General features: G+C 39.4%; 13 protein-coding genes and 2 long non-coding RNA genes across 21 annotated transcripts; 8 read left to right on the plus strand and 7 right to left on the minus strand.

Annotated features, from left to right (window-relative positions):
- Positions 1–16,339: 16,339 nt before the first annotated feature.
- On the plus strand, positions 16,340–84,607 carry pitpnc1a (phosphatidylinositol transfer protein cytoplasmic 1a). The gene is made up of 9 exons (XM_055005390.1): positions 16,340–16,900; positions 62,120–62,268; positions 69,917–70,005; positions 71,523–71,530; positions 75,467–75,538; positions 78,194–78,289; positions 80,811–80,966; positions 81,493–81,556; positions 83,397–84,607. Exons 1-9 carry the CDS (start codon positions 16,853–16,855, stop codon positions 83,705–83,707), a joined length of 993 nt encoding a protein of 330 aa, XP_054861365.1. The 5' UTR covers positions 16,340–16,852; the 3' UTR covers positions 83,708–84,607.
- Positions 34,649–35,868, minus strand: LOC111577382 (uncharacterized). Its single transcript, XR_002746922.3, has 3 exons — positions 35,818–35,868; positions 35,683–35,746; positions 34,649–35,137 (listed from the first exon to the last, which is right to left on the minus strand). It is a non-coding gene; the product is annotated as an uncharacterized LOC111577382 (long non-coding RNA).
- Positions 43,422–45,235, plus strand: LOC129347626 (uncharacterized). The gene is made up of 3 exons (XR_008599813.1): positions 43,422–43,631; positions 43,704–43,846; positions 43,935–45,235. It is a non-coding gene; the product is annotated as an uncharacterized LOC129347626 (long non-coding RNA).
- Positions 84,608–84,836: 229 nt separating the features above from the next.
- Positions 84,837–92,838, minus strand: slc25a19 (solute carrier family 25 member 19). The gene is made up of 7 exons (XM_023281742.3): positions 92,680–92,838; positions 91,817–91,977; positions 91,278–91,433; positions 90,291–90,461; positions 88,811–88,991; positions 88,583–88,713; positions 84,837–86,934 (listed from the first exon to the last, which is right to left on the minus strand). Exons 2-7 carry the CDS (start codon positions 91,946–91,948, stop codon positions 86,719–86,721), a joined length of 987 nt encoding a protein of 328 aa, XP_023137510.1. The 5' UTR covers positions 91,949–91,977; positions 92,680–92,838; the 3' UTR covers positions 84,837–86,718.
- Positions 92,839–93,006: 168 nt separating this feature from the next.
- Positions 93,007–100,971, plus strand: LOC111576163 (MIF4G domain-containing protein B). Its single transcript, XM_023281721.3, has 6 exons — positions 93,007–93,163; positions 93,860–93,972; positions 95,145–95,254; positions 95,504–95,659; positions 98,063–98,155; positions 99,251–100,971. The coding sequence occupies exons 2-6, from the start codon at positions 93,879–93,881 to the stop codon at positions 99,476–99,478; spliced, it is 681 nt and encodes a 226-aa protein (XP_023137489.1). The 5' UTR covers positions 93,007–93,163; positions 93,860–93,878; the 3' UTR covers positions 99,479–100,971.
- mrps7 (mitochondrial ribosomal protein S7) lies at positions 98,540–105,764 on the minus strand. Its single transcript, XM_035953537.2, has 5 exons — positions 105,629–105,764; positions 102,995–103,186; positions 102,832–102,895; positions 102,583–102,750; positions 98,540–101,451 (listed from the first exon to the last, which is right to left on the minus strand). Exons 1-5 carry the CDS (start codon positions 105,670–105,672, stop codon positions 101,230–101,232), a joined length of 690 nt encoding a protein of 229 aa, XP_035809430.1. The 5' UTR covers positions 105,673–105,764; the 3' UTR covers positions 98,540–101,229.
- A 137-nt stretch (positions 105,765–105,901) lies between these two features.
- LOC111576161 (ADP-ribosylation factor-binding protein GGA3) lies at positions 105,902–119,422 on the plus strand. The gene is made up of 17 exons (XM_023281719.3): positions 105,902–105,953; positions 108,239–108,323; positions 108,410–108,485; positions 108,562–108,660; positions 108,742–108,865; positions 108,947–109,050; positions 109,209–109,289; positions 109,399–109,536; positions 111,144–111,225; positions 111,312–111,437; positions 112,468–112,716; positions 113,692–113,774; positions 114,175–114,338; positions 114,483–114,769; positions 114,843–115,012; positions 116,373–116,483; positions 117,252–119,422. The coding sequence occupies exons 1-17, from the start codon at positions 105,914–105,916 to the stop codon at positions 117,360–117,362; spliced, it is 2,130 nt and encodes a 709-aa protein (XP_023137487.2). The 5' UTR covers positions 105,902–105,913; the 3' UTR covers positions 117,363–119,422.
- Positions 119,423–119,467: 45 nt separating this feature from the next.
- Positions 119,468–130,347, minus strand: nup85 (nucleoporin 85). Its single transcript, XM_023281728.3, has 19 exons — positions 130,179–130,347; positions 128,264–128,354; positions 128,008–128,164; positions 127,848–127,918; positions 127,713–127,756; positions 126,807–126,876; positions 126,590–126,711; positions 126,205–126,339; positions 125,482–125,604; positions 125,103–125,234; positions 123,764–123,870; positions 123,583–123,666; positions 123,428–123,493; positions 123,114–123,265; positions 122,909–123,026; positions 121,605–121,705; positions 120,982–121,133; positions 119,963–120,064; positions 119,468–119,663 (listed from the first exon to the last, which is right to left on the minus strand). Exons 1-19 carry the CDS (start codon positions 130,209–130,211, stop codon positions 119,565–119,567), a joined length of 1,959 nt encoding a protein of 652 aa, XP_023137496.1. The 5' UTR covers positions 130,212–130,347; the 3' UTR covers positions 119,468–119,564.
- Positions 130,348–130,983: 636 nt separating this feature from the next.
- On the plus strand, positions 130,984–137,935 carry LOC111576170 (small ubiquitin like modifier 2). The gene is made up of 4 exons (XM_023281729.3): positions 130,984–131,141; positions 131,878–132,009; positions 134,750–134,821; positions 137,278–137,935. The coding sequence occupies exons 1-4, from the start codon at positions 131,121–131,123 to the stop codon at positions 137,338–137,340; spliced, it is 288 nt and encodes a 95-aa protein (XP_023137497.1). The 5' UTR covers positions 130,984–131,120; the 3' UTR covers positions 137,341–137,935.
- Positions 137,936–139,353: 1,418 nt separating this feature from the next.
- On the plus strand, positions 139,354–154,153 carry LOC111576174 (jupiter microtubule associated homolog 1). Of its 2 annotated transcripts, none has more exons than XM_023281735.3 (5): positions 139,354–139,565; positions 141,738–141,880; positions 148,419–148,567; positions 149,701–149,728; positions 153,592–154,153. In XM_023281735.3, exons 1-5 carry the CDS (start codon positions 139,510–139,512, stop codon positions 153,726–153,728), a joined length of 513 nt encoding a protein of 170 aa, XP_023137503.1. In that variant the 5' UTR covers positions 139,354–139,509; the 3' UTR covers positions 153,729–154,153. The 2 variants fall into 2 exon arrangements, with proteins under 2 accessions (XP_023137503.1, XP_023137502.1); XM_023281734.3 differs by having other exon boundaries at positions 139,356–139,565; positions 148,416–148,567.
- A 6,631-nt stretch (positions 154,154–160,784) lies between these two features.
- On the plus strand, positions 160,785–165,385 carry si:ch211-188c18.1 (immunoglobulin V-set domain-containing protein). Of its 2 annotated transcripts, XM_023281743.3 has the most exons (5): positions 160,785–160,940; positions 161,956–162,288; positions 163,208–163,350; positions 164,244–164,291; positions 164,586–165,385. In XM_023281743.3, exons 1-5 carry the CDS (start codon positions 160,874–160,876, stop codon positions 164,670–164,672), a joined length of 678 nt encoding a protein of 225 aa, XP_023137511.1. In that variant the 5' UTR covers positions 160,785–160,873; the 3' UTR covers positions 164,673–165,385. The 2 variants fall into 2 exon arrangements, with proteins under 2 accessions (XP_023137511.1, XP_023137512.1); XM_023281744.3 differs by lacking the exon at positions 164,244–164,291.
- A 10,136-nt stretch (positions 165,386–175,521) lies between these two features.
- LOC129347500 (uncharacterized) lies at positions 175,522–177,477 on the minus strand. Its single transcript, XM_055004967.1, has 5 exons — positions 177,384–177,477; positions 176,864–177,049; positions 176,460–176,645; positions 176,029–176,214; positions 175,522–175,810 (listed from the first exon to the last, which is right to left on the minus strand). Exons 1-5 carry the CDS (start codon positions 177,475–177,477, stop codon positions 175,578–175,580), a joined length of 885 nt encoding a protein of 294 aa, XP_054860942.1. The 3' UTR covers positions 175,522–175,577.
- A 3,309-nt stretch (positions 177,478–180,786) lies between these two features.
- Positions 180,787–284,327, plus strand: LOC111576155 (septin-9-like). 5 transcript variants are annotated; one of them, XM_023281701.3, is made up of 12 exons: positions 180,787–181,039; positions 194,976–195,038; positions 226,537–227,298; positions 268,699–268,905; positions 273,050–273,178; positions 273,518–273,599; positions 273,824–273,961; positions 277,499–277,616; positions 278,159–278,254; positions 278,334–278,430; positions 281,225–281,276; positions 283,100–284,327. In XM_023281701.3, the coding sequence occupies exons 1-12, from the start codon at positions 181,018–181,020 to the stop codon at positions 283,239–283,241; spliced, it is 1,908 nt and encodes a 635-aa protein (XP_023137469.1). In that variant the 5' UTR covers positions 180,787–181,017; the 3' UTR covers positions 283,242–284,327. The 5 variants fall into 5 exon arrangements, with proteins under 5 accessions (XP_023137469.1, XP_023137472.1, XP_023137470.1 ...); XM_023281704.3 differs by lacking the exons at positions 180,787–181,039; positions 194,976–195,038 and adding an exon at positions 202,789–202,946; XM_023281702.3 differs by lacking the exons at positions 180,787–181,039; positions 194,976–195,038 and adding an exon at positions 213,511–213,787.
- LOC111576157 (uncharacterized) lies at positions 235,473–240,951 on the minus strand. Its single transcript, XM_023281707.3, has 2 exons — positions 240,624–240,951; positions 235,473–238,472 (listed from the first exon to the last, which is right to left on the minus strand). Exon 2 carries the CDS (start codon positions 238,469–238,471, stop codon positions 237,017–237,019), a length of 1,455 nt encoding a protein of 484 aa, XP_023137475.1. The 5' UTR covers position 238,472; positions 240,624–240,951; the 3' UTR covers positions 235,473–237,016.
- LOC111576158 (uncharacterized) lies at positions 243,049–245,811 on the minus strand. The gene is made up of 2 exons (XM_023281709.3): positions 245,653–245,811; positions 243,049–244,645 (listed from the first exon to the last, which is right to left on the minus strand). Exon 2 carries the CDS (start codon positions 244,642–244,644, stop codon positions 243,844–243,846), a length of 801 nt encoding a protein of 266 aa, XP_023137477.1. The 5' UTR covers position 244,645; positions 245,653–245,811; the 3' UTR covers positions 243,049–243,843.
- Positions 284,328–288,358: the final 4,031 nt, after the last annotated feature.

A 288,358-nucleotide genomic window follows, 5' to 3' on the forward strand; every position in this document is an offset into this window, starting at 1 on the left:
TTTTGTCATTTTGCATCTCAGTTTTGTAATATTTTGTCTTGCTTTTGTTGTTTTTTTGTAATTTTTTTATCTGACTTTTGTCGTTTTAATCATAAAGTAAAATAATATATGATTGAATTCCAGATAGCTGTGACTCAGTGTTTTATGTCTTTGTCGATAAATTGTGATCTGGAAGTTGTAATGTGTAAATGATAAACTGAGGCATAATGCTGTTGAAATTGAATTTGTTTTTCTTAAAAAAATTCAGGTTGTTCATGATGTTTTGTAAAAAGATAATTCCTTAAATGAGAACATTTTCAGGATGGACTTTTTTGCACTAAAACAAAGGAAATATTGGGAGTTATGGTTCTTTATAGGTTATGATGTTGTGATTTTACCGGTCACTTGATATTAAACTGGACTGAATGTGGAACCTGAACTAAGATAAGTTTGACACCCCTGATCTAGACTAAAACTTTAACATTGTGCAAGCGACATTCATTTCTGAATTTCATCTCCTCACCACCTTTTGCACACCTGCAGCCCAACATCATCACACTCCCACCTATGTGCTTCACTGTCAGCTTTATATATCCACTCTGATCATCCTAGCTAGGCTTCCACCAAACACCCTGGACTCAATCTGAGCTAAACGACTTTATCTCGGTCTCATCTGACCAAAGCATCCATTCCCAAAATGAATCATACATTTTAGCGAAGAGCATCACCCTGCTAGTCCTCCTATAGTGCTTCTTGCTGCCACTTCTTCTCCAGGTTAACCACTCATACACACCTGATAGTCTTCCATTATTCCATGGTCCAGTACATATTAGAGATGCAGCTACACCAGCTTTAACTTTCTGTGTTTTGACAGCTTTCTGTCACAGTATTAAGGTTCTTTAAGCAACTTGTACTACAGTTGGTCTTCTGTGGACCGGACTTCACTCCACATACATAATAATGAGCCTTGCTGTGCTGGTAAGAACTAACTATTAACAAGACCTTTTGGAGATGTTCTGTCCCATAACGTATCATAATGTGGCTCCAGTCAAAGATTCTCAGGTCTTTGTCTCTTGATTCTCAGCTGTCCAGGTCTTGGTGCTCCTGGGAGCTTCAGTAGAAAGCAACTGGACTTCTCTTTTAGCTTTTTGAAGATGTTTCACCCTGGAGGCTTCTGTAGCTTAACTGACTGATGTGAAGATTTAGATGTTGATTCAGATGGAGATTCTCAGACCCATTTTCCTGCTTTAAAACCTGCCCGTTCACTGACTCCCTGATGTATTCCACCTCTCACCTGGGACCATTTTAACCAGATAATAAGTGCTATTTATTTCCCCTGTCAGTGGTTTTAATGTTGCGGCTGCTCTGTATGTGTGTCTACTGGTGACAGGCTGATTTCCATTCAATCACTGGTGTTCCTCGAGGGACCGAGGCACCTACATTATTAATCGGCTGTATTTCAGGCTGATGCAGGCGACTGAGCCTGGCGATCAAAGACAACAAAGCATTTACAATGAGGAGGTGACTTGGGTGCCCCCTGCCACCTCCACACCATGCAGGCAAATGTAATTTCAGAGGCAAACCGGAGAGCAGAGGGAAGATCAGCGGCGCGTAACCCAACATTTCCTCATCTGTTATTTGCGAGACTTAAGAACATGTTATTCTCTCGGGGGTTTCAGTCTGAATCAATTACACGGTGAAAATTAACTCAAGATAAGGCGACTAAGACTCAGGTAAAATGCAAATAATCTGAGGTATTTATAGTCACAAGGAAAGACAGAAGAGGGGAAGGATGAATTTAAAGTGAATTAATATCAACAAGGATAAAAAGGTTCTCATCAAACCTGCATTTAAAACTTTAAGCATCACAGAATTCTGTTAACAGGAGGCAGCAGCTAGAGGCAAGATGTTAACATCAGAGAAGAAACTCATCAATCCACTGTGTGTCTTTGTTCCCACTCCACAGGTGAGAAAGAAGAGGAGGTGTGTGTGTGAGTCTTTCTTTCATCACGGTCTAGACAGCACCTCAGAGCCATCGGATGAACTCATTAGCCTCCATCTGAAAGATCATTAACTCAACTTTCCTATCTCTTTCTTCCTCACACCGCCACCTCCCACAACTCCCTTCTTCCTCCTCTTTTCTCTCATTTTCTTTTCCGATGCTCACTGCTGCTGTTTGTTTCTGTCGCTGTCATTAGCTTTGGCCACGCTTCCGTATGGTTACAATAATAGTTTACAAAGTTAGATCTGGGGAGAATCAGCAGACAGTGGCACAAGATTGAATCTGAAACATACGCAGAAAAAAATCCATCCATTATCTATCCACCGCTTAATCCTCATCAGGGTCCCGGGGAGCTGGAGTCAATCCCAGCTGACTGAGGGTGAAGGTTCACCTGGACAGGTAACAGTCTATCACAGGGCTACACATAGAGACACATTTAGAATCATTAATTAACCTCGGCATGTTTTTGGACTGTGGGAGGAAGCCGGAGAACAAAGAGAAAACCCACACATGCACAGGGAGAACATGGAAACTCCATGAAGAAAGATCCCAGGAAGGCTGGGATGCTAACCGGAGATCTTCTAGCTGCAAGGTGACAATGCTAACCACTGAGCCACCGTGCAGCCTTATTTTGCCTAAAATGTTTGATTTAATTTCATTGATTGGCCTGTTACTCACAGATCAAGTCAATCTTAGTTTAAGCACAAATCAGAGACAATACAAAGAGATAGTATGATGAAATCTGTTGTACAGAAACAATTGAAAGCAACACCAGCCAATGTCGATGTTCTTTCATAAATTAAATTTTTCTTGGTTTTCAATTCAGTTTTTCCTTTGATTTGAACTTTGTTAATTGTAATTACCTCAAGGACATTCTAGTTATGTTGTTTCATAATGATTTACTTGCTGAGCATACCTCTTTGTAAAAAAAAGCTAAATAACTAAACAATTAAGAGTTTAACATACTTAATCTTTATGTGTCAACAGGTATAAACTGGCCTGTTAATCTGGCCTGTTACAGTGGGAAGGCGGGGACGCAAGCCGTTGATCTTCTAGCTGCGAGGCAACAGTGCTAACCACCAAGTCACTGTGCAGCTCTGCAAGAATACAAAATCTATGCTATAACTTTGCAAATGAAATATGCTCTTGCACACCTGCAGATGAGGGTTTTGTCACAAGCTGACACAGCAAATTTAAACCTGGGTAAATGCATTGCGAAAAACATAGCTACTACTAAGGTACAGTACTGTGTCGAATTCATTCTGCAGCATGAAAATGACCTTAAAAATATCACAAAGAACTATTTTTACCCACAAGAAGAACAAAGAGTCCTGGAACAAATGCTGTGGACCCAACAGATCCTGGATTCAGCATCATGGATGTCAGTCAAAAAGTCTAAATCCACAGTAAAACTGCAGAACTACATTCAAGATGCTCAGAACAACCTACCTGCCAAATATCATGTAAATATGTAAATAACACACACATGCATAACATCACAAGACACACATACGACCGCACTCTTACACAATATAGACTGAACTTTAGCATCACAATCAGTGTTACTAAGAATGTTCCTTTAATGCTCTATAATGCACATACTGTATGTGCATGTGACAAATAAAGACTCTTGAAATCTTGAAATATCTTGCAGAACTGGAAGCAAAAACAGCATTTTTCTTTACTGTAAACTGAGGAATAACTAGAATTACAGCCTTGCAGTTTTATGTCTCTGCCAACCAGTCAATGTATAATTTACATTCACATCTGCCCACACCTGACTTTGACTTTTGGCTGTAAAGTGTCACCGCTTCATCATTTTATCCCAACTGATATTACTTATTTATTTATTTAAACGTAAAGCCGTTCAGACAGCTTCAAGCCTAATTGTTCGGCAGGTAAGAAAAACATCAACATACTAACAAATGACAGAGAAATGAGACACAAGAATAAACAAAAAGCTACACACCAACAGCACCTGCATGCATATAAATGCATGTTTGTTAGATAAGTAAACTCCAGGATGGAATATCAAAGTCAGTTTGTGCAGAATTCAGGACTTTTAAGTTAAAACTTGTGACAAACCTGCAGCTCCTCACTCAGTCAGACAGATGTTCCCTGACATAAAGAAGCTGCTAAATGGTTTGGTTCATTCTCATGAGGAGGAGATTCTGGACGATCTGTTGCAATATTCAGAGCAGTAACAAGAAGGCACAAAAGTGAAAATAATCTAAAACTCATGAAACTCAGTAAACTCTATTTCTCCAGTAGCCAGCAGGGAAAGAACTGCCCAGGCTTCTTGTCTGAAGTTTTTTCAGGTTGCTTCCATGAATAAATAAATTGTTGTTTCACCATTTCGCAGCATGTTCTTCTCAGTTTCTACCCACAATAATGCAGTAATCTAACCCTAACCTTCCTCACAGCCCACACAGTTTGAAACCAACCTCCAGGAAAAGCCGCCAGTGTCTCAGAGACGCAGATGTTTGGATCCGTGGAGAAGAAGAAACCATCTTACCTGGCATCCGTTCGTGCGTAAAAGTTCTGCGTAATAGTCGCTGCTTTGGCTCAATAAGGAGACATGGATGGAATATTTCCTTGTCAGAGTTTCCAGAAGGTGCAGAGTCAACTGATCCAGGGTACCGGTGCAAACTATTTAAACACTTCCATGTTATTTGGCTACTCTCAGAGATGCTGCAACTTTCCATTTCCTGTTTTGGTTTTGGTGGTTTAAAAGATCTGGAGCGGATTTTTTTGAGTTGTGATTGGAGCAGACTGGATTGAACTGAATTTCGAGGGAAACATTCACTTTGTTTGCTGGTTTGTTTTCGTAAATATACTTTCTAAATGCTGAACTGAGCTGTGGTTTGTTTGGTTGAGCTTCACTGTTTTAGTTTCTGCTGTTTGCTGAATTTATTTACTGTCTGGTCACTTAGTTTGGTATGATTTAGTTTTCTTATTTGTCTGACTTGCGTCCCGCATTATTAATCAAACCTGCAACAATATGAGAAAGGATTATTTCATGCATGAACATCCCGGCTGCATCTGGAAAAAGAAAGTTTCTAAAATTTGCACAGCTCCACCGACCTTTAACACAAAATACCAATCAGTTCAGAGAGTGTTTGTGCCAAATTTGAAGAGATTTGCCTTCCTCGTGTTACCAGTTTTGGATGGATTCCAGCCCACAGCGACCTTAACCTTTGACCACCAAATTCTAATGAGTTCCTTTTTGAGTCAGAGGGAGCATTTGTGCCAAATTTGGAGAGATTCCTTGCAGGCGTTGGAGAGGTATCGTGTTCATGAGAATGGGATGGATGGAAAAACTCAAAATGCCTCCAGCCTTTTTCTGTGCAGGAGTCTGAGAAACTTATGAGCTGTGCTGTACATAATTCAGTTTGAGCTCTTGTCTCAATTTGGCGTTGTGTGATAAGAAACAGGGCCGAGACAGAAAACAGGTGAACCAATTAATTACATTAATTACACCAAATCTGTCAATATTTATCAATGTAGCATTAATGTGCAATATTCTGTCATCATTAGTGTTTTCGACCCCAAATCAGTCAGTGACCATAGTCTGGTGTCCATACATGGTAACATTATTAAACAGGTCACCTCTATTAACCCTCCTGTTGTCTTCATTTACAGGCACCTAAAAATATTGTTTCCTTGTCTGAAAAAAATCCAAAAATCCAGCAAAAAAAATCCCCCAAATTTCTGAAAATTTGCAAAACCTTCAGGAAGAAAATTCCAATAATTCCTTAAAAATTTCCCTTAAAAGTTTTATTAAAAAAAAAAAAAAAATCCCCCGAATTTGGCAAGAAAATTCTTGTAACTATTTTCAACAAATGAGTAAAAATCTTCCAAAAAATCCTAAAAATATCTAAAGTGATCACATATATATCAGTAAAACTTCTAATATTTTCTTTAAGAACATTCACATAAAAATCAACGAAAATCCAGCGAATTTCGGTGGATTTTGGTTGTATCACTGCAGTACGCAATTCTAACCAGTCTGTCACAGTGATTATCTGTGTGCCACTGACTCTATAAGTGGGTGAACCCGGCCACCTTTTATAAAGATTATACACAACTTGAAGCCTTCATACAAACTAAACGGGTGAGTTACATCTGAATTCACCCTCAATAGAGCTGACATGAGCTGGGAAATTAGCTATAGAGACCAGAACTGAGTTTCGTTGCAGGCTGTAAACATGTTTATTTCTGCTGTCAATTTGGGCCTTTTAATTTGGAGGTATGAGGAGCATTTGGAGCCTCAAGTGGCAATATAAGGAACTGCAGATTGTGGAACTTCTGGCTTCATTTTTCATCCCTGGAGGTTGCTCCTTGGTGTGCACTGTGAAAAAAAATAAAAAATCTGGGAAACAAAGCAAGTGGTTCAGGCCAATTCACCAGACAATATTCTAGTGTATTGTGCACGTTCATGATTGTGAGGTGGAGGGAAGATGTGGAAAAAAGGAGACAGAAAACAGGTGAATTTAGCCGCTAGTCACACCACATCCGTCACTATTTATAGATGAATCTGGTAGCATTAATGTGCAAGATTCTGTCATCAGTGTTCTGTCTTTTCTTCAAGTGTCTGTGGCTGAATTTTGCCATTTCCATTCTGTTTCTTTTTCAAATCTCAACATCACAAGAGAATGAAATCTCCATCAGCGGAGAGGCAGAACTGGCAGAGACGCAAATGGACACAGACAGAGATGGATTAACTTCCCAAGCAACAACCAAACAATGCAGAGAATCTTTATACTGGCAACTTTTTAAAATCCCCCCCTCCTCTCTCCGCACTGATTGGCTGATGTATAGCAACCAGTGTCTCCATAGTGACATGGGAAGCAGCAGTTTGGCTGTGAAGAAGGGTGGGGGGGATGATCAACGGGCCCAAAATGCACCGTGGCCGCTGTGATGAAGGGAGAACGTTTGGTCTGGCGTACAGTTTATGCACATATGTACACACTGTCTCCCCGGCAGACATCACACCCTAATAGCTGTGATATTGAGCGGTTGTCGTTTAATCTTCCAGGAGAAAATGCAAGCTGAGCCCCGAAATGAAAAAGATGCCACATCTCTCGCAGCAATATCTCCCCACCAGCAATAAGTTCAGATTTCATTATACATTATGCAAGAGCCAATCTCTTACTCTAAATGAAATGTGCATGACACCTAGATGGCTGCCTGACCCGCTCTAAGCCTGAAATTACCTGGATAAAAAGCCACATTATGGGACTGGTGCATTTATTTATGGTAATGTTCACACTGAATCACCAGCACTCCTATGTTTGGGTTTTTGACCAGCGCTGCGGAAGGCTTGCATCTCAGTGTATCCATGGAAACAGCCTTGACATTGAAGCATCAACCGCCACTCTGAAAGGTTGCATTCGTTAGCAAAGTGTTGGTAAATTTTCCTGTAAATTATCCTCATCTGAAGGTGATGGAGGACGACGCCACTCGACGCTGCGTTCTCCTGGGCCTCGATGTTTCTTATGTTGTTTGTGGTTCTTCTTTCCGATTGTGAGGAAGAAGCTCTGCTGCCTCCTCCCACACTAATCTTGTATTTTTGCAAATCAACACAGTCATCTTTAAAGAAAAATTTCAACTTTTGAACATCAGTTTTACTTTGTGAGAACAGAGCTCATCCTGCTGCTTTCACCTTAAAAGCTGCTTGACTTTAAATGGCAAAATACACAAAAGTTTTAGAACACCTCAGTTTTTCCAGTTTTTTTTTATTGGAAATGATGCATGTTAATGTCTAATTTTACTCTGAAATGAAAGCAGAGAACAAATCAACAAATGAAGTTTTTAAAAAAAGTCAATTTAGAAACCAAAATGTATTCTAAATTTTTTGACTTGACCTTTGGCAGATATAGCAGCTGAACATTCATTCTTTCCACAATGCAAATCAAATATTCTTCAGAAAGTTCTTCCAGCTCTGCAGCAGAAGTTCCCATAAATGTGTGGTTCTTGTAGGTTCTTTGCTTTCACTCTTCTGTCCAGTTCATCCAAACCAGCTCCATGGGGTTTAAGTCTGGAGACTGTGCTGCCACTCCATGTTCTCAACCATCTGGTTCTTTGTTCCTCAGGTAGTTCTGCAGAGCTTGGACTGATGTTCTGGCTCATTATCTGCTGTAGGATGAACCTCTGACCAACTAGAACATACCAGAGGGTTCTGCATGGAGCTGCAGAATGCTGTGGTAGCTGTTTAATTTCAGGGTTCCTCTCACTCTGTACAAGAACCAACCCTGGATCCATCAGAACATCCCCAGACCATCATACTTCCTCCTCCATGTTTGACAGCTGAGATCACACACTAAAAGATGCACTAACGGCACTAAAAGATGCACAAACGACAATAAAAGATGCACAAACGGCACTAAAAGATGCACAAACGACACTAAAAGATCCAAAAATTACACTATAGGATAGTTTTGTCATTTTAGCCACATTTGGCTTGTTTTATACAGATTTTCAGTCATTTTGGACAAGTTTTGTGTCATTTTGACCACATTTTAAGTTGCTTTGGACGATTTTTAGTAATTTGGGACAGGTTTTTGTGTTATTCTGGCCACATTTTGATTGATTTGGGCAGATTTTCAATCATTTTGGACAAGTTTTGTCAGTTCAGCAACATTTTAGGTTGTTTTCTTCACATTTTGGGTTATTTTGACAGCAATTTATTTTGTTTTTCATGGAATTTAAGTCGTTTTGGTCAACCTTTGAGTTGTTTTAAGTCATTTTGACAAAGATTTTAAGCTGTTTTAGACAGATTTGCACAACAGATTCTCAGTATTTTGGGCAAGTTCACCTTTGGTACCTTTGTACCATTTCAGGCTATTCATTGGACTAGAACTACTTGAATTTCAATAAAAAGAAATGGAAAAATTGAGGCATTCTAAAACCGCTGACCAGTAGTGTATGCATTTGCAAAAACCAGTCAACCCCTGTGGATCTTGCAGGACTCCGGGAAGTGATGAACAGGTGCTGCTGCAGAATGCGATGTTTTGACAGCTCCTCAGAGTCTGTCTGTAGATACATTTCTGCCACTGTCGCCCCTAGTGTCATCTCTCAGCTCTCAATAGGTGTGCATTCGATGGCACGCCTGAAAAGTGTGCAGAACTTTGTGTTAGTTTGTGTATTTGTCTACACACAGCGTGGGAAATGTTGCTCTGTATATGTGTGTCCATTCACATCATATGCTGATGACTGCCAGTCATCTCTACGTGTGAATCCCTGTGGTGAAAACACCACACAGCTGAGAATGGCACCCGCCACGATTTCCAAATTTTCTGACTTAATTACCTCCCGTCCTTCATCACCCACCGCCTACTTCTCACTAATGAACCGGCCACTATTCGCTGCAGAGGCTCAGATCAGGTGTATGTTGTGCTTTAATGCTTGATTCACACATATTTATTCAATCTGGAGCTTCAGGCTAAAACAATCATATTTTATTCTCTTATAGATTTCAAAACACAATCAAAGTAGATGAGGATGCTTGTATCACTGCAGTCAGAGGTGCAGTATGTAATTCTAATCAGTTTTTCACAGTGATTATCTGTGTGCACTGACTCTGTATGAGGATGGGTGAACCCTGTCACCTTTTTTACAGAACATGCATGACTTTAAGCCTTCATAAAAGCTAAATGGGTGAGTGAAATCTTAATTTACCCCTAATAGAGTTGATATGAGTTGGGAAATTAGTTTTACAGACCAAAACTGTGTTTCCTTGCAGGCTGCAAACATGTTTATTTCTGCTGTAAATTTCGACATTTTAACTTGGAGGTACACTCCTGAACAAAAGTCCAGGTGAAAAATTGCAAGAATTTGCATTTTGCACTAGTGGATCTTAAGAAGGTTCTCAGTTGAGCTTCAAAATGCAAAAAGAAGAAATGGAAGTGAGAGAACAAAACATCTGAGCAGGCAATTTATTGAAAACTGCATTTAGATCTAAACATGCTTTCATCACCTGATCAAAAGTTTAAGACCACAACCTTTAAAAGCCAAAAATTTGGATTCCATGTCATTTCCTGCCAGGTATTCCCAGTCATGACTTCCTGATGGTAAAGACAAAAAAGCTTCCTGTCGTTGAACATGGAAGGATTGTTGAGCTGCATAAGCAAGGCCTCTGGCAGCGCTCCATCGCTGCTGAGGTTGGACGCAGTAAGACACTCATTTTAAATTTTTTAAAAGATCCTGAGGGTTATGAAGCAAAAAAGTCAAGTGGTAGATCCAAAAAATTTCACTGGCTGTCCGTCAGGACACGGGACGATCCTCGACCCAAATCAAGGCTCTTACTGGCGCTGACTGCAGCCCAATAATCATCAGACGACATCTGCGAGGGAAGGGCTTAAAAAAACGTCTATTTTTATGTTGTTGTATGTAAGCTGCTGAACGCTTGAATTTCCCTCGGGATTAATAAAGTATATATCTATCTATTTATTCATCTTCAAAGGCCACATCTCCTTCAACGCCACAAAATTGCCCATTTTGACTTTGCAAGGGAGCACCAAACATGGGACACCGAAAGGTGGAAGAAAGTTTTGGAGCCTCAAGTGGCCATTTGAGGAACTGCAGTTTTTGGCACATCAGCTTCATTTTTCTTCCCTGGAGGTTGCTGCTTAGTGTGCACTGTCTGTCAGTCTGTCTTTTTGTCAAAGATTCTAGATGGTCTCCATTGATCCACATCAGCCAGAGCAAGTCAGCATGAATAATCTACACTATCGTTTAAAAGTTTGGGGTCACTCAGACAATTCCATGTTTTCCATAAAATCTCACACTTTTATTCATGTGCTAACATAACTGCACAAGGGTTTTCTAATCATCAATGAGCCTTTCAACACCATTAGTTAACACAACATAGCATTAGAACACAGGAGTGATGGTTGCTGGAAATGTTCCTCTGTACCTCTATGGAGATATTCCATTAAAAATCAGCTGTTTCCAGCTACAATAGTCATTTACCACATTAACAATGTCTACACTGGATTTATCATTCATTTAATGTTATCTTCATTGTAAAAAAAAACTGCTTTTCTTTCTAAAATAAGGACATTTCTAAGTGACCCCAAACTTTTGACCGGTAGTGTACATGAATTAAAGTTGCTCTAGTTAAAGTTGATCTAAAATGAGCTAAAGTTGACCTACAATATCTGTATTGTTTTCTGCAGTAAATTTGAAATTCTGTGTAACAACAATCCCACCATGAACATTTCCAGGGGTCTGGCACAGAATAGAATCTTAAAAAACAGGATTATATGTCAACATTGTGATTCTTTAAGTTGCTGAATCTCAAACCTCTAAAAACTAAAATCTAATCACACATCTGAATCACACCTGGGAAAAGCTGCAGAAGAGCAGAGTTCAAACCGTGTAAATAAAGATAATGTCAGTTAATGGGCCTCACTTATCTCTATTAAAGGCCTTCTGACCCTCTCAAGTGAGTCAGACAAGAATCAGAACTGCTGAATGCAAACATATTTGCAGATTTTTTTGTGTGTGGATGATTCCATTAGTGTGTGAGCAAAGATGGCTTGTAGATAAAACCACCGAGCCGGAGTTAAAGTGTGAATTTTGCCTTTTATAGTCACACAACATGCTCTCACCTTACTACTGACATAATACCTGCACACACACACATGCACACACATGCACACACACTTCACAGCTCTGTTAAAGTGCCAGACAGCTAACAGTTGTCAGATGATGCGCTCTGTTGAAGCTATAACATGAAATCTCTTCATCATTCCTATATACCCCCCACACATACACATATACACGCACACACACACGAGGGACACATGCACACACAGAAGCACAAATAATAAAAAAAATAAAGTCACACAAACAAGCAATGTTTTGGGCTGAGATGCCACAGGACAACAGCACAACTACGTATCTATCATCTCTAACTGGATTTAAAGGGAAAATAATGTGATGTTCTGCTAAGCTGTTTGTAGCGTCAAACTGATGACACCTGCTACAATTAGGCCAACACACACACACACGCACGCACGCACGCACGCACGCACGCACGCACGCACACACGCACACACGCGCACACACGCGCGCACACACACACACACACACACACACACACACACACACACACACACCAAAGCGTGTTTATTCCAGCCCATATCAGAGCAGAGAGGAGAAACTGTTGCTAAGAGACCTGGCTTCCTCGCCTCTTGCCGCTCAGCATCATTAGCCGGCCTTTACTGTCACTTTGTGAGCAGCCAGCCCAGTAGTCTGCCGTTACCGTGGAGAGAGGAGCCACTTTCTCAGCTTGTTCAGACACCAGAATTAATCAGGAGGCTAACTGAAGGAAAACGCTGATGATGGTGGACAGACAGCTTAATGATTGCTTTACATCCAGGTGAAAAGGCTGGGAAGGTGGACGTCTTTTAGAGGACAAATGAAGCCGTATAAAGTCAAAAATAGAGCTGTTGTTGTATTATTATGTTAAATTGTGATGTTTTTCATCCTCCTGGTGATTTTTCATCTTTTTTTCTCGTTATTTGACCCATTACACCATGCAAATAGTTTGAATCACATATTTAAATACACTAAAAGTTTGGGGTCACTCAGACAATTCCATGTTTTCCATGAAAACTCCCACTTTTATCCATGTGCTAACATAACTGCACAAGGGTTTTCTAATCATCAATGAGCCTTTCAACACCATTAGCTAACACAATGTAGCATTAGAACACAGGAGTGATGGTTGCTGGAAATGTTCCTCTGTACCTCTATGGAGATATTCCATTAAAAATCAGCTGTTTCCAGCTACAATAGTCATTTACCACATTGACAATGTCTACACTGGATTTATCATTCATTTAATATTATCTTCATTTAAAAAAAAAAAACTGCCTTACTTGTTCTTCTACGAGACCCCAAACTTTTGACCGGTAGTGTACATGAATTAAATTTGCCCTGTATTAGCGAGCATTGCTGTAAATGAGTTAAAGTTGTTCTGTATTTTTTTTAAGTTACTCTATATAGTTGAAGCTGCTCTAGAATTGCTTCTCTGACTTTTCACCTAGAAAAAGGTGTTCCTGCTGACTTTTTCCTCCATTTGTGTTTTTCCTAATAGAGTGAGCTGCAGTATGAATCCTTATATGTTTAATAGGACTGTAAATCTGTCAGAAATATATTTCAGATACACATGCGAGTTCATTGCACCCTCTTGAGTCCAGACGTGAGAACTTCTGCTTCGTTTCTTTCCAACACACAGCTAAAGGTTTATTTCACCAAATTCTACATAAACTTCTATAAATACAGACCCCCCAAAAAAGTTTTTTGGACAAGCATTTACAAAAACCCTACTGTTAACAGTCAAACAGAAAGGTTCATCTACTAAATACTGACTTGCAGGAGGTGAATATTTATGCAATGACTTAATTTGCATTTTATATATTAAATTAACTGACATTTTTTGTAGAAATCTGTTTTCATTTTGACATTAAAGAGTCTTTTTTTGTCAGCTTTTGTTGTAAATAACTAAATTAAATGTTGATAAGCAATGAAAGGGAAAAACTTTCAAGTGAGGTGAAAGGCATGTATTTTCTGATGACCTTGCGCAAGAGAAAAATGTCTTTAACACAGACATGGAAAGAACTTTCTAGACTTTAAATTATTCAGATATTGTAAAAATGATCATCTTTGTATAAACTCAGTGTTCAGTTTACTATAGCTGCTCAAGCCAATATTTTACTGATTAAAAGAAGCAAAAAATGAATAAAAAATAAATCATTTTATTCCCAGAAACTGCAGGGGAGAGAGTCATTTTCAAGAAAGAATTCATGAAATTAAAATGGGAGAAAAACGTTTCTTACAGAATATCATTTCACACTATTTAATGAGATTGTCCTTTATTTATGCATGAATCCTCTTCAGATTCACCTCATAGATTTAATGTTCTTTTAAATACTTGGCTTCATCTTATACTAGTATTTATTAAGTTTATCCAGAGCTCACAGTAATACCAAAAAAGGAGATCTAAATTTTGTTTTAACTGTTTTATTAGAGATTCAGTTTGGTCATCAGGCGGGTGGAACACGAGAAAAAAATGTCATTTTAGGGGGAACTCCAGATTTTTTTGGTGTTTTAAAAAATATTTTCAAACATTCTTTTTTATATATTTAATCTCAGGACAAGAACATTTACACAACAACTGCATGTTTTAGAATTTTGTACATGGATTATTTGAAATTTGATGGGTGGGACGTAAAATGTCCTCCAGTTCTGGAATGACCCATTTGTAGTATTTCATGATTTACCAAATTCTCAAACAAAGCTTGTTTTGTGAGAAAATTAAAGAAGAAGTATCAAAATTAAACCCATAATTCATATCATCACTACAGTTTAACTTCATTTAAATGAAGATCTCTGGTGACATCTGCAGTGAGGTGATGGTACTGCATGTATATGTGCCTAAACATGACTAAATACATCGTTTGGATTCTTTCAGATTTTCCCCAGAAACTAAGACAGATGGACCAGAGCAGATTTAACAAACTTAAATTAAACTTGAATTTAAGAGTTTTCAGGACAAGAACTGGTGGTCAGTTAACTGAACCTTCTTCTTCTTCCCCAGTTTTCAGCTGGAATGAAAAATTTCTGTAACTACGAGGCTTTAAAAACAAACATAAACACACACACACACAAAAAAAAAACAACAATAACCACATTTTTCAGTAATACAACATGAAACCCTTCAAATCAAACTAACTTCTACATTCGGCTGAAAAAGACAGAAAACTAGATTCCCCTCTTGAGTCAACCCTGAGTGAAGTGTGTAGGAAACAAACACACACACAAAATAGATAATCAGTGGCAACAAACGCAAGATTTTAATCCATGTAGGGAGAAATATTGTGATTTTTGCCTTCAGGGAAGCAGAGTGCAAATAACAAGCATCTGGATGTTTCCTCAGTTTAAAAATGTCAAAACCTGTAGAGTTCATGGACCAGAGTTCATTTAAAACAACTCATTAAAATGTAAAATGGCAGAATTCAGTCATTATATGCAGCTTGTATTCGTGACTTTTTAACATTTGCTGCTGCCTCATTAGAAAGTGCCACTAATAGCACGCAGAAGGTTATAAAATTAATTAAAGAATGCAATCAGAAAAGTGTTTACATCGTCACTGTGCCTTAGTATTGCTTCTCCAAATGTCTGGGCCTCTAATTAAGGGATGAAGCCCATGTTTCTAAGATATATTCCCTCATTTTGATGATTGGGGTGTAGAGTCTAAAGCTAATGGGTGTCAAATTCATCTTAGTTCAGGGGCTACATCCAGCCAAAAACACAACATAACAACCTATAAATAACCACAGATCCATATATTTCCTTTGTTTTAGTGCAAAAAAAAGTATGTTCTCAAAATGTTCACATTTAAGGAATTATCTTTTTACAAAACATCATGAACAACCTGAAATTTCTGAAGAAAAATAAATTCTATTTCAACAACATTATCCCTCAGTTTATCCTTTACACATTACAACTTCCACATCACAGTTTATCTATAAAGGAACAAAACATTTAGTCACAGGTGTCTGGCACTGAATGATACAGTATTTTACTTTTAAAAAGACAAAAAAAAACCCCAACAAAAACAAGACAAAGTATTACAAAAATGAGACACAAAATGACCAAAACCAAGACAAACGACACAAAACAAAACCTCAGCACCAAATTTCAGCACCACGGTCAGCTCCAGTTCAGAACCGAGGTCAGCTCCACATGTGGGGTCAGAATCAGAATGGAGACGGTCCGGGTCCGGAACCAGGGTCCTGAGAGGAGCCGGAAGTGGAGGAAACACAGACAGAACTACAGAACTGCGTGTGTTTTCATAGAGCTCCCGTGTTTCATTTAAACTACATTTATTTAAACCGAGGAACTGAATATCAGAATCCTGCAGATGCGTAATTATGAAACGTCATTTTATTATCTTACTTCTGCGAAGGTTAACAGGTGTTACACTGTCTCAAGTGAAGGATTTCTGATTTGAAATACAGTTGGATCTTTCTGTTTTTGTGATATGAAACGTTTGAGATGAAGCTCGCTGCCTAAAATCTGTGTTGAAACAGAAATACGCGCAGGTTTTCCGGTTTTGCATTTAAAAATAAGATTATATTTACCATTTGAGGCAAAAGCCAGAAATTGTTTGCACAATGAAGCTGCTTTAAGAAAGTCTGACTGATTATTTTGGCTATTATACAGCTTTATCGATATCTATATCATGGCACAGCGGACTAGAGGTTGCTTTGGTTTTTAAATCGATGCTTTTACAGTGAAGGTCTGACCCGGAACTTCTGTGTTGACTCACTATCGTGACTTTCCACAGTTGCTGCGCACCGCATCCCTGGACGGAGCTGTCAGGAGAAAAGTCCGAGGATCCGGAGACACGCTGACTGATCTGAGGAGCTGGAAGCGGTCAGAGGAGCAGCGTCGGTGCGTAAAGACGCAGAACCGACGGCAGACCGGAGCAGCTCCACAAAGCTGCAGCTTCTGTTGGAAGCGACTTGTTTGGGAGTTTGTTGTGATTTTTTTTTTTTTTTTGACACTTTTGACTCGGCTTAGAGGTTACAACTGATCCTGCTGCAGGAGTTGTGGTAACCTGGTGACTACAGCTGGTTTCACGCCGTTTAAGAACCTCTCCTGCTTGGAGCTGCTGTGTGCGGAGACTCACGTAGGCGCAGCGGAGCGGTGGCAGGAGGTGATGCAGGAGTGAGCGAGGATTTCAGGATTTAGTGGATCTCAGTGAGCGAATATAATCACCAGGGTCGCCCTCAGGACCGACCTTCGACACCGTCCATCCTCCTCCGTGTTGCCATCACCGTTACGCACGGAGATATGTTGATGAAGGAGTACCGCATCTGCATGCCTCTGACCGTGGAGGAGGTGAGTGAAGTTTGCTTTATTTTTCTCTGCTTCTGGCTGGTTTTTTCCATCATAGGTCGGCGGTTAATAGAGCTTCAGATCAGCACGTTGTCTTTGGATCTGTGCAGTTCAGAGCTGGTTGTTGCAAACTTGGCACCGATGCGCTCGTGTTGGGTTTTTTCTGCACCGAAGCCGCTGCAGCCGCCGGGTGGAGCTGCTGGTCGCTGCTCAGCAGATCGAGAACAGCAGAGGGAGTCGAGTGATTGTTGCAGGCAGTGAAGGACAAGTCACGCATCTGTTTCACTCCGAGCGTATGGAGTGTGATTGAGAGCTTGTGAGTGGCGCTGAGAGTGAAGTGTGCGGATTTAAAGTGCTTTTTTCAGTCTGTTTGATTTCCAACACTGCACACTTTCATGACCACATATTGTAAAGACACACATAAGTGTTGGTTATGCAACTGCTGCATGTTTTCTGCTGTGTTTTAGTGTTGATTTGAGGCACAGTTGTGATCATACACCTACATTTCACATCTGTACACTTCCATAAGAGGTGTGTTGTGTTTTCTGCTGCTCTTCAGGTGAGTTAATCCAGTGTTAACTACCAGACACATGCTCCAGCTGCGCGTTGTTTTAAAGGTTTGCATGTGGATTCTCTGGATAGCTGTGTCACTACGGTGGTTTAATCTGCAGAGTTGGCACCGTTTAGCTGCAGCTCAGCCCATTGTTGTGTTCTCAGGTTGAGCGACGATGAAATGAAAGTCTTCTGTGTGTGATTTTAATCAGGGAGCTGGTGTTGGCAGTCTCCCCTGAGGTCTATTGATTCCTGAAGTATTAAGTACCAGAATGCTGCTTTTTCACATCTCAGCTGATTGGATGTTCTGCTTGATAAAAGACTCTCTGTGGCCAAATGAATGTTATTACATGCACTGTTGTAAAGACACTTGTATTCTATTAGTTTTGCACACACAAACATCAAGAAATAACAAGACAATAATTCCATCTAAAATGCATTTTTTCTTTATAGCACAAACATAGTAAAAGGAAATACATTTCAAGGAGCAGGAATTCGAAGTATCTCCCACTGGAGTCATCTGGAGTGATATAAATTGCATAATCTGCTGCTCATGTGAAAATTAGATGCGTGAGAAAACACATCTTCATCTCCCGGAGTCAGTTTTCAGTTTCTGCTGTGGACCCAGGATGAGTAAACAGTTCATTTAGGGTGAGTTTGTGTGCAGTTCTGACACATCAGGAGATCAGAATCTGTCTCCTCAGAAATCTTTACAGCGTGAAAACAGGAGCACTCTACTTCAATAAATACGACAAAAACATGAGCACACAAAAGATACTGAAGAATTTTACCGTTAACAGGGTTTTTCTGCAGTTTCTCAAGTTTAAATGATGGTTAAGTTGAAGCACTGCTGAGAAAACAAGTCATGATACTCGGTTTCTTTTGCACTGATGTTTCTCTTATTGTACATGTTTGTGTGATTTTTTTTCCATCTGAACTCGTAGGCTTCATGTCTGAATGAGCACCCTATTAACTTTCCTATAAATTTGTGTCACTTCTAGCACAGCACTAGCCTGAACTCCATGCTGTTGCATTAACAGATGGACACTCAGTCCACTGATGTACTTCAAATTGTCTGCAGCAGATTGGAGACATTTTTTTCTCCACAATTCAGCACCAATATTGGAACAAAAACATCACACAGAGCACATAAAAGTCTCACAATCATCAAAACACTCTCCTCGTTCTCATATAATACCAACTGAAACGTCCACAAAAATAAAATGTTACTGCAGTGGAGACAGTTTAACATGTCAGAATAATAAATGCAATCTGGGTTTTGATTAAAAAGATTATAAAAGTTTGTTGCTGTTTGCAGGAGTTTTTCCTCTGAGTTTATTACAAACTTGCAATATGAGAATCCATACGAGTGTCTCCAAAGTGAGAGGCTTGAATGCATTTGCAGTAGAATTAGTTAATCACAATGATAAATTAAAGCTGCAAGCAGCGTTGGTCGAGTCCTCGCATCCTTTCTGGTCAGCGAATCCAAGCATGTCCACCTTTTTGGTAACACCTTTTTGATGACGACCTATCAAAGCTGTCCACCAGGTGGCGCTATCACTGTGAACGCATATCGACCTAGGTATGTTATCAGGACAGGACTCTGATCACATGTAAAGTCTGAGGCAGATTGGAGCATGTATAGGCCAGTTACACAGCACTTCCTGTTTCATGGCGAATTGTTGAAATTCCGCCAGCTGCCATTTCCACGCACTCGGACTTTTACAGAGCGTTTTGATAAGTTTTGATCACCAATGCCTGGAGTACATCATGGTCAAATTTCAGCTCTGTCGTGGTTACCCTGTTTGAGTTTCTAGCTTTTGAAAATGTACAAAAATTGGTTCAAAATCGTCCAAAATATGTCACATAATTCAAAATGGCCGACTTCCTGTTGTGTTTTAGGTTTAGTTGTCAATTACATTTTTGTGCGTCGTGACGAGTTACTTATGCCCACCAACTTTCATAGTTCTAGGTGACACGTCCTGGACGTAGAGCCTGTTTGCTAGTTTGGCTCACATCTATGCAAGTTCCTTAAAATATCCAATTTTTCACCAGTTCTGATGTAAATGTGGAAATTTTCACACATTTTCAAGTATTTTTAGGCCTTCAAAACTGCAATTCAAAAAACTGGAGGAAAAATAAGAAGAAACTCATGGGTTTCGAGAGATCTGCAACTTTGGTTCTGCTGCAGGTTTCTTTCTGTTGAAAGGAGTTTTTTTCTTCAAGAAACTCTTTCTCTTTATTCAGCTCAGTTTTCTTTATATCGCATCGATTCACAACAGACACTTCACGTAATAAGGTGAAGACCTCACAATAATATATTACAGAGAAACCCGACACATGCCAAGATTCCCTTTGAGCTTTAAGCTCTTTATAATGTAACATTATGAGGCTGACGTTCCTTTGTGAAGTGTCCTGCATGCAGTCAGCTATGAACTGATGCTTTTTAAATAAAACTGCAGATCAAACTGTTCTTTTATTTACATCAGACAGGAGAGTTCATCAGTTTATCAGCTGCAGTTAAAACATTTCTTCCACAGATGTACCATCACTACTGTCGCACAAGGACAGGATCTTCAGGAAATCATAAATTAATGAGGCAGTTACAGTTTGATAAGCTTGCTGCTAATTCATATTCAGCATTTTGTTTATTAGTGCATGATGAATTTACTGTCCAATCCCACGTTTATGACAAATACAGCACATTTATGGTCATTCTCTGTCTCTGTGGTGTCTGAGTGAAGTTATGAGGATGTTAACATAAAAGTAAACTATCTGAATGATAGAATGCTGCCACTTTAACCGATTAATGACATATCCTTTGTCTGAAAAGGGCTTTTTGTTGCCTCCTCAGTGCATCATGTTGTTAGAGTCACATGAAATATGGAAATTATATGTTAAACAGGTTTATGGACCATCTAATGTAGCACAGATTTAAACTTTTCATCCACTTGTCTAGTTGGTCAGACATCTGGGTTCTGTAAAGCATCTTGAGACAATCTGACCTGTAATTGCTGCTATATAAATAAAACTGAATTGAATTAGCTTTAGAATTAGGAAGTATTTGATCGAGACATTAAACCATAGCAGAAGAAGATGTATCGTATTAAAAACCAGTAAAACACAACAGATATGTTTGTTTCTTAGAATAATTTAAGGAACAATGCAGTCTCCTTATCAGTCTCCTGTTTTTATATGCTGCCGTTTTTTGTCTTTTCTGGAGCAAATGCCTGAAATTTGCTTTATACACAAGATAAAACGATAAAACCAAGTCGACATTTTATCTATTTATTTATTTTCTGTGTGTCAACGTGCCTTCCAGCAGAGAAGATGATGACTTGTCTCATTTTTGGTCATTTTCAATATTTTCTGTTTTTTGTCTAATTTTTGTCATTTTCAGTCTTTTTGTTGTTTTTTGTCTCATTTTTTGTCATTTTCAATCTATTTGTTGTTTTTCGTCAAATTCTTTCATTATTTTCAATGTCTTTGTTGCTTTTTTATTTAATTTTTGTCGTCTCAATCTCTCTGGTGTTTTTTTGTTTAATTTTTGTCATTTTTGACCTTTTTGTAGTTTTTTTGTCCAATTTTTTTGTCATTTTCAATCTCCTTTTGTTGTTTTTTGTCAAAATTTTCTAATTTTATGGATCCATGCTTTCATGCTGTTTACCCCAAATTCTGAATTATGACAGTCAGTAAATATTGGCTCTGTAGTGTTATTTATGGTGTGATTAATTTACCTATTAGGGGTTAAAAACCTACAAAAATGCTATAAAAGTCGACTAAACCTGATTGTAATACATATTAAGGCTGAGACCCTGAAGTGTTTTTAATTATGGAGAATAATCTGACTTCTGTAATAATGCTGCTGGGACCCGACGGTATTATTAAGGTATTAATATAATTCTAAAATTTGGAACTTAACCCGACTAATTTGAATGTTATTATGGCCTACCGCATTATTAAATATGGAGATTAACGTGACTAAATTAGAGCTAAAGTTTTGAATTACAAATATACACATGGAAATCCAACAACTCAGAGATTCGTGTCTATCATAATTTATTTAAGAGATTCTCTTGCAATTTGTTGTTTTTCTTACTACACCAGCAACAACCAACTGTCCTCCTTTTTTTGTTCAGTTTTTGGCACTTTAATTTACTTTTTTTAGGCTTAAATTGAAAATGCATGTAAAACAGGCAAATAAAAACCCACTTACGGTTTGGCAGAGGAAATTGATTTTGAAATTTGATTTTGAACGTCACTTCTGTCATTTCAACTTCAAATGGTGTTGAGATTTTTCCAGTAAAGTGTTTATTTGGCTAACATGCATGTTCCTGCAACTACATCATCTATCCGAGGTAAAAATAAAATCTGCCGTTGATCAGGAAACATTTCCATCTCTTTGACTGGATGCTGAGAAACCAGAAGATGAATCTGTCTCTGTGTAAATGTTGGATAAACACAAACTGTTTCCACCAAATGCTGCCATGATTTGTCATCATTGTCTTGGAAAACATGTCACAGAATCGGCTTCAGGCTTGTTTTTAACCCTCGTGTCGTCCTGCGGGTCAAAATAGACCTGTTTTAAAGTTTGAAAATGTGGGGAAACTTCTGATGTCCACATTTTCAACATTTTTGGGAAATCTTTGAACATTTTTTGGTGGAAAAAAAGAAATGTTAAAAATCTTTCTTAAGCGAATTTCGCTGGATTTTGGTTGATTTGTTTGTGAATGTTCTTAAGAAAATATTAGAAGTTTTACTGATATACATGGAATCATTTTAGATATTTTTAGGATTTTTTACAAGATTTTTATTCATTTTTATTATAATTATTTTACAAAATTTTTTTGCCAAATTTGGGGTATTTTTTTTTTTAAATAATACTTTTAAGGGAAACTTAAGAATTATTGGAATTTTCTTCCTGAAGGTTTTGCAAATTTTCAGAAATTTAGGGGATATTTTTGCAGATTTTTTTGGATTTTTTTCAGACAAGGAAACAATATTTTTTGGTGCCCGTAAATGAACACAACAGGAGGGTTAAGTATAAAATTGACCAGCTAAGAGTTTAAGAGGGGAAAAAATGCTATCTTTTCTTGCAGTTTTTGTATTCTTGCCGATAATCCTGAACATCCCTGCTCGTCTTTGCACCGTGAAGGATTCACACCTGAGTTAATAAGGTGACATCAGCCACTCTGGAGTCTCCATATGTTTGTCAGCGAGCTTCCTCACATTCTGGCCCAGACCCAGGATCTTGTTTTCGTCCTGACTAACCACAAGCTCGTTACGTTGCCGTGGCTCCCCACCCAGGAGCTCGTCGCTCGGCCAGAAAGTGACCCGACTCAAATGCAGCAGATGGAGATAAACTGTCCGACGAGCTGCCAAAAGATGCTGCAGGGCCACAGAAAACAGGAGAGAAGGATTGGAGTCGATCAAACTCATCGATGATTCTGTATCAGAGTGAACAGATTTTATTTTGCTCGACTTTTATGTTCAACATGTTAGTTTGTGAGCTTTAGAGGTCTAATGTCATCTAATTTACCCATTTTGAATCAAATTTTAGAGTGCCTTAAAGCACAAAACATCATGATTGAAATGATGTAAACTAATTTAAAGCAGCAGCTGTAACAACAGCAACAATACTTTGATGTGTAACAGAGTACGTGTACAGTAAAAATGGTAATTTATCACCTTTTTTGTCATCTATCAGTGCACAGATTTATTTTTCAATGCATCTTGTTCCAATATGTCCAAAAGTTTGTGGACTGTGACCTAAATTCCGTATTACTATATAAATATAAGTATGTATCGGATTCATTATGGCATCAACCTGCCTCTTCTGCAATCAATGAACTACTACCTGGTTAAATAAAGTGAAGGTTTTCTACCCTCGTCTGCTCTATGAGCTCCTGAGTCATGATGTTTTTAGTGTGAATCATCCAGAAAACATCATCTGTGCTCTGCTGAACGATAAGAAAGGTCTGTTTGCTTTCATTGTTTACGAAGACAGGATGGAGACTCCACCTTTAGTCAGTGTTGGTGTTTATGTGTTGAACATATCTTCAGTAAAAATGCTCCTTCTTATGCTGAATCTCTGAGATGTAGACGAAGTGTTGTTGTTCACCACTTTGACTCCAGACATGTTGTTTTTTTTAATGTGTTATTTGCTCAGTTAGATTACTTTTTTACCTGAATTGCTCTGTGTGTAAGAATGCACGAAAACCTTTGTCCTGCTGCCTGTTTGCTGAATCCTCTCTGACTTTTCTAGTCACAAATTGAAGTATTCTTCTGAACTGTGCCTGAGGTTTGTGTGCTGTTTCCATCCATCTTCCCAAAAACTGTCGATTCTCTTCGGCTTTAACATCACCGGTCGTTGCTGTGCTCCGTCAGCTCTCCACCTGCAGCCTGTCTGGTTGTTTTTCTGTGCGGCGTCACATGAAATGCTGCCCTTCGCCTGACTTCTCCGGTTATCCAGCTGCCAGCCGCTAACTCGCTGAAGGAGCCCCCGCTGTGAGGATAATTGAAACCCTGGTGGTATTTTTGAGGTTGCGCTCGTACACTTTGTCTGAGATGATGGCTACTCTATTAAAGCTAATTTTCTGTGCTTCTCCAGCTGAGAACATTTCTTCCAGACTGTGGCTGGTCTCTCTCTTTTCTCCTTAATACCTTATTTTGGCAACGCTGCAACACTGGCATCGCAGTGCATTCAATCATGGTTGGCAGGGCTGATCTTTCAGGGAACAATGGATGTTATTGCTACAGACTCCTGAATATTATTGCATTTTAATGGGTTTTTGCATGTTTTCTGATCCTCTGAGCTGGATTAGTGAACCACAAGTGAACACAGAGATGCTGGAATACACTTGATATCTGCACATGCTGTTTGTATTTTTGGTATCTGTGTCTTTACCTCTTTGTCTTCACATCTCTACTATTCAGATTCTGAGGTCTTTCCATTTACACAACCAAAGCTATCAATGGGTTGCACTTTCACAAAGATGGCAAAGAAACTGGAACCTTAAGATGTTAGCTGATAAGAAACATTAAGATTGCAACTTTTTTTGAGGAATTGTTCTGTCTTACAATGTTTGCAGAGCTAGAAGTGATCGATTCAAATCTTGTGTCCAAAAATGGGACTTTAAGAGTTCAGTCAATGCACCTGTGCTAACATGACAGTTAGCCACAGTTGCTAACATGATATTTTACCAGTTGCAAGACAGCTAACAGCATAGCTCTCTGCTACTCTCTGGGAATTCAGTAAGTGCAGAAGTTTGTCAATTTTTTATTAGCAAAAGGTTGACTTGAACCAGAAAGAGTAAAGGATCCTTGCACATGTTTAAAAGAGATGATCAAAAAGTTCCAAGACCTGTGGGACACATGTTTTTGTGACCACTGGTAGGTCTGCATTAGCAAACTGTCCATACATTAAAAAACTGGAGCAAAAAACATCACATTCTGTCAATCAGCAGCCAAGATGAGCTATTTTCATGTGGAGAATCATCACTGGCGTAAGATGTGAAAATTGCCTGAAAATGACTCCAAATTGTTCCCAAATAACTTGAAACATCCTAAATTACTCAAAAATTGTCAAAATGACTCAATAAATATCCAAATTGACTCGAAATGTCCAAAATTTTTCAAAATGTGTCCAAAATTTCTCAAAATTTGTCTAAAATGATGTAAAAGTTTTCCAAAATAACTTGAAACATGTCTTACATTACTCAAAAAATGTTCAAAATTACTGTAAAATTTCCAGAATAACCTGAAACATGTCCTAAATTACTCAAAAACTGCCCAAAATTGATTTGAAATATGTCCTACACGACTTAAAAATTGCCAAAATGACTCAAAAAATGCCCAGTATGACTAAATAGACATCCAAAATGACATGAATATTGTCCGAAAATGACTCAAAATTGTTCCCAAACAACTTGAACCATGTCATAAATGAATCAATAAATATCCCCATTGACACAAAATGTCCAAAGTTTTTCAAAGTTTCTCCAAAACTTCTCAAAATTTCTCTAAAATTATGTAAAGAATTGTCCAAAATAATTTGAAAAATGTCCTAAATTACTCAAAAGTTGCCGAAAATGATTTCAAACATGCCTGTAATGACTTAAAAATAGTCAAAATGGCTCAAAAAATGTTCAATATTACTTAAAAGGCATCCAAAATGATTTGAAACTTCTACAAAATGACGCAAAATGATTCCCAAATAACTTGAAACATGTCCTAAATGATTCAAAAATTGTCAAAATGACTCAAATTGTCCAAAAAGACACAATAATGGCTCTGGGGCCGTAACAGGGGTGGGTCTGCAGCTACTAAAACTGGAAAAAGCTCAGTGTTTTCTCCAACATTTGAGGGTTTGTGCAACGGGAATTAGTCTGAGAGGGTCAAACTACCAAGACAGAGTTCAGTTTCATCATCCTGAAGTGTCTGAGTGTAGCAGAGTTAATGATTCCACTTCCCATCACTTGTCATTTTTTTGTGAATGTTCTTAAGAAACATTTTTAACATTTTTTTTCCACCAAAAAATGTTCAAAGATTTCCCCAAAATGTTGAAAATGTGGACATCAGAAGTTTCACTTTGAAATTTTTTATTTCCCCACATTTTCAAACTTTAAAACGAGTCAGTTTTGACCCGCAGGACAACACGAGGGTTAAGTTGTTAGTTTGGGGTTTTGTGTAATTTGCAAAATTCATAAGTTTTTTCTTTTCCCATTTGCAACTTGTAAATCTGCATCAGTGCTCAGAGCTACTGAAATTATGGTGAAAACTAAAAAAATAATGAATGTTGATGGATAGTGAATAATGTTAGGTTATTGTTTCTTATTTCATGGGCTGTCTGGGATATTTGTAGTAATCATAAGGGGTGGGGAGGGGATGCTGGTTACCATAGCAACGGCAGAAGCTTTCTAGCTTTGAGGCATTCAGGTCAGCCCTACAAATAATCTACTAATTTGTTCAGCTCTATTTCCAATCACTGCCAGCTGGGCAAACATGCTGCTGGATTTTTTTTGTTTGTTTTTGATGTTGAAAAAAATCATTAAGCCACTTTGCTGTAGGCCTGGGGAGGATGGAGATAGAAATTCACTATTTGCAACAGCAACAGAGTCTGTATAGTATGAAATTTAAAGCTTCCCTAACCCTTCATGAAACTGTCCTGAATTTAATTAATTCTTGCAGTTATCCAGATAGCAGACATGTTTGACACAACCAGAGAAAGAAGGGCAGGTAAAACCATTCAAGCCTCAGTTTCTCGTGTGCAGAAGGCAGCAAAGTTTTCCCGGCGTGACAAGGTTACAAACAGTAAAGACGAGCGGGGAGCTTTGCCCAGCAGCTACGCAGCAACATTACTGATGTGGTGAGCACACAGGGTCAACAGTTTTCTAATTATAGCCGAGAGCCGGGGGCTAAATGAAGAGCAGGAACAGTTGGTCAGGTGACTGGAGGCTAACGGACAGGTGAGGAAGTAAAACGAGTCCTGAGGGGCGTCACGTGTTCGTGTGTCACCGCAGCACAAAGAAGGAATTTAAACACGTGATTTACTGCAATTTGGCCTGAAATAACCTTTAATGCTGACATTCATTTTATTACTCTGTCAAGGAACATGATGGAGTTATATGACAATCAGCGTTAGTTTGTCTGTCTGTCTGTTAGCAACATTACTCAAAAATGGACTAATGGATTTGGATGAAATTTTCAGGGAAGGTCAGAAATATCACAAGGACTAAGTGATTAGATTGTGGCAGTGATGCTGCTTATAGTCTGGATCCACGGATTTGTTAAAGATTTCTGTATCATTGCGAGATGGCTGCACAGTGTCACTGTAACTATGACAAGAAAAGAACTCAGAGAGCGCACTACTCTGCCAAGACTGCTCAGTCACGTCATTTACGACGGACTTAATAAAAAAATACCTTGCACTGAACACAGGTGTGTGTTCTGCATGTGTACATTATATACAGATACTGAATCACATGACCTAAATATGTAGCAGGTGGCAGGAATTGATGGGACTCAGAAACACCCCCACAATTTAATCAGTTGTTCCTTGGATCATTTCAGATGGATAAGTCCTGATAAGTCCTCAGTGATGGATTTGTAGTAGGATCACAATCATGTGATCATCAGCAAGCAGCTGACTTAGTGTTCACTTGTTGTCATGGTTACAGTGACGCCGTGCTGCTATCTGGCAATGATACAGAAATCTTTAACAAATCTCCACATTTGTCAACAAAATGTCTTCAAACTATTAATATTTTTACAATCATGTGATCAGCTGCCTGCTGACGATCACATGATTGTGATCCTACTACAAATCCATCACTGTGTGGACTTACCGGGACTTATCCGTCGGAATGATACAAGGAACAACTTATTAAATTGTGGGGATGTTTCTGAGTCCCATCAAGTCCCGCCGCCTGCTACATATTTAGGTCACGTGATTCAGTATCTGTACATAATGTACACATGCAGAACACATGCCTGAGCTCAGTGTAAGGTCATTTTTTATTAAAGATTTCATCTGTCGGAAATGATACAACGACTGAGCAGCCTTGGCGGAAAACTGCGTTCTCTGAGTGTTTTTAATGTTAATAAATGGGACGAGCCAGAGATGGAAGGTGAAATTGAAGACAGTCGAGCACAAGAGAAAACAAACCCAAACAAAGATGCTTCAAAAATGGGTTCAGAAAGACTCCTGAGCAGAATGCAACCAGAAAAGCAAGAGTGGCGTAAAAGTGAAGAGAAAAAGTCACTTTATGGTCATCGAGAGCTAAAGGAGGACTGTTTGTGAAATACCATTACGTTGCATTTCATTTAGATGTTTTTAATATCGCTGTCTTTCTTTTCTGCTACGAAACTGTATTGAGAATTAGACTTCCACAAGCTCCGTCGGTAACACAACACGTTCGATTTCTCCCATCCGAGCTGTCACTTGTGTTCAGCCTCATCGCTAAGCAACCACAGCGCCGGGCGTTCACAGGTGAAAATAAACCTCCTGGAGGATGGTAGGGTTGCACGGCAAGTCAGAAAACTAAATGAAGGAGTTTAAATGAGGGCACATGGATTGGTTTAGGATAGACGAGGTGAAAAAAAGACGGTAATAATTGCATAAATCGATACTGTCGTTGTGTGATTGTTGGTGGAAACATGGCAGACTGCAAAGATGGGAGAAATGATTTGTTTTCCTGAAGCAACATTTGCAAACAAAGTCTCAGAAAACCATGAGAGAACTGCACAAAAACAAAGCAGGAGGAAGTTACTGCTGCACAAAAACAGACTTTCTCATCCCGTATCTGTACATAGACGTTATTCTGAAGCTCAACATCTGGAACACTTGTGCCTTCTTTTTTTTTCTTGCTGCTGCTTGGAGCTTTATTTCTTTAAAACTCCACGCGATCCTGAGCCTCTGACGGAGCTCCTGTGGGGTTGGAGGAGGTGATGAAACATTTTTAAGTGGCCCTTTGCACACACAACAGACACGCTGTGACAGAACTTCCTCTCAGAACCGAGAAGCATGGATTTAATTCCAAGAAAAAGCTGCCGCACTGATATATTATTTATTCTGCAGTATCTAGACAGGAGCACCTGCAGAATGCTGCTGAACAGAAGCGAAGTGAGGAAGTTTGAATCCACATCGTCTCTGCTCAGTTCACTAGATCAGCTCAGGACTTTCCTGACATGAATGTTTCTGGACAAAACATGAATATTTAACATTAGTTTATATATTCTAAACCATTTGGCAAAGGATATCTGACATATGAGACCTGGTCAGTACATTTTGAGAGCCAAACTATTCTCTAATCTCTCTAATCATCTGTAATGACTTCTTTTCTTGCATAGTTTGATTATAGCCGGAATTTTTAATTAAAAATGCATTTTGCTCACATTAAAACAGCTAGCAGCAATAGATCGTCAGTTTTATTTCAATTTATTGCTGTGCAGGAACTGAATTTTAGCCTGCCAAGTTACCAATGTTTATATGTCACATGTCATTGTTTTTAAAACTTTGGCATTGTTGTGGCACAGTTTGTTTTGTTTTTTTTAAAAAGGAAAAAAGCTTTCCAGTAGAAAAAATAAGAGTGGCATCATGAATTACCCAAGTAGGTTTAAATAAATCAGTCAAATCAAATCAAAGCCTTTTCTGTCATTGCATGGTAACTGGTACATTACAAAAACAATTTAAGAATAAAACAAAAGCAAGAATATGTCAACATATATATAATAAATAATAGTGTGTGCATGAATTAGAACTCTACTAGACTATAATAACCTAAGACCTCACAGTATTAGTAATTATGGAGGTGAATCCAACTAATTTAAAACTCAGCTCTGCAAAAAATATACAAGAAAACACCACAAATCTGAGGATTCCCTGGATTCTCTGAAAGCATATGCTTATATTTTTAGATTTATTTGTATTGTTCTACATTTCTAAGGTTAATTTCATTCATATTTTCTTATTGGCACTTGCAACTGTGGAGAGGAATGAGGATTTCCAGTAGAACCAGGTTCAGGGAGGGTGGATATCTGCCTCGACCAGTCGGGATGAGGGTAAAAAAAACAAACTATTACCAAAATATGGTCTGAGACCCCCACATCCAGCATTTCCAGGTTCAAACCAGATCTTTTGACATTGAAGGAATCAAAGAGGCACAGAAACGTGCACAGATGTGAATGTTGAAGCTACCAAGGCGTCAGATTTTATGTTGAAGATGAACACGTGAGCAGCAGACATCACTTCCACCGGTTTACCGCTAATTAGAACAGGAAACTCTTAATCGCCTTTCTGCTCCCTTCCTGTTCCCCTAAACCTCACTTACTGTCAACATCCTGTCTAAACAAGGACAAACAACGGCTGCTGAGAATAGCAACTGTGCTGACACTGTGCGACGTGTTGGAGGAGTTATGGGACAGGTGTCGGGCCACAGGAGAGCAGCTGGGTCTGCAAACTATAATGTGATCAGGACGCACCTTGCAACCGACGGGACGGACTGGTAATCAGGCTCTTTGCATGATAATGTGGAGGGATGCAGATCAGTCATTGGCAGGATTTCTAAATGCAATCACCTCACATATAAAGGTTGATAAAATTACAGAGTTAAAAATGGAAAAACAAAATTCATCCAGAAAACAGAAAACAAATGATGTGATCGCAGAAGATCTTTGCAGGGACTTTTTTCCCAATTTGGAAACCACAATACTGCCACAAATCATCTTTTAGCCAACACATATGATGCAATATTTAATATTTATATACAAATACACAGCTATCCTATGACAAAATCAATCATTCATTAAAGAACAGAGCTTGTTTAGTTTAGTACGGCTTCTGGAACTGGAGGAAAATTAATGAAACAGCACAAATTTCTTTTGAGAGACACTTTATGTAAATCAAGGAAAACAGCAAATACAAGCAAATAAAGGAAAAGATTACAAAATAAAAATAGGAAGTATTTAATTTATATGATTCAGTAAGTTTCAATCCCGTAAGTTCACAAACATAATCATACTGTTCAAAAAGTTCAAAATGCAAAGTCTGGTTATGATTTTCTAAATCTCAAGGAAAAACTTAATGAAGAGGAAAAAAAACCTGTTGGCACTGCATGTTCCTACCACCACAGCAGGAATGCAACCACACTCAAGGCCTGCACCCAACAAGGATTTGCAGGGTTTACTAGCTCGCCATCTCCAATCCAACAAAAAAACCTGTTGGGGTAAACAGGTAAAGAAAAATTGATACAGGATTTTAATTTGGAAATCTGGCATTCCCACTTCCACTGTTCTACTGCCTCACCATCCATTCAGCAGTTTGTAAACAGAAGCCGTCCTGAGCAGCACATCCTGAAAGGGTCTGTCAGGTTCCAGTCTTTTCCGGGTTGAAAATACAATTGTTTGCTGAGGGTTTCAGCTTGGCTGTATGAACTTCCAGGGCTTGGCATGACTAGTCAGTCAGACTGCATGCATGCATTAATGCAGCTGCACAGGTGTAGGGCGGGGCCAAGGTGTGCTACCATTGGCTTACTCACTTGGTGGAACAGAACAGAGCAGGCTTTCTGCTTGATGATCAACAAAACTATTGCAGAGTCCCATTTTCCCTGGGTTGCACTTCATTCTTGCTGTTGCTCCGTCCATTTTTGTTTTCTTTTCTCTATGTTGCCGTTTCCTGATTGTGTCTCTGCTTTAAAGAAAGCTCTTGCAGAAATCCGAACGGTGCCTTTGTAGGAACACTTTGGACTCGGATCTGCATTTGCACATTACTCACGCCTCGTCCTGTGAATTCACACAGACGCTAATCACTGCAGCACCCTTATTATGTCGGGGGCGGGGGAACAAAGTGTGTGTGGCGCTAATCAGAGTGTTTCCTCTCGCAAATCAAAGCAAGCAATTTGACTGATTCAGTCAATGAGCTGCATAATCATCATCTGATCCTTCAAAGGGCCTTCGGAGGGTAACTAGGACTGAACCCAATTGGCTCCTCACAGTGCAATTAAAAGGTGTAACTTATAGCTGCATGTGTCATTAACCTTCTCACAGGAGCCTGTATAGAAACTGGATCATACCAGACCTACAGCTGATTCACAGCAAAATGACCCTGGACTTGGTAAAGCCTGTGTGTGCAATGACTTATTTCCTGCCTAAGAACACACCTTTACCTTCAAATTTAGCCATTTATGCTGCAGTAAGTTGCTTTTCGTCCTCATAATGTGACTTTGTACACTGAGCAAAACGATTAAAACCTGGACCACACACACATATACGCACAAATATATGTCTGAATTCATCTACATTATGAGGGCGTGTATGCGTCGAATGATGTACAGACCAGAGTAACAGGTACAACTGTCCCTGGTTGCTATAGGAACATCAGCACCTCACAGCTGATTAGAAATCTCTTTGATGGTGAAGTGGTTTTCTGTGCAGCAACACACATATCTGCCAGTTGACCTACACTCACTGAAAAAGAACAGAGTTCGCTACAGGGTGGTAATACCATTAACTGCCGTCTCATAGCGAAGTATCTTAATTCAAATATTTATGCACGTTCAAGTTTTTTTTTTTTTTTTTTTGAAGGATCTGGTGAACAGCTGTTGAAAATGGGGCAGCAACTGTGTAGCTGGAAAGTTCAGCCGCGGCAACGGAGCCTCATCCAACACAGCAGATGGTCCGAGTGTGTGTTCATGTGTCTGCCGTGACTCTTTTAGTCCTGATGTGTGTTTGGGCGATACTGGCTTTCCTGTACTTTAGCAGCAGCATTGACGTTAGAGGGTAACATGCAAAACAAGATAAACATTTCTTTATCATTGCGAGATAGCGTCACGGCATCACTGTAACCATGACAACAAGTGAGCACTACATCAGCTGCCTGCTAACGATCACATTTATCATGATTGTGATCCTACTACAAATCGACTGCTGCAGACTTATCGGGACTTATTGGTCAGAAATGATACAAGGAACAATCAATTAAATTGTGGGGGTGTTTCTGAGTCTCATCAATTCCCGCCGCTCGCTACACATTTAGGTCATGTGATTCGGTATCTGTACATAACGTACACATGCAGAACACACGCCTTTGCTCAGCACAAGGTCATTTTTATTCAACATTTCATCTGAAATTATACAATGACTTGAGCAGCCTTGGCGGAGTACTGCGCTCTCTGAGTGCTTTTCTTGTCGTGGTTACAGTGACGCTGTGACGCTATCTCACAATGATAAAGAAATGTTTACCAAATCCATGGATCCAGACTATAAGCCGCATCACTGCCAAAATCTAATCACTTGGTCCGTGTGTCATTTCTGACCTTCCCTGAAAATTTCATCTAGATCCCGCAGTCTGTTTTTTAGTAATGTTACGAACAGAGAGGCAGGCAGACAGACAGACAGACAAACCAATGCTGATTGTCACATAACTCCGCTGCGAAGTAAAAATGGGCAAAATTAGCCGAACAAGAGGTCATGTTGGTGCTTCAGGTACTGCCTCAAATATCACTGAGAGAATCCAGTTTGATCAACATAACGCTACATTCAGAGGACGTTTTGCAAGTAAAAACAGTGGCAAATATTCTGCATTTTATCGCTCAGAAACAGCACAAATGCAGCAGCATGTTAGCGTAGCTTAGCATAAAAACCAGCTAATCGCGGCTAACAGTCCAAAGGGAAGTCAATCCTCGGGGACCCCACTGAGGTTTGAACAACTCTCTTGGTCATTTCTTCATTTTTGACATTTTTTATTAATGTTGGACAAGTTTCACGCCATCCTGGATGAATTTCTGTTATTTTGGACAAATTTGACTCATTTTGGACACACTTTTATTAACTCTGGGCAGGTTGTGAGACATTTTTGACACATGTTCAGTGATTGTGGACAATTTTATGTCATTTTGTACAAATTCTAGGTCACTTTCAACAATTTTTGACTGATTTTGGTCAAACTCTGGTGAGTCAGTTATTGTCTTTCTATGTCACAGAATAATCTCCCAGGAATGTGTGTCTTGCCAGATGTCGTGTTTCATCGGAGCAGAAGCGCTCTGCTTTAGTGTCCCCTGCTGTGCTGATGTGTTCCAATAAATGTTGCATGTTTTTTTTTCTTCCCTAAACTGAACACAGACCAGTTGTTTTCCTCTCGACTCAGACCTCGATAGTATCATTTACAACTGTTCCAGATACTAGAATGAGATAAAGCATCCTGTTACATCAAATCCAGCGACTCGAGCAAACCTGCATCAGGTGCTGTTCTTGGATATCTGCTGAGTTTTTGTACTGAAGCAGCAGTGAATGAGAACAGACTTCTACTGAGGAACTACGACAGAACAAAAAAAGCTTCTGTTTATCAGTAAAGTAGTAAATGTCGCCTATTCAAAGGTGTTTCCTGCCACAAAGATGCAGAAAATCGGGTGCTTGTGAATAACAAACGAAGCAAACCTTCCCAAGGGAACAGCTGTGACTCTGGGAGATTATATGCACAAAATAACCCTGAGAATTAATTGGAACAAATCCATTTTTATAAACCACATGAATTAATTCTGGCATCCTTCACCTTGTGTGACCCTCATGTAGCCTATATGCCGCTACTATTAGCGCTGTATTAGTACTAGTTTGCAGTTAAAGTATTGGTTGAATTGGGCTAGAGATCAGACAGATCTAAGTTCGGCTCTAGGAGTGGAGGAAAGGAGACTGAACACAATGATGTAAGTTTTAGGTGGTACCAATTATATTATATTTTGACATAGACAAACAACATTTAACATTTAAAGTGAATGGCCATTCATGAGAAGTACAGAATTAAGTCACAATTATTTCACAAGAAAACATTATTCGATGGATCCATTAACACGCGAGAAACGATCCATTAGACGCGCGAAAGAGTTCTGAAGTTCAGCCAAGATAGAACACACGCAACAGTTCAGTGGCCCAAATCGTCCAGAGTCCAGAGGGAAAGGGCAGTGTCCAGGGAAAGGGAGTGTTGAACGAGTGGTGAATGGGTTTGGACCAAGAATGAGTTGTTGCGAGGGGCAAAAAGTAAAAGAGAGGGGCGGCTGCCTTAAAGGAGCCTCCTACCAGCCCAACCAGGTGGAGGAGGTGCAGGAGGTCCAGTTCAGTTCACTTCAGTTCGAGCTCCAGGGTTCTTCAGGCGGTGTGGGCCTAGAATTCTTTGGGTCTAGCTCGCCATCACCTGGCCTATATAAAGGACAGGACTAATTAAGTTTCCAGTGCGCACAAAATAAATCAAAATACATTCAAAAAGACCAGTGCCAAATATTAATTATAAATAGCAGTGTCAATTCTTATATTGTACAATATATAAATAATCAAAGTTCAATTCAAAATATAAATCCCAATTGAATAAATAATATAATATTTGTCATATTAAAATATTCATTACAATCAAAGTGTCAAAAATACTAAGCATCCAAACCTAAAGTGCATAATTAGTCACACTGACTAAGTGGACTGGGTTTAAAGTGCATGGAGATGCATAGGACCAATAAACAAATCAAGACTTTGGCCTAAAAATGGCACTATATGCATTTAAAAGTCATAAATAGGTAACACACATTTCAATAAGTAAACCACAGTGATTTCGTTTCATTTAGTTAAGTATATTCTGAGAACCGGGCATGAAAGATGAATGCTAACCAGCCCCATTCAAATTAATATGGTGGCGTGGCTAGTTGAACCCTATAGGAAATGAATGAGAAGAAGGCTAATGCTAACGCACTCACCAATTCCTTCTTTAATCAACACCCGCGACTCCACACGACGCCTGGCGGCTCCGTTAGTTGGCTCCTATAGTTTGAGACGTGTTGCTTTAGTTTTAAAAGTTAATGTTACGAAATTAAGCGAAAATAGCACCGTACCTTGCAGCAAATGTTCCCAACACGTCCCCCTCTCGAAGCTCGCGGCTTGCGAGTGACTTCCGGATATAAAACAACCCGATTGGCTGCGCACCGTCACGTGACAGGACGCACAGCGTGACGTATGACGCCATTACGCATTTGACAGGACAGTTTTGGAGACGGGAATGGAGGATATACTTATTTATTTATATTTCTAACTAGGGTTTTATCACCCGGGTTACACTCACTTTGGATTTCTATAAATACTTTCTGTCAAAATATGGTTTTAATGTGGGTATTTTTCTGCCTGGCTTGTCTAAATTAGTGTGAATCCTCTTCCTTCTCAGTCCTGCATCTGTTGCTTCTGTCAGCAGGCGCCTAAAGTTGGCTTTTTATGATTGTCCGAGCATGAAGGGGTTCACAAGTCAGACCAAAGAAACGCATTTTTGAGGAACTAAAAACACTCAAAAACGTGTGAAATTTGCATACACGTCCATGTCAGGACTGGTGGAAAATTTGACATTTTAGGGAAATAGCACACACATCGGCCAAAATGGCTCAATAGTGCCCCCTGGAAAATTTCAAACATTTATTACGACCTAGAAGTATGAAATTTAGTAGGCATAAGTAACTCGTCAAGACACACAAAACTGTAATTGACACTCATCCCCAAAACACAACAGGAAGTCGGCCATTTTGAATTATGTGTCATATTTTGGACGATTTTGGGTCATTTTTGGACATTTTCAAAAGCTATAAACTCAAACAAGATAACCCAGAGAGAGCAGAGATTTGGCCAGGATGTACACTGGCATGGTTGATCAAAAGTTATCAGAATGCTTCACAAACGTCTGACACCATGGAAATGGCGACTGGTGGAATTTTGATGTTTCGCCATGAAACAGGAAGTGCTGTCTAAATAGCCTGTAAATGCTCCAATCTGCCTGAAACTTTACATATGTGATCAGAATCCCGCCTTCTTCAGATTTATAGGCAAATACACTCAGTCACAGCATCACCTGGTGGACATGCTTGGATTTGCTGACCAGCAAGGATGCGAGGACCGACCAACGCTGCTTGCAGCTTTAATATTTCTTCTCTTACCTACAAATGTGCAGTAATGCAACTTTTCCAGGAGCTACCTTCAGCACCGTCATCCCTGATTCTGCTTTTTCATCACAGCATTCGTGTCTCGTTGTAATTGAACAAGAACAAAAAGAAAAACAGTGTGACCTTGTGTCTGAATGTTTGTGTGCCTGGAAGGTGAAGCTCCAACAGGCGTTCATTCACACACAGAAGTCACGGACACTGCTCTCGTAAAACATAACCGGCTGAGTGCCTATGAGGATCATGTGAGTGAGAGGAGGCTGTAAAATCTTTCTGCAGCTGTCCTGAGTTCTGCATCTGTGTTGTTGCAGCTGACTGTGTTTAGTTTAATCCTTTGACTCGTGTAAACGCACGCAAAAAAAAAATGGAATATCAAATCTTTGCATGTCACTTACAAACACAACTTTCAAATCTCAGTGGATTTTAATTTTTTTGTGCTGTTTTGTCGACACATGGCAACAGAAAAGTGCTGATCTTTACTCTCTCCATTCACAAGACCATTTGCTGCTTTCTGTTCCATATGCCCTGACTGAATTGGGTAAAAATGCTTTTGTTTACTCTGCACCTTTTGCATGGAATATGTTGCAAAAAAAACTGGAAATTAACTGAGTTCATCTCATTGAGTGCTTTTAAATCCAAAGTTCTTGGGGCCACATGTGCTTGGTTTTCATAACTTGCTTGTAAATAAATTTGTTTTTTTGCTCGTGTTTTATTTCTGTTTTAACTGTAATTTTGTAACTGTGTTTTGTATTTGTGGCTGCCTGCCTTGGCCAGGACGCCCTTGAAAAAGAGGTTTTTAATCTCAGTGGGATTTCTCCTGGTTAAATAACAGTTAATAAAATAAAATAAAAATAAAAAAACCTACAATATTAACATCATAGTGATTGTGCCTGACTTGTCCCGTGTTTGCAGGGTCGCCGGTTCAGTTCCAACATGCACATTTGGCCATGTTGGATCATTATTCTTGGATAGAAGCCACTGTGTCAACTGTCAGCAACATTACTCAAAAACGGACAAACAAATTTGGATGAAATTTCCAGGGAAGGTCAGAAATGACTCAAGGACCAAGTGATTAGATTTTGGCAGTGATGCAGCTTATAGTCTGGATCCACGGATTTGTTAAAGATTTCTGTATTATTGCAAGACAGCAGTAAAGCATCACCATAACCATGACAACAAATGAACACTACGTCAGCTGACTGCTGATGATCACATGATTGTGATCCTACTACAAATCCACCGCTGGAAATGATCCAAGGAACAGTTGATTAAATTGTGGGGGTGTTTCTGAGTCCCATCAATTCCCGCCACTCGCTACATATTTAGGTCACGTGATTCTGTATTCGTACATAACGTGCACATGCAGAACACATGTCTGTTCTCAGCACAAGGTCATTTTGTTTGTGGGTACATCTATATTAAATGGACACCTTCTATGTTTCCATGATTTCTGATCATCAACAAATGCTGCATTTCTTTAAAAAAAAAAAAAAGCTGCATTTCTGACAATGCCACATGGAGGAATGAACAGCCTTGGAGGAGTACTGAGGGCTTTTCTTGTTTTAATCTTTGTCAGCCGATAAAAGAAAACCTTACATCTTGATGCAGTCCGACACCACAGTAACTGCAAAATAAAAAAACATTAATTTGCATCATCTTTGGTGCTGCTCGATGATTTTCCAGAGGAAACTGCTCTGATTGAATAATCAACCACACAAACAAACTGTGAAGCTATGAGGATGTAAAGAGATCTCAGTGAATAAGGAAGAAACAGAAAGGGAACTTTACGCTTCATGTGTTTTATGTTTTTCTTGGCGCGTGGTTTATTTTCTCATTTAAAGTGGTTCAACAAGTCGAACTGGATCGTGTCTGTCCTTAAATTTCCCCTTTGGGAAGTTTGCCATTCATCTGTCTTCCTTGTTGTTGTATTTGTTTTATCCACAACACATTGGCATGATTTAGTAGGAATGAGGAAGACTTAATCTAACACTGTCAGCTTTGAGAGCCTCATATTCCTTTACTGCCGACTACAGTGAAGCTGGACTGAATATGTTCTTCAAAATTATACTTCTTTTCTCTGGAGCTGTTTGCATCTGTGCAGAAAGTACGTTTGGCTTTTTCTTCTTCTAAGCTGGCATGTGAAAATTCATTTACATGTGTTTTCCTGAATTTGCTGGAGATATATTTAATAGTATATATTTTTTACTTGTTTTTATTTTCCCAGGAAGTCATGAATTTTGTCACGTCTTTGGATGCTTTGATTCAAGTGACACTCAACTCTGTCTGACACTGGATGATGATGAAGTCTACTATGCAGACTTTAAAAAGGGGGTTCTTATTTGGGATGGCAGAATACCTACAAGTTTTCAGGTTCCCTGGGCCTACAAATACGCACTAAAGTACTGAACTGAGTGCAAAAATGACATGCAAATATGGAAACGAAACGAGTCAATTACAAAGAAGAAAGGTATATGATATTTAACCTGTTACTGATCACTGTTTACCTTTTGATACTGTTAATATTTAGCACATTTTTATTGTATGAGTCATCCCAGAATTGGAGACATTTTACGTCCCACCCATCAAATTTCAAATAATCCATGTACAAAATACTAAAACATGCAGTTGTTGTGTAAATGTTCTTGTCCTGAGACCAAATCTGAAAAAAATAGGAGAAAAGAATGTTTGAAAATGTTTTTAAAATACCAAATAAGTCTGGAGTTCCCCCTAAAATGACATTTTTCTCTTGTCCCACCCCCCTGATGACCAAACTGAAGCTCTAATAAAACAGTTAAAATGAAATTTAAATCTCCTTTTTTTTTGGCATTATTTCTTTCATTCATGTTCTTGTAATTGTGGGAACATTTTTTTTATTCAATTCAATTAATTAATTCAATATTATTTATATAGCACCAATAACAGTGAAATTGTCTTAAGACGGTTTACAGAACCCATATGCCTGAACCCCAACATAATATTGGAACGTCTGTCCCACAACACGTTAGCAGAACCTTTTGATGATGTTTTTGTCTTTTGTGTCCTGTTTTTTTCATTTTATGTTTTGTTTTTGTCTCTTTGTGTCTTGTTTTTGTTGTTTTGTGTCTTGTTTCTGTCATTTTGTGTCTTGTTTTTGCCCTTTTATGTCTTGTTTTTGTCATTTACGTCATCAGTTTTCCTAAAGAATGTGTAGATGTATTTAATACATAATAACCTATAAATAACCACAACTCCAAATTTTTCTCTTTGTTTTAGTGCAAATAGTACATTCTGAAAATGTTTGCATTCAATGAACTATCTTTCCTACGTTCTTCCCAAACATTATGACCAATCTAATATGTCTTAAGGAAAATAAGTGTAACTTCAAAAGTATTATGTCTCAGTTTATAATGACAGAGTTCCACCAAACCAAACTTTTTTTGTGTTTGAGCTGCTGACTGACATTATATTGCACAATGTTCCACGTCTTTAAATATTTCAATGGTAACTGTTCATTTACTTCTCATGTCTTCCTCAATAAACGTCCTCCTCTGCATGAATGAGTTCAGTGTTGAGCCCAAACAGTGCCACTATTTATAATGAAATGACTATTGTGTGCAAAAGTTGGTAGAAAAGACGGTGGTAAATCGTTTCTGTCAGACCTCTCATGTCTGCAGTAAGGAATGTGATGATGCTGAACTTTTTACTTCTCAGGTAATCTGACAGTTTCATCCACCGTCCGGCTGAATTCGTAGCCATCCGTTCTGGTGTGCAGCGCCTACGACTTTTACTCCAAACAGATCAGAGTGTCGTGGTTATGGAACGGGCAGGAAGTGACGTCAGGTGTTAGTTTTACTGAGGCGATGCCTAGCGGGGATTGGTTCTACCAGGTTCATTCCTTCCTGGAGTTCACGCCGACTCGAGGAGAACGAATCGCCTGCAGGGTCGAACATCTCAGCCTCTCTGAAGCGATGCTGGTAGTCTGGGGTGAGTTAGTGGCAAATTCAGCGTAGAATAAGAGAATATAAGGTGTTTAACTGAAGCATTTTTCCTTCTCAGTTTCATAGACACCTCACATCCTGTGTCAGAGCGAGCTAAAATGGTAATAGGAACATTTCTGCTCATCTTTGGTTTCGTCTTAATGAGCACCAGATTCATCTACTACAAGAAAAAGTTAAGAGAAAACTTCACTCTCTGCCAAGGTGACGTCAGACAAAAGTTGTTGCATTATTTTGCACTTTAAATGTTTTTTCCGGTGAGGAATAATTGTTTTTTGCACATTTTTAACAGGAAGGGTTGCAGTTCCAGTGGAAGATGCAACAGAAGCAACTTAGCAGTCAGGATGAACCACAGTATAAACACACTGGTTGCAGTTTTGTGTGTCTCAAAGGGTTTTTCTTTTCAGTTTGTGCAGTAAATCCACCTTGTATTTCAGCAGCAAAGACTTTCTATTCAGTGTGTGTGAAGGTTTGGATGGTGGGTGGTGAAGTTGTTGCTTGCAGCTGCCATCGGTTTTAGCAGATAGTTTCTTACTCTGACCACTCTGCTGTTTGAATGTTTGTGTTTTTGAGGCAAAAAAAACAGTGGATGGATTTATTCTGCTTCTGCTCTGTGCTGTGTGTTGGTAGATGACATTAGATTGTCTGTTAGGAGACAATCATACAGATATTTAATGTTAAACCAGAACTTAAATGGTACACAACCATTTAGAAGTATGAGGTCACTTACCAATGTCCTTATTTCTGAAAGAAAAGTTGTTTTCTTAAAGACGATGACATTAAATTAATCAACTCATTGCAGGGCAACTTTAGCTAACAGACAGTGAAGCTGGACTGAATATGTTCTTCAAAATTATACTTCTTTTCTCTGGAGCTGTTTGCATCTGTGCAGAAAGTACGTTTGGCTTTTTCTTCTTCTAAGCTGGCATGTGAAAATTCATTTACATGTGTTTTCCTGAATTTGCTGGAGATATATTTAATAGTATATATTTTTTACTTGTTTTTATTTTCCCAGGAAGTCATGAATTTTGTCACGTCTTTGGATGCTTTGATTCAAGTGACACTCAACTCTGTCTGACACTGGATGATGATGAAGTCTACTATGCAGACTTTAAAAAGGGGGTTCTTATTTGGGATGGCAGAATACCTACAAGTTTTCAGGTTCCCTGGGCCTACAAATACGCACTAAAGTACTGAACTGAGTGCAAAAATGACATGCAAATATGGAAACGAAACGAGTCAATTACAAAGAAGAAAGGTATATGATATTTAACCTGTTACTGATCACTGTTTACCTTTTGATACTGTTAATATTTAGCACATTTTTATTGTATGAGTCATCCCAGAATTGGAGACATTTTACGTCCCACCCATCAAATTTCAAATAATCCATGTACAAAATACTAAAACATGCAGTTGTTGTGTAAATGTTCTTGTCCTGAGACCAAATCTGAAAAAAATAGGAGAAAAGAATGTTTGAAAATGTTTTTAAAATACCAAATAAGTCTGGAGTTCCCCCTAAAATGACATTTTTCTCTTGTCCCACCCCCCTGATGACCAAACTGAAGCTCTAATAAAACAGTTAAAATGAAATTTAAATCTCCTTTTTTTTTGGCATTATTTCTTTCATTCATGTTCTTGTAATTGTGGGAACATTTTTTTTATTCAATTCAATTAATTAATTCAATATTATTTATATAGCACCAATAACAGTGAAATTGTCTTAAGACGGTTTACAGAACCCATATGCCTGAACCCCAACATAATATTGGAACGTCTGTCCCACAACACGTTAGCAGAACCTTTTGATGATGTTTTTGTCTTTTGTGTCCTGTTTTTTTCATTTTATGTTTTGTTTTTGTCTCTTTGTGTCTTGTTTTTGTTGTTTTGTGTCTTGTTTCTGTCATTTTGTGTCTTGTTTTTGCCCTTTTATGTCTTGTTTTTGTCATTTACGTCATCAGTTTTCCTAAAGAATGTGTAGATGTATTTAATACATAATAACCTATAAATAACCACAACTCCAAATTTTTCTCTTTGTTTTAGTGCAAATAGTACATTCTGAAAATGTTTGCATTCAATGAACTATCTTTCCTACGTTCTTCCCAAACATTATGACCAATCTAATATGTCTTAAGGAAAATAAGTGTAACTTCAAAAGTATTATGTCTCAGTTTATAATGACAGAGTTCCACCAAACCAAACTTTTTTTGTGTTTGAGCTGCTGACTGACATTATATTGCACAATGTTCCACGTCTTTAAATATTTCAATGGTAACTGTTCATTTACTTCTCATGTCTTCCTCAATAAACGTCCTCCTCTGCATGAATGAGTTCAGTGTTGAGCCCAAACAGTGCCACTATTTATAATGAAATGACTATTGTGTGCAAAAGTTGGTAGAAAAGACGGTGGTAAATCGTTTCTGTCAGACCTCTCATGTCTGCAGTAAGGAATGTGATGATGCTGAACTTTTTACTTCTCAGGTAATCTGACAGTTTCATCCACCGTCCGGCTGAATTCGTAGCCATCCGTTCTGGTGTGCAGCGCCTACGACTTTTACTCCAAACAGATCAGAGTGTCGTGGTTATGGAACGGGCAGGAAGTGACGTCAGGTGTTAGTTTTACTGAGGCGATGCCTAGCGGGGATTGGTTCTACCAGGTTCATTCCTTCCTGGAGTTCACGCCGACTCGAGGAGAACGAATCGCCTGCAGGGTCGAACATCTCAGCCTCTCTGAAGCGATGCTGGTAGTCTGGGGTGAGTTAGTGGCAAATTCAGCGTAGAATAAGAGAATATAAGGTGTTTAACTGAAGCATTTTTCCTTCTCAGTTTCATAGACACCTCACATCCTGTGTCAGAGCGAGCTAAAATGGTAATAGGAACATTTCTGCTCATCTTTGGTTTCGTCTTAATGAGCACCAGATTCATCTACTACAAGAAAAAGTTAAGAGAAAACTTCACTCTCTGCCAAGGTGACGTCAGACAAAAGTTGTTGCATTATTTTGCACTTTAAATGTTTTTTCCGGTGAGGAATAATTGTTTTTTGCACATTTTTAACAGGAAGGGTTGCAGTTCCAGTGGAAGATGCAACAGAAGCAACTTAGCAGTCAGGATGAACCACAGTATAAACACACTGGTTGCAGTTTTGTGTGTCTCAAAGGGTTTTTCTTTTCAGTTTGTGCAGTAAATCCACCTTGTATTTCAGCAGCAAAGACTTTCTATTCAGTGTGTGTGAAGGTTTGGATGGTGGGTGGTGAAGTTGTTGCTTGCAGCTGCCATCGGTTTTAGCAGATAGTTTCTTACTCTGACCACTCTGCTGTTTGAATGTTTGTGTTTTTGAGGCAAAAAAAACAGTGGATGGATTTATTCTGCTTCTGCTCTGTGCTGTGTGTTGGTAGATGACATTAGATTGTCTGTTAGGAGACAATCATACAGATATTTAATGTTAAACCAGAACTTAAATGGTACACAACCATTTAGAAGTATGAGGTCACTTACCAATGTCCTTATTTCTGAAAGAAAAGTTGTTTTCTTAAAGACGATGACATTAAATTAATCAACTCATTGCAGGGCAACTTTAGCTAACAGAGAGCAACTTTAATGAATACAGAGCACCTTTAACTCATTTACAGCAACTTTAATATAGAGCAACTTTAACTAATGTAGAGCAACTTTAACTCATTTAGAGTAACTTTAACTCATTTAGAGCAACTTTAACTAATGTAGAGCAACTTTAACTCATTTAGAGTAACTTTAACTCATTTAGAGCAACTTTAACTAATATAGGGCAACTTTAATTCATATACACTACCGTTCAAAAATTTGGAGTCAGAAATGTCCTTATTTTTGAAAGAAAAGCAGGTTATTTTCAATGAAGATAACATTAAATGAATGATAAATCCAGTGTAGACATTGTTAATGTGGTAAATGACTATTGTAGCTGGAAACAGATGATTTTTAATGGAATATCTCCATAGGGGTACAGAGGAACATTTCCAGCAACCATCACTCCTGTGTTCTAATGCTACATTGTGTTAGCTAATGGTGTTGAAAGGCTCATTGATGATTAGAAAACCCTTGTGCAGTTATGTTAGTACATGGATAAAAGTGGGAGTTTTCATGGAAAACATGGAAGTGTCTGGGTGATCCTAAACTTTTGAACGGTTGTGTACATCTAAATACATTTCACCTCTTAGTAATGTTGACTTGAGTTGTCTTCTGAAAGCAGCACTGATGAAGAACAAACCATTTTTTTCTTCTGGATTCTGAAGTGATAGAAAGGAAACCTTCATGAAGTGTTGTCACGGCCCGGCTGTCTAGGGTTGTAACAAAAGAAAATAAATCCAACGTTGAGTTACGGAGTGAATGGCTGTTTATTTTAGTAAAGGTAGGTTCACAAAAAAAGAGAAATACAACGAAATAAAGTGTAAGTTCAATGCAAACAGGTGCTACTGAAAAGAAAAGGACAAAACATAACCTAAAGCGAACTTTACCCACAAGTTAACCGAGTGAAACGAAATAACAGATAATTAATTAAAAGTAACCCCTAACCAAGAAAATACAGGGCAGTAGCACTCCTATCCAACGAGTTCTGTATACATCAGAATATAACACAGGTCCATCCATACGCTCAAAAGCTCAACAATCAACGCTCAACAACCTCTATGTGGACAGCTCAGCTCCTGAACTGCCACTGAATGCCGCATGACCGAGCCTTTTGAGATCCCCCTGGCACCTGGATTGGTGGAGGTCATCTTTCCAGGACCAATCCATCTTCAGCTCCTTGGCGGCAGGCGGGTCAAAACCACGGAGGCGGGGCGGACGAACATGGACGACAGGCTAGCAGCTGTAGATAATAGAAATGACAACCGAGGAGGAGGAACGCAACGGCCCAGGCTGCAACAAGCATTGAGATTGATTTCATTTTTCCATATTTCAATAATTTAACTGTACACATGTAATACAGATTCATGTGAACGTTTCAACTGTATGAACCTCGTAAAATAACCTGAAATATCCTGAAATGGCTCTGCAGCTCCCTCTCTGAACTAAATGACTAAAATCCACATCCCTGAAGTTCTGCTCATTGCTGCTGCTGTGTTTCTGTTTCAGCTGCTGAGTTTCCCCACAGGTTCAGTAACTGCATGTGCTGCTCTTGTGGGAAATTACAGAATTGTACTGTGGTTGTTAATTCAAAGTTGCTGTGTGCAGAGCTTTAAAATGTCGTTTAATAAAGGGCACCAGCAGACGGTTGGAATACGGGGAAGTATTTAGAGTAGTATTTACTATTATAGTATTTAGTGCAAAAACACTTTTCTCCAAGTGAAAATCCTGCATTCAAAATCCTGATTTTTGAAATTTATAAGTACTATCATCAAAAGTATCCATTTTGCAGAATGCATCATGTTAATGCCACAGCTGGACTTAATTTGAATTGCTTTGTTATTTATATAATAATGCAGCATCATTTATTAGCTGATTAATGCATGGAATTTCATATAAGCCATCTGAATCTGCAAAATAATTATTTACTAAATATATTTAGTTGAGTACAATATGTGCCTCTGAAATGTAAAGTTGAAGAGCGTAAAACATGGAAATACTTGAGTAAATGTTCTTAATTACATTCCACAACATATCTTGAGTGTTTTTTGTGTAAAAATAGTTAAATGCAACAATATAGTGAGAATTTTGAGTCTTTTTTATGACATTTATGGTCATTTATTGGGGAAATCTCGGGGCTCGACTAAAACGACAGCATCTCCTCTGATCATTCAGGTTCTTCCACATCTCCCAGCTCCTGCTTCACTTTCTCAGCTCATCTCTCGCCCTGTTTTCCCAGAGAACAGAAAAATCTCAGATATATAAATACATGAGCTCCACAACCTTTCTTTGTTTCCCCTCCTGTCACACCAGCAGGGCTGCACAGTGAATACGATGAAGGAGATGAAGACGCTGATATTGCATGTGACACCAAACACCAAGATAACACTCCTGGTCATTCCCTTCCTCTGGTTTTCGTCTCCGTTGTTCTGCTTTTTGTGCTTCCCAGTATCACTCTGTCTCGGCAGGGCTGTGAGAAGTACACTGTGCTCTCTCTATGCATAATAAATGAGGTGGTTTTCCCCGAGCAATCTGAAATTCAAGTTGTACCAAAACACTCCAGACTGGTCCAGAAGGGACAAAAGGCTTATGTAACGGGGAGGGAGGCTTGTTTATCAAAGACCGAATGAATTCTGTATGAAAATCACCTGCTTCCTGCTCAGGACTCGGATGGAGATTCACTGTAAATGTTGTGTTTCGCTGGTGGAGGAAAGAATTCGATCATCAACATGCAGCTCTGGGCTTCTTTATTCTCCACCGGATGGAGGGTTGATCTCAGCCTGCTCCTGCTTTTCAAGCTTTGAAAGGAGTCGTGTTAAGCATAAAGTCTAGATGGCAGTTTGTTCATACGATCGGTTTACGTTTGACTGTCTGTCCATCACAAGTAGCAGTAATTATTTTACCCAAATTGAAAGTTTTTAACATGTCTTGGATGTTTTTTTTACTTTTATATCGTTGGCTTTTGCAGAGAGTTGAAACCAAAACTTACATTTAAAAGTTTAGTTTTCTGCCTCAGAAGTTCCGCTACCAGAATTAGCCACTTCACAAGTCCAGACATCGGTGGTGCAAAATGATTTTTGGGAGTCGTTGGACTATAAAAGGATGCACAAAGTGGATCCTTTAGCCAGGAGAAGAAGGATGCATTTGAAGGAGACTTGGAAATGAGATCAGATTTGGCTGCATGTCGACCCTGAACTAGGATGAATTTGACACTGCTGGTTTAAGATTTCGTACAACTGACACCAGTTACAAATGCTTTAAATATATGTGCATGACCTATGGTGTATGCAGAATTTTACTGGAAACTATGTTAGAGAAGTGATGAAACATTTCACACTGAATTGCCACAACATTAAAACCACCAGCAGGAGAAGAAGAGAAGTGGACGACATCGATCTTCTTGTTACAATTTGTCATGCCATTCGGTATCTCTACATAACGTTCACATGCATAACACACGCCTGTGCTCAGAACAAGGTCATTTTGTTTGTCAAAGATTTCATCCATTGGAAACGATACGACTGAGCTGCCTTGGCCTGCGCTCTCTGAATGATTTTCTTGTTTTTATTTGTTTTGCTTTTATTCAAGCTGACTCACAACTTGTTTCAGTCACCTGAACATCACGGCTACAAAGTGTGTGTTTGTGAAGACTCAGTGGATCTATTCCAGCGTCAACATTTGACGAAGAACCAAGAATAGTATGGCAGCGTTCATTCATTCGACTCGTGGCTCCGTTTCCTCCATCGCTGTCTTTTTTCTTTCTCTCTTACTAGTTCAGAGCGAGTAGCCTCGGAGGCTTCTGGGATTTGGGACTCGTTTTCTCACATCTCACGAAAATCAATCCCCAGTTGCAGGCTCTAGTTGAACACTCACTGCACTTTAGGATCTCAGTAAATAAATGAGACAACATCACAGAGTAGCAGCGGTTAAACAGACGCCTGAAAAGGCTCTACATTTGATCTGCTTTGCTGTGCAACTATGCAGAGACTTTACATGGCATTCCTATGTATGCTGCATCTCCCTGAACTCAACAGAATGCTCTCCAGGTTGCCACAAAATAGACACTTGTCCTTGTCCTTGATCGATGCACAGCTTGTTCTAATGACTTTGCTGACCTTTGTATACTGCTGCTATGTTTTCTTTATCTCCAGGAGGTATTGCACTAGTGTCCTCTCATATTCTTTCTGATGAGACCTGAAGGGTGTCAGCATATAGAATTTTTTTCAGTTTACTTTTTACAATGTCAGGTAGGTTTTCTATTTCTCTGTTTGCGACCTCGACTCAATTTTCTTTCTTCTGTTCTTATGATAGCTTGTCACTTTCTGCAGCTGCCTTTAAGATCCATACCATTCAATCAATATATACACTATATTGCCAAAAGTATTCGCTCACCTGCCTTGACTGGCATATGAATGTAAGTGACATCCCATTCCTAATCCATAGGGTTCAATATGATGTCGGTCCACCCTTTGCAGCTAGAACAGCTTCAACTCTTCTGGGAAGGCTGTCCACAAGGTTTAGGAGTGTGTTTATGGGAATTTTTGACCATTCTTCCAGAAGTGCATTTGTTAGGTCACACACTGAGGAACTAAGGGTTCAAGCCCAGCTCCTGAAAAACAAGCCCACACCATAATCCCCCCTCCACCAAACTTTACACTTGGCACAATGCAGTCCAACAAGTATCGTTCTCCTGACAACCACCAAACCCAGACTGGTCCATCAGATTGCCAGATGGAGAAGCGTGATTGGTCACTCCAGAGAAGGCGTCTCCACTGCTCTAGAGTCCAGTGGTGGCTGCTTTACACCACTGCATCCCATGCTTTGCATTGCACTTGGTGATGTATGGCTTGGATGCAGCTGCTGGGCCATGGAAACCCATTCCATGAAGCTCTCTGCTGAAGCACTGTTCTGGAGCTAATCTGAAGGCCACATGAAGTTTGAAGGTCTGTAGTGATTGACTCTGCAGAAAGTTGGCCACCTCTTGGCACTATGCGCCTCAGCATCCACTGACCCCGCTCCATCAGTTTACGTGGCCTACCACTTGGTGGCAGAGTTGCTGTCGTTCCTACACACTTCCACTTTCTTATAATACAGCTGACAGTTGACTGTGGAATATTTAGGAGCCAGAAAATGTCACGACTGGATTTGTTGCACAGGTGGCATCCTATCACAGTTCCATGCTGGAATTCACTGAGCTCCTGAGAGCGACCCATTCTTTCACAAATGTTTGTAAAAGCAGTCTGCAGCCCAGGTGCTTGATTTTATACACCTGTGGCCATGGAAGTGATTGGAACACCTGATTCTGATTATTTGGATGAGTGAGCGGATACTTTGGCAATATAGTGTATTTGAGCTAAAAATTAAGTATGTCATGTAGTGGTGGGACATGATTAAAAAATGAATCTAATAAATTAGAGGCTTTGTCATTAATTGCTCTCATTTTTGTCAAATATCAATATTTGACACAATAATCAAAGTTTTTCCAGTTCAAATAAATTTGGTTGACGACTGAATCGATGAACAGACATATATGTGAACTTAAACAACAAAAATGTTCGTTTCATTTAGATTCATCTGCATTTTTCATCTGTCTACTACATTCAAAGATTACTGCAAAGTGCAATTATAGAAATTATATTCAACATTTTCAGACTTTTTGTAAACTCAAACACTTTCAGTGTCTTGAAAAGTTGCCTATTATGGGATGGCTACACCGTAAGCCAGTACCAGGCTTGTCGTAGCTAACGGCAGCAACATGTTTTGCAATGTTTTGTGTTAAATGGGTTGGCACCTTCTTGTTTGAGCTTTGAACTGTCCATTCTCCAGTTTTATCGCTGAGGTCGGCCAATCAGATGGTCCCTACAGTTCCCAGATCCAGATTCAGAAACAGAGGTGACTGAGCCTTTTCTGTGGCTGCACCCAGTCTGTGGAACCACTGACCTGTTTCAGTTAGAACCGTTCAGTCTCTTAATACCTTCAGGTGCTGACTGAAGACACATATGTACTGGCTTTTATTTGTAGCTGAATGCTGACACCTGATATATGGCATTGTTCATCTTGCTCTGTATATTTCCTTACAGATTATATCTTATTTTCTATTTTTGAACTGTAAAGCACTATGGTCAACCTTGATTGTTTTTTAAATGTGCTATATAAAAAAAAAAGTTGACTTGACTTGAGCTGCACTTGAACCAAAAACTATCACTATCATTTTACAGGTTTATGAGCATAAACCATCAAAATTACTGGACAAAAAAGTGATGCTTAGGTGAAATATAACCTGAGTGGAAAATCTGCTCATAAATTCAGCGTTATATTATGAAATAGACATTTAATAGAAGTTTCTTTATGCTTGAGAGCAAATTTCTAGATGATTTCCCACAAATGAATTTGTAAATATTGACACATGTTGTGAAGGTAAATCCCCAGACATGGCACAAACTGCATAGAAACATAAAAACATACACTTCAACCCAATAATCTTTCATGGTCTCACTGCAGACATCTGCCTTGCTGCATTGAGTCTTTAAAGGTCTCATGACTATAATTTCTGCAGCCCAGTCGAGGTGAAATGTTGTCAGCTCTGGCGTATTGTCAAAAGTATTATTATAGGGTTTGAAATAAGGAGTTGTGCAGTGCAGCTTTCTGTGCGACTTTCCTTCAGTGTAGCAGAGCTGACATAATGATCCTGTCAAACCTGGAGAGGAGAGGAAAGAGTCAGTGGAGTAAATGGAGAGAAGGTTGAAAGTGATACGCATGAAGGGAAGCAGAAGGCAGCTGTTCTCAGTCTAGTTCTTTTACATAATGTCTCATGAGCGTCTTTCTTCTGCAGCACTTTTGCTCTTATTCCTGCTCAGCCTTTGATGCCAGCGTTTTCCCTTCGCTGTGTTCCTTCATGCATGCAAACAAACACACGACTGCAGCCGGCCGCCTGATGCGCTGCCAGGCGGGGAGCAGAGATGATGCATAGCGGAGTGATCCATAGTGAGTGATCCTGGCGTTATGTAATCTGTGGTTCAGTGACCTCAGACACTGCAGGGATGCAGGATGAAGAGTCGGGTGGAGAGGAAAGAGAGCGAGGAAACGGGAGGCAGAGCTCTTTCCCACCTGCAGCGATCGGTATTAATAAGTTACATCCCACCACACGGCTCTGACATGGTTTATGTAACATACTTCTGCTCCTGACGAGAGGCTTTAAGAAGGACTCTCTTCAGGTATGGTGTTAGATCCACACCGGTCTGCTCATAATAGATGTTGACACCCATAGTGCTTGTTTTGAGCACCACAGATTCAATTCTGGACACCTGCTGTGTTACACAAAACAATCATCCAGGCATATTTCTAATATTGTTGCTGTACAACAAGAATTATTAGGATCCGAACACCAAAGGGGCACAGGACCCTCTTGAAACCCATGGGTTTCTTCTTTTTTGCGATTTTGAAGGCCTAAAAATACTTGAAAACTCATGAAACATTGCACACACATCAGGACCGGCCAAAATTTGATATTTTATGGAAGTGACATAGGTGTGAGCCAAAATGACTCCATAGCGCCACCTGAAAAATTTCAAACAGGCTCTATGTCCAGGACGTCACCTAGAGCTGTGAAATTTGGTAGGCATAACTAACTCGTCACGACGCACATAAATGTAGTAGACAACGATACCTAAAACACAACAGGAAGTCAGCCATTTTGAATTATTTTGGACGATTTTGGACCATTTTTTGACATTTTCAAAAGCTATAAACTCAAACAGGGTAACCCTGACAGAGTTCAAATTTGTCCACCTCAATTTGACCACACCAGGCATGAGTGATCAAAAGTTATCACAATGCTCCACAAAAGTTTGAGGGCGTGGAAATGGTGGCTGGCGGAATTTCAACAATTCGCCATGATACAGGAAGTGCTGTCTAACTAGGCTGTACATGCTCCAATCTGCCTCAAACTTTACATGTGTGATCGCAGTCCGATCCTAATAAGATACCTGGGCTGATATACATTCACAGTGATAGCACCACCTGGTGGACAGTTTTGATCAGTCGCCATCAAGAAGGCCATAGGATGAAATACACTCCCAGTCACAGCACCACCTGGTGGACATGCTTGGATTTGCTGACCAGCAAGGATGCAAGGACCCAACCAACGCTGCTTGCAGCTTTAATTTACATTTTACCTTCGTTTTTACTCTGGCAAAGCAAAAACCATTATGAACTGCATAAATTATAGTAAACGCCAGTGTTGGGCGACCTCCTGATATGAAAACTTGCATCTTTTTCCACAAATGTAGTGCACATTCATATGTAAATACATGTGAATCCCATGAATTGATAATGTCTGATACTCTATTCCAGGAACTGTCCACTCAAAGCAATCGATCAGTCAATCAAGTTCCATGCCATTCAGCGTAGGTGGTCATTTCTCTCCATCTTGTCCGATCTCTTGCTTTCTGAATTGTGACTATTGATCGGTCCATGTGTAGCCATGATGTTAGTCTATCATCTTCATTCTATGTCTGCCTCGTGCTCTCTTCCCATTAATTTTTCCATTTGTTACAATATATTCCAGTGTGTCTTTCCTTATGATGTGTCCAAAAAATGTTGATTACGTTTCCTATTTTTGTTCAATAGCATATAATTTGTGTTTAGTAATTTTAAAACATCTTCATTGTTTATTCTGTCTGTATCAGATATATGTAGCATGTAAAACCACATCTCTGCTGCAGTGGTTTTGTTTGACATTTTATTATTTATGTGCCCAGATTTACATCCGTACATCAGAACTGGCAGAATCTAACAGCTGAGAGTCCTCATACAGATGCTAATTGCTATTTTCTTATTTGTCAGTATATTTTTCATCTTCATAAATGCTGTTCTGCCATTGCTGCTCTACATTTGATATCTGTTTCACACCTTCCATCTGATGTCACTGAAAGCAGCCTCGACTTAAATATGCATCACTTTGAGCCTTCATACAACATAAATGAGTGACTTATATAGAAATTTACCCACCTTACAATTGTCATGAGCTGGTAAACTATCTAAAGAGACTAAAAGTGTCTTTGTATCGGGCTATAAATAAGTTTATTTCTGCTGTAAAGTTTTGCATTTTAACATAGGGGTCTATGGGGATTGACTCGCTTTTGGATGTAGCATCAAGTGGACATTGGAGGAACTGTAGTTTTTAGCACTTCTGCAATAAATTGTCCTTCCTGATTCACATCAGTTGGCTTTTTGCTGTAAAATCTCAGTTCTCTGAAAGACTAGCTAGAGAAAACAGGCAAACGCATGTCGAGGTGGTCTTTTAATGTGGTTGTTGGTGAGGGGTCTGAGCTGCCGAAAAAGAACCTTGACTTCCCCATAGTCTCTAATAGAATTACAGAAAATATGTCTGTGCAGAAAGGATTTTTTGTGCTGCTGTAACTCTGTCAGCACTCATTAAACTGAAACTCTGCCCCTCAGCTACAATCCAAGAACAAACACGTTTAAGGAGTCAATTTTATTCCTAAATTAATTAAAAGAAAACACAGCCAAAAATGAAACAAGCCTGGCAAACTCTGGCAGACTGGATGAAATATGCAAAACAAATTGGCTCGCAACTGAAGCGAATTACCAAACCCTGGGAAAGGTTTTATACAGGTTAGATGGGCACATTTTAAGGGCAGCTGCTGCAAAATGACACCCACCAAAGTGTCTAAAAATACCTCTAACTTCAGGTTGTCTTAAGGTAGCAAAGAAGAAAGTGCAGCCAACTCTGAGCCTCCTGGGTCGGCTCAAACCTCCTGAAGAAAAGCCTCAGACGCCGAGTTATCTTGCTGTCACTCTGAGTTTCTCTCGACTGCTGGACGGACTAAATACTCTAGTGAGGCCATTAATTTAGGAGAGGAAATTTCCCACTTGTGCGATGGAGAATTCATTAGCTGCTTTTAGTACGTCGCCTCCCCGAGCCAGCTGCCGCCCTCAGCATCCTCCTACAAGTGTTTTTATCAAACCCTTAACACTCACCTTCACATTCTGCTGAATCAGTCGGTCGTATGAGCTTACTGTAAGCAGCGAGCCAACGTTTCTGCTGAAGCTGCAGAGTGTGTGTGTTCCTGTACCCTCGTGAAAATGGAAAAAGTTACAGCTTTAGAGCCTGAGAGAAGTTCTAAAATACAGTTAGTTTGGGAGAAAATGTAGTGGTGACAGTTTGAGATTAAAGTTAAGAAACTTGGGTCTCGTTTTTTGTGTTATGCTAACTTCTAGTTAAATTTTGTTTGACAAACTACAGTGAGTAACGGGAATTAACTTTTCGCCTACAGCTAGAGATATTTTTAATTTGCAATCTTAACTGCCTGAAATTGTCCAGAGATGTTAAGGTAGAGGAAAAGATTTGAAATCCTGAACTCAAAGTGAAGAAAAATTAAGTTATCTCAACTTGAATTTAGTTTTAATCCAACTAAGAGAAATTTGAGTTTAATTTACACACCATGTTAACACGATGTAACATTATTATGTCAATCCAACCCACCAAAATAATGTTTACAACCTAAATAGTTCATCTAAATCAGTAAATGAGATTTTTTTTTTCACCTTGTATACATGCATTTTAACTAAGTTATGGGAATCTCACTTCCATGAACTGTCCTGTGTTGGTACTCACTTGTCGTTCAAAGCAGTCATGCATTAATTATGCATAACTTTGAGCCTTCATACAATATAAATAGGTGGGTTAAATAAAAGATCACCTCCCATACAATTATCATGAGCTGAAAAATGACCTATAAAGACTACATTTGTTTGTTGTTTCAGGCTATAAACATGTTTGTTTTTGCTGTAAAGTTGTGCATTTTAACACGAGGGTCTATGGGGATTGACTCACTTTTCAGAGCAGTAAGACGTCCTTCCTGATCTTCTTTAGTCGGCTCTTTGCTGTAATATCTCTCAGTTCTCTGAAAGACTTGCAAGAGAAAACATGAAAGCTGCCAATAAAGTCAGTCACGTCAATGCAAACTTTGGCTTTGAGCTGTTTCTCTTTGTAAAGTAACATCTAAAGGTGTTTAATGGATCATATTGAACTTTAAAGACACACTGAGCCCACAGATACATACTGAACTGTTGGAGATCTGAAGGACACATAAGAATTTGCAGCAATCCTCATGTTTGCAGGTTTTCCTTACATAGTGTCCCTGCTTTGAATTGAGGTGAAAACTGAGCTCAGACAGGAAGTTGATTTAAGAATATTTTCTTTATATTTGTCATTTTTTAGCTTCTTGCTGAGCCGTAACACACAATCTCTGCAATAAAAACTGTATGAAATATTTAAAATTTCCTTTCTGCTCTCATACTTTTTGAGAAGGATTTCTGTGTAATTATGCAGCTGAATAATATTTTCGGTTATGACATTGTCTACATGTGTAGTCAGCATTATTTCCACAGATTTACTCTCTAAAAAGATAACGCACAAACATTTCTACTCCCCCTCTTTTTCCACTTGCTCTGCTGCTGTCTCTTTTGCTTTAACTTCCCTCTATTCGCTGAACTGGACATGTGCAGGATTGTCACGCTGATGTCCGCTACAATCTCCTCACTCCGTGCTTTGGTCCTGGTTCCATGTCTTACAGCAGATGTCCTCTGTGGGACTCCCACAAGCCTGAAGCAGCAAAATGTCATTTACAGCAGCAGTGTAGGAGCACGTGCAGCCCTGCAACTGGCCTCCTGATGATATTTTTAATAGACTTCTGTGATTTGATGTACGATATGTAGCAGCTCCCTGTTTGCAGCGATGCCAGAAACCAACGGGGTTTCTGTAAAGTTAGGAAGGAAATGGAAGTTCAGCCTGAAGGCAAAATGTAGTTTGTGTTTCTGTGCTTCATCTGCTGCAAGATTTGGAGATAGTTTTGGGGTTTTTTGCCACCAAAAGTTATAGATATGTGAGCTGTTCATGTGAACATTAATGTATAATATGTCAACTTCATTTAGATTCAGGAAATTTGTGTGCATCTGCTGTGACGTGTTTTTATCTGTATGTGACCCCTGATGTTTAATAATTCATCCACCATACGGCAGATAAGAGAACACAATGGGTGACAAATAATGATGTTTTGTCAGGAATAACTCTTTCCTTTGCACACTGTAACTGCAGTAAAAGATCACGCAACGATTACAGACGTATTGATGTACTTTGTGTGAGCAGTATTTGGTCTGTCATTTACACGTGCACAAACACACACCGAGTGCACAATGACATCAAAACGCAGAAGCTATTTATCCGAGCGGCAGCAGCGCAGTCGTTTATCCACGAACGGCGAGCACTCTGAGCAGTAATTACTCTGTCTGTGGTTGAATTTTAATTACATCTCAGCAGCCAACCCGGCATTGTCTAGTGTGTGCGAGTGTGTCAGGATTCTTATCTTATGCTCGCAGTAACACACTCCCCGGCTGCAGCACAATGACCACAGCTCCCCGCCACCTGCTGCTGTGTGAGAACAGAGAGCCAGAAGGAGTCCAACCTGGCTTGATGCTTTAAAACGCTGCTTTAGGTTGCACATCTGAAGCCACGGTGACTCAGTGGTGTGTGTTGGAGCGTGTTTCTTGAATGCATTGTCAGGTTTTTGTTGTTGTTGTGCATTCAGCGTTAACTCCCAGAGATCAGGATTCATTTATTCCTCTGTGTGGGCGACTCTGTCATAATGTCTTTTCATTTATCGTCTCTTTGTTGAAGCAAAAAGTTTGACATTTTGGTCCTAATCCACAACTGCAACCAAACACCAGAAGCAAGAAGGAACAACTGACCGTCCAAATGTAATAAAATCCACGACCAGCATCTCGAAAGCTCAGGAATCAACAATTACATCCTATATGTTTTCAAGAACCGCAGTGTAAAAAACCAAACAAGCATATTTCTCTTAAATTTTACACATTGTTTGTTTTTACTTTAATTTTGCAGCCCTCCTCCTCTTTCTCCATCTCAAGCCTATTCTATCTTTCTTTATATAGCTGTTTCTGCATAATTATGTAAAATTCTTCAGTACATCTGGTTACAAATATTTTTAAAAAAAAGAAAATACTAAATACGATTCAGAAACTCCGTCAACTGTCTGAAAACCAAACAGACATAACCTATCTGTCAGTTGATGTCTGTCATATGAACCATGAAATCACTACAGTGTCGGTGAAATATGATTCAACGTTTAAAGTCTGAAAATGAAGGCTTTAAACATAACAAGACTTTTTCACTTTTGTGACATTTTTGAAAATTTTCATATTAAAAATCAAGGTCAGTGAAGTTACCATGAATGGTTCCTTGCCTGTTAGTGGTAAAAAAAAAAATCCAAGAAATATACACCACCGTTCAAAAGTTTGGGGTCATCCAGACAATTTCCTGTTTTCCATGAAAACTCCCACTTTTATCCATGTGCTAACATAACTGCACAAGGGTTTTCTAATCATCAATGAGCCTTTCAACACCATTAGCTAACACAATGTAGCATTAGAACACAGGAGTGATGGTTGCTGGAAAGTTGCCTCTGTCTGTCTGTCTGTCTGTCTGTCTGTCTGTCTGTCTGTCTGTCTGTCTGTCTGTCTGTCTGTCTGTCTGTCTGTCTGTTGGCAACATTACTCAAAAACGGACTAACAGATTTCGATGAAATTTTCAGGGAAGGTCAGAAGTGACAGAAGGACTAAGTGTTTAGATTTTGGCAGTGATGCAGCTTATAGTCTGGATCCACGGATTTGTTAAAGATTTCTGTATCATTGCGAGATAGCGGCACGGCGCCACTGTAATCATGACAACAAGTGAACACTGCATCAGCTGCCTGCTGATGATCACATGATTGTGATCCTACTACAAATCCACCGCTGAGAACTTATCAGGACTTATCCATCAGAAATAATCCAAGGAACAACTGATTAAATTGTGGGGGTGTTTCTGAGTTCCATCAATTCCCATCACCCGCTACATATTTATCCGTACATAACGTACACATGCATAACACACACCTGTGCTCAGCACAGGGTAATTTTATTTGTTAGTACATTTATGTTAAATGGACACATTCTATGGTGACGTGATTTCTGATCATCAATAAGTAATAAACAAATGCTGCATTTCTGACAATGCCATACGGGGGAATGAGCAGCCTTGGAGGAGGACTGCACCCTCTGAGTGCTTTTCTTGGTTGTTGTTTGTGGCAAGCTGAGAGCTCGGAGCAACATTTGAATGTAAGTGAGATTCAGAGTTCAGGAAGTAAAAGGTGTGAAGGTGCAGTGAGGATAAAGAGAAATAAAGGGAAGACAGCAGATAAATCAAACAGTGGAGGAGAAAATGCACCTGAGCTTACGAGACGTCGTATTTTTCCTAATAAGAGATTATTCATGAACACTCTCCGCTGAGCGAGAGCCACTTCTGCTCTTCTGGTCATTAGATTTCCAAAGACAACAATGAAGGCAGCCTCTCATTGATCAGCTGCAGCTTTCAGGCAGGTAGGAAGAGACGCACAATGACCGGTCTGTTTACACAATATTCCTGAACCTTGAATTAGCCGAGAGGGCCAGAAAAGATGGTGCTTAATGTTAATATGCTGCTGCTGCTGCTGGCCATCAGAGTCATCAGAGGTCCTCTCGAGTGGCCACTCTGCCTTGATGCTTTTCATCCAGCGCACAGATTCATGTTTCCTCAGCCACTTTTCTTTTTTGCTTGGAAGCTGCAGCTCAAAGAGGAATCTTTTGATCCGTGCAGCAGCTGCCTTCGTCTTTCTTTCACCGTCAGGATGTCAGAGCTGTTAATTACACAAGCTGCATGAATAATGTCATGACAAAATTTTGCAAACACGGTGACAAAAATGGGTTGTTGTTTTGGGGAAATGGCTGTCATTGGTAGATCTCCTCTATAAGGATGCTGTTCATAAAATATGTGTTTTTGTATTTGTTGCACATCTCCTATTAAATGTCATTGCAATTTTACACTAATTACGATGTTTATACAGTTCAGTCAAACCACAACACAGTCTAATGCCAAAATATGTCGTATTTACGTTGGTTGGTATTAGTTTCACAATAAAATTTGCATTAAAATTGTGAATTTCCTGCATTTTTTTGGCCCATTTTTTTACTGTTGACTGGCTTCCATTCTCAAGTTTCACATTTCTGCAAGACTTTAAACCCAAAAAAGTCTGAATAGATGTGGGACCATTTTTTTCTGTATTCATTTCTATATTTGTTGTGTTGTCAGTCACTCTTAGCTTTCATTTACTCTGCAGAGCAACTTGGTTAGGTTTAGGAAGAGACTGTAATTTGCGTGGAAATATATAAATTATCTATTTATTTTCATATTTATTGCAAATCTCCTATTGAATATCATTGCAGTTTACGCATATAATATTGTTTATACGATTAGATTAAACTGCAACATCATCACATACAAAAACATGTCATATTTATGTTGGTTTTTATTAGTTTCATTATAAAATTCACATTAAAATTGTGAAATTCCTACATTTTTTGGCCCATTTTTCATGACTGACTGGCATCCATTCTCAAGTTTCATGTTTATGCAAGACCTTAACCAAAAAAAAACGTTGCATTTCTGTTTTCAGGACTTTCACTGTATATTTTTATTGCATTTTTCAATTTAGTGCATTTTTTATACATAGTATATTTTTCATTTTGTTGTGCATTTTGTATTTTGTATAATTTTTTCTGTTCTATTTATATTATATTGATATTTTTCAACTGTTTTACTACTGTAGTTCAGTATCAATAAAGTATTTCTGTTCTATTCTGCTCTATTTTTGAAGCTGGAACCAGAGGCAGTTTGGATCAATCCATCATTTCCTTGATTGAACTTGATGAATCAGTTGTGATGAAGCTCTAAATGTGAGCAGACTGTTGTGTTTGTGTGCAGCTAGATGCCGGTTCTTTCTCTATTTTGACTCTGACTGTGTCATTGCAGCAGATAAACTGTGCCAGACTCCAGCAGCTGTGCAGCCAGAACCGTCCTCATTCCAGCTGGGAATTCTCTGTCACGGCTCGCTGCTTTCCTCTCGTGGCCGGCAGATGGAAAAATTTGGCATTGTGATATAGAAAGTCAGAGCTTGTTGGCTGGTCTGTTTTGTTTTTTTTTTCCACGGCGCTATCACGTTTCCCTTCAGTCCATTCCTTGCTTGCTTTTTGTGGCTGGATGTGGAGTCACAAGTCAACATCCCAGGCGGTCCTGGTCCACTTTTTCCATTAGCTTAGCGTAGCTATACTTGGTAGGAGCTCTGTGTGTGTGTTGAGTCCTTCGTGACCCCTCGGCATTCCTGCAGAGCTCCATAACCCGCCATCGGGGCTGTATCGGGTTCCCCGGCCCGGAAATAGGCCCGGAGCAGTCGGAAATCTCCGTCCTGGAGCATTCCCGCTCCGGCGCTTGTCGTTTTATAAATGTTTGGAAAATAGTTGCCGTGTGACACCAGAGTTGAGCCGTCAGAGCGACCAAAAGTGACACCATGATCGGGCCAAGTGGGTCAGTGAGCGCTGAGTGAAGGATTGTGGGTGCTGACTGATGTGTCACCGTGGGCCGTGGGAGTGGGTTCCTGTTACTATTGTTGTCATGACCTGATGGGAAGCTGTTGTCGCTACGCAGCAGACAGATTCTAATCCTGCAGCTTTCCATAAAGGTGGCGGCTGTCCTCAGGTGTCAGGACGCCGCTGTGGCACTAATCCTGGTATTTTCCCTCCTGCCTTTATTTTTATGGAAGCTATAAAATGATACTGTTGAGTCAGTGGCTGGACTGGAACCAAGAAGATATAATTTCTATCCAAAGTCGCCTCTTCAGCATTTTACAGCAGATGCATGATTACCCATGTGGAAAAGAAAGAGAAAAACTTTGGCTCCAATACTAAGTTTATGTTTTATACACGGATATTTTATTTTATTGGTCACTTTCTTACTTTTGCCACACAGCATAACTATAACAATTAAGTATGCATCAAGTAAACGTGTGTGTGGTTTATTAGGGACGTGCATTGTGTTTTCCATGTGTGTTCCATATAGCAGCTGCAGTTTGTAATGATATATCTTGCGCTTTTTTTCTTTTTACGTGTAGCACCCGAGCCACAACTACTCAGCTCCTCCTGCAAAACTTCAACATGTCTCATTTTTAAAGATGTATCCTCATTATATATGTACACATGTATCTATTTCAAAAGAAAACTATGGTCAGTCTAAGTCTATGCTTTAATAGATGTTTCATTTAGATTTTTTTGAATTTTAAGGGACAATGTATTTCTAAAAACCTGATTTTGAGAAAATCTTAGCAAAACTTTAACATCTGATGTTATGAAACATGTCATAAATAACTTATTTTTTGGTATTGTGTGTTTCTATTAAAATTTTATGTTTATTTTTGTATTTGTGTGACATCTGACATTTGTTTCGTACAATTTTAGCAAGATTTTGGTTTCACTAATGGTTTTCCAAATCATATAGGTTTGATATTTTGCACTAAGGATATTATTTTAGTACTTATAAATCCACAAATTCTATGAGTTTCTGGTTTGATTATCATGTATATTACTTACAAGTATCTATATCTTTTCCATTTGGATGCCCACCTTAGTCGTCTTACTTTTTATAAAGGAAAGGTTGATCTAATGTGGATCTTCTCTGTTTTTCTGTCTTTCAGTACCGGATTGGGCAGCTGTACATGATCAGTAAACACAGTAATGAACAGAGTGAACGTGGGGAAGGTGTGGAGGTGGTTCAGAATGAGCCTTACGACGATCCGGAGCACGGATCGGGACAGTTCACCGAGAAACGGATCTACCTCAACAAGTAAGTTTAACGAACTTTAGAACGGCTCCGAAAAGTATCTGGACAGTTTCTGTATCAGCAGACATGAGGATCATCGGATTTGATAGAGTGGAAGCACAATTCTGAAATAAATCAATGAGGATAAAGTATGAAAACAACAACAAAATGTGTTTTTTTAACAAACTGAATGTCAAACTAAGCAGAACTCATCCAATTTTAATGTAACAAACCGTCCCTCTGGTTATTCTGTTTGCTGCTGATTCACCTTAAGCCACTTTCTCCAACGATTATAGATCACCTTGGAAGTTTACATGGAAAAGACAAGTGAGAGGAGCTCAGAGAAAAGGTGCAGCATCGTTTGTTTGCACAGAGAAAGATTCACGGTTAGTTCTTTCATCCTTCACGTTTGTGAAAAAGGTTCAAGAAACTAAACACAGATTTCTTTTTGAGGAGCGTTTAGTTGTAGGTTCAATTTAATTTAAAAAAAAGACTTCATGCGTTAAAATCTGTCTTTTGATCAACAACAGAAGCACCTTTGATGGTTGATCTCCTCTGAGAGATTTTATAACCTTCTGCTGTTTCATCCCTCTCTGATAACACTGGTATACACATTTTTGGAAATCGTCTGCTTCCAAGATAAAACTGGTTAAATCTTACATACTTCGGTAAACAAATGATAAAACTGATGATTGGCTAATGTTTCCAAGATATTTAATGACAAAGTTTTATTATGTATATACGTGTGCAAGAATACTTCTATCTGAAGTGCTGCCAAGGATGAAACTAAAGAAATCTCATGACTCATTGTAACTAAATGTATTAGGAAAATGCAACCATCACTTAAAACATCACATTACTCTTGAAGAGGTTCCACTGTTGCAGTCTGGAGCCCAGCAGGTCTGCTTTACTCTTCCAGTTCCCAGTCCCTGTCCAGATCATTGAGTTCAGTCTGTGATATGAGATGTGGTTCAGGAGAAGGTCTGGTGGCATGAAGCCTGGTCAGCTGATGATCTGTATCCTGGTCCTCATCGTGTTCATCATCTGAGTCTAGAAGGTTTCTGGAGGATCAGGACCTGATAGTTCTTCTCCCTGAGCTACAGGGAGCAGAGCTGATGGAATATTTGGGTACTGCTCAGTCCATTTTTTCTTTCTTGATATTCCTTTTGCAGCTGGGGAACCAAACAAAAACAGCATTTCACTACTGGGATCTATTGGTTCTCACCAAATCACTGGAACTGCAAAAGGCCTGGATTTTGTTTTTTTTTGTGGAGCCACTGACGAAGACTAGTTGCACGTGTTACAACAATAATGTGGAGCCTAACTCTGGTCCTGATCCACTATTTTACATCCAAAAAACAGATGATATGCCTTTTTCACAACAGCAGTTATACTTACCTCACCAAAAATATCTGCGTTGTATATCTCTGGTTCCTCAGGTAAAAAAATATGAGAACATTTGATAAAAGCATCACACTGGGCTGATAGCTCTACTGGTCGAGTGGGCGACGCATAATCAGGGGCTGGATTCCCTGATGCAGTGGCCTGGTTTGATTCCAGTTCACAGCCCTGTAGGTCTGCTGTAGGTCTTCTCCCATTCTTCTCCCTACTTTCCTGTCTGCCACTCAACTAAACCTGTCAAAAAATGGCCGTATAAATAACTTTTAAAAAAAGAAAAATGATCGCAGACTGATAAAAGCTGCTACATATGACTTAGACCAATGATCGTCGTGGCTAATGAAATGAAAGTGTACAACATGTCAAAGAGGACATTTTCTATCCAAACACTAGCAGAGATGAATTTTTTCTACATTGCAGAAATGTTTTGAGTCAGAACTTGTAGCTCAGAGACCAACATATCCTTTAATTAATAATCGCTCTCTCATTACTTCATATTGAATTTCAATATTTGACTTTTTACTGTATCTTAATAGCTTGAGCCAATCATCACTTTTGACTCATTTTTTCCTTTTTAGCAACTAAAAGTAGGTAAAGTTGAACTCCTTTTATTCTGGAAGCATTTTGCTTGTAGATCAGTGGAATCCTCCTGAATTAGCCATTTATCAATCAGTAGAGATCTGACCATGTGAAAAGACAAAATGACGTCTTTTCACTGCTTAGCCGTCACCATAAACACACGATTAATGATCAACATGTGGAAGCTTTTCTTGCTGAAATAAACAGCTCAGTAGAAATAGTCCAACAAGAGATAATCACAGAATATCAGTGTCTGCTGTTGTGTTTCTGGAATGAATCATTTGGTGTTTTCCCTCTTTTCAGCTCTTTTCAGCTCAGAGCTTTGTTAAACTCAATAAGCGTGAAATTGAGTATTTAATTCTCAGTTTTGTGGATTACAGTTGAATTAGCTGCTCTCTTCGCTCTCATTTCTCTTCTGAATGTGACCTAATATCACCTCCTGCACTACAGCAGCATCACAGCAAAAAAAGGGGAAATAGCAGAAAAGACTCAGACTTATTACTGATGCGGCTCAGCAGCTCTTTAATTTCTCTTCAAGTGATAATAAAAGAAGAGATTTAGTGCCGGGGGAGAATTTAAATGCTTTTAGATAAATGGATTTATATTTTCTGCTATATACTGACTAATACTTGGGGCTGTTGTGATCTGGAAATATGATTTAATTCTTTTTCTGTCCATTTTATGCCTCATTAGTGGCAGATTACTGGTGTCCACTGCCACATCTGTCAAATTGTCTCTCCAAGTTTTTTAGATTTCATTTTTTATTGGACAAATGCAGTTGTTTGAATATTAGAAGTTAATAACATAGAGATAAACAGAACAATGGGTTGCAAAAGATGTCATTCATTCATTCATTCATTTATCTATATATTAATTCATTCCTTCATTCATATATTTATTTATTTATTCATCCATGTATTCATTGATTTATTTATTCATTCATTCACTCATTCATTTATCTATATATTCATTCATTCATTCATTCATTGGTTTATTAATGCATTAATTTCTTCATTTATTTATACATTCAGTCATTCATTCATTTATTTCTTTGTTCGTTCGTTCATATATTTTATTCATTCATTCATTCTTGTATTCTTTCTTTATTCATTCATTCATTTATCTATATATTTATTTACTTACTTCTCCATTGATTTATTTATTCATTAATTGGATCATTCATTCATTCATTCATTCATTCATTCATTCATTCATTCATTCATTCATTCATTCATTCATTCATTCATCTAGTCATTTATTTATTCATTTATTGGTTTATTAATGCATTTATTTATGTATATATACATTCATTCTTTCACTCATTTCTTTGTTCATTCATTCATTTATCTATATATTCATTCATTCATTCATTCATTCATTTATACATTCATTCATTCATTCATTCATTTCTTCCTTCGTTCATTCATATATTAATTTATTCATTCATTCTTGTATTCTTTTTTTATTTATTAATTTTTTCATTCATTATTTATAATTCATTATTATTATTGTTCATTATTAAGTATTAATTCTTTTTCTGTCCATTTTACGCCTAGATTACTGATGTCCTCCATGTTTTTTAGATTTCATTTTTATTTGCCAAATGCAGTCAGTTGAATATTAGGAGTTAAGAAGCACAGAATAAACAGAAGAACAGGTTGCAAAGGGTGTAACATGATGTGTAAATAGTGATTAGAAGAGCATCTCTGTTAGTTTCATCCAGCTGCTTTTATGCAGGTGAATGGAAATGATTTTGACAGTTATGGAAAATATTCACAGTCAGATCAGAGAGGCCTAATTCTACCGGATAGAAACATTATCTAGAGACTTCATCTGCTGTAGTGTTTTAACCAGTGGCTCCTTCTGCAGCTGTGGTTCCGTCACACGCTGCTGGTTTATTGGTCAACAGCATCGATAAATTCAACCCAGGAGCAGGAATCCATCACTGGCGCCACTTTCTGTCAAACTGATTCCATTCATTGATTCTCTGCAGCTCCTTTCTGCTGCTTTAATTAAACGTCTTCCTCAAACATTCGCTGACTGGAAGAACTGAACCGAGGTGGAACATCGACGACAGTTTATTCCTGCAGAGTTTAACGTCAGTGAAGTCGTTTCCATGGCGATCGCACACAAACAGCCGTGTCTCCGTGTTTTTATTGGCTAATTTGCAACAGCAGGTATATTTTGAAGGACGTGTCGATCCAACCAGGAAGCATCGTTTCACTGCTGCTAATGAATGGACTCAAACAAATCACTAAAATGTAGACGACAAACATTTTTACTTTTTATTTCAGTGCAGCGACTGCAGCATAATAAATAAATGTTTTTTGGTCCTATTTACACGCTAGCAGCACTATTCATTCATTCATTCATTCATTCATTCATTCATTCATCAATTTATTCATTTTTTCATTCATTCATGCATTTATTGATTTATTATTTATGCATTAACTGACTAAATATGACTTGCATGGCTTAATCTTTGAGACAAGCATATGCTACTGGCTTTACTTATTTATTTATTAAATAATTTATTCATTCATTCATTCATTTATTTATTTTTTATTCATTCATTCATACATTTGTTTATTCATTCATTCATTCATTCATACATTTATTTTTTATTTTTATTCATTTATTTATTCATTCATTTATTTTATTTTTTTTATTTGTTTATGCATTCTTTTATTCATTCTTTTTATTTATTCATTCATTTAGTTTTTATATATTTTATTATTAATTAATTAATTCATTTATTTATTCATACATTCATGTAAATTTACTGTGTTTGAATTTAAAAAGTTTGATTTCTTCTCTAATATCAGACACTGAATATGTTTATATCAGTGTATCTAATATTAATAAGCACCGGTGAATGTTTTTTATCATTAAAAACAAACTATTTCTGCAGCTAATTAAAGTAAAATTATGCAGTATTGATTATTTTTAATATAGTATTATTTGATTATATTTTCAGGTGATTTCATAGTTTTCGCACATGTAAATATCCTTTAATAAACATTTAAGAGCCAAAAATTACACATTTTTTTGTAAAGTTAAAGTGAGAAATAGTGTTTTTCAGGAATATCAGTTTAGTTTTGTTGTGTTTTGCTTTGCAGTAAGTTTTTCCTGCATAAAAACAGCAGCTTTGTCTCTGTTTCTGTTCTCCCTGGATGGTAGTTTGACAGTATTTCCTCCAGAGTTTCATTTCCACGTCTTGTTTTTGGTGAGATAACTGAGCTCCGTCAGTAAAACTAGGAGACCAAACCGAAGCAGAATAACAAGAGAGTGATGAGGTGGAGCTCTGTGGTCAGAAGTGACAAGTAAGTGGACCTCTGGGAAATCTGAGGTGTCAGCGAGCGACAAGAGGAATTCATAGTGCTGAGAGAGTGTGTAGAAGTGTGTGTAGAAGTGTGTGTGTGGGTGTGTGTAGAAGTGTGTGCTTGGCTGGTGTCAGAGTGTGTGTGGGCAGAGAAAGATGAGGTCAGTGCAAGTGATGGATAATTTGAGCGGTCGCTGTCGCACGCCGAGCCTCCCTCCGCCCACAAACCACCTGTTATCATGTTAGAGCTGCAGTGTGCACGAATGTGTGTGTGTGTGTGTGTGTGTGTGTGTGTGTGTGTGTGTGTGTGTGTGTGTGTGTGTGTGTGTGTGTGTGTGTGTGTGTGTGTGTGGCCTGTAAATAAGGCAGTGTGAGAACTTGTCACCAGTCTGCTGTGTCTGGACCGGACCTGAAGGAGCCTCCAAACCAGTTTAATTTCCACATTCAACGTCTGGACCAGGGGTGTCAAACATGCGGCTTGCAGGCCAAAACCGGCCCTCCAGAGGGTCCAATCCAGCCCACTTCGCAAAGTGTAAAAAAATACAGAGAAGACATTAACTGTAAATTCGTAAAACTATAAATTTAAAGTAGTTTAAAATACTAGATTGTTCAGTTCCAGATACTTTCTGATCTGTTTAGTTTGAGTAAAGGTGTACATTACAATATCTAGCTTAGGAAATGGCATTTAAGCTAACAACTAGCCTTCATAGGCTAACAACTGTCACTCCGAGGCTAGTTACTAGCCATCCGTGGCCAAAAAGTAGCATTAATGGACTGACAACTGTCATTCCTAGACTAGCAACTAGCATTCCAAGGACAACAACTGTATATATATATATATATATATATATATATATATATATATATATATATATATATATATATATATATATATATATATATATATATATATATATATATATATATATATATATATACATATATAGATAGAGAGAGAGAGACAGAGATAGTATCATAATTGTATATATTTGTATTGTATCTTACATGTATAACAGAAATTGTGTACTATATCAATATTTAGGAAACTGGAAATTATCAATCAGTAATTTATGGGAAAAGGCTAGGATTAGATCAGTGTTTGTTTGCTTCTTCTCACTCCTTTTCCAATGTGTAGACTGAGTCCAGAATTGTGGAAATTTACTTTTGCTCTATGATTTTGTTTTGTACGTGTATGTATATAAACATATATATAATATTAATTTCTTGTTTACTCGTCTTTACATATTTGAAATAAATATATCAATCAATCAATCAGATACCTGTGACTAAATGTTGTGTTCCTTTGTAGACACTCCTGTGATCTGGAAGTTGTAATGGAAATGATAAACTGAGGGAAATTTTGATGAAATTGAACTTATTTTTCTTCTGATATTTCAGGTTGTCCATGTTTTTTCTGTCTCTGTATCTGTTCTTTTGTTTTCTGCCACTTGCACAGTTTATGTACATTTTTTGTGAAGATTTCTATTTACGTCTTTTACCCACTATTTACTTATTTTTTGTTCTTATTTTCGTAATATTTTTATCTCGTATGTTTTAAAGGGGAGAAAGTCATCTGGAATTTCATGGTACACTGAGTATAATGACAGTAAAGCTTTCTGATCTTAAAAAGTTTGTTAAATGTGAACATATTCAGAATGTACATTTTTGCACTAAAACAAAGGAAACATTTGGAGTTGTAGTTATTTATAGGTCATTATGCTGTGATTTTACTGGACCTATATGTGGCCCCTGAACTAAAATGAGTTTGACACATCAGAATAAGAGAAGAGAGTGACGACGCAGGGGTTAAAACCAGAATTATCCAGAAATCAACTTAATGACGGTCCTGTGTCCAATTACGGTGCTATTTTCTGCACCTGATTGGCTGATTTTCCAGCGGCAGCAGCAGCAGCAGCGACCCGTTTCTGATGGGGCTGAGTAATGACTGAACCTGCTGTTCTCTGAGCTTATAATCAGGACTTACTGTACCTTTGTTGGAAGTTGTTAAAAGTTTGGCTTGGCGGTTCTCCTCCATTCCCTCCTGGTTAACCGAGGTGTTTGCTCTGATCTACCATTTTCCCAGCTTGCATTTTGATTGGACGTCCCAGCGAGGTTAGAATCCATTTGTGCCTGTAATAGCCAGGCCTCTGTATTTTCCTCCCTGCCCTTCTCTTTATCTATGGCTGTGAAACTCCCCTGCAGGGTGCGAGGGTGTAATCAGGGGAATCAGCTTCCCCAGGAGGCCGTCATGGCTGCTTCGTACGGCCTCCATCACGGCTCCACGCAGCTGGATGCTTCTCGAACCCTGTCCTCTTGCTTCCTTTTAAACTCTTGAGTTTACCAACCGATCCGCTCTTCTTTCTCTCTGTTCAGCAAACTGCCCAGCTGGGCCAGAGCTGTGGTCCCTAAAATCTTCTATGTGACGGAGAAGGCTTGGAACTACTACCCGTACACCATCACAGGTAATAATCTGATTTTAGACCCCACCTCATGCTTACCTGCAACCGTTATTATTCATAGTGTATTATATCGTACAACTGGTTGAAAATAATAGAAACTGCCTCTCGTAGTAACGATTACTGCCTCTGAAATAACATCCCCGATGTCAATAACTTCCATTTTGTGCAGCCCAATACAAACACAGTCCTGCTCACCTGCTGGCAGCCAATATATGGGATCATTGGGAGGGCAAAAGGATATAGAGGCAATATTCTGTCCAACAGAAACAGAACTCTGATAAGGAGTGAAGTGTGAAGCTAAAAAACATCCTCACTGTGAGCTTTTTCATTGCATTTGGTGTGAGAATGTCATCGAAGTTGTTTAGACTTTCATCATTTGCAGCATCTTAATGCACAAAATGAACCCTGCACATAGAAATAGCAGTTTCTCATTTACATTTTTTCAATCTCTGTCAAAAGTGCTTGTATTCAGACAGCATTTCACTGCATGTTATTGCAGCAGACTCAGTATATTTATGGTTCTAGCGATGCTGCAATGCAAAATCCACAGAAAATGTAAGTTAAATCATTTTAAATCAAATGTGTTCTGCAGAAACAATCTGAGCTAACAATAATGATGACACCAGTTAAATTGTTCTCCATGAACTGGACTCATATCATATCATCTCAAACCATAAAATTTGCACAGCAATTCTTGCACTGCTGCATCTTTGCACTTTTAAACTTATTTTTTCAAGTCACTTTATATTGTGCTTTTTACAGTGTGCCAGTACTGTACTTACTCATTTTTTGTTTCTCATGCCTGTTCATATTGTTAACATTATTACTAATTTATTATGTTATTATTTTATTACTATTACTATGTTTATTGCTAAATAAGCTGCTGTAATGATGTGAATTTCTCCTGGTGTGGGGAGAAATAAAGGATTATCTTATCTTGTTTTAGACTTTAATCATTTGCAGCATTTTAATGCACAAACTGAGGACGGCATGAACCCTGCACATAGAAATAACAGTTTCTTATTTGCATTTTTTCAAACTCTGTCAAAAGCGCTTGTTATCAGCAGCATTTAAAGGCATATATTTGTGTTTCTAGGAATGCAGAATCCACAGAAAAGTCGATACAAAGAGATTCCTGTAGAGTCTGTCATTTAACCAACTCAACGAGTAGTTTTAAATGTCACGTAAAATGCCGATGAATAAATCAGCAGCCTGTAAATATCAGATTTCCTCATGTTTATCGTATAGATGCAGCTCCTTTATGTTCAGGGTCACTCAGATTTTAAAAAATGGGACTCTGTCTCAGCAATAATGTGCTTCTCTCATGAACTTTTACTGCAACCAAAGTGCTACTGCTGAGGCTTAATGGTCCTTTTTTCCATTTTGAATGAAATTATCTTTTTTATCCTCGTTTTCTCGTCTTATCTGTCTCACACTGTTTCTGTTTCTTTTCTCCTCTGCCCTCCATGCCTGCCCTCTCTGTCCATTACACTGATGGCCTCGGCTGATGATATGATCAGAGTACACGGTGAGTAGCTCCAATGTGTCTGCACTCATGCACACCCAAAAAAAAACACACTTTTATCCTGCAGCTGACATGCAAATCTTCTGAAGATGAGAAAAGCTGCTGTCATACTCACATGCTGTTATTAAATAATGCAAAATATTTAAATGAAATGCATGAAGTGCAAATAGGGTCAGTAGGGCATGAAGCGTCTGTGAGCAGCACTGATCCCAAACGCAAGAAAAGAGCTGATTTCACATGAATAAAATGCAGATTAAAAGGCCTGAGCTCACATAAAGTAGGCTGAATTTAAATGCAGAAAAACACAAAACCACATATACTACTGTATTTATTACTGTAGACACGATATTTGATGCTTATTAATGCTACAAATCATCAGAGCTGGACTCATTGGAGTCCATGAAGCCCATTTAATTACATCTTAGTGCTTGTTTTTTTTAATTACTAGCAGGATTTCCTCAAACATACTCTTTTAACTCGCCCTGCTTTGTTGGTTCGGGTTCTGTAAGTTGGCATTTTTGGGTCGATTATCCAACTTTGTAATGTTTCTGATCAGTTTAAGCTGTTTTACCTGTTTTTTTTTCCTATTTTTCCTTCATAAATTTATACTTTTTGCATTTATTATATGATATTTTTGGGGGATTTCATGACTTTTGCAGGGTTTGGGTAGTTGATCAGGACAAAATATGACATCTGAAGAATCATTTAAGGGATTTGGGAACTTTTTTTTACTACTTTTTGGCATTTTGCACACCAAAAAATAATCAGTACATCTGGAAAACTAATAATTACATCAATATATTATACATATAATGGTTAGTTGCAGCTCTACATGCAAAAACATTAATTAAAAAAAAATATATATATATATATATATAAAAATAAGTAATAATAATAATAATAATAAATAATATCTACAATATCTAATTTGCAGTATCGTTCATTTTGAATGAATATCAGCAGGACTGATCCCATTCATAAACAACAAGAAAAGGTCTGATTTCACATGAATAAATAAATAAAATGCAGATTAAAAGGCCGAAGGTCACATAAAGTAGGCCGACTTTAAGTGCAGAAAACACAAAACTACATGTATTATACATGTTGTGGTATAAACAACATATATACCACAACATATACTTGTTTTTAATAACTTTCTTGTGAATTTTACTTTTTTATTTAATTCTGTGTAATGTTGTAACCGTGTTTTGTATTTGCTGCTGCCTATCTTGGCCAGGACTCCTTTGAAAAAGAGGTTGTAAATCTCAGCGGGGTTTCTCCTGCTTAAAACAAGCAGCCAGATAAAATAATTGCAGCTAGAAGATCCCCAGCCTTCCTGGGATCTTTCTGCATGGAGTTTCCATGTTCTCCTGCTGGGTTCTCCTGGTTCTCCAGCTTCCTCCCACAGTCCAACAACATGCTGAGGTTAACTGGTGATTCTAAATTGTCCTTGGTGTCAATGTGAGTGTGATTGTTTGTCTCTATGTGTAGCCCTGTGATAGACTGTTACCTGTCCAGGTGAACCTGTGATAGACTGTTACCTGTCCAGGTGAACCTGTGATAGACTGTTACCTGTCCAGGTGAACCTGTGATAGACTGTTACCTGTCCAGGTGAACCTGTGATAGACTGTTACCTGTCCAGGTGAACCTGTGATAGACTGTTACCTGTCCAGGTGAACCTGTGATAGACTGTTACCTGTCCAGGTGAACCTTCACCCTCAGTCAGCTGGGATAGACTCCAACCCCCCATGACCCTAAAAAGCAGAGTATAGATAATGGATGGATGGATACCTTGTGTTTTGTTTTGTCAAAAAATGAGAACAAAAGTCCAATTCTTGCAGAGAGATTTCCAGTAGGATTTACATGCAAATAGAGGAGAACAGTGAATGTCACCTCGACTGTGATTTTAGCAGACACTAGTAATCATCATCATCATCATCATCAAGTCAGGCTGTGCAGGTAACTCAGGCGTCCTTGTTCCTGCTCACCTCCTCCAGCTAGTTCTGAAAAATCCTCCCTGAGGGTAGCAGTGATCTGTGATCCCCCAGTGGGCCGTGGATCCGTCCTGGGGTCACCTCCCAGTAGGGTCGCATGAAATGCCTCCACAGAGAGACACGGATCTCCATCAGAATCTTGATGAACTGATTAATGTTTAATGCAGCTGAGCGCCTCGCTGTGTTTCTCTAAGGATGAACTGCAAATGAACCTCCTTTTGTGTCTGAATTCTCTTATTTGAGCTGCAAACGGACGTGTTGGTTCAGGGGCCACATTCATCCAAATTTCATCTCCAATGACCAGTAAAATCACAGCATTAAAACCTATAAATAAACACAACTCCAGATGTTTCCTTTGATTTAGTGCAAAAAAAGTACATTCTGAAAATGTTCACATTTAAGGGATTATGTTTTTACAAAACATTATGAACATCCTGAGATTTTTTAAGAAAAATAAATTCAATTTCAACAACATTCAGCCTCAGTTTATCATTTCCACATTACAACTTCAATAATCACATTTTTGTTGGTTTGTTTCTCATTTTTGTCGTTTTGCATTTCCTTTTTGTCTGGCTAGGGTTGTTCTTTTGTCATTTTGTGTTTTGCTTTATTTGTTGTTTTGTGTATTGTTTTTGTCATTTTGTTTCTCGCTTTTGTCATTTTTTGTCTCCTTTGTGTCATTTATGTAATTTTTGGTCTTGTTTGCGTTGTTTGTCCATTTTTTTGTCGCTTTGTAAATTTTCTATCAAATTTTTTGTCTCTTTTTTGTTTTGTTTCATGACTTTTGTCATTTGTCTCATGTTTTTGTCATTTTGTTTTTCGTTTTTGTCATTTTGCGTGTCCGTTTTGTCTCACGTGTTTTTTGTCTTATTTTTGTCATTTTGTGTTTTGCTTTATTCGTTGTATTATGTATCGTTTGTGTCATTTGTGTAATTTTTTTGTCTCGTTTTTTGTTTCGTCCATTTTTAGTTGCTTTGTAACTTTTCAGTCTAATTTTTTGTCTCTTTTTTTGTTTTGTTTCATGTCGTTTGTCTCATTTTTTTTGTCATTTTGTGCATTGTTTTTGTACTATTTTGTCTTGTTTTTGTAAGTTTTTTTTGCCTTTTTTGTCTGACTTTTGTCGTTTTGATCATAAAGTAAAATACTACATCATTCAGTTCCAGGTAGTTGTGACTAAATGTTTTTTTCCTTTGTAGATAAACTGTGATCTGGAAGTTGTAATGTGGAAATGATAAACTGAGGCATAATGTTGCTGAAATAGAATTTATTTTTCTTAAGAAATTTCAGGTTGTTCATAATGTTTTGTAAAAACATAATTCCTTAAATGTGAACATTTTCAGAATGTACTTTTTTGCACTAAATCAAAGGAAACATTTGGAGTTGTGGTTATTTACAGGTTATTATGCTGTGATTTTACTGGTCTGGATCACTGGAGATCATATTGGGCTGAATGTGGACCTGAACTAAGATGACACCCCTACTTTACCCTCCTTTCTATATTTCTAACTTGACTTCTCCTCACTGAATTATGCACAGTAAATTTCAATAAGAAGAGGCTGCACTCTCCCTCTTTCTCACACTCTAATGTATTCACCGTCAGCTCCCGGCATCGAGCCCTACAGCTGCACAAATCGATGCGTCCTGTTGTCTCGGTCCTGCCGTGCCACACACAAACACACGAGAGCTTATGTAAGCAGCATTTCCACATTCTGGTTGTGTAATGATTGGAAACGTTAAGCTTTAATCTGATCAAACTGCTGCGTTTAAGAGCTGATCAGTTGCAGGCGATAAAACGTGAGCGATGCAGCTGCAGAGAATCATCGTTTCTGCTCATCTGGTTTCATTAAACTCACACACAGAAACATCTTGTGGTTTGATGCAAATTAGCAAAGTGGCCGCTGTGCATATTGATTTCTCACTTATTAGCCTTTTGTCTCCCCTCCAGTGCTCCTTCCTGCCCAAGTTTTCCATCCACATAGAGACCAAATACGAGGACAACAAAGGCAGCAACAATAATGTGAGTAGAGCTCAGACTGTTGTGTGTTTGTATATCTGAAAAGAAAGATTCTAGGTTTATTTTTGTCGCTTTTGTCCTTTTTTTCTGCTCATATTTTCTCAAATCTTCTTGCTCAGGAGCTCTAAAATCCAAAAAACTAATGAATTGTCTTCGTCGGGCAGTTATTGCTTCATTAAGGGAAGGATATGTGGAGGATTAAGTGTTCATTCTGCGATGTTTCACTCCTGTGGAGAGTTGAATCTTTACTCACAGCATGATTGAGTAGATTAACTTTTTTATTTTTGCACGAATTAATCTGCATTCAGTGATATCTCACACACAGTCACTGGAAGAATACCTAACTTTTAATCACACACTGCACAAATCTTAAAATACAATCTAATGTCCTTCCAGTAAAGAGCACAAATTCTACTTTTTGGGCTTTTCTTTCTACTTTTGTGTGATATTTCTGCATCTATAAAATCTGCAAACTACCTGAATCACCTTTTATTAATATGTGTATGCATTTGTGTAACGCGTACCTAGTGACATGTGGGAAGAAGTGCTGCAAAAAATGTAAAGAAAAGGAAAATAATGTGTTATTTTAAAACATTAAAGCACATAAATCTACTCTAATATACCCCAACTATAGACCTATAAATGTGCATTCAGTAGGTTCTTTAAAATATTGCGGAAAAGTTGCAGAACATCAATATGAAAACATTAAAAAGCATGAAGGTTTTGCACTTTTATTGCCAAAGCATGAATGTACAATATGAAATACATGCTAGTAAATCTGATAATAACAATAATTATAATACTAACAGTAACAGAAACACAGACTGCAGTAAGTTGACAAAGAAAAAGAGCTAAATCAGAGTGTTTCAGAACAAGTGAGATGAGATGCTGCAGAAATGTGCAGAATAAGAAAATAATGTGTTTTTTGAACATTAAAGCATTTAAATCTACTCTAACATACCCCAAAATGAAACCATAAACCTGTAAATGTGCATTATACGGGCTCTTTTGTTGCAGAACATCAATATGAAAAATACCAAAAGTCTTCGACATGAGAGTATCATTTATTCAGTTTATATCATTAAATAGCATGAGGATTTTACACTTTTATTGTCAAAGCATGGAGGCACAACAACATAAATCTGATAATAATTAGAATAAGACCAACAATAAACACAGATTGAAGTCAGCTGCTGTCTCCTGCAGCAAACTGACAAAGAAAAAGACAGGATGAGAAGAGATGCTGCAGAAATGTGCAGAATAAGGAAATAATACGATTTTTCAACTTTAAAGCTTGTAAATCCACTCAAATAAACCTAGAAATGTGTATTTTATGGGCTCTTTGGGAATGATCTGCAGCTTAAGCAAAAAATAAACCTGACAAATACAAAAACCACCTTCCAGAGAAGCGTTTATTCCGTGTAGATTATTAAAAAGCATGAAGGTTTTACACTTTTACTGCCAAAGCATGAAGGTACAACAGAAAAATACATTATAGTAAGTGTAATAATGATGATATTTACAGTAACCACAGACTTCCACTGCCTCCTGCAGCATCGTGACAAAGTGCTCCTGGTTCCGAGTCTTTTTCATCCCAGTTAAAAGCACTTTGCTCGCTGTCCTTCAGAGCCACTTAACACTTTGTTTGGCAGTAGGGTCAAATCCGAGAGTTACGCAACATCGCCTCGATCCTAAGAGTCACTATAAACAAAAGGCTGCAGCGCCACCTAGTGGTGGGTCGTAGGAATCACAGACATCTAACGCTGGCCTCACAGATGGTCAGAACTTCTCATCTCAGGCTGATTGTAACACATGAGGGTGTTAAGTTTAGTAGAAGTTAACACCATGCTGCCTGCACCATTCTTTCCTCATCCTTCAGTTCTTTTCACTCTTTCTGCTCCTTTTCTCTACACCTCTATGAAAGTTTAAGGATGCAGGAGTGACTCACATCCGTCCTCACAATTAGTTTTCTGCACTGAGAGCGAAGTCAGAAGGATTGAAGGTTCTTGTTGTGTCACCTGTGTGAAGGAAAAATTACTCTTTTTCCCCTCACTAAGGTATTTCCTTTCAGGGGTTAGCTGAAGATATTCCAGAATATCATGCAGGTTTCATATCAACATCAACTACAGTCACCTTAAGTCACCCAGTAGATCCTGTTGGTCACCTCTAATAAACCCTACTCCTATTTAGTTCTCCCAGACTAGAGCTGTGAGCACATTCAGGCCTTACCTGCCTCTAATATGACCCTGAGAGAGAGAACTGCTGTAGGAAGAAGCTATGCCAGGACTCCCTACCCTGGTCAAGATTAAATATTGTCTAGTCTGAGCAGATAAGTTGTCCCCATGTTAGGATGTAATCTAAATATAGCATTCAATGCTTGCATGTACTGCTACTCTGTCAGTGTCACTTCTCCCCAATTCAGGAAACTTTTTCTCAATCTAAGTCATCTGAGTCTCCAGAGCATCTGATCTGATCTCATTGATAAGCTTCCTGTGCGGCGCTTCTTTTCACCTCCTCTCTTCTAAAATGGGTCCATATTTCCAGTTTATGTGAAGCTGCTGCTTCGAGCGTCAGGGGAAAATCGCCCACGTCGTTTGTCAGCTCCTAAATTGCATTTATTGATTCAGTCGTCCTCTCACCCTCAACTGTCCTCCTCAGATCTTTGGCAGCGAACCCAGAGACGAGGAGACGGAGGTGTGCTTCGTGGACATCGCTTACGATGAGATCCCTGAGCGCCACTACAAGGAGTCAGAGGTGAGAGAAGCTGCTGATCTGAGGACGCAGAGTGAACGAATGCAGCAGGAGGATGTGGAATAGATGGCTCATTCTAGGACTGGAGGACACTTTATGTCCCACCCATTAGATTTCAAATAATCCATGTAGAAAATACTAAAACATGCAGTTGTTGTGTAAATGTTCTTGTCCTGAGACCAAATCTAAAAAAACTAGGAGAAAAGAATGTTTGAAAATATTTTTAAAATACTAAATAAGTCTGGAGTTCCCCCGAAAATGCCATTTTTCTCTTGTCCCACCCCCCTGATGACCAAACTGAATCTCTAATAAAACAGTTCAAATGAAATTTAAATCTTCTTTTTTTAGTATTATTTTTTTCATTGATGTCTCTTGTAATTGTGGGATTTTTTTTAAATCAACATAATATTTTAAATAATAATTATCACGCATGGAACGTATGTCCCACAACATACACCCAACCCTCTTGATAATGTTTCTGTTGTTTTGTGTCTTGTTTTTGTCTTTTGTGTCATATTTTTGTCATCAACATCATCAAACAGTGTTCCTATAGAATGTGTAGATCAAAGCTATGTCCTCTCTTCTATTTTTCATCTTTTCACCCCATTGTCAGCCTTGATTGAATGTCTCACTCTACCTCATATTATCAGGATCAGACTAATTCTTTGGACTGTTTTCCATCAGTCAGTTTGTCCTCTTGGTCAGCAGTAACAGCAGCTAAATATCTAGCTTCTACTGCTGAGAAAAAGATCACATTAGCATGGATTAGCAACCCTGTTACTGTGATTAGAGTAGGGTTAGCAAACAACACAGAAAACATGGAATAAAAATGCTGCCATTGATGTGGAAGCTGAGCCGATCAATACCTATTATTGATGGATATGGAGCAGAAAACTGTAAAAGAGAAGGTTGATTTTTCAAATATTTTGAAGCTCCAATTCTGGAATGACCCAAAGACTGAACAGGACGGAGTGTGAAGATGAACACCAGAGCAAGGAGGGAGGAAACAGAGCAGCAGCTGGCTCCTCTGAGTGATGGAAGGAGAGGAATGGTCCTGTTTATGTGTGGGGGAGGTGATGGACATTAGCTCCGGTGATTTGACATTTGTATGCGTGTGTGTTTGCCCGTCCATCAGGGCGTGATGGACATAAAAAGCTGAGCTATTAATAACCAGGAGGGGTCATGACAGCGCTGCAGTGGTGTTTTATTAGTGGCTCACACACATCCGCACACATTCTCACCTCCCACCGGGCTTCATGGGCTTCTGCTTTTATACACTCACAGCTAAGAATAGCTCAGAGATGCTGTCGTCACACGAACAGTGTCAATATTGTTGGATTTTTTTGGAAGCAGATTTCCTAAATGTTTGCACTGAGTCTTTTAAGATAAGATAAGATAAGATAAGATAAGATAAGATAAGATAAGATAAGATAAGATAAGATAAGATAAAACAAGAAAGCAACTTTAACTCCTCGAGAGCAACTTTAACTAATATAGAGCAACTTTAATTCATTTTTGAGCAACTTAAAATAATTTAGAACAACTAGAAAAGCTGTGTGTTTCAACAAAGACAACATTAAATGAATGATAAATCCAGTGTAGACATAGTTAATGTGGTAAATGACTATTCTAGCTGGAAACAGCTGATTTTTAATGGAATATCTCCATAGGGGTACAGAGGAACATTTCCAGCAACCATCACTCCTGTGTTCTAATTTTTGTTTGTTGCAGCTGAGTTAATCATGGCTTCTTAGTTATGTTGAAGAGTGAATTTTTCAATCAAACGTGGAATAAAGTGATGATGATGATGATGATGATGATGAAACGTTTCACACATGATTTAGCTCAATGACTGCCAGAATGTAAAAAATCTGCAGATTCTTTTTTTACTGCTTGTGACTCCGATAAATGGCGTAATTTTGGTGATTTTTAAAAAATAAATAACATCAGTTATTTTATAAATATAGTATATATAAAAGACAACCTCCCTTTCAAAACAATGGATTTTGGGGTTCAGAGGGTTAAACAAAGCTCTCAGGGCACCAATATTTTTATTCCAGAGGAATTTAAACAGCAAATCTGAAAAGAACTGTCAGCAAAGTAAAGTTAAATATCTTTCTGAGATGATATTTGTTAAGTAAAAATGTGTTTTTTTATGCCAGTAAACTTGACGACAAACAGACGAATGCAGCTTCTAACTCTTCCACCTCCACTAGAAGTGTTTTTCCAACAGGAAATGTTAAAGTGGTGCATGACCCTGAGGACAAATGAGCACCGCAGCATAATTAGTTCATAGGCGGCTGTGATTAATGCACGTAAACTCTGTGATTAGGGAGCAACACTGGGCTGCTCTCTGCAGGAGCCTCGTAATGGAAGCAGATGATCCTGGAGGGAGGATTTAATGTGTGTGAGGGAGATAAATACAGGAAACAGTTGAAAAGCAGTAAAAAGTCCTATGAGATGTGCAATGATGTACGTTTTTTCTGGTAATTTTTTCTAAGTTCAGTGTCTCCTGGCCTTGTAGGACCCCCGATATTTCAAATCAAAGAAGACCAACCGAGGGATTCTGCAGGAAGGCTGGATCGACACCCAGGACCCCATCATGTGCTCCTACAAACTGGTCACAGTCAAATTTGAAGTCTGGGGCCTGCAAACACGAGTGGAACAGTTTGTACACAAGGTCAGGATGGAATCAGTCGATGCCCTCAGAGATACAGCTAAACTTTCTGACCCGTACAGATAACTGTCAGCACCGCCGGCCAAACATTTTCTGCTCTGGAAACATGCGGCGTGAACCGAATCAGTCGTTCCATCACCACCTTCTGCAATATCCGCCCTGTTCGTATCTCACAGTCTCACCCCAAACTTCATATCTCTTGTTTCCCCAAATCCATCTCGACTATCCCTCTGCAGCAGCATCGGTCCTGGAGGTGGACTGTCCCCGTCCTGTCCTTGCCTGAGGCGAACACACACCAAACACTCACACAAACACACACCAAACACAAACACACACCAAACACTCACACGAACACACCAAACAAACACACACTGTAAGGGTCATTACTCGCATGCTAGCTGGACTGAGACATATTAATCACATTCCTCTGGGGGTGACACAAATTTAAAAGTGTTTTTAAACTCTCTGTAGCCTTCAAAGTTAACTCGTTCTTTCTAACTCTGCACTTCTTCTTCCATCTTCTGCTCAGGTGATTCGAGACGTCCTGCTGCTTGGACACCGGCAGGCTTTTGCTTGGGTGGATGAGTGGATTGGTGAGTTTATCAGAGGTTTCAATGCTTAGAAACTACGGATTATGTCAAGACTGCAGTCGAATAATAAGGCTACTGTGAGGAAACTGAAGTCGAGGAGGAGCTTTTGCTTGCATAAAATCACAGACAACATGGAAAACTGCCTCATGTGCAAAAGTGAAGCCAAAATGTGTAGAAACAGGTGCTGCTATCTTCTCCTCGTGATGTAATTTACAACCAGCCTGTAGTGACTGATGTTTGGAGATGAGGATGCCTTTAAAGGGCTTAGCATTGATGTTTTTATGCTCTAAAGGATCTTTTTCAGCTCTGAAAATTCAAAGTTGTCATCTAGACTAACTATCTGGTTAGATAGTGTGTTTCTGAGGGGCAGATGCAATAACCTCAGTGTTCTCTGAATGTAAATGACAAAGATTAGAGATCATCCAGGCCTTTATGTCCTTCAGATGTGTTTGCAGTTTGACTGATTTCATTTGGCTTCATAGATAAATAGAAATGGGTGTCATCTGCATAGCAATGAACATTTGTGCAGCGTTTCCTAATAACATTACCTAAGACGAGCATTTAACGTGAACAAACTGGAATCTGTCTGATGAATATGTTTCAACCAGTTTAATGGGGCTCCTTTAATCACAATAACATGTCTCTGTATTAAACTGTTGTATATATAAAGACGTATAAAGATGACAGTCTCTCTGTACGCAGATCATATTGTTTATAACTAAATGTTGTTTTTGGTGTAGCAGCTGCTCTGATGCATCTTTAAAATGAACAAGGCTGTCCAACTTCAGCCTTCAAGTTTCCATTTTTGTGGAAAACTTGACTGTTTTCAGCCGTATGTCCTCTTCTGATGATTCATTTCACTCCTCCTGAGCCATTACTGTTTAATGTGCTCTCCAGCCGCCGTGCTGCCTTCAGCCCATCATAAATGTTTTTAATAATGGCTCAGAAGCACACATTCACCCTCATGTCAGGTGTAGGTTTTTAACCACCTTCCTCTGATCTCACGCTGTTTGATGTTCTGCAGCTCTCTGTTTGAAGAACGCTGTGAGGGTTTCTATATATGTCTAAATAGAACTGGAGGGAAAATAAACGTCACTGAAATGTTGTTTCCGAATAATTTCAGACAAGTATTTCCAAACTTATTATCTTATAAACCGAAAGAAGACACTGGAGACTTCCCTGAGTGTTTCTGTGATCAGATCAAATATTACTGGATGTTCAGAAAGTGTCTCTAAAACAAGTTCAGATGCCTTTGATCTTCTAGAAACCAAGATTCCCAACATTTCTGTCTGACGTACACTAGCGTTCAAAAGTTTAGAGTCACTTAGAAATGTCCTTATTTTTGAGAGAAAAGCAGTTTTTTTCAGTAAAGATAACATTAAATGAATGATAAATCCAGTGTAGACATTGTTAATGTGGTAAATGACTATTGTAGCTGGAAACAGCTGATTTTTAATGGAATATCTCCATAGGGATACAGAGGAACATTTCCAGCAACCATCACTCCTGTGTTCTAATGCTACATTGTGTTAGCTAATGCTGTTGAAAGGCTCACTGATGATTAGAAAACCCTTGTGCAGTTATGTTAGCACATGAATAAAAGTGAGTTTTCATGGAAAACATTAAATGGTCTGGGTGACCCCAAACTTCTGAACGGTAGTGTACCTCCTGTGTGTCGCCTCTTTAATGACATAGCTCCTCAAGCTGCCTCCTCCATCCTCCTTTTGCATTTTAGGAATTGATTCATCCTTCATTATGATTATGCACAAAGATCGATTTCCGAGTCACAGGTCAACCAGGCTGAGTTGCACAAATGAGGTGAACCTTGTTTCTGTCTCAACAGATATGACCATGGAGGAGGTCCGAGAGTATGAACGAGCCACTCAGGAAGCCACCAACCTGAAGATCGGCACCTTCCCTCCGACCATCTCCATCTCAGAGACCCCCCTGCCCTCCAGCACCCGCAGTGGGCCCAACAGCGCCCCATCCACACCCCTCTCCACCGAGGCCCCGGAGTTCCTCTCGGTCCCCAAGGAGCGACCCAGGAAGAAGTCTGCTCCGGAGACCCTGACGCTGCCGGATCCGGGCCGCAGGGATTCCCTCTTCAAGCTACCCAGCTTCTTCTCCTGGAACTCCAGTCCGCAGCCAGAATGAGGGAGCCGCCGCGCCGCCGTGGAAAACTCCCTCGACCCGTGGATCAGTGGAGGATGCCTGCCCAGCACATCCCACAATGCCCCCTCAGCCAGCCGAAGTGAAGGAGACTGTCCTGGTGGTCCCAGCCCCTCCGCAGACTGCTGCAGCAAAACGCTCTTCAACAGGCAGCCAGACGTCCACAGACAACAGTCCTGTGAGGTGTGAAGGTTTAGTGTGTCCCAGCCAGAGTCCAGCTCCTCATCCTCCTCGTCTCCTTCAGATCAACCCATCAGTGTGGAGTCCCATTAGTCTGACTGAGTGTAGCGAACATTCCTGAAAATATCCCACAGAGCATCGCCTTGTTTTCATCCAAGCTCAGGGTGCCAGATTCACTCACTAAAATGTGTTCATGTACAGAATTACACTTATTTTCTCTCAGCTTGAAACATCTGGCTTTGTTAACTGGAGCTTGCGCTTTGATGTAATTATTTCCGTGGTCGGGACTCTGACAGCTTCTTGCTGGGCACCGTAACAGTCAAGTATTATGGTTTTCACAGTCAGGTGTCAGGTGATTGTGCTTTATTGTACATACATGCTTTATGGACGTTATTTAACCAGTAAAATTAAAAAGAATATCATATCCGGCGCTGAACGGGACTCTTTATCTTCTCTGTGTTTGTTTATTCGAGTTCTGTCGCCACCGTGTCTCCATGTAAGTGCATGATTTTGAGGCAGCTTTGGAATATTTGTGAGCTGGTTTTCTTTGTTATCTCAGCCTCACACTTGATGTTGTGTTTTAGTTTTTACAGACTGGTCATGTGGTGTTGTTTTACTGCTGTATTCGTATCAGTTTTCAGTCATACTATCGATGGGTTTTGTATTCAGTAAATGAAGTTAAATTAAATGCTGGTGCATCCGTAACTGTGTGTGAAGTCTTTGTTAATGTCATTTAATAAAGTCACAGCTTTGAGGCGGGAAGAAAAAAACACATTTATAAAATTTAATCCCTGCAAAATGCCCGGAATTATTCAAACCATATAATCACATGTGCGTTGAATGACAAAATCAGATGTATTTTATTCTATTTTACTTCTTGTTTATAACAGTTCCAAAGAAATAAATGCAAAGATCAGGCTGCATTACATCTGTATCTGACTTCTCTGACTTCCGTTTATTAATTTTCTTTCATTTAGAAACAATATGAACTTTTATTTTGCACTTTTGCACCCTGGTGGTAAAATGCGCACTTTTGAGAGCAAAGTTTAATTTGCAAAAGACTTCACATTTCCAAAAAAAATGTACAACACTAAGTAGCAAACACACAATTTACAGATTTTTTTTCGACAGCATTTACTTTTACAACTGAGCTGAATCCCTGAGGAGTCAGACTCTACAGTTCTAGGTCTGTATAGGCATGTAAAGTCTTCATGAAAATTTACCAAATTTTTCACAAATCTACAGAAATGTCATTTTTTTTGCAGGTGTGAAACTAAAATAAATGACTGGAGTCTTGTGATTCATGTCCACACCTGAAGTTGACGGTAAAGTTCACATTCACATCCACACTCTCTTCTCTGGTCGATGCATCACACAGAACTTAGTGTTTATAAAAACTTTTATTTCAAAACTAATGACCTGAAAGTTGCAGAGTTTGACTCACATGTTGGCACAACCACAATCACTTCAACAAGCCTAGCTTAGCGTATCTATCCTCAGACTGCTGCTCTGTCCATCATGATAAACGGAGCCGTGAAAAAGTATTTGTCCCCTTCTCAAATTCCTATTTTTTTGCATATTTTCCTACTTTAATGTTTAAGTCCAACAAAAAAAAGTGAGTATCAGACAAAGATAATCCAAGTAAACACAAAATGCAGTTTTTAAATTACGATAATATTTTTCAAGGGGAAAAAAACTATTCAAAGCTACCTGTTCCTGTGTGAAAAAGTAATTGCCCCCTAAACCTAAGAACTGGTTGGACCGCCCTCAGCAGCAACAACTCAAATCAAGCATTTCTAGAACTGCCAATGAGTCTTTCACATCTCTTTGCAGAACTGTTTTCATTCAGCAACACTGGAGGGTTTTCCAGCATCAACGGCCTTTTTAAGGTCCTGCCAGCATTTCAATGATTCAGACTCGGCCACTCCAGAACCTTCATTTAGTTTTTCTTAAGCCATTCAAAAGTCCACTTGCTGGTGTGTTTTGGATCGTTGTCCTGCAGCATTTTGTCGCAGCTTCATGAGATCTTTGGGCCGTCTTCATTCAGTCAGACAGGTTCTATTTAAGTGATTTAAGGTAATCAGGTTTGGGTGTGGTCGGTGATATTGAACCAAAAAATGTGACTAGCCACAGTTAATTCATGACTTAACAAGGAGGGCACTTACTTTTTCACACAGGGTCAGGTAGGTTTGGATAGCTGTTTTCTATTAAAACATTAAATCATCATTTAAAAACTGCATTTTGTGCTTACTTTGGTTATCTTTGTCTAATATTAAATATGTTTGATGGGCTTAAACATTTAAGTGGGGGAAATATTTTAAAAAATAAGGATTCAAGAAGCGGGCAGATACTTTTTCATGGCACCGTACATTAAAATAAATATGAATTATTCTTTCTCTTTTTTATCTGTGCACAATATTAATGCACAATACCACCACACAACACCAAAGCTAATGTTTTCTGAGTTCTTTTCTACCAATTTATTCCTGAAATGTCAAGGAAATGTAATGTCAAAGGCTCCACTGACTAAAGCCAGTGTTTGAAATGTGCAAAGTTGACTGTGAACATAAAACATTATTCAGACATTTCCTTTAAAAGCAAATGTCCGCAAACCCTTAAAAACACAGATTAAATACATTTAAATCTATTCTATGTTGGAAAACACAAGACGTACAGACAGAATAAACAGAAAGTAAATGAGGATATGTGTTTTTGTGCGTATTTGTAAACACAGAAACCGCCACTGTCGACCCACAGGAGAAATTTGTTCAGTGCAAGTAAATAACCAGGCGCAAGTGTTACTGTCTTTCTCTTCATTATCTGTCCTCCAGGTCTTTGGCGAGGCCGTTTGTTCTCCGTCGCTCCTTGACGTCATGCATGACATTGAGAAAAAATTCATACCAAAAAAAGGTGAAGCCCGTTGACAGAGCTGCTTTCAGAAGGCTCGGCGAGAGGCCTTTGAAGAATCCTCGGACGCCTTCCTCTTTGGCTATCCGAAGCATGCAGTCCATCAGGCCGCTGTAACTGCGCACCTGAAAAACAGCAGATAAACGTAGCATCAGATCCACATCATGTTCTCCAGTAGGGCTGCAGCTATCGATTATTTTACTGATCGAGTGTCCTATCGATTATTCTGGAGATTCATCGAGTAATCAGATTCCTAGCATGGTGATAGAGCATCAAAGGAGGAAGTGAGTACAGTGTGCAACAGAAATAACCGTCCTGGTGGAACACGGGTGGACAGAGTGGTGTACTTTATATATATAGTATAGTACAGGGATGTAGTACATATATAGTATAATACAGGAGTATAGTACGTATTTACTATAGTACAGAGGTACAATACATATATATAGTATAGTACAGGGGTGTTGTACTAAAACTAAAGCCATGGGAACCCCACATGTATTTAGTTGTTTGTTGTTTTTGTGTTTGGTCTGTTGAAGCTGCTGCTACTGCAGCTGATAGAACACAAATAAGAAAATGATCAGTTTATTAGTATTCATTAACTTTAGTTTCACTTTGATTTGGTTCAAGTTAAAGTGATTTCCTTCATTCTGAAACAGTGTCAGACCTACATGCACTTCAATACAATATCATGTTTGAACATATGAAGTTTGTTAGTTTTATTGTGCATCTGTTTGTTATTAATAATCAGCTGCATTGATCGGTAAAATAAATACATTAACGCGCGTTCAACAGTTTTCTACCAGCATTCCTGCCTTACATCATTTCCAGGCGCAGCTTTTTACCGTCATAAATTCTTATATTCATCATTGTTCTCCATTAAAACAACCTGTTTGCACAAAAATGACAAAAAATGATGCCAAATTTAACACAAAAATGACAAAACTATGCTTAAATAACATAATAACACAAAAAGATGCTTAAATAACTAAAAAAAGACACAGGACACAAAAGGATGGTAAAGCACACACAAAAATGACAAAAAGACACAAAAAGATGCTTAAATAGTTAAAAAGGACATGAAGATGACAAAAAATGTGGCCAAATTCAATGACAAAATGTTGCTTAAATGACATAAAAAGAAACAAAAATGACACAGAAATATGCTTAAAATAACTAAAAAATTACACAAAAAGACAAAAGAATAATAAAATAACACAAAAAATGACAATGATGCTTAAATAACTGAAAAGTGACACAAAAAACCAAAATGTTGCTAAATGACAAAAACGACACAAAAATGATGGGTTCATTTAGTGCAGAAAACGAGTCAAATGATGGTTAAACGCTCCTGTATGTGGATGAGTTTGAAGCAGAAAGTCTGAGTTATCAAAGAAAGTTGAAAACCACCTTCATACCTGTTAACTCTGACTGAGGGTTTAGTTTTTGTCGACTCACACAAAGAAAGTCTGACTGTTTAACTGTCTTCAGCCTCTGATCTGATAAACGCCATAAACACTAGAAAAGCTACTCCAGGTAAAATAGAAGCATCCCATCAAGTTTAAAATCCTCTGATAATTTATTGATTATAGGTCTGTGTAGGATGAAGTCTGGGTCTGGACTAGTTAGTGATCTGGGGTCTAGGATGTAGTGGATTAAATGAAGCCTCCATTCAGAGGATTTTGCCTCGAGGAATTTTAGTAATGGAATAACTTGGGGAAACGTTTCAGGCCTATTCTCCAGTAATATGAAACATGCAGTAGAAGAACTTACCTGGCCGAAGTGAGCTCTGGCCGCCTCAAAGCCTCCCACCTGCAGCCTCTTTTTAAACAGGTCGAAGGGGTACGTCAGAGTTTTACTGATCATTCCGGCTCCACTGCCACAGATCAGGCTTCTCAGGTTCCCTTAAAGAAAGACGCAAAAAAAATAAATTAAAAAAACTGTCAGGAATATGAACTGAATACTTTACATTTCTGTTATGTGCATCTGATCTCCACGGACCTCCTGAGTTTCCAGCTTTGGGTGGAGGAGGCAGCAGCTTTTTAAAGACGTTGTAGAAGAAGAACTGCAGTCCGGCGTACGGAAACACAGCCATCAGCGTTGGCGAGAGGCCGCGGTAAAACACCAGCATTCCCTCTGAGCGCCACATGGTGGAAACAGCATGACGCAAGTTCCTGTACACCTTTAAAAAAGATGGGTGAAGGATAAAGTACAAAAGTTTAATACCAGGGAAAAAAGCTAATTATATCCTTTTTTCAGTACTTCAGAATAGCAAGAATATTTTTAGTAGTATAATTAGTTAGATTAACGTGGCCAGCACCCAAATACGCAGCTGAGATTGATAGATGGATTAATTAATTATAAATAATCAATAATTCTGCTTGCTTACTTGCTGTATTTTTGCTAAAAGCTACACCTGCCCACTATGAGCTCACTACAGGTCTGACATACCTGACTAAAACTCCACAAATACAGCACAATCCACTATTCCAACAATCTAACAGCATCTTTACAGGTGAATATTGTCAACTAATAACTCCCCATCACATAAAAAACATTTTTACAACTATATTATTTTAAAACAAACTCTTCATACATCTATTTAATGAGGCAGGTGCCTAGGAGAGAAACAAGCGTATCCAAAAATTTCAGTCAGACCCCTGGCATGCTATCTAACCTGCAAAAATACATTTATTAGCATAAGATAACATGAGTAACAGTAACTTCAAAAGTTAGTCCAACCTTGTCCAAAATGACAAAAAAATGGTCACTATTGACTCAAAAGTTGTCTGCAATGACAGAAAACGTCAACAATGATTTAAAACTTGTGCAATTTTTTTTTAAAAAGGTCAAAACCTTGTTTAATTTTTTTTAAATGGTCAAAAAATGACAAATGTTGAAAATGAGTCAAAACTTGACAAAAAATGGTAAACGGTGACAAAAAACTCAACAAAATTTGTCTAACATTGTCACTTCCACTGGCTTTTCCTCACATGCTAATGCAATAAAATAAGTATAAAACACTGCCTCCAGCTCGTTAAAGAAAAGATGCTTTTAGTAGCTGGAAGGTCTTTTTCCAGACCTGCAGAAACTCTAAAGTACACATCAGAACAAATCCATTGTTATGGTTTATCTAATTGATCATTAAAAAAAGAAGCACATTTGATCCCTCGGGCTTCTAAAGATAAAGAAATCATGTTGTTTGGTTGTTTTAGCAACTTTATTTGAGTTAATTAAACATTCAAATTAGGCTGAGTCCAGTAGAAGAAACACAAAGTACACAACTCTTTGTTTAATCACTTTCATTACGCACACAAAAAGGCTCTTTTATGCGCCTTTTTCATGTTTGGGAAAGGGAGCCAAAGCTGCGTAAGGTTGCTCCACCTCATTAAATCAATCAAAAAGCCATTGACTAGAAGTGAACACGAGGATATCTGTCAAAAGCTGACAGCTACAGTACATTAGTGATGGTGTGTCTTACCTTGGGTTCTCCTTGAGCTGCAAAACGTGTCCTCAGTGTGTCCAGAGGCTGGCAGAACATCGTAGCAGAGCAGGCAGCCAAACCGCCGCAGACGAAGTGAACTCCTGACGTCTGACTGTCGTACGCCGTCGACTTATGGACCATCTCAGTCAGAAACTCAAAACTGGCAAACTGTAAATCACACGTACAAAATCAGGTACATTTTGAATGAATGAATGAATGAATGAATGAATGAAAATGACAGTTTTATTGTGATCGTGCTAAAGCATATTTGTTTGTGTCAACATGCAGTTTACAGGCTCTAATGTAGTGGAATATTTTTTGGGTACGATATACTTCAAGTATAAGATGATAGAATTATGGCAAATCCTTCTAAACTGAAGAACAGAGTTTAAACATGTAGAAAACACATAATGATGAATATTCTAGTAATGAAATTTGTTTTGATGGTAGGGTGTGAGAGTGGAGAACAGATCATAAAGTAAAACGTGTATTTTTGGTGTAAAGACAGGTCACATGCTTTGTAGAAAATGATATATGGAGAACTCAAAACACAATGATGTAAACTTTAGACAGTATAACTTTTAAAAGAGGTGTATCAGAAACATAACAACACATAATGGTATAATATGCATGAAATCTGTCTCAGAATAATAGGATAATAATCATGATCTGACTAATAGATTTAGAAAAGTAAAACTGTGTCACATCTGTCTCCGTAAAATATGCCTAGAGACGTGGATAAATGACCAACTCTCACAGCATAAAAAATTACGCACAGCTCAATATCTCTGCTTTTTCTTGAAGGTGCTAAATACGTCTAAGAACCGCTCCTGGATTTTCTGTCAACAGTGACTCCTGCTGCCCTTGAATGCTGACTTCTCCTGGTGATTTTTTGAAGATCTTTAAAGAAACCTTTCAGACATTTGAACATGGTCAAGTCTTAGACTCTGGCCCATGATTTTGACTTAGTTTCCACTTTACTACCTGGACAGCCCCGTAGCAGATGGAGAGGAGCTGTGCTGGGATGTGGCCCTTCCAGAAAGCAGACAGTCCCTCCTCTGAACGAATGCAGCGAGATGCCTGAAATAATCCCCAATATTTCCCCTCCGGCCTTTGTGAAGACAGATGCTCAATCTGCAGCTGTAAAGAAACACTCACCCGCATTATTATGTTGATTCTGTGGGAATTAATCTAAATATATAGACAAACCTGGTTTACATTTCTGAATATGAAGCATATCTAAATATCTGATCGCAGCTGATAAAGCACCATATTTAAGAAATACTGATCTGCATTACTGTGTTGATTCTGTGGGAATTAAACTAAATAAATCCACATGGTGGGTATACATTTCTGAAGACAATGCATATTTACGCTTGGAACATGCAAGTACTACAAAATTACATCATTATAAATGTCTAGTTACAGCTGATAATGCACTGTAAGTCAGACTGCTTCCTCACTGGGCTCCCTTCTGTCACTGCCTGAATGATATGTTACACAGTAAAGTAGACTGCTGTTACCTGAAACCTGATTTTTAGGATGTCAAAGGGACTGACGAGGGCTCTGGTAACCATCCCAGCAGCCGATCCAGCGACGGCTGCCTCCTCCGAGGAGACAGCGGCACCCTGAGAACCAGGGTCATAGCCCACCATGTCTCCACAGCGTCAGATCCCCGTTAACGCTACAGACAGAAACTAGGATTCAGTTGTGTTTCAGATTCATTTAGGTTGAAGCAAAAATGATTTGAAAATATGTTGTTAAAACCTAAATTACAGAGACACATTGAAACAAATGAAGTCCTCATGCAAAACTGTTTTATATTTTATAGGATGATCATATGGTTTGAACATAGGATCTTATTTTGCAAAGTAACTAGCTGTCAGTGGAGCAGCAGAAAAATACAGTACTGATCAAAAGCACAGGTGTTTCAAGTGTACTCAGGTTAACTTAGGTCAATGAATGTATTTGGATTCAGCAACTCTTGAACATCATATGTTGTGATGGAGATTTTGAAATTTTGCTGTTAGCATTAAATTATGAAAATGTGATACCAATATGAAATATTCAAATCTATTGAACTGACTTTGGGCAGCATCTTACATACATGTTATCATTTTTTTAAGTTCAGCATTGTACTAATATTTACAGCTTTATTCATATGTTTTCTGTTTGTGCAGAAGCATGTGACAGATCTTCCTTGATGGACAGCATTTCATACAACATAATACAAGCACAAAGTGTCATCAAGATCAATCTTCTGACAAACTCAACATGTGGAGGACATGCAGTAGGACCTTGGGACAAGCTAAGCTAAGCTAACAACAGAGCAGCTGTTCGCTTTGTGCCCGGGTTGTGGCGGTAATAAAGCTCAGACAGACTTTACCTTATAGTAGAAATCCTTCAAAAATAGAATTACAGCTCCTGAACTGAAACCCAGCGATTAAAATCCAACAGGAACAGGACAAGAACAGGTTTGTACTTTTCGCCACAAGTTACTAATATCACTTCCGGGTTAGTGCCCCGCCTTTCCAAAGCAGAAATATCGCGACAAGATGATTCCATGCCTCGTTTCAGCACCGCAAATAACGTAAACACCATAGTCTATGGTAAACACCCGCTTCGAGCTAACATCTCTGTTGTAGATAATGCAGTTTAAGGTGTAGATAATCATTACAATCATAATAACAGGAATTTTAGCTAGAGTTAAAACACAGTTATTTGGGTCATGGTTTCGTTGTTTTGTGGCGAAGTGAAGCGAGGCGGTGGTTTATCTTGTCGTTCATACGTCATCTTTGTGAGGCAGTGTCGCGCTTACCTCTGCTGAAGTGGAATGAGCAGCGTAGATGCGAAGAGTTGGTGTTAAATAGGTACATTTGTCACATTATTTCTCTGAATATGAGTAATTTACTTCATGCTCATTTTCTACCGACTTCATATAGTTAATGTTTGCTCGTTTGCTTCTTTTGGCGGGCGTTTGAAACGTAAATGTAGGTTGATTATTAAACCTAGCTAGCGTAACGTTACATTCATACAAGCTAACAAAGTATATGTTAGTTAGCTAAACATAGTTACTGTTGTTTGGACAATAAGGCAGCAAAATGTGTCACAGCTTCATTTTCTGTTGTTAAACCAATTATAAAGCACATTTCCGTTACCTTATAGCTGAGGCTAGATATAAATGTTCGTGTTTTTAGACTACACGTTACTTGTAACGGATGTTTGGCTAACATTATTCAGTATCCCATCTGTGTAAATCTGACTTTGTCCTCATGTTGTGTTTGAATCTTTTGAGTAACGGATGACCTTTCAGTCGACCTGATTTTGCCCGTGTAATCCTCACTATCCCTCAGTGAATGAGCTCTGTGGAGCAGCCAGTTTGATGACTGTACAGGATTTTGTGGTTATTGTTGTCACACGAACTGTCCTGAGCTCTCTGTGATGCATTTGGGTGCCAAGGCCTGAAGGCACAACCTTAATCTGCTTTTATTTTGTATGACAGCACCTGTTACATTCAGCCAAGCAGCAGCAGCAATCTTTAAACCATGATTTTCTGATCCTCACAGCGTCTCAGGTGTAACTTCCATGCTACCATTTATGATGGAAAACTCCTCCGATGACTACAGGATTCAGTCATTCGACCAGGACACACAGATGTTACTGAAAACAGCTCTGAAAGGTCAGCATTTTACTCTGTTTTAATCCACTACAGACCATTTAATATCTCCCTGCATTGCATTGCATTTGGAAATTTCCACTTACACTACCGTTCAAAAGTTTCCCAGAAGTTTTCCATGTGGTTTTTCATGTGATTTCCACATTGAACTGTTGGCTTATTGCCATGTTGTAATATTATCTCATTTTACAGACATTTATTTCCAGGAAAATCTTCAAGTTTACCATGTTAACTTCATGAAGCAGTGAAATTTATTCCTTTTCTTGTGGATATTAATTGGATACATGTGCATCATGAGTTACGTTGCTGTCAAATCTGTGAATATTCACATTTGGTTTTATTTAATTAAATGAGGAAATGCAGTACTATAAGCTTTTATTAATTCCACGGTGGGGAAATTTGCATTACAGCAGCAAATTAATACTTCTGCAATGCTCTGTTCTTTTCTATTGTAAATACGCTGCTCATTTTTTTGCACTTTTTTGGTAAAAATTTCTATTTACACTACCATTTAAAAGTTTGGGGTCACCCAGACAATTTCATGTTTTCCATGAAAACTCAACTCAGACTTTTATTCATGTGCAAACATACTGCACAAGGGTTTTCTAATCATCATTTAGCCTTTACTATTATTATAATTAGCTCACACTCACTTATTGACAATTAGCAAACTGTCCAAATATCCAAATACACCGAAGTGCAATTCATTTGTGTAAATATTCTTAAATTTGTGTTGTTAGTATCCTTGTGTTCTTCAGTTTTTCTTTTTTATATTGTGTATATATCTTATGTGTTTAATTTATAAATGTGTTCTCTTGATTTTTCTTACTGTCATTTTGCTGCTGTGATGCTGTTAGTCCCCATGTGGGACTAATAAAGGATATTGTATTCTATTTCAACACCATTAGCTAACACAATGTAGCATTAGAACACAGGAGTGATGGTTGCTGGAAATGTTCCTCTGTACCCCTATGGAGATATTCCATTAAAAATCAGTTGTTTCCAGCTACAGTAGTCATTTACCACATTAACAATGTCTACACTGGATTTATCATTCATTTCATGTTATCTTCATAGAAAAAAATGCTTTTCTTTCTAAAATAAGGACATTTCTAAGTGATCCTAAACTTTTGAACAATAGTGTAGTCTCCATAAAGACTTATTTTCTCTTTCAGATCCCAGTTCAGTGAACCTGGAGAAGGTGTCCGATATCATCGTGGATCAGTCTTTGAAGGACCAGGTGTTCAGCAAAGAAGCTGGACGTATTTGCTACACAATTGTCCAGGTCAGTATCAGACTTTCTGTTTAGGGAAGTGCGCTGACTAATACACTGAGTCATTTAGGATGAGGGATTTAAGAAACCTGACACTGGAGGATGACTTAAACATCTGATTGAGTCTGTAATTGTTAATCCTCTTGCCTTATTAATGCCTAACCGGTCGTTTGCATTCTAGCAACAGGAGACTCGTAAATCAGCTTACCTACACCTCCGTGTTTCCTGACCCTTTGTTCTTTTTGTGGTCACCTCGTTCAGGCCGAGGCCAAGCAGAGCAACGGAAACGTGTTCAGGAGGAATCTGTTGAACCGACTCCAGCAGGAGTTTAAGGACCGTGAGGAGACGAGGGGACGCTCGCTGCAGGAGTGGGTGTGCTACGTCACGTTCATCTGCAACATCTTCGACTACCTCAAAGTACGAGACAGTTTTTATTTACTGTGTCTTCTCATGAGGATATTTCAATCTTGCATAAGGATAGAATCTTTTACATCTTTTTTGTCACCTTCATTCCATTTTTGTTCTGTGTAGCTACAGTTAAACATCCCAAAACTTCTCAGACACACCAGCACTGTAGAAATGCGTCTATTGTTGCTGTTTAAATGCATTATTTTGAACATCTAACCTAACTAGTTCAGGGCCGCATTCAGCCCAATTTGATCTCAAGTGATCCAAACCAGTAAAATCATAGCATAATAACCTATAAATAACCACAACTCTAAATATTTCCTTTGTTTTAGTACAAGAAAGTACATTTAGAAAATGTACATATGTAGGAAATTATTCTTTTATGAAACATCATGAACAAACTGAAATTTCTTAAGAAAAATAAGTTTCAACATCATTATGCCTCAGATTATCATTTACACATTAAAACTTCCAGATTACAGTTTATCTACAAAGACACAAAGCATTTAGTCACAGGTTGGAATTGAATGATATAGAATTTTACTTTATGATCAAAATGACGAAAGACAAAAAAAAGACAAAAAAACAACAAAAACAAGACAAAATATTACAAAAATGAGACACAAAACAGCAAAAAATGAGACAAAAAAGTCACAAAGTGACAAAAATGGACAAACAAGATTTTTTTTACAAATTTACAATTTGCAGTTAATGTCTTCTCTGTTATTTTTACTATTTAGAAAATAGTCCTGTGGGCTGGATTGGACTCTCTAGAGGGCCAGTTTTGGCCCGCGGGCCGCATGTTTGACACCCCTGGCCTAAGCAGCTGATAGTAGCATAGACAATGAACCTGGGAGGTGGTGACCTGGTACACTTTCACATCAACAATAGCCCCACTTGGATTTCACAGCGCAGCTCGTTTTTGGTTACAGTCGTTCTTCACTAGTTTGAAAAGGAAACTTGAGTCACAGAGTTATCTTGATCAAAGTTGTTTTTAACCAGTGATGTCCTGATCAAGTTTTTTGTCCTTGATCCATCTGAGTCTTTTAATATTCAATCTGACACCATATTCCTAGAAAATACACACTTCCAGTATTATAGATAAGCTGTAGTTCCTGCTTATTGTTTAATACCGTAGCTACATTTGAGAGAAGCTGGGATAGAATAGCACTGTGTTCCAGTATCTCTGTGACAAATGTACATCTGCTATCATGTGTCCACTATTAAAACAGTAATATCAACACAGAACGTGCTTATTTTTTGTATCAGTCGCTTAATTACGGTGGTCCCTCGCCATATCACGGTTAATTTTTCGCAGTCTCACTATCGCAGATTTTTAAATTGCATTTGGTATCGCAGATTTTTTGCTAAATTGCAGGATTTTGCAGTATGCAGGTATGTTTCTATGTTTATTATTGTGTCGAGCTACGTTGAAGAATGAACCGGAGAAATAATATCTGCCTTTTATGCACGATGCAACTGACGCTTGACCTGATGCTTTTATTGACTCACAGAGAAGGTCGACATAGAAAATGTGGCAGGAAGTGATCGAACTACACTTCACACTCACAGTCTTGACAACGTAACACTTAACCAAAGTAACGAGGCTGACTAAACCACAAAAACACAATGAAACACAAGCACTAACAACACTGTAACACTAACATAAAACACAATAATAATATAATATAATAATAATAATAATAATAATGACATTTAAACCCCATTTAAACATTTAAACCCCCAACACCCCGAACTCCCATGGTGCATTGCAGCACAACAGTTCAGTCATAGCGACCAACTCTGCGATCGCTACATTATTTTTATTACTTTTGCGGTAAAATAAGCATTTTCTAGCCTAAAAAATTTAAAACAATATAAAAAAAATATTCAAAATAATAATTAATACACATTAAAAGAATATTTAATGGAAATAAAACTCGTTGCGTACAGTGCTGGGCTCTGATTGGCTCAGCGACCGTAGCATCAGTCTCCTGTGTCTCCCCTGTGTGGCAGCGTTCAGCATCTGGTCTTGTCCATTTCACAGACGTCTGATCACTGTGCATAGTGTTGCTCTGTGGTGTTGTTCGGTGTGTGGGGAGGGTTTATAAAGCCTTAAAGTATTTGTAAATAATAAAATAAATATGGTCGCTACTTGGTGGATTTTCGTCTGTCGCGACGGGGTCTGTAACGTAACCCCCGCCACAGATGAGGGACCACTATGTTGGTATTTAAAATATGCTTCTGTAGCATCCTGCCACAAACTGTGCTCTGCCTTTACAGCACCTGTGTGACAGCAGCTATGAACAAAGAAAAGTCCTTTGATTGTTTCCTATGTGATCTTTGAGATTTGATGAGAACATCCCAGGTTTTCCCTCTGGTAACAGTCATCCTCTGCTCCGTGTGTCTCAGGTGAACAACATGCCGATGGTGGCTCTGGTCCATCCTGTGTACGACTGTCTGATGAGGCTGGCCCAGCCAGACGCTCTAATGAACGAGGAGGAGGTGAGGAAGACCATCTGCTTGTTTTAGTTCTCATGTTCATGTGTTTGGGTAAAGTCATGACTGTTTCTCTGTTCTTCACGAGTGCTGTGTTCTTTATCAGTGTTGTTCTTGTATTATCACTGACATCGGTCTGTTGTTCATGTGAAGACATTTGTTCTATTTGACTAGTGGTACGGATATTTGCTGACTTTTAGACTGGATTCAAAGGGAGTGAGAATTTGAGAATTTTCAAAAACTAGCTCCCTTCATCAGTGTCTGAGGTCCTTACTGTACCAGGTATGATCAGAATGTTCTGATCCAGTGTTCATCACAGCTGCTCCTTGACACATATCCAGAGAGTTTTAAGTGTTACAGCAGAATCATAAACACCAAGGACACTGAATATCAAGAATCAAGCATCTTTATTGTCATGTTTTCACAGCGAAATTTTGATACCAGCAATGGATAAAAAATTGAAAAATTCACACTATATACAAAAAAAAAAAAAAACACTCAGAGGATGTAAATATGTAAACAGGATCGGTGCAAAATGAGCAGTGAGACAGGTTTTACAGTGTAAGACTCAGTTCTTTATTGCACATAGTGTGTCTGTTTGTGTGTGCAGGGGAAATGGATTGGAGAGCTCTGGGATAAAAACAGTTTATCAGTGTGGAAGTTAGAGTTTTTATGTTCCTGTAATATTGTCTTCACCTTTGTCTTCATCTTTCGTCCTAACCTGTTAGAGGGTTCTGTAAAGCATCTTGAGACAATTTGACCTATAATTGGCGCTATATAAATAAAATTGAATTGAATTAAAAAGGTTGAGTATCTATTTTTCAGTACAAGGCAGCAAAGCGTACCTGAATATGTGTTGCATTAAAAGCAAAAGAAGTCAAACTATTTGGTTTGTAATGTTGTAAATCCTAAGATGTGTGAGGAAATCCACTCAGCTGCTCACACGAAGACCTTCGATGCAATCAGTAATATATTTACTTGGTTCCACAGCTGTACATGATACTAAAAGGATATTTTTCTTTCAGTTTCAATCAACATTGTCTCATTTCAATATAGAAAACTTTGAATGAAGCCTCGTCTCTCCTCCTCCTCCCTCTGCAGGTCGACTGCCTGGTGCTGCAGCTGCATCGCATCGGAGAGCAGCTGGAGAAGGTGAACAACCAGCGGATGGATGAACTGTTCTTCCTGCTGCGGGACGGCTTCTTGCTCCAGGAGGGCCTCTCCTCCATGGCCCGTCTGCTGCTGCTGGAGATCCTGGAGTTCAGGGCCGGAGGCTGGATGCTCAGCAGCACCGCCCACAAGTACTACTACAGTGAAATCAGCGACTAGGACGGTGGCCAGGAGCTGACCATCAGAACCGTCAAGCACCTTGGACACATCATGAGTCACACCTGATTATAAAACCAGCAAATAGGCAGCGTCATCTTCCAGGTAATCAGTGGAGAAGATGACAGGTCATCACGTGTAAAAAGAGTTTGATTTTGCTGGGTTGTTGCTGCGTTTCATAATATTACTGAGACACGGTGTCCTGGATGTGGAATGTGCAATAGGTCATGAGTTCACTCAGCGAGGTTTAGCCACATTCAGGTACACTTTGTTTCAAGTTTGAATCCAGCTGGAGGAGCTGAAGGTGTTTATTATGTTTCTAATCTTTCTAGCATTCCTGTTTTCAGAGAACATTTCAACTTAAGTTTACCAAATCCAAAGGCGTTGGAGGAGACATTCCAGTCAGATTTGGTCTTTGCTTTAGTTTTATTATTGTTACATTTAAATTAATCAGAAAGTATTTTAATAATTTAGATAGTTTAGCGTAGAATTCCAATTTGACTGAAGGTTTGAATTGCAGTTCTGCCGACTTTTTCCAGTTACTGTTTATTCATATGAAGTACTGTCTTAAATCAGGGATTTTCCTTTTTATTTTCTTTCTTAGAAATTTTGTTACAACTTAGGAATGAAAAACCAAAAGATTGGTTATACTTAACATTTGAACCGTTTTTCTACAGATACATCAGTCAGATCTTTCATACATTTCTGGATTCACAATTTATGTTTTAAGAAGTTGTGCCAACAAATCATGAACAGCATCGTCCGCTGCAGACGACTCAGAGTCTGAACTGTTCATTTGTACTCGAGGTGCTAGAGGAGAACATATTTTCCCCCGTTTATATATTTGCAGGTCAGTTCTGAGTATGAAGCTGGTAGAAAAGTGTTTTTCACATAAATCCATCAGCGCTAGCAACACGATGTAGCTGAACTCACTCAGTGACGGCTTCAAGGTCTTCAACCAAAGCTGTGCCTTGGAGTCAAAAATATCCACTCAACGCCCCGCTGTTCAAACATGAGCTCTTGTTCATTTCGTAATCTTGACAACTTTTACCTGCAGAAAGTAAACGAGTCAAGCTAAATGCATAATTGGCTTAAAGGTAGTCCGACAAGTCAAGATATTCTTAATGTTAAATATGCAGTTAAGTTGAATTGAAAGTTCCCCAAATCCCCTTTTTCTGCTTCAGTGCTGGAAGATTTAAAGATGCAGCTTCGGTGTTTGTCACCACTTTCAGGCCAAATTAAACACGTTGAGGAAAAACAGGTTTGTGTAATAAACTAATTGTAAAAAGTTAAATAAGGATTTAGTGCAATTAGGAAGAACTAGGTTTGAATGTTGTAGAATTTCCAGTCCCTTAATGACAGCCGACAGACCTGACTGCAATATAACGGATCTATTTGCAACACTTTTACTTCACTCGGTTCCATTTTTTTATGGTTGGGTTGTATATTAAATGCAAAGTTATTTGTTCTAATAAATCTTTGGAGTTTTTTTCTTATTTCAGTTTATTTTGTATTCATTATAAATACAATTTAAAAGCACGGTTATTTATGATACATGACATAATGTTCTCAATACAAAAAGTCACGATAAGCCATTCTCCTTTATGCATGTTTCATCTCTCCAACAGCACTTCTTACAACGTAGTCCTTACACCCAAAGGTTTTTATGTTGTTCACTATTTACAGTCGCACTTTGAGCAGCCGCAGCCGTGTTTGACCAACACGACGTCTGTCCAGTCCTGAGAGCTTTCCTTCTACCACCAGCGGTAGTGGGCGTACGCTCTGTTGGACTCCGCCATCTTGTGCAGCTCGTTCTTCTTCCTGATAACGTTGCCCTCGTGGACGAAAGCAGACATCACTTCCTGGGAGAGTTTTTCATACATGTGCGTGCGTCTGTGTTTGTTGTCCCTGCACTCCGTGATCAACCACTTCATGGCGAGGAAGCTGCGTCGCTTGTCTGAAAGCGGGATGGGCACCTGCGTGAGACAAAAACAGAATACAATGAGTCGTGTTTATGCTTTGTAGGCACGAGATCAGCAAATGTTTCTGAGTGCAGTACTCCATCAAAGCTGCTCATTTGTGACGGCTGAAATCTTGAAAAAATTTGTCAGAAATCACGGCAAGAATGTGTCCATTTAATATAGATGTAGCCACAAACAAAATGACCTTACACTGAGCACAGGTGTGTGTTCTGCATGTGTACGTTATGTACAGATGCTGAATCACATGACCTAAATATGGGGGATGGGTTGGTGGGGATTGATGGGACTCAGAAACACCTCCACAATTTAATCAATTGTTCCTTGTATCATTTGTGATGGATAAGTCCTCAGTGGTGGATTTGTAGTAGGATCACAATCATGTGATCATCAGCAGGCAGCTGACGTAGTGTTCACTTGAACTCAAAATTACTCAAAAACATGTCTAAAATGACTAAAGATTATCCAAAATAACTTAATTATTCCTAAATTATTTGAAACTTGTCCAACATGACTGAAGATTGTTCAAAATAACTCAAAATGTGTCCAAAATCACCCAAAAATGGTCAATGTGGCTAAAATAATGTCCAAAATAACTTGAAAAATGTCCTAAAAACATACAATTGGAAAATGACTTCAGAATTTTCCAAAATAAATCAAAGATGTCCAAAATTGATGCAAACAATTATCCAGAATTGACCTAAAATTATTTGAAACTTGTCCAAAATGACAAGAGATGTGTCCTAAATGATTAAAAAAAATCGCCAAAATGACTCAAAATAGTCCAAAGTGACTATAGTCAAGTGCTGCTGTTTCACAATGATACAGAAATCTTGAACAAATCCATGGATCCAGTCTATAAGCCACATCACTGCCAAAATCTAATCACTTGGTCCTTGTGTCATTTCTGACCTTCCCTGAAGATTCGTCCCAATTCGTTAGACAGTTTTTGAGTAATGTTGCTAACAGACAGACGGACGGACAAATGTACGCCGGTTGTCATGTAACTCCGCTGCGTTCACTGGCAGAGTAATCATTACAGCCGTTAAAGAGCAGTTTCACATAAAAGTAAAGCTGCCGTCTTTCCTGTAGTCGGTGAGAACAGCGTTGGTTTGCCTCCTCACTGACCTGGTAAATCTTTCCACCTTTCCGGATGCTCTCCAGCCCGACGACAGGCTGACAGTTCTTCAGAGCCTGATGAAAGATGGTGTAGGGGTTACACTCGATCTCTTCTTTCTGCCCCTCTGGAGCTTTGTGGTACTTCTCCACTTGTTTCTTCTTTATGTTCTCCAGCGTCTAAGAAAAGAGACATGGTGCAGATTAGCCCAGAACAGTGCCTTTTTAAAAAAAAAATTCTGTTTAGTTTTTCATTTTTACCTGTGTCATGATCTCTCTGGCTAAAACCTTGTTTCCATGTTCCATCATCATGTTGATGAATTTACTGAAAAGCACAGACAAAAAATGATCACCTCACATGAACTTTCACATGCACAGCTCCGACTGAACAGCTCCTAAATGAATGCTGGGCCGTTGGTTCTACCTGAGGACTGGGTCGCTGAAGACAGAGCTGGTGACTCCACTGGCTGCTGCCTTTATGGGTCGGATCATTTTGAGCTCTCGCTGCTCTTTCTCCTCAGCGCTCAGCTCTGACTCTGGCTGGCTGTAGGCCTCCTTCCTGACCTCTGGCTCCAGGTAGTAAGGGTTGTATCGGCTCCATCTCACCAGGAACACTCTGCAAACAAAGGAGAGCAGAGTTTATGTGTTTGTGGACAGATCCATGTAGCTGTTATATTTGTATGTTTAGTGTTTTTAACCTTTATCTGTTATTTAATCTTAAAACTTCCTCTGCCTTATTAGGTGAAGCACTGCACCAAGCTGTATGAAAGGTGATATCCTGATAAAGTTTGACTGATTGATTGTTTGAGAAGATCACTTTTAATTTCAAAGTGGTAACAATTAACTGATTAACAAACAAAAAAAATAAAAAATAAATCAGCAGTGATCATGAGTTAGACAGCTTCAGTCCTTTGGAAATGTTGCAGGTTTTGTTTGTTTTAATGGAAAAAATCAGTTTCTTGGGTTGTAAGTTGCGTTAAGACAGAACGGTAAATTTACATTATGAATAATATTATGGGAACCTAATCGCAAGCTTTAATCGGGTAAATTATACAACATGGTACAGTCTTAACCATAATATTGAACTTGTTCAGTATTAATAATAAATAGTACAATAGAGTCTGAGCCGTAGTATTCAAACTTGTTCAGTAAATGTTTATTACTCATCTTCTTTCTCTACTGAAAAGCACTTTGTTTTAAACATGCTTTATAAATAACAGTAGTTTGACTTGATGACTATTGACATTTTGCATTTCTGTCTGGTTTTATCTTGTTATGTTGCCTTATTTTGCTTTGTTGAAGCACTTTGGTTTTTAAAATTACATAATTAAAGTTATTATCAGTAGAATTGTTAATAATTCATTAATTGAGAAAAAATTGTAAAGTAATGGCTACTTGTAGTAATAACTGATATGATTTATCTTTCTAATGTTTAATTGCATCTTTAATATTTCCAACATTTTTGAATTCACCTTCATACACAATTATTCAATTAACAGATTATTAATTGCTAAGATGTCTGTTGTTTTTTAAAAAGCAAAAACAAACGTTTTCTGGTTTTAGTTGCTCACAACTGTGAAGATTTGCTGCTTTTTTCTCAGTTTTATGCAACTGTAAACCAAGAAATTAATGTTTTGACACTTGGTCCAAGCCATTTATGATTATTCTTAACAATTTATGGTGTGATTTACAAATCTTTGATTTTTTAAAAAAGATAATGGAGACAAAAATGTAATTAGAACATTAATAGAGATTGTATTGTTGTAATGTTGCTGTCTTTTGCTTTGTCGAAGCACTTTATAAATGCTCCTTTTTAAAGCTGTTTTAAAGTAAAGTTATTATTAGCAGAGGGTTAATAATTCATTACTGAGGAAAAAATAGTAAAGTAATGGTTACTTGCAGCACTAACTGATATGATTTATCTTTCTGATGTTTAATTGCATATTTAATATTTACAGTTTTTGAATTTACCTATCAACTACTTCTTACAGATCGTCAATTAACAGGTTATTAATTGCTAAAACTTGTGTGTTTTCTTTGTAGAAAAAAGCTAAATCATCAAACATTTTCTGGTTTTAGTTGCTGAGAACTGTTAAGATAAGCTGTTTTTCTCTCAATTTTATGCAACTGTAAACCAAAAAATTTATGTTTTGACACTTGGCTATTATGCTTATACTATTCTTAACAACTTAGAGTGTCAATTATGAATCATATGATTTATTTAAAAAAAGAAACGATAATGAAGACTAGAACGTAATTAGAACATCAATAGAGATAATATCTGCTGCAGCTTTGTCACTTCTGGACATTCATGTTGCCGTCTTTTGCTTTGTAGAAGCACTTTGTAAACACTTGTTTTTAAAATTGTTTTACAAGTAAAGTTAATAATTCATTAACTGAAGAAAAAATAGTAAAGTAATGGTTACTTTTCTTCTAGAAGGACAAAATATATCTATGCACTGTCTGTCTGTCTGTCTGTCTGTCTATCTATCTATCTATCTATCTATCTATCTATCTATCTACTTGCAGCACTAACTATTATGATTTATCTTTCTGATGTTTAATTGCATCTTTAATATTTACAGCATTTTTGAAGTCACCTATCAACTACTTCTTACAGATCATCAATTAACAGATTAATTGCCAAAACGTGTTGTTTTTTGTTTGTTTTAAAGCAAAAACATCAAACGTTTCCTGTGTTTAGTTCACAATTTTTCTCAGTTTTATGCAACTGTAAACCAATAAATTAATGCTTTTGACACTTGGTCATTATTCCTGTATTAGTCTTAGCAATTTAGGGTGCAAATTAAGAATCGTTTGATTAAAAAAAAAAAAAAAAAGATAATGGAGACAAAGATGCCATGAGAACATTGACAGAGATGATTCCTGCTGCAGCTTCGTCACCTCCAACACCGGAGCTAGCTAGTTAGCTTTACAGCGACAAAGGTTAAATTAATGTTTTCGTGAAGCAGAGAAATAAAATATTACATCATTCTGGTAATACTAGCTAGTTAGCACCGCCTGTGAATGTTTGATTCTGTATAAAATCCAGATTTACCTCGGTGTCCAAGGTTTTAATAAACCCGAGAGGGAGGCCGCCATCTTGAAAATGTGAGTGTCAGTTAGGACCCCGGGGTTAGGACGTCCTGCACCTGCCTGAGAGAAAAAGTTTTTAAAAAATCTGGATTCAAAATCCCTCGACAGATTTTGGTGCCACCACAAATTCGATATATGATAATTTAAAAATATCAGATAATGTGTGTAATTTGTGAAACAAAATGATTCCTTTCATTTTTTGTACTCTCGCACACAGGCGGTGACATCACGCGATGTTTGTAGTGCTATGGCGTACCAGGAAGGGGAGTCGCTTGAATCCTGGCTCAGTGAGTGATTAAGCCCGTTTTTATGACTTAAATAGTGAACATAATTAGCTAGATGCGTGGCTCCGGGTGACGGGGCGGATAGAAGGTCTGAGCAGAAGCTGTCACCGCGCTGTAAAGCTGTTTGACGGCTGATAGAGATGCAGACAGCAGCAGCATCATTAGCAGGATGGGTGGAGAGCTGCAGTAAACAGCTTCTGCTGACAGCTCAGACTGCACACATTGGTCACATAGTTTCCCTTCAGGGCAGCTTTCAGGGCACAAACAGATCCGTGTGCAGGAGGAATGAGCAGCTCTGTAAACGGAGAACAATGCATCAGTTATTAGACAGAGGAAGGATGATAACAGTCACTGTATTGTCAGACTTACAAAGAGGTGTATGCTCACAAAATAACTACATGCATTTACTTTGAATACTGTTTTGAGTCACTCCATTTTATGCTTCTTTATACATTTAATCTAAAAAATTAAAGGTGATGGGTAGGGATACCCATATTGGCTTTTTTGCCAATAACCGATATGTTGATATTGTCCAACTCTCAATTTCTGATTCTGATATCAATCGATACCGATATATGTGGGCTATTTAACTAATTTTAGGTAGCATTACATATCCCCTGTCTTGGAATTAACACATCATGCCTAATTTTATGGTGATGGCCCATTGGATGCATTATCAAATGCAACAAGGCTTTCCAAATGTAAACATTCTGTGCAAAATAAGAAAACTATTTCAACGTAGTTATGGAAAAAATGCCATATTTATGCCATTTTTTAAAAAAAATGTCTCAAACAACAGTTCACACTGTCCCTCTCTCTCTCTCCCTGTCCGGTAAATGCCAGCGAAATACAGGCATTGTTTTATTGGTTTTCATGATAGGCAAAAAAAAAACCCAATAACGATATTGACCGATGTTCCATTTTTATGCCAATATTGGGCCAATAATATCGGTGGCCAATATTATCGGACATCCCTAGTGATGGTTTCTGTTGGCATTTTGCAGCCATTGTTTGGGATGCAATTCTCACTGCAAATCTAGCCTTGCATAGCCATCTCACCCATTCTGCAGAACAGACCTGTGAATCTTTCCCTTGTGTTTTTAAAATCCTTTAATGCAGACAGAGTCTTTTACTCAGTCGCGGCTTCCATCTAGCCACCATAAAGGGGCAGTTGATGAAGTAAAAAGCTCCTGATTTCTAAAGCAGCAAGGGTGCAGTAGCTACACAGATGCAAATCATGCCCAGACACATGTCAGATGGGTGACAAACTAGAGGAAAATCAATCATTGACTCCTACAGTGAGGAGATCTGGTGGGGTTTTTTTTATGTCGTGGGGGTCATTGTTGCTGTGATGGTGTCAAACTCATCTTAGTCCAGGGGCCACATTCAGCCCAATTTCATCTCAAGTAATCCGGACCAGTAAAATCACAGCATAATAACCTGTAAATAACCTCAACTCCAAATTTTTCCTTTGTTTTAGTGCAAAAAAAATACATTCTGAAAATGTTCACATTTAAGGAATTATCTTTTTACAAAATATTATGAACATCCTGAAATTTCTTAAGAAAATAAATTCTATTTCAACAATATTATGCCTCAGTTTATCATTTACACATCACAACTTCCAGATCACAGAGTGTCTACAAAGACACAAAACATTTAGTCACAGGTATCTGGAACTGAACAATATCGTATTTTACTGTATGATCAAAATGACAAAAAAACAAGACAAAATATTACAAAAATGAGACGCAAAATGACAGAAAAATGAGATAAATGGCACAAAACAAAAAAGAGACAAAAAAGTTACAAAGTGACAAAAAAATGGGCAAACACTAAAAACGAGGCAATAAATTACAAATGAGATGCAAAATGACAAAAGTGAGAAACAAATTACAAAAAAGTAGACAAGCGAGACAAAAAACAAAACAACAAACAAAGCAAAACACAAAATGGCAAAAAGAACAATGAGCAATACAGTATTTCACTTTATGATCAAAACAACAAAAGTCAGACAATAAACAAAAACAAGACAAAATATTGCAAAAACGAGACACAAAATGACAAAAAATTAACAAATGACATGAAACAAATCAAAGAAGAGACAAAAAATTTGACACAAAAAGTCCAAATCCACTGCTGTGGACTTATCGACAGTCTGAAATGATACATCGACTGAGCAGCCTTGGCGGAGTACTGCTCTCTGAGTGCTTTTCTTGTTTCATTAATGTGTAGACACCTTTATGATGGTTATGATTGTGTTAATATGATGTGTCCTTCTCTACTAGATAAAGCCACCCATCCAACAAACAGACAAGAGGACTGGGAGTACATCATCGGCTTCTGTGATCAGATCAACAAGGAACTGGAGGGGTACATCTAATGCAACACACTTAAATAAATCAAAAACATCGTTCAGCTTAGTTTTAGGTTTTCATCTGGACTCTTTCTTCTTGCAGTCCTCAGATTGCAGTAACTCTACTCGTGCACAAAATCCACTCGCCACAAGAATGGGAGGCGCTTCAGGCTCTGACAGTAAGAAACAATGCTGTAATTGTCCCGTTTTTCTGAACTTGTGAAGCAAATATTCACATTAATGTTTTCTGTTCAGGTGTTAGAAGCTTGTATGAAGAACTGCGGGAGAAGGTTCCACAATGAAGTCGGAAAATACAGATTTTTGAATGAGCTGATTAAAGTTGTTTCCCCAAAGGTGAGCTGCCTTCAGGTAGACTTCATGCTGATAAAAGGTGAAGGACTACCCAGCTCCTTCACGATGACTTTATATTTTCAGTACCTGGGTGAAACTGCGCCTGAGAAGGTGAAGGTGAAGATCGTAGAAATGCTGTACAGCTGGACGGTTGCTTTTCCCAGTGAGACTAAGATCGGTGAAGCCTACCAGACACTGAGGAGACAAGGTGAGCAGAGAGCATGTGGACCAACCAGATTAACAGAATGCACGTTTAAATATGAAGCTCTTTAATCGCTCTCATCTCCAGGCCTCGTGACAAATGACCCAGAGCTACCGCTGGACAGGACGCTGATCCCTTCTCCTCCAACTCGACCCAAACACCCGGTGTTTGACAACGAGGACATGGGGAAGGTGGGAGGCTGAAGGAAAACAAAACCTGCTCTGTAGTTTTGTGAAGTAACTCAAGCAAAGGACCCATACCTGCTGTTTAAATCTCTCATATTTCTGGTAAATTCTGCTTTTCTATCATTACAACAAGCAGACTGACCTTTAAATGTGTGTCTGTGCAGCTTCTCGCTGAACTTCTCCGGAGCAAAAACCCAGAAGATCTACAGGAAGCCAACAGATTAATCAAAAACATGGTGAAAGAGGTGAAGAGCTCTTTAGGTGCAGAAATGATATTAAATTTGAACGTTACCTTCAAGCTGCTCTTGCTTTATTTCTCTCATGGATTTTAATATGTTTCGCTGTTTTTGTCAGGATGATGCTCGAGTGCAGAAGGTCACGAAGCGAATCCACACGCTGGAGGAGGTGAACATCAACGTCAAGCTGCTGACTGAGATGTTGACCCACTACAATAAAGACAGTTCAACTGACTCAGACAAGGAGATCATTAAGGTACGGCATCCATCCATCTGTTATCTACACACCGCTTAATCCTCAATAGAGGGCTGGAGTCTATCCCAGCTGACTGAGGGTGAAGGTTCACCTGGACAGGTAACAGTCTATCACAGGGCTACACATAGAGACAAACAATCACGCTCACATCCACACCTGTGGACAATTTAGAATTACTGATTAACCTCAGCATATTTTTGGACTGTGGGAGGAAGCTGGAGAACCTGGAGAAAACCCACACATGTACAGGAAGAACATGCTAACTCCATGCAGAAAGATCCCAGGAAGGCCGGGATGCGAACCGGGGATCTTCTAGCTGCAAGGCAACAGTCCTAACCACCAGGCCACTGTGCAGCCCACACATATGACATGATAAACGTATTTAATCTGCAATGAGTGGAAAAAAAAGTGGAATAGTTGCGTCTCACAGCAAAAAAAAAAAAAAAAGAACAGCACATTAACTGACCTTAAGACAAAACAGAGTCTCAGTTATTTTGAAAAATTAAGGTGTTTGACAAAAAGCCACAGTCATTCCATCATTGTGCAATCTTAGAAATATCAATTCCTAAGCCTTGAGAATTTCAAATCATTTAAAAGTGCTTGCTTAATATTTAAGTCTATGAATGGGATGGCTCCCCTGCACCTGGGGGATTTTATCCAAAAGAGAAGTGATGTTAGTAATACAAGGTCAGCCAGCAGGGGGGACTGTGAAGTAAGATTTAGAAAGTCCTCCTTTGCACAGAATGCCTTGTCTATTTACTTATCAAACTTGTGAACATTGAGAAAATCAGGCACTTTAAAATCAGACATTTTAAAAACAGGCACTTTATGACAGCTCTGCCTAGGAAGCACTTTACTAAAATATTAGCCCTTCAGAGTAGGTCTCACCCAGCCAGAATTCACTGCACATCTAGTCCTGCACAGCCGGCTTATTCTGTGGAACAGAGCAGTGAATCTTTGCCTGGTGTTTTCCAAATCTTTCAAATGCAGACAAACTCCAGGTCTCAAGTCTTTTACTCAGTAGCGGCCTCCATCTAGCCACCATAAAGGACCAGTTCATGAAGTGAAAAGCACCAACAAAGGTGCAGTAGCCACACAGGGGCAAATCATGCACAGACACACGTCAGATGGGTGACAAATTAGAGGAAAATGAATCATTGACTCCTCCAGTGAGGAGATCTGGTGGCTTTTTATGCTATGTGGGGCATTTTTGCTGTTACATCAGGGTGTCAAACTAATTTTTGTTCAGAACCACATTCAGCCCAATTTGATCTCCAGTGGACTGCACCAGTAAAATCACAGCATAATAACCTTTAAATAACGATATATTTTTTAACGGATGGAAATCAGCCTTGTGCTAAATCCGATTTATTTACTGCAACTTTGTGTAAACTTATGAGATTGTACGTTCATTAATATGCACTGTCCAGTCCAAATAAATCAAGAAATGAAAAGAAATACACAATCCCTCTGCTTTATAGTTTTATAATGTTTTACTACTGGATCTGATGTTTGTATTGTGATATTTAAGTGTAACTAACTGAATTTCCAGACATCATGTGGTGTCAGATCTTTGTTTTAACGACACAGCACCTCCTTTGTTTCAGGAGCTCTATGAACGCTGTGACAAGCTGAGGCGTGCCGCTTTCAAAATGGCCACTGAGACCGAGGACAATGACACCAGTTTAGGTTTGCTGGATTTGTTTATCTGCACTTCTGTTTTTTAACATCACTGTGTAGAATCTGTAACCGTCTGTGTCCGTTTACCTCCTCAGGCGACATCCTGCAGGCCAGCGACGACCTCTCCAGGGTCATCAACTCCTATAAGAAGATAGTCGAAGGGCAGCCGATCAACGGCGACAGTGAAGATCCTCAAACTACAGCTGGACACAGTGAGAGCGGTGAGAGACAGGATCTGATTATCTTCTTACATGTTTACATTAAAAACACTACGGGCAAAAAGTTTGGAAGCAAAGCCAATACAGGCCAAACGCATGGAAGCAGCTTCAAGTTTCTGTTCACATAAACATAAAAACCAGTATTAATTCTATGGATCCTGATAATATGAGGTAGAGTGAGACTCAAGGCTGATAATGTGATGAAAATATTAAAAGTATAACTTTTGCTCTACCTATTCTTTAGCAAAACTGTTGACGATGTTAATTCCAGCGTTTCATGTGATTCACTGTTTTCTTCTCCTTCTACCAGCTAAAAAGGTTCTGCTAACATGTTGTTGGAAACACGTTCCAATAATTATTATTTAAAATATTATGTTGATTTAAAAAATGTGCCCACAATTACAAGAGACATCAATGAAAAAAATAATACCAAGAAAGGAGATATAAATTTCATTTGAACTGTTTTATTAGAGATTCAGTTTGGTCATCAGGGGGACAAGAGAAAAATGGCATTTTAGGGGGAACTCCAGACTTACTTGGTGTTTTAAAAAAGAAAAAAAGCTACAAATGTAGTAAAATTAACCATAAATTTAGTGAAAGTAATCATAAATTTAGAAAAATAAACCTTAAATTTAGTAAAATTAACAATATATATTTTTTTAAATTAACACTAAATTTTGCAAAATTAACCATAAAGTTTGTAAAATTCACCATATATTTAGTAAAAGTAACCGTAAACTGTTTTATTAGAGATTCAGTTTGGTCTTCAGGGGGGTGGGACAAGAGAAAAATGACATTTTAGGGGGAACTCCAGACTTATTTGGTATTTTTAAAAATATATTCAAACATTCTTTTCTCCTGGGTTTTGTTTTTAGATTTGGTCTCAGGACAAGAACATTTACACAACAACTGCATGTTTTAGTATTTTCTACATGGATTATTTGAAATTTGATGGGTGGGATGTAAAATGTCCTCCAGTTCTGGAATGACCCAGATGCTCCATGTGTTCTGATGTTGTGTAATCCCTCCACAGATACCACAGACACACTGATCGACCTGGCCGGCCTCGACACTCCGAGTCCTCCTCAACCTGCCGCCGCTCCTCCTCTTCCCTCACTTCCTGCCTCCCCCAGCCTCACCCCGTCTCCCATCCCCGTCCTGCCTCCTCCACCCACACGACTTGCCGGCTCGCATGGCAGTCAGAGCAGCAGCCCGAGTCATCCTCCCCTCGACAAGGCCTCCACGGCACTGTCTCTCCTGGACGATGAGCTGCTGTCTCTGGGTACAATATTCTCATTGTGCCTTAAAGGAATAGTTTTCCTGGCAACCAGCTTTTAACACTAGTTAAAATCATAAGATATAACATGTTAATTAGCAAACAGTTGGTAGTTTTTCCAGGTTAGCTCAGGCTAAGCTAACGTCTCCTGCCACCGTACAAATATGGATTTATGCACTTTAAACCTGCAAAATAAGTTGTTTTTAAACCCCAATCTCATGTTTGAAAGTCTGTTTAGTTCACTCAAAACCAACTTTGTTGCTCTTCCTATTAGCTGAAATAGCATCTCGCTCAGGTGGTTTTTGTGAGATAAAATAATTAACTCAAGTTAAAGCTATGGCAAGTAGAAATCTAGAAAAAGGAAAAAAAAATAGAAAATTCCGCCCTTCTCTCTCTCTCTCCTTTCTGTCCAAATTCCCACCATATGGACAGACTTTCTATTATCTAGATAAACAGACCTGTGATCGGCTAAAATCTCCCATCACAACCTCTTTTTTATGGCTGAAAATGGAGCTAACAGGAAGTGCAGAAGTCTCATTTCCTTTTAGACCACAGTTTCAATTACAATATACCGAAAGGTGATTATGGATTTTTTGCCCAGTAATGCCAGAAAAATACTGCCTACCCCAGCTTTAATTTAAACCTTGCAAAGGAAAGTTAAATATAAAGTTCCTTCAAATGTTCCAGTGGTGGAGACGCAGCTTAATTGATAAAATCCATCCCTTGCTCTGTGTAAAAACACATTTTCAATTTCCTTTTTTTGTCGCCATCTTTCATCCACCTGCAGCAAACACAAAAACACAGAAATCAACTTATAGGCTACACTAACAACTTTTAGTGTACAGATATTAGAGTCATATCAACCTCATCATCTATTGGTTTGGAAATAAATGTATTTCTCAAAATGTCAGACTTGTGCTGTAATGTAGCTTTTGTAATGTAGTTTAGAGAGACAAAACCAAAGTTTTTCTCTTGTTTCAGGACTGAATGACACCCCTACCTCTCTGAGCAGCATATCAAAACCCAAGTTGGATGAACTTTCCAATCAGTGGACTTCCTTACAGGTACATTTAAAACAAGAAAAGTACTCAGAGAGCACAGTACTCTGTCCAGGCTGCTCAGTCGTCGTATGATTTCCGACGGATGAAATCTTTAGAAATTCATGGTCCGCTGCAGTGGATTTGTAGTAGGATCACAATCATGTATTTGTCAGCAGGCAGCTGACGTAGTGTTCACTTGTTGTCATAGTTACAGTGACGCCTTGTAATGATGCAGAAATCTTTAACAAATCTGTGGATCCAGACTGTAAGCCGCATCACTGCCAAAATCTAATCACTTGGTCCTTCTGTCCTTTCTGACCTTCAATGAAGATTTCAATTCCCGTTAGTCTGTTTTAGAGGAATGTTGCTGACAGACAGACAGACAAACCAATGCCAAAATAATTTCTCCTTTTGTCCTCTTTAGGGCCCAGCAGTCAGTCTGGACGTGTTTGGTCCTGTAGCTGGTCCCGGTCCGGTGGTTCCGGTGGTTCCGGTGGTTCCGGTTGTTCCTCTGGTCGAAGCAGCCGCCACACACAGTCTGCAGAACCTGCAGGACCTGGCCATGATGGGCTTTCCAGATCACAAGAGGTACAGATTTAACAGTTTTCTCTCATAATCCAGACTCCTGTTGCTAAAATTGATGTTAGCGCTTCTGATCTGATCTGATCTGATCATTTCTTAAATAAGTGGTATCATAAATTGTCATGGAGATCTTCTAATTGTGATTTCCAGTTTGTCCAGCCAGATGACGGCCAGAGGAAGCAGCTTTGGGATCCCTGCAGCAGCTCCTGCCTTCATACCTGGGCAGGGTTCTCCCTCTTCAGCCTCTCTCCTCCAGAGCTCCATGCCCGGCTCCCCTGCTTTATCCCAGGCCAAGGCCCAGGCCCTGGGCTCGGCTCCAGGCAGCCCCCTGTTCCGCTCCCTATCCCCCTGCCACCCTCCCCTCCAGGGCAGCCCGGCCAGAGCTTCAGACGTCTCCCTGAGCAGCGTCCACGTCCTTCTGGAGGCGATCAGACCGAGTAAGAAGAGCAAAGATGGAGGGGAATGCAGAATCAGTGGTTCTCCTTAACTCACACATGTGTCTGTCCTCAGGTAAAGTCCTGCCTGTGACTGCCTACGATAAAGACGGCATACGTGTTCTGTTCAACTTTGCGTCCGACTGTCCTCCTGGCCGGCCTGACGTGTTGGTAATGGTGGTATCCATGCTGAACACAGCGCCCCTACCTGTTCACAGTGTGGTCCTGCAAGCTGCTGTGCCCAAGGTAAGGACATTTGTTCCTCTGTTCATTCAAGCATTGCATATGTTACGAGAGATAAAATAATTTCACTGGAAATACAGCTGGGCTGCACAGTGGCTCGGTGGTTAGCACTGTCGCCTTGCATTTAGAAGATTCCCGGTTCGCGTCCCGACCTTCCTGGGATCTTTCTGCATGGAGTTTCCATGTTCTCCCTGTGGATGCGTGGGTTTTCTCTGGGTTCTCCGGCTTCCTCCCACAGTCCAAAAACATACTGAGGTTAATTGGTGATCCTAAATTGTCCATAGGTGTGAATGTGTGTGATTGTTTGTCTCTATGTGTAGCCTTGTGATACTGTTACCTGTCCAGGTGAACCTTCACCCTCAGTCAGCTGGGATAGACTCCAGCCCCCCGTGACCCTAATGAGGATTAAGCAGTGTAAAGATGATGGATGGATGGATGTTTGATGGTTTCTTTGGTTGGCAACGTGTTTTTCTCAGGTCTCCTTCAGCTTGTCAAAGTGTTTGACTTCACCAGTATCAGGTGTGTCGACCATGTTTGCCAAGGTCAGGATCAGTTGAGAAGACTTTCTCATTTCCAATGATGACCTGGCAAGAGGCCCCAGCAGGAAGAAAGCTAACAAGCAAACAATGCCTATACAAAAAAGGACACACAAGTGTTTAAACAGAGATTAAAAACAACCTCGATGAATGCTAGCAGTTCAGTGAAAACAGTCAGCATGTGCAGCGGTCAGCTAGAGTCTACCGCAGCTTCTGCTTAAACATTTAAAGTGATGGAAGAGCTGATAAGTTTGAGAGATTTTTGGAGGGAATTTCCATCGATGGGTGCAGCAAAGTGAAAGGAATTCTGGCCAAACACACTGGAACCTTGAGGATAGACAGTGTTATGAGATTCACTGGACCTCAGCTGGTCGTTGTTATGGGAGGGGTGAAGGAGGTGAGAGAAATAATGAGGTGTCTTCCCTGATAGGGTTTTGTAGATGAGTAAAAGCCACAGCTGGAGTCGCCTGGTGTGAAGGGAGGAACAACCCACCAGTTAGTATAGGTCACAATGGAGGGTGGAGAAAGGAGCACCAGTAGCAATACGGATGACTGAGTCATGGAGGACATGAAGCCTGTTAAGGGCACACACGTGGAAAAGCACCAATAGGGGCCATTTTATAGATGACATCACCGTAGTCGAACATGGGGAGAATGGTCATCCTCACAATAGTGTGTTTGGCAGAGAATGTAAAGGAACCCCAGTCTAGATTTGATTTTAGCCTGTAGAAGTGAAAGAAAGTGAAGAGCCCAGCCAAGGTCAAACATGGAAGCACCGATATCAGGTTGGAAAAACTGTCTTGACTCTTCTTTTCTTCTTCCACCAGTCCATGAAGGTGAAGCTGCAGCCTCCATCAGGAACAGAACTGGCACCGTTCAACCCCATCCTACCTCCAGCCTCCATCACTCAGATCATGCTGCTGGCCAATCCATCAAAGGTAGGCGACGTGTTATACACAGGTACTACTACACACCAGCTAAGCTTCACAAGATGGGATTAAATGAGGGGCAATATATGTTGGAAATGTATGAATGCCACAGGCTCTTATCTTCATCTTTTGTGGGATTGTTCTCTGGTCCTAACCTTTTGGCAACAAGTCATTAAAAGTATTGGAGATTGGTTAACCACACCACGACCAGAATCTCCCCAGTTATGTCTAGTTGGAGATAGATCCCTGCTACCATCAGGGGTGTCTAAAGCAGAGTCTGCCCTGGCATTAGCTGGGTTTATCATTGCAATAAGAATTATTCTTAGACACTGGAAGAGCCAAGTAAGGCCCAGTTTTACAGACGGGCTGAAGTTAATGACAGATACAGCATCTTTTGAAGAGCTTATTGCAAGATTACATGATGGTAGGGGTAAATTCCACCAGGTTTGGTCTCATTTCCTACATTTTATTCAATATGAACTGACTAGTGTCCCATAATTATTATTATCATCAATCATTAATCCATCTAAATGCCCCTCCCACCCCCCTTATTTATTGTGTTGTTGTTTATTTGCTTTGTTTTGTTACTGGTGTATTTTTGTTGCAGCAAAATGTTAGCATTACCTGGTAAATGGCTGTTGTATATATTGTTGTGGTTGTTTCTGACTTGAAAACTTAATAAAAACTTTGATTACAAAAAAAGATAGGCAACATCACGCTTCAGGAAAACCACGAAGACCCTCAGAGCCACAAGGCTTTCTCTGTGCGTCCTTACAGGAGAAGGTTCGTCTGCGCTACAAGCTCGCCTTCACGCTGGGAGATCGTCTGTGCAACGAGGTGGGAGAAGTGGACCAGTTCCCCGCTCCAGAGTCGTGGGGTCGGCTATAGCGGCATGCAGACCTGCTAACCTCAGCAGGACGGGCCGCTTCATCCTCCATGACGGGGTGCGTTGGTTTCCATCCATCCCAGAGAGAACGGAGGGCAGGGTGGGGAGATCCGCCTCACAGCTTTACATTCCTTAGAGTCGGTCTTTTTTTTTGTTATTAATGGAAATAATGAAGTGTTAACAGCAAACTCTCGAAGTTTTAGCTAACAAAGCAGAGACGGTGATGCTTACAGGTCCTTGAGAGAAATATTTCAGTGGATTTTTCCAACAGATTTGAATGTACTGCAGGTATTGGCCTCAAACTGAAGCGTTCCACTGCAGAACAGCACGTTTTAAAAGAAGAGCCAGCAGATGTGCTTTTATTTATTCCTCCTGCAAATCAAAAAATATACTTGAATATATCCAGAGACTTAAAAATCTAGTAGATCGCTTCAGAGGGAGTTTGAATGGAAAATTTAGCCGCATATCTTTGCTGCAGACAGATAGAAGGATGTGTGTTTGATTATTTTAGCCATCTGGATTTTTAACTTGAGTCATACACTGGTTTTATTTCATGTTAGTTTTATTTTTTGGAGGTAAATGAAGGTGATTTTATCCCAGATTGTCAGTCATGTTTCTGGCAGTGGCGATCCATAGTGGTGTTTTCTATTTAAAGATGTTTTATTCTCCTACTGGTGTCAGTGTTAGGAGGATTTCCATCATATTTATTGATTTCCTCTTCATAGTATTTCAATGCATCACTCAACCTTGAAAATGTGAACTGAACAACCTGAATATGAGTTTCAGATTTCTTTTCCAGTATGCAGCAGAGGAATGAAGTGGACCTGTGAAATTAATAATCAGCTCACTAAATCCTCCTTTACACTGGATTCAGACTCTTTCACTTTCTGCACACCATGTTGAAGATTTTATTTTGATATAAAAACACCATTTTTGTCCACTCCTCTCTAAGACACTTTATGCTGTTTTTTCCTATAATTTCTCCCTCATTTGCATTTTTACTCCACCAAGGAGGTGGTGTTATGTGACGATTGGTGTCTGTCTGTTAGCAACATTACTGAAAGACAGACAAACAGATTTAGATGAAATTTTCAGGGAATGTCAGAAATGACACAAGGACCAAGTGATTAGATTTTGGCAGTGATGCAGCTTATAGTCTGGATCCACAGATTTGTTAAAGATTTTTGTATCATTGTGAGATAGCGGCACGACATCAGTGTAACCATGACAACCAGTGAACGCTACATCACTTCCTGCTGACGATCACATGATTGTGATCCTACTACAAATCCACCACTGAGGACTTATCTTTACTTATCCATCAGAAATGATCCAAGGAACAACTGATTAAATTGTGGGGGTGTTTCTGAGTCCCATCAATTCCTGCTGCCTGCTACATATTTAGGTCACGTGATTCAGTATCCATACATAATGTACACATGCAGAACACATGCCTGTGCTCAGCACAGGGTAATTTTGTTTGTGGGTACATCTATATTAAATGGACACATTCTATGGTGCTGTGATTTCTGCCATAATTGTTTTTCAAGGTTTCGTCTGTTGGAAATGATACGAGTTTGGCAGAGTACTGCTTTTCTTGTTGTAGAAGTCTTAAACAGCTCCTGGGAACACTAAAAGCTTTATCAGTGGTTTTATACATGATTTTATCTTATCAATGCCTTGTTTTGTCACAAAGGTCGGAGTTTCTTCATGACTTAGTTTTTATCTTGACATTTGAAAATGAGAAATTGCAGTTTGTTTTGCAGTAAATCGGCAAAATTTAATAAACTTAACTTTGCAATTTTGGGCTGAGAGTAAAGTGATGACAGGAAACTAAAGTGTGCAAACAGTAAAAGGGTGTGAATCCACTTTAAATCACCTCATCGTCATACTGGAAGTACAGAAGTATGTGTTTAATGTAAATAGTGTGTAATGTAACGTACCTGCTGTCTGCTACGTGAACATGTGACGTGTAGATTCTGGGAGACTGTTAGGTCTGTATATAGTGTACCATGTGCCATTTGTTTCGCTGCATGGAAAAATAAAATTCTTCTTGAATGTCTGTTGTTTAAATCTTCAGGATTAGTAAAAGTCAGATTCCAATGGACATCGTGAAAAGCATTTTATTATCAAAGAGCACGTTTTGATTACTTGATTCTTATATACAGTACAAAAATGCAAAAGAAGGGTTTTGTTTTCAGCCTTCATGTTTCCACGGTTCCCTCTTTGACAATGGCCATGGCCAGGTTTCTGGCCAGAGCAAGTCTCAGCAGCTCCACTTTGGTCAGCTCGATGTCTTCCTCCTGAAATGATGAATACAGTCATTTAAGAGGTTTAGCAGATTCTAGGGCTTAAATATTGCAGCAGCTGTGGAGTGAGATGTGTCTGCCCAGGAACAGAAGCTAAGGAAGAATTATTCTCCATAATTCACATTTAAGTGGAAAATATTAACATTATTAACATGTAGTATGTGTCCAGCAGGTAAATGCTGATAGCAGAACCAGTCACATCAAATATTAAGCACTTTAGTAGCAGCTCAGAATGCTTTTATTTTGCAAACAGTTATCTGAGCAGGATTAAGGCTGTACGTGGAAATTCTTACCTGCATGGGCCTGTCGGTGCCGGTAGCTTCAGAGTTCAGAGAGGAGGTGAGCTCCCCTAAACAGTACATGAGCTCATAGGTTTGATCCGCTGAGAAGATCACCTAGAAAAAGGAGATGGTTGTTTTTAGTGAGTTTAGACAGATGAAAAGTAATCACTCTTTTGCAAGCGTTGCAGGTCGACTTCTGTTACTGATTCATGTAAACTAAATGAACAGTTCGTTAAGGTCATTAAAATTTGCTCAATGATTAACGCATTTACACATATTCACTTACAAACATGCATTAAACCGACAGCTACAGGAAGCTGTAACTGTACAACACAGTTTTCTGAGGAGAAAACAATCGATAATTAAATGTCTGAATCTGATGTAAATCATCTGCTGCAGATGCCAGACTTTTATAAGACTGAACTGATAAAATGTTTTATTTGAAGTAAATGATTAAACAGAATCAATTTTGCAACTGAACTCTTATCACACTGTAAAAATGTTTTCATAACAGTCTGATATGAACAGTTTAAACTGTTAAGAGAGCTGGAGTGTGTCTTATATTTCAGTAAACGTCAGTCAAAAATATTTCAGTATATTAATGGCTGGGCAGGAGTTTAGCAAAGAGCAGCTCGACAAAGAATACCGCTCAACTATTTTGAGATAATTTTAAACTGTTTTTCCAGCAAAACGTCAGACAACAACTGGTCCCAGCTTCTTAAATGTGATCTTTCACTGGTTTTCTTCGTCTTAATCTTTAATACCTTTGGGTTTATTGTCATTAGCAGATTAATTGATAATAAATAACAGTAATAGCATAATATTTTGACTACTATGTTGATGCATCATAATAAAATATCAAACTTTTATTGAGCATTAGTATTTTTTGTTGAAAGAAGTTTTTAAATAATCTGAAAAAGAAGTACATTTTTCTGAATAGAGTCTTGTATTTTGTATTTTTGAATGCATTCTGGTTATAAATCTAGACTGAACCAACTTCTTGCGGTTCTAATAACGTTAAACGCTCAGACCTCCTTCTGCTCCAGCAGCGGCAGGGCATCCGTCAGCAGAGTCATCCAGAAGCTCCGGGGAGCGATCTTTGCCGTCATGAGGGAGAGGAGAAGCTTTGCTGCTTCAGTGAATCGTTTCTCTTCGTACAGTTTGTGGAACTCGCGGTATTTTCCTGGGAATGGAAAGAGATCGATGTTTCTAGACTGTGATCTGATAGCTGCCTGTGGAAAAACCCTTCGATCACTTTAAAGTTAATCTGACAGAGATTAAATCACACCTCGTATCACGTTACCACTAACATGCTTTTAGCCTTTTCCTACATCCTGTAATGCTCCAAACATCAAACCGTACAGAACCATCAGCTGTTTGATGAGAGGAGATCTTAGTGCTCAGTAAACACTTCATGTTCACTTTGATTGTATAGAAAAGGCCGTTTCTTTGCATGTTCTCTAAATAGTTCATCTCTTTTCCCTGATAATCGGTAAAACACGCCGTCACATGCTGCTGCAAAAAGCAGCACACGGCTTTATTTAGATCACACGTTTGTGTGTCTGAGCCTCATGTGACTGAACGTCTCCTCATGAATATCTGATGCTTCAGCTGAGTCACAGATCCACTAACACTGTCTGCTCCCGGTTCTTACCGAGGAAAGTGAGCCGGTCGCTGAGCAGCATGGCTGGACCCAGGTTGTCGATCAGATCCAGATCAGAGAAGGTTCCTCTGGTGCAGTAGTCCTGAAGGAACCTGAGACACAGAAAACACACACGGTGAATTAAAATCATTTGGAAAGAGGCAACTTCACAACAAAGTGCTTTCATCAGGAAGCAGTACTTTATCTTTAAGGGTTGATGTGTTTTGCATCAAACACATGAAATCCTGAATGCTGATTTACTTCCCTTTGGAAAAAAGAACAAGAGACCTCCCAAGGAATGAGAAGATTAATGTTCTTTTCTGTTTGAGGAAGATACAAGAGCATGTAGTTGTCTGACGGCAAAGTCAACTAGAAAAGCACTCAGAGAGAGCAGTCCTCCTCCAAGGCTGTTCATTGCCCGTATGTCAGAAATGCACCATTTGTTTATTAGTTATTGATGATCAGAAATCACAACACCATAGAATGTGTCCATATAATATAGATGTACCCGCAAACAACATGACCTTGCACTGAGCACAGGTGTGTGTTATGCATGTGTACATTATGTACGGATACCAAATCACGTGACCTAAATATGTAGTGGGAACTGATGGGACTCAGAAACATCCCCACAATTTAATCAATTGTTACTTGTATCATTTCCGATGGATAAGTCCTGATAAGTCCTCAGTGGTGGATTTGTAGTAGGATCACAATCATGTGATCATCAGCAGACAGCTGACGTTCACTTGTACTCAGAATTACTCAAAAACATGTCTAAAATGACTAAAGAATATCCAAAATAACTTAAAACATATCCTAAACTACTAAAATGTGTTCCAAATGATTTGAAACTTGTCCAGCGTGACTGAAGAAAATAACTCAAAATAACTCAAAATGTGTCTAAAATCATCCATAAGTGGTCAGTATGGCTCAAATAATTTCCAAAATAACTTGGAAAATGTCCTAAAAGACACAAAAATTGTAAAATGGCTTGAAAATTTTCCAAAATGACTCAAAGATGTCCAAAAATCAAAGATGGTCATTTGTGACCTTCCCTGAAAATTTCATCCAAATCCGTTTTTGTCACATATTCCACCAAGGCACGGTGCCACGTTCCTTGGTGGAATATGTGATGATCAGCGTTGGTTTGTATGTTTGTTTGTAAAAATGTTTGTGGTGGAAACAGTGTTGAGGAGAGTAAGACTGTCTGATCTGATCTAAAGTTAAAATGAACTCATGGAAGCAACAGCGAAGCCTCCTCAGTGTCTGGGCTTGTTGAAGAATGTAATCACAGTGTAGTTCGGGGAACTAACCTCTCTGAAATGAGGGTGGCAAACGCAGCATCTTTGGCTCTGATGCTCCAGGAGAGAGCCGAACCCAGTCTGTTGTTCCTCAGAGCTCGCATAGCCATGATTTTACAGATACTGCGCACTGGAAAAGGACAAAAAACAAACACTTTAAGTCTCTACTGCACTGGAAAAACAGGACATTTCACTTGACTGAGAAATAAAACGCTACCTTGCTCAGACATTTGCCTCTGCTCACAGATCCTGAGCACCTTGAGGGCTTTGCGCTCCGTGTCTAAAGGGACTCGTTCGATCTGCAGCTCCAGGTAGACTCGACCAAACTCTGGGCAGTGGTCAAAGTAATCCACAGCCAACTGCCAGAGACTGTTTTATAGCAAAAACACCCAATAAGGCATTTATAATATCAAAACTCACACTTTAGATACAGAGTAAATGACTCACTAATAAACATTTCAGCCATGTTTTCCCTCTCTGTGTAAATATAAAACAGTTTAATCATCACACTGAACCTCGACATGAACATACCTGTGATGAGTGAAGAGACCAGACGCATATTCTAACAGCAGAAACTCTCTCAAGTTGGAGCCGAAGCTGAACACACACAGGAGAGTCGTGTGAAATAGTTAGCTGAATGAAATGCACTCTAAAAATGTGTAAACACAATGAAACAGCGTCCTTACTGCAGGTTGTGAGACTGGAGGAGTTTACAGTGATCCAGCAGATCTGTCAAATGGGCCACAAACCACCAGTTGTTGAGAGCAATGCTGAAGAGACACAATCAGGAAACAATGTGTTGAAAGAGTTAAAACAGACAAAGACAAACATGCATGCAGCTTATTTCTGGATAGGATTCTGTCTCACCTGCAGTCCTTGATGACCTGGTGGATGTCGAACTCAAAAGCAGCCAGTAAGATGCTGTCCAGCGGCTCTGGGACGCTCCTCGAGTCCAGAAACATGGTCATACAAGACTACAGGGAACACAGATACATGTATAGCAGGGATGTCAAATGAGTTTTAGTTCAGGGAATTTAGCCCATTTTGATCTCCAGTGATCCAGACCAGTAAAATCACAGCATAATAACTTATAAATAACCAAAACTCCACATTTTCCCTTTGTTTTAGTGCAAAAAAGCACATTCTGAAAATGTTCACATTTAAGGAATTGTCTTTTTACAAAACATGATGAACAACCTGAAATTTCTTAAGAAAAATAAATTCTATTTCAACAACATTATGCCTCAGTTTATCATTTACACCTTACAACTTCCAGATCACAGAGTGTCTACAAAGACACAAACATTTAGTCACAGTTATCTGGAACTGAACGATGTAGTGTTTTACTTTATGATCAAAACGACAAAAGCCAGACAAAAACATGACAAAATATTACAAAAATGAGACAAACGACACGAAACAAAACAAAAAAAGAAAAAATTTGACAAAAGTTACAGAGCGACAAAAAACACACAAACGAGACAAAAAAAGGGAAGATAACGACAAGAAATAGACAAAAAACACAAGCGAGACAAAAAACGACACACAAAATGACAAAAATATGAGAAAAATGACAACAGTAAGACAAAAAACAACAAAAACAAGACAAAATATTCCAAAAACGAGACACGAAACAACAAAAGTGAGAAACAAAATGACAAAAAATGGAACAAACGACACGAAACAAAAACAAAAACAGAGACAAAAAACTTGACAAAAAGTTACAAAGTGACAAAGCAATGGATAAATGACACAAACGAGAACAAAAATAGCAAAAGCAAGAAACAAAACAACAAAAAAGTAGACAAAAAACACAAGTGAGACAAAAAGGACACAAAACGACAAAAACATGAGACAAACGTCAAATGTCAGACAAAAAACAACAAAAACAAGACAAAATATTACAAAAATGAGGCACAAAATGACAAAAGAACAATGAACAATCTAGAATCTTACTTTATGATCAAAACAACTTGTCATGGTCTAGAAATTAATTTAAATTTCTAGTTTTGCATATTTGCAATCTGCAATTAATGTCTTCTCTGTAATTTTTACACTTTACAAAGTCGTCCTGTTGGCCGGACTGGACCCTCTAGAGGGCCGGTTTTGGCCCGCGGGCTGCATGTTTGACAGCGCTGACATATACAGTAAATAACAGTAAAGAAAGAAAGGTAGCAGCAGTGAGTGGTGCAGAAACGTGGCGTACCTGTGCGTAGTAATGCAGCTCTGCAGGTTTCACTGTTGGGTGGCAGAAGAGCAGCCTGGTGACAAGAAAGTGGTACCAGGTTCCCAGTAGCTCCTTGTGGTCCAGTAAAATGTCTTCATCCCCCAGTAGGAGCTGAAATAGAAGTGAAAAATAGATGAGAAAAAAGTGCAAATGCTGTTGGACTCACAGTTACAAAACTCTGCAACGATACGGTGCAATAACCGCAGCAGAAAATTCAGCAAAAACCTGTGACTATTACACACAGCAACACAGTACGGCCCAAAGCACAGACTAGAAACTACACATGACTAAGACGTTATTTTACAGGTGCTTTGCAGAGAGCAGGTGGATGACAGAATGACAGCACACAGTCACTGACCTTGCAGATGATCTCCAGGTGTTTGTTGCTGGCAAAGGAGTTGTCCTGCAGGCAGCGATCCACCTCCTCATGCCAGTGCCTCCACTTCACATCAAACTCTGTCAGCGTCTGAGTGCCACTAGGCTGAGGGAGAATCACAGGATTTATATGGAGAAGTCAGCATAGGTTAGTTTATGAGCTGATATTCTGTTTAAATTGTGGAAAACAAACCCTATGCTGGATGAACATAAACAGTACAGTTTGTTACTGTTTTGTTTGCATGATATTTGTTTGAAAGGAGGCGTGTTAGTCAGGAACTGGACTCAGGAAGCTAACACAAGATTTGTACGTTCTCTTTTCCAACTTTGCTGTCTTACACAACTATTGGTATTTTCATGGGAACTACTGGCCACTTTATACATTTCATAATATATGTTCACTAATAAGGCATCTTTAGGTTATGATTTTGTGGCATCCTTGTAGCCTTATCCTCCTTGGCTCAGATGAATGTCATTCCACATCTCTGTCTTCCATTATTTCTAGTAATCTCTATACTTTTCTCCATTAATGAGACGTCATGCATTTGTGTGATTTCTGCAGGTTTGGCGATGTGAAAGAAAAAATGTGTCTTGGTTTGTAGGGAGTCAGTACTGACAGTAAAATTTCTACTTTCTCACAGAGATTAAACCCTGAAATAATTCCAGCTATCAACTGTAGAACATAAACCACTGAATATGATCTTACATTGAAGAAGGGCATCTTGCTGAGCAGCGTGTCCATCAGTTTGTACATGTTCCTGGCAGCAGGCTGAAGGGTGGCCTGTTTCATCAGCATCTGTCTGGCTTCATCCAACCTGCCCTGCAGCACATAACTCACCACCTGCACAGCGAAGACACAAAACACGTCAGAACTGAGATCTCATGCTGTGCTAAATGTCAGACATAATAGAAAACAAAGAGGAAAATGTGGTCTGGTGGTCATGAGAGTGAAAACATCTCTGCTCTAAATCATCACCAGGCAGAATATTGTGTGTGTGTGTGTGTGTGTGTGTGTGTGTGTGTGTGTGTGTGTGTGTGTGTGTGTGTGTGTGATATGTAGTTTTAAAGCTAGAAATGTGAGCTGCACCTACCACGTCCCAGTAGTCTCTGTGCTCAGCAGGGCTGTCGCTTTGCAGAACCTCTCTGGCCTTTTCATCCACATCAGCCTTATGTAACCTCACCCAGTCCAGCAGGTGGAGCAGCAGGGAGCCGGCTGAAAACACACAGAAACAGGCAGAATTGTTAAACCAAGACTAATTATAAAATACATTACACAGAATGAGATGAACCAAAACGTCAGACTCTAACCAGGGGCAGCATCGATGAAAAGCACTTCACACAGATTCCAGATCAGTTCTATGGCCAAGAGAATGGAGACCTGGAACAAACAACAAACAGACTGTCACTTAACAAACAAGAAAAGCACTCAACTCTGCCAGTGTTGTTCATTCCCCCATATGGCATTGTCAGAAATGCAGCATTTATTTATTAGTTAAACAAAATGACCTTGCGCTGAGTACAGGTGTGTGTTATGCATGTGTACGTTATGTACGGATACCGAATCACGTGACCTAAATATGTAGTGGCCGGGAATTGATGGGACTCAGAAACACCCCCACAATTTAATCAGTTGTTCCTTGTATCATTTCCTACAGATAAGTCCTGATAAGTCCTCAGCGGTGGATTTGTAGTAGGATCACAATCATGTGATCATCAGCAGGCAGCTGCCGTAGCGTTCACTTGTTGTCATGGTTACAGAGATGCTGTGACGCTATCTCACAACGATACAGAAATCTTGAAAAAATCCGTGGATTCAGACTATAAGCTGCATCACTGCCAGAATCTAATCACTTGGTCCTTGTGTCATTTCTGACCTCTAAAAATTTCATCTAAATCCGTTAGTCCATTTCCGAGTAATGCTGCGAACAGACAGACAGATTCATGTACGCCAATCGTTACATAACTCCGCCGCGTTCCTTGGCGGAGTAACTAACAAACACTTCTAATACATACTGTAGCAGTAAATATAGAGGATTATTTTATTTTCATGAATCATACCACAGAACTGTCACACTCTACTCTAACATCAACATTCAGCTAAATTACACTAAATGCTAGTACTGAATTATTGCTGCTACTCAGAATGTAAAATACATACAAGACTGAGTGTGTACATTGCTAATTTTTTCACACAACAATAGTAGTAGCACATGCCTGATTTCCATACTGCGTGGCGGCTTCTCCGTCTTTTGTGGAGACTGCAGAAAGGACAAAAGGGTCAATTTGATTAGTTCTGAATTCTCACACACTAGAGTATAAAATCCAAAAATTCTATTTTATAATTGTTACCTGCAACCTGCTGAAGTTCCTCCATACAGGCTCGAATCACAGACCTATAGTTTTTACTAATGCTGACAAATCTAAGGAAGTAGACAGATTGTATTTAATCAAATGAAGTCATAAAGTGACATGCTGCACAGGAAGAGAAGACTTGGTCAGGAGTTCTTACTGGGGTTTTCTGCTCTTGCTGGGAAGGTCCTCTCTAATCGTCTGAAGGCCGACAAAGATGTGATGTGACTCATTGAAGAGTTTGCGTAAAATGGGCGAATATATGTCCTCGTCTTTCCTGACCTCATGGATGAAGGAGGAACCTGATCCTGAAGCACCTGAAACACAAGACAGAAGATAGTAGGGAAAGAGCACGAGGCAGGAAGCAAAGTAGTGCAAAAGCATAAAGAGGGGTTTATATTAATATTGAGACATACCTGATGCTTTGTGTAGCGTCTCATAGACGAGGATGTCACCAGGACCCCATGCAAATCCCATGTGCTTCCCATCACTGACAGCAGGAATTTTCTGCATTTAAAGAGGAGGAACACCATGAACATGTGACAGAGGGATTTAAATTAAATAATGACTCAGTATCAGACATAATAAGGTGGACAGATCAGATGTTATTTTTGGTAAATTATACATCTAACATTCCTGCCAATTTTTTTTATTAAACACATTTTCAGGCTGATAATTTAAACAGATTATTACTTTAACCAACTAAAGATTAAAACTAGTCCATCTGCTAACTCGTCTTCTAGCTTTGTGTTGTTCATGGACTGTGACACATGTTTGAAGACGTATGAAACATTTAAAGTGTGTGTTTTAGACAGTGTTGATTTTTTTTTCAGCAGTAGCACATCGCACTTGTAAAGATAATGTATGTGTTGATTTATTATTCTAACTTTTTCATGATTTTTACAAAATGCTCTAATTATTCAACTTGTGTTAAATTCTAACAAATGATTAATGTTATAAACCTGTTGTGTTGACCGTGTAAAGAAAACAACAGCTGGTCTAATAGTTATTTCCAGAGCTGTACAACACGAACCGTGTAATCAAGAGAGTAACCTACTAAATATGGCAACAGGCAGCAATGAAAACACATTTTACTGCAAGTTGCTGTAATTAGACAGGGTTTCTGCAGAAATCCGCCAGTCAAATTTAATGCTTTTTAATGTCATTTTAATGCTACACTGTAAAAATTTCAATGCCACGACCACAAACTCAACAAATTACATGGGTTTGTTTTATTGTAAAAGATGATTTTTATATGAAAACTGTCCCTACATTTCACTATTTCTGAATCCGGAAACCACCCCTGACCAAGCACTTGCTGTAGTCATTCTCTGAATTCCACCTTTTTGAGCCATTTTTACTGGAATTTGCATTTCCCCATTTCCCAGCTCTCCTCCACCTGGTCCAGCCTGCCAGCCACTTTAAAAACATGCAGTTTTTGGCCGGAACAATTATCGCAATGCTTCGGCATGTTTACACAGATGCACATATCTGACGAATCGCAGTCTAATTATATATTATTCTTGTCAAATATTGTTCTTGAAAACTGCAGAAAGAATTTTTAATGCCACTGAGAATCAAATTTAATGACTTTTAATGCCATTTAAGGCCTTAATTTTCACAAAATCAACTTAATGACTTTTGATGCTTTTTAATGCCCTGCAGAAACCCTGTTAGATCAGTAATCGTCATATTAAACATAAGTAAGTTTTTTGTTAGCAACACAGGCAGCAGATTTAATATCATTATTAGTGATGTATTTGGGGAACTGGGTCATAGGACAATATAGGTGAACTTTTTCCCTTCAACAGCACCTGTTTCTCGTCTTCCAGACTGTTTAAATGGCTGGTTTCCCAAAATAATAACATGCAATTCATAACAATACCCATGATACACCTTTAACTATGAGTACAACAGTGTAAATCATTATAAATTAATAAAAATTAATTTCCGATTAATTCCAAGGGACAAAGTTTGTGAACCTCTGGTTGAGTTAGCCTGCAGTCACTGTGATATTTAAGTGGAACAAACAGAGAGAGGCAGCGGGATGATCTTATTTACTACAGCAGCGTCTCACATTATATTAACGTCACTCTAAATTAGCTTGACAGTTGTGCAATTATCAGGTTAAAATCAAAAGACTATTGGGTCGGGCTAAGACTCTAGCGTGTCACAACTCCAACAACACTCCTGCAGATGAAACAACTCAATAATGTTTATTTTTTTAAACTTAGGGATCAGAAAACGCTGTTGCGATGCAGTTAGCTTGTTAGCATGCTGCTATTCCGTGGCAGTAAAAAAGAACAAAAATAAGCTACAGTGGTCACTTACAGTAACTACCGGCTCAACGTCCAGCTCCTCCATCTGTAAACGTTATTATCGATACAATAAAACCTAAAATGATGAACTATTCGGCTATAAACATAACATTAGCTGCAAGTGCGCTACGGTGCCGCTTACGCGCCTCAGCCGTTCAGTCGAAGGACCCTGTGGCGCATGTGCCATGACGTCACAGCAGGGCTGCCCTTCGTCTTGCCTGTTTTTCCATCGGCAGTGCTTGCAGGTTCAGGTTGTGTTTTGCTTGTTTTGTGCGACATACAGAAAGACAACAGAGATATAACAGATGGGTCCGACGGGAATCTAATTCAACAACAGGAAAAGGAAGTAGTAACCAAAAATAAATAGTTTATTTATGTTGTCCACGTACAAGACGATCAAACAAACACTCCTCCTTTAATCTGTAAAGAGTCAGTGCTGATGTGACTTCTGCCCTCACACTCTGTGTTTGTGAAACTAATCATTTAGTTTAGTTCATCTTTTCACCAGACAGAAAAACAAGATGGCTGCTGGGGTCTAAAGAGTTAAAATAAACGGAAAAAACAAAAAGTGCACATTCTGCGCTCCCGGTGCGGGTTGCGTTCTGTCCGGTGATGCTGACTGAACCGTGCCACGCCGGTGTCAGGTCTGCAGGCCGATGAGCCGCATATTATGGGATGGATGTTCCTCAGAAAAGCCGAAAACAAAAGGCAAAGATCGCTGTGCGCGTGCATGTGCAGCAGAGCGCCTCTTCCGCGCGCACCGGGACTCTCCCGCCCATGGCCAGACTGCGCATCTGCCCACCTGACTTACTTGTGGCCACTCAGCGCCCGGCGAGGTGGACGCGCACGGACGCGTGGCCGCGCACGTTCGAGCAAATAATTTAAACGGGAACGAGTACGTGCGCGCACTCGTATTCTTTGTGTGGCAGCGTAGAGAAGCGCCAAAAGAGTGACCATGGCTGATGAAAAACCAAAGGTGAGTGTTTCCACAGTGGACCAACACACCTGCGCGTCCCAGCGGCTCCGTGACACCGGGGTTCGTGGGAGAACGAGGCATTTGTGTATGTTTTGCTTTACCTGTTTGTAAAGTTGCGGGATGAAATTCAACTACCAGCTATTCCTACTTTGATAGACCGGAAGGTTTGTGAACGCGCTTCCACAGGCGCGCAGATCGCTCTCTGCTTGATCACAGCCGACCAGCTGGTGTCATCTCAGGCATGCCTCGGTGTGCTAATGTGTGTGAATGTCATGTACAGCGAGTGTGTGTGTTGATTTGTGCAGCTGGTGGACAGTTAGTGCATCCGGCAGGTTTAGAGCTGGTAGAAGCTGCTAAAATCTGCAGAGTTTTACTTTAATCTGCATCATCTGTGGCTGATATGTGACTTTGGCGTGAAGCAGAATGTAAACAAAAGGATGCTGTGACCCAGAGAGGCTTTAAAAGTTTGTTGAAATTAATTTTGCACACAGATGCACGCTCCAGTGGCATGTTTTTGCTGCACCAGTGGATTCATTATTTTATTGCATTAGTTAAACATCTTTGTAAAACTGTCATTACACAACACTAATACTCCTTTTGTTACATGTAAAGTTGCAGAAAATAGGATATTTTGGTGCACAAATCTTCATCATTAATCAGCTAATTAATTATGCACAATTCCAGCTCTGATTCCCTGCATGTCTGTGTTGATTATGCTTTTCTCTCTCTTCCCCAGGAAGCGGTGAAGACGGAAAACAACGAACACATAAACCTGAAGGTAGCAGGTCAGGACGGATCTGTAGTGCAGTTCAAGATCAAAAGACACACGCCGCTCATCAAACTCATGAAGGCCTACTGCGAGAGACAGGTGGGACGGCTCGCTGTTATCACACAGATATCACCACTGGCTGTTTTTCAGGATTTGGGATGATGTTGGAGGTTTTTCTCCTTAAGTGGTGGTTTCCAAATTTGTGGGGCACACAGCTATCCAGCTATTAAAAGAGCATTAGAGTGGAATTTTTTTTTGACAAAGCAAAAACAAAGTAGGCCTTAATCAACTTCATTATGCAGCACGGCTTAAAGGAGTTAAAGTTTCACTGCTGCAGCCTCGTATGGGAATACTTATTGATGCTTCAGAAGAGCAGCTTTGAACCGTGCACATGTTGTTTGAAGAAAGACGGCAGTGACAAAAGTTAATTATTTTCAGTTCCGTCACACGTGCACAAAGCTAGTGTCAGCTGCAGCATCTGTTGTGATCTACACAACAATTAAATACTCATGTATTTGCAGTATTTATTTTTACTATGTGGTCAAAAAGCAAATCTGCATCTGATGTGAAGGTTTTATATGATTGTAGATTTTCACTGTTAAGTTGCAGTTAATTACATGACTGTTCAAAAGTTTGGGGTCACCCAGACGATTTCATCACACTTTTATCCATGTGCTAACATAACTGCACAAGAGTTTTCTAATCATCAATGAGCCTTTCAACACCATTAGCTAACACAATGTAGCATTAGAACACAGGAGTGATGGTTGCTGGAAATGTTCCTCTGTACCCCTATGGAGATATTCCATTAAAAATCAGCTGTTTCCAGCTACAATAGTCATTTACCACATTAACAATGTCTACACTGGATTTATCATTCATTTAATGTTATCTTCATTGAAAAAAAAACTGCTTTTCTTCCAAATATAATGGCATTTCTAAGTGACTCCAAACTTTTGAACAGTAGTGGTCATGAATTGAAGTTGCTCTGTATTAATTAAAGTTGCTCTAAATGAGTTAGAGTTGCTCTTAAGGAGTTAAAGTTGCTCTATGCTAGTTAACAATGCTCTATATTAGTTAAAATTGCTCTATAATGAGTTAAAGTGGCTGTACATTAGGTAAAGTTGCTCTATATTCATTAAAGTTGCTCTGTCTATAAAGGTAACTAAAATCAGTGCAGAATGCTAAAAGGTCAAAGTTAAAATAAAAGCCAGATGATGCTCATAAAGAGCCGTTCATCATATTTTCAGTCATGCTTTTGCTGAAAGAGTTGTAGCTCTCTGGCTGGGATCCAGCTCTTCTCTTCTCTTCAGACTCGATGTAAATCTTCTCTGGTATCTACGCAGCAGAGCTGAAGGCTTTATGTGTCTCCTGCATCCCCTAAACCAGCCTCCTTATCTTCATCTGTGATTCCACATTAATCACCAGAGACGTCTAATCTGTTCCTCCTGCACTTACAAACTAAATCACTGGTGAAGTCGTCCTTTAATAGGCTACTGCAGGAATGTTGGCCTCTTCTTATGACTTATTCTAATGAGTGAAGGTTTGACGACAACTTTCTGAAAGTTAAAATACCCGATGGAACGCGACGTCTGAAACCAATCTCAGTATCGTCTCTTCCTTGGATTACCAGCAGAGGATACGCTCAGCATGCCGTTCGTTTTTAAAAGTATGCCGAGAGCAGATGTTCCTCATTATTCTTTCATGCATGTTTCACTGGAAGACATTTTTCTATGACCCTCAAACTTCAGTGTCTTAAACAAAACAAGACATGTTTTTTATTCTTTTGTTAGATTTTAGATGATGATTTTCATAGATTGCTCTGCCTGACATAAGGAGATGGCAACAAATCCCAACTAAAGTTTCTTTTTAAAGCTAATCCTAAATCAGGAGTGTCAAACTCATCTTAGTTCAGGTTCCACATTCAGTCCAGTTTCATCTCCAGTGATCCAGACCAGTAAAATCACAGCATAGCAACCTATAAATAACCACAACTCCTCATGTTTCCTTTGTTTTAGTGCAAAAAAGTTCACATTTAAGGAATTACCTTTTTACAAAACATAACAACAACCTCAAATTTGTTAAGAAAAATAAATTCAATTTCAACAACATCTTGCCTCAGTTTATCATTTACACATTACAACTTCCAGATCACAGTTTATCTATAAAGACACAAAACATTTAGTCACAGGTATCTGGAACTGAATGATATAGTATTTTACTTTATCATCAAAACGACAAAAATCAGACAAAAGTCAAATGCAAGAAACAAAACGACAAAAAGTGAGACAAACGACACGAAACAAAACAAAAAAGACAAAAAATTTGACAAAAAAAGCTACAAAGTGACACAGCAACGGACAAACCAGACAACAAAATTACAAAAGCAAAAAACAAGATGACAAAAGAATAGACAAAAAACACAAATGAGACAAAAAGGAAACACAAAATGACAAAAACATGAAACAAACGACAAAAGTCAAACAAAAAAGCAGCAAAAACAAGACAAAATATTACAAAAATGAGACACAAAAGAACAACGAACAATCTAGAATTTTACTTTATGATCAAAACAGCTTGTCATGGTCTAGAAATTATTTTAAATTTATAGTTTTACTAATTTACAATCTGCAGTTAATGTCTTCTCTGGAATTTTTACACTTTACAAAGTGGACCGGTTTTGGCCCACGGGCCTCATGTTTGACACCACTATGTTAAACTCTGTTCACTGAGTTGGTAAAAAGTGTTCTTGTTAGTATTGAGTGTTTGCATGAGAAGAGTCTGAGTCTTTGTGTTCACATTTGATTAACAGGAAGTTTGCATGTGTTTGTCTTTCCAGGGACTGTCGATGAGGCAAATCAGGTTCAGATTTGACGGACAGCCAATAAACGAGACAGACACACCATCACAGGTGAGTCTGGAGTCCGGAAACAACAACTTTAGCTGCTTTAAAGCATTTACTGAATAGATAAAGGTACTTGGAGAATGTACATGCTTCTGGTATTGGTTTCTGTTTTTCCCTTTTTCCCATCTGGATCAGGCTAATTGTTAGAAATGAAGCAATTATAAAGAACACACAAATGAAAATTTAATCAGGAGTCTTGATAGATGGAATTACAGGACATGTAAGGTGCAATAAAGCAGCTTAGAGAATGCGCTATGAAAAGGGGAAAAGCTAAAGCTGGTTTAAATTAGGCTACTGTTCCTTTCTGTGCAGCGACGCTCTGCTCCCAGTGCTCCTGAAACATTTCTGTCCTGAAGTCCTGCACCACATTCACACTCTCCACTGAGATCCTTCAACTTGAATTTAATTTTTCGGAGCCCTCAGACGCTTTGGGACGTAACACTAGAACAGTCAGACCCATGGGACTAATTCATGGAGCACAACCCCGTTAGCGTCAAACTAAACAGCGAGCAGGCTTTTAGCTGCTGACCTGATGGCGTCACCGCAGACTGAATTCTCATCAGATGGATAGTTTAATACATTTATCAAGCAAACAGCCAAACTTTATCTCACTTTACTTCATCAGATGTGATGATTTGCCCTATTTCTCAGCTTCATTTTTTGGTTTTTACGCTGACAAGCCGGCCTGGAAATTAATTTGAAGGTCACTTTGGGCCTGAAAACTTCTGATTAGCATTTTAGACGAAATCAGAATCAGTTTTAATGTACAAATACATACAAGGAACTTGTATTTGGCTGTTGGTGTCATCCTAGGAATAAGGAAAGAGAATAATAAAAAACTATGTAAAGAAGAAGAGAACAAAAAATAATAATAAATAAATAAAAATACATTTACAGATAATTGCACATGTGAAAAGAAAATATAAACACAGTAGTGCAAAATTAAAGTTGCTACAGTGATAATACAGTGCAAAGCAGAGAATGATGTTCTTAGTGCAAAAATAATGTACATTACATTGATATATTGAATTAAAATGAATTAAATATATTATTTTTAATCGAAAAAATATGTTCAATCAACACTGGATCTCTGACTTCACAGTTTAAAGCTGTGCGAGGAACTCAAGAAGGGAAATTAGTTTCTGTCTTTTTCAGGAAGTTAATTTGTTTTGAAGTAAGAGTTTCATACTGTATTACTGCAAAATGGGATTTTTTGGGGGAGTTCGTTGTTTGTTTCAAAAGCCTCATAGTTCCAGAAATTTAAAATCCAGCTGAAATGGTTCAGTTTGCTGTCTGTATAAGTTTGAGATCCAGAGTGAAACTGCGTTGCAAGTGTTTCAGGAGCGCTGGGAGCAGAGTCCTGCTGCACACTTTGAATTTAAACCAGATAGTTTTTTGCTTTTTACGGGCACTGTCTGGAAACATCTTGATCACACTCTCATACAGTATATTACAGTGTCTGTAGGCTGAAATCTGTCAAACATCAGGGCTCTGTGAAGGTAAACAGAGAGGACATGCTGACATTGCAAACCAGGAAATGCTTCAGGCTGTCAGGACGCACTAAACTAAACTCTAATAGGTGTGTTGAGTATGTCTGAGTAGACGGAAGCATTATACTAACTGCAGTTTTTGATTGGAGTAGCCACAAGTTGCATGTTATTGCAATGCTTTCATAGTGAAATACAGCATCATTTTAGACTTACTGTCATTCAGAAAACAGTCCAAAGAATTAGTCTGATCCTGATAATATGAGGTAGAGTGAGACATTCAATCAAGGCTGACAATGGGATGAAAATATGGAAAATAGAAGAGAGGACATAGCTTTGCTCTACCCATTCTATAGGAAAACTGTTTGATGATTTAAACGACAGAAACAAGACATAAAATGACAAAAACAAGATGCAAAACCACAAAAACAAGATATAAAATGACAAAAACAAGACGCAAAATGACAAAAACAAGACGCAAAATGACAAAAGTGGGACAGAAATGTCAACAGGTTCTGCTAACATGCTGTGGGACACACGTTCCATGTATAATAATCATTATTTAAAATATTATGTTGATTAAAAAAAATTCCCACAATTACAAGAGACATCAATGAAAAAAACAAAACAAAAAAAGGATATTTAAATTTCATTTTAACTGTTTTATTTGAGATTCAGTTTGGTCATCAGGGGGGTGGGACAAGAGAAAAATGTAATTTTAGGGGGAAGTCCAGACTTATTTGGTATTTTAAAAATATTTTCAAACATTCTTTTCTCCTAGTTTTTTTAGATTTGGTCTCGGGACAAGAATATTTACACAAAAACTGCATGTTTTAGTATTTAGTACATGGATTATTTGAAATTTGATGGGTGGGACGTAAAATGTCCTCCACATTTTGCTTCATGAAATTAAACCTGACACAAAATGTTTGGGAAATTCATGCAACTCGTGTCTAAATGTTTTTCTCCTCACAGTTGGAAATGGAAGACGAAGATACAATCGATGTGTTTCAACAACAGACGGGAGGCCTGATTTAATCCCTCCTCAACACGACCGACTCTCCCGGCCTCACAACTCGTCCAACCGTCTCCACAGAATTCCACGCAGAAGAAGTTTTCATTTCTCTGCCGCACATAACTGCTGTATAGTATTTTCATTCTCGCCCCTCCGCCCTGTTACTTTTCTGTCTTTGTACATAAACCACATCCACGTCACCCTGAGTTCAGGTTTCTGTCTGTTCATGCCGTCTTGTGGTAAATGTCGAGCACTTCCCTTCCCAGCGTGAAGGCTTTGCTCTAAAGATGCAGACATGGTGAAAGAGTGAGGAATAATTAACTGACTTTGTTGATCACATATTGTTGAGCTCGTCTTGGTCAGCGTCCAGCAAATCTGTCCTTGAGGTTTTTCCACTCGTTGTCACTTGCTGGGTTGTCATTTGGTTTTCTGTCATCTTCAGTAAAAAATATTTGATTTTATACATTTTTTATATAGTAGTGGATGTGTAGGAAAATGCTTTGATTAATCACTTCAAAATTTTGGGAAGCCTGATGAGGATGTTTCAGTAAAAACAAACATCTGTATTGTCTAAGATGCCTGTTCAAATAAAGCTGTTGTCTTTTTTCCAAGCTTTCACTAATTTTGTTTGCTTTTCCACTATTATTCCACAGTATACAATAAATTTGTAGAACTACGGCAATAATGAGTCCATTTTCCTGGAGTTTTGGTCCCTCTGGTTTAACCCGTAGATGTATAAGTGGTCAGTAATGATCCAGTGAGGTTGTTTTCTTGCAATATCTTTTTTAATGAAAAGTTGTTTCCATTTCATGTTCAAGGTATCCCTCAAACAACATGTTTTTGATATCATTACATTTAAATTTTTTAGTTACCTTTATACTTTGTAAGAAATTATAATATTTGTATTAGTACCCCAAGCTTCCGTAAGTGGGTGAAAAATGACCCAGTGAGGTTGTTTTCTTGCAATATCTTTATAATAAAAAGTTGTTTTCATTTCATATTCCAGGTCTTTTTCAAACATGTTTTGATATAATTCCATTTAAATTTTTATGTTACCTTTTATACTTTTACGAAATTATAATATTCATTTTACTACCCCAAGTTTCCAAAAGTGGGTCAAAGATGAGCCAGAGAGGTCATTTTCTTGCAATATCATTTTAATGAAAAGTTGTTTTCATTTCATATTCCAGGTCTTTTTCAAACAACATGTTTTTGGTATCATTACATTAAAATTTTTAAGTTACCTTTTATACTTTTTAAGTTAGAATATTCGTATTACTACTCCAAGCTTCCAAAAGTGGGTCAAAAATGATCCGGTGAGGTCGTTTTCTTGCAATATCTTCAAAATGAAAAGTTATTTTCATTTTATATTCAAGGTATTCCTCAAACAACATGTTTTTGATATCATTAAAGTCAAATTTTGTAGTTAACTTTTATGTTTTTTAAGAAATTCTAACATTTGTATTACTACCCCAAGCTTTTAGAAGTGGGTCAAAAATGGCCCACATGCGTTTCCCATAGAATTTCATGGAAACCTGTGATGGAATATATTTACTGTGGACCACACACGCCATGTCAGAAGTGTCAGTCTTCATTTTCACTTTTCTGAATCTGTTCTAAAGTGAAAAATAAACATTTTAAACATGAAATCATTTTTGTGTGACAAAAATGGCATAAAAACATTGATTCTTATACAGGTCATTTTTGACCCACTTATAGAAGAGTGTAGGATCCAATCACTCGTTCATCTATGGGTTAAAACGCTTTTCGGATCGTCCCAATCGATTATTTTTTGTTTTTTTCTTTTAAAAAGGCAGAAAACAGGCCCTTTGGGGATGTGGGCTCCACTGACATGAATCCGAGCCCTGCCACCAACAAGAGATTCGACCGCTGAGGTTCCGTCCAATCAGAGCCGAGTTCTGCGCCGCTCCGTCCAATCCGAGCGGAGTTCTGCAGCGTCCAGGCCAATCAGGGCGGGCCGATTGCTGGTGGGCTGGGTCTAATGGGCTGGCACCGCAGAACCAGCGGATCTGGTCTTCGTTGTGTTTTTCAGTGTCGGGTGGAGTCTACATCCCGTCGCATCCCTGCGGTCAAGGAGGAGGATTTATTTTTTTCTACTAGTTTTTTTTTTACTTCTTCTTCTTACTGACTGTTCGTTACCTGCCAAGAAACAGCGAAATACTCCCGAAGACATGACGACGACTACCACCTTTAAAGGAATGGACCCTGGTGCTAAAAGCAGTTCCAGGTAACAAAAAAGGAGAAAAAAGGAGCCGATAAAAAATCCCTTTTGACGAAGGAACAAAAGAAGTGGGATGCGGGCGAGCCTCCGAGCTAGCAAACGCCTCTTTCAGGCTAACCTCCTCGTTAGCCCGCTGCTGGTTGACGAGGGGTTTTATGTGGATTTAGCTAAACTGTCACATAGTCTTGCTAATTAAGTTAATCTTAATGGGATGCAGCCGTTAGCTTCACTAAGTTACATTGGCTAGCTTGTCTGGGTTGCCAGTTAGGAGGAAAAGACGGAAACCAAAGTGCCAGATTGGATTATTTCCTTAAGTTTCACCTTTTTTTTTCAAGCTACCAAACGTCAACTCTTTATTGGTTCTTTAAATTACTTTTTTATACTTCAAATCACAGCTTCTCTCCTGCTGTGATTTGTAAATGTGCTATTATCAATTTTACTCTTAAAACTCACATTTTTTATAATCCAAACGTGATTGATAACAGGAAGGATCCCAGACCAGACCTGGGTCTGTATATGTCATTATCTCTGATTTCATTGTGGGTTTGGGCCAGTAGAAGTTCAGAGGAAGTCATTTAGCGTGCTTTTACCCACTCCACAGTGTGTGCACAGTCCCTGTTAAAATACCACTTTAATGGAAAAACACCTAAAGACTCATCCTCCAAGAACGCAGTCATTCCTTTCCTGTAAGTGATGCGTATCGTCTGGATGCATTCCTCCCCCTTTTGCAGTGAAGTGTGCAAAGATAAAGGCTTCAAATCTTGGCTGCCTCAGTAATCAGGCTTGATTTTTATTCAGGGGAAACCGGTGCTGTTAGCCTTTGCTGAGTGAGCATGTCAAATGTCGGTCAGTCACCGAGCGTTTTGAAGTCTCATGCTGTGCTGGATGATGCCGGGGCTTGGGTGGGGGCTTTCAGCTAGCTAAGCCTGTAAATCTTCACTTAGCTCTTTGCTTTTGCCCCTTAAAGCCCCGTTTATGAGCTGCTGGCCATTTCTGCTGCCGAACACATCCGTAAGGAGCGGCAACTTTGAGCAGAATTAGGCTGAAATCTTAGTAGGCCATCAGAGGCCTCCTCACCTTGCCTTATCAGACATGCCATCTTCTGCCGTGGAGCTCAGCTGGATCTTCCCCCCAGCTTCACCCGCCTCATAGTGGCCCTCCAGCTTCCAATCACTATTGCCATTTTATTGATTTTTGTTTGCAGTTTGATTCTAGGGTGGGGTCTGCTGCCAGGCGGCTGAAAGCTTTTCTCCGTCGCAATCCGTGTGGAAAGCATGAGCTCATCCTCTCTGGCCGGGAGGTGAAGTCTGGTTTAGGCATTACTGTCACAGCCACGTGTGACGGACAGTGGTGTGCACACGAGAATCGAGAGAAAAATTCACACCACTGCCGTCCACGCGGTGTTGATTTTCCTCCTCTGGTTCTTTGTAGTTCAAGAGCAGAGTTGTTTTTTGGACTCCCATCTGCCCGCCTGGCCCTAGGACAGCTGCTCGGTGTGTCAGCTGGTGGCTTCGGGGGACTCTGAGGAGAGTTTGCTGGAAAAAAAGAGGGAGGGCTTCCCTGCTAATTATTGTGCTGCTTTTGTTCAGCTTGTGGTGGGAGGAATGTCGGCAGAAAGTGGGCTTTGTGGTTTGCATGCAAGCTTCCCATAGAGCAGCCTGAGTATTAGATGACCTGTATTAGCTGGACCTTTCACCTCAGCTGTGTGTTATTGTCAGAAAAGGTGCATGAGATTTGGTTTGTTCAGTCAGTAATGGGAGCTGAGTTCTAGGAGAAATGGACACCGACCCCTCGTGTGTCACTGCAAAGGAATCTGTGCTGAGGAGAGGCAGCAGCTAGTCAGTTAACTCTGTGATTATATGCGACTGGAGTCAGCTGCAGGGCAGAGATTGTGACTGTCTGTCTGACAGGCTGACAGCCGGGGCTTAGAGAGCGTAGACCTTGCTGGTGTTTCAGTGTGTGTGGTATGTGCATCATGAAAGGGTTTGGGTGGAGCAGGGAGAAGACTGCAAGTAGCTCCAGGCAACCTTCATGTTTTATTTGACTATTGATTTTTTATTTTTTTTGCACTGTGCAGCTGATCAGTGGTGTGTGAGGTGAAGGCTTGTGTTTTAGTTTCAAGCGGGGGGGATGGGAGCGTCATTCAGCTGACAGTATGATCTTTTTCGCTCTTTTTAGGGTACTACGACCGCCAGGAGGGGAAACCAGCTTCTCCTTCGGCACAGATGACAACACGACCCCCCAACGCAAGAACAAGATGGCCTCCAGCATCTTTGCAGAACCTGACGACCCTCATGCTCACCGGAGGAACAATCCGCCCAGTAATTCAGTCTAATGTCTTCTTATTTTCCTGTTTTTCCAAACCCTTAGGTTTAGATTTGCACGGTCACATCAACTGTGGTCTGAGTTTTGCACCAGTTTTCACAAGTAGAGAAAACTTCCAGAAGCCTTACGTCAGCAAAAAGCACCATGGAATTAATTCTTGAGCTCGGAAAAGATGCAAACCAGAGTATACTTTCCATTTTGGTTGTCAGTAAGAACATTCCACAAGTGTAATAGCCAAAAAGCCCCAGAGGACTGGGATAAGAGTAATTTGAAGCTTGGCTTTGTTGAATGGGGTTAAGGATCGGTCCTCAGTGGAAAGAAGTAGGTCAGTTAAAAATGCATCAATTGGTGAAATGCATGGCTTGGTATGGGCACGAGGGGAGTTTTATTTTGAGTACACAGGCAGCAGATAGGAGACCTGTGAGGCTTCAAGGTCACTGCAAACGTTCAGCTGCAGAAGCTTAAATGAAATATTAATGTAGTGAAATCATTGCCTGGCAGTATGCTTCATAAAAATCCAGGTAAAGTTTTAGCCAGACTTATGTCACTCTGAGCAGCTCCGTTGCTAAGAACGGGACTTTCTATCTGGCTAGTCTGTGTTTGGGTAGATTCTACGATTTAATAAAGCGCATAAAGAGGAAGATTCAATCTCTGCAGCAGTAAATCCATTTCAGCTCAGGGGCCGTGAAGTCAGAAATCACATGTTTTCACTCTGAAAACTGTTTGCGTGTTGTGTCAAATGGTCTGTGTATGAAGAATGTGGCCTAAAATCATGACTTCAGCCTCTGACCTCCAGATCCAGCTGCTGCTTCCAACTCAGCCTCTTCCTGCCTGCATTGTTTCACTCGGGTCAAGTTCAAGTTCAGTGGAGCTTCTCATAGTTGTCCCACTTTGACCGATGCAACCGGATAAGGATATTAGTTTCTGCTGGAATGATCACAGTTTATTACAATAGCAGACATTATAAGTATTCTGTGGCCTGTGTATGAACTCAAACAGGTGTGTTTGCTTCCACCTGCAGCCCTCTGCAGCTTCACTTAAATCTTTTATATGCTCAAGACGTGTCCAGACCACTTAGACCAGGAGTGTCAAACTCATTTTAGTTCACATTCAGCCCAGTTTGATCTAAAGTGGGTCAGACCAGTGAAATCACAGCATAATAACCTATAACCACATCTCCAAATATTTCCTTTGTTTTTGTGCAAAAAAGTACATTCTGAAAATATTCATATTTAAAGAGTTGTATTTTACAAAACATCATGAACAACCTGAAATTTCTTAAGAAAAATAAGTTTAATTTCAACAACATTATGCTTCAGTTTATCATTTACACATTACAACTTCCAGATCCCAGAGTGTCTACAAAGGAACACAACATGCAGTCACAGGTATCTGGACCTGAATGATATAGGATTTTACTTTATGATTAAAACGACAAAAAACAAGATAAAATATTACAAAAATGAGACGCAAAATGACAAAAATGAGACACAAAGTGACAAAAAATAAAAGACATGAAACAAAACACAAAATGGACAAAAAAAATAGACAAAAAAGTTACAAAGCAACAAAAAAATGGACAAATGACAAAAAATAGACCAAAAAATAACACAAATGACACAAACTAGACACAAAAATGACAAAAGCGAGAAACAAAATGACAAAGTAGACATCACAAGCGAGACAAAAAAACAAAACGATAGAATTGTTACACAAAACAACAAATAGCAAAACACAAAATGACAAAAGTGAGACAAAAAACACAAGTGAGACAAATGGGAAACACAGAACAACAAAAACAACAAACAAAACAACAAAAGCATGAGACAAACTACAAAAGTCAGACAAAAAAACAAAACAGGACAAAACATTACAAAAATGAGACACAAAATGACAAAAGAACAACGAACAATCTAGTACTTTATGATCAAAACAACTTGTCTAGAAATTATTTAAAATTTACAGTTTTACAGATTTGCAATCTGCAGTTTATGTCTTCTCTGTAGTTGTTACACTCGATGAAGTCGTCCGGTTTTGGCCCGCGGGCCGGATGTTTGACACCCCTGTGTTAGAATAATGTTTGACTGTGTTGGAAACGCTTGTCTTGCAGTATGTGAGTTATTCCTCTAAGCCCCGTTGTCATAACACAGTCTCCAGTAAGACGTGCATTATCAGAGCTTGGAAACAGTTTCGTATTTTGACTTTATCCAAAATTAGAGCCACAGGAAGCTCGGGTTGGGGAGTTAACTACTTAACAACAATACTCAGTTGTGTGAGAAGGTGGCGGTGCATACCTGAGAAAATAACGTAGATAAAACTGCCTTCATGGCTACAGTGGGAAGGAAGAGCAGAAGTCTTTTTTTATGATTTGGAATGGAAAAAGTGCACCCTTAGAAGGCAGTCTTTTAATTCCTGTGAGTTCAGTAAGACTCACATGGTGATCTTCTCTCTCCCCACGTCTCCAGTGTCTCTACACTTGATGACAACAACAAAAAAAAAAAACATCTTTAACCCTTGGATGCATCAGTAGGTCAAAAATGACCTGGTGAGGTTGTTTTCTTGGAATATCTTTGTAATGAAAAGATTTTAGCATTTCATTTTCCAACTATTCATCAAAAAATATGTTTTTGATATCATTCAATTTAAATTTTAAAGTTTCCTTTTATACTTTTAAAGAAATTATTATATTTGTATGACTACCCCAAGCTCTTTATCACTAATAATATCATACAAGAGGTGATACACAAACTTGGAGGAAAAGAGTGGAAAAATGTCAAAAAAATGGATGCTTACATTCTTCTGTTGCTGTTCTGTGTAATATTCTTCTTTTTCAATTATCAAAAGGTTCCAAATCAGTGAAAAATAAGCATATTTCAAACATGAAATCATTCCTGTGTGGATAAAAATATAATACAAACAAAACACAAATGATTATTCTTAACCAAAATGACAAACAATGTTATAAAAACACATTGATTCTTATACGGGTCGTTTTTGACCCAGTTAGGAAGAGTGTCGGGTCCAACTACTGGAGCATCTGAGGGTTAAAGTCTTAGAATGAGAGTTTTTGTGTCTGTCTGGCTGCAGGAATGTGCTGATATTATGTTTATACCGACACACGATCATGTTGTTATTCAGCCCAACTCTTTGGCAGGTCATTAGTCGGGGTTTCAGGGTTTTTTAGATACCAGAGCTGTTGGTATGTTCAAGCACCCTCAGCTTCTAGCCGCAGGACGAGTGCCATGTAATAAAGAGTGAAAGCTGAGATGATTGTTGTTCCTGTTTCAGAGAGATCAGTGTTGTCTTACATTCATACCATGGGCCCAGGAGGTCTATAAGGTTAAGTAGATGGCTATGTGCTGTAATGATGACAACATAATGCATCCGTCTAGGCCGTCAATCTAATTTAATCTTCTTCCATTTCATATTGCTGTTTACTGCCCAGCGCTGCATTGATCAGACTTGTGGAGCCTGTAATGAAGGAGCTGTTGTTGAGTGATGGACTCTGCTGATTCACTCCACTCCATTAGCAACAACGGCCACTCCTTCACTTCTCCGGCAGCCGTTGTTCCCCTCATGACAAAGACGGCCTGTCCCCTCCCGGCCCTCTGGGCAGTAGCCGTTACCTTATGTGGCTTTGGTTAGCACAGCCTGCTTCCCCCACTGTGGGCCAACACGGGCTTTTAATGCTCTTTCTGCTAAATGAGACTGCGAGCGCTACAGGGTTTTGTGAGTTTTGGCATCCAGGTCGCCTGTCTGGAAGCGTTCCACCACATTTCTGGGTCTGCTGCAGCTGCCCAAGCGGATTTGGTGACGTTTCCTGTTGGTTCTCGGTGATTTCGTCCCGTGTTATTCCAGTCAGAAAGCTGATGTTTTGTCCAATCTGAGAAGATGAATCTTGTGGAGAGCGAGTTGGGAACATCGAGGTCTGGGGTGGCTTTGTGACTAATTGGATTAGTGTCCATCTGGTATGACTCCGCTGCTTTGAGGGCTTACTCATGTTTTGTCATGTGTGCTTCCTGTCTAGCTTCTATATAAGCTGGTGGACGGAAAGAAAGAAAACATAATGATATGGACGTTAGCAGGTGTGGAGTTACAACTGTTGTTGTTAGTATGATTAATAAAGTCGTAATCAACCAAAAAAAACTTAGTTGGCTGATATTCATAGCTACTCTAGAATAATCAATGCAGTGCTCTCTGTCTGATCAACTTATTATCCTAAATGAATTATAAATACACATATATAACTTGAATTTGCAGCATTTTTTCAAACCTGATCATTTTATTGACATGATAACAATAGACTCTGAGCCGAGCATCATGCGACTATCCATGTTCATATGATTTCTGAAAATAGAGCTTTAATACCTCGTGATCCCAGCACAAGCACAACTGAGGAACATGGAACACAGAGAACTTAACCAACTGTTTACATGAAATACTGTGTTTGCTGTTCAAAATGGCTGTTTAAAAATTTACTCTCACTTTGTGTTTTAACTAAATGCAGCCACAACGACAGCTTCTTTCACCCGGTGTCAATTATTTCAGAGCTGAATCCAAATAAACTTCACTAAGAATAAAACAAGAAAAGCACTGAGAGAGTGCAGTACTCCTCCAAGGCTGCTCAGTCGTATGATTTCCGACGGATGAAATACGATCAGCCAGACAGCGACTTAATTCTTGGACATGCTAGCATCTTGTACATTTCACTCAGTTTCCCCAGAAGCTCATATGTGAAGCTAACAGAATATATCTGGTGCATTTTGGTCACCTCTCCAAACCCGTGCTCACTGCAGGGTTGTAGTTATTTTTTGTCTTCATGTCAAGGATTATGAAAATACATCATTACTGACTCAAGGAATAAGTCAGATTAATGATTTGGAAATGAATTCAAATTATAGGCCTACTCAGTAACTCTGCTTACGCTGTATAAAGCTTACCTAATTGGTAAGCTTTTCGATTCTAACTGGTGGGGCAGTAACTGCTTGCAGGAGGAACAAACTGCCTCTGAGCAAAGCCCATTCAACCTCATAAATTCTGTCTGGTTTAACTCATTACTCTGCGACGGAGTAATGAGACAATTGCCATTGGTTTGTGTGTCTGTCTGTCTGTTATCAACATTACTCAATAACAGACTAATGGATTTGGTGAAATTTTCAGGGAAGGTCAGAAATGACACAAGGACCAAGTGATTCGATTTTTGGCAGTGATGCAGCTTATGGTCTGGATCCACAGATTTGTTAATACAATTCAATTCAATTCAATTTTATTTATATAGCGCCAATTACAAATTGTCTCGAGACGCTTTACAGAACCCATATGCCTGACCCCCAGAGCAAGCCAAAAGGCGACAGTGGCAAGGAAAACACCCTTTTAACAGGGAAAAAAAACCTCAAGCAGAACCCGGCTCTAATGTGGGGGACCCATCTGCTGCTGGCCGGGCGGGTTGAGAGGGACAGAAGAGGTAGAGAGGTAGAGGGATAGAGGGATGGAGGTAGAGGGATGGAGGTAGAGAGGTGGGGGGGGCACATGGACCATAAAACACACAGTTTGATACATGCATTAAAGATTTCTGTATCATTGCTAGATAGCAGCATGGCATCACTGTAACTATGTAGTTGACTATAGTCACTTTGAACTATTTTGAGTCATTCTGGGACATTAATCATTTAGGACACATCTCCTGTCATTTTGAACAAATTCCAGCCAATTCAGAATAATTTTTGGAATCAATTTTGGACATCTTTGAGTAATTTCGGAAAATTTTCAAGCCATTTCACAATTTTTTGTGTCTTTTAGGACATTTTTCAAGTTATTTTGGACACTATTTGAGCCATATTGACCATTTTTGGGTGATTTTGGACACATTTTGAGTTATTTTGGACAATCTTCAGTCATGTTGGACAAGTTTCAAATCGTTTGGAACACGTTCTAATAATTTAGGACATGTTTTAAGTTATTTGGGATATTCTTTAGACATTTTAGACATGTTTTTGAGTAATTTTGAGTACAAGTGAACACTACATCAGCTGCCTCCTGATGATCACATGATTGTGATCCTACTTCAAATCCACTGCTGTGGACTTATCCGTTGGAAATGATGCAAGGAACAGTTAATTAAATTGTGGGGGTGTTTCTGAGTCCCATCAATTCCCGCCGCCCGCTACATGTCTAGGTCATGTGATTTGGTATCCGTACATAACGTACACATGCATAACGCATGCCTGTGCTCAACAAACAAATGCTGCATTTCCGACATATGGGGGAATGAGCAACCTTGGAGGAGGACTGCACTCTCTGAGTGCTTTTCTTGTTTTTATTGAATTGATGGTTTCAAGTTATTGACACCCTTAATTTCTGAATAGAATACTTTCACTTAAGTATTTGTTTAACACCAATATTTTAACTTGTTGAGTAATATTTCTGTAACAGTACGTCGTCTTGAATACCGATTTCCAGCACTCTTTCTTCCTTTTCCTACGTGCTACTCTCTGTTTTACAACACTTTTCCTCCCTTTGTCTCGTATCCAGCAGCCGGGGCCCCTGCAGGAACCCTGTGTGGAGAACCCTCGGCCCCGCTGAGGAGGTGCCAGCAGCCTCTTCTCTTCCCCAAGAACCCTCAGCCGGAACTGACAACCATCCACAACTCCGGGGCCGCCATGGTCTGGAAAGAGAGACGAGAGGTGCGTTTCCTTTAGCCTGACGGACGCTGTTTCCAAAACAGACCTGAAAGTGAAAAGCACACAGTCGTAGATTAGGTATAATTGTAAACGGATCAGTGGAAAATTCACTGGGGGGATGGACGACTTTATCCGTCTATCTGAAACCGACCCAGGATGTTGTTTGATAGATTTCCTCCGCTGACGTTTGTAATCCCTGTGGAGGTTTGGTTTCTGTGCTGCCAAAGAGCCGCTCCTCTCTGGTGCGGATAGAATTATTTTTAATTGGACAGTTTGAATAAAGAAAGTAAACAAAGAAACTGCTTACCTACAGAAATATAAAATATCTGGAGGGTTCAGAAGGAGCATTAATCAGTGAAAGTAGAAGCTGAGCCACAGAAACACTGAGAGTGTTTTCTCTGCAGTATTTTCTCTTTCTGGTTTGTAATGATGGTTTTTGCTGATATCAAATGTAAAATACATTAGAAAAATGTAAAATAAATAACAAAAAATACTATAGTTTTATGGTGAAATGCTATAAAAGAATGAATTACCACTTTGTAAAAATACATGTTTTTGATTTGATAACTAGTAAAATAAAACATTTTTTGGGTTATTTTACTAGACATTATCTGTGGCTTTCTCTATACATACAAAAGCACAAATTATCACTTTATAAAAATGCAGGTTTTTGATTTGATAACTTGCAAATTAAAACATTTTTCCTGTGATTTTACTCAATATCGGTTTAAACAAACAGACAAAATCTGTAACATACTTTAAAAAGTCCTTTTTTTTTAGTAACGATGATTATCTGTAAAATAGTGATGTTTTTCCAAAAAATAAATAAAATTTGAAATCAATAGTGAAGAAGCTCTAGTTTTTTTAGTCAGATGCAATAAAAAATTTAAAAATGTAGGTTTATGATCTGATAACAGCTAAATTAAATTAATCTTGTATAAAGAAGTTTGAATAAAGAAAGTAAACAAAGAAACCACTGACCTACAGAAATATACAGCATCTGGAGGGTTCAGAAGGAGCATTAATGGGTGGTGTTCTGGGGTGTTTTCTCTGCAGTATTTTCTCTTTCTGGTTTGTGGTTTGAATAAAGAGAGGAGTCGGTTCAGTGATATTCTCGTCTCATGTTTTTGTTGCAGGGTGAAAATGGCCAAGAACCAAATGATGGTAAGTCTCCTGAAGCCGTCGGCTGTTTATAAAAAGCCTTTTACGTTTCTGTCACACTCCGACTGTATCTAAACAGCAGCGCATGACTCAGATCACCGTGAAAAGCTCCAGAACAGACGGACTGCTTCTCCTAAACATCAGATTGTGGTGGTGCTCTGTATGCTGCTGGCATACCATGACTGTTTTCTACATACAGGACACACTTTCTAAGTCAACATCACATGACCGCTTTGATGTGGTTTCTCCCTGTCATGATGGCGTGATGGTCTGTAGTCAAGCAGCTGTTCTTTTCATGGCAGGCTAAAAAGCTTTTTATTAACCTCCAGGTGCACGTTGCTAACAGAGTGTCTGGCTCCTCGGATAATGGAGGGTTCGACCGCACAGCTCAGTGAAAATATTAAAATTAAAGCTCACTTTCTGTGCCGGCTTTGAATGCAATTGAAGAGTGTGTGCACTTTGAAGTGTTTTGATGTTATACAAAACTTCTGGAGCACTTAAACCAGTTTATTAACTCGCTGTGTATGGAACTTTCATGTCTCATTGAAACAAACATCTCACAGAGAGTAAACCAGCTGAGAGCGGATAGTTTGGACAAGACGGGATTGTGCTGGAATATTAGATATATGAGCCTCTGGATACACGTTCACCAGACAGTGTAGTCCTAATATCTGTGGCACCATAAACCTTAATGCCGTCGTCCCAGCAGCCCCTCTGTTCTCTCTGGGGTCAAGCAGCCAGTGTTTTAGAGTTGAGAGCCTTTAAAAAATACCATTATATGTAACGTTTCAGTTGAAAAATCCCCTTCAATGTGCAAATGCAGCAGCAATTCAGGCACTAACGAACAATGAGAGCCCAACGCTTTAGCGCTTGGGTTTTATTACACAATTGGGCAACTTTAGCTGCCCTGTTTTAGCCTACAAAGCCACCTTTAGTCAAAATCTACCTGACAGGAAGAAATATGAAGCAAGCACGACACACCCAGGCTTCATTTGTGTTAGTCGGCTTGACAAAACCTGAAATCACAACAGTGGGGATCAACTTTGTTTGTTAACCAGGTTTTCTTCATTAAGCTCTCTGCACACTCCCATTAAAGGGAGTCTTAGTTTGACTCTTGTTCTGCAGAAAAAGAAGCATTTGTGTCACGTCAAAGTGAAATTATTCAGTGTATTATGCAGTGGAGTGGACCAAGCATAAAAAACATATTTATGCATTTTATGCATCCCCAGCTGAATGCATGGACGTTCCCATGGCAACGCGATGCATACACATCGCCTTCTGTTACTGCTTGGCTTTGCCGAATTTGCACAGAAAGTTGCATATTTTAAAGTCTGTGTGATGCTTTTTACTGTTATGCACTAAAACACCAGGACAAATTCCTTGCATGTTAAAAACCTACTGGGCAAAAAAAAAAAAAAAGAATCTCATTCTGATTACAGGGGGTCCTTGACTTTTGTCGGAGTTGCGTTCCTACGGATCAACCTAAATCGATTTTCGCCGCAAGTCAGAACTCCGGTTAAAATGTAAACAAAGCCGTTACGTGCATCACGATATCCATCAGTTCTTTGGAAAAGTCATGAATACCGACGACTTTCGTGCATGTATGAGTCATTTTACAAGAAGAAAGCAGAATATGTTGCACTGTTTTTACAACTTGCGCGTTTTATTCTATCTAATTTCACTTCCATGGAGACGGCTTTCCTTTTCTTCCAAGCATCATAGGAGTCTGACTTACGCTGGGAGCCATAATGAAAGGCAAAAAGTTAGAATGTAGCTCAATTCAAGGTGGCGTCCAACCGGAGAATGGAAACAAAGCTGTCTGATAGCGTGACAACGTATTCATCCACTCCGCTCACCAACTAGTTCCACGTAACCAATTCTGACGAACCATGGTATGTCGTAAACCGAGGACCCGCCTGTAACCAGTTCGGATGTAACGCTGTAGGTCAAGGACGTCGTAAACCGAGGACCTCATGTATTGCGGTCTGAGCACCAACAGTGCAAGGAACCTCTTGGAATGCATGGATTAATAATAATAATAATAATAATAATAATGATAATAATAATGATAATAATAATAATAATAATAATAATAATAATTATTATTATTATTATTATTATTATTATTATTATTATTATTATTATTATTATTATTATTATTATTAATAAACAAAGGCAAGGCACACAAATGCACACGTATGTGGTGAAATGGCTCAGTAGCGCCCCCTGCAATATTATCAAAACTCAGCCCCCTAGAGCTACGAAATTTGGTACGCATCTGTAACTCGTCAAAGCCTCAAATACCCAAATCCCAACAGGAAGTCGGCCATTTTGAATTACGTGTCGTATTTGTGGCGATTTTGGGTCATTTTTGAACATTTTTAAAGCTATAAACTCAAACGGGGTAACCTCGAAAGAGCTGAAATTTGGATGTACAACAGGCACGGGTGATCAAAAGTTATCAAAATGCTCCGCAAAAGGCGTGGAAATGGCAGCTGGTGGATTTTGACAATTCGCCATGAGACAGGAAGAGAGTCTTTTTTTTTTAGTAGCGACAATTATCAGTATAATAATGATTTTTAAAAAGAATAAATAAGATTTGAAGTAAATAGTGAAGAAACCAAAGTTTTCCGGCCAGATCCAAGAAAAAAAATTTGTTTATAAAAAAAAAAAAAAAATACAGGTTTATGATCTGATAAAAACTAAATGAATTCATTTAATAATAATTTTTTATGTGGTTTTACTAGGCATTATTTTAGATTTAACAAAATGGTGAAAATGTACAAAATAGCAGCAAATTGTTCAAGAATTACAGTTTCCAAATGTTAAGAAAACTTTGCTTTTTTCTAGCGTAGCCTTGTTTAGTGGAGTAGTAAATAACTCACATCAGCTTTTCACTCGATTTTGGCTCTTTAAGATACTTTTAAGTCACATATTTGTGTAAATTCTAACGTATATCTGTGCTAGATATAGTTTTTTTCCTTGTGCTCTCAAGGCAGAGGGGAGTTTTTTTGGCCCATGTCTTTGTTTTGTGTCTAAAAAATCAGCTTAAAAAGACTTTAAATGGAGGCATTGCATCATATCCATCTGTTACTAGAGTTTAAATCCTTTTCTCTCCACTTCTGGAGCTTCTCTGTAGTTAATTCTCTGTTGCCAGCTACTGAAACCAGCTTATTCTTTTATTTCCAAACACCCAGTTTGACCAGATAAAGACGTATTTAATATTTTATAAGCTGTTTTGGCTCGGTTACATGTTCACTCTGGATTAACCCTCCTGTTGTCTTCATTTATGGGCACCAAAAAATATTGTTTCCTTATCTGAAAAAAATCCCAAATTCAGCTAAAAAATTCCCCAAATTTCAGAAAATTTGCAACACCTTCACTAAGAAAATTCCAATAATTTCTTAAGTTTCCCTTAAAAGTTTTATTTAAAAAAAAAATCCCCAAATTTGGCAAGAAATTTTTGTAAATATTTTCAAAAAAGGAGTAAAAATTTTCCAAAAAATGAGTAAAAATATCTAATGCGGCTACATATATATATATATATATATATATATATATATATATATATATATATATATATATATATATATATATATATATATATATATATATATATATATATATATCAGTGAAATTTCAGATATTTTCTTTAAGAACACACACAAAAAAAACAACCAAAATTTTTTATAACATTCCTTTTTCCACCAAAAAATGTTCAAAAATTTCCTAAAAATGTCAAAAATGTGGACATCAGAAATTTCACTGTGAAAGTTTTTTTTTCCCCCACATTTTCAAACTTTAAAACGGGTCAGTTTGGCCTTGCGGAACAACACGAGGGTAAATGTGTTTTGTTGTTCCTGCAGAGTGTCGTGAGGATGGTGAGGTGGAGCAGGAGGACCAGGAGCAGCCACAGCCCTCCGCCCCATCGGGAGGCGCCAACGCTGCCGCCGGCGGCCGAAGAAACCCTCCTGGTGGCAAGTCCAGCCTCATCCTGGGTTGAGACCACTCCTGTTTTTCTTTTTTTTTTCATTCGAATGCTTTTTTATTTTTTGAAGATAAATACCCCCCACCCAACCACCCACCCACCACTCTCTTCCTCCTCATCGCACCGCCTCCCCTCCCCTCCATCACCTCCCTCACATGCCGTCACGTCCACAGACCCTCGCCCTCCACCCTCAAACCTTTTGTTTTATTCCTTTTTTCTATTAAAAAGAAGAAAACTGTCGACAAAAGCACTTTACGTATCTCGCCCGCCCCGTTCCATCTCAGCCCATCCTGTAGTGCATTGCGCCTGCTGGGAAAGGCATGACGTTTAGCTTGTCCCTCATTCTCCCCCCACCCACCCTGTTGTAAATGGTAAAGGAAAAAAAATAATAAAAAAGATTTGATGCGTGGATTTCTAAATACAATAAAGATTCATATGAATTTGCCGCGACTGATTTGTGTTTTGTGTGGGGATGTTGACGCTCAGACCGGTTCTGTTCATTCTCCTCTTGGGTTTGATGACTGGAAGCAGAGAGCTGGCTGTTATTTATGTCAGTAAAATGTGGCCGAGAGGAGAGAGAGCGTGGCTGGAAATCAGCCCGGCAAAAAGTAATCACGATATCTGCTGCCAGTTATGTCAAAAGAGAAACTTCATGACATCATACGCCGGATATTTGGCTCCCATTGCCGTGTTTCTGATTTAAGATAGGCGTCGCAATTGATGTTTTTAAACCAAAAGGTGAAAAGTGATTCATGCAAAATGTAATGTTTAGCAGCGCTGCTCGGAGATGACTTTATTTGGTCTGAGCCCGAGCACCGAGGGGATGCAGGGATTCTTTACGAGCACCTTCGAGTTTAACTCAAACGTCAGCTCTGTTTAGTCGTTCCCTCAATTAAAACCTGCAAACATGGTGAATAATACCTCTTTAGGTGGTTAAATATCCCACAACCCTTTGAGGAAAATGGTTATCGGAGCAAATTGGAGGTTATTTTCTGCCAAAGGAAGAGACAAGTTATTAAAAAGGTTCATAATCTGAGGTGACGAAGAGATTTCTGCTGCAATATGAGAGGCAAAAACACCGAAATGATAAGGAAGTGTAGTCGTGCAACTTCTGAAAGCTAACTTCACTGAGAGGGTCAAAGGTAAAAAAAAAACAAAAAACAGCCTCTCTGTGATAAATGTGGCTCTGAAGCAGGAATTAACCTTCATAAATCCATAAAAAGTGACGCTGACAGAGCAGCAGTACATGCCAGCATCAGTTCTGAGGATTCTCTCTGATCTTTGGCTTTATATTGTAGTTGGGAGATTTAGACTAACATGGAGACAACTAGTCTGCTTAGTCACATCAGAATAGACGATAACTCATCTTAGTTCAGGTCCACATTCAGCCCACTTTCATCTCCAGTGATCCGGACCAGTAAAACCACAGCATAATAACCTATAAATGATCACATCACATCTTTCCTTTGTTTTAGTGCAAAGAAACACATTCTGAAAATGTTCACATTTAAGGAATTATCTTTTTACAAATCATAAGAACAAACTGAAGTTTCTTATAAAAATAAATTCAGTTTCAACAACTTTATGCCTCAGTTTATCATTTACTCATTACAGCAGCCAGATCACAGATTGTCTACAAAAGAACAACATTTAGTCACAGCGATCTGGAACTGAATGATACAGTATTTTACTTTATGATCAAAACGACAAAAGTCAGACAAGAAAGGACAAAAAACAACAAAAACAAGACAAAATATTACAAAAATGAGACAAAGCAAAAAAGGAAAAATACAGTAAAAATGTTTTAAAAATAGTCATCTCATAAAAATAAAGTAATTTTGCATAATCAATAGTTTCCATCTTTCACTTTACATGAATTTATGTATTTTCTTGCTTTTAAATGTTTAATGAAAGATATTTACACGTGAAAAACAATGAAATGACTCAGAAACAAGATTGAATAATACAAATAATCACACTTCATACTGCAGAAAAGTTGTTAGTTGTTAAACAAATCTAAATTCAAATATTCAAAAATCACCATCTCATAAAAATACAGAAATTTTTTATAATTAAAATACATTTTCTATCTTTGATTTTGTATAAAATCATGTGTAGTTCTTGTCATTTTATTGTTTCATGAAAGATGTTTACTTTAAAAAAAAAAATCCCCCGTGTGATTACCTACCTGCTTTATAAAAATACTGTAAAAGAAAGGAAATAAAAATTGTATCAAATACCATAATTTTTATAATTAAAATACTGTCTTAACCCACAATTTTACATTAAGTCTGCTATATTTTTTTTATGTGTATTTACATGTATGAAACAAAAAACTTATAAACATGGAAGAATATTGCTCTAATACTAAATAAATGTAAAAAAAAAATCTAATATTAATTTAAAAATATTTCTCATTTAACAAACAAATCTACATATATTCACACAGATAATCTTTCTAGTCTCATTTTTTTCTAATTTAAGAAATACACTTAGAGTAATAAAGCTGAATTTAAAGAGTTAAAAAGTGTGTTTTTGTGCAGAGAATTGCACATTGAGTGTCATGGGTGCATTATTATACAATACAGAATATAAATGTTTCATTATAGGACAAAGGTGATCAGTAAAATACCTGTGAATTCATTTGCAGTGACTTTTCCCTCTAATGAGACAAACTCTGCCAGTAAAGTGTGGTACACGGGTGAACAGAGTGGTCATGGGATCAGGTTTTTCCTTTAATTGGTCCCCATCGGTGTATCTGTGATGATTGCTTCTAATTATACACGATCACTCGGATTTAAGCCTCCTTGTCTTTGGAGTGTATCGCTGTAAGCCTCTTACTGTGACGCTGCAGGGGTCTAAAGGCAGATCCTCCTGTGAAGATCAGCCATGATAAATCTGATCTGCTCTGACTGGAAGTTTTTTAGAAACACCAGGCGACAGAAACGGCTCGTATTGCAGGTCGTGAATGAGGATTTTCCTGCAAGTTAAACCAAACTCTGTATTTCCACTGTGTCCGTTTGTCTGCACATAAGTCACATCAGTAATAAGTTACCACCTGAAAATCTTCCCTGAGCAGCAGCTTACAGAAACTGCTGCAGCCCAGCGGTGAGTTTTAGGCCTCATCTTCTGTGAAAGGCATGCACGGGTCACTCAGGAGCAGGAAAAGAACTTCCTGCCCTGGAGAGATGCCAGGATGCTGGAGTGCTCTCAATGAAGGCTTGTTTTCTGTAAGTCCTGAGCCTTTTATTACACTCCGAGGACTCAGAGATTTTCTCAGCCTCCTTCCGATGCACATTTGACCAGCTCTGTACTCAGTTGCAACAATGAAGTTCCTGTAGTTCATTAAAATACTACAACATTCATATTTTTCCTCCACTACATGTATGTTGCAGCAGAAACACACGACTTTATGGTAAATTCAACCCAACAGGACAGAAAACCGACATTAGAATGCTGCGTACAAGTTAATGCATTTATAGTAATAACAAAACAATAGTTTAACGAACAACAACAATGATGATGACGACGACGACAACAATGATGACAACGATGACAACAACAGCAACAACAACGACGACGGCGACAACAATGAAGACAACAACACCGACAACAATGACAACAGCAGCGACAACAATGACAACAGCAGCGACAACAATGACAACAATGACAACAGTGACAACAACAGTAACAACAACAATACAATGACAATGACAACAACAAAGACGACAGCAGCGACAATGATGACAATGACGGGGACAACAACAATGACAATGATGACAATAACAATAACAATGACGACAACAACAACAAAAACAACGATGACAACGACAATGATGACAACAATGATGACAATAAAAACAAAGACAATGACAGCAACAGCAACAACGACAACAATGGCCACAATGATGACAACAACGATGACGACAACAACGACAGCGACAACAATGACAACAATGATGACAACAACAAATGTAAACAACATGAGAAATAAATTAATATGTATCATGCAACAGGCTAAATTATGATAATTCTACATACATGTAACGCATTAATAGTAAAACGGCAATTTAACATGTAATTAAAGCTGTAATGTAGCTGATAATATCTAATAATGCTTATATACATTTTTGATTGTGATACTTTTACTTTTTGCTGAGTATTTTCAGGTGTATTCAAGTAAATGTGAATATTTCTTCCTCCACTTCTTATATATTTTGTAACTATGAGAAGAAAGTGAATAATCTACTATACATCTGGCTAAAATATGAAAATTCTACATCCATGTTAATGCACTCATAATAATAATAATAATAATAATAATAATAAAACAGTCGTTTAGCATAAAATAAAAGCTATAATATCTATAATATAATATCTAATAACGATTATATCAAATTTTGAATGTGTATTCAAGTAAAACATGTTAATATTTCTTCCTCCACTATTGATGTTCTTTATAAATACGAGGAATATGTGAAAAAGCCTCATGTACAGTTCCATTTTTTATTTGCAGTGATCTGTTCTTTTGTCCTGGTCATCGGCTAATCAGTAAAACTGCTTTTGGAAACAGATTTCCTCCATCATCCTACTAATCTTTCTAGAAAGACGGGAGATTAGTATTTTCCTCCCCCACGGCCGTATGTCAATTTATTTAATGAATGCTTCAGCATCCCTTTTTGCTCATTAGAGCTTGTGCCGTCCAGATGAGGCCTTCAGGAGATCTCTGAGCAGGGAGAGGATCTGAGACCAATCGAGTTGAGTCATGAGTCGGAGTGACGAGGCACCAATCAGTCGATGAATAATCAATCGATCAATAGCTCTGATCACTGCTCTGAGTCAGCAGCCTGAAGGAGAGCTGGAGTTCAGCACTTCACCCAGAGGTGTCAGACTCATTCCAGTTCAGGGACCACATTCAGCACAATATTGGGCTGGACCAGTAAAATCACAGCATAATAACCTATAAATAACCACAGCTCCAAATATTTCCTTTGTTTTAGTGGAAAAGTCAGACAAAAAAGAAAAAAAACAACAAAAACAAGACAAAATATTCCAAAAATGAGACATAAAAAGACAGAAGCGAGGAACAAAATGACAAAAAATGAGACAAACGACATGAAACAAAACAAAAAAGCAAAACATTTGATTAAAAAATTACAAAGTGACAAGAAATTAAAACTAATCCAGCATTTGATTCTATTTTCATTCATTCTGTGTTTGTACATGAATTTCTGCTTTCTGACAGGATCGGTGGATTAATAAAAACACTATTTATTTACCCGTAAATGCTATAAAGGCTTAATTAGATGAAGCTGTGCTGGTGATTTCCTGTTGTTGGACTCTAACTCTCCACTAGAGGGCGACATTAGAGCTGCAGCACTGAGGCCTCCAACCTCTGCTGATTAAACTACTGACCTACTTTCAGTGTCTCCAAACATGACACCCACTGATGATGCTTCAGAGAAGTTTGAGAAAGTCTGATGCTCTTTTTCATTTTGGCCTCATTTTGGTTGTTTTTCACTTCTTTTGCGTCACTTTTTTTCATTTATGCGCTCTGAGAGAAACTTTCCTCTCTTTTTTTGCCTTGCAGATAAGATTCTGTACTTCATGCTTTGTCTTCACATTAATGTTTCCGACAACAGTTCAGGTTTGATGTTGCTGTGGATTGTGGAAGTGAAAGCGCTTTTTGCTTTGGAGTCATTCCATCTGAAATCAGCAGATTTTTAGAACCCTTTCTGCTCTGCTGCCTCTGATCTGCCTGGATTTTATGTTTTATCTCAGAACATATGGATATTTATAAAGATAACTGGGAAGTTTTAGCTTGATTTATCATAGACTTTGAGAGATAAATTTGTTTAAAACTGGCCCATTTCAGCTCATTTTTTCACACGTTGAAATTTGAGGCTATGTTTGGCATTTTCACTGTTATTTTTCATTATGCAACTGACTCAGACAAAAACTAAATCAATAAAAATAATAATAATAAACTTGTTAAATCATCTTCTACTCTGCGTCCACAACTTCTGTGGAATTATTGTTCTCTCTGGTTTTCAGGCCTGTTTGTCCTCCTGCCACTACAGAGCGCTGTTACTTCAACCAGCTGCCTCCACTGCTGAATAGAATAGAATAGAATAGAATAGAATAGAATAGAATAGAATAGAATAGAATAGAATAGAATAGAATAGAATAGAATAGAATAGAATAGAATAGAATGGCCGCTTTATTGTCAAACAGAACATAATGTACACTAGCAGGTGCACATTTGAATGAAATTTCAATGCAAAAACTCGCCATCGGACTGGTAAAAAACAAAACAAAAATGATTTGAAATAGAATTTAAAAATACTCACAATATATGCATGAAAAACAATTTATATACATACATATATAGACTCCCAGTCAAAGTTTGGACACACCTCCTCATTTAATGTTTTCATGACTATTTACATTGTAGATTCTCACTAAGGCATCAAAACTATGAATGAAAACAGATGGAATTATGTAGGAAACAAAAAAGTGTGAAATAAGTCAAAGCATGTTTTATATTTTAGATTCTTTGCTTTGATTACTTCTTTACACACTCTTGGCATTCTCTGATGAGCTTCATGAGGTAGAACCTGAAATGGTTTCACTTCACAGGTGTTCCTTGTCAAGGTTCATTTGTAGAATTTCTTCCTTCTTAATGGGGTTGGAACCATCAGTTGTGTTGTGCAGAAGTCAGGTTGGTCCACAGTTGACAGCCCTATTTGACAACTGTTAGAATCCTTATTATGGCAAGAACCAATCAGCTAAGAGAAACGACAGTCCATCATTACTTTAAGAACTGAAGGTCAGTCAGTCTGGAAAATTACAAAAACTTTGACTGTATCCCCAAGTTCAGTCACAAAAACCATCAAGCTCTACGACCAAACTGGTTCCCATGAGGACCTCCCCAGCTGAAAGCTCCCAAAACTTCTCAAACTACGATATTATCTCACCTAAAACCTCAAAGAATGAGAGAAACTGTCATCTGTGACCTTGATATTCTTCTGGCAGACATGCAGACCATGCAGGTCACGTGCTGCTTCTGGCAGTCATGTTAAACAATGTGGTTGAAGACGAACACACTTCCTTCCCAGCAGTCACACTGAAGTAAAGCTTGAGTGATTCTCTCTGCAGTCATGTCTGAAGTCTGGCTGAGGATCATCGCCGTTGTTTCTGTCTGCTGTTCTGCTCTGAGCCAAGCAGGTGAGGAACAATGACAAGCTTGCGTTTTTCCATTAAACTGTTTAGAGACATTTATGCCTCGTTTTGGTTGATTTTCAACCTCTTTTATGTCACTTTTCAGCCATTTGGTGCCTTATTTTGGTTGTTTTTCACCTCTTCTATGTCACTTTTCTGACATTTCTGAAACATTTTGGTTGTTTTTAGTTAATTTTTGTCCCCAGAGAGACTTTAAACCTCCAATATTTGACAGAAATTGCTTCAGCTACTAATAAAAGGGAAAAAGCGTCAATCTATTGCCGATCTGTGAGTTACCAGTACGCTTATGTGGCTCCTGAGAAGACTCGCTCGACTTGCTTGTGTCACTTCTCATGACATACATGAATTTTTAAATTAAGCTGTTTTCACATATTTTTTCCCCATTTTGGTTGTTTTTCCACATCTTTTCTGTCACACTTGAGACATATTTGCCTCGTTTTGGTTGTTTTTCACCCCTTTTGGTCACTTTCCTGACACTTTTGCCTCACTTTGGTTGTTTTTTCACCTTTTTTGTGTCATTTTTCAGACATTTATGAGAAGCTTTAAGCCTCTAGTCTTTAAAAGAAGTTGCACTAGCCTTTAACAAGAGGGAAAAAACATTGATCTATTCCTGATCTATGAGCTACAAATACACTTCTCTGGCTTCTGAGATGACTCACTCAACTTGTTTATTTCACTTCTCATGGCATGCACGTATTTTTAGATGAAATTGTTTTCACACATTTTTGCCTCATTTTGGCTGATTGTCACCTCTTTTCTGTCACATCTGAGACATTTTGGCCTCATTTTGGTTGTTTGTCACTTTGTTTGCGTCACGTTTTTAAACATTTTGGCCTCATTCTGGCTGTTTTTCACCTCGTGTGTCACATTGCAGACAGTTTTGCCTCAATTTTGTTGTTTTTCACCTTTTTTGTGCCACTTTTCTGATATTTTTGCCTCATTTTGGTTGTTTTTCACTTCTTTTGTGGATAATATTTGTATTGTTTTTTGTTCCCTGCAGAGGACAGAGGAGTGGTGTGGAGAGACGTTGGAGAATCCGTCACCATCCAGTGCAGAACTCCTGCAGACCAGGAGTACCTGTACCTGAGGATGGGCCTCAGCGAAGACACCGATGTTTTCTTCACGGAGAAGGCCTCAGGAAAAATCACCATTTCCAAACAATACCAATACAGACTTCAGTCTGACGGAAAGTTCCCCAACGTGGATATTCTCATCAAGAACCTGACGGCCAACGACACGGGGCCCTACTGGTGCATGTACAAAGTGTTCGACAGGAAGATCCATAAACCCGTATCCACCAAAGGCAGCGGCTCGGTGCTCCTGGTCGTGACACGTGAGCCTCGTCCTTTTATTTATCGTTCCACAAAACCACATAATCCAGCATTTTAGCAGGAACTTTCTGGAGCGAACTTTAAGGATCACCTCACACACGTTCTACATCACAGAAATAACTGAAATAAAAAACATGTTTTTGCGCTTGTTCCTTTAGTCTTCCAGTGTACAAAATTAGAAACACTAGAAATGAAACTGTTTAGAGATAACTGGGCAAAGCAATTAAGATTATAGAAGATTTTAACTTCAGAAAAAGGTTCTTGAAGAGGCTTTTTCACTTCTAACTCTGGTGAAATTAGGATTAACACGACCCTGATGACACATTTAAACCTACTTCAGTGTGTTTATATTCATATGCAGGTTTTCTGACTGCATTTTTGAACTAAACTCGTCTTGTCTGTGCAGGAAAATCCAATAATTTCACTTAGAATGGAACAAAATCACTAAAGCAATAGACAATGTTAATCTTTAGATGCTCCAGTGATTGGAGCCAAAGTACTTCCATAAGTGGGTCACAAATGGCCCATAGAAGAATCGATGTGTTTGTGACATTTTGGTTAAAAATAATCATTGCTTTATTGGTTATATTATATTTTGGTCCACACAAGAATGATTTCATGTTTGAAATATGTTTATTTTTCATTTTATAACAGATTTTGAACATTTTAATGATTGAAAACTACACAGAACAGCAATAGGAGAAGTATGAAACCAAAAACCTGTTTTTTGAAGAATACCTGGAATATGAAATGATAAAAACTTTTCATTACAAAGATATCGCTACAAAACGACCTCATCGGGTCAGTTTTGATTCACTTATGCATTTAAGGGTTAATTTGAGTTTAGCACATTTTGGATGTTTTTCGCCTCTTTTATGTCACTTTTCAGACATTTTTGCCTCATTTGGTTGTGATTTGCAGGTGACAAACATGCAGCCAGAGCCACATCCACAGCTCCACCCTGCGATGCGTCTCATCAGGACCTGGTGATGGTTTCAGTCGTGATCTCAGCTGCTGTGCTGCTCTGCATCCTCATGGCCTTCCTCATCATGATCATCCTCAAGGTGTGTGTGTGTGTGTGTGTGTGTGTGTGTGTGTGTGTGTGTGTGTGTGTGTGTGTGTGTGTGTGTGTGTGTGTGTGTGTGTGTGTGTGTGTGTGTGTGTGTGTGTGTGTGTGTCTTCGTAGGTGTGTGTTTGCGTGGTTCTTTTTTCACTGACTCACAAGCCTCTTTGGAATCTCTGGGGTTGTTTCCATTTTCCTGTTGTGAACAAAAGCAGTCATCTGGGAAACAAGCAAAGATATTTCCAACTATCTGTTATGTCTGTTTGATCACTTAGACTGATGTGGTTATTAATAATAATAATAATAATAATAATAATAATAATAACAATCACAACTATAATAAAAGTATTTATTAATCATAGCAATAAAATGTATATTTTTTTACAGTAAAATAAAAATAAAAATTTAATAAAATATACTTAAATATTGCTAAAATAATATTTTTATTGTTGATATAATTTTTGTTATTTTATTGCTATTTATAATAATAATAATAATAATAATAATAATAATAATAATAATAATAATAATAATAATAAATATTATTATAATTATATTATTATTATTATTATTATTATTATTATTATTATTATTATTATTATTATTATTATTATTATTATTATATAAAACAACAATAAAATAACAATAACTATAATAAATAAGAATTATTCTGCATAAATACTAATGTATAATACATATTATTCCTTTTTATTATTATTATTAGTAATAATAATAATAATAATAATAATAATAATAATAATAATAATAATAATAACGATACTTAGTTGTAGTAGTAGCAGTAGTAATCTTGTTATTGTTAACATTATTGTTATTATTATCTTAGTAGTAGCAGTAATATTGTCACTTATTTATTTATTTATTTTATTATTACAGAACCGAAGGCTGCAGGGCACCGACAGAGGGCCGGTCAGTCCAGACATGGTAAAAGATTTTCAAAATAAATGAGTTCAGCAGCACCAAGTAGAAATAAAAAAGGAGAAGAACAAATGGAATGAAAAAATGGAGGATAAAACCGTAAACACAAGACTGTAGATGATAATAATAGTAAACAAGTTAAATGAATAAAGAGTTAAAGATAATAAAATGTTGTCAGCAGAAATCTAAGTTCTAACCTCCATGGAAGATTCATTCTGAGACCTTTAAATGCATCTAATGTATCTGAGCATGTAGAAACAAAGAACAGTGAATATTAATACTCATATTGTTGACATCTAGACCAAGTCTCTGCGAGCCTCAGTAGCACCGAGACGTCTCCCCACCAACGACGTCTACGAGGACATGAGAGGAACGTTCAGACGCTGAAGGAAACTCAGAGACGAGGAACGAGTTCATCTGAAGCCACGCAGCAGTTCAGCCAGCTTCCTGTGACGGTTCAGATCAGCCTGAAGCAAACAAAACAAAACAACACAACAACGTCATAAACAAATGGTTTGGTGCAATGAGACGAGACACAGCGGCTCCATCTGGAACAGTGTGACAGGATGTCTTATACTGACTAGCTTTAATGCCTGTAAATTCTTCTTTAATTTCTTAGAATTTTGTACAACGTTTCATACAAACAAGGTTATGAAACAGAGTAAAAGTCCTCAGACAGAGGAGGAGACACAATGTTCCTCATTTTAGTTGTTTTTCACCTCTTTTGTGTCACTTTTGAAACATTTATGCCTCATTTTTGTATTTTTTTTTCTTCTTTTGTGGCACACTTCAGGCAGTTTTACCTACTTTTGGTAGTTTTTCACCTCTTTTCTGTAACTTGTGAGACATTTTCACCTCATTTTGCTTGTTTTTCACCACTTTTATGTCAATTTTGAAACATTTTTGCCTGATTTTGGTTGTTTTTCACATCTTTGCTGACACTTTTCAGATATTTTTGCCTCACTTTGGTTGTCTCTCCATATATGAGATTTATTGCATAAATGTCAAAGGCACTGTAAGTTACCATACTATGTATTGTAATGATAATATCAACTGTAATCTATGTACAGAAATGATTCATTAAATTTGTGGAATTTGTAGCCATCGTCCAAATATTGCACTTTTTTTTAGTGTGGAGAAATATTGTTATTGATAAAATGTGTTTTTAATCAACCAGGATTCAACACAAAAAGTTCAACTAAAGATCAGAAATCAGATTAAACTAGAACTTAAGAGCTTCAGACTTAAATTAAACCAGTGGAGACGATGACCAACAACGTCCTCATGTTTTACTGGAACATCACACCTGCTATGAAACTAAACGTCTGAATGTTTTTTGAATTATTTTGCAGGTGGTCTGTGGTTTAACTTTACAGTCACCATCGTCCTACATCAAATCAGGTCATTCACCGCTGGGTTTCCATCTCTTTTCAAATGTTATAATGTTTGACACACTTCTGTTACAACACGTGAACATTCAGTGACCTACTCTGAAATTAACAGATATTTTAATTATTTTTCACAGTCAGTGTTGAGTCACCCAGGAAGCAACTTCTTTAAAAGCATCACAATAATTTATCACCAAGTCTTTATAGACATATTTACCTCATTTGGTTGTTTTTCACCCCTTTTATGTCACATTGGAGCCTTTTTTCCTCATTTTGGTTGTTTTTCACCCCTTTTATGTCACATTGGAGCCTTTTATGCCTCATTTTGGTTGTTTTTCACCTCTTTTGTGACACACTAGTGGCATTTTTGTTTCATTAGGGTCCGAGCACTAAATGGTGTGAAATTCCTATTGAAACCCATGGGTTTATTTTGGTTGTTGTTCATTTCTTTTGTGACATTTTTCCTTCGTTTTTTGTGTTTTTTCACCTCTGTTGTGTCACATTTGAGCCTTTTATTCCTCGTTTTGGTTGTTTTCCACTTCTTTTGTGTCATTTTTCAGACATTTTTACCTCATTTTGGTTGTTTTTCACACCTTTTATGTCACATTGGAGCCTTTTATGCCTCATTTTGGTTGTTTTATACCTCTTTTGTGACACACTGGTGGCATTTTTGTTTCATTAGGGTCCGAGCACCAAATGGTGTGAAGTCACATGGGTTTATTTTGGTTGTTTTTCTACTCATTTGTGGCACTTTTTAGACATTTCTGCCTCATTGTGGTTGTTTTTCACCACTTTTGTGTCTCATTTGAGGCATTTTTACCTCACTTTGGTTGTTCTTTTGTGTCACATTTCAGGCATTTTTTTCACATTTGAGAGGTTCTGGGACTCATTTCACACATTTTGCATTTCTTTGTGGCCATTGCGTGTTTCTTTATGGTTGTTTTATGGTTCTTTGCATCCTTTCACATTCAGGGTTGACTCACACAAGAAGCGATCTCTTTAAAAGCAGAACAATAATTTATCACCGAGTCAAGTCAGTGCATGTGGCTCACCAGAGCAAACAGTGGATCCTTAAAAGTCAGGACAAGTTGTGTTGATGCAGCGCGCCAAGAGACGCTGTATGAGTCAACATAAAAAGAGAAAAAACACACTCATCTGGCAGCAGTGTGCAGAGCAGGTTTTACTTGTGCAGCATGTGTGGTCACAAGCTGTGACTTTTAGTTTCCTTCAGCAACCAGCGACGATCAGCCAGAGCTCTTTGTGTGAAATGAGTGTTTGTGTGTTTGTGGGAGATAAATGTCAAGGTGCAAGTCTGTGTTTTGTTTGTTATCTGTGCACAGACACACAAAAACGACTGCACACAACTTTTTCACAGCGGAGACCACCTGCAAGGAGTCCAGCGAAGATGAAAACTGCGTCTAGAGGTGAGCGGTGGTCCAGAGCGGAAACAGAGACTCGGCTTACAAGAAAGAACAACTGAAGCACATTCACAGCCAAAGAGACACACCACAAAGTCACACAATATCACACAAAGTCACACAATGTCACACAATGTCACACAGGTTGTTGTTTATCTTAAGCCCTCAGAAATGAGCTGATTTATTTGTGTCCTTTCAGATTTGCACCACTGATTGTTTTTCACCTCTTTTGTGTTACATATGAGACATTTGTGCCTCATTTTGGTTGTTTAGCTGCTCTTTTGTGTCACTTTTTAGTGTATTTGTCTCGTTTTGGTTGTTTTTCACCACTTGTGTGTCACATTTCAGACATTTTGGTCTCATTTTGGCAGTTTTTCAGCTCTTTTGTATCACTTTTTCAGACATTTTTGTCTCATTTTGGTTGTTGTTCACCTTTTTTGTGTTCCTTGTTAAACATTTTTGCCTCATTTTGTTTTTTGGCAGGTCTTTAGTGACACTTTTTAGACATTTAGACATTTTAGACTGTTTTTTTCTTTCACCTCCTTTCTGTCACTTTTCAGACATTTTGGCTTCATTTTGGTTGTTTTTCACCTCTTTTCTGTCACTTTTTAGAAATTTTTGCCTCAATTTGGTTATTTTAACCTCTTTTGTGCCACATTTGTGACATTTTAGCCTCATTTTGGTTGTTTGGCAGCTCTGTTGTGTCATATTTGAGAGATTTTGGGTCTAATTTCAGACATTTTGCATCTCTTTGTGGCCATTGCATGCTTTTTGTTGCTGTTCTGTGTCATATATTGGTTGGTTTGGATCATTTCATTACCATGTAGTCTCTTTGTGTTCATTTTATGTCTCTTTCTGGTCATTGTATATTTTTTATAGCTGTTGTGTGACACATGTAGTCTGTTTGTGTTCATTTTCCGTCTCTTCATTCACGTCTCTTTTGCATCTTTCTGGGATATACATATACATTTAGACATTTATACATACTTCTAGAATAACACCAGGGAATCTATGATTTTCACAACTGTGGAAAATTGCTGATTGTGCAACTGCAGCAGTTTCCATACATGTCGTGACCTGTAAGCAGGAAATGCCAAATGAGAAGTGTGTCAGTTTCAAAAATACAGTATGGCACAGTGAGAGATAATGATCTGTTCCACAGCTATGGATGCCGTGCACATGGTGTTAAAAAGAAAGCAGAAAGTCACCTCACCTCTCATCATTTCTACACACCAGGGCTGCGGGTCGAGGGTCTAACGATAAAAACGTCTCTTGAAGCTGTTACAGAATTTGTCAGAAGCTGTTTTTTCTGTAACAGAGATAATAGCGGAAAGCGGTGACATTCACTCGGTGCTTTTGGCAGTGTGGGCAGGTGTTAAGCTGCAAGGTTTGGGTTCAAAGTGGCTCTATCTGATCAGTGTTTTCCGTTCCAGTCAGTCATCATGTTTTAAAGTCAAAAACCTCTGAGTGTGTGTCTGTCTCGTACTCGTGGACTTGTTTTTCACCTCTTTTTGTCACTTTTCAGATACTTCTAACTCAGTTTGATTGTTTTTCACTGCTTTTGTGTTATTTTTCAGACATTTTTACATCATTTTCACTGATTTTTACCTCTTTTGTGTCACATTTGAGGTATATTTACCTAAATTTGTTTGCTTTTTCACCTCTTTTGTGTCACTTTCAGATATTTTTGCCTCATTTTCATTGATTTTTATTTCTTTTGTGTCACATTTGAGACATTTGACTTCATTTTGGTTGTTTGTCACCTCTTTTTTTGTCACGTTTGAACCTTTTGTGCCTCATTTTGATTATTTTTTGCCTGTTTTTTGTCATTTTTCAGATATTTCTGCCTCATTTTCATTGTTTTTTTTAACCTCTTTTGTGTCACATTTGAGGCATTTTACCATATTTTGGTTGTTGTTCGCCTCTTTCAGACATTGCGGCCTCATTTTGGTTGTTGTTTGAGTTTGTGTGTCTGTCTTGCACTCATGGAGGTTTTTTTTTTCAGCTCACCTGCTGCAGAGACAGGATGCGGTTATGGCCTCGTATGTAAAAGCACAGGTCAGAGGCTGCTGCAGAAATGTGTACATTAAAATCATTGTTGGTTTTGTTTAGGCAACGCTGAATGAACTGAGCATAAATCAAACCCTGCCTTCATAAAAACATCTCGATTAAAGCATGCAGCATCCAAATGGTAAAATGCATTTCCACAGACAGCATAACTGAATGTACCATGACTTGGTTTTTTTATTGTTTTATTTCGCCTGTTGGTTTGTTTGTCACGGTAGCGTGACGCTCGGGTTAACAGTGCGGTTTTAAAGTTGTGCTGATGCAGCTCTTCCTCATGCAGGTTTTGAATGAAACTGGGCTAAAGTGTCTCTCTTCAAAATATGCAAAGTGCTGAAGCTTTAGTCTGACTTTTAGACACCGATCGGGACATTCTGTGATGAAAAAAATGAAGAAATGCAACTTCAGCTTCATGCATTTTACTTGGTTTGTGCAAAAACACATGCAGAAGGAGAAATATCACAAAAATATTATGAAATGGGTGCATTTACAGGAGTTTATTTTAGTTCATTTTGGTTGTTTTTCACTTCTTTTGTGTCACTTTTGAGACATTTTTGCCTCATTTTGATTGTTTTTCATTTGTTTTGTGTCTTTTTTTAACAATTTGTGCCTCATTTTGGTTGTTTTTCTCCTCTTTTCTGTCACATTTGAGACATTTTTACCTCATTTTTGTTGTTTTTCACCTCTTTTGTGTCACATTTGAGACATTTTTAATGTATTATGGATGTTTTTCACCTCTTTTGTGTTCCTTTAAAGACATTTCTTCCTCATTTTGGTTTTCTTGGCAGCTCTGTTGCGTCACATTTCAGAGGTGTTTGGGTCTCATTTCAGTCATTTCGCATCTGCTTTGTGACGTATATTGGTCGGTTTCAAGACGGTTTAATCAGTTTGATGATTCCAGGTAAAGGTCAATCACAGAGGAGGACACAAATACAGACAACTTTGGTCGGCAGGGACAGTTTTAAGATGGTTTATTGATGGAAGTGAAGCTTAAAGGGATGATGCAGGCAGGAAGGCAACAAAAACCAAAGGGCCAAGCAGAGCAGAAAGCACAGTCAAAGAGCCAAATAAGTGTAATATGTCTGGTAAATACTGAAATCGGAGGAACTGGAGTAATTGGAGAGCAGGTCAGGTGGGTTTGGAGGACACTGGAAGACTGAGGACCTCTTCTGGATCGAAGGGGTGAAACAAGGAAAACCAGCTCACTAAGCAGCTCTCTGCTTCAGTTTAAAACATCTGGAACACAGAGCCTCTGAATCAGCAGCTATAAGATGTTATTTCATTTCTGCAGAGGGTCTGATGAGGTTTGAGGCTGCAGAAGGTCAAACCTCCGGATGCTGTGGTCCAATTCATCACAGTGACCCCAGCTTTAAATAAAGACGACCTGATAAATCTTCACGCTACATTGTGTACTTTTGTTTTGATGCTTGTCCTTTAATAACAGCACTGCAGCAGTAGAATCTTCACATAAAACATGATCACTAAAATGTCTTTGATGTTTATTAGGGTCCGAGCACCACGAAGTGGTGCGAGGAACCTATTGAAACCCTAAGAATTATTATTATTATTTTTCTTCGTCCGCCGGGAAATCGGCCTTTTTGACGCCCTAAACATACACGAAAACGCATGAAAATCGCCACACACATCAGAACCGGCGAAAAATTTGATATTTTAGGGAAATGGCACGCGTGCGTGCCAAAATGGCTCAATAGCGCCCCCTAGAAAATTAAGAAAATTCAGCCCCCGGACAGTGTTTGACCTAGACTTCTGAAATTCGGTACACATATGTAACTCATCAAGACGCACAAAAAAGCTTCTTGCATCATTACCCATAATGCAACAGGAAGTCGGCCATTTTGAATTATGAGTCATTTTTGGACATTTTTTGATATCTATAAACTCAAACAGCGTAATCCTGAGAGAGCTGAAATTTGGCCAGGATGTACTCCAGTCATGGGTGATCAAAAGTTATCAAAACGCTCTGCAAAAGTCTGAGGACGCGGAAATGGCGAGCCACGGAATGCGGCCATTTTGAAATATGATTCATATTTTGGACAATTTTGTCATTTTTGGACATTTCCAAAAGCTATAAACTCAAACAGCTTAACCCCGACAGAGCTCAAACTTGGCCAGGATGTACTCCCGTCATGGTTGATCAAAAGTTATCAAAACGCTCTGCAAAAGTTTGAGGGCGTGGAAATGGCGAGCCACGGAATGCGGCCATTTTGAAATATGATTCATATTTTGGACAATTTTGTCATTTTTGGACATTTTCAAAAGCTATAACCTCAAACAGCGTAACCACGAGAGAGCTCAAATTTGGTCAGGATGGACACCAGTCATGGTTGATCAAAAGTTATCAAAACGCTCCGCAAAAGTCTGAGGGCGTGGCCATAGTTACCAGCGGAATGCGGCCATTTTGAATGTCTTGCCATGAAACAGGAAGTGCTGTCTAACTAGCCTGTACATGCTCCAGTCTGCTTCAAATTATACATGTGTGATCAGAGTCCAGCCCTAATCACGTCCATAGGTTGATATACACTCACAGTCATAGCGCCACATGGCGGCCATTTTGAATTTCTCGCCATTAAACAGGAAGTGCTGTGTAACTAGCCTGTACATGCTCCAATCTGCCTGAAATTTTACATGTATGATCAGGGTCCGGCCCTAATCACATCTTTGCACCACTTGGCGGCCATTTTGGATTTCTCGCCATGAAACAGGAAGTGCTGTGTAACCAGCCTGTACATGCCCCAATCTGCCTGAAATTTTACATGCATGATCAGAGTCCGGCCCTAATCACATCTTTGTGCCACTTGGCGGCCATTTTGGATTTCTCGCCATGAAACAGGAAGTGCTGTGTAACCAGCCTGTACATGCTCCAATCTGCCTGAAATTTTACATGTATGATCAGAGTCCGGCCCTAATCACATCTTTGCACCACTTGGCGGCCATTTTGGATTTCTCGCCATGAAACAGGAAGTGCTGTGTAAGTAGCCTGTACATGCTCCAATCTGCCTGAAACTTTACTCTCTCAGTTGCAGCGCCTCCTGGTGGATATGTGTGGGCCAGTCGGGCCGCTCGGATGCGAGGACTCGTCCAACGCTGCTTGCAGTTTTTATTGGTTTAGTGGTTGGAAGTCAATAAAACATTAGCGTCAGTCAAATTGAATGCGTCAGTGGATGGAAGTGGTGGTTGCCTTGTGCTGCTCTTCACTTCACTGCAGCTCCATGGCTCCATCTGCTGGACGGACAGAAGTGCAGCAGCTGATGGCAGCTTCTTTGACCTCACGCTGCTGTCAGACCCCAGATTAGGGTTTATTTCAGATATATATAATAGAAAATAGTAATTAAAAAATAAGCTGATGTTGTATTTTTGCAGCAGTGAGTTTTACAGGGTTAAGAGCAACCAGTCAAAGGTTATTACTGAGGATTTTAAACAAAAACATTCAGGCAAACAGTTAACATCATAGGGTGCCTGACATGTTTGTTTTTTTTCCGGGTCGATACAGATTTTTTTTGTAATCAAGGAGATCAATAACCAAGATTTGGAATCACTACACATTTGCAGAAAAAATAAAGTTTTTGAACAGCACATAAAGTTAAGTTAAAATTAAAATAATCACGAGTTGCAGCCTTTGCTTATTTATGTTTTACATGCTGAAGTTGTCCTTCAGTGTTTCACTGATCAGATTGTGCTGTGGGCAGGAACAAGATCAGAGGGAGGCAGCTGCAGCAGACCTAAAGTAGTTTCACATTCATTTATCTGATCAGATTTCAGGGGGCTTTTTTTTTTTTTTTTTTTTTTTTTTTTTTTAAGAAATGGGACCAATAATTGAAAACATGCTAAATATCAGATGGGATCATTGGTGTCACAGGACATCTGCAGACACAGGTCAAAGATTACAAGGAGTTTATTTAACGAATGAAACTAAAACCAACACAGAAAGGATAACTAAACCAAGGTGAAAACAAAAAGGGGAAACCAGACTAATTGTAGGAGAAAGGTTCTGGTTTCAAAGTCTCTGGTCTGGCAGAGAGCGGAAGAATGAAGAACCGGGCCTTTGTGGATTAAGGTGATTGAGAACAGGTGAATCAACCCCCACACCCGTGAGAGAGATGGATGGATGGATGGATGGATGGATGGATGGATAGGTAGGTAGGGAGGTAGATGGACCATAGATAGATGGATGGATAGGTAGATTCTGCAGTGGGGAAATTTTCGGTGTGGCAGTAGCAGATAGGAAAAAAGTAAAAAGAAAATCAGCACTCAGTGCACAGATATAAATAGATGCTTTCTCCTTAGAGAAGAAATAGAAATGCTTGTAAAAAAAAAAACCTTGTGAAATTGCACTTATTGACTTATTTACATTTTATTGCAGTTACTTCATGGGTGATCTGAACTACTGGGAGCAGGTTTGATTGAACACAGTCTGACTGCTGCAGGAAGGAAGGACCTCCTTCAAACATCGTGGGTGAAGCAGTCTGTCCCTGAAGGAGCTGCCGGTGATGGTCCTGTTTCCTGCAGGGGGTGGGAGATGTCCTCCATGACAGACAACAGCTTTGTCATCATCCTCCTGTCTAACACCAGCCCAGGACAGAGCTTGCTTTCTTAACCGGTTTCTTTAGTGTCTTCCTGTCTGCAGCCGTGATGCTGCTGCTCCAGCAGACCACTCCATACAGGATGGCTGATACCACCACACAACCATAAAAGGTCCTCAGAATTGCTCCCTGCACCCCGAAGGACCTCAGTTTCCTGAGCAGGTGAAGTCTGTTCTGACCTTTCTTACACCGTGCGTTGGTGTTCTATCTCTAGACATGTTTGAATGTCTTTATCAATAAATGGTCAAACACATGTTGAGTGTCAGTTCAGCTCTTTGTTCCACACATGTATATGTTCCTATGTGATTGGTGTCTTGCAGTCAGAGTGTAAAGAATTGAAGCTGTCAGAGGCTTTCTGTGGTGAAGAGGCTGCAGGACATCAGCTGCTCCAACAGGTGACGCCTTTGTTCTTTGGCTCCAACCAGAACCAGCAATAAATCAGCATGAGCTGCAGCTTATCCACCTCATAGAGTGTATAATAAAGAAACCAAGAGGTTTTAGTTGATAGCTGTCTCTAGTGAATGACCAGCAGTGTGTTGTTCAGGTTGTGAGGAGAAGTAAAAAGCTTATAGCAGCTGGTATTCCCAGGTAGTCTCCCATCCAAATACTAACCAGGCCCAACCCTGCTTAGCTTTGCAGATCAGATGAGATTGGGTGTATTCAGTCTCAGAAACAAACCTGCAATGTAAGTTCTGTACCTCACATGATTCAAATCTGCACTCACACCTTTTATTTGTCCTTTGATTGCTCCAGTACTGATTGATGCCATCATTTAAGCCAATTTACAACAACACCTTGTAGGAAATGTGGTGCAGAGGTAAGTTCTGTGCCTCACATGTTGAAGGTCCATGGTTCAAATCCCCACTCACACTTTTTATGTGTCCTTTGGATGCTCCAGTACTAATTGCTAGCATCATTTGAGCAAAGTTAGAACAGCATCTTGTAGGACAGGTGGTGTAGAGGTAAGTTTTTTGCCTGGCATGTTGAAGGTCTCCAGTTGAAATCCACCTTAGTACCTTTATTATCTTCACCTCCTTAATAGTTTTGTGTACCATCATTTAGGAAAACTAACAGTTACACCCAGCAGGAAGGATAGCGCAGTGGTAAGTTATCTGCCTCTCATCCGGGAGGTTTTTGGTTCGAATCCAGCCCAGGGCTCTTTTGACACTTTATAAGATAAGATAAAGATAAGATAAAGTTCTTTATTTCTCCCCACTCCAGGGGAAATTTACATTGTTACAGCAGCTTTATTTACAATATATACATACTTTGGCTGTATGACAACCTCTTTCAACCATCATTACAACAAAGTCCATGAAGGACCTTGTGTGAAAGATAGCTCACACATAGGTTGTGTGTCTGTCATGTGGAGGGTCACGGTTCGAATCCCCACTGGGAACCTTGCGGAGGATGATAGCGGAGTGGAAAGGTTGTGGTCTGTGGTGTGGAGTGTCAGTGGATTGGAGTTGAAGGGTGGTTCCAGCAAAAACAAGAAGTTGCCCGAAAAAGGTAAAGAGCGTAAAGAGCGTAAAGAGCGTAAAGAGCGTAAAGAGCGTAAAGAGCGTAAAGAGCGTAAAGAGCGTAAAGAGCGTAAAGAGCGTAAAGAGCGTAAAGAGCGTAAAGAGCGTAAAGAGCGTAAAGAGCGTAAAGAGCGTAAAGAGCGTAAAGAGCGTAAAGAGCGTAAAGAGCGTAAAGAGCGTAAAGAGCGTAAAGAGCGTAAAGAGCGTGAAATCAATTGAAATGTATGTTTTCTTTATTAATGTTGAGTCACTGCATTGTATTTAACAGTTACATATTATAAACATGAAAAACAACATGACTTCATCTTCCTGTTGGTTTGTGGCTATGATGTATATTATATACACCACCATTCGTAAGTTTGAGGTCACCGCGGGAGTTTCGTGTTTTCCATGGGGGCGCACACTTTTGTTCGTGTGGTGGCGTGGCTGCACAAGGGTTTTCTATTCGTCGGTTAGCCTTTCGGCACCATTGGCTGGCACGGTGTGGCGTTGGAGCGCGGGAGTGATGGTTGCTGGGGGTGTTCCTCTGTGCCCCTGTGGAGATATTCCATTAAAAATCTGTGTTTTTTAATGCAACTTTATGCAAAGAGCGTAAAGAGCGTAAAGAGCGTGAAATCAATTGAAATGTATGTTTTCTTTATTAATGTTGAGTCACTGCATTGTATTTAACAGTTACATATTATAAACATGAAAAACAACATGACTTCATCTTCCTGTTGGTTTGTGGCTATGATGTATATTATATACACCACCATTCGTAAGTTTGAGGTCACCGCGGGAGTTTCGTGTTTTCCATGGGGGCGCACACTTTTGTTCGTGTGGTGGCGTGGCTGCACAAGGGTTTTCTATTCGTCGGTTAGCCTTTCGGCACCATTGGCTGGCACGGTGTGGCGTTGGAGCGCGGGAGTGATGGTTGCTGGGGGTGTTCCTCTGTGCCCCTGTGGAGATATTCCATTAAAAATCTGTGTTTTTTAATGCAACTTTATGCAAAGAGCGTAAAGAGCGTAAAGAGCGTAAAGAGCGTAAAGAGCGTAAAGAGCGTGAAATCAATTGAAATGTATGTTTTCTTTATTAATGTTGAGTCACTGCATTGTATTTAACAGTTACATATTATAAACATGAAAAACAACATGACTTCATCTTCCTGTTGGTTTGTGGCTATGATGTATATTATATACACCACCATTCGTAAGTTTGAGGTCACCGCGGGAGTTTCGTGTTTTCCATGGGGGCGCACACTTTTGTTCGTGTGGTGGCGTGGCTGCACAAGGGTTTTCTATTCGTCGGTTAGCCTTTCGGCACCATTGGCTGGCACGGTGTGGCGTTGGAGCGCGGGAGTGATGGTTGCTGGGGGTGTTCCTCTGTGCCCCTGTGGAGATATTCCATTAAAAATCTGTGTTTTTTAATGCAACTTTATGCAAAGAGCGTAAAGAGCGTAAAGAGCAGGAAATCAATTGAAATGTATGTTTTCTTTATTAATGTTGAGTTACTGCATTGTATTTAACAGTTACATATTATAAACATGAAAAACAACATGACTTCATCTTCCTGTTGGTTTGTGGCTATGATGTATATTATATACACCACCATTCGTAAGTTTGAGGTCACCGCGGGAGTTTCGTGTTTTCCATGGGGGCGCACACTTTTGTTCGTGTGGTGGCGTGGCTGCACAAGGGTTTTCTATTCGTCGGTTAGCCTTTCGGCACCATTGGCTGGCATGGTGTGGCGTTGGAGCGCGGGAGTGATGGTTGCTGGGGGTGTTCCTCTGTGCCCCTGTGGAGATATTCCATTAAAAATCTGTTTTTTAATGCAACTTTATGCAAAGAGCGTAAAGAGCGTAAAGAGCGTAAAGAGCAGGAAATCAATTGAAATGTATGTTTTCTTTATTAATGTTGAGTTACTGCATTGTATTTAACAGTTACATATTATAAACATGAAAAACAACATGACTTCATCTTCCTGTTGGTTTGTGGCTATGATGTATATTATATACACCACCATTCGTAAGTTTGAGGTCACCGCGGGAGTTTCGTGTTTTCCATGGGGGCGCACACTTTTGTTCGTGTGGTGGCGTGGCTGCACAAGGGTTTTCTATTCGTCGGTTAGCCTTTCGGCACCATTGGCTGGCACGGTGTGGCGTTGGAGCGCGGGAGTGATGGTTGCTGGGGGTGTTCCTCTGTGCCCCTGTAGAGATATTCCATTAAAAATCTGTGTTTTTTAATGCAACTTTATGCAAAGAGCGTAAAGAGCGTAAAGAGCGTAAAGAGCCTTTCAAGAAGATTTTTGGCGAATTTTGCCCAAATGTGAAAAAAAAGCTTGAGCAGAGTGGGGGATTGAACCTGCACTCTCCAGGTTCCAAACCACCATCACTACCTCTGGACTACCGGTCCTACATACCCAAATACAGGCTTTTCTTCTATTCGTCAAGGCGGTGACATCAACACTGAAAGAAAAAAAAAACAATCCACAAAATCAAAAAAAGAACATGATCTACCTACAACTTTTAAAGAACACGCTAAAAAACACAATACTAAAAAGTCACACTCTTCTCCTCATCACTCATTTTTACATTTTAACACAATTTCAAAGCCACACAAATCACATTCTTCATGTCAAATCACTTCTCTTCACTACAAATGGGAGAGAACAGCAAACAAATAAAATACAACTTATGGCTTAAATATCTTCAAAATCTCTTTGCTATTCCTCTACATTCAAATTCCTCAACACCACTCAACAATCACCTGCAGGATCTCTTACTTCTTTCTTAGCTCTGACAAAACATCTTCAAGACTCTGAGAAGACAACTCATTTTCAACACATTTGCTGCTTCGTCTAAGTGTCCACACACATCTCCAGTCATCCACAGGCCTCACCACTGATCAGCTGCACAAACTTACATGTTAAACTTCTCCAAAGATAAAATACAGGCCTTTCTGTCTGATCACAACTTTTACTGGTGGCTCATATTTCAAGTTCATTTCCTTGCAAATTCTTTATTTTGGATTAAAGTGGGATCTGTGACCAGGCAGATCACTTGTTTATTCTTAGCATTTGGATTTCACTGACATTCCTGTCATGTAGAAAAATAGAAAAAAATATCTTTGCATTTTGAATTATATGTCATATGTTTTGATGATTTTGGGTCATTTTTGTGCATTTTCAAAAGCTATAAACTCAAACAGGGTAACACCGAGAGAGCTGAAATTTGGCCAGGATGTACTCCAGGCATGGGTGATCAAAAGTTATCAAAATGCTCACCTTAAGTCTGAGGGCGTGGCCATGGCGGCCTCCTGAATTTTGATGCTTCGCCATGAAACATCAACTGCTGTGTACCTGCCCTAAACATGCTCCAATCTGCCTCAAAGTTTACATGTATGATCAGAGTCCAGCTTTGAAGACATCCACAGACAAACACACCTTCAGAGTGATAGCGCCACCTGTTGGATGGACAGGAAATGCTGCATAACTAGCCTGTACATGGTCCGATCTGCCTGAAATTTTGTATGTGTGATCAGAGTCCAGCCCTCATCGCATCCATAGGCCGACATGCATTCTCGGTCGCAGCGCCACCTGGTGGACGTGCGTGGATTCGCCGACCGGCAAGGATGCGAGGACCCGTCCAACGCTGCTTGCAGCTTTAATTTTGGTTGTTTTTCGTTGCTTTTTGTGTCACTTTTTTAAAATAAATTTTTGCCTGATTTTGGTTGTTTTTCACCTGTTTTGTGTCATTCTTCAGACATTTCTGCCTAATTTGGGTTGTTTTTCACCTTTTTTGTGTCACATTCGACACATTTTGGTTGTTTGGCATTTCTTTTGTACCACTTTTCAGACATTTATACCTAAAGTGTTTTTACCATTATTTTTTTGTTCTCAGAGAATTTAAGCCTCCAATCTTTAATAGAAGTTGCATCAGCCTTTAAAAAGAGGGAAAAAACAATGATCTACAGCTGATCTGTGAGCTATACGCTTATCTGGCTTCTGAGATGACTCACTCAACTTGTTTGTGTCACTTCTCTGGAAAAAGCATCATTTTAAAGTGAGACTACATAATTTTTAAGAGAAATTCTACACTGTAAAGTTTACTTCAGTATTTTATTCATGGGTTTTGATGGTGGTTTATAATTATGAGCTTATGGACGTATAAGTTAAATAACTTTATGGGTCACTGCCACTTATGCTGGTGTTGTTTTAACATCCAGGCTGTTCCTGTAATTGTCTGTAAAGTTGTATCTGTTGAGCAGATGCTAAATAAGTCCAGTGCACAACCACAGAATCACTGACGGTAAAGTTCTGTCTGGATGGATCCGTTCTGCTCACAATGCTCATCCCTCTGAGTGATGTTTTATCTCATTCAGCCTCTTATGTTTTTCTGGGTCATGTAGCTTCTCATCCACCCAGAGCTGTCAGTGCTGATGAGCTTCTTTAAAGTTTCACACCTTGACACATCAGCAGCTTGTGTTTCCTTTGAGAATGGAGCTACACATAAACATCCTCTAAAAACATATCAGCTGTTCAGTAACTACTCTCCAAGGACACTGCAGAATTGGCAAATGGAAAGCACCAAATATGCTCATTATGTTGGTTCATGTTAACATTTTAAGGAGAAATTTTTCAGTGTATGCTTCCAAAGACTGGTGGAACTTCAGCTTTCTGAAATAAAAATGAAATTGTGTCACATTTGAGACAGTCTTGTTTTTTCACTTCTTTTGTGTCACGTTTTAGACATTTTTGCCTCATTTTGGTTGTTTTTCACCTCTTTCACCTCATTTTAATGAGAAAAAATTCAATTTATGATACAAAAGATTGGTGGAATTTTAACTATTTGAAATAAAAATGAAATGTGTCAGTTTCAGGAGTCATATATTACATAAATCAGCTGAGCCAAAGCTGATCTTGTTCTGTTGAACACATCCGATCAGATTATCAGCAGCCACAAGAGGTCTCTGCAGCTCAGATCTGCAGCTCTTGGTGGCAGGAAGTGAATTCAGGTCTTCGTCGCATGAAGCAGGTTGGCACAGTTTGACATTTGGGAGTTTGGAAAGGTTAAAGGCCGTTGACACTGTTTAATATTTGAGTAGAAGCGATAAAACTCCACCTGGACGCAAAGTCAGGTTCAGACTACAAACATGCGCAAGCCTGCCCACACAGCACACATATGATGGCACAAATCCACGCACAGGCACAGACAGTGGAAAAAAGGAAGTTATTTTCTAGTTATCTGCTTGTAATCATGCCTGGTATTGTGGATAACAGCTGTTCATGTGTGCGTAAAACCGGTGCGCAAAACACCAGACCTGAGCGTCCAAACCACGGAGCTCCTCAATTCATTAATTCACTTCAGATGTGTCTCCACACACCCCAAACGCACAGTAAATATGATTTAGGCAAGCCGCCTTTATTCCACCTCCGAGCCTTGATAGGTGAAAGCCCCCACAGTTACAGTAAACCACTCCCGCTCCTGGATGGGGCGTGCGTAAAGAGCGCAGGTGTGATTGTATCCATTTCCAGCAGACTGTCTCCTCAAGGAGTCCGAAGCGGGGAATAAAACAGTCGAGATTAAATTTAGGAAGTGCATACAGGAGTGTGTTTACCTGCGTCAGGTGAGTTTTGAAAGAGAAGAAGAAACACAAAAAAGGCGGAATAACCTGGAAAAGTTACGGATTCATCTTGGCACCGACTGAGGAACCGGAGCGGATCATTCAGGGTTTTCAAACTGAGGAGAGGAAACATCGTCCATCATGAGGAAATCTTCATATCCAGGTAAGAGTGGTGCCTTCAGACAATGAGTCAGGGGTTAAACCTGTCAGATAACATCATAAAAACGTGTGAAACAGTGGTGTGTAGGTGCCAGGGACTAGTTAAAATGTAAAATGCATTCAGGTTTGTTTGTTTTTTTCATCACTGCTCCTCCGTAGATTTCCAGATTTCTGCTGAATTTCCCCTTCATGCAGGGCCCACGCATGGCTCTGTGGGTGTGGTTGCAAAACTTTTCTCGTAGGTTTGGACTCCCTGGATGTACCTTCACACACACACAGAGAATGACATCATGACAGAAAGGTGGCACAGAGAGCCGAGCTTCTCATTTTAGTGTCTTTTACGCACAAGCAGACAGTTGAAGGTGTCAGGTGTAACCTCCTGCTGCAGCTGGGTTTTTTTTTGTTTTTTTGTTTTGTTATTGTGTGAGTGACACCAAAACAGCAGAAACAGGCAGTGAGCGCAACTTATTTATAGTCAGATATTAAACTGTGAAATTATAAGACGGTTTGCTTGTTAATCTGCTCCGATTGACACTTTTACGGTTCACTCCTCCCAGCTAATGCCTGTAGAAGGACCTGATTTATGATCGCATCGAACCTGCACAAGCTCAGAGGTTCAGTTTATTCTGGGATCTGAATGTAACGAAGTAAATTTACTCAAGTACTGCGCTTAAGTACACATTTAAGCAGCATTTCATGACACTTTATACTCCCATTCACTACATTTCAGAGAGAAATATTCTATTTTTGACTCCTTTATTTACTGTACAGATTCACAAAACACATAAGGAGCTTAAACAAATAAATTGTTTTGCAATTAATTAAACTTCTAATCCTGAATTAATCGGTATTTTATTAATATAAAAACATGTCACGGTTGCAGCACCACACACGTAAAGGTTTCCTTTGAATTATTGCTAAACTTTTAATATAGTTTTGATCACCTGTGACACGATTTCGAAGTATTTTCAGGATTTTTAGAAACCAAACAATCAGTCGATTAATGCAGAAAAATAATCAGCAGATTAGTCCATAATGAAAACATGTTTTTATCCAATAACATAATTTAAAAATTAGCTCCATTTCAACCAACTATGATAGTAATATCCTGCTTTATTATTAATGCATGACTATTATTAATGCATGACTAATATTAATGCTGTTTTGTGATGTTTAATAGTAAAACAGTCACAGGGACATTTTGTTTTGCATTTTTATTATTTTTAATAAATTTTTCTGCTTATACTTGCATGTTATTACTTAAAGTTGCTCTGTATTAAAGTTGCTCTATATTAAAGTTGCTCTACGTTAGTTAGAATTGCTCTAAAATGAGCTAAAATTTCTCTACATTAGTCAAAGTTGCTCTATATTAAAGTTGCACTAATTGAGTTGAGTTGCTCTATATTAAAGTTGCTCTATATTAAAGTTTTGCTGAACTTACTAACATTTATATGCATGTATGAATGTTTTAACAGTGTGGTATTAGTTTGTTCTAGTAGTTATTTGCTGCTCTGAGACTTGAACAGAGGGTTTTTGTTTGGATGATTGTCACTCTGATCCCTATACATCTCTGCTGCGTGCAATCACGTGACGTCTCCTTCCTTAGTATCTCCACCAGCTCTTCATTTCCCTCCATATCTCCCACACTCTCCCCCTTCTTCAGCAGCACTGCTTACTATCACCCCCGTCTCCTCCAGAGCCTCCTCCCTCCTCCGTCTTTAAGCTCCGGCTCAGTCCAGTGTACACAACCCTATCCCCCCGGAATGCCGGCTTTCCTCCGTCTCCTCTTCCCAAAGTCTTTGTGCGACGGAGCATCTGACGGTTTTCCATCGGAGCCAGGCGCATGTCGGGTCATGCCGCCTCTCCTACCTCCTATTTATGTGTGTTTGTGTGTGTGTGTTCTCCCTCGTCACATTCTTTGCCGGAGCTTCCACTTCGGGGAATGGTCTAATAACAAAGTGTGTGTGCAGTCTGATGTGTGTTGTGAAAGGCCTGCCTCTAAATGTGTAGGGGTGTTTAGACAAGCATCACAGCAGCAGGACGGTCGACTTGGGTGTCAACATGTGTGTGTTTGGTACGTAAATACCCACGTAAGACGCACACAAACAAGCAGGTTGTGCTTAAAGATTAGACCTTATATAGATAAATGTGTGTGTCGTGATGGGAGAGGGTTAGGGTTGATCTATATGAGATAAAGATGCTCTAAAGGAGTTAAAGTTGCTCTGTATTATTTAAAGTTGTTCTATATTAGTTAAAGTTGCATCAGCTAAAGCTGCTCCATGTCACTTAAAATTACTCTGTATGAGTTAAAGTTGACCTACACCACCGTTCAAAAGTTTGGGGTCACCCAGGCAATTTCATGTCTTCCATGAAAACTCCCACTTTTATCCATGTGCTAACATAACTGCACAAGGTTTTTCTAATCATCAATGAGCCTTTCAACACCATTAACTAACACAATGTAGCATTAGAACACAGGAGTGATGGTTGCTGGAAATGTTCCTCTGTACCTCTATGGAGATATTCCATTAAAAATCAGCTGTTTCCAGCTACAATAGTCATTTACCACATTAACAATGTCTACACTGGATTTATCATTCATTTAATGTTATCTTCATTTAAAAAAAACTGCTTTTCTTTCAAAAAAAAAGGACATTTCTAAGTGACCCCAAACTTTTGAACGTTAGTGTATAAACTGTGTCAGCATGTGTGTGTTTTGTACACAAATACCCCCGCAGACACACACAAACAAGCGGATTGTGCCTGTAGATTGGACCTAAATGTGTGTGTAGTGATGGGAGAGGATGTGTTAGTGTGTCTATAAAGTGTAGGTTGTGTGTTAGTGTGTGTCTATAAAGTGTAGGTTGTGTGTTAGTGTGTGTCTATAAAGTGTAGGTTGTGTGTTTGTGTGTATAAAGCGCAGGTTGTGTGTATAAAGTGCAGGTTGTGTGTGTATAAAGTGCAGGTTGTGTGTATAAAGTGCAGGTTGTGTGTTAGTGTGTATATAAAGTGCAGATTATGTGTTAGTGCGTATATAAAGGTGCAGGTTGTGTGTTTGTGTGTATAAAGCGCAGGTTGTGTGTCTGCGTTCACTCATGCAGCCCCTCACAGCTGAACTCTGCTCGTGGAGCAGGTCCCTGCCTTGTACACCACTCCCTCCAGTCTGGATCAATGAGTAACCTGCATGAGTAACAGCACACACTCACATTATTTTCTGAGTGCACTCCTCCTGGTATGTGCTTTTATGTCCTACTCAAAACACCCACATGAACACCTAATTCCCTCCACTGGTACCTGAGTGACTTCGCTCTGCTCCACATGACGGCTTCCAGCCTGTTTATACAGGAGAAGCTTTGATTCAGAGCCTAAAGCCATTGTTGGATCGTAACTTGAAAGTCGAACTATAAACTGTGTTGAGACATATTTTGCCCTGTCATCTAGCAGAGCATGCCGGGGATCTTCTAACCATCAATTTGGCTTCCTAGAAGCCCGTGAATAATAGACTAATAAGGTATTGGGACACGTGGACCTGCATGTACAGTACTGGAGGTGGAGGGACCTGAAGTAGCGACATGGATGGATGGATGGATGGATGGATGGATAGATAGATGGATGGATGGATGGACGGACGGACGGACGGACGGACAGATAGATGGATGGATGGATGGATAGATAGATGGCTAGATGGATGGATGGACGGATAGATAGATAGATGGATGGATGGACGGACGGACGGACGGACGGACGGACGGACGGACGGACGGACGGACGGACGGACGGACGGACGGATAGATAGATGGCTAGATGGATGGATGGATGGATGAATGGATAGATAGATAGATAGATAAATAGATAGATAGATAGATAGATAGATAGATAGATAGATAGATAGATAGATAGATAGATAGATAGATAGATAGATAGATAGATAGATAGATAGATAGACAGATAGATAGATAGATGGCTGGATGGATGGATAGACAGACAGACAGACGGACGGACGGATGGACGGACGGACAGATAGATAGACAGACAGACAGACAGATAGATAGAGAGCCATTAACCATTTTAAGGTTATTTTACTTTCGTTGTGTAAATTCAAACTATTTTTCTACTTTTATTAATCTTCTTGTGTGTTTCAAAAATACGGACAAAAAAATAAAGTGTCCCGCCTGCTACATATTTAGATCATGTGATCTGGTACCTGTACATAACGTACACATGCATAACACACACCTGTGCTCAGTGCCAGGTCATTTTGTTTGTGGATACATCTACATTAAATGGACACATTCTATGGTGCAGTGATTTCCGACAGGAATTTTCTCAAAATTTCATCCATCAGAAATCATACAGCGACTGAGCAGCCTTGGCGGAGTACTGCTCTCTCTGAGTGCTTTTCTTGTTGATGTATGCAGCATGCATGAATGTGATTAATCACTCATTACACTTTAATTTACTGTAAATACTGAAACACATGCTGACCTTACTCAAACCACTAAAGTGTGGAATTACAGTATCAAAAAATTCACTTATTCTTAAAAACATTTTTGACACCAACTGCTGTAAAACAGAACAGCAATGAAAGCAGGAAGCTACTTTACATTAGGAAAAATGCTAAATAAAAGCAAAATCAAGTGCTTTAGACTCATTGAATGGGATGTTTGTGATATTTTTCATCTGAAAGTCGTGGTAATGTTTATACAGTAAAAAACCACCTGAGCTGCAGGTGTAACATCACACTGAATGAAAGAATGATGATGATCAAAATCAACATGTTCACCTAATGTCTTATCTAAAAAAAACTAAACAGTTGCTTCTCCTGCTTCAGCTCAGCAGGTCTGTCAGGTTTTGATCTGTCCTCATGCTGAGACAGTGATGCTCTGCTTCTTGATGATTTTCCAAAATCAAAAGAGCAAAATAAAGAATTTAGAGCAGATTAATCAGAGTGTTTGTGAGCTTTAGCGTAAGCTGTTAGCATTATAAAACTTTAATTTTTTTGTGTGTTTAAAGATAAAGGTGTAGGATTTCTCTGCTACCTGCCAGCCTGTGTTTTCATGTCACCTTAACCTGTGAGCAACCTCAACAAATTACTGCCGCTGTGCTGAACCGAAACCACAAAAGCCAAACTGTAGTTTATTGGTACCAGAGGGAAACACTAGTCAAAGGGGAACAGATTAGATGTCCTAAACACAAATACAGAAGAGCGTAGACTCACGATTCAGCAGCGCAAACAGAACCACATATGCATCAAGTGTTGCTGTATGGAGTTTCCCTGTTAGACCTACAGCCTCTGTCTGGCCTGTGTTTGGTTCTCTGAAGAGTCCACTCTGCTTTCTGTGTTTTATCTGCAGCCAAGAATGCAGCTCAGTGATGCTGGTGTCGGCCGATACAAGAGGCCGCCTGTGCTGAAAGCCCGAGGCCAGGAGGAGCCTGTAAAAAGATAATGGCAGGCTGAGAGAAGTTCTGATGTGTGGTGGAACATCTAAACGTGGGCATTAGGATGATAAAGTGCAGACACTCATTCGTTTGTTTAAGCGTTTTGGATAAAGTAGCCGTGCGTCGTTATCTGATTTAGGAACCGTAAGAAGAAATATGCTGCTGTTCAGTTTTCAGAAGAGCCATGAAGGAGATGCAGTTTCTGGCAGGAGTCGCCTCGTCCTGTCGCAACATGAAGGAATATTTTATTACATGTAGGAATCAGTTTAGCTGCGCAGTGGCTCAGTGGTTAGCACTTCGGTTTTCAGTTTTACTTATTTATTACTCCACCAATGAGGCAGAGCTTCGGCAGAGTTATGTGATGATCAGCGTCTGTCTGTCTGTCTGTCTGTCTGTCTGTCTGTTAGCAACATTACTCAAAAACGGATTAATGGATTTGAATGAAATTTTCAGAGAAGGTCAGAAATGACACAAGAACCAAGCGATTAGATTTTGGCAGTGATGCGGCTCATAGTCTGCTTCTGTATCATTGTGAGATCGTAGCATGGCGTCACTGTAACCATGACAACAACTGAACACTGATGATCACATGATTGTGGTCCTACTACAAATCCACCGCTGCAGACCACAAATTTTTTAAAGATTGTATCCGTCGGAAATCATGCAATGACTGAGCAGCCTTGGCAGAGTACTGCTCTCTGAGTGCTAAAATGGGAGAGTTTGTATTAATGAACGTTTACATGTAAATACGAGAGATTGTAGGCATATGGTTAACCCTCCTGCTGTCCTCATTTACGGCACCAAAAAATATTCTTCCCTTGTCTGAAAAAAATCCAAAAATTCAGCAAAAAAATTCCCCAAATTTATAAAAACTTGCAAAATCTTCGGGAAGAAGATTCCTTAAAAGTTTCCCTTAAAAGTTTTATTTAAAAAAAAAAAAAAAAAAAAATACCCAAATTTGGCAAGAAATAAAAATTTAAAAAATAAGAATTGTAAATATTTTCAAAAAATTAATAAAAATCTTCAAAAAAAATCCTAAAAATATCTAAAGTGATTCCATATATATCAGTAAAAGTTCTAATATTTTCTTTAAGAACATTTGGGAAAAAAATCAAAAATTCACCTTTTTTTTCTGAATGTTCTTAAAGAAACATTTTTTTAACATTTCTTTTTTTACACCAAAAAATTTTCAAAAATTTCCCAAAAATGTTGAAAATGTGGAAGTTTTCACTGTGAAATTATATTTTTTTCCCACATTTTCAAACTTTAAAACCGGACAATTTGACCCGCAGGACGACACGAGGGTTAATTTCCATCTTGAGTTCCATTTGCAGGTTGAAAATAAAAAAAATCCAAATAACATAAAACCATCACTGAACAAAGACATACAAACAAGCAACAACACAGTGCACACAAACAGACAAAAGGTGGGGGACCAAGGCAAGCTATTGCACATGTCCCTCTATCACTGTTGCACATTGTTATACTACACTTACCCCTCTGTCACAGTTACACAAGATTCCACTACATATATCGCTCTGACACTTGTCGCCTTGCAGCTAGAAGATCCCCGGTTCGCATCCAGACCTTCCCGGGATCTTTCTGCATGGAGTTAGCATGTTCTCTCTGTGCATGCGTGGGTTTTCTGCTCTCTGAGTGTGATTGTCTCTATATGTAGCCCCACGATGCTCCAAACCCCAAACTTTTGAACGGCAGTGTACATGAATTAAAGTTGTTCCATATTAGTTAAAGTTGCTCCATAATATTTAAAGTTGATCTGTATTCTCTTCTTTTCTCTTTTGCAGAAAGGTATTGAAATGTTTTTAATGCACTGTTTGCAGAGACACGCTAACTTTTGTGCAGTCATACGACGTTCTAGATGATATTTTTTTCATAGTTTAGGTTGTGATGTGAGAAAGGTTACCATCGCTGAGCCCTGATCCCCTCCCTCTGTGTCTCTGGGCTCACCCATCTGTTGCGTTGTGGTTTTATGACCCTCATTACACATGTTAAGGGTATGCTGCAAACACAGCGTTTCACAACCGGAGGGCGGAGGATGGAAGGGGGGGGGACGAGGAGCCGGGGAGCGAGTGGAAGAGCTAAATAAAGCAGAACACACAGTCATTTTTCAAGATTGTTTTTACAGCTCAGATAAGAGCTTTACCTGGAGTAATGACTGCCCGCCCACGGACATGTGGACGCACATTTGGGAGAGACATGACCCTGAACTCCTCCCAAATGAATAGCCGCTGCTCTGGCGCCACAGAAACAGACCAGGCAACACCTTTTTCCTACCTATTCCTCACTCAGCACTGAAATCCAAACACCCTCTCTGCTCTTCATACGAGTTCAGTCCCATTAAAGTGCTGTGAGCCAGGTTAGACAGGATACTATATAACAGTCTATAAAACAATACCGGTGTGGTAGATAAGGATCAGCCTTCCTTCTTGTGGGGCTGTTAAAGCACCACGGAGTCAGTTAAACAGTCCATCGAGCTTTATGAGCTGAAACCTCCCCTAGGAAATGTGTGCTTACTGTAAGTCACAGGTGAACAGCTGAATGAGTGACGGGTTCTGTCAGAAATGTCAGACGGAGACAGAGAACTGAGGTTAAACAAAGGTTTTACAGGTTTTAGTATCTGTGTGTTTTCAGGGATTTTCATGTCTGCATGGAGAAACAAACAGAGTCATTCAATGGAGCATCATGTGACCAGTTCATGTGTTGTACTGATGGTGGAGCAAAAAAAAATAAATTTATACACTACCTGTTAATACACTGTTAATGTGGTAAATGACTATTCTAGCTGGAAACAGCTGATTTTTAATGGAATATCTCCATAGGGGTACAGAGGAACATTTCCAGCAACCATCACTCCTGTGTTCTAATGCTACATTGTGTTAACTAATGGTGCTGAAAGGCTCATTGATGATTAGAAAACCCTTGTACAGTTATGTTAGCACATGGAGAAAAGTGGGAGTTTTCACCCACACCCCAAACTTTTGAACAGTAGTGTGTATTTTAGCATATTTCATGAGCTTGATTCCATTTGTCCTTCAGAAATAAAGTGAAGCATGATGTTGAGAGATACTGAATCTGCAACATGGATACACATCTTGATTTTCATGTGTATTTTTAGTTGCAATAGTGACATATATTGTTGTGGAATCTCACAGTCAGACAGGAATCTCTATGTTTGGCTTCTCCAGTGCTTTAAAAAGTAGAAAATTTTTCATCTTGTGCAGAATTCATCACAATATCCTCCCATCTTTGTGCTCCAGCAGCTCATAGTTTTTAGTTTAAACATGGCTAACAAGAAAAATGACTTTGATTCAAACAAGTGTTTTCCAGTGGAAAGTGTTTAGTGACAACATTTACCAACTAGGATTTAGAAAAAAACACCTCTTGCATCACATTGCTGTGTACACTTCAACAACATCTGCCACTCTGTTGATTAATGCTTTAATGAAAACGCCGCCCAGCGCTGAAGGGAAGGGTGGAAGTAAAGGAGGGAGGGAGGGAAAGAAAGCAGGAAGGTAGAGATCCTTCACCTCCGCTGTCCTCAACACAAACAGCCTCCTTTAGCAAACACACAGATCTCAGGTAGTTCAGGTGCGTTGGAGAGTTAAAGGTTTGTGAATCATTCCACGGGCCATCATTCACTCGTTGGATTGTGTTTGGAGTACGCTGAAGTGCAGCCGCCTCTCCTCTCTGTTTGCCCTCTCCACTCATTTGACGCCAGTAACTAATCAGTTGACACGTTTGTCCAAGCATGGCCGTGCACTTTAGCGGTCATGCTACATGCACACGGACACAAACACACACTCAGCCTCGCCAAACACTGCAGCCAGCATCAATCAGTCGAGGCAGCATCGCTCGGAGCAGGTTATTTTCCATCCCTATGAACACTGCTCTCTTTCTTATGTATCATGAGCGTATAATGACCTCTGCAGCACACAGCAGTATCATAAGACAAACATGACCTGAGAAGATTACAAATCTGCTCCAAGCGAAAAAAGACATGCATCTAAAAGTGTGTGTGTAGGTGTGTGTGTGCTTGTGTCTTCACGGCTCTAGACAAGACTGTGCAGGTGAGCAGAGCAACACACTGACAAGCTCCCCTCTGTACCAACATACAGTTTAACTTTGCAGGTGTCACTCCTTTGGTTTAAGCTCGCTGCGATTAGCTCATGCATATTTGCTTTATGTCTGTCAGTGCTCTGCCCTGGTTTCAAACCGCAGGCTACCGACAAGTTATATCACTTCTAAATATCAACTTATTCAGCTCTGTGCTGTTGTTTCAGCACGCTGCTTTGTTACAACGGTAAACTTTCCTCGGTCCATTTGACTCACTCTTCTCAGCCAGAGGAGCAAATAGGCACAGACATGTTTTCTAGCTGCGAGGCTTGATCGGCTTGACAGACTCTTATTTGTTCTGTCATTTTCCATAAACTTCCAGCTCTGAAACACACACAGACATGTGTAGATATCAGAGCTGGGAGTTTTTGGGGCTGACACTGATAGCTATAAACCCACAATATTCATTATTTATATATATTAGATGTTACGATGCAATAAGGCTTCATTAATCCCTCAGTGGGGAAATTTGCATCGTTATAGCTGCTAAGAGGACAGAGCAAACATTTTAGAAATATCAGTAAATATACACCTTCTCGTTTAATGGTTTCTCTTTATTTTCATGACTATTTCCATTGTAGATTCTCACTGAAGGCATCAAAAATAGGAATGAACACAAATGGAATTATGTAGTAAACAAAAAAGTGTGAAAAAGTCAAAACATGTTAAATATTTTAGATTCTTCCAAATAGCCACCCTTTGCTTTGATTCCTGCTTCTCACACTCTTGGCCTTCTCTGGATGAGCTTCATGAGGTAGAACCTGAAATGGTTCTCCAACAGTCTTTAAGGAGTTCCAGAGATGCTGAGCACTTGCTGGTCCTTCTGCCTTCACTCTGTGGTCCATCTCATCCCAAACATCTGGATTGGGTTTAGGTCAGGTGACTGTGGAGGCCAGGTCATCTCCATCATCTCCTTCTTGGTCAGATAGTCCTTCCACAACCTGGAGGTGTGTTTGGGGTCATTGTCCTGTTGGAAAATAAATGATGGTCCAACTAAACCAAACCTGATGGGATGTCATGTTACTGCAGGATGCTGTGGTAGCCATGCTGGTTCAGAGTTCCTTCAGTTTGGAATAAATCCCCAACAGTGTCACCAGCAAAGCACCCCCACACCATCACACCTCCTCCTCCATGCTTCATGGTGGGAACCATGCATGTAGAGACCATCTAGAGACCATCCGTCCACCTTTTCTGGTCTCACAAAGACATGACAGGTGGAACCAAAGATCTCAGATTTGGACTCATCAGACCAAAGCCCAGATCTCCACTGGTCTAATGTTCATTCCTGGTGCTTCTGGGTCCAAACTAATCTCTTCTGCTTGTTGCTTTTCCTTAGTAGTGGTTTCTGAGCAGCTATTGGACCATAAAGGCCTGATTGGTTCAGTCTCCTCTGAACAGCTGATGTAGAGATGTGTCTGCTACTAGAACTCTGGGTGGCATTTATCTGGGCTCTAATCTGAGCTGCTGTTAACTTTCCATTTCTGAGGCTGGAGACTCGGATGAACTTCTCCTCAGCAGCAGAGGAGACTCTTGGTCTTCCTTTCCTGGGGAGGTTCTCATGTGAACCAGTTTGGTCATAGAGCTTGATGGTTTTTGTGACTGAACTTGGGGATACAGTCAAAGTTCTTGAAATTTTCCAGACTGACTGACCTTCAGTTCTTAAAGTAATGATGGACTGTCGTTTCTCTTTAGCTGATTGGTTCTTGCCATAATATGGATTCTAACAGTTGTCAAACAGGGCTGTCAACTGTGGACCAACCTGACTTCTGCACAACACAACTGATGGTTCCAACCCCATTAAGAAGGAAGAAATTCTACAAATGAACCTTGACAAGGAACACCTGTGAAGTGAAAACCATTTCAGGTTCTACCTCATGAAGCTCACTGAGACAAACACCAAAGTTTTTCTGCATTGTGTTCAGCAAAGCAATGATTAATGTATGACGTACACACCTATAATTATGTGTTTACTAATAGTTGGTTGGGTTCTTGTAGATACGTGCACTCTGGTATAATAGGCTGTTATCACATGGCAAATAGCTGATTAATGATTAATGAAGCAAATAAGATGAGCGACTCTTTCATGTTGGTGCTTTTGGTCAGTCTGAACCCCCAGTTAGTGATTTAAAGAGTCAGGAGGCAGCTTTATAACGTTTCCATCAACTTCAGCCTAATGTTTACAGTCAAACAGTCAGTCAGAGCTGTCTAAAGAACAGTTATAATCATTTATTTTGGGTTGTTTTGACCTGAATACACAGTCTGACCTGCTCATTTCAGCACAATATTGCTCTAACGTGACATAAATTCAAAATAATGAATGTGTCTCCACTTATCAAAGCATCTAGACTCCTCTGCCAGTTTTTATCTGGTATCTCTCCTCCTGCAAACTACATAGAGATGTGTCAAAAATAATAAATAATGTTGCTCCAACAACCGATGATTCATGTTTCAGTTTAATAGATTTGTTGGTTTAATCTATTTTTGTATGTGGTTGTGAAAAGTGATTCTACTGGAGCAGAGGTTGCACACTTCATCATCACTTACAGTAGCTTCATTTATTTACTTTACTCACAGAGAGGAAAGTGGATCGACCTCAAAATCTCCACACATAACATGAGCTTTACTCACGTCCTCCAGCCTCTCAGTGGTACATTCCCTCCCCCCCGCTAGTGGATCAGCTGCCTGTGTGTTTGAAACAACAACAGAGGCGGAAAACCAACGCGTTTGCTGGTGTTATTGGCAGAAAATGCAGGTCACATCACACTCTGATGCTGCGGTAGGAAGTGTTTTTAAGAAGTTAAAAAACAGGATGGGACCGGTGACTCATCAGCTTACCTCATCGGACTGGGTCGATGCAGGAGAGGACCGGAAGACGTGGAGGAAAAGAAAAGAACAAGAGTGTGGTTGATGTGAGAGAGATGCAGCATCGTGGTGACATGTTCCAGGAAGAGTTGAGCTCAACTCCTCGCTGTAGCATCGAGCTATTCTCAGCACCAAGCACTGTTATTCTCATATTTAGCATGAGTCAAGTCAGAGGCTAAAATAGGTGAAACTGGAATTTGCATTTAGTCTGTTTTCATAGGATGCACACTGCCGTTCAAAAGTTTGGGGTCACTCAGACAATTTCATGTGTTCCATGAAAACTCACACTTTTATTCATGTGCCAACATAACTGCACAAGGGTTTTCTAATCTACAACAGCTCCCCGTTTAGCTGCACAACTGCCGGGGATTCATCACAACTCAACGCACAGAAACACTCCGGAGTCGATCAATGAGAGATTATCTTTAGCGTTCCACTGACCAAGACGACATTCCTCTGATTCCTAAACCAGCCAGCGTCATGTAGAACCCAACTGAGATCTGTTAGATGAGATTTAATGGGGTTAAAGACCCTTTTCTTTCCAAAAAATCTCCAAACTGCACCCTGAACACAATTTTAATGAGCAACTTCAGCCATAAAAGGCAAATAGGGTCAGCATAGCCTCTGCATTTTGTCTGATTTGCTCTGAATGTCACTTATTTGAGAAGACAAGTGAATATTTTAAGCCAACTTTACTGTAGTTTGCACTTTCAGCTACTGCTTTAACACATCTGTTCTCCAACGGTTTCTATTTACTTATAATCATTTGCTCTTGTTGCACTTTTAACCTCCTGCCAAAGCTGAAAAACCAACATTCAGGGCTCTCTGTCAGCACAGATTTGTTGTATTGATGTGCAAAATGTTGTAAACACACACTTCAGTAGAAACTGGATGCAGTTTTCTTGTGCTGCATTTTACTTCAAACTGCGGCTTTGGTCCTGTTTCATCGTTATTTCATCCACACAACTGTAAAAACAGACACAAGCCACCAATTAAATTGCCAAAAAAGAGTCTCTGTTTCCTTTAATAGTCAGCTTCTCCGTGGTTAGACAATAGTAGCCATTTTTCAAACATGGGTTTACTTTGCTTTTCCACATGTGAATTATTTGGCCTCGGGGCGGATGTGAAGTAATAGTTTTCCATTTGGTTCTTGTATGTTTTGTTGCTTTGTTGATTTAGATTCTGTCCAGAGAACCACTGAGCTGGAAACGAGTCCTTCAGAGCAATCAAATGTGTCATTTAAAAGTGGATTTTTGAAGGACACTTTGGCTGTAGATCTAAACCAGGATGGCGCTTTTTATTTCAGAAAGGATGAATGCAGAAACTAAAACGAACCCATAATGTTTTGTATGTTTGTACTGCAAAACGAATGAAATCAGAGCTGTAAGCAGTGCAACAGTTCTTTCCTGATACTGACTTTTACTGCAGGAAGTTATGATGCAAAAGCAGTTCAGTAAATTACAGATTTTACTCATTTTTCTTTTTTACTTTGTCACTATTTACAGCACGATCAGCCAGCGCTCGAGCGAAGAGGACAGAAAGAGAAGTATCTGCCCTCACCAGTCCCAGTAAGTAGACCGCACCCGTCATCTCCATCCATCCATCCATCCATCCATCCATCCACCCATCCATCCATCCATCCATTCACCCATCCATTCATCCATTCATCCATCCATCCACCCATCCATCCATCCATCCATTCATCCATCCATCCACCCACCCATCCATCCATCCATCCATCCATCCATCCATCCATCCATTCATCCATCCACACATGCAACAACACATACACCACCATTCAGAAAGTTTGGGGTCACTTAGAAATGTCCTTATTTTTGAAAGAAAACCTTTTTTTCAATAAAGATCACATTAAATGAATGATAAATCCAGTGTAGACATTGTTAATGTGGTAAATGACTATTGTAGCTGGAAACAGCTGATTTTTAATGGAATATCTCCATAGAGGTACAGAGGAACATTTCCAGCAACCATCACTCCTGTGTTCTAATGCTACATTGTGTTAGCTAATGGTGTTGAAAGGCTCATTGATGATTAGAAAACCCTTGTGCAGTTATGTTAGCACATGGATAAAAGTGGGAGTTTTCATGGAAAACATGGAATTGTTTAGGTGACCCCAAACTTTTCCACAGTAGTGTACATTCCTACAAAAACAGTGCATTCTATGTAGAAGACATGAAAAATCAAGTGAGAATGCCTCCTAAACTAATGAATTCCAGACTTTTTAGGCAGCAAACAGAAACCAACTAATCCCATCTTTGCTTATTAAAGAGCACCGGTTCTCCTCAGTGGAGGTTTTTTGGCATCTTGGAGAAGTTGCCGCAGCGTCTTCTGTGAATTAAGTCCGTCTCGGTGTCTGTAATTTCCAGACTGATTCCATGAGGTTGAGATCAGGCCTCTGTGGGGCCACAACACCTGTTTCAGGACTCTCCTAGTTCCTCTTGCTGTTGAGTCATAAAAAACACTCCGTCTGTATGCTTGGAGTCATGCAGCAGAAAGAATTTGAGGTAAGACAATGAATAATGTGCCTAAAACTTGCATTATCACGTTTCCTTTTCTCTGTCAACCGTCCAACTTTGGGCACTGTCTAAATGAAACAACCTGCCTTGTCCAGCTGCCATTATTTGCTCAGTGTTCCTGTAAAGCATTACGTAAGTCAGTGTGATAACGGCGAGGGCAGAGCAGGTTCTCTTCCCTGTCCAGATAACAGCTGATAGCAGATAAGCAGCAGATGTAACGATGCAGACGAACACGTGGCGAAGCGTCACAGAAAACACAGAAAAGACCTTATCTGGTATTTATATTGTCCCTTTGAAAAGGTTTTGTCTTTTCCCTCAAACCCAGTCTGTGTCTGCATACACTGTCAGGAATAAAACCAGAAAAAGTGACGTGTTGGTCGCACTTAAAAAGTTTAGTTTAATAGGATCGCTACCAGCTGTGCCTAAAAACAGCTTGGAAAATTGGCTAAATTAAACTGTAGTTAATCCTCAGTCCTGGCGAAATATGCACCAATGAAACTTGTGATCATTTGTGCACCGACACAGCAGTTTTTGCACATACAGATGTCTTTGTTGATTCTGTCTGTGACGCCATAAAGCCGTCATGTGATCGGCCGTAGGGGAGAGTCTCACTGATGCAGCAACAAATTAATATTTTAAGCTAATTTTACCGTAGTTTGCACGTTCTGCGCTGTTTTAATCCCATCTGTTCTCCAACGTTTTCCATTTACTTATAATTGTTTGCTCTTGTTGCACTTTTAACCTCCTGCCAAAGCGGAAAAAACTGGCATTCAGGGTTCTCTGTCAGCGCAGATTTGCTGTATTGATGTGCAAAATGTTGTAAACATACAATATAATAGATACTAGCGTTGCAGCCGATGCAGTTTTCTTGTGTTGAGTTTGTTTGTGAAGCCATAAAGTCGTCATGTGATCGGCCATAGGGGAGAGTCTCTTTATTGCAGCAACAAATTAATATTTTAAACTAGCTTTACTGTAGTTTGAGAAGCTCTCTAGTGGAGCAACATGCAAACTGCAACTTGCAAAAGGATCATTTGGTACCTTTAACTAATCAGAAGTAAGGCCATGCTTATGCCCTATATGTGGAAGTAATCTGTGAGTTGATAAACTGCAGGACGTGTTTTCATCCCACAGATTGCAAGAAGCAAAAGATAAGAAGAACCACATTCTGACATGCAGTGTTCTGTATCTGCAAAAACAAAAATGTGAACAATCTGTGCAAAAACCCCTCAGTAGCTCACTCCACCTCTCGTGCAACATGAGGTAGAAATGTTGGAGCAGAAAAACATCAGAAATAAACTGGTCAGCTGCAGAAGTAATGTTAAATGGAGCTGCTGAAGTGCAGCTACATGGTTTTAAATTAAGGCTTCAGTGTTTTATTTGGGTTGCATAGATCCATCCATCATCTACACACCACTTAATCCTCATTAGGGTCATGGGGGGCTGGAGTCTATACCAGCTGACTGAGGGTGAAGGTTCACCTGGACAGGTAACAGTCTGTCACAGGTTCACCTGGACAGGTAACAGTCTGTCACAGGTTCACCTGGACAGGTAACAGTCTATCACAGGTTCACCTGGACAGGTAACAGTCTATCACAGGTTCACCTGGACAGGTAACAGTCTATCACAGGTTCACCTGGACAGGTAACAGTCTATCACAGATTCACCTGGACAGGTAACAGTCTATCATAGGTTCACCTGGACAGGTAACAGTCTATCACAGGTTCACCTGGACAGGTAACAGTCTATCACAGGGCTACACATAGAGACAAACAATCACACTCACATTCACACCTACAGACAATTTAGAATCACCAATTAACCTCAGCATGTTTTTTGACTGTGGAGGAAGCTGGAGAACCCAGAGAAAACCCACACATGTACAGGAAGAACATGCTACCTCCATGCAGAAAGATCCCAGGAAGGCCGGGACGTAAACCGGAGATCTTCTAGCTGCACAGTGACAGTGATAACCACCGAGTCACTGTGCATCCCCTGCAGAGAAAATGCTTTTTTTTATCTCGCACTTGCATGATTCATCAGTAACGTTGTGGAATCAGCTCCACGAAAAGATTTCAACACTGACCTGTGGAATTAACATGACCTCATGAAACCTCTCAGCCACTCACACATTTAAGCCTCTACATGCCAGATTTGAGGCATGTGTTCCACAAATAGCAGATAGAAGTTGTTTTCTCAGAGCGCTGCGTATGCTGAGTGAGAGCACATGCACAGGGAGAAAATGGAAACTCCACACAGAAAGATCCCAGGAAGCCAGGACATGAACCGTGGATCTTCTAGCTGCAAGGTGACAGTGCTAACCACTGAGACACTGCGCAGTCCTGTCTGTGCATAAATGGCAAATAAAAATCTTGAATCTTGAATACAGGAAACATAAACAGAACAAAACTTTTTGAGCAGTTTAATTTATAAAGCTGCATCTTTTTCAGTTTAATCAGACCATGTTGATTCCTTGAGCTGCTGTTTTTTTTCTTACTGTCTGTAAAAGACAGACAAAGAGATTAGAGTCAAACACACACATGCAGGCTAACAGATGCTGATATACGCCTCCACAGATCGCAGGAAACTGCTTAAGACTGCGGATGCATGTCAGCAGACCTCCCTGACGATGATGCAGTTGCCACAGGGCATGTGTGTGTGTGTTGAGCGTGTGTGTTGAGCGTGTGTGTGTGTGTATGTGTGGGTTGACATTTGCAGGGAGATGCCCCGTACAAAACATCTGCCAACAGGGCAGATTTACGAGCCGACGGGCGTGTGTTTGGGAGGATGCTTTACTGTAACACACACACACACACACACACACACACACACACACACACACACACACACACACACACACACACACACACACACACACACACACACACACACACACAGACGCCTGTCCAACACTATCCCTATTGTTGATCTGTGTGTGGTTAAGTCCCATCTGGGAGTCAGCACATCCTGCTCTATTCACTCCACACACATGCACTTAATCGGTGCTTATCATATTATTAAGTGTGTGTGTGTGTGTGTGTGTGTGTGTGTGTGTGTCTGCGCAAAGTGAAATTACTTCCCTTTGTTTGAAGCTCTTTTGCTCTGAGAACAGTGATTATATAATATTAGCATCATTAGGGCAGCTAAGAGGACAACATGGAGCCACATTTACTCCCAGGTTCAGGTTGAAGATTTGTTTTAACAGCTGATATTTTATGAACGTTTAGATAAGATAAGATAAGATAAGATAAGATAAGATAAGATAAGATAAGATAAGATAAGATAAGATAAAGGAATACTGCAAACATTTAAGGAACACCAGTACAAAAATAAAAAACATACCAAAATATACAGAAGTACTACTTCTACCAATCAGTATTGCACAGATTTGCTCATGAATAAAAGAACTGAAAGAAGTAGTAATATGGCACAGATTTATTATATATGGTACCGTTCAAAAGTTTGGGGTCACTCAGACAATTCCATGTTTTCCATGAAAACTCCCACTTTATCCATGTGCTAACATAACTGCACAAGGGTTTTCTAATCATCAATGAGCCTTTCAACACCATTAGCTAACACAATGTAGCATTAGAACACAGGAGTGATGGTTGCTGGAAATGTTCCTCTGTACCCCTATGGAGATATTCCATTAAAAATCAGCTGTTTCCAGCTAGAATAGTCATTTACCACATTAACAATGTCTACACTGGATTTATCATTCATTTAGTTTTATCTTCATTGAAAAAAAAATTTTCTTTCAAAAACAAGGACATTTCTAAGTGACCCCAAACATTTTAAACGGTAGTGTACATGAGTTAAAGTTGCTGTAACTGAGTTAAAGTTGCTCTATATTGCACAGATTTGTACATAAGTAGAATAAGGATATAGCACATATTCTTGCATATGTAGAAAAACAGATTTTGCACATGGTTTTTAAATCTGATTCACCTTCTCTGACTCCTGACAGCTTTACTTTATTTGGCAAACTGGAAAGAAGGAGTGAATGAATTCTCCAGCTAAAGCTTAGATTGCACATCAACACTATGCATCTATCTATAGCCGCTGCATGCTTATCCTTCCTGCTCTTTAGGTTTGTACTTGTATGAACTTGCAAGTCATCATAGTTCCATATTTTGACCATCTGGGGTCGCTAATGCACCGATTTTCCCCCAATTAGTCATCTTTTCAGAGCACCAAACTTAGAACGCTGCTTTTAGCTGAAGGATTAATGAAGATCTGAGTACAAACAGATGCATGAATTTGAAAAAAAAAAAAACAATAAAGCCTAACAATACGCACACATGTTGAATACACAAAGCCAGCGTGTTGTACAAGACGGCAGACCGACATGACTGAGTGTGTCTGAGCTTTCTATCAGCTCAGACGTTTGCTCTGTGACCTCTGACCTGAGGGACACGCCGACACTCAGAGGTCATCTCAGTTTCCTGAACGCACATTTCAGAGCGACGGCTTGTGTTTCACTGATACTCACAACACACACACACCAGCCACACTTTCCCTCCTGGATTGATTGTAGCATCGCAGCAATACGTCCAAAACACACATTATTCTGCTGCTTAGTTCTCAAGCTAAATATGCAGCCTTTTATTCCAGGTAGGTGAAGAAATTCAGCCGTGAGAAAGCTTCCCCTTCTAAAACATAACTCAAGTTTTCCAACCACAAGAAATCAAAATAAACAGAGGACGTCTTACTGAAAAGTACCTCCCTTACATCTTCGTCTACAGGCCAATAAAACATCAAATGAACCTCATCCCCAACTTCACCTAAACTACACAACACACAGAGTCTGACCTCCCAGTCTCTAAAGCTAATGGTTGTCAAAGTCATCTTAGTTCAGGTCCACATTCAGCCCAGTTTGACCAGTAAAATCACAGCATAATAACCTATAAATAACCACAACTCCTAATATTTCCTTTGATGTAGTGCAAAAACATAAAATACAATCTGAAAATGTTCACATTTAATGAATTATCTTTTTACAAAACATGATGAACAACCTGAAATTTCTTCAGAAAAATTAAGTTCAGTTTCAGCAACATTATGCCTCAGTTTATCATTTACACATTACAACTTCCAGATCACAATTTATCTACAAAGACACAAAACATTTAGTCTCAGGTATCTGGAACTGGATGATATGGTATTTTACTTTTCAAAAAAAGACAAAAAACAACAAAAAAAGACAAAATATTACAACAACAAGACACAAAATGACAAAAATGAGACAACATGAAACAAAAAAAGAGACAAGAAATTTGACAAAAAGTTACAAGGCAACAAAAAATGAACAAAAATGAGACATAAAATAACAATTAAGAAGCAAAATGACAAAAAAATAGACGACAAGCAAAACAAAAGGAAACACAAAACAACAAAAACATGAGACAATTGTCAAAAGTCAGACAAAAATAAGACAAACTATTACTAAAACGAGACACAAAATGACAAGAAATGAGACAAACAACACGAAACAAAACAAAAATGAGACAAAAAAGTTACAAGTGGACAAGACAATGGACAAACGACAAAATAACACAAAAAATTACACAAATAAGACAAAAAATTACAAAAGTGAAAAACAAAATGACAAAAAAAATAGACAACACAAGTGAGACAAAAAAACACAAAACAACAAAAACATGAGACAAACGTCAGAAGTCAGACAAAAATAAGACAAAAAATGACAAAAACGAGACACAAAAGCGAGAAACAAAATGACCAAAAAATCAGACAAACAACACGAAACAAAACAAAAAAGATACAACAAATGAGACAAAGAAGTTACAAGGCGACAAAACAATGGACAAACAACAAAAATGAAACAAGAAATTACACAGAGACAAAAAAAATTACAAAAGCGAGACAAAACGACAAAAACATGAGACAACCGACAAAAATCCGACAAAAAAGACAAAAAAACAACAAAAAAAAGACAAAAAGAACAATGAGTAATCTAGTATTATACGTTATTAGCAAACAGCTTGTCATGGTCTGGAAATTATTTTAAATTCATAGTTTTACTAATTTACAATCAGCAGTTAATGTCTTCTCTCTAATTTTTACACTTTGAAGGCCAGATTGGACCCTCTGGGGGACTGCTTTTGGCCCGCGGGCCGCATGTTTGACACCCCTGTTCTAAAGCTGATGGTTCCTGAGTGTAACTGAGCAAACAGGGATCTCTGTGTTTTGCTTAATTTCTACTTCACATCAGGTTCCACACTGTATCTGTCCTTTATAAGACGATAAGTTTGTAATTTAAATGTAGTTTAAACCAAACATCAGCAGACCATTTTTCTCTAAAGCTAAGAAACATATCACTCCTCATCTCCTGAATATCACAGAATAACCTATTATAAAAAAATAAATGATGAGTTGTTGAAATGAAACATAGATTTGAGCTCATTAGCCGGGGGGTGAGGATGGGAAGTGTGTTGATTAAGTTCCTCTCTCTTATTGTCTTTACACATCAGATTTATTCAGCATGAGGAAGTCCAGTTAAAAGTCACAGCCGGTATCAAATGAATCGCACGAGGAACGTTGTAAGTGAGCTGACAGAAGAGTTTTCAAGTCTGACAGGTTATTTTTGTCTGCGAGGAGGCCGTCCATGTCACATGGCCGAGCTAATGCTTTCTACATTCAAGATACAATGAAAGCTTCAGTCTGTGTGTGAGGAAAGAGAGAGACTGAAGGCAGCAACATATGATCAGCACATGGGGATGTCGTAATTCTGAATTCATTAGCAAGACACACTGAAGGAATCAAAGTGGTCGGAGGGAGGGAGAACAGAGGGAGGGAGAACAGAGGGAGGGAGGGAAGGAGAGAGAGAGAAGGGAAGTCTAAAAAAAGGCAGAGAGAGAGCTGACACTACATGTGGCTGTGGAGGGAGTGATCTGGTTATGGAGGGGGACAAATTCTCAGGTAAGATCACTTCCCACTAACTTCTTCAATCATCTCTTTCATTCTCTGTCTCTCTTTCTCTACGAGTCTGATTCTGTTTTCCCCCTCCATGGTATTTTCCACTCTCTCATTCTGTCCTGTTTGCTGACTGCATGTTTTCTTTGGGGTTTGGAGCTGGAGCTGGGAGCTGAGCAGGGTTTGTGCAGACCTGGTTTTGGTTTATCTCTCCTTCTACTGTTTGTTCTCTCGAAAATGTCTTTGTCGCCGAAGCTTTTCCGTTCTGCATTTTCTTCTTGTCTGCACTGAGAAAAACTTTCCAGAGGGATGATTTTGTGTTGTTTTGTGCCTCAGACATTTCTCCCCTTTCCCCCCTTCTCTGCATTCTCTCATTCTTCTTTGGTGTAAAAACAGGAAAAGCTCTGTTTGAACAGTACTACTCTTGTCCCTGGTGGCTCTGATCCCACGTTGGCCATCACTCAGTCCCTCCTTTAGTTTAGAGAAAGCTCTGCCTTCATTTTTCCAAACTCTGTGCCTCTGACAAAGCGGTAAACAACGTGCATATTGGAGTAATAAGCGTCCATATGTGCTGTACATTGTGCTAAAGTCATCAGCGAGGCAGAGCTGTCTGCTTCTTAATGGCATTTTTATGAGTCTTACTGTGACTGTTGTAAAAAAAAATGGAAACGGTCAAGTGTGTGTGAGAGTGTGTATATGTGGCTGTGTGTGTGTGAGTGTGTACGTGTGGCTGTGTGTGTGTGTATGTGGCTGTGTGTGTGAGAGTGTGTATATGTGGCTGTGTGTGTGTGAGAGTGTGTATATGTGGCTGTGTGTGTGTGAGAGTGTGTATATGTGGCTGTGTGTGTGAGAGTGTGTATATGTGGCTGTGTGTGTGAGAGTGTGTATATGTGGCTGTGTGTGTGAGAGTGTGTACGTGTGGCTGTGTGTGTGTGAGTGTGTATATGTGGCTGTGTGTGTGTGAGTATATGTGGTTGTGTGTGTGAGAGTGTGTATATGTGGCTGTGTGTGTGAGAGTGTGTATATGTGATTGTGTGTGTGTATATGTGGTTGTGTGTGTGACATACAGGGATGGAGGTGAGGTCATTGACAGGTGTGTGTGTGTGTGTGTGATGGAGGTATCACTTCCTGTCTCCAGGTGCTTCCTCCAGGGAGCAGTAACGGATTCAGCAGGACAGACTTTCACTTTTGTTTGAATGTTGGGTCGAGTTTATTTCAGTTTTTCGAGAGTGTGATGTGTCTGTGTTTGTGAGCACTGGCGATTTCTGACATTCTATTAATCTGAAAGCATCTGAATGTGTCCATTGTACAGTAGGTCAACTTTAACTTATTTTATAAAGAAATATAGAGCAACTTGAATATAAAGCAACTTTAATATCAACTGTAGCTAATACAGAGCAACTTTAATTCATGTACACTACCATTCAAAAGTTTGGGATCACTTAGAAATGTCCTTATTTTTCAAAGAGAAACATATTTTCAATCAAGAACATTCAATTAATTATGGAATTAATTAACTTTAACTCCTTTAGAGCAACTTTAACCCTCTCGTTGTCCTGTTGGTCAAAATTGACCCGTTTCAAAGTTTGACAATGTGGAAAAAAGTATAAATATTTTCACAGTGAAACTTCTGATGTCCACATTTTCAACATTTATGGGAAATCTTTGAACATTTTTTGGTGGAAAAAAAGAAATGTTAAAAATGTTTCTTAAAAACATTCACAAAAAAATCAACCAAAATCCAGTGAATTTTGCTGGATTTTGGTAGATTTTTTTGTAAAAGCTCTTAAAGAAAATATTAGAAGTTTTACTAACATATGTGTAATCACTATAGATATTTTTAGGATTTTTTGGAAGATTTTTATTCATTTTTTGAAAATATTTACAAGAATTTTCTTGCCAAATTTGGGGGATTTTTTTTAAATAAAACTTTTAAGGGAAACTTATTTTCTTCCTGAAGGTTTTGCACATTTTCAGAAATTTTGGGATTTTTTTTAACAGAATTTTTGGATTTTTTTCAGACAAGGAAACAATGTGTTTTGGTGCTCATAAACGAGGACAACAGGAGGGTTAATATGAGACGACTTTAACTAATAATATCAACTTTAGCTAATTTAGAGCAACTTTTGAACAGCGGTGTAATACTGAATGTGCAATAAGCAAAATTTCTGTCTTACTTTCAACATGGCACTAGTTTGAGCTTCATGCAGTTGCATTAAAAGATTCACAAGATCACGTTTTAAGTTTCAAGCAATTTGACGACAGCTTTTTCCACATTAGAGTGCTAATATTGATCCATGAAGCATTGCAGAGAGAGAAAAAAGCACAAAACAAATTGTCCTACACTTGAGGACATTTCTTTCAAACTGGGATGTCCATAAAGATGCATCTTTACAGGGATGAAGATGGAGTCAGCTGCAGGTCAGAGTGTAATGTGGATTTAATGTTTAGTTTATTGTTTACAGGTGTTTGTAGGAGTCAATCATGCAGGTTCTGACGTCCTGTTACCATAGTGAAATGAAAGTAACTAAAGTTTGTCTATGTCCACATCTGAAAAGGGCTTAAGTCTGTCTTTGTGTGAGTCCAAGTGAGAGGTTGATGTACAGCTTTTGGTGAAGTTCAATCACATCAGATCTATTGGCTTCTAGTGGCTCACATGCAGTAATTTTTTAAAAAAGTCCATATTCTTCTGCTGAGATGATGCTGTGGTGCATTGCTGGTCGATTGAGGCCTTGTCTATGTGTAGTTTGGATGTTCTCCATGTACCTGCCTCCTCCCTAGACCCTCTAGACGATAAGTGGGTGTAGCCATGATGCTGTCCCATCTTATCTGGACACGTCATGTCACCTCTCATCGGCCAAATTAAAGCACTGGATGCCGATTTGCAAGGCTCCCTTTGTTTCCTCTGTGTTTTCTTTCTTCCCACATGAGTCAACAATGATGGAACGGAAACTGTCTGTGAACCGCGGAGGATGGGAGTGATGCGTGAAGGGGCTGACGTGTCGCATTAATTCCAGTCACAGTGAAGTCAGCTGATGTGGTTTGATTAAACAGAAAGTGGTCAGACGCTCATTGAATGCTCAGCCTGATGACTTTTACAGTAGCTATAGATGGGCAGATTTGACCTTTTATGCTGATAAATTCCCTGAAAAACTTGTCATCTTGTGCTGAAAGCGTTTGGTTTAAACTGCAATACTTGCTTCAGCCAGAAGGTGGTGGTGCTGAGTTGAATAAGTTCACATACTTTGCCTTCAGTTGGAAACGCAAATGTGTTCTTTTTTCTGTGTTTGCATCTTGTTTTCAGAATTACCTTGTGTATATTTTTTCTATCAAAGCTTTACATCTCTTCCCGGTGAAACGGGATTGGTGTTTTTATGTGGGTTGCCATGGTAACACACCCAGCAGCACAGTGACAATGCAGGCTTGTTGACGTGTTAAACAGAGCTGTGACTCGGTGGAGAAGTGGAGCAGAGCGACGTAGAGAGAGAGAGAGAGAGAGGGGCTTCATTAGGAGTCATTTCTGATGGAGGACAGCTGCTCCCAGTATTTACCACATGCATGACGCACACATGTGCAGGCAGCAACATGTGTGTCCATGCACTGCACAGAAAACCACCGAGCAAAAGCAGTTGGGGGGTTGTTTGCTTGCCATTGTGCATGTGTGTGTGTGTGTGTGTGTGCATGTTTCCAACAGGTGCTGTGTTTGATTAAAGTTAGCCGAGCCTGGCCGGGTGCTGATGTTTAACATTTGGCGAAGGGCAGCTGCTGTCACTACAGCTGTGCATGGACTTTAGATGAAGCCACTCTGCCATGTGGGGCCGCAGGACGGGGTTTCATGTGTCGGTGATGTTGTGAAACGCTCCGACCTGCATTTACAGTTCAGCAGTGGATGCAGCTTCTTGCATCGTGTGTGAAACTGTTTCTCTCTGACGGCGGTGCTTTCCCCTGAGCTGAAAAAAAGAACTCTACTGTACTTTCCAGAAAGCCAGACAGTTTTTCATGGGTCTTACATGACCTGTGCTGCTGATTCCATTAGTTATGCAAACACTGCCCTCATTCTGTGTCTCTTTTTCACACACAGCAGGCAGAAATCTTCCTGCTTCCTAGTTTCCATGAACACCACGGGGCTTCAGTGTCACTTCACATCCCTCTTTCTGAATATCTTATCTTTCCTCCTCTGCCTGGCACACCTTTTCCCACCTCCTCGCCTCGTTCATCCATCTCCCCCCTCTGCAGCCCTGAGCCAGGTACAGCAGCTTATTATGGAGGTTGCCACGAAAACAGAGTAACTAGCAACTCACTTCCAAAACATACATGCATGCACAAATGAGCAAACAATGCACGCAACGCACGCCCTCACCAACACACAGATTTTACCTCTTCCAGATGGCTCATTTGATACAGCCTGACTCATGGGTGAGTTGTCTGCATGGAGGCCAACAAAGCTTTTGTTGTTTTAGGATGAACTCAGCAGGAAGCTGGAGTTTCCTCTCTTGCTGGTGCTGGTAATGTTTAAAACAACAATGACTGTCTAAACCCGACTCAACCTGTTCATAAAACGCCGATCATTATACAACCAGCATAACAAACAACTTTTATAGAATGTTATTAAATCGTTTAACCTCCTCGCGATAACATGTTTTTATAATGAGTGCTTTAGAAATAATGTGGTCTTTTAAATTACTTCTGAAGGTTTTTAGAAAGTTGTCATAGAGATTTTTTAATAGATACTTAACTGATGATAAAAACTGATTCATTATTCTGCAGGGAGAGTCCTACGAACCTAAATGTAATATTTCAACAAGTATATTGTTGTTTTTGTTCAGCTGCATCTCTAAACACATGAGCTAGAGTGTAACTGTGCATTTTCTGGGTTTGTGTTCCCTCAAATACAGAGAAAATACCAATCTGTCCCCCATTATCAGTGGAAAATATGTTAAATATATTCATCTTTCATGATGTTATTCTTGCTAGTAAATATGTCTCATGTTATTTCCTGTTTATTACTGATTATTTCCCCCTGTAAGATGCATACAGTCCATATATGCAAATATTAGAAGGAGTTGGTTTCCAGTATTTCAGGCTTTTCTTTAAAATTCTGCACAGGGATTTTTCCAGAGCTAAATCTGCAAAGACTTCAAACACCTCAGATTGTGTGTTTTCTGTCAGTAAATGTGCTCAAACACACAGAACTCTGCAGCATTACAGTCCAACTTTTGTGCCTTTTGCTTGTTTTTCTACACCACATCATCTTCATACACCTGAACACATCATTGGTGACGTGTCCTGAGGTCTTTGGATGTTTTAGGGTTTTCACCATCACACATTGTCACCAAGCAGGGATGGATCAAGTCCCGGCTTGTGTCCAGGTACACCACCCACAGGTATCGATTACATAATGTATTGACACGTCTGTCAAAATACAGCCATTAATGTGAGCCAGGTGCACCTGAAACATGTTAGATTAATATCAATAATGTTCAGGAGGCACTGAACGCAATTCTGGATTTTGCAGACATATTAGTACTCTGGTCCTGCACAGTGACTTGGTGGTTAGCATTACGTCTTGCAGCTAGAAGATCCCCGGTTCATGTCCCTGCCTTCCCAGGATCTTTCTGCATGGAGTTTGCATGTTCTCCTGTACATGTATGGGTTCTCTCCAGGTTCTCCAGCTTCCTCCCACAGTCCAAAAATATGCTGAGGTTAATTGATGATTCTAAATTGTCCGTAGGTGGGAGTGTGAGTGATAGATAGATAGATAGATAGATAGATAGATAGATAGATAGATAGATAGATAGATAGATAGATAATAGATAGATAGATAGATAGATAGATAGATAGATAGATAGATAGATAGATAATAGATAGATAGATAGATAGATAGATAGATAGATAGATAGATAGATAGATAGATAGATAGATAGATAGATAGATAGATAGATAATAGATAGATAGATAGATAGATAATAGATAGATAGATAGATAATAGATAGATAGATAGATAGATAATAGATAGATAGATAGATAATAGATAGATAGATAGATAGATAGATAGATAGATAGATAGATAGATAGATAGATAGATAGATAGATAGATAGATAGATAGATAGATAGATAATAGATAGATAGATAGATAGATAGATAGATAGATAGATAGATAGATAGATAGATAGATAGATAGAAGGGGGAGGGAAATTCAAAACATTCAGCAGCTTACATACAACAAAAACAAGACAAAACAGGCAGATTAGTAACCACACTAACATTAACATTAAGGTTAGTATGTACTCTAAAAAACTTACTGTTCAATACTATCAGCCAAACACTTTTAAATTTAAAACCTATAGAAATACTCAATGTATTAAAAGTCAATATACAGTATTTACACATTTCAAGGCACAGTGATTTAAAGTGATTTAAAGTGATTTGACAGGTAGTTAGAGAAACCGTTGTGGTAAACTACATAACCACCACCACCACCACTCAGTGATGAGTTGTACAGTCTGATGGGGACAAAAAGTTCCTGAGGCTGTTTGTGGAGCAGGTCAGAGACAGCAGCCTGGAGCTGAACACACTGAATGTGATTGTTTGTCTCTATGTGTAGCCCTGTGATAGACTGTTACCTGTCCAGGTGAACCTTCACCCTCAGTCAGCTGGGATAGACTCCAGCCTCCTGTGACCCTAATGAGGATGAAGCGGTGTATAGATAATGGATGGATGGATATTTCAATTGAAGCATGTCTGGACGAATCCTGAATTCCACCAGAGCTGTCAGGACATTTTTATTAAATTAAGTCCATTAAAACACACAAAAGCTGCACAGATGCGCATTTTCGCAGCTAAAATACACTCGCAAGATGTCTGATTAAATATTACACCATAGTTAACATAGCTGTACTCATGAATATAACCGCTGAGGTGCATTCCTCTGCTCAGCGTGGCTCCGGTTACCGTTCCTCTCAGACTGCAGGGTTTGCAGGACGTCCATCCACTGGCACAGCTGCAGGGGAGGAGGCAGACTGGCGCCGAGGCATGTCGACTCGCCACCGTCTTTGTGCGTTTAAGGATCAGGCCGCTGACACTCGCAATCTGTCGTTGCCCTGGCATTGCCCTAGCAACTGCCACGCCAGCCTGGCATCCGTTTATAGAAGCCACCCTCGCCTCCCACTCTGCTGCTCTCGTTTTTCAGCTCCTACAGGGGCAGGGCCCACTTTAGAGCAACGGTGGAGGTGGTGGTCTGGGTTTCTTTCAGCAGTAGGCGGCTGTCTCTGTCTCTGTTCATCTGCATGCTGAGCTGAGAATTTACAAGAAGATAAAGGAGACTAACAGATTCAATCTCTTTTACTTACAACAAATTCTCCAAACCAAGTTAAGAACGAGGTGAAAATCTTGCAGAGAAAATCCATCCACTATCTATACACCACTTAATCCTCGTTCGGGTCGCGGGGGGCTGGAGTGTATCACAGCTGACTGAGGGTGAAGGTTCACCTGGACAGGTAACAGTCTGTCACAGGTCTACATATACAGACAAACAATCACACTCACATTCACACCTACAGACAATTTAGAATCACCAATGAACCTCAGCGTGTTTTTGGACTGTTGGAGGAAGCTGGAGAACCCGGAGAGAACCCACACATGTACAGGAAGAACATGCAAACTCCATGCAGAAAGATCCCAGGAAGGCCGGGACATGAACTGAAGATAGAAAATCCATTTTTTAATCTCACACTTGCATGATTCGTCAGTAACGTCGAGGAATCAACTCCACAAAAAGATTTCAACACTGACATGTGGAGTCAACCTGACCTCATGAAACCTCTCAGCCACTCACACATTTAAGCCTCTACGTACCGTATTCGAGGCATGTGTTCCACAAATAGCAGATAAAAATTGTTTTCTCAGAGCGCTGCATATGCTGAGTGAGAGCACATGATTGCTATGATATGAATGAAGTTCTCCACGGGGCGAAAAACATTCTGGTCTTCTCCCAGTGTGACAGTTGTTACAGCAGATTGGATTAGCACCGTCTGGGCCTGCTGGGGCTTGCAAGGATATGCAGTGGAAAGGAAGTGTGCATTGCAGCCTGCGTGTGCACGTCTTTCTGTCTTTGTGTGGACGAAACTGGGTTTGAAGTCATTCATAGAGCAGTGGCAGGGTCCAGAAATGGATTTAGGCTTCAGGTGTGAGTTAGATCATTGTTGCATGTGGCTGTGATGGTTAAAGTTAGAGTAAAAGGATGGTAGGAAGTGTCCTCACAGAGATAGAAATACATGTGTGTGCTCTGGAGGAAGGGTTGGGTGCTGGGCTCAGGGTGCATGCTCATACTGTTGCATCCATCTGCTGTGCACATATTTATTGTCTGTTTGTGTGTGTGTGTGTGTGTGTGTGTGTGTGCATGCAGCTCAGTGTGTATGTGGCTCAGTGTGTGTGTGTGTGTGTGTGTGTGTGTGTGTGTGTGTGTGTGTGTGTGTGTATGCCGTGTGTGGAGGAATCTGCCACACATGTGCAGGCTGAGGGTGTGTCCAGAGCAGGATTCTCCTCATGTCTCCGTCTTTATCTGTTTCCAGATTGTGTTACTGTATGACAGCGACACAGCAACCGCTAACAGTGTTGCCCGTGGCGACAGGTCGTATTTATAAGTGCAACGCTGACCTCTGCTGGACAAAGTGACACATTAGGAGACACTGTGGGGTTCAAACTCCAAGAAAAATGCTACAAATGGACTTAGATGTGAGCAGAGACTATTCTGAGATCCTGTCCTGACACCTGACACTGTGATCCCTCTAGATGGGCGTTAGACAAAGGAGAAGACAGAACAACAGTCGTGCCAAGACATAATTGTGTATCTGGCATTCCTAGAAGGGTTTTACCTGTCCTGGCTCTTGTAATTTTTTGCTCTCAGGTTGCCCACATGTTGCGGGTTACATACTTTGCATGGTTCAATGGCAGGGAAATGTGGTGTAAGATTGATATCAGGTTGCAGGACGAAGGTACAGTAAAGCCTCGTATTTATTCTCGAAAAATCAGCGTGTGTGTCTGTGCACTCGCCCACATCTGTGTTTATGATGCCTAAATCAACAGAAAAACTCTGATTGCTATGTAAGCAATGATTTGGCTCGTCAGACGTCCTGAACTCTTTCTGGTGAATCGCACATGGGACAGCAGCTGTTGAGGGGACTGGAAACTTTTTCATGTCACTTTCCATACACTAAGTTTGGGGTCACTTAGAAATGCCCTTATTTTTCAAAGAAAAGCATTTTTTTTTAATGAAGATAACATGAAATGAATGATAAATCCAGTGTAGACATTATTAATGTGGTAAATGACTATTGTAGCTGGAAACAGCTGATTTTTAATGGAATATCTCCATAGGGGTACAGAGGAACATTTCCAGCAACCATCACTCCTGTGTTCTAATGCTACATTGTGTTAGCTAATGGTGTTGAAAGGCTCATTGATGATTAGAAAACCCTTGTGCAGTTATGTTAGCACATGGAGAAAAGTGGGAGTATAATGGAAAACATGGAATTGTCTGAGTGACCCCAAACTTTTGAATGATAGTGTACCTCTCTCCAGGATTTATTTCCCCTCTCTACAGTACACTTTTTTTTTATTTTCATGTGTCGTTCTGGTGTTGCTGCCTCTCAGGGCTGCTTTTATTTTGGAAGTCGTATATCTTTGCAGTTTGAAATGAGAGTTATGCGTCTTGTAAGAGGAGAATCTGCTAACACACACACACAGCTCCCACCATTATACTGTTACTGTCCTCACTAATGAACGGTTCAGAAGCCAGTTGCTGTGTTTTTTTCCGCTGGTGGCCTGTGGCTAGTAAAGTCTAAGTGGCTGCTCCGGGGCATGATAACATTGTTACTGAGTAGTTGTGGTTTTCAGGTGAGAAGATAAGTGCATCTTCAACTTTGTGAATGCGCTCGACTGTAAACAATCTTTTGCATTCTTCACATGCATTGGCTTCCCCTAACATCCTTGTCAGTTTTTTTGCACAGAGGCACATACACCCCCTCCACCCCCTCACACAGAGCCTCATTCACATGGTCATCAAGTCATTAGGCTACTTATTTATTGATGTCTGCCTCCAGAGCGGACTGAGCATGTCAGATGATCCACAAACCGCCTGTGCGAGCTTTCCCTGACCATATTAGTGCATGAGTCCGATTCTGCCTCCACGTCCATCCACCTACTGTAACTTCTCCCTCCATCCCCCGGCTGAGGTGGATCAATCGATGGATCTGTGATGCTGCTGCTGTCGGCGACGTGCAAACTTTTCAAAAAAAGTTTGCCCAGAAGTCATGTGACCGAGCCTGCAGGGAGCGTGTTTGAACTAAAATGAGAGGTTTTGCAGAAAGAAGGTAGTCTGAGAGAGGAGGGCTGCAGAAGGGGAGGGAGATATTGGGAGGGAAGGCGAAGGGGGGAGGGTTGGCGTGGGGGAGAGAGAGAGAGAGAGAGAGAGAGAGAGAGAGAGGGAGGGTGGGGGGTTGTCACTGCTCGCTCATTCCAAGCTCTGGAAGTTGAGAAGAGGAAAATAAGTTGCTGCTTTAAGAAAGAGTGGAGAGAGATAGGGAGAGGGTTTGGATCAGTGAGCTGCTCGACTGGCGTTTTTTCTTTTTTCTCTTCTACTTCTTCTTCCTCTTCCCTCCTCTTTCTTACACGGGCTCCTAATTTGGGATTTGTTTAAAAGCGGGACCGGACGCCTCAGGAAGACTTTTCCTTGCTGGGGAAAAGGGAATCCTGCTTCCTCTCTCTCTCACATATACACACTTGCTCCCCAAAATGTCTGATTCCTCTGTCAACGCTCACTTGGAAGGGATCATTTCAGACTTTGAAGGTCAGTTTCTTTCTCTCTCATGATTCTCTTCTTCTTGTCACCCTGTCATGATGACACTATAGATAGTTTCCACATGTTTGATTGGGAAAAAGGGAGAGTGTGAAGGTTTTTTGTCTGCGTTGAGCTGCTGTGGTGTTCAGAAAAGGAAATGTGTTGCCTTTCACTGCTCTGTAACTTTTACTTAAGGGACACGAGGGTTTGTTTGCTGCAGGATATCTGGGGAAACTGCGCATTTAGCAGCAGCGTGCATCCACAGAGAGACAGAATGATAGTGTGTTGTGAGCGTTTGACCACACGGCTGAGAGGTGAACACCTGGACCACCTCCCCCTCTTCCTTTTCATCTCCCTGCCCCTGGCCCACAGATTCCCCCTGTCATCCCTCTCCTCCCACTCCTCGTCCTCTGGCTGTGCTTCCCCTCTTCCTCTCTCAGCAGCTCGTCTCTCCTCGGCCTGGCTGGCGGTGGATGGAGACGGCAGGCGGGCGGGTCGGCCGGTAGGTGGGTGGGTGGGGAGGTTGACAGGCCGACACCTCTACCTGTCTGTCTCACCTGAACACATAGCCATTAGGGACGCATCCACACTTGTCCAGAGCTGCTCCTCTGTCAACAGCGGCCTGCCCGTGGTATGTACGGTGAATCTGCCTGCCTCTCGGCCCTCAAGCCGCCGGCTTACACAGTGCAGCCGAGCAGAAAGATAAATGGTGTTCGGAAAAGAGAGGTGCGCTTCAACTGTGTGGCTCCGAGTCACGCTTTCAGACTCGCCTCGCTCATGTGTGACGGCAGCATAATGGGCGACTGTTTTGATTGTCAGCGGTGTGGGCTGAGTGTGTGGTCATACCTTTGTGTCACCACCAAGCACCGTGATGTATGACCCGGCGGGAACAGCGGTCCAGTGGGAGAGCTCATCCTACTGTGGCCGAGGAGCTTTTCAACAAGATTTTATGCACGTTTTCACTGCATTAGACAGCTAGTTTAATAATTGTGCACTGAAGGGGATGTTTAAGTTACAAAAATTGCACATTTTTCAACACTTTCTTTTAAAGGGAAGCAGCAGTTGTGCAAAAATATTGTTTGCATCAGCAGTGGAGAGTGACTGATTCTGGATATTTGGTTGATTTTAAGGACGTAAAAAGCTCTGATCTTGATATTTTAGCCAATTTTCTGTACATTTGCATCTATATGTACAATATGTTGGAACAATAGGCTCAAAATACAAACTTAGGTATCAGAACACTGCTCTACTCCGCACCACTGTCACCACTGTCACTCCCTTTTTGAATGAAATACACTCAGGAGGTTTTGCTGCCTCCTCTAGCTCATGATGGATTATATTTTCAGGGGACTTGAATTTGGAATTTGTCCACTTTTTGAAACAGACTACGATTGAGACACTACACAAATCAATATGGCAGCAAATTTGCAATCACAAAGTAGCCACACCCCAAGGTAAAGTCTGTTTTATTGTCTGTTTTACTCTAAATGGGACCACAATCAACAAAACAAACACCATTCTGTGCTGAAAGAGACTTCAAATGAACATTTAAGACCATAAAACCCTTTATAAAATCATTACTGATGTGACAAATTCAGTTGGAAGTTGGGTCAGTTTCTCATAGACGTCTATACAACCAAAGCTCTCTCCCCTGCTGGCCATTAAAACAATGCAGGTTAAAGGCACTTCATCTTTTTTATACAGCACTGATAATTATGAGTTATTTAGAAAAAATTACAGTAGTGCTATTTTGGGTCATATTTAACCCCTTAGCACATATTCTGGTGCTGCATTTTTAAATGGCAGTTTTACCATGCAAACGATATAATCATTGAAAATACCAACGCCACAGCATCACTATAATAATAATAGCAGCTGCAGTAGATCCTGTAATTAGAGTGTGTACACAGCAAAACAGTTAGTTTCTTGCCTTTTTTGTTATCTATGCTTCTTGAGTTATCATGTGCTGCACAATATTTTCATCCTCAGTGTCCAAAAGCCAAAATACTTGCGAAATTTTATTCTTTTTTTAGTGAAAAAGGGTTTAAATGTTGGGGGTTTAGGTCAGTTTACATTGATAAGGCTTTATAATCTTGGGAATAGTTGACTAAAAATGAAGTTTTGGCCACAGATGCAAGTATAGAAGATTAAAAGCATGTATTTTTACAGAATGAACTTAATATTACTGGGCTAAAGATTGACCAATCTACTGACAGACTTTAGATGCCACATTTTCATTGTGCAAATATATTTACCACATATGCTTGTTAAAACAAAATATGAATCACTTTATTCATACAACATTGTTTGTGCCACTGGAATCTGTACAGGAAATGTGTAAAAAAAACAACAGCTTTATGTGACAGTGAGTGCCGTTGCAGTGTCTCATGGCCTCAGCTGATGACGCTGAAGCAGACAGAAGTCGGCGTTTTCTTGCCCTTGAGGCCGATGACCTCAGCGGTGACCTCACAAACCGACACCGATCATCGACCTTTTACTGAGCAGACGGACGCTCACACATCTTTATTTGCAGCGCATTGAAAGTGATCTATTGTCCCTTTTCTTGTGCAGGATCCCACTGGTGCTGCTGCCTCATATTAAATATCTAGACAGTGCATTGATGCATTCAGGAGTTAAATAGCGTCTCCTTTTCACAGCAGTTCCACCAGGATATCTGCGTCTAGCTCCCTTCTGTATCTCTAAACTGCATGTTAAGGGCATTTTGCTGGTCCAGTGAGAGGAAATTCCACAGGAGTAGATTTCTGTGGTGGGTGAAAATGTCGGGGTAGGCAAGAGAGGAGTGGATCTGAACACAGCCGGGCCTCTTTTTACAGATGTGCATGAGGCCCAGCCTGCATGGCACTCACCAGCCCGTCAAATAAATAGAGTTGTGACAAGCAGTGATAGGATGACGGTCAAAATGTAATCAGCAGGAAAGACAGCGATGTGGAAATTTACACAGAAAGGTTATGAAAAGGTAAAATAAATCATTTAATCCTGAGATATTTGTAGAAATTGTCATACACAGTTGCAGGCAAAAGGTTCAAATGAATCATATGTGTTGAGATATTTCTTCTTCAGAGACATACAACTCATTAATGGGGAGATTTGTTGAGAAGAGTCCCGGCAGGAACTCCTTTCAGAATGAAAACTGTTATTATAAGCCAACTGCCACTTAGCTGTGGCTTTGGATTTTTTCAGGAACTCTAGTTTGTGCTCTATAACCCGTAATCCACTGAGTCTGTGCTCAGGGGCAACTAATTTCCTTTCGTCAAAGAGCAGATGGGCTAATGTGTTATTGATTTCCAGCTTTGAGGCTCAGTCTTGTGACAAAGTCGCCTCCCTGCGAGAGGAAGTGTCTCCTGACAAAAGGCTGGTGGGCCATCCTCCGAGTCTCCGCTCTTATCAGCATTATCAGGCTTCTCTTTACTCGCCAGCTCGGACAGGTTTCCTGTTGATGACGCCAACTGTGGCAGAGCTGCTGGGAAGCACCAAGGGTCACTCTGCACAGCGAACACAGCGGGTCTTTGTTAGGCTTTCAAACCACTCCCTGCTGTTTTCCCCCTGTAGGACACACGGAGTAAAAAAAAACCTGCACCGATGCCAACCTCGGGCAAGTTATCAACAGGCCCCGTGCTACGGCTAAAAACAGCTAGCCGGCGATGAAAGATTTTCTTTTGTACATTGAGTGTTGTTTTTTTTCTTGCAGGGAAAGAAAAATGTTTAACTGAGATAGTGGCACGGCATCACTGTAACCATGACATCCAGTGAACACTACATCAGCTGCCTGCTGATGATCACATGATTGTGATCCTACTACAAATCCACTGCTGAGGACTTAACAGCACTTTTCCGTCAGAAATGATTCAAGGAACAACTGATTAAATTGTGGGGGTGTTTCTGAGTCCCATCAATTCCCGCCGCCCGCTACATATTTAGGTCACGCCATTCAGTTTCCCTACATAACGTACACATGCATAACACACGCCTGAACTAATCGCAAGGTTACTTTGTTTGTGGGTTCATCTATATTAAATGGACACATTCTATGGTGCCGTGATTTCTGATCATTGATAACTAATAAACAAATGCTGCATTTCTGACATATTGGGGAATGAGCAGCCTTGGAGGAGGACTGAGTGCTCTCTGAGTGATTTTCAAGTTACCATATTTAGTCACGTGCTTTCTTTTACTACGCTTGTTCTTGGATGTGGCATTTTATAATTTAATCTGGTTGTTTTGTTGATTCATTTTGAAAACCTGTCACCATGTTCAGCTCTGTTTCTCCACTTTCTACTTTCAAAAGGTGCTATATAAATAAAGCTATTATTATTATTATTATTATCATTGATAAGCAGCTGTACTTTAATTTTACAGAACATTTGCTGAGCAGCTACATTAACAGCTGGGAATACCAGTGTCTCTGTGGCTTCTCCTTCCTGTACCATTACCTGCAAATATTTTGATAATTATACAGTTTTGATTGTAGTTTACCTCAGCTGTGTTTCCTGTGATGTCACCAAAAATGCTGAAATGATTTCTTTTAAAGGGAAGCAGCAGTTGTGCAAAAATACTGGGTTTGCATCAGCACTAGAGCCTGACTGATTCTGGATATTTGGTTGATTTTAAGGAAGTAAAAAGCTCTGATCTTGATATTTTGGCCAATTTTCTGTACATTTGCATCTATATGTGAAGTATGTTGGGATGATAGGCTCAAAATACAAACTTATCAATAAGAACAATGCTCGACTCCGCACCACTGTCTGCTCTGCTGCATGTGCAGCAGACTGTGCTGAGAGTTAGTGAAGTTGAAGCGCCCTCTGCTGGAAAAACTGTGTGATGACGGCATTGTTAATTAGTCTCCATCAGGTTTGATTTTGCTGGTCGACCCTTTCTGTGTGGAGTTTGCGTGTTCTCTTTTTGCCTCTGTGGGTTTTCTCTGGGATTTCTCACAGATCAAAGACATGCATGTTGGATTAATTGGTCATAGGTGCGAATGTGAGCGTGCACGGTGGTCTGTTTCTTTGTGTTCAGAGTGTATCCCACATCTTGTACAACCTGGATAATAGAGGACGGATGGATCATTTTCTGCTTTATGTTCTGTGACAAAAATCCGTTTTTCTCATCAACAACTGACATGTCAGTCGGGTTCTAATTAGCAGGAATTGAATACAACATGGAGTGAATCAGTGAGGCTGGTTGTGTTGAAATAAAAATGACAAGCACTAAAGCTGTATCACATGCATGCCTCTTTTTTTTCTGGGAATTCCTCAGGTGTCTGGTGGGAATGTGAACCTTAACAGAATGGCCACCACCAACAGTTATGTGGGTCATTCCAGAACTGGAGGACATTTGAGCTTCAAAATGTTTGAAAAATAAATCTTCTCTTTTCCAGATTTCTGCTCCATATTGATCAATAATAGGTATTGATTGGCTCAGCTTCCACATCAATGGTAGCATTTTTATTCCATGTTTTCTGTGGTGTTTGCTAACCCTACTCTAATCACAGTAACAGGGTTGCTAATCCATGCTAATGTGATCTTTTTCTCAGCAGTAGAAGCTAGATATTTAGCTGCTGTTACTGCTGACCAAGAGGACAAACTGACTGATGGAAAACAGTCCAAAGAATTAGTCTGATCCTGATAATATGAGGTAGAGTGAGACATTCAATCAAGGCTGACAATGGGATGAAAAGATGGAAAATAGAAGAGAGGACATAGCTTTGCTCTACACATTCTTTAGGAAAACTGTTTGATGATGTAAATGACAAAAACAAAACACAAAATGACCAAAATAAGACAGAAAACACCACAAATAAGACAGAAAATAACAAAAACAAGACAGAAAATGACAAAAAAGACACAAAACAACAAAATCAAGACACAAAATGACACAAAGGAGACACAAAACAACAAAATCAAGACACAAAATGACACAAAGTAGACAAAAAAATGACAAAAACAAGATGCAAAAGATGCGTAACATCATCAGCAGGTTATGCTAACATGTTGTGGGACACGCTCCATGCCTAATTGTTATTATTTAAAATATTATGTTGATTAAACAAATGTTCCCACAATTACAAGAGACATCTATGAAAAAAAATAAAACCAAAAAAGGAGATTTAAATTTCATTTGAACTGTTTTATTAGAGCTTCAGTTTGGTCATCAGGGGGGTGGGACAAGAGAAAAATGTCATTTTAGGGGGAACTCCAGACTTATTTGGTATTTTAAAAATATTTTCAAACATTCTTTTCTCCTAGTTTTTTTTTTTTTTTAAGATTTGATCTCATGAAAAGAACATTTACACAACAACTGCATGTTTTAGTATTTTGTACATGGATTATTAGAAATTTGATTGTGGAATGACCCCTATAACAAGAAGCAATTTTACAATTATATGATGAAATATTCAGCAAATACAAGGATTACAGCTCACCCTCAAGCACAATACACCCGGCTATTAATTACAAGCGATGTCTTTGTCGCGATGCTTTGCAGATTTCCCGGTGAAATCTTTGAAACTAATTAAGTTTTGATTTGAAACTGCGTCCAGTTCGTCCACAGTCACGCTCAGAGAGGCGTAGAGAATGTGGTGCTGCAGCGTCATGTGATTTTCTGGCTGTTTGACTGAGTTTCAGAGTGCTACACGCATTCAGCCCACACCTGAGCAAGTGTTGGCTGAAAAACACCGCGCTCGGCTCCGTGTCTTCCTTACTTGGTTTGCTATAGCATGTTGTTTAGATGAAGTCCGAGATTAAGAGGGTTCAAGGATTTACGTTCACGTCAGATGCAAAGAGAAGGAGTGAAAGGAACATTCAGGTCCACTTTGGTGCTAATTAGTGTCATCTGAGCTCATGAAAGGTTCAACATTCAAACCTAATTCTGTCCTCTCGTTCATGCAGACGTGCAAAAAGACCCCATTCATTTACATGCTCTCATACCCCATAATGCAGCGGCGTTAACAGAGTTTGGCTCCAACCAGGGGAAAAGAAAAACAGGCGGTGTTTGCTTTCCTCTACAGCTGTGTTTAAACACACTCACACACATGCAGAGAGTGATAGCAACACAGCTGACGAGGCCTCCGTCTCCACCGAGTCTGAGAGGACGTCAGTGTTGGCCGTCCGTCACCACAGAGCACAGTGAGCACACGGCTGCAGGAAAACGGCTCATTATGTCAAATTCACAGTCAAACACGGCTTTAAGGGGATTCACTAAACGCTCAGCAAGTAACGGCGAACTACAGTAGATTCATTAATGCTCCATTGGTTGACGTCCGCTACGCTGCATCCAGTGAATTCTAACTTCATTTGTGTGCTTCTTTCTCACACTGGAGGCCGTGTCCTCTAGGAACATTTCAAAGCCACTTTTCTGTTTATTCCATGTGAGCAGCAGAAAGACGTCGCTGTCAGAGGTGGATTAAATGAGCCGAGGTGGTGCAGATGTACACGGCGAGCTCATACAAGCACAGATCACCCTGTTTTTTGTCATTGTCTTCTCCTGTAAACACACAGAAGTTGTTTTAATGCTGCTCCATAGACGTGACACTCAAGTGCTTCAGTACAGCTTTGAGGTCCTTCAGTTGTCCATTGTGTGCTACGTTACACTTCCACTGCACTTTAGTTCATGAATGTTGAGCTTACATTGATCTGACAGCTTTTGTTGATTTTAAGATGGTGATAATATGAGTTGTGTAAGTTTAAACTGGCAGTTTCCAACTTCTGGGCCTCTAACGTCGTACAGAAAGCGTGGAGTCGATGTCTGCGGGTTGTAAACAGCTCCGGCTGATAGTTTCCCTCCAAACTTCTCACATGGATTCATTTCACTAAATGTTCGAATGATCTAATTTCTCACCCCAAAAAAAATCAAAGATAAGAGAAAAAGTCCACAAACTGAAAACAGATTTGTCTGTCAGAACGTAGTTTTTTCTTCTTTACTCGACCATTAATCATCTCATGACCGCTCAGAATGAACCAGAGTGTAAAACTGTATATAAAGTGGTTTAAATGAGCTCTACCTGCAGCAGATACAGCAGGATTACAGTGAAACTTCACTATTAATAATCTAATCATCCATCTTAATATGAACTGCTACTTTTACTGCAGTACTTTAACAATCTTTTTCTGTAGATGCTTGCATACTTTCACTTTTCATGCAGGAGTTTTTCTTGTAATGCAGTTACAGTATAGGTACTTTCAATACCATTATTTAGTCTGCAGACACTAAAGTGCTCTAAATTTTCTAATTTAACTCTCATGAAACCAAATATTCCTTTCAGATATGTCGTGCTACTTGCCATAATAAAACAGAATATATATAGGATAAAATATTTAAATACACCACCATTCAAAAGCTTGGAGTCACCAAGACAATTCCATGTTTTCCATGAAAATTCCCACTTTTATCCATGTGCTAACATAACTGTACAAGGGTTTTCTAATCATCAATGAGTCTTTCAACACCATTAGCTAACACAATGTAGCATTAGAACACAGGAGTGATGGTTGTTGGAAATGTTCCTCTGTACCTCTATGGAGATATTCCATTAAAAATCAGCTGTTTCCAGCTACAATAGTCATTTACCACATTAACAATGTCTACACTGGATTTATCATTCATTTAATGTTATCTTCATTAAAGAAAAACTGCTTTTCTTTCAAAAATAATGAAATTTCTATGTGACCCTAAACTTTTGAACGCTAGTGTACCTTGAATAAAAAATGCACTAAATTACAAAATGCACCGTACAGTGTCAGATATGGAGTTGCTGCATCCAGTATACAGTATTTAATGTTAATTATCGTGTTCAGATATTGAATATTCAAGCAGTGAGGGATATGACATGTATGTAGCGTTTGTATAAGGAAGGAAGTGTGAAGTGAATGACCAATGGTTTGCTCTTTAGTCTGCTTGGATTATCAGCATGAATTACAGAACAGGAGTAGGAACGAGACTTTTAATTCAAACTTAATTTTACGTTAAGCTTAATTTTCTTCCTCAGTTTTCTGAAATCTAATACTAAGCAATTTTTAATCTGTGCTCCAAAAGCTGCAGATGTGGTAGAAATTCAGTCTAATTTTACATACAAGTTCTGCATCATACACTGAATACATGTGGGTTACTATGGCAACGTGATACAAACAGTTTATTCAGCTCCATTCAGTGAGATGGAGTTGTATAAATATATCAGCTGTAAGTTTGTATGGCTAATAGAGACTCTGGTTTGGACCCCCTCAGGAATCCTACTATGTCTCCATACCAGACAACCTGTAACTGTGAATGTTGAATTTCTGCCTGAATGTTGTCTCGTGTCGACCTAAAAGCGGCCCAAAACAGAAAAATACTAAAATACAGAATTCAAACGTTTGCTTGGGATCATCCACTACATTAAAGTCAGTCTTTGTGTTGGTTTTAACCGGATGCACACACCAGATATTTGGCATATCTGGACTGAAGACAGACAAAAACAAGCACAAAGTAGGACAGAAATAATGTTACATGTCCAGTCCAAGCTCTACAAGCTTCACAAAGGAAAGTTGGAAGAGCTCATCCCACTGATGCCCGGTTAAATCAGCGTCTAACACTGGAAATCTGTGAACCGTCAGCTTCTTTCCCGTTAGATCACACACTCAGAAACCTGCTGAAACACATTGAGGGTGTGAAAACACAGAGCTGGAGGAAGAGGCTGTTCTCTCATGCTGGTGTTTGGACTCGTCAGGATGAAGCAGGCCAGATGCCTGAGCAGACTCGGTGTTTATCTGGGCTCCAGATTCTGTAGCCGCTCTGGACTGTGGGCCGAGCTGAGGTGAGCCAGGTGTCAGCCTCGCATCTAACGTGGAGCTAATCATCCCTACAGGAAAACCATTTATCAAACAACCTAAACAAGAGCCTGCAGCTGGAATACTGACGAGGGATATGTGGGGAAAAGACGCGCTGGTGTAGGTTTGGTCCAGATCTAAATGACCATTAAAGATGGATTGTGATGTCCTGCAGCTGAACATGGTCCTGATCACATTTTTAAAAGATCAACTTGGATCTATGACAACAAATCTGGGAGTTTTCTTTAACGTTATTCAGTATATTCAGCCTCTTGTTCGATCATGCAATTTGTATATCAGAAATATATAAGTTATTTTGTCCTGAATAAACTACTGACACTAACTCAATGATGCAGCGTTTGCCAGAAGAAAAATGACCCCGGCTCCTCATTCATTATAAAATTCAACTTAAGATTCTGCTGATTTCTTCTGAGTGGTTTTGCTCCACTCTACATGGAGCTTTAACTCTTTATTCTGCAACTAAAAAGCTGCTAAAAAGCTTAAAATGGAGGTTTCTAGGCCCAAAAACCTCAGAACAACTCAGTCAGTGCCTCAGTTTGAAAAGCTTTCATTGAACAGACGGACATTTGTATCATATTTTATTATAAGTTGTTAGTGTTTTATTGTGGCCTCATTGTTTAATGTTCTGTTGTTATTCAAAATGTTTTACTGATCTTTTTAAAATTTTATTGTGGCTATTTTTTTGCTTTGAAATGCAATAATCATTATAAATAATAATAATAATTATTAGTGGTAGTATCATTATCATATTTAAATTTTCAAAAAATATTTAAACTATGTTTTTCAGAGTCTGGTTCCAGCAAAAGATTTTTTTAAAAGCAAATTTATAAATGAGACATGTAGAATAAAGTGATTTTGATAAAATATTACTATTTTGGTTCATATTTACAGTAAAACTGTGCTTCACAGATGAAAATAATAATAATAATAGTTATTATTAGTAGTAGTAATAGTAGTCGTAGTAGTAGTAGTATTAATATGATTAGCATATTTATTTATTTAGTTATTTAATGTTTTTTTTCGGAGTCTGGTTCCAGCAAAGTCTTATTTTTTTTTGCAAATTTTTGAGACATGTTGAATAAACTGATTTTGAGAAAATAAAACTATTTTCAGAATAAATTTGGTGAATATTTACAGTAGATCAGCACCTCACATACAATAGCAGCAGTAATAAAAATAAGAAGACTAGCTATTATTAATACTGACCAAATTTAAAAACTGACAGAAAAATATTGCCCATATTTTGGCAGTAGCTCATCACGTGATCAATCAGAGTTGTGAAGGGGCGTGGCCACTGATTAGTCGTCATGGCAACAGGTGTGCCAGATGTCCAGGTGTAGCGTTACAACGGACGGAGCTATCGCTGTAAATCCGTGAACTCTTTCGCCACAGAGGGTTAAATTTAGCTTCTCTGGGAGTTTCTGTTAGAAAATATCATTAAAGTCTGGAATATTTTCACCGAGTGGATTAACAAGTTAAGGAAAAGATGCTGTCGAGCTACGTGAAGCGTGTGAAGTCAGGTAAGGTTGCTGCTGTTGGCCGCATATCGGAGGAAAAATCAAACATTTTAGCAGACGGTGGTTAATATTAGTTTCTTTTTTGATTAAATAATCGCACTAAATGTGGAAAGTACCAGGTGTCTATGTGGCAAAAAGTGCTTGTCTAAAATAAACTATCCTTATATCCTTAGATTTTATTTAATTATTTATTCTACCTGTCGTGTCCCTGAGATTCTAACTCCAGGTGTTTTGTTTTTTTTTAACCTTATAGCTTTAAAGGAGCAGTTCGACTGATTTAATGGGGTTTTCCGTTTGCTAAAAAAAAAGTGACTACATTGAAACTGAAATATTATTGATGCTTCAAAATAACGTGATTTTATCCTTGAGGGCTGTATGTTAAACTTCATAGATCTTAGGATTATTGCAATTCTTTATCCACAAAGACATATATAGCCTGCCCATTAGAAATACTACTATTTCCTGTCAGATTCTGCTCCAAACTGCAAACATCTGATAAAAACAACAGTTATTTGGTTGCAAGATGGCTGGTTTGGAGTCTGTATGTAATATTTGGTCTTCTGGTTTGTTTGCATGCATGTGATGGCGTTTGGTTGTTGGTAGTGATATTAATATTGAAGCATTTTCTGTTTGTTTCACGTTAGAAGTTGAGTTTACAAGTTGTTCTGTCTTGCTTTTTGAGTACAGATCTTACATGCTCCAGCAATCATTTGTCAAAATAAAGGTGCTATGATGATGAATTAGGTTCATATCTGATGATTTGGGCTTTTATTATTATCTGTGAGGTGCTGTTCTACTGTTAAAATTAACTTAATGTGATCTTAAAATAGGAATATTTGATCTAAATCACTTTATTCCACATGTCTAATTTATAAATTTGCCAAAATAAATCTTTTGCTGGAACCAGATTCTGAAAAAATTATTTTAAATAATTTTAAAAAATAAATAAATATGATAATGATACTACTACTGCTACTACTACTACTGATAATAATAATTATTATAATTGTTATTTATAGTGATTATTGGAATCTTTATTTCTAAAGCGCCTTTCAAAGCTAATAATAGCCACAATAAAACTTGAAAAACATCAATAAAATATTTTAAATTTCATCAAAACATTAAACAAAGAGGACAGAATAAAACATTACAAATAACTTATAATAAAATATTATCCAAATGTCTGTCTGTACAGTGAAAGCTGTTTAAACTGAGGCACCGACTGAGTTTTTTGAGCCGAAAAACCTTTATTTTAAGCCTTTTAGCAGCTTTTTAGGTTTTACATGTTGTTCTGTCTTGCTGTTTGAGTACAGATCTTAGATGCTCCACCAGTGATTTGTCTGAATAACAGTGCTATGATGATGAATTTTGGGCTAAGAGAGTCTTGTTTTGTGTTTTCCAGCGCTGAAACGGTCCTTTGAGGTGGAGGAAGCAGACACATCCTCGCTGCCGTCGCCTCTGTCCCGCCGGACCACCAACCCCCTCCGCTCGTCCACCTCCTCCACGTCCAGCCAGCGGAGCTACGACCTCAGCTCCCGCAACTCCGACTACTCCTCCTCGTCCAGGTCCTCCCCCTCCGAGTCCTCCAACCCACGCTCCCCGAAGACCGGCATGAGGCGCATCGACTTATCGGGGGGCCGTAACCCGGACGCAGCCTCCTCCCGCCGCTCAGAAATCTCCATCGAGGTCTCGTCCAAGCAGATCGACAGCTCGCCCAGCGCCGGCATCACCCGCTTCGGCCTCAAGCGGCCGGAGGTCAGCCTGAGCAACCGCATGCACCTGGACAGCTCCCCCAACTCCATCCCCGGCGCCGCCAACAGGCGGGCGGAGCTCGGCGTGACTCGCCCCCACGAGCCTCCCGCTCCCCCCAAGAGGATGGACGCCCAGCTGTCCTCGGCCCCCGTGTCCAGGATCCCCGAGCCCCCCCAGAGGAGAGCAGAGCCGCCGTCCCCCAGCCTCAGCCCGGCGGAGGGAGGCCCCAGGAGGCCGGAGATGCCCGTCTTCAGGCAGCCGGACGATTCGGTGCAAAGCGGCGCAGTGGAGAACAACAACCACCACCATGTGCCTCCCGCTCCGGTCGCCCCCCTGCCCTCCCTGACGGAGCCCCCGGTGGAGAGAGTGCAGTCGCCCGTCACAGAGCCCACCTCCACCCGACCAGCAGACAGTGAGTATCTCTAGATTCACTCCTGTGAGGAGTCATGCAGCCAGTCGCTTTGTGTTTTCTGCCTGCAGTGCAACTTTCTGTGTTGTTTGTGATTTACCACTTTCAACATGGTCGATCTTTCTAAATCTAATAAGTTGGAAGAGTTTGGCAACAACTCCTCTCTGATGAATGTGTTTCTGCTCAGTTTCTCTCATTTTATCTCCATCTTGCGACACACTCGTCTAGATGAGGCTCAAACACAGTTAAACTTACATGATTAAACTGAGCCCTGCAGCACATTTTAACCTTTTTATTTTCTGTTTCTTCACTACTTCTGCTGTTTGTTTTCCACCTAAAGTTAGCGGTGGAGCTGCGAAGTACGACACCAACCAAAAAAAGCACAAGCATGAGTCTGTGTGTCAGTCTAGACTATCTGTGAATGTAGGTCAGGGAGGTGATGATGAGAATCCCAGGGCTGCTCCCAGGACAGCTGTTTAAAAAAACCTCTGAAACCTGAATTAACCATCTAAAACTGGAGGATAAAATCACTGTCAGCTTTCACAGATGCAGTTTTTGTGAATGTTTTTGACATCTGTTATCTGTTATTTGCCCGACTTTTCTCACATAAGAAGTCATACAATCACTGGAACACTTTAAGAAACACATGTAAATGAATTTATCTCCATCCAGACGACGCAGAGGTTTGACTTTTGAGCTGCCGCTGACTAACCTCTCAAACATGTGGGACTGAAAAGATGCCAAGCTCAAGCCGAGCATCAGATGTTTGTGTATTAACCAGCTCCATAAGGATTCGTTTAGCTGAGGTGAAACATCAAGAAATGTCCCATAGCTGTGGTAAGATGCTGCGTTCTGGTGCGTCATTGTTTTGCTGGACGAACCACTCAGGCTGACCTGGTCAAGTGTGGAGGAAATGGACTCTTGCTTTAGATAGTCATCCCACATTAAAGCCTTTTTTGATCTGATGTTTATTTGCTTTTTGCCTCAAATGTAGTGCGTCATACTGATGGCAGGTTTGGTTCGTAGCCAAAGATATCGTGGAACTACGTCTGAGCTAGGGTTAGGGTTAGGGTTTGTATACGCACAAGAGGGTGATCGGTGGCGAAGATTCTTTACGTGTGCAACTTTATCAAAGTCAGCTCTGGAGCAACACTTTGGTGTACAAGGTATTCTGAAAACTAAGTACACCATGCGTAATCCTCATCATTAGTAGATTAAATCAATCTAATCTTTCCAGTTTATAATAATAATTATACATTTTATTTATAGCCGCCTTTCAAAACACCCAAGGACACCGTACAAAGTTACAAACACATTCACGTTAAATATAATAATAGTGTAAACTTAATGATGTAAAAGATTTAAAAGAAGGACATTTAGCAGTTTTAAAAAACAGAAGAAAAAAGAGGAATGGAAGTCAGAGTGAGTGTGCTTGTTTCAACGGGTGGGTTTTGGTTTTTAGGTGGAAATGTAGAGCTGGGTGTCGAGGACGGGACCGAGAACAGAGCCTTGGGGAACACCGGAGGAGAGGGGGGATGGCTGGGATGTAAAAGTTCTTAACTGAATGAACTGAGTGCGGTCAGAGTGATGTGATGAGAACCAGTTCAGGGGTGTGCGAGATAAACCGATGGCTGCCAGTATATGGAGGAGGATGGAGTGGGAGATGGTGTCAGAAGCTGCACTCAGGTCGAGAAGGATGAGAATAGATAAGAGTCTGGACTCTGCTGCCATCAGGAGGTCATTGGTTATGTTGAGTAGAACTGTTTCTGTACTGTGGTGGGGATAGAAACCAGACTGGAACTGTTCGTAGAGGTTGTTATTGGAGAGTGGATTTGAGTTGATTTGATTTTATCCCTGATTTTTCTTCTTGCTCCACCCTTCAGGACAAACTTTGCATTTGTAGATTAATTACTGTTTAAGTTGTGCATTGGATGTTCCTCCAACACCAGCATCTCAGACCAAAACGCGGTCATACCTACTGCATCCATTCACATTTCATCACCAATACATTGAACAACTGTAATGAGTTTAGTCACGTTATCTTTACTTCACCTCTCAGGGCTCCAGACTAACTTTTCGCTGGTAGCATTTGTGCCACCAATTTCCTCAGCTGGTCACATCTCCCATGTCAGCACAGCTCCCCAGCTGAACATGATCTTATTGAAACATATTACATTTACCGATGTTCCCTAAATGCCTCACAGTGCAGGCTGCAGTAGATGCTGCTAGACAGACACTTTATTCATCCCCTCGGGGAAAGTTCAGGTATCCAGTAGCTCACACATTACATAAAAGACAGATAGATAAAGGAACAATGTACAAAAGAATGTCCAATTAACATGCAAGAAATAGCAGTAAGGTCCATAAAATACTGGCATTTACAAAAAATGTGCAAAAATTTTTACTGAAATGTCAGAATGATCCAAGATGAAGTCAAATGATTTTACTTTTTGAGTATAAATACCACAGTCAATCATGTTTATGCCATAGTGGAAGGTTAAAATTGTAATTGTGATTAATACTTATTTAACTTTGCAGCGTTGCTACTGCATTAGCTGTTATAATTGAATGGATTGCATTTTATCTTCCTGCCAGCACCTTCACTCTGGTCATCAGGTGTGTCTGAGTCTCCCTCTCCTTGTTTTGTTTTTACAATAATCAGCTACAGTCTGCTTTATCTTTAGAATGCACAGCAGCTAAATAGCATCAGAGTCAGACTGACGAGGTCTTACTCAGTAGCTTCCTGCACCGATTAAAGCAACAACAAAACATCTAAATGATCATCATTCACTCACACTAATACGAACACTTCGGTTGCAGTCTGGAGATCTTTTGTGGTGAGCTGCAAAACATCAGTAGAGACTCCGACACTCAGCTGAAATTCAAATAGTGCACATAAATTAAGTACATTTCTTTTTGGTTTATGAATTCTTTTGGTTTTGGTGCACTGGCTGAATGCTCCAGAGTGCATTTTGGCATTTGCAACACGATGTGGGAGGTCGCTCTCAGTGTCTTTACAGTAGAAACAGCAGGAGGGTTTCAAAGGGAGGGACCTACATGTACCAGCATGCACTAACATGCATTAAAATGCACGTGCAGCCGGACCGGCTGCCAAAAGTCAGAACAGAGAAGCTCCAGTTACAGCAAACACAGAGGGAGTCTGACTTCAGTCTCTGCCAAGGACGCCATTACTGTATTAAATCTTTATGTTGTTTGCTGCTATAATAATGCAAAATCTCACATACTGCACCTTTAAATTGTCTGTATTTTAATTTCCTCATTCACTTTGCTTCGGTGTAAATGCAGGTGCAGGGTTGGACATCAGGGAGCTTGAGTTGTGCTACAGTTTTAGTGGAGTGCTGTACATTTCCATTGCATTTTTTCACTGATTAATTGCGGCGTTTGCTTCCCTGTGTCTTGTGCTATTAGGACAGCTCATCTTTATACTGGTATGCTTCTGCTATCTGGAGACAGCTGTGCTCATGGGCTGCACTCTCTGGTTAAGCAGTATCTAGGCGTAGGCGGCTGGGAGGTGATACATTCCAAATCTGGAGGTCATAAAACATTTTACGTAAAAATAGAAAGCCTCCAATTTCCACTTTGTTACACTGAGCGTTGCCTGTTTTTGTCTCTATGTCCATTCCACTACATTCACAGACAGCTCAGGATTGAATGTTAATTCTGCCTTTTGCTGAAGATGTTTCTTAACTGTAGCTTCCATCGCAACGCTGGTGAATCAGCGAGCACATGTGCATGCTAAATATCTGAAATGGCCTTGTGTAAGTCGAAGGGAGAGGATTAAGTCTCGGCTTCTTCCACATTTGGCTCAGATTACCACCTTCCTGCTCAGCCATGCATGTGGAGGGAGGCCCTGCAAAAAATAGGCTGGGGAAGAAGCAGATAGGAGGCGGAGAGAGAGAGAAAAATAGAGAGAGTACATAAAGCATGCGAGCCGGAGAGTGTGATTTCCTGTAAAGTTTGTCTGCAGGGAGAAAACAAAATGAGAAAAGCCCACTTTAACCTCCAGTCATCTGGGAGTAAACTAAACCGACAGACCACACTGGTTCAGAGACGTGCCCAGAACGACATTTTAATTTCCTCAGCCAGTACACACAGCAAACTGTCAGGCAATTTTCTATTGTTTTTACATAAATATTTTAGATTTTTTTAGTATTTTTTTTAGAAGGGAATGTTTTTTTGCTGTTTATTCATGGTGCATCTGGTTGGCTGTGAAACGTCAGATTATTGTGTAAGGCCTCATGTGGTACATAACTGGGATCTAACCTGCCTTTGGGCTTTTCATGTGTCCTCACTCGTGTGCATACATGCATTCAGTATGTACATTCATCCCCACGTAGACGGTAAAGTTTAAGGATGTGTCGCCTAGAGGGGAGGGACTGACGGACACACTGATGAGTCGAATTTGTGGAGGGTGTTGCAGAGCTCAAGGTGCTGTAATGACAGAGGTCTGCTCCGGTTGATTTGTTGGTGGTAATGATGAGCAGCTGTATCCGGTCTGAGGATGTGCTCTCATGTTTACGCACACAGTCATTCATTGTGTACACTGCTCATGTTGGTTTCCTGTCCCTGGATTTATTTTGTCGTGGCTGCTCTCATGCAGAGTCGGTTAAATGTCTGGTAAACTGGACTTTATTTTAAGATGCATAAATACGACCTGGTTTAGGAGGTCATGTCCTTGTCTGACACACAAACTTCATATATAATGCATGCACAATACGAATGTATGCATGTTAGCAATAACTAGACAACTCAGGGCAGTGCTTCACATAAAAAAACTGCAATAAAGCAACAAGAAGAAAAGCACTCAGAGAGCACAGTGCTCCTCCAAGGCTGCTCAGTCTTTGTATTATTTCCGACAGATGAAATGATTAATAAAAAATGACCTTGTTCTGAGTCCAGGCGTGTGTTATGCATGTGTATGTTATGTACGGATACTGAGCCGCATGACCTAAATATGTAGCGACTGGTGGGAATTGATGGGACTCAGAAACACCCCCACAATGTAATCAATTGTTTGTTGTATAATTTCCGAAGGACAAGTCCTCAGCGGTGGATTTGTAGAAGGATATCGCAATCGTGATCGTCAGCAGGCAGCTGACGTAGCGTTCACTTGTTACATACATACTTACATGTCATGGTTACAGTGACGCTGTGCTGCCATCTCGCAAAACTATAGAAATCCTAAGCAAATCCCTGGATCCACACTATAAGCCGCACCACTGCCAAAATCTAATCACTTGGTCTTTGTGTCGTTTCTGGCCTTCCTTGAAAATTTCATCCAAATCTGTGTGTTACCAAATTGGATACGATTCCACTACAGGGGTATGTTTGTAAAATGCAAGTTCCTTATGTTTACTCCGCCAAGAGATGTGGTGGAGTTATGTGACGATCGGCGTTGGTTTGTGAGGAGTATGGTGCCAGTCAGAGGCGACTTTATGAGAGAAAATTAGATTATTTGAAGCACTATGAATTAGAAAACCATAATTTTACTTTTAGCCCAGTAACAATATTATGTAACTCTTCCAGTTGGGACACTATTGGAGTGGGTTTACCATCATACCTGCTCAATGCATGTTCAAATATTGGCCATAAATGCAAAAAAATTTTATTTTATTTTATTTTTTTCCTCATGAAGTATTCCTCAAGCTCTGCTTCTTTAAAAGCTCCTATTGATGCCAGCCACAGGACAAAAGTTCGGCATCTTAGGGTGAAAAATGAAGGTTTTATGATTGGTGGAATATCAGATTAGATGGAAACATGGACATTTTTGGACCAAAATTTACAACATCATATAACTGGTTTGTATCATTCGATCAAAGCAGGGTGGTACCATTAAAGATCACATGTACTTATCGATAAGCCTATCAAATTTCAGGACTCCAGCTGCATTATTTGTCAAGTTGTTGCTCTTCAAACATTCATACACAGATTGGTGCAAAGAAAACGATGCAAAAATCAACATGACTTAACCTTCTTTAAGATTTTTGTACTCAAAAACTAAGATTTTACACATGGTCAACTCAATCAGTGTTGGCCACTTTGAAAAAAGTCTGTCAAATTGAAGATGTGAACTTTATTTAAGGCCAGGTGAATTGAAGTGAAATGACAGGATTTGAATAAGTGTCCACTAGATGGTACAAATCAGGCTGATGGACGCACTTGAGGATTTAAAAAAAAAGTCTTATATATATTGTATAATTTTTACTGAAAGTTGTGCAAAGTTTGGTGCCTTACTTGGAATTTTAAGCCTGTAACTGAAGCACCAGTGCAGCCGCTGTAGTGTTTTATCCGGAAATGCTAATAAACAAGCTCATGCAATCACAACTACTGTATGTAAAACACACAAAATAACATAAGTTTTTAATAACCTGCTCCATGTTGTATACAGTGATCTTACAGGAATGTTACTGCATTAAAAAGTAGTTTGGAGTTGACTGTAGTTGTACTTGTTGCGTCACAGGTTATGATTTACACTCTCTTTAATTGAATAAACTGCAAATACAGTATTAGAAAGGTGTTGCCTTGATTACACCTTTTGCAACAGAGTCTTTTCAGAGGAGGTTTGTGTGGGACTGAGGTCACACAAGATCAGGATGTCGACATAATCCATTCCCAGGCCGTCCACCCACTCCCTCTCATTAGTAATGCTGACCTCTGTTGGACTGGGAAGTAATTTAAGCAATTTCCTCTCTTTTTCAATAGCCTAAAAATGGCTGTTAAGCATCTTTGAGGGTCCAAGTAAATATACGCTGCTGCTAATTAAATTCAGGAACTTGAGCAGCTTGTGGATTGAGAAACTTGATGTGGAAGTTCAGCGAGGATGAGGAGGCAGATTCAGAGAGACATACTGGAGACTCAGATGACTTATGTTGCAAGGTTTGCTGATATCAAGAGAAGTGACACCAACAGAGCAGCAGTACATGCAAGCAATGCCAGCATCAGTTCTGAGGATTCTCTCTGATCTTTGTGTTTATATTGTAGTTTGGACAAGGTCAGATTTAGATTACAGACCAACATGGAGGCCACTAGTCTGCTTAGTCACATCAGAATAGACGATATCTAATCTAACGCAGCGTCTGCCTGTCTAAAGGCCATTATGACCTTAGAAAGGGGAAAGAAGAAGATGAAGTTTTGCTTTTGCAAGTTGCAGCCTAATAGTTCCAGGTAATGCTTTGTGGTGAGTCTTGCATCGTGTGGTTTGTGGCAGGTCTGAAAGAATGTGAAAACAGGAAGTCTAGTCAGAATGTTAATATCTGATATCTTCTAAACCTCATTTCATTACCCAGAAACCAGCTTTCAGGTTAAAGGAGCTTCCGATTTTTCTGTGTTGTGTATAATTTTTATTTGAATTTAGGACTGTCGAAATGAAAACATCCCTCCTTGAACTGATTAAAATAACAGTTTGCTGCACCTCTGAGTCTGGTTTTTGTAATTTTCTTGTACACAAGTTACCTGAATTAAAGATTCCCCCCGATGATCATAGACTGGATTGAATGAAAAGGAGCATTTCTGCAGCATTTGGTAATTGATTGGTTTCATTTCAGCGCTGAAACACAAATATAATCCATCTCTACATTTGAATCAGCTTATTTTTTTTTTTTTTGCAGGAGTGAGATAGTTTCTGCTTAATTCATTTCTTCTATGCACCGAATCTTTAAGGAAATGGTAGAAACAGATGATGGAATGTGTCAGCTTTTCTCTCAAACGACAGTCTGTTTGTCTTTAGTACTTGGCTCTGGATTCCAACACTCTTCGGTCTTTTTTTCTTAAAGCTGAGTCTGCAACAGTTTTTAAACTTTAATGAGTTTCATGACTCATTATCTCATGATCCGTCTTGTGCTTGTTGGCTGAGCAGTATCCTGGTTTCACCACGTTAAGGAACAGAATTCATCTCTTCACACACAGATAAAGGCCTTTTGATAGGCCTGTTTGGGACTTGGCCAGAAACCAGGACTTGTGCGTGTCACAAGGGATGGAAATTATCTCTCAAATACATCATTTATCTGTATCTGGGTGGTTTTTGTTTTGCACGAGGCATACATGCTGTTAAATATAAACTTTGAGCTTGAAAAAAAGTCGCCTCTCTGTACGATTTTGCAGATCTAACTTGGACAAATGCAAGTTTTAATTAAAAAAACATCATAAAAACACAAACATGACTTTTAAAATATAGTTTATTAAATGCCCAATTTTCAACAATACAGAAAATTCAAAAATCATTTTGCAAAGCTGATATATTATCAGTGAAAGCGGTCCATCACAGACAATAGATCATACTTACAGCTTAATGCTTGTTTTTGTCATTTAACCACCAAAGCAGTTTGTGTTCCCTTTATCTTAATCTTTATAAGACATACGGATCAGCAGTGAATCACTATTTGATCAGACATGCTGGAGCAGTGCAGGAGCCACAAAAAGACGACTTTATACTGCAATTAACAAACTACAACTTTTCGAATAGACCTTTAAAGCTAAAATTGTCCATCTATGGGTCATTCCAGAATTGGAGGACATTTGGGCTTTAAATGATTGAAAACTAAACCTTCTCTTTTACAGTTTTCTGCTCCATATTCATCAATAATAGGTATTGATTGGCTCAGCTTCCACATCAATGGTAGCATTTTTATTCCATGTTTTCTGTGTTGTTTGCTAACCCTACTCTAATCACAGTAACAGGGTTGCTAATCCATGCTAATGTGATCTTTTTCTCAGGAGGAAAAGCTATATTCGAATGAACAAACATTCTTTTCTCCTATTTTTTTTAGATTTGGTCTCAGGACAAGTACATTTACACAACAGCAACTGCATGTTTTAGTATTTGGTACATGGATTATTTGAAATTTGTTAGGTGAGATGTCCTCCAATTCTGGAATGACCCTTGTGTATTTGTTGAAACACAACCTATAGACTTTAAATCTGTGTCTAGTAAAACTTTAGATGCTGTTTTTCCTCTTTCTTCTTCCCAGACAAGTGAAATTTTTGACAAATGTCAGTGCCTCAGAGGTCCGAGTCTGCAGATTTTTGGTCCGTCTTGGTAATCACTCACAGTTTTTACTATTGTCTGCTGTCTGGATTTAAAGTTAACTGTCCAACTGAATTGGACTGAAATCCTGAAGACTCTGGACGGTTTGCCGTGATCCTAAATATGTCCCACATCTCCTACATTTCCCAAAAAAGCAAGTATATTACACAATAAAATCAACAGTATGGAGACCAAACAAAACACACAGCAGGGAAACATTTTGGAGAGACTTAAACGGCATTTCACTTTTGGAAGTTTTTAAAAAATATGTAAAAAAAATATGTCTATTCATTGTCATTTAAAGAAAACACTACACAACATTTTAACATGATAAAAAAATCATCTCATAAAATTCAATCACTCAGTGCTGTATGGTCAAGAAGCTATTTAATATAAACATTTCTGCAGTGCAGTTTCTCATCTGCCAACGTTGATGGTTTATGAAATAAACCAACACATAACACAAAGAAAACTTTAAATCTTTTAAATCTGCCTCTATGAAATTGTCTCCTGGATGGTATTTAATGAAGGATTGTGTTTAGATTTAAAACAGACATTACAATGGCATGACTGGTTTGAGCCGTCATAGCAATACTCTTAAATTTTTGATGAATCTGATATTTTACAGCTATATTTTGCATTTTGTTAAAATTGTCTGCAGTGCAACTCGACCAGTCTTCACTCCCCCCAGATCGGAGTGCGAGCTTTCACCACCTCCCCCTGGAGTATGAATCGTGCTTGGACACCTGGAGCAGCTGTCATACCTGAGCGATACTCGTAGATATCATAAGAGAAGTCCTCAAAGTCCGGGTTTGGCTGGAATTTTGTTGCCCACTGCCATTGCCACCACTCGTAGTCGCTCGTGGCTGTTTGTGCAGAGCTGTAGAACCCAACCCAAGACTTTTTAAACTCCGTCCCCCACTCCCTGAAGGACTTCTTCATGTATAAGCGAGCACAAGCCTTCCCGTCTTTGACAAACAGTTGTAGTTTTGCGTTGTAGTCTGCTATATCGACTGGCATGGGATTCTTGAACTCAAGACCTCTGCATTTCTCTTCTCCCTTCCGTGACCAGAAGCAGTATAAGGTCTTCCTCTCGTGCAGTCGGACCTGGAGACCTTCGTTCAGAGGGACAGACGTGTCATGGCTGCCTGATCCAGTCCCGATACACTTAGAGATCATAGCATTCTCGTCTTCATTATTCTTGTAAAGCGCTACCATCACACCTTCATTTAAAAGATGTCGAGGGACGTTGCCCCAAACAATTCTGGCTTTTCCATTTGTACCTGTCGTCACCTTCAGTGTTATTCCATTACTTTGAACCACTCCTTGAAATCCTATAAAATGTGTGGTTTCTGGGATGTTGACAACCACATCGGTGTTCCTTCTCGCTGCAGGCTTAGGTCTGTTGTTACGCTGGGCAGCGGAGTGCTTTTCCTCGATCACGATAAACAACAACAGTCCGAGACAAGCGAGGGAACCCATCGTGTTGCTGAGGCTCCTTAGTCGGGAATCATCGGCGTTGCTTCCAAAGCGGTTTCTGAGATCTGTCAGTGTGTTCATTCGATTTCCTTCCAGAGGAAACTCTCTGATCTGTCTTAAAAGGTTCACGGTAACGCGGTACGTCTGATCCGGATCGTACCGTGTCCCCTGATGGTCCGATGTCTCATAATGCTGGGTGATGTAGACCTGGTCTATCGTACTTCCCACGTTCTGCTCCCTGACCCTCATGATGATCCGGTTCCTGTTTCTTTCTTCGTTCCCCGACTGGTAGTGGACAACGTGAGGTGGAAGTTCCAAGTCTGTCTCCTGGAAGATGTTGCCGACGGTGAAGTATCGGTATCTGATGTTTCCTCGAGGTAGTGGGTCCAGCATCCTCTCATAGTTGCCATAGTGATGTGAGCCATAATCGCCGCTGTCTGGGTCAAATGGCAGCCGTATGACGTTGTTGTTGTCAATGTCCACTGTGTTGGCAAACCAGTGGAGCAGCACGAGACCTCGAGTGGGCACAGACTGGCCAAAGTTGACTTTCTTCAGGTCATCGATGGAGTTGAGTCTTGGTACAGCAGATGCAGATATCAGGTCGAGGATCAGAGCTGCACAGCAAATCAGGATTCTTCCTGAGACCTTCATCATCCTGTAAAGATATTTTAAAAATTATTCATTTGTTCCGTACATGTTTTTGAAACTAGGGACAAATCAAATGATTATTTAGAAACTGTTTCTTCACATTTTGATGAACATCTGATAGATAGGTTCACAATTTTTTTCCAGTCTGTCTTAAAACAAGAATAATTTTGGCCATAAAACATCATATAAACCTTTAAAAGGTCAGAAGGGATCTCAATGTGCATTTCACAAATTTAATCTTTAGTTTTTTGAATTATTGTTTTAGCTTAATGCTTCAGGAGATATTGTCACTTAAATGAAATGAATATGTAAGTTTTGTTTTGTTTTTTTTTAGTATGAAATTAAAATGTTGTTTTTTAAAACATAACCTGAGACAGATGCAGTAAAACAGTGAGAGAATATCATAGTAAGAAAGGAACAAGACGAAGAATGCAAAGAGGAAGAAGAAGAATTCAAAAGGGCAAAATTCAAAGTAGAAGAATTTAAAGAATGCAAAAAGGAAGAAGAAGACTTTAAAGAAGAGCAATGGAAAGAGGAAGGCGATTTAAAAGAAGAAATTACAGCATGTGAAATCCTGTTTCCCCATATCCCATTTGGGGTCATTGTTCAATCAGCTGTTAAATATCGTCCCTTGAATATATTAGATGCCGTAAAAGCACATAAACAAAACCCAAGTGTGCTCCTTGTCCGACTCATAAACAGCCTCCTGTATCACATGAGGACTGAGCTCAGCAGTCCTTTAACATCTGGTCGCACCTTTAACATTTGACACAGTGGAGAAAATAACTCTCTGGGCGGGGGGAAGCTCCGTTTAATACATTTTATTTTGCATTTGTACAAGTTATTAGTAGTTGTTTTTGCCCATTTTAAAAGGCAGGATGAATTTGAAAACAGCTTAAAGTCAGAATCAACCACATGTAAAACCTTTCATTTCCTGGGTGCCGAATTCAACAGAAACATCGAAGCACAGGAGACATTTCTAGATTTACTAGACTGTTCAAACAAACCGCATACGAGAAACTTTCAGTCATCCTCAAGAGAAGAACATAAGCGCTGAATAATTAAATGCGTTTTTAGATATTCGTCTGTTAAATTCACATTTTGTAAAACATTGTTTCCCTTTTGTATCTTAATAATGTGAGCTCACTTTACCTCAAAGCTGATTTTACTTATTTAATGTCCCTGAAGTTGAGATCATCCCTAATCCTAATTTATTCCTATTTGTGGGCATTTATTTATTTATTTATTTTTATTATCCCTTATTAATCCCACAAGGGGAAATTCGGATTTTTGTGTATCTCTCCAATTGGGGGAGTCAGAGTGACGGGTCAGCCATGGTACAGCGCCCCCTGGAGCAGGAAGGGTTAAGGGCCTTGCTCAAGTGGCCACATCGAGGCTTGAACCTCTGACCTTCTGATCAGTAGTCCAGAGACTTAACTGTTGCACCACCACTGCCCTAAAAACCTTCAGCCTGGCACACAGCATTCCACTGCAGCAATGAAGGCTCAGTGCTCATAGGCGTTCCCTGGACCAGCCCACCTTAACCCTACCTATTGTGTTTTAGCAGTAAAATTATTTGCTCTATACCTCGATTTAATTATTTTTTTTTAAATGGGTAAATTCAAAGTAAGCTGCTTGATCAGGAGAAGTTTTTTTTGAGCTGCATCGTCCAGCCCAGAAAGGAGATAAACAGCTGAACACACTTTAACCCAGAACCAGGATCAGTTCGACTGAAAACCCATCAGGAAGTGATCACTTAGTATGAATGACTGTGTTATTGTCAGACAGACATGGAAAGTGTCAGTTTTATTGCTAATAATACCACTTTGATCAATTATGAACTGTTATTTCTCTGTTCATGCAGGTTATTTGTTTCATAAATGACAACACAATTACGAGACAGACAATAAAAGGAAGTTAATAAATATTTAAAAGCAATAAAACAAACGTGTGAATATGTGTATGAGAGAGTATTCTAGTGATCCAACTGAAGTTTCAGAGGAGGCAAAGTACAATGTACTCCAAATCTAATCCAACAGAAAAACAACAGCTGCCGGCTGCGTTGCGTTAAGTGAATACCGGTTAGAAATGTTTCACAAGTCATGAATAGAAGCCAAAGTAAACCAAAAAACTTGCTGTAATAAAACAGAGAGCTTACCTGCGTCGGTCTGCTGCAGTCAGGAGTCTGATCTGATGTGTTTGTGTTGAAGCAGGCAACTCCCTTTAGGTTGTGTTTCCTTGATAATGGAAATGAAACTGAAACCAAGCAGCACTAGTGGTTACTGAACGCTGTTAGCATGAAACCTTCATTTTTCAAGAAAGGAAAGTGCTGCTCTGATGCCGTGTGCTGTTGAGGTTTATGTTGAGTGTGTTTGTTTTTTGAGATAGCAGATGGGCAACTTCTCTCAGATAAAGTTGTTTATTCTACGATGCCAATAGCTTGATATCAAGGACCATCACTGTTCAGAGGACTGTAGTTAACTGAAGGCGTCTTCCCAGTAATGGATGCAGTATTCAGTTCACAGTGTATATTTATGAAATGTGCTGCAGTCTCATTGGTCAAAAACTGGTGGAGAAGAGCTGTGGTTTAGACTTGGCTCTCTCTCATTGGTGGATAGGCTTGGCCACATCTTCTTACCGTACAATCCTCCAGTTAATCAGCAGTCTCTGACAACCTGAAAGAGACAGGAATCCCTTCCTACAATGAATGACTGATAGGTGTTTGTGTCTTAGTGTCTTTATGATCAGCCATAGCGTAAGAGCACAGTCATATATGGTTACTTGTGTTCTTCCTGTTGAAGTTGTATGACGGTGCTGTCGTTGATTTGGGTGACGCATGTCTTCAGTCATATGTACGCACTTTATCAGTTTTATGTTCTTTCACATGATGTTCTTAAAACAAGTGTGGCCTTCAATGAGAAGTAGCTGGTGTGTGTGAGCGTGCAGTAAGTGTGCATGAGAATGTGTGTGTCTGCAGTGCATGTTCGTGTGTCTGATGTGTCTTGGGTGTAAGCTGGTGTGCTTTGCCCTCTATTTGACCTGGTACTATTCAACTTTGTTTAATCCTAATTCACATAATGTTGGAGACAATGTTGGAGACCCTCCTATTCATTCACAGGTCAATACAACTCTTTTATTTAGCGTACAATGCAATGTGTAAATCAGTCGTAAGCCAGCAGTATGTTTATTAGAAATAATAAAAATAATAAATCCTAACAATTCCTCCTTTCACACTGTTTTATGGTGTGAATCAAAACTTAGCTTCTGTCCCTCCTTTTACCTGATGCTGCTCCACACAGCAGAACCTTCCAAAGAGGAATAAAGGTTAATGACCTCCAGTTGTTCCAGAGCATCATCCAGACCATCATCTGAGAAGTGAACTACTTTGGTTAAGAGCAGCATCTGGCAGGGAGGAGAAAGAGTTTCCTTTGTCAAAGCAGCAGTTATTAAGCGGTGAACTATTGTGCGCAGGCATGTGATGCAGCAACATGTGTAGTGTAGTATTTTTTGGGTATAATGTACTACAAGTAAAAGATGATATAATTATAGCAAATTCTATTAAACTGAAGACCAAAGATAAAACGCATGTCTGAAATATATAATGATAAATATTCTAGTAATGTCTGATGTTTTGATGGTATGGTGTGTGTCTGTGGAGAACACACACACACATACAGCTGGAAGGTCACAAAGTATAACCTGTAGTTTTGGTATAAAGATACTCACATTGTAGAAACTTATGTGTGCTGTACTCAAACCATAATGGTGTAAACTTAAAGCAATATAACTTTTAAAAAAGAGACCAAATGTGCATGTCCTCTGTAAGGTTAGATCTAGAGGTGAAATATGATAACTTCATGTCTGTTACACTGACCAGTAGATTTAGAAAAGTATAATGGTGTGAAAAAAATGTCACTCCTATCATATGCCCTGTAGACATGGAAACATGACCAACCCTCACAGCACAAAAGATGAAGCTCAGCTCAGTATCTTTGGTCTTTCTTGTGGTGTTAATCACTTCTAAGAGCTACTCCTCAATTTTTGTCATCAATAAATCCTGCTGCCTCCGAATGCTGACTTCTCTTGGTGAAGTTTCGTATTTATTTTTTAGATCTTTAACATTTGAACACGGGCAGACAGCCAGATGCCCACTGAAGTGCAAGAGTTGAATATTGATCATTTATAAGCAGGTTTAGGAGGTAAAATCTGACTTTGTTCACCAGACAAGCTGATGTGTTCATGTTTTATGGGCTGAATTTATTCTTTTTTTCTCTATTCAGGTGGATTTAAACTATTAATATGGTGGATTTACATCAGTAGCTCACCAGAACACCAGCTTTGTTTACGACTGATACATCCTTAAAAAAAAAAAAAAAAAAAAAAAGCAGCACTTCTATGCTTGACTTAGCGAAAGACAAGGACTAATCCATGTCACATGAGATGGAAATTATCTCTTGGAGAAATAATTCATCTGTGTTTGAGTATGTGTGTTTTTTTTTGTTTGAATAAGGTGGACACGCTGTTTGCAGATCTAACACGGGTTCATTCAGTTTCTCTGAGCTTAAAATAACAACACAGACAAGACCAATAAATTGTGGTTTATTAGAAATGCTATTTTCAACAGTACAAATCATAATTAAAACACAATCACTAACTATTAATCCTAACACAGATTTTTGTCTTTTATCCATCAGAACAGTTTCTTTTCTCTTCATCTCTCAAACAAAGCATGAATCAGCGCTACTACTAGATCAGACACGATGACTAGACATTATTGCAGAACTGAAACCAGAGGAGTGTATTATCATATCCAAGAAGAACTATTTTGCAGAGTTAAAGTACTTTTATGCTAAAGAAAAGCTGCTTCTGTTTATCTAGGAAGCTCTATATAATCAGGTTGTTGACCACCCAACACATTCTCCTTCGTATTTTAATCAAACATAAACTGCTGTGTTGTTTGGTTTTCTCTGATTCTGTTATATTTTGTGCATAAGAGTCTGCAGGTAAATACGATGCCACTTTGACATTCTGATGACTTCCTCATCTCATGACAAGAAAAATATGTTTTACTAGTTTCTTCTACTTTGGTCCTAACTGAACCCTTGAAGACCCTCAGCCCTACACGACACACAGTTTGTCATTGACGTTATTTGGCTTTTTTCAATCTTAGCTAAACAATATTTCCAAAATGGACTAAATATGCAAGTCATATTGAGGCAAAGCATTCAACAGAACAGAAGAACAAATCCCTGACCGTCGTCTAGTGGCGTCAAGTTGTTGTTATTGATTGATTCTCTGTTTCCGTCCCACTTTAAAATAGAAATCATCAAAGAGCACCACCAGTCAGGTTAAGATGTGTTACCTGGGAACATGCTTTCTCATGCGTGTTGTTTATTTGCGCTACTGAATAGAATAATGAAAGCAATGAAGACTAACAGAAGAATGAATAATACACAATCTTTGCCCAAATTATTGTTTCTGTCACTTGTTGTCCCTGACTGGACAACGATAAACAACAACAGTCCGAGACAAGCGAGGGAACCCCATGTGTTTCTGATGAGCCTTAACCTGGAATCATCAGCGTTGCTCCCAAAGCGGTTTCTGAGACTCACCAGTAACTGCTGGTCTCCATTCATGGAAAACTGTCTAATCTGTCTTAAGAGGTTGGTGGTGATCAGATATGTGTGATGTGGATCATAATCTGGCCCCCGATTATCCTCGTAATGCTGGGTGATGTAGACTTCATCTATTATCTGTAAACCCTGTCTTCTCTGATTCCTGACTCTGACGATGATCCGAGCTCTGTTTCTTCCTACATACTCGGACCGAGGGTAGACAACATGATGTGGAAGTTCCAAGCCTCTCTCCTGATAGATGTTACCGATGGTGTAGTATCTGGTGTTTCCTGGAGGCAGCAGCCCTTCATAGTTGCTGTAATGATGTGAGCCATAGTCACCATTGTCTGGGTCAAAATTCAGGCTTATCATGTTGTAGCCGTCGATGGTCACTGTGTTGGCAAACCAGTGGAGCAGCACAAGACTGTGAGTGGGAACAGACCTGCCAAAGTTGATTCTCTTCAGGTCATCGATGGAGTCGAGTATTTCTATAGCAGATACAGACGTCAGGACGAGGATCAGAGCTGAACAGCTGATCAGGATTCTTCCTGAGACCTTCATCATCCTGTAAAGATATTTTAAAACTTTTTCACTTGTTCCATACGTGTTTTTGAAACTATTACAGACTATTTCTTCACATTTTGATCAACATCTGATGGACAGGTTTTTCCAGTCTGTCTAAAAGCAAGAATTATTTTAGCATAAATCATCATAGAAACCTTAATAAAGGTCAGAAGGGATCTGAGTGTGCATTCCACAAATTTAGTCTTTAGTTTCTTAAGTTAACATTTTAGCTTAATGCTTCAGATTTAAATACTGAAATGAAATGAGTATGTAAATATGTTTTGTAATGAATTTATCCTGTTGTTTTTTGCACAGTGACCTGAGACAAACGCAGTAAAACAGTGAGAATGTTGTAGTAAGGAAGGAAGAAGACGGAGAAGAAGAATTTGAAGAAGAAGCTCTTATTCATCTGTACTGTGTCCATACGTCTTTATCGCAAGTGATGTATGTGATGATTACACGATGATTATATTACATATTTTTAAAACATTTTTAAAAACATTTTTGAGGTTCGTCTTTTAGTATGAATTAGTCTTTTTTTGTTGTTGTTTCTCCAAACAGTGACAGACAGACGGGAGCACAAAGAGCGACAGTCCAGCTAAATAGACTGTAATTTGTTGCATTTGAAGCGTGTCAGATCATGTCACTTACACTGAAAACACATTAGGAAGGGTGTGGTCAGTATGACTAGGAGCAAGCTTTAAGACAAATGTGTCCCTTACAGAGATGTAAAAATGATCAGAATTGCAATAAATGATTTCACTGTCATTCCAAGTTTAGATTGATCAAAAAATACTGACAAGATATGAAATTGGGACGTTAAACGTTTCAAAACTGCACATGTATGTGAAACCAGACACTCTGATTAACACTGAAAAAGCTTCAGAAAAGATTTACACTGAATGCAATCTACAGCATCAACAAAATACTCTTAAAGGTAATATTTTCATCTTTAGCATAATTTCTAATCAGTAAAAGAACGTTCCTTTTAGAAGAGAAAGAGGTTACCTGCATAAGTCTGCAGCTTTCAAATCTCTGGTCTGTGTTTGTCAGTGAGCAGTCCGGTTAGGCTTTGTTTTACCGGGAAATGAAACTATGACAACAACCAAATGTTGTGTAACAAGAGACCTTGAAGTAGCATAATGAAGCTGTTTGGAGGAAATCTCATCCTTTATTCCAGAAAAAAAGAAAAAAAACCCCACCAGGGCTCTGACTAACTTCTTACTTTGTTTGCACTGGTGTGCCAATTTTTTTTCATTTTCCTGCGTACCAAAAACTTTCCACTGTGCACAATTATAAGTGTATCCTGTGTGATTCTGCAGGACGAGGTTGTCATGACACAGCATGATCTCTTGGACCTGATCTCTGTTATTTCAGACAATAAGGAAGGATTTAAAATGCAAAATGAATAAAACCATGAGTATGGGCCTAGTAGTAGGTTCATTACTAACTGAGGGCCGGAATATAGGATATATTATATAATATATATAAACCCAAATGAAGTGAAAAGCCATTTAAACATCCCAAAAGACACACTTAGTAAATCATTATGCAACAAATAGTAAACAAGAAAAGCACTTGGAGAGCGCAGTCCTCCTCCAAGGCTGCTCATTCCCCCATATGTCAGAAATGCAGCATTTGTTTATTAGTTATTAATGATCAGAAATCACGGCACCATAGAATGTGTCCATTTAATATAGATGTACCCACAAACAAAATGACCTTGAACTGAGCACAGGTGTGTCTTATACGTGTGTGTGTTATATACGTATACTGAGTCACGTGACCTAAATATGTAGAGGGTGGCGGGAATTGATGGTACTCAGAAACACCCCCACAATTTAATCAGTTGTTCCTTGGATCATTTCCAATGGATAAGTCCTGATAAGTCCTCAGCGGTGGATTTGTAGTAGGATCACAATCATGTGATCATCAGCAGGCAGCTGATGTAGTGTTCACTTGTTGTCATGGTTACAGTGACGCCGTGCTGCTATCTGGCAATGATACAGAAATCTTTATCAAGTCTGTGGATCCAGACTATAAGCTGCATCACTGCCAAAATCTAATCACTTTGTCCTTATGTCATTTCTGACCCTCCCTGAAAATTTCATCTAAATTCGTTTGTCTGTTTTTGAGTAATGTTGCAGACAGACAGACAGACAGACAGACAGACAGACAGACAGACAGACAGACAGACAGACAGACAGACAGACAGACAGACAGACAGACAGACAGACAGACAGACAGACAGACAGACAGACAGACAGACAGACAGACAGACAGACAGAGACAGTCGATCGTCACATAACTCTGCCACGTTCCTTGCTGGAGTGAAAAACACACAAATTAGTAGTGCACAAAATGTTGTGAAGATAAAATAGAACAAGAAACTTCAGTGACTCGATCTGACGAGTCCATCAGAATCTACAGAAGAGCTCCTGAGACGAAGCACTGGGCTCAGTTGTGCAGGTTTAAGAACATCTAACAGGAAATCACAGTGATGTGATCAGTTTAAACGTGTTGTACTCTGGATCCCTGATCCTGTATTCACCACATCTGTCTTCTTCTATAGTAAAGTGTATTTATGGGTCAAAGCTCTTCACCAAAGTTTAGATTTCATTGCCTGAAAGTGAAGTGAACTATTTGCAGGTGTGTAAATGTTGGATTTGTATGTTTGAATGTAATATTTTAGAATTATTAGACAGAGCAGAGAACCAAACAACTGTTTCACTATTTGGTGTGACCTGCAACAGAAGGTGTGTTTTATGTCATCAGAAATCAGTTTGTTTATTTTTGAGGTAATCAGTCAAATATTAGCTTCTATTTAAGACACTTGTTACATACATATCACAAAAAGCTTGATGGTAAAATACAAGCCGTAAAAACAACCTTTAACCAATGATATTAATCAGATCAGTAGCATGTTGAAGTCTGCATGTCTCCTCTGGGAGTGTTAGTAGAATGAGAAGTAGCTGCAACTCCCTCAGCGACCAGCAGGAGATGCTGTCACACAGGTGGTGTCGTCATACCTGGAAGGTCCCAAACCCTGAGCCTGGAAAAGCTCCATGTCAGAGCTGCATTTAAGTCCTGTGTAGTTTACAGTTAGAAACACAGCAAAGAGGAACATTTCCAGCAACCATCACTCCTGTGTTCTAATGTTACATTGTGTTAGCTAATGGTGCTGAAAGGCTCATTGATGATTAGAAAACCCTTGTGCAGTTATGTTAGCACATGGATAAAAGTGTGAGTTTATCATGGAAAACATGGAATTGTCTGGGTGATCCCAAACTTTTCAGTGGTAATGTAGGTCAACTTTAACTCTTTTAGAGCAACTTTAACTAATGTGGAGCAACTTTAATTCCTTTAGAACAACTTTAACTCATTTAAGAGCAACTTCTACTCATTTATGTAGACATGAAAAACATGACTGTTTCCTATTAATCCCCCAAACTGAGAAAGCACTTCCTCTTTACACACACACTGGCTGTCATTCATTTCCTGGAGACTTACTCCAACCTAAACCTCAACTCAAACCATGTTTTCATCCTGCATTTTTATTATTATTTACATTATTAGACTTCATTTTGTCCTAAAAAGGAAGTCGAGTCCCCATAGTGTAACCAGACAAACAGGTTCAGATTAAATGCACACAGATGTGCACACAGTGACACACTCAGGTTTCTCTTGATATCCTGCCTCGGTATTCCCTCTGGGCAGAGAAAGGAAACAAAGGAAACAGTTAGTTTCTCTGCGGTCGCCACCCACATCTTTCACATGGGCATCATGCAAGAAGTGACGCTGCTAAAGTTGCTGCTCCTTTTAATTCGCTTCACAGATCCTTCGGCATACATGCAACTCAGGATACTGTTGATTTTTCATCATTTCTTCTTCATACTATGCTTTTAAATGTCAAGTTTTATCCTTCAACTTCTGCATGCACAGGTTTAGGATGTTCTGCTAGCCTTTTCTGTACGCTCACAACAGCTCAGAGGTGCAACGCAGGAAAAAATGCCTTTGATGCATTTAATATATGGCACCCAGTGAGTCTGTGCTGTTTCTACCTATCGTGTTTTAGTGTTATGAAAGCCCTTGGACAGCTGCTTGGAGCGGGGGTCAGCCAGGCAGCTCTATGCTTTGCCTGCCAATGCATGACAACATCTTGGCTCGGCGAGGCCCAGGAACATCAGCCCCCTGACATTGGCTTTCTGTCACTATATCCCCCCGTCTCCTCAAAATGAAGATCTCTTTATTAGAAAAGGCCACGTCCCCAGCAGGGCAGCGGCTCTCTAATAAAGCAGCTCCGTCCGATCAGACAAACGATGGCCGGGTTCACGCAGGAGTCGAGACTTTTTATCTTGCAGAACGTCTGTTTTAACCCGTTAGTGACACCTGTGAAGTTGTGATCATGGTTTTATGTCAGTGAACTGGTTTTTGTTGGCCGTCAGTGAAAACATAGTAGGCAGAAGCTAACTCAAAGGTTTGGTGTAAATAAAAAAAGACGAGTTATTAATGAAACCTACAGCGAGAGGCTCCAGAGAGGCAGAAAGTTTTAGAGTCTGCACAAACACTTTCTCTTTTCAAACAACTATTCCAGGACACTCAGTGCTGCACTGCTTTTATTCCCCTAAATCTGTTTTTTCATTTGCACTGAATGGAAAAAAAACTTTGCATCTGTTGCATCTGTTTGCATCTGTTCATCTTGTAAAAACTATTATTTTATTTCTCTCAGCTCCACTTTACTGTGACCTGCTTCATCTCTGACATCTGTCTGTTGTATCTTTTTACTCCACCAAGAAATGGTGGAGTTATGTGACTGTAACCCTTAAAATTTGTTGTCTCACCTCTCCAGGGCTGTGGGTCAGGTGGGTTACAATTTTGTAATGTTCTTCTAGTTAGCTTTTTATATATTTTGCTGTCTTCTGTGCTAGTACATTACCACAATGGCAGGACAGTTTTCTGTCGGCTTTTATTTCAGCTCCGCACAACAACGCAGACCCGCGCTCTCACTATCGGTGTTGCGATTAAAAAAGGTTGTACCAGAAACAAGAAGAAACCGGAACTAACATATTGTACACTGAGCATGGCCATCAGGAAACACAAAACAATAAACCATCAAATAATTCAAATAATCTATGAAATAAGATTCAGGACACAACATATAGAAACACCGAAATAATAAACAAAATAAAGTAAATGTAAATGAACATAATCATACAGTAATCCAATGCTACATGACATTGGTTTGCCTGTCTGTCTGTAAGTAACATTACTCAAAAACATATTTATACATACATATTTAGGTCACACGATTGGGTATCTGTACATAACGTACACATGCAAGGCCATTTTGTTTGTGGGTGCATCTATATTAAAAGACTGCATTCTGTGTTGCTGTGATTTCTGATCATCAATAACTAATAAACAAATGCTGCATTTCTGACAAAGTCATATAGGGGAATGAGCAGCCTTGGAGGAGGACTGCGCTCTCTGCTTTTTGCACAGACAGCTTTTTAAATTTGATTGAGCTTCAAAATGGACCCAAAGTGATTAAAAACTCAGCAAGCAGAAAGCAGCTTCTAGTCCCAACCTGTAACTCCTGCTAGTTTCTGCACAGTTTCAGTATCTCCACTTTAAATGCAGGGTTTTTATTGGGGAGATAAAGTTGAGCTCCTGAGAGACAGAGATGAAAAGAAAAGGAAGCGAAGAATGAAAGTTGTAAGAGAGGAGGCGTTCAGTCTGAGGAAAGTGTAGGGTTTTTCACATAGTAAAAAGTAAGTAGAGCAAGGGTTTATTTTAAGGCCTTATTTGGTCAGACCTGCTTTTTATCACTCTTCCATGCATGTGTCTGTAGAACACAGAAGGTCCATGTTGATGCTGCAGATAGTTAGAAGAACGTGGAGCAGCAGGAGCAGCACTAACTCTTATCTTGCATAATGAGACGAAACAAATCCATCTTTTCAATCTGCCCTGTTGTGTATTTTTTCAGGAATATTTCAAGGAATGTCAGGTGCTGCACTGAGTAATGTGTGTTTCTGCCTGTGTGGCTGTCAGCTTGCTCTCCAGCACCACACTGCTGTGTAATTACACTTCCTGTGAGGCTGAAGACAGCTGTTTTCTTACTCTTTAATCACACAAATATACGCACTGTGTAAGAATAGTAATCAGCAGAGAAATTGGTGTACTTCTCAGGCTTTGGGAAATAAAGGCTTTTCTCACTATTCAATGAGATGCAGGTACTTGAAAGTTAATTTACTTCCACTGGCTTATTTCTCAGGTTGAACCATTATTCTAGATCATTTTATACTTAACAGAAGTAAACGGTCATTTTTTTTTATTAGTGCTGCTTTTAAGAGTTTACAAATGATGGCTCTGTAATTAACTCTCTGAACCGTGTGCAGTTTCTGTGCATTTTGTTTTTCATGTCAGTTTAAATCCCGCATCACTACAAAAACAGCACAACTATAGGTGCAAGTAGAACTCGAAAATATCTTTTTGTGGAGAGTTCAGCCTTTTCTTTGATTACTGATTTGCAAAAAATTAAAAAATCTGGAATCAATATGTATAACAATTGCTCCAAATGTTTCCAACACTGGATAAAAACTTGTGGCTCTACATCCTACAGTTATTTTACTGCTTCCATTTTGTACTATCTGCTCAGTGGAAACACGGCCTGCAGTTCAAACCAGTTCAGCTGAAAAGTCTCAGAATTATTGTGGATCTCAACTGAGTCACTGATGACTTTTCAGTTGCACCAAGGGACACAGAATTTTTAGTTTTTCACACGATCTTGTTACTATAAGCGCTTTATTTTTGGTGAATTATTTAATGAGGAATTGAAGGATTTTCATGAAATATCACAACTTTTAAAGTCTAGATTTGTTAAGATTTTCTGATGGAATGGCATATCACAGATGAATAATTCAAAAAGTAAAAAATAAAATGAATATTTCTGTTTCTTAGTGTCATTTGGTCATATTAAGTCTTTCTTTTTGTGATCATCTGCCTTTGGGGTTCAGATATTTAATCAAATGTGAATCTTGACGATAAATTTCACAGTTTTTCTGTTTTTGCCAGACATTTCCGTTGCTGTTGCTGTAAAGTTATTCAATACTTCTTACCTCCACACACACACTTTTGTGACATTTTCTTTGTGAAAGAGCAAATGTCACCATATCCTCTGATTGTTGTGGAACGCAGGGTTGCTTTATCAAAAATATTTCACTCTGTGCAATTTAGTCAACTTTAATGTCAGTTCTGCTACATGTACAGGACATTTCCAGCTAGAATAGTCATTTACCACATTAGCAATGTCTAGACTGGATTTATCATTCATGTAATGTTAATTTTATTTAATGTTGTTCATGGAAAAAAATGCTTTTCTTTCAGAAATGAGGACATTTCTAAGTGATCCTCAACTTTTAAACAGTAGTGTAGATGGGATTTCTCTCAGTCTCTGGTGCAAACATGCAAGGCACAGTAGAAAAAAGACAAAGACACAAAGAAGAAGCATTGCAGTGCAATGGATAATGCAATAATGTAGTAAAATACTACCTGGCTGGTGTGCAAGCAGATACATATTCATAGATGTAAAAACAGTGTAATGTATTGTTATCGGTGCAAAATAATGATAAACAATCCAGTCTGATTGTTTTACACTTTAAAATTGAGGTATTGCATCATTACACAGTATCGTGTGGAACTCTGTTTCATAGAGGACGTGACATCCAAACTAAAATGTTTATCGTATCTGGAAAAGTGAAGTTAACCAGCACAGCAATACATGCAGACTCAGAGGGAGCAGTTTTTATTTAGCTGAAATACTGCTGCTGAAAATGTATAGTTTCTTCATCTAATGTGATCTCTGGTGAAGTTTGCTCTTTGTGCATACAGGTCAGGCTTTATTTTTTATTTCATGCCAGAGGGAGGGGGGGTTATTTGAAGGAAGTGGGCGTGTCTTGCTGCAGTCACATGACCGTCGGGGGTGGGAGGGGCGGGCAGGGAGCTTCAGAGCCTCAGCAGAGTTTGGCCTCACTGCAGTGCTGCACTTCTACAGGGACGACCCAAACACACACATACACTTCACACACGGTGAGTGCTTTGCATACCAGCAGGGAGTGTGTGTGTGTGTGTGTGTGGGTGTGTGGGTGTGTGTGTGTGTGTGTGTGTGTGTTTGTAAGAAAGCAGTTGGAAGTAGAGGAAGTGAGTATTTTCCCCTTTTGTTGTTGTTTTTGTATGTTTTTTCCTCTTTCCTGTAAGGAGAGATCTGCTGTTTTGGAGTCCAGCTGTTTTAATATTAGAGTTTTATGGGACTGATGTGCACGTTGGCCGTTCATGTGTGTGTGCAGGTATAAAATTTCACAGACGAGCTTCTTGGGTTTGCATTTCATCTGTTAATGTGTGTGCGCTTTGTGTATAGTTACCATTGTTCCAAGTTTTGCATTCCCTCTGTATTTCATCCCATAAATGTTGTGCATGTCTGCTGTGTGGCAAGATTTGTAATCAATCTGTCTGTGCATAATACACACACACACACACACACACACACACACACACACACACACACACACACACACACACACACACACACACACACATCCACACACACACACACACACACACACACACACACACACACACATCCACACAGAGAGATGTTCCATCATGTTTCTGTGTTTAACTTCACTTTTGTTTTTCTTATTTCCTGGCATTTTCCACACACTGGACACGCTCTTGTTTCTGACAGTGGCTTATTACCAGATCATCCAGAAGTGTGTGTGTGTGTGTGCGCGTGTGTGTGTGTCTGTTTGTAAAGTGAGAGGTTATGTGCTTTAAGAGGCTTCACAGTGACACAGTGACAGGAAGGGAAAGTACAAGGAATCCTCTTAGCTAATGATAATCAGTGGAAAGGAGCTCCGGTTTGTTTCCAGTAGGAAGCGTTTAGGTGTCAAATGTTGACCAAAATAAATGAGGATTCTCTGTCTGAGCTGTTTTGTTAACCCCTAACAGATTTTCTTTCCAGTTTAGTATTGTTTTCTGTTGTCTCTGCAAGCAGTGGGAACGTGGTTGTGTGAACTCAGCAGTTGGAACAAAACCGGGCCTCGGCGATGTCTCATCCAGCTTTTGTTGCCTGGAGTCGGCCTGGAGAATACAAGGCTTGGCTCTCTGTTAATATCAAACCCTTGGAAAACGCCAGCCGCCTCTGGTTTTCCTCACGAGCGTGCACACACACTCTCTCGCTGTTGAAAGGAGCTCTGTTGTGGCCCCTTTTTGAGAACAGAAGGTGGCCTTTCACCAGTGTTTAACGGGACGCTGAAAAGGTCATCGTTACCTACTGTATCCTGCATGTCTTTGTGCTTCTGGGGTGAAAGATTGTGTGTCCGTTGTGGAATTTAGCATCACGACTTTGAAATGCAAAACATTTCGTGAATGTAATCGGAGCTCCGTGATGTAAAATTGATAACGTCTCATAACTTGGCATTGTGTGTAGGTTCAGTTTTCTAGTGTGTGCATGTGCTTTATGGAAATGTGAGGAATTAAAAATTATCTTGGAACAAAGCAGGCTGAGCAACATCAGTAGGTTTTACACTATTTTAAGGACTTAAAGCAGGAGTGTCAAACTCATCTTAGTTCAGGTCCACATTCAGCCCAATTTGATCTCCAGTGATCCGGACCAGTAAAATAATAACCTATAAATAACCACAACTCCACGTTTCCTTTGTTTTAGTGCAAAAAAGTACGTTCTGAAAATGTTCACATTTAAGGAATTATCTTTTTACAAAACATTATTAACAACCTGAAATTTATGAAGAAAAATACATTCAATTTCAGCAACATTATGCCTCAGTTTATCATTTACACATTACAACTTATAGACCACAGTTTATCCACAAAGACACAAAACATTTAGTCACAGTTATCTGGAACTGGATGATGTAGTATTTTACTTTATGATCAGAACGACGAAAGTAAGACAAAAGCAAAAAAAACAACAAAAGCAAGACAATATATTACAAAAACGAGACACAAAATGACAAAAAAGGGACAAACAAGATTTAAAAAACTATACAAATGACACAAACAAGACAAAAAATGACAAAATCGAGAAACAAAACGACCAAAAAGTAGACAAACAACACAAGCGAGACAAAAAAAACACAGAACGACACAAACTATACATAAAACAATGTATGAAGCAAACACAAAGTGACAAAAAAATAAGACAAAAAACACAAGCAAGACAAAAAGAAACCACAAAATGACGAAAACGAGAAACAAAACAACAAAAACATGAGACAAACGACAAAAGTCAGACCAAAAAAACAACAAAAACAAGACAAATATTACAAAAATGAGACACAAAACGACACCGCTGACTTAAAGGGAGTTAGTTGTGCAAACTGTGTCAAATATTATGTCTTGGAATTTGAAAATAGTCAGATTTTATTTTACAGCTGAACATTCTACTGCGACCCATACAGAATACATGGCATTTACTGCTGGTCCTACTTTATCATGTTACTGAAGCTGTAAACAAGTTGGTGTCCGTAGTTTAGAGACAAGAATTACAAACTACATTAAATGAGGAATCCTATTTAGCTCATGAAAACTGATACTGGAACCCGGCGAGTGATCTCTCAGTAGTTTGGTCCGTCCACTATTGTAATCTGGGGCTTTGTATGTGGGTCAGTCACAGTCCATAAATACTCCTCCTGAGGCCTGGAGAGGACCCAAGTGTCAGGCTTTATATCACCGAGTGTCACAGACCAAAGGACTCTTGCTGCTGTTGTTGTTGATGGAGTGCTGAGTGTGTGTTTGTGCGCATTCACACCTACCGAGAAATTATTTTATTTATTTGTGCTGCTGGGGACCCTGAACCTTCCCCCCATCAACACTGACAGAAAGCTGCCATTAAACACTGTGTGAATGCAGCTTTAGTTAGTTAACCCTCTCAAACACTTTCTGGATGGTTCCTTTTGCTCCTCTCACAATTTCACTCACTTTGGGCTCATGTTTCACTGCAACATTAAGTCCTGCACCTCTATGGGAACAGAACAACCATAACTGGAAGCAGACAGAACTTAATGTCTTCTGTGCAGTGTGATAAAGTAGTAAAAATAGGGGAGAAAGAAAGACTTTATTTGCTTCCTCATACAAAAAAAATGCTATCAACATGTGCAACATTTTGTGTAACACTTAACGCAGGAGGACATGACGGCTCTACATGCCATAGATGTTTTACTGCTTACATATTTCTTTGTTCGTATCTGCTTTGTGAACACACAGCCTGCAGTTCAACCAGGTCAGCCGAAAAGTCCCTGAATTTTTGTCACATAACTGTTAGTTGCAGCTGAGTCATTCATGTTTTCATGGTTGCACTGAGGAGCAAAGAATTATAGATAAGAACAAAACTTTTTTCTTCTTTTATTACAAATTTATTAATGATACATATGGTGATTCTTTTTTTTTAAAGTTCCCAGTTTAAAGCTAGATTTGGTGATTTCTCCTGATTGAACAGCAAGTCGCAGATGAGTAGTTCAAGGACTTTTCGGAAAGTTAGAAACCCAAAGAATTTTTCCATTTTTTTTCTATCTTTGATTGCTCATAAACATAAAAAAATGATGTCAACATTTGCAACATTTTGTGCAACAGTTAACACAGGAGGACATGTTGGCTCTGCATACTATGGATGTTTTCCTGCTTACATATTTCTTTGTTTTCATAACCCTCTGTGAACACACGGCCTGCAGTTCAACCCAGGTCAGCCGAAAAGTCCCTGAATTGTTGTCACATAACTGTTAGTCGCAGCTGAGTCATTCATGTTTTCATGGTTGCACTGAGGAGCAAGGAATTATAGATAGAGCAAACTTTTTTTGTTGCAAATTTATAAAGGAGACATATCAAATACAGCGATTTTAAAAAAAATCACAATTTAAAGCTTAGATTTGGTTCTTTTTCCTGATGGAACAGCAAGTCACAGATGAGTAGTTCAAGGACTGTCGGAAAGTTGGAAATCCCAAAATTTTTTCGGTTTTTAAAGTCTCTGGTTCTGATGAATGGTGTAATTTTCCAGATATTTTAAAGACAACCTACTGCTGAGTTCAGGGGTTCAGAGCATTAAAGTCAGCAAAGCATTAAAGTAAAACTGCATGTTTCTACATCCAGTATTGATAGGGCATATCTGATATTTAATATTAGTTATTTAAAAAGCTTTCTTATTTAAAGTTCCACGCCTGCCATGAGTCCTACTGACAGCTCATCTCTGATTATGATAATTCTACGTTTTATAAAAAGCTGAGAGTTCATTTTATGTGCTGCTGTGTGTCGACACATCACCGCATTCAGAAGTGTGTTTTGTATCCTGTGACTGTTGTGTCTGAGGTGAGGCATGTGTGAGGACAGAGGTCAGATTCCTGAAGCCCCCCGACCCTGCAGACCCACGCCTGCTGTCAGCCAACCATCTCACTGATACACTTTGACCTGCTTTCTGAGATAAAGAACTTCACCGACTCACTGCTGCAGCCCGGCTAACGGCTTTAACGGCTGTGAGCACCTAGTGGCTAGTCGCTAGCTAATTCAGCCTCTTTGCAAAGAGAAAATGGGCAGCTTCCTGATGCATTTGTGTCAACACACTCAGGGGTTAATGTTTAGACGTTTCCTTAGGGTCGAATATTTTTTTATTCCAAGACATAAAAAGTCACTTATGTGAGGAATGCTGTGCTGCGGTGGAATTGTTTTCTCTAATTGCAGATGTTTAGTTAGAAATTAAATAAATGAGCCTTGGGTTGGTTCGTCAGTCCATAAAGTTAAGTGCACTTGCATGCACACATTGGTGAATGCGTTCGTTTTATAATATATGGATGAAACGTCGCAAAATAGACTTTGTTGCAGCTGACGGGCCTTCTTTCTTTTTCTTGCTCGGTGTCGGAGGAGCCTAGAAAGACAACAGCTCTCTTGTGCACCACCGCATTGTGGAGACCGAACACATTCCTCTGGCAGTCTAGACAAACCTGTGGGCTTCTACTGTCATTACAGCAATTTACATTTCTCAGCTGTCGAAAAAGTAGCGCTGCTGCTCGCTGTTCTTGCACTGACATGGACGCAGCTTGGACTTTGAATCCTGAAAGTAACAAAGATGTGTCATTGGTTGTAGCCGAGGGATCTTGTCACACGTGCTGATAGAAGCATGCATTAAAATGTTGTAAAGTATGCAAATCAAATGCATTACATATGTGCAGAATAGAAGAATGAATACTGGGGCTGGGACTTAAACGTGTTAATTTTGATGAATTAATTACAGAAAAAACTGAAATAGCACTCAGAGAGCGCAGTACTCCACCAAGGCTGCACATTCCCCCATATGGCATAGTCAGAAATGCAGCGTTTTTTGTTTTTTGTTTTTTTTAGAAATGCAGCATTTGTTTATTAGTTATTGATCAGAAATCACAGCATAGAATGTGTCCATTTAATATAAATGTACCCACAAACAAAATGACCTTGCACTAAACATAGGCGTGTGTTCTGCATGTGTACGTTATGGACGGATATCGAATTGCGTGACCTAAATATGTAGCCGACGACAGGAATTGGTGGGACTCAGAAACACACCCACAATTTAATCAGTTGTTCCTTGTATCATTTCCAACGGATCAGGAGTAATAACGCGTATAAAAAAAAAAACCACATTTAATTGCACCTGTCTCAGTTCCCTAATTTCTGCCACACCAGTAATGCTGATGCACACTCCAGCCCAGTAGGTGGCGCTAATGAACCTGAAGTCTGTTTTCCAGCCATGAAGATCCACAGGACGAATTCTCAGCACACAAGAAAGTTTGGTGAACAGTGAAGGAAGAGAAGACACACTTGAGCTTGTTGGATGGAAAGTTTTCTTTTAGAAATTGGCCGAGGGCAGTTTGGATAAAAGCCTGGTTGTGTGCAAATTGTACAACAAACAGTTTTCTGATCACTGCAGCACTTCAAGCCGACGGTATCACCTCAATGCAAAACATTCCCTCTTTTTATGGTGATTTGAAGTTTTTGTGGTGTTTTTAATTCTTTTTGTTATAATTGTGTGTGTTTTTATGGTGGCTTTTGCGTGTTTTGGGGCTGATTTTGAACCTTTTGTGGTTAGTTGGCTTCTTTTCATGCTCATTTTGTATTTTTTGTGTGGAGATTTTGAATCTTTTTGTGATTATCTTGCCTCTGCTTTGGCCCATTTCACTTCTTTTTGTGGTGACTTAGTGTTTCTTTTTTTGGTGATTTATGTCTTTACGAGGTGATTTTAAACCTCTTTGTTGTTAATTTGCACATTTTTGGCTCATTTTGCACGTTATTGTAGTTATTTTGTGTCCTTTTTTGGTGATTTTGACTTTTTGTGGTGCTTTTGATTCTTTTTGTTGGAATTTTGTGTCTTTTTGTGGCGGCTTTTGCATGTTGTTGTGGGGTTTTTTGCATTTTTTTGAACCTTTCTGTGGTTATTTGGTTTCTTTTCATGCTCATTTTGCAGTTTTTTGTGGTTTTGCAGCAAAGAGTTTTATGTTGAACGCAGCACTTCAGGCCAAAGGTATCACCTCAATGCAAAACATGTCGCTGTTAGCACCAGAGCTACCGTTAGCTACGACAGTCCAGGTACCGGCAAACGATGTAGCCATCCCATAATAGACCACTTTTCAAGACATTAAAAGTACTTGAAATTACAAACAGTCTTAAATTGTTGAATATAATCACTATAATTGCACTTCGCAGTAATCTGTGAATGTAGGAGACAGATGAAAAATGCAGATAAATAGAAATTAAACATTTTTGTTGTTTAAGTTCACGTATATGTCTATTCATCAATTCAGTCATCAACCAAAATTTATTTGAGTTGAAAAACTTTGCTTATTGAGTCAAATATTGATATTTAATTAATGATGAAACCTCTAGTTAATTAGATATTTTTTTAATGGCGGCCCACCACTAATTAATCCACATGCTGGACACTATCCAGGGACAGGTAGGTGACATGAAGAGCTCGCTGGACCCTGCAGGGGTCAGAGGGCACATTTCTCCTGAGACCTGAATGACGAGGACTCTGGGAACCCGGCCTCGCTGCACAAACACTCCCACTTCAGTAACACAACAGAGCGTGTTTGCGCTGCCACCACGCCAGTTTCCCCCTTTTATTAAGGGATTCGCTGTCAGAGGGTGGGAAAATCTGTGTGTGTGTGTGTGTGTGCGTGCGTGCGTGCGTGCGTGCGTGCGTGCGTGCGTGCGTGCGTGCGTGCGTGCGTGCGTGCGTGCGTGCGTGCGTGCGTGCGTGCGTGTGTGTGTGTAGGTGTGTGTGTGTGTGTGTGTGTGTGTGTGTTTGTCCGTTGTAAACCCCTGTGGTCGGGGTTGTCAGATTGATTCTGTGCTGGAGGGCAGCTGGATGCATTTTATTCCTTCTACACAAGTTTCTCCACTGTCTCTTGAATCGTCTCTTCCTCTTACGGGAAATCGGCTACAAAAACGCCAGTTCTAGAAGCACTGGAAAGGCAGCGACTTCTTGGATTTTATCTGGCTAAAATAACGTTTGCAGCAGCCCACACACTTCTCAAGAAGCATCCAGCTCGCTATCAAAACAAATGTGGATCTGTCAGGATGAGACTCTACTGCAAACCTTCTCTGTCCTGCCGGGGAATGTAAATGCAAGAGCAGAAAGAGCAGATGTTTTAATGCAGGGTCCATAAAAAGATTTTAGTCTAGAGCACAGATCTAAAATCCCATTAACTGGATTAGTTGACTAATGTGTGTTTGACAAGGAGCTCCATACAAACGGATAAAATGCACGAGTTCAGATCATCTTCTGACTGGGAGAGATTGTGCCGAGTAGAGAAACTGTCAAAATAAGTAAATAAATTGAAAACAAACAGCTATATTATGTAAAATTGCACAATCAGTATAGCTCAGTTAACTTTTAGCAACCAGAATAAGTTAGAATATATAGAATTAGTTAAAATTATGAAGGTGTAAAATCGCACTTGGGTCATTCCAGAACTGGAGGACATTTTACGTCCCACCCATCAAATTTCTAATAATCCATGTACAAAATACTAAAACATGCAGTTGTTGTGTAAATGTTCTTGTCCTGAGACCAAATCTAAAAAAACTAGGAGAAAAGAATGTTTGAAAGTATTTTAAAATAACAAATAAGTCTGGAGTTCCCCCAAAAATGCCATTTTTCTTTCAGTTGATCTTTTTAATCTATATTTTGACTAGTCTTAGATGTGGATGTGTTTGCAGATTGTTATTCAATGGTTCTTCTTGCAGTGGAGTGTCCTAGTAAAGAAAACAAACTGCACCACAGAGTTGTAAAAGCATCTAAAAAAAGCAACAGATTTTGCAGATCACAGTTTCAAGGATCCATCGAGTGAATCGCTGTTTGAGATAACAAACACTCTTCCCTCGCTCCAAGTTTCCAAACCCTTTCTCTCTCTGGATTCCTCTCCTGTGATTCATGTCAGTTTGTTCAGAGGGTCAAACCACTGGTTAGTCATGAGGGGGCTAACCTCAGAGCAGCTCTTTTCCAACCTAAACTGGGAACGCCACCTCTGACCTGCTCACCACGCTGTCAAGATCAACACCGTGGACAGCTGGGCCACGGCTCGGCGGTTTTCACCACACCGCCACTAAACACACACGACAGATTCACAGTTTTCTTCAGTCCTTCGTTGTTTCAGCGTCTCCTGAAGAGACTGCAGTGAAGGGGGACATGTTTAGCTGGTTTCACATGTATTTACATCCTGGTTTGGAGGCCTGTGTGCAGTTAGTGAGGAACGCCCCGGGCCCAAAAGTGGAATAAATCACGAACTCTACTGTCCACACTCGTGTTTTTTTCGTTCCTTTTTCCTCCTCCTCCTCCATTCTTCATGCCTTCCTCTGAACTCCTTCCCCTGACCTTATCTGTATTACCTCCTGTCACTCAACGGCCGTCTTCCTTTTGCTTCTTCTCTTTATCTCGTGCTTCCCACACTGCTGCCCTTCTTTCACCACACTTCTTCCTCCTCCCTGCTCTTGTTTCTCCTCTCAGAAATGCTTTGTGGTGTTTGAGCAGCCTGCAGGCCATATTTACAAAAAAGCAAAGCAATCCGATACCGCTGGAAGCAAGAAAAAAAAGTATTCTTTAGTGCCTGTAATTGAAAACAGCATCACAGCAAGTCCAGTGAGTCATTCTCTGCTTTCCAATTGCTAAAATTAATTTCACTTTCTAACAGACTTAAAGGAAACACACTATTCATGCCACAACTGGAGCTGATACAGGGGAAAACCATTTTAAAAACTAGAGCTGTGGGAAAACTACGTGTCGTTGAGTTTGTTTCTTAAGAATTTCTCCACAACATGGAAGACTTCGGCCTAAATAACAGTTCTAAAGTATGATCACATAATTATTTAACATTCATAAAGTGCGTATGTGTGTTTGGTGCACAGAAATACAAACCAGTGAAGAACAACCACAAATTGCAGAATTGAATTGTTGTAGCTCCAGTCTGAGAGTTTAAAGCACTTCTAAACATGACATTTAAGGAAGCTGTTCATGTTTTAGCTCAGTCAACACTGAACAAAGTTAAGGACTATGGTAATCTAGGATTCCATTCTTATGCACAACTATACAATTCATGTGTCTGTCCAGTGTCTGACTGTGCTTCTGGGAACATACAAGTTATAATACAGAGCATCATAGAGCGGTTCAATCATTGCTGGGAGTCCATCAATTTACTTTAGTTTTGGCCATTAGTGGAGATACGGGATGGGAACCTCCAAACATCAGATATACAGTACTGTTCAAAAGTTTAGGGTCACTTAGAAATGCCCTTATTTTGAAAGAAATGCAGTTTTTTCAATGAAGATAACATTAAATGAATGATAAATCCAGTCTAGACATTATTAATGTGGTAAATGACTATTCTAGCTGGAAACAGCTGATTTTCACGGCTGAAATCGTGAAAGAATTTGTGGTAGAAATCACGACAACATAGAGTGCGTCTATTTAATATAGATGTAACCACAAACAAAATGACCTTTCCTGAGCTCAGGCATGTGTTCTGCATGTGTACGTTATGTATGGATACTGAATCACGTGACCTAAATATGTAGCGGGCAGCAGGAATTGATGGGACTCAGAAACACCCCCACAATTTAATCAGTTGTTCCTGGTATCATTCAGCTGCATCACTGCCAAAATCTAATCACTTGGTCCTTGTGTCATTTCTGACCTTCCCTGAAAATTTCATCCAAATCCGTTTGTCTGTTTTTGAGTAATGTTGCTAACAGACAGACAGACACAGATCATCACATGACTCCATGAATTACAAACTTATCGTCTTATAAAGGATAGATACAGAGTGGAATCTTATGTGAATTATAATTTAAGCCAAAGTCAGAGATCCCTGTGGGCTCAGTTTCACTCAGGAACCGTTAGCTTTAGAGACCGGGGGGGTTTAATGCTGCTTCAGAGAACGACAGACTGGTTGCTGTGGAATTTAGGTGAAGCTGAGAATGAGGTTCATTTGATGTTTTACTGTCCTGTATATGCAGATGTGAGGGAGGTGCTTTTCAGTAAGATGTCCTCTGTTTATTTTGATTTCCTTTGGTTGGATGACCATGAAAAACTGGAGTTACGTTTGTGCCGTCTGTTACATCCCTATTTAACCTGACATAAACGGGTACTTTTGCATTGGGTCACTGCGTTTGGTACATTTGGGGTGACGTCCACCAGCTTGTAAACCACCGGGATCAGGCTTTTTACTGGTGGAGGTCAGATGTTTTAAAAATTTATAGGACTCTGGTCGAACCGGCTGCCTCCAGACACCTGTGTTTACTGGTTAGAATCCATTACAGGTCTGCAGCATGTTGCGAGAACAAATGGTCGGCGTGTCCAGATGTCGGGTCACTCTGAAGTCCTGGACTCGCTGTGAAAACAACCAGATTCACTCAAAGCTTCACATTCTTGTATCGCTGCATTCTGGGATCTGTAGTTTTACTGATGACAGAACCGAAGGAGTTTACTACCTGTAATGAAAGAGATTTGTTTTCTTCGCTGGGTTTCCCACAGTTTGTCTGTTTGCCAAGTTGTTTACAGCCCTGAGAAAATTGGTGGTTTTGCATTCACAAAGGACAGTCAAAGCTTTGAAGAGCCTCGCTGCTTCTCTCTGGGAAACCGGCGAGTTACCAGCTATACTGCTCTCCCTGTCCCCTCCCGGATTCAGTGTTTTTCCAGCTACACAGGGAGATCGGTGTGTATTTACTGCTTTTTAAACAGGACAGACAGCTTGTTGATACAATAAATGTGGTCAGCATTGTTCTCTGAAATGAGACACTTATTTCAGGAAGTCCTTGTATGAAATGCAGGGGCTGTAACTGCATGTGCACACAACAAATGGAAATCCAGAGCAGAGAAAACTGTCAGGAGCACATCATATATCAAAGAAATCCAGATGAAAATTGGTTTGGATTATTTGTCTGAGAACAGTATGTAAGTTTGGACACTGAGAATATGAATTATTTTGGATTGTATCGGTAAATATACCTAGAATAAGTGATTATTTCCATTATTTATACATTATTGTAGTACTTTATGCTTCTACTTTACCATATATCACTTTCTACCCTCCTGCATTTATTTGACATCTTTAGTTACTTATAAGATGAAGACTTTACACAATGGATAACAGAACAGCTCATTGTTAACGATCAATCCAGTGGTTTCCAGTATGTTTGGCCTCCGATGTAAAAGTCTGAGCTCCACCAAACTGTGATCTTTCCCTCTGAACACACGGCTTAATTCCAATAAATGTTCAAATGATCTGGATTAGTGGAAAAAGTCCACAAACTGAAAGCAGATTTGTGTATCAGAACTTCATTTTTTCTTCTTTCTGCTGCCATTAATCTGACAAAGCCTCTGATTTATCTACTGTCTGTTTGTAAAACTGCAGCTCAGACCAGCTCCTCCTGCTACTGACACACTTTAATGATCTAATGACGTCATTTATACAATAATACATCAGTCACAGGAACCAAACCAGCACTTTAACTCTTAAACTACCTTTTGCTGCCTTTATTTCTGTGCTTTAACTTGAGCAGGACTTTAATTTGTTGTGGAGCATTTTTGCATTTATGTCTTGGTACTTTTATTTTCCAGCATATTCATAGAGGAAAAAAAATAATTACAAAGCAGAACAGAATACACAAACTCTCAACTAATAGATGGTAATTCATACTCGTTTTTTAAGTAAGTCTTTCAGATATTTTCTCGACAAAGTCTGCATGATTTACAGCAAAGTCTTTTCATATTTTTTTGTTTGTCTTTCAGTACATAAATTATTATTTCGAGTGGAAGGTTTGACTTTATTTGTCCTATCTAGTGTGTAATATTTGGTCTTTTTAGCATTTAAAAAGCTGAGGTTTGTCAATATTTGTTCCTTTTTTATTAGAGTTCAGTTCTTTTGGAAACAGACCAAACTTAATGAAATTCGTTTTGAAATAATCTTCTCACATTTAGCTCTGATGTCTTCCCAAAATGTTGTAATCTTTCTGCACTGCCTCTGTGCATTTAGTGCATTTATTTGGTATGTTTTTATTGAGCTGATTTAGCTTTGCAGGAGTTACTTCACTGTTCTGGTGCTTTAACTTAAGTAAAGGGTGCTGATGAGCTGTTATCTCTAAGAAAACATAAGATTTCCACATCTACAGATACAGTAAATCCTCAAGAGGAAGTAGCTGCAGCAATAGAAAGCTGCAGATTAGTATATTCTCAGTTTATTAATCATCAAGGCGGTTATATTTTAGTGTTTTGCTGCTGTTTAAAGATATGTGAGGCTGATACTGTCTCGTTTTACGTCCATTTCCTTTGATGCTTTGTTGGTTTTGAGCCTTTGGTGAAGCTACCCTCTGGTCTGTTTTTACAGCACATAACTGTCACAAAGGCACTAGCGGAGCAGAAAGAAGAGGGATTGATATCGACGGTGTCACTCAGAGGATGAAAGGTTGTGTGAGGTGTGAGATAGCCCGAAGAAATGTGGCACAAATGTAACGTTCGAACTGAAAGCCAGATGTGCAGCAGCAGGGAGGAAGCGAAAGGAGAGAGACAATGGATAAGATGCAGAGGGGAAACTGATGACAGAGCATCGGCCAGAGGAGGGAGGAAAGGGTGAGGTTGAGAGAAAGAGAGCAGCAGAGCAGAGGTTTTGGGGAGGTGGAGGGCAGAGAGTCGTGGTAAGTTGCTGACTGACTGCTGGAACAGGATGGGGAAGTGGTGAAGGAGGCCAGGAGAGCTGCTTCCATAGGTGGGTCTCAATGACACATGGATGGACACAATGGAGCGCATTATAGCAGAAACTAGTTTTCACTTTCAGCTGCTGTGTTTTTCTTTTTTTCCATTAATCAAAGTAGTGCCAGTTTGAAGTGCGTGGACTGATTTAACCCTCTAGAGCCCAGCATAGCGTAGGTACTACGATTGCATATTCATTTTTGATAGGTGGTACATTTGAAACCAGATAAGACGAATCGATTTTTCTTTCTGCGTATAAAATCTGGCTAGTTGCACTCATATTTCACACATTCACTAGGTCTCAGAGCACTTTTTCTTTCCAGTAATGGGTTTGTAAAAATACACAATAAAGAGCACATATCAAAAATCTTCATAAACCAGACGGATATTGTGCAACGTTTTTATAAATTTGAGGGATACAGCTATGCTATTTCAGTGTTTTGAAATATATGTGAAAAAAACAAAAATTATTTAATTTTTTTATATTTATTGCACTTTTAAGCAATTTATCGTAGTAGTTAAGACATAAGTCAATACATATTATTAAAACTTGGGATATAAGGGTTACATTGATGTAAAGCAAATAAAAATGCTCAAAAAATTGCGCTACAGTCTGTAGAAATGTAAGAACACGTCGTGGTGGACTGGCACAATGGTAAAGGGTTAATCTGCCGAGCGATATGAGCCGACTGGCATGCCGTCTGGACTTCTTCTCCTCCCAGTGTTTGCTGTTAAGTCCTCGGTGGGCGGTCTGAGTATATGTTCATGTTCGCATGTCCATGTGTGCAGCTCCAGGTCAGCTGTGTGATCAAACGGAGGAGCGAGTGAGGTCATGTTTAAATGCACAAACTCAGGCATGTACTGTGTGTTTTGTGTGTGAGAGTGGATCAGGTTTCAGCCTCGGCGGTCTCCCTCTTCTTGCCTCTCACATTAACAGGACAGTAACACGACACGATGCAGAGCGAGGAAGGCAGCAGGGAGGCAGCAGGGAGGCCTGGAGAGGGGCAGCAGGGAGGCAGCAGGGAGGCAGCAGGGAGGCCTGGAGAGGGGCAGCAGCTCCACCAACATACAGACACAAACACTGCAGAGTAAATTCTTCACCTGGTCCACTCACTTTCTGCATACCTCAGTGAGCACACTGCAGGTTGAATATTTGTCTTGTGATTAGACACGTATGCAGGACATTAAGCTAATCATTGGTATAAAACAAACTGCAGAGGCGGCCTCCTGCCAAGTCCAGAGTGCTTTAGTACCATCGAGTATATTTTCTAATAGTTTTCTGATGAGTCAAGAGCCTGTGTTGGCAGGAGACCAGTTGTTCCCTCTGTTTCAGAGTCAGGATGGGTTTTTAGCCACGCTAGCATTTAGTTCCAGACTAAAACATAACGTATTAAATGGAGCAGCTGTAAATTTTGTGCAGACGTTTATGTTTCCCAGAGGGTGGATTCTAATGACTTGTGTGATTCTCTGACATTTACCCCGGTGCCACCTTTAGATTGACATTTTGGGATTTTACTGAAATATATCTTGACTGTTGCACGGATTAAATTTTGTCCAGATATTAATGGTGCAGAAGCAATGATGAAAGGTCAAAATATCCTCTACTCTTATCTTTTAATGTGAACATTCTTAAATTATCAAATTTTCAGATGAATTGTGAAAAAAGCATGTTTGGTCGGGACACAGTTTCACACCTTGGAAGAGGAACTTATTCTGTAAATAGAAGACAGCATGACAGAGAAAGAATATAAATCACTACTTCAAGTCAGAACTTCCCTCTCTAATTTATCCCAACCCTAACGGGTAGAGGCAGATCGTCACTCTACCTGAGCCTGGTACTGCCGAAGGTTTATTCCCACAGAGTTTGCACTAGATAGATAGATAGATGGATAGATGGATAGATAGATAGATGGATAGATAGATAGATGGATAGATAGATAGATAGATAGATACTTTATTAATCCTGAGGGAAATTCAAGAAAAGCAGTCCCCCACTACCAGAAATTATGCAGTCGAGATTCCCACATTTTGGGAATCTGCAGGGATCATCTTACTATGTGGTGAGCCGTGAGACAACTCAAGTTGTAAATTGGTGCTGCAAAAATAAAACTGAATTGAAACTAAAGAGAAAAAATGCATGCAGGATGCAGAGATTTGTGAGTTGTTGCCTTTAGTCTTGAGTTAAAAGAACAGGCTCTGTATCCAGGCAGCCATGTGAGTTCAACCAAGTCTGTGGAGAAAATCGTGATTCTGCACCAAAACATTGTCATTGGAGCTTTTGGCCAAACCAAACTCCTGCAAAACTCAGTTCATTCCCATCAACCGCAGGAACACTGTATAAACATTTTATGGGCTTCGTTAGCATATTGATGTTAGCATTTTTGCTAATAGCACAGCCTCACAGTGCTGCTTGCATGGCTTCTTAAAAATTGTGGTGGTTGTTTGATTAACAAGTAGGTGACTAAACCAATGTTTCCTGTTTGATTTCATTCCAAAAGCACCTAAAAAGCTGCTGAGGCAAAATGTGATTTTCATGCATCAGGAAGATTAAGTTAAGTTGTTGTCTTATCAGTGTTTCCTCTGAGTTCTTGCTAATTGTGGATGTTTTAACCTCTCTTGACTGCTTCCTCATCCTACTGGTTTTCCTCATTCTCAGTGTTGCTAATCAGACTTTTATCTGTCCCTTCTCTCCACCTTCCTTCCAGTCGTTCCTCTATATTACAAATCATTTCCAGTCAAACTCATCTGTCCCTCTCTGTGTGTCTAATCAGGACCTGAGGTGTTTCCCAGCTACAGCAGCATGTCTGAGGCGGTGGTGCCGGACGCTCTGGTGTCCCCAGCGGTGGGTGGTCTGTACGGGGAGAAGGCCGGCGGCCCCACGGCGGTGGACTTCAGCTACGTGGGCATCGATGCCATCCTGGAGCAGATGAGGAGGAAGGCCATGAAGCAGGGTTTCGAGCTCAACATTATGGTTGTGGGTAAGTAGAGGGAGTGTGTTCTCACAGAAATATGTCCAGGTTTAGCCTGTCAGATAGTGCAGCAGCAGAGAGGAAGTTCAGTTCAAAAAGCATGGTAGGTATTAGAAATATTCCTGCAACTTCTGCATGCTAATCCTTCAGCTGGAATGTGTGTGGGAGGAAGCCTCTCAGAACTGTTTGACATAAAACGCGACAAGGTGACCCATTTATCTATTGAACCGCTTGCACAAATGATTAGAAACTCCCCTCAGATGTCCCCTTCAACTTCTCATTCAGTCTCGCTGTACGCAGACGATACATTCATTTACTTGGCGACTGTTCCAGTTACCCTCCCCTATGTCTTAAAAATACAGAAAAAATTTGGATACCTTTGAGGATACAAAGTTAATTTATCAAAACTGCATTGATGCTGATTAACACAGACCAAAGTAAGGTGTCTCTAACCCCCAAATTAATGTAGTAAATGAGGTTCTCTATTTGGGTATAAAATGAGTACGTCCTTATCGCCAGTGACAAATTATTCTCTAATTCTATAAAAGATAGAAGAAGACATCAATAGATGGAGACAGCTGCCAGCATCAGTCCCAGGATGTATTTCAATCATCAAAATGAATATTTTAGCCCGCGTCAACTTTATCAGCTCAGTGATTCTACTTGCGCCCCCAGCTGGATATTGGCAAAAACTTGACTCCCTACTGCAGACTTCTGTTTGGAATGGAAGACGCCCCAACACAAAATGGTTAGATCTTCAATACAAAAAGCCAGATGGAGGAATGGTGTGTCTGAACTTCAAACTATATCACTGGGCTTTCAAATCAAAGAGTGTCAGTTACTGGATTGAGGAGGAAAAAGCATCTTCATGGAAAAACTTGGAACAAGAATTAATAGCACCAATAAGGTTAAAGGACTTTCTTTTTACAAGTATGTCTACCAAGACATGTGGTCTATACTGCGGTCCAATTATATCCCACATGTTAAAAGTGTTTTAGATCAGTAGGAAAGTTTCTAAAAGTTAAAAATGTGTGGTTTTATCTGGAGGGAAACCATTCACTGACAAAAATTGGGAGGATAAATATATTACTACTCTTCAAGATATTAACGGGGTTGATACAATCCTCAGTTTTCTTTTTTTTTATGTTATTGGGGTTAAAAATTCAAGTATAACCAAAAGTTTGTCATATATTGAGTGTATATGTTGCATTTGGAAATGAAAAAAATAATGATTTAAAAAAACAAATATTTCTGCAACTTGATGCTTAATATGAAGGATTACTGAAATGGAGAGAATGAATTTCTCTATTTGGACTAATAAAATATAACACATACCAGGGGACAGATATGTACATAAAACTTTGACATTACTCATCTGCATCCACAATAAAAGGTTGGACTTTTTACTGTGATTTTTTTCTCTTCCTTATTCTCCAAGCCTTGTCATCATGTGCAGACTCTAAAGTCCCTTTTATAAGTTTTATATTGTCTTATCTCAAAGCTCAGCCAACTATTTGGAGTCCTGTTATTCAGATATGACACTTTTCTCTCTAATCAGGGTTTGACAGAAGTACAGGCCTCCAACTTGTTTTAATAAGCAGCCACACACAGCAGGACTTTAAAACTCTCTTTCTCACTGAGTCCTCTTCACTGTGATCAGACACTTTTTGAAGCAGCAGCTAATTACACACACCTCCGCAGTAGACCATAAAACCCACCGCCTCCCCACCGTTCGCCTCCTCTGGATGGTGTCGCGACACTCGGTCTGTCTCCGTTGAGAAGCAGCCTCGGGGATGAGACTCGGTTGTGTAACGCTGCAGCGGTAAACAGAATTAAACAAACTCGGTTTCCATGTAGTTTTTACTCTCAGGTGTGTTCAGCCACAAGAATGAGAGCAGTGCAGGAAGGATTGATGAGTTTAAACACTGAATGATTGGGTCGACATCTTTATGAGAATTCTCATATCGATGACTAAATGCTGCAGTTGCACAATTAGAAACGATTAAAGCAACGCACTCAGAAACAGAAACAAAAAGATTCAAGAACTTTATTGTCATAAACACAGCAGAAACACAGAGGTTACTATCTTGTGCAATACTGTCATATGTACACAGGCGTTGATACGTGCAAAGACAGGAGATATGTGTAAAATATTGCTATTTATGATATTGCAGGTGAGTCAGTGATTTAGTAGCCTGGTGGCCTGTGGATAGAAACTGTTTTTAGTCTGGTGGTCCTGGCTTTCAAAAGAAAAAGCAGCAGAAATGTTTGCAAAAAGGTTTTATTGATCTGTGGTTTTGAGTTACTTCTGGAGGTCTTTCTCCTTTTTCTGTATCGTTATTATATTTCTGTTAATTTAGTTTCACCGTCTTTTTGAGTCAAGTTTGTCCCCAGATATGTTATGACACAGTTTAAACTCAATGTGCTCTGCTTTGGCCACATGGAGGAGGCAAGTGTGGGATTTTGGCACCACTTCGCTGTTGTGATGGTTGTTAGCGGTAGAATGTTGGACGAAGAAACTTTAGAAAATGCAGCTGCTACAGAGAGTTGAGAGTCCTTCCAGAGAGCTACGGTAGATAAAATGCACATTTATCATGTGGACATGTTGAATCCTTAAACTTAAAGCTGTATGTTTCTGGTTTAGCTGTCCAGGTCCATGTTTGTGTGCTTCAGACTGCCTGAGCATGCGACTGTGTTTGAGAGTGCATCTCCATAAATCAGCAAAGTTCTCGGTGTTGACTTAACCTCGGGTTGAACTGTGAATGGTCTTTTCCCAGTGGGCCCCTGCAAACCCCTCTTCATTAACCCACAGCAGAGTTAGGATGAAGTGCAGAGGTCACAGATGGTCTCATCCATGCAGACAGACTGCTGATGAGTAGAACTTTAGGAGAGCATTACATCACTGTATTACTGCTTTTCATGTAATAATCTGGTCAGACAGTGTCCTGAAAACGTAGCTGTGAAACTAAAGAAGATGCACATTAATCCTCTGAACCTGAAGCAGCTTCTGGGCATTTTTTTCTCATTTTTCACTCCTATATAAAGTCTTTCACTTCTATGGAAACAGCACAGCCATGACTAGAAGAGAGTAATCTAAAATGTATTGTGCAGTTTAACAAAGTTCTAATGCTGTAAATCATACAAAAAGAGAAGAAAACTATTTCTACTGTCATGAAGGATGTAAATTTATCCATGATTGGTGCTCAGAAATTCTACAGAGGAATTAAAAACACTTCAGGAGGCTCAATCTCAAATCATCAAAAGTTCACAACAAATTCTGCTCAACCGTCTCTGATTTATATGAACTTTTATTTGATCAGAAACTATGAATATTTTAATAGTATCTGTGAAATTCTAAAGATTTTGACCATTCGTGTTATGCAGTTCCAAGATTACATTTCATGTTACTACTTACATTTTTAATTTGTTTCATGCATTTATCATCTATCTCCAATCACAGCAGCTCATCTCAAAGCTGCAGCACGCTGGATTAATGTAAACATGTAAATAAGTAAATAACATGTAAATCAACACACACACACGCTCTGATGCAGAGCAAACAAAACAACACACACAACTGCACTCTAGCACTTTAGTTTGAGATCTCTGCCTCATTATTTGTGACTTTTTTCTAATTTTCTCTTGTTTTTTCAAGGTTCACTCATTTTTATAATGTCTTATTTTTATTGTACAAACTTGAGAACCATCACTTTACATTTCACTGCACAGACTATGAGCATGTGACAAATAAAACTATTGAATCTTGAATTTAATCTATCTGCTCTGTGTAAGCACAGCCTGCAGTTCAATCTAGTCCAGCTGAAAAGTCTCAGAATTTTAGTCTCATGACTGATGGCTTTCCAGTTGCACCAAGGAGGACTGAATATTTTTGGGTTTTTTTTACATAATCAGGTTTATTTTTGGCATTTTTTTAAAGAAAACATGTAGAACCTGGGTGATTTGGGGTCAAAGGGTTCAGACAACTGGTTTGCTTTTGCTCTCAGTTCGTCTCTACTTCAACCTGAAATCATCTCGCCGTGGAAAATTATCATTGCACCTCATTGGGATTTGTTTTGGCGCCACTCAGTGAACTGTTGGGTACCTACAAGCAGCAGCAGAAGAGTTTTCTCATTGTCTACCTTTGTGCCCACAGGACAGAGTGGCCTGGGAAAGTCTACTCTGATGAACACACTGTTCAAGTCTAAGGTCAGCCGTAAGTCGGTGCTGGCTACAGCCCAGGAGAAGATCCCCAAGACCATCGAAATCAAGTCCATCAGTCACGGTATGGGCCTCCTCAGCAGCTCCACTCCTTCTGTTTGCAGCCTTTTCTACTGTTTTGTGTCCATCTGTGCTCCACTGCTTGTCTTATCTTATCCTTCTTTCATTACTTTTCTTTCTTCCTCCCTCTAATGCTAGTTTTTATGACCGGTCCTGGTAGCTCTTTATTCCAAACTGTCTCCTCAGATCAGTTTCTGAATAAATTCTGTTCGAGAAACAGTCAGTGGATTTGCAGGATCCTTTTTACTTCAAAAACATTTGGTTTCAATTGTTGAATTTATGAGGCGTTTCTGACGTTAGAATATACACTTTGCTGGCACTGATTCCATGTTTTTCCCTGCAGACATCGAGGAGAAAGGAGTGAGAATGAAGCTGACAGTCATCGACACGCCAGGCTTCGGAGACCAGATCAACAACGAGAACTGGTACGCTGCACTCTTTCACCATCACCACATGAACCAGTGAGGTCTGAAAGGATAACATCTGACCAGGCGCTCCTCCCTTTATCCTCCTTTCCTGTTATCTCGCTTTTCCTGTTCCTACTCTTTTACCCTGTATCCTCACCTCCCTCCTCTACCCCTTCTCTTCCTTTTCTTCCTCCACCTCATGTCCTTCTTTCCTCTCCCCCTCATTGTTCTTTCCCTCCCAGCTGGCAGCCCATCATGAAGTTCATTAACGACCAGTACGAGGCATACCTGCAAGAGGAAATCAACATCAACAGAAAGAAAAGGATCCCCGACTCCAGAGTCCACTGCTGCATATATTTCATCCCTCCCACTGGACACTGGTAAAAACTAAAATAGTTAAATAGATGCATTAGGAAACACTATTTCAGTTGAGTTTCCAAAGCAGTTTCTCTATCATGCTGAGAGCTGTTAAGATTAAAGCTGTTCTTGTGTCTGTACAGTAAATACGAAGCTCCCTGCAGCTTGAAGGCTCCTGTGGAGTTTCCATGTAAACAGATGTCATGCTTATATCCAGTGTGACAGTACCAAACAATTACATCAACGGGAACCTCAATAACTGCTATTGTTACAGACAGTGACAGTGTTTGGCTTGTGCATGTCTGCATATATTGAATGCATTTGTTTGTTCTCATGTCTTTAAACATGCTGCAGAGTCAACTAGAAAAGAACAGAGAGCGTAGTACTCTGCCAAGGCTGCTCATTCCCCCATACGGCATTGTCAGAAATGCAGTATTTTTTGTAGAAATGCCACGTTTGTTTATTAGTTATTGATGATCAGAAATCACAGCATAGAATGTGTTCATTGAATATAGATGTATCCACAAACACAATGACCTCGCACTGAGCACAGACGTGTGTTATGCATGTGTACGTTATGTATGGATACCGAATGGCGTGACTTAAATATGTAGCGGGCGGCGGGAATTGATGGGACTCAGAAACACCCCCACAATTTAATCAGTTGTTCCTTGTATTATTTCCGACAGATAAGTCCTGATAAGTCCTCAGCGGTGGATTGCTAGTGTTGTGACTAAAGGCCAGTGATGTTCAGGCAGCTTTGTCAAACATGTAGTCAAAAATCAATTCTGGAAGGGGCGCTCGTATAGCTCAACGCGTTGAGCAGGTGACCCATGTACAGGGGCTGGTCCCCGACGCAGCTGGCCCGGGTTCGATTCCCGCTCGCGGCCCTTTGCTGCATGTCTTCCCCTGACTCTTCTCCCATTTCCTGTCTCTCTCTCACTGCACCTATCCAATAAAGCTGATAAAAGGCCAAAAAAAATAACTTTAAAAAAAAAAAAAAAAAAAAAAAAAAAATCAATTCTGGATCAAAAGTTGGAGTCTTCAAAAAGTTCTCAAGAAAAAGTCTTCAAGCAGTCTTCAGAGTCTGATGCGAATAATGTTTATTCAATACAGAGGCTGTAAGAACAAACAGGAGCAAAATCTTGAGATTTTAACTGACTCCACAAAGCGTTACATCATCTTCTATAATTATACAAACTTCTCCTAAACACTCCTCTTCTGTTCTGAAAAGCCACAGCCCATCGTCTTAAGACCCAATCAGGATGTGTATGATGTAATCGTATCAAAACTTTAAGCACCTCCTCTTTTTTATTTCTGCTAGGTTAGCATTATTTCTGCTTGGCTCAGGGTGACCTTGGTTCCAGAGGGAGGGCATGCACTTCCGGTCTTAACGCCTCATATGGGCTCCATGGGCTTCCACTGGGTTGCAGCTTTCCACAGGATTATTTAATGTATGCATAAATTCAGTTGAAACATTAGGTCTTCCAATATTATCATTGTTAGCTCTAAAGTCTGATTTACACATCCTTTTCATGTAATTTCATCATTTGTTTAATCTTAAAATGCCACAGCAGTAGTAGGATCGCCATCATGTGATCGTCAGCAGGCAGCTGATGTAGTGTTCACTTGTTGTCATGGTTACAGTGATGCTGTGCTGCTATCTGGCAATGATACAGAAATCTTTAACAAATCCATGGATCCAGACTATAAGCTGCAACACTGCCAGAATCTAATCACTTGGTCCTTGTGTCACTTCTGACCTTCCCTGAAAATATTAATTAAAATCCGTTAGTCCGTTTTAGAGTAATGCTGCTAACAGACAGACAGATGGACAAACCAACGCCGATCGTCACATAAATGTCTCTCCTTTGTTAACCCTCGTATCGAACACACACCCACCGCTACACTTTTCCGCTCCGAACGAGGCAACAGATCCCAGAACTCCATTCCAAAGCACACAGGAACGATGGGCTGCTCTCTCCAGGCCCTGGAGCAGCTCCATGTCCCAAGTTTCTCCCTGGATTTCTTACAAACACACATCTGGCTCTGATCGAATGGCATAATCTGCCCTCCTTCTGCCGATCGGAGCTCAGGGGTTCGGGGGATACGAGCAGCTAGGGGGGAGGATTCACACTGTCTCATGTGTCCATCAAGTGATAGATCCACTGGAGCTTTCTTTTTTAATTGTGTAACTCTAGACCAGAGCAGCGACCGGTCTTGTGAAAATGTCGCAGCAGCTGTGGATGGTCAGGCTCTTCTCAGCACAAAGGCCTGCACCTCTATTAATTTCTGTGTCACGGCCTGTCTTTACTCGGTGTGAATCGGCCCCCTGTCTCCAGCGTTTCATGTGGATCCAACGCTGCAGATGTCACATGACCTGGCCGGCAGCTGCTCAGGGTTCGCCTTAAAAAGCTTAATGGTTAGAGGCAGGAAGGACGACAGAGACACGGAGTCTGAGAGTGTCTGGGTTCATGCAATCAACTCTGCTCTTTTGTCTTTTTCACTGCGCTCATGCTTGAGTGCACACGACTTGCTGTTGACATGGAGCAGTTCCTGTCAGAGATCTGTTAGCCAGGACAGAATCCACAGCTCTAACAGATGCTTTCTGAGGCTGCAGGAAAAGCTCCTGAACGGACGTCCTTGCAGCCTCAACCAGCAGCTGTTCACACATGCTTTAGAATAGATCATGGATAGGACAGTAGATAGTTAGTCATTCCTCCATCTGGGAGAAGCGTTGGGAACCTCTGCCCTCTGCTGGGAGAGTTTTGTGTTGCAGCACGAGTGTCAAACTCATCTTAGTCCAAGGACCGCATTCAGCCCAATTTGATCTCCGGTGATCCGGACCAGTAAAATCACAGCATAGTAACCTATAAATAACCACAAATCCAAATGTTTTCCTTTGTTTTAGTGCAAAAAAGTACATTCTGAAAATGTTTACATTTACAAAACATTATGAACAACCTGAAATTTCTTAAGAAAAATAAGTTAAACTTCAACAATAGTGAACCTCAGTTTATCATTTACACATCACAACTTACAGATCACAGAGTGTCTACAAGTTAGATTATGTTTCTTTTTTTCTGACAAATTAGTAAAGGTAATTTGTCAGAAAAAAAGAAACGACAACAAAATGAACATAATGAATCTGCTATGAACATCTACAAAGACAAAACTTTCAGTCGCAGGTATCTGGAACTGAACAATCTACTGTTTTACTTTATGATCAAAACAACTTGTCAATATCTAGAAATTATTTGAAATTTACATTAAGTTCCACATCTGTGTAGTGATCCTGACACCAGACCAAACTATCTAAAGTTGTAACTTTTATGGAAAAACGTTAAGTTATCCTCCTGTCTTGCAGATGTAGAAAATTTATACATAAAAAATACATTAAGAAATTGTGGCAGTACAGTGGACAATTTTAAAAGAGCAGTTACTTTTATTGAAAAATTGCAGTTAATGTTTTCTCCCGGGCAGGTTTTGGCCTGTATGTTTGACACCCCTGTGTTACAGTTTAATGTTCATACATCAAATATCATCTGTTTCCTTCTCAGTCTGCGGCCTCTCGACGTAGAATTCATGAGACGCCTCAGTAAAGTGGTCAACATCGTCCCGGTCATTGCCAAGGCAGATACGCTCACGCTGGAGGAGAGAGACTTCTTCAAAAAGAAGGTCAGAACAGTTTCTCCTCCTTACTTTCCAAAACCTTACTTTAACTTCAGAATGGTAGTGTACATGAGTTAACGTTGCTCTAAATGAATTAAAGTTACTTTATATTAGTTATAGTTCATATTATTAGTGAAAGTTGTTTTTAATGAGTTAAAATAGTTTTGAATGAGTTAAAGTTGCTCTAAAATGACTCAAAGTTAACTGCTTTTCTTTCAAAAATAAGGACATTTCTAAGTGACCCTAAACTTTTGAACAGTATTGTAATTAATAAAGCTGCTCTGTTGTGTGTTTTTACTGGCATCGTCTTGAAGGATGTCCCTCATTAGTTCAGCTGATCAGGTTTATGCATCCATCTTGTGATACTTTCTGCTTTGTTTGTACACATGCAGCGGTTCACAACTAATCCCAAACTCTGGGAGCAGATTAGTTTTAATCTGCACGTATTTGATGTCTCTTCAGGCTGCAGCGGACATGTTCACCTAATTACTCCTGTAACTAAAGACCTCGGTTTGGGCTAAAGATTTGTTGTGTTTGGCTCTCACCAGATCAGGGAAGAGCTGCGAGCCAATGGGATCGATGTTTACCCGCAGAAGGAGTTTGACGAAGACGCAGAGGACAGAATGATTAACGAAAAGATCAGGGTGAGGCGGCGAATCTGACAGGTCTGTTTTCTAACACGCTGAATGATTTCTAACTCCACCGTGTGCTTCCTTTGAGCAGGAAATGATCCCGTTCGCTGTGGTCGGCAGCGATCAGGAGTATCAGGTCAACGGCAGGAGGCTGCTGGGGAGGAAGACCAAGTGGGGAACTATTGAAGGTACAACTCTTAAAGTCTCTCTCTGTTGTTTTTTTATTTAACATAAGACAAGATAAGTCTTTAGAAATAAACCAAAATATGCTGGTACAAGTACTAGTTATAGAAATAACAGTATTGCACATGCCAGTGATATTTCACAGATTATTATCTACACTACAGGCCAAACGTTTGGAAGCGAGATCAAGTCTGTACAAAAGGAAAGATCATAGTCTCATTGGTGTACTTCACAGCAAAATAAACCTGATTATTATGTAAAGAGCCACCTCATCAGAATACATTTTTACTGTAATTATCAGGTATTTATATCTTGTTTCTTTACTCAGCTGTTTCTTTCAAGTCATTAGAGATCTGGACACAGTTCTGATTTATTGTTTTTTTATGCAAACTCTCAAAAGCCAAAGAGCTAAAATGAATGATGCAAACTGTGATTTGTTTTTTTTAAACTTGTGCACTGAAGTCTTGTAAATCATCTCAACCCTAAAACTAAGCCCTTCTGTTCTTTTGTTAAGATTTATTCAGGTAACATCAATGTATACCTAAAGGTAAACTGAGGAAAATAGTGCATATCAATGAAAGCAAAGTCTGATCCTGCAGTAAATACATCCCAGAATCCATAGAATTCATACTGGTTTTTAAGAAAAACATTGTGGAGAGAAACTTGAAGCTGCTTCCAAATGTTTGACCTGCAGTGTAGCTTGTACATAAGTAGAAAGTACTGATGTAGCATATGCTTTAGTCTATTTATCCTTTACAGGATTTATATTTATGATAGCCTTTGAGCACAGCAGTATGCACAGAGTTCACCTGGAAGTGGCTCTGTTAGGAAGAAAAGGAATAAAAGGTCACAGTCAGTCTGTTCTAAAGCTGCTTTCAGTTTCCACACTGCTGCCATGAGTCTACAGAGGCCTTATTTGTTTACTTCCTCTCCAAATCTCCCCTTTTGTATTGCAAAGAACAAGCACACTGTAGTGGCTCACACTGGAAGGGAGAAATTTTATTTAAAATCCAGTGATTTTACATGTCAATTAATGGTTGATTGTGTTGTTTGTTTTCAGAGTTTTTCAGCTTCACCTGCTGGGAAATCTTATCTCACTCCTTCTTTGTTAACATTCATTTCTACTGTAGAATCGGGCATTCAATATTTAATTATGTTATCCACTCAGACAGGAGGCTCCACCCTTTTATCGGGTGTCTCATAGAGGAAGTTTCATTTCCTGCAGTGTGTGCTGTGCAGACACACACTCATGTCTGCTGGGAATATTTTATTCTTATCTCTTTAAAAGACTCGGAGTGTATGAAGTCAGGAACAGAGATGTGCAGTTGGTGTTGATGACGTGCAGGAGTGTCTGCAGGGACGATTAGATCACTGCCTCCACCTGCTGGACAGTTCAGGAAACTCAACACGAAGGAGACAAAACAAAGCTCACAGCGCTCACACTTAACTGTTTTAACCTTCTGAAACACAAACAGTTTCTGGATGTGTTTACTCCTGACACGTTTTTCCTCATTTTTCACTGCAATATAAAGTCCTGCATCTTTATAGAAACAATAAAACCATGACTAGAAATAGCAGAACTCAAATGTAAAAACTCTGGTAGATAACTGTGGCTCTACATCAGGAGTGTCAAACTCATCTTAGTTCAGGGCTGCATTCAGCCTAATTTCATCTCCAGTGATCTGGACCAGTAAAATCACAGCATAATAACCTATAAATAACCACAACGCCTAATGTTTCCTTTGTTTTAGTGCAAAAAAAAGTACATTCTGAAAATGTTCACATTTAAGGAATTATCTTTTTACAAAACATCATGAACAACATGAAGTTTCTTGAGAAAAATAAATTCAATTTCAACAACATTCAGCCTCAGTTTATCATTTCCACATTACAACTTCCAGATCACAGAGTGTCTACAAAGAAACACAACATTTAGTCACAGCTATCTGGAACTGAATGATATAGCATTTTACTTTATGATCAAAATGACAAAAATCAGACAAGAAAATACAAAAAACAACGAAAAGACAAAATATTACAAAAATGAGACACAAAGTGACAAAAAAATGGACAAATGACACAAGCAAGACAAAAAAAGGCACAAAATGACAAAAATGTGAGACAAACGACATGTCAGACAAAAAAATAACAATAAACAACAAAAATATTACAAAAATTAGACACAAAATGACAAAAGAACAATGAGAAATCTAGTATTTTACTTTATGATCAAAACAAAGAAATTATTTTAAATTTGTAGTTTTGCAAATTTACAATCTGCAGTTAATGTCTTCTCTGTAATTTTTACACTTTACAACCCTCAGGAGGGCCGGTTTTGGCCCGTGGACCACATGTTTGACAGCCCTGCTCTACATACTATAGATATTTCACTATATAGTTTTTAATCAGTTGCTATACTTGTCTCATATCAGCTCTGTGTAAACACTGCCTGCAGTTCAGCCGAGAAGTTCCAGAATTTTTATCATGTGATGCTGATCACAGCTGAATCACAAATAGCTTCTCAGTTGAGCCGACGAGTGCAGAATGTTTTACTTTAGAGAAAACGGTTCATTTTTGGCAGATTTTTAACTGATACATGCAGAATAAAGGGTGAAATATCACTAAGGTTTCTGACAGCTGTTAATTACAGATTACTTGTTCAAAGGCTGTTTGAAAGTCAGAAATCTTACGGTTCTTTAGTTAAATTTTTTTTTTTTTTTTTTTTTTTTTACAGTTTTTGGCTCTAATAAAACTCCCTTTTGATTCTGTGTAATAACTCCACACTTGTCTCTCCTGCAGTTGAGAACATCGCTCACTGTGAGTTTGCCTATTTACGGGATCTCCTCATCAGGTGACTTAGTTTTGTTTTTCTTATGACATCTGAAAACTATCTGCTTTGAATAATCATATGTCTCTGTGATGGTTTTTTTCGACTTAAAATCTAAAAATCCAGTCTATGAATCTATATAGAACTAATTTTTTTGTGTGTGTACAAGATGTATCCTATTTAAATTTGTGACAGATTTTCAACTCAATTTAAAAAACTTATATTTAAAGCATGTAGAGGAGTTGGACACTGAGCGGTATGTGGTAGGTAAAATAGGATAAACTAAATTTACAATGGAATATGCTAAGATGAGAATAAAGTAGAATATGGTTTGACAACAAATAATGTACAAAAGGTGCTGAAATGGTCCAGAGCTGCACATGAATATAGCAGCGTGGGAAAAACAGAATCACAGTATTTACATGAGCTGTAATTTAAGGTGGACTGAACATAAATAACTCCAGTGCAAGTCTGTGACATATGGAATACACATCTATTAATAATACATATATTGCTATTATTATATATGTCACGTTGCACACATAGCCATAGAAACAGCAGCTGAATGGTAGGGCAGCTCTTTCTTTGTGCACACAGAAGAAATTCAGGCCCAGTTTTGCAAGTTTTTGGTCATAAATGTATCAGAATCTCAAGACATAATTGCAGGAAAAACAGAATTGAACAGCAAATTTATGCAGAATATAATGCAAGTAAAATACAAGCTGCTGCAGACAGCGATACTGATTATAAATGGAGAATATCTGTTCTTTCAGACGCATTTGTCACATTTCTGTAGGTTACATACTGGACCAGGATCAGCTTCCAAACTTGATTAAATGATCTTATATTAAAATATAAGATGCGTGCAAAAGGCAGTGTCCCTAAGAAATGTTTCCTTTGCACCAGATCAACTTAAAAACAGTCTTTTATGGCCAAACTGTGCACATAAATAGCAAAAAGCAGCGTTTATTTTCAGTGAATGTTGTTGCCAAGCGTGATCTTTGGTCCGTCTCTTCTGCTGGTTTGTCTTTAGGATCCTCCTGAAACTCATGGGTTTCTTTTAATTTTTTTCTCTCATTTTTTAAGTCGCAATTTTGAAGGCCTATAAATACTTGAAAACACGTGAAACTTTGCACACACATCAGGGACTGACAAAAAATGAGATATTTTATGGAACTTGCATAGGTGTGAGTCAAAATGGCTCCATAGCACCACGTACAAAATTTCAAACAGGCTCTACAACCAGGACGTGTCACCTCCAGCTATGAAACTTGGTAGGAATATGTAACTTGTCACGATGCACAAAAATGTAATAGACAACCATACCTAAAACACAACAGGAAGTTGGCCATTTTGAATTGTGTGTCATATTTTGGACCATTTTGGACCTTTTTTTGCACATTTTCAAAGCTATAAACTCAAACAGGGTAACCCCAACAGAGCTCATATTTGGTCAGGATGTACACCAGGCATGGGTGATGAAAATTTGTCAAAATGCTCCACAAAAGTCTGAGGGTGTGGAAATGGCAGCTGGTGGAATTTCAACAATTCACCATGAAACAGGAAATGCTAACTAGCCTGTACGTGCTCCAATCTGCCTCAGACGTTACATGTGTGATCAGAGTCCAGCCCTGATGGCATATCAGGCCGGTATACAGTCACAGTGATAACGCCACCTGGTGGACATGAGTAGCTTTGATAGGTCGGCATCAAAAAGGCCACAGGCCAAAATACCATCCCAGTCGCAGCACCTCCTCGTAGACATGCTTGGATTCGCTGACCAGCAGGGATGCAAGGACCCATTCAGCGCTGCTTGCAGCTTTAATTGGTTTTTTTTTTCTTTTTAGGACCCATATGCAGAACATTAAGGACATCACCAGCAGCATCCACTATGAAATGTACCGCGTGAGGCGCCTCAATGAGAACAACACGGTGGTGGCTCACGCCAACGGTATCCCAGAACACCATCTGGCGGCCCACGAGATGTAGACGCCGACGAAATTCGTTCACTATGAGACTTTGATCGACAGTCTTCCCTCCACTCCAGCTCCCGTCTCACTGTTGGGATAGAAACTTAAAGGACTTCACGTTCAGCGACTTCCGGCGGCTGAATAAACTGTTGGCGTCAGTTTAGTGCCTCTTTAACGAACCCTCTCCCCCGAAGACGAGTTTAACCTTTCACAATGTGCTGCAGCTTGATCTTTACAGTTAGCATCCGTGGTGCCAAAAATCCCAGTTTCTACCAAACAACACGTCGCTTTAATCAGTAACGTATTAAACTCGTCCACTTTTTCTCTTTACATGTTTTTTAGCAGGGCTTTTTAGGAATCTGTGCACAGTTTTTATGCACACACGTCTGCCAACATGTGTGAAAAGTGAAAATACTCATTATTGCATTTGATCACTACATTGTCTGTGTTTGAAAAGCCTGTTTGAGGAGTGCAGGTCTGTTTCTCTCTTCATAGTTAAAATTAAAAGGTTATCGAACAGCACATCATATGTTTGACTTTATTTTTTGTCACAACCTGTGTTTTGCTTCGACTGTTCTATGTTCATGTTAAATATGGATGAAATATGGATTCCCATTTATACATGTCTTTGTTTATTAATAGAAATATCTTAAGAGTGGTTTAAGATGGAAAAAAATGTATTTATGCACGATGTAAAATGTGAACGTTTGTCATAAATTGTGGTCCATTTATTCAGAAATACATTCAGGCAGTCACACACGTACGTTTCCAGCTTTTAGGCCCATCAGTGCCTTATTTATTGGAGAATGTTTTGCTAGCAGTTGGCTGAAACTGGAAAGAGAGCAGTTTGGTTTGAGCCAGGTCGACCACATTTAGATGTTTTTTGGTCCCTTTAAAATCTAGTCTTCCATAAAAATCCTTCACCTTTTTTCTATCTTCCATAACGAGGATGTTTGTCTCATATATAATTCCCTAAGCTGTCACTGTCCTGCTCTGTCCTGTATATTCGTCTGTGTTCTGATACATTTTTGTACTTGTATTATTGATAACAAATTTTCCTTTATCTTATTTTAAAAGAAATAAAGATTGACGTTTTAAATATTTACTTTTTCTACAGTTTCTCCTTTAAAACTCTACTGTTTCTTCATCCGTACATTTGACATGTCCATCCTGCAGTAAATCTGAGGATTTTAGGTTGTTTCCTCCCCACAGCATCTAATCACAGGTGTAATTCACTTACTGGAGCACTTTCATTGCCGCGTCATTAAGCTTTTCCTTGATTAGCCTCTGAAATCAATATGGCTGCCTACCAGGTCAGTGCATCGCTGATTAGCGCTAATTACTAGAATGCATGAGTGAATCTTTTCTTTTCGGTGAAAGACGGAAGAAGACGAGTCGTCAGGATCGGTGCAGATGACAGATGAGATATCAGAGCGACAGGATGCGGATCTGAGCTAACATGCTAATGTCAAGAAAAAACAGCTGCAGGTTGTGATTTTTCATATTTTTGTTATATTTTTTATTAAAGAATGTTTATAACAAGCACACACACAGATCAAAATAAATAACAGTAAAATCCCACCCTTAAAAAAACAACGAAAAAGCACAACATTAACACCAACACCAAGCGCTGCAGTTTTTTTACACATAGTAATTATATAGACGTATAAAACCACCCATCTATCCGTCTGGCAGACTTCTAATAACGAATATACAGTACTCCCTAAAAGGAAACAGTTAAAGGGAGCAGTTAGAAGTTAAAACTCAACAAAGGCAAAGTCAAAGTCCTTGTAGTAAAGTGTGCATCGGTTACCAGACTCTCCAGAAGTCTTCAGATGTATCATTCAGATTATAAGTCAGTTTTTCCAGCTGTGATAACCACAGATCAGCTGTAGGGACTTGATGTGCAGGTATTGGTTGTGTTTTAGTTTTTACTACATACTGTCTATGTGACGAACTCATGCATCAACAAATCAGATACTTAGCCCCACTGGCCGGCTGCAGGTCATCGGACTTTTGGACATTGAGCTTGAACGTGATTAAACTTAAACTGACAGTGGGACAATAACGAGCGCTACAACTTTTCACTGGACTTTTACCGATTGTTGCATCGTCTCTGGCCATTGTTGGACAAACGTGGACGTTCTGGCCAGCTTCTGGATCTCGTGTGGACTTACTGCCTTGCGCTTTAGTGAAGTGGGATTTTGCGTCAGCTGAGGATGACTCCAAGTTTAGTGTTCTAAAAGTGGGACACTCCAGAGGCTGGATCAGGAGAGAATCACATCTGTAGTTGAAGAGGTTCAGGACGGAGATTACGGATCATCACTGATTTGAGGTCCGCTGATGGATGAAGATGGAGGCTGCAGAGGACGAGGGACGCTGCCTCTCTAAAGATGCTGAGGAGGAAGCCGCCCACTGATGTCTGCAGGAACGTTTCTTTCACACGATATGATCTGTTTGTTGATTTACTGCTTGTTTCATGTGGTTTTCTCTGTTTAGTTCAGAAAGAAGACCCGCCTGATCTCATAGAGCGCATCCATGTTGATCGACTACCGCAGCTCCTTAAATGAACACCTTTGCACTTGACACACAAAAAATAAAAAATTCCTATCACCTCCTGCACTGCCTGTATTTACTACAGTCCTACAGACCAAAACCATACCTAAACTACTCCAGAAAATAAAAATACAAGACCCGGCCTAGACAGTCTAAAACCAGTCCTCAGCCAGGACTAGATCCAGTGAAAAGAAAATCCTAAACCAACTTTAAATCCGAACCAAAACCAGAAGAACCAATACTGAAACCAAACTTAAACCAGTCCCAAGAAAGTCCAGAACCAGTCCAACATAGTCTTAGTATACTGGACTGGTTCAGAAGCACTTCTAGAAAGCCCCAGAGCATGATACTGCCACCACCATGCTTGATGGTAGGTTTGGTGTTCTTGGAGTTAAAGGCCTCACCTTCTCTCTTCCAAACATATTTCTGCTCAGTTTTTGTTTCATCTGACCACAGAACTTTCCTCTAAAAGGTCTTTTCTTTGTCCATGTGATCAGCAGCAAACTTGAGTGGAGCTTTAAGGTTCTGCTTCTAGAGGAAGAACTTCCTTCTTCATGGAGCTCATCAGCTCATGTTGATGTAAAACCCTGTGGACACTGACAGCTGTGTTCCAGCAGCTTATCATTCAATCAGACCTGCTTTTTGATCATTCTTGGTTGACTCTTGACCATCCTGACCAATGGTCTCTCAGCAGCAGGTGATAGTTTGTGTTTTTTCCTGATGGTGGCAGTAACAACTGGACCATGAACTTTATACTGGCAAAGAGATGATTTTGGATCTCAAGCTGCTTTGAAATGACTCCAAGTGACTTTCTGACTTGTTCACATCGATGATTTGCTTTTTCAGATCTGTGAAGCACCACAGACTTTCCAACTGTAGTGTTTGTGGCAGAGTTAAATAAGTATATTAAATGCACTCTATTTAAATTTGCTCAGAGGAGTCACCAGCTGTAGTCAATTGTAATCACTCATAAGATGTTAAGAGGCCATGACACTAAGAAAATTTGATTAACACAGCTTTCTACATCACCAAAACTGATTATTCAAGTTGCAGTATGTATATGTTTGACCCAACAGATTTCCAGAAGATCTATAATAAAGTTGTGAAAGATCCAAATTGCATGATTATTTCTTGTTACAAAGATGTGTTTCAATCATTCCATCATAGAAAATTTAGAGTTTTCGGAATTATTTGAAACTCAAGGCTGCAGTAATGTACATGCGTGGTCTTTAGATGTGCATGTAAACTTTTGTTCACAACTGTGGATCATAAGAACATATTCAGCATCGACGGTGTGAGGAGAGTCCATTCATTTGTCTAGTAATTCATGAGCTCTCAACTAAACAGGGCTTTCAGGCCTCAACACCTCCCGCTGGTCTTGTGAAAGCTTCACTCATCAAAGTCAACAAGAAGGAGCCTCATGTGGCGTTACACTGTGTACAGTGAATCATTAATCCATTACTGAGACAAATGGGGAGTAAACATAAAACATAGGAGACATCTAGAGCCAGAAACACCTGCAGAGAGCTCAGTAAAAGAAGTGAAGTGGAAAGAATGATAGAAAAACTGAAGACAACCACAAGAAGAGGATGCAGACATGATTTTGTGACTAAATGTTTACTTCTCAGAAATCTCTGTGATTTTGAGTTGGAGACTCAGATGGGTTGGTTCAGTAAGGTTTACTGTTATCAAGAGAAGTGACACCAACAGAGCAGCAGTGTGGTTCAGGATGCAATCATTTCTTGTTGAAGAAACCCTTGGACACGCAAGTCTTGGTTTGTCTTCCAAGCTGTTGATTCGTCAGTATTTCTGCAGAGTGTATCCAACTGCTAAAGGACTGCATCTGCACTTCCTGGCTATCTGGCAGCAGCTGGACCCTTCCTGGGTGAGAATCTGTATCTTCAGGTGTGTTTCCTGTCTTAGGTTCTTTGTTTTATCCATTTTTGTCTCTGAAGAACTTTCAAATGTGCTGCTTTATATAGACACAAAGCATGGCAACAAAACTAGTGTCTTTTAATAAAAAGCTTCATTAGTGGATCACTGGAACCAAAATGACCCAATACTCAAATTGTCTTATGTTTTTTATGGAACCAATCAATTTAATTATTTAATTGCTTTTTTAAGGATTTGTTTCGTATTTTGACTGTCACTGAACTAAAAACATTGCACTTGAAGACCTTAATGCAATATTTCATAAATGCATGGGGTGTCCGAAGACTTTTTGCTGTATTACAACGTTTCTGAAACACTTAAAGAAATTGAGACCACTTTTGGAAAACGGTTGCATTTTTTTTGGAAAGGGTGGACATTTATGGAAAGTGTAGAGGACATTTTTAGTGAAATGAAGATGTTTCTGTTTAACAGTAAGTACTGGCACTGGCTGTGCGTCAGAAGAACAATGTGATTGTCTTGTGGAAGTTCAGCGAGGTCAAGAGAGTGAGGAAGCAGAGAGACACACTGGAGACTCAGATGACTGAGGTTGTAAGTTTTACTGATATCAGGAGAAGTGACACTGACAGAGCAGCAGGGAAAGAGTCATTTTTCTTCACAGTCTCATACTTGGACCGAAAAAACTTTAAT

The sequence above is a fragment of the Amphiprion ocellaris genome, chromosome 19 (genome assembly GCF_022539595.1).
Source record: "Amphiprion ocellaris isolate individual 3 ecotype Okinawa chromosome 19, ASM2253959v1, whole genome shotgun sequence".
Taxonomy (NCBI): Eukaryota; Metazoa; Chordata; class Actinopteri; family Pomacentridae; genus Amphiprion; species Amphiprion ocellaris.

Bases quoted from the DNA above. Each gene is read 5' to 3' on its own strand.
- LOC111576158 (XM_023281709.3), bottom strand. From the start codon at position 244,644: ATGATGAAGGTCTCAGGAAGAATCCTGATCAGCTGTTCAGCTCTGATC.
- nup85 (XM_023281728.3), bottom strand. From the start codon at position 130,211: ATGGAGGAGCTGGACGTTGAGCCGGTAGTTACT. The intron at 127,757-127,847 runs GTAACAATTATA...TCCTTTCTGCAG, and splicing joins GGAACTTCAGCAGGTTGCAG to TCTCCACAAAAGACGGAGAA. The intron at 125,235-125,481 runs GTCAGTGACTGT...CTTCTATTTCAG, and splicing joins ACCTGGAGATCATCTGCAAG to CTCCTACTGGGGGATGAAGA.
- LOC111576155 (XM_023281701.3), top strand. From the start codon at position 181,018: ATGAGGAAATCTTCATATCCAG. The intron at 273,179-273,517 runs GTATGGGCCTCC...TTTTCCCTGCAG, and splicing joins AATCAAGTCCATCAGTCACG to ACATCGAGGAGAAAGGAGTG. The intron at 273,962-277,498 runs GTAAAAACTAAA...TTTCCTTCTCAG, and splicing joins ATCCCTCCCACTGGACACTG to TCTGCGGCCTCTCGACGTAG.
- pitpnc1a (XM_055005390.1), top strand. From the start codon at position 16,853: ATGTTGATGAAGGAGTACCGCATCTGCATGCCTCTGACCGTGGAGGAG. The intron at 16,901-62,119 runs GTGAGTGAAGTT...TCTGTCTTTCAG, and splicing joins TGCCTCTGACCGTGGAGGAG to TACCGGATTGGGCAGCTGTA. The intron at 62,269-69,916 runs GTAAGTTTAACG...CTCTCTGTTCAG, and splicing joins AAACGGATCTACCTCAACAA to CAAACTGCCCAGCTGGGCCA.
- slc25a19 (XM_023281742.3), bottom strand. From the start codon at position 91,948: ATGGTGGGCTATGACCCTGGTTCTCAGGGTGCCGCTGTCTCCTCGGAG. The intron at 91,434-91,816 runs GTAACAGCAGTC...GTTTCTTTACAG, and splicing joins TCCTAAAAATCAGGTTTCAG to CTGCAGATTGAGCATCTGTC. The intron at 90,462-91,277 runs GTAGTAAAGTGG...TGTGATTTACAG, and splicing joins TCTGCTACGGGGCTGTCCAG to TTTGCCAGTTTTGAGTTTCT.
- mrps7 (XM_035953537.2), bottom strand. From the start codon at position 105,672: ATGGCGGCCTCCCTCTCGGGTTTATTAAAACCTTGGACACCGAG. The intron at 103,187-105,628 runs GTAAATCTGGAT...CTTTGTTTGCAG, and splicing joins TTAAAACCTTGGACACCGAG to AGTGTTCCTGGTGAGATGGA. The intron at 101,452-102,582 runs GTCAGTGAGGAG...TGTCTCACGCAG, and splicing joins AAGGTGGAAAGATTTACCAG to GTGCCCATCCCGCTTTCAGA.
- LOC111576170 (XM_023281729.3), top strand. From the start codon at position 131,121: ATGGCTGATGAAAAACCAAAG. The intron at 131,142-131,877 runs GTGAGTGTTTCC...TCTCTTCCCCAG, and splicing joins TGGCTGATGAAAAACCAAAG to GAAGCGGTGAAGACGGAAAA. The intron at 134,822-137,277 runs GTGAGTCTGGAG...TTCTCCTCACAG, and splicing joins AGACAGACACACCATCACAG to TTGGAAATGGAAGACGAAGA.
- LOC111576161 (XM_023281719.3), top strand. From the start codon at position 105,914: ATGGCGTACCAGGAAGGGGAGTCGCTTGAATCCTGGCTCA. The intron at 109,290-109,398 runs GTGAAGAGCTCT...TGTTTTTGTCAG, and splicing joins TCAAAAACATGGTGAAAGAG to GATGATGCTCGAGTGCAGAA. The intron at 111,438-112,467 runs GTGAGAGACAGG...ATCCCTCCACAG, and splicing joins AGCTGGACACAGTGAGAGCG to ATACCACAGACACACTGATC.
- LOC111576163 (XM_023281721.3), top strand. From the start codon at position 93,879: ATGCTACCATTTATGATGGAAAACTCCTCCGATGACTACAGGATTCAG. The intron at 95,255-95,503 runs GTCAGTATCAGA...CACCTCGTTCAG, and splicing joins TTTGCTACACAATTGTCCAG to GCCGAGGCCAAGCAGAGCAA. The intron at 98,156-99,250 runs GTGAGGAAGACC...CTCCCTCTGCAG, and splicing joins CTCTAATGAACGAGGAGGAG to GTCGACTGCCTGGTGCTGCA.
- LOC111576174 (XM_023281734.3), top strand. From the start codon at position 139,510: ATGACGACGACTACCACCTTTAAAGGAATGGACCCTGGTGCTAAAAGC. The intron at 139,566-141,737 runs GTAACAAAAAAG...CGCTCTTTTTAG, and splicing joins GGTGCTAAAAGCAGTTCCAG to GGTACTACGACCGCCAGGAG. The intron at 141,881-148,415 runs GTAATTCAGTCT...TCTCGTATCCAG, and splicing joins CCGGAGGAACAATCCGCCCA to CAGCCGGGGCCCCTGCAGGA.
- LOC129347500 (XM_055004967.1), bottom strand. From the start codon at position 177,477: ATGGAATATCTCTACAGGGGCACAGAGGAACACCCCCAGCAACCATCA. The intron at 176,215-176,459 runs GTGGTGTATATA...ATATCTCCACAG, and splicing joins TGACCTCAAACTTACGAATG to GGGCACAGAGGAACACCCCC. The intron at 175,811-176,028 runs GTGGTGTATATA...ATATCTCCACAG, and splicing joins TGACCTCAAACTTACGAATG to GGGCACAGAGGAACACCCCC.
- si:ch211-188c18.1 (XM_023281743.3), top strand. From the start codon at position 160,874: ATGTCTGAAGTCTGGCTGAGGATCATCGCCGTTGTTTCTGTCTGCTGT. The intron at 162,289-163,207 runs GTGAGCCTCGTC...TGTGATTTGCAG, and splicing joins GGTGCTCCTGGTCGTGACAC to GTGACAAACATGCAGCCAGA. The intron at 163,351-164,243 runs GTGTGTGTGTGT...TTATTATTACAG, and splicing joins TCATCATGATCATCCTCAAG to AACCGAAGGCTGCAGGGCAC.
- LOC111576157 (XM_023281707.3), bottom strand. From the start codon at position 238,471: ATGATGAAGGTCTCAGGAAGAATCCTGATTTGCTGTGCAGCTCTGATC.